The sequence below is a fragment of the Pteronotus mesoamericanus genome, unplaced genomic scaffold (assembly GCF_021234165.1).
Source record: "Pteronotus mesoamericanus isolate MK-2021 breed Mesoamerican mustached bat unplaced genomic scaffold, CSHL_Meso_final contig_27, whole genome shotgun sequence".
In the NCBI taxonomy this organism is placed as follows: Eukaryota; Metazoa; Chordata; class Mammalia; order Chiroptera; family Mormoopidae; genus Pteronotus; species Pteronotus mesoamericanus.
Window position 1 is genome coordinate 17,192,304 of NW_026555115.1, and position 220,922 is coordinate 17,413,225.

General features: G+C 44.8%; 3 protein-coding genes and 1 pseudogene across 3 annotated transcripts; 2 read left to right on the forward strand and 2 right to left on the reverse strand.

The window, feature by feature from the left end:
* Positions 1-4,431: 4,431 nt before the first annotated feature.
* On the forward strand, positions 4,432-121,303 carry MYO7B (myosin VIIB). Its single transcript, XM_054575055.1, has 48 exons — positions 4,432-4,570; positions 18,990-19,030; positions 28,906-29,019; positions 29,877-30,029; positions 31,129-31,313; positions 32,611-32,732; positions 35,905-36,047; positions 36,702-36,815; positions 38,438-38,591; positions 40,176-40,252; positions 41,543-41,662; positions 41,962-42,104; positions 44,539-44,749; positions 45,457-45,592; positions 55,565-55,725; positions 58,053-58,190; positions 59,901-60,053; positions 60,739-60,837; positions 62,481-62,575; positions 84,759-84,843; positions 86,198-86,416; positions 87,499-87,669; positions 88,564-88,773; positions 88,893-89,054; positions 93,638-93,715; positions 93,850-93,977; positions 103,001-103,127; positions 104,338-104,457; positions 105,528-105,701; positions 106,433-106,660; positions 107,823-107,990; positions 110,736-110,853; positions 110,941-111,067; positions 112,129-112,295; positions 113,328-113,509; positions 114,439-114,569; positions 114,909-115,066; positions 115,276-115,429; positions 115,841-115,996; positions 116,885-116,990; positions 117,727-117,840; positions 118,072-118,159; positions 118,761-118,867; positions 119,460-119,645; positions 119,941-120,057; positions 120,270-120,353; positions 120,524-120,643; positions 121,010-121,303. The coding sequence occupies exons 2-48, from the start codon at positions 19,013-19,015 to the stop codon at positions 121,109-121,111; spliced, it is 6,423 nt and encodes a 2,140-aa protein (XP_054431030.1). The 5' UTR covers positions 4,432-4,570; positions 18,990-19,012; the 3' UTR covers positions 121,112-121,303.
* Positions 121,304-121,927: 624 nt separating this feature from the next.
* Positions 121,928-159,117, reverse strand: LIMS2 (LIM zinc finger domain containing 2). Its single transcript, XM_054575056.1, has 10 exons — positions 158,757-159,117; positions 138,190-138,349; positions 136,253-136,319; positions 135,877-135,997; positions 126,248-126,397; positions 125,489-125,639; positions 124,601-124,693; positions 123,883-123,931; positions 123,629-123,704; positions 121,928-122,986 (listed from the first exon to the last, which is right to left on the reverse strand). Exons 1-10 carry the CDS (start codon positions 158,765-158,767, stop codon positions 122,839-122,841), a joined length of 1,026 nt encoding a protein of 341 aa, XP_054431031.1. The 5' UTR covers positions 158,768-159,117; the 3' UTR covers positions 121,928-122,838.
* Positions 131,924-132,958, forward strand: GPR17 (G protein-coupled receptor 17). The gene has a single exon (XM_054575057.1). It carries the CDS (start codon positions 131,939-131,941, stop codon positions 132,956-132,958), a length of 1,020 nt encoding a protein of 339 aa, XP_054431032.1. The 5' UTR covers positions 131,924-131,938.
* Positions 159,118-197,380: 38,263 nt separating the features above from the next.
* On the reverse strand, positions 197,381-197,940 carry LOC129071684 (60S ribosomal protein L12-like; annotated as a pseudogene).
* Between the last annotated feature and the right edge of the window lie 22,982 nt (positions 197,941-220,922).

Consider the following 220,922-nt stretch of genomic DNA (forward strand, 5'->3'; position numbering starts at 1 on the left):
GCTCTTGTATATGGGCAGTGGGGTCAGTGGTGGGAGCAGAGGTGGCACTCTCTTCCCTGCAGTCATTTAGGAACTCAGGCTCTTTCCATATTGTGGTTCCTCCATTTCCTAAGGTCTCAGAATCTACTGCTGGATGCTCTGCATGCCACCAGCAGAAAGGAGAAGAGGGACAGTACAAGATGGCACAGGAAGTTATAATGGGCCCAGCTTGCAAGTGGAGCTTATTATTGGCCACTCCTAAATGTGAGTGAGGCTGGAAAGAATGTCCCAACTGTGGTACTAGGAAAAGAAGGAAAATCATCTTGGTGCATACAGAACCTTTTAGCCAGGGGTTAAGAAATCCATCCTGCACTGGCCGGGTAGTTGAATTTGTTAGAGCTGATATGCCAATATGCCAAGATTATAGGTTCCACCCCTGGACAGGGCACATATAAGAATCAACTAATGGATACATAAATAATTGAAATAATAAATCTCTCTCTTCTCTCCTTCCTCTCTCTCTCTAAAACTCAATAAATTTTAAAAAGGAAAGAAATTCACCCTAATGTTTTTTTTCCCCCTCAGAAATGAAGCTTTTATCAATGAGACCTTCACCTTCAAACTCTCCTAAGAGCTAAAGTATCGTTATCACCACCACAATCAGAACCATTAGCATCATTTACATGGTTTATTGATTTTGGCACATAATCAAGTTTTGCTTTCCCCTCCCACTACCTCAACCTCCCCAGGGCAATCAGATTAGTCACCAGGATGTCATTGACCCTGGTCCTGGAGCAGAGGGCCCTGTTTATGACTAATTGCCTAAATTTAAAAGCCAGGGCCCAAGACTGAGATTTATTCACTGGTTGTCAAAGCTCTTCAGAGACAAGAAAGTGACTCTTACGTTTTGTGTCCCTACTTTGCCCCTCCTGCTGCCTTGGACAAACCTCTGCGTGGGTTCCTCAAAGGGTTATGGTGATAAAGCACAATCAGAAATGAATCATTTCCTCCTGGACTGAGGTGGTGGACTGAGGTGGACTCCTTACCCATTAGGACTTTGGATCCAAGCTCTGCCCAGTCTAACAGTGTCTATCTTACAGCTGCTGGTCCCAGGGAGGATGAAGTACTCTGGTTGGGCTGATGATAAGGTCATTTCTGTGTCAGGTCAGAACCAAGATCCTCTAGGGAACACTAGTCCAGTAACTTCTTCCCTGCACCTTCCATATCTTCTAAGCCATATCTTCCTGCCATTCATGGAAGCCAAGGGTGGGGGTCACCTCTTCTGGGATAACATCCCATTCTGGCCCTTGCTGGCCTCAGCTAGAAAGAGTTCTCCTAGCCACGACTGCACCTGGACCTATAGGATCTACATTGGTTCTCAACTGGGGGGTAATCTTGTTCCCCAGGAGACACTCAGCAATATTGAAAGAGATTTTGATTGTACTACTAGGGGAGTGCATCTAGGTGGTAGAGGCTAAGGATGCTGCTAAACGTCCTATGATACACAGGACAGCTCCTCTCTACCACCCAGCAAACAATAATCTAGTTCAAAATTTCAATGCCAAGATTGAGAAGCCCTAAATTACCCAAACAGATGATGTTCTGTGATCTGCACTTTCGTACCAGGTAGGCTCTGTTTCCAGGGAAGCAAGGAAGGTCTGCTTCTTCCCAGATATTCCTCTGCCCTCACACCAGAAACCATAGAAATGAAGGGAGAGACCTTTCATACCCTGGGCTGGGGAAGGCTGGGAAGGAATCTCCCCTGAAAATCTCTAAAAGTAAGATGTCTCATTCATCCTTGGGCATAGGGAGAAGGGAGGCCAGGTTAGTTTGAAGGTCAGTGTGGTGCAATGAAGTGCAGTGACCAAGGGCCTTGGAGTCAGATGGACCTCAATTCAAATATTATCCCACTGCTTTTAGCTGTGTGACCCAGGCAAGTTCCTTAACTTCCTTGCTTTTAACTTTCTTACAATGAAATGAGTATAACACCTTTAATTTGTAGGGTTTTGATAAGCATTGAATGAGATGACACATGCAAAGAGCCCAGCACATTGAAGGCACTCTCTTTGAAACTGAGAATTCTGAAATTCTCTGAAGAGTAGCTCAGTGACAAAGATCTATGCTGATTACTGTGCTATTCTTTAGCATTAATGGATAACTTGGCTGCTGTAGGCTAGATGGGAAGATAAAGGCCACCAGGAAGCAAAGAATTTCAGGTCCTCAATGATGTGTTAGTAGAACTGAAAATATAAAATGCCCACTATACTCTTTTTTAGTTGCTATGACAATATTACAATGGGTCCCATCCTTGGGCAAAAATGGAATGAAACATATATTGTTTCATGGAGGTATTTTAGCTTAATTCAGAAACATATTTTAAAGGTTAGCAGAATATCTGCATCTTGAGGAGAATTGTGGAAGTAGGATTAAGCTGTGGGAGAGCCAAATTTGGTCACAGGTGTGACAAGGGAGAGCCTATCTTGACTTCCCCCAGCCCATCTTCTGGATTTTCATGGCTTGGGGTACCTCAGCAATAGAAAACCTGAGGCTCCAGGAAAGTGCTCCCTCTGTGCCTTGCCAGTTCACACAGCAGTCAGGCCAGATCCTGGCAATCCCGTGCACACCTTTTGCTGGGAGGGAGGATTTGATGTGCTACTTGAGAAAGATTAGCAACAAAATGTTCATGCCCCTTATTTCTATAAGTTCCCTTCTCAAATATTCCTTTAATGACACAATGAAAACAAAGCTGTGAGTGCATAATATTCACTGCAGTGCTGTAGATGCCAGCAAAGGATTCGATGTTTCCTGATGTCCAGTTAGGGAGGATGGTTACACAAATGATGGAGCACTTGTAGGATGGAGTATGGTGCTGTCTTCAAAGAATGGTACTTAAAATTCAGTACAAAATTTTATTATATTGTTTTATTATTCAGTACAACATTATATATAATGTTGAACGTAAAAAGAGACAGGAGACAAGTTTGTAGGTATCTAAAATGTATTTCTGTTAAATTTTGCTTAAGATAGGCAAAATTGGATAGAGATGTGTTTTAAATCATTTTCTTCTATGCCCATATTCTGTTCCAGTATTTTTTTTTCCTCAAGAGCAATGGCAGAGGGCTGGAGAGAACACAGCCTTGTGCCAGGATTCCAGGGTAAAGGGCTCACCATTTCTGAAGCTGCCATGACAACCCCCAATCCTGTGGGAGTCAAATGGTATCTTTCTAAACCAGAGAAGACATGTGCCATGTGAATCCCCCAAAAAGCAAGTACTGGCCCAGAAACTGGATGAGACTTTAGGGGGTGGGAAGTTAATTGGAGCCAGGGTGGAACTTGAGCACAGTGCTCCTGGCAGGAACAGGTAGAGGCTGGCTGAAAGGCTGAAAGTATACCTTCCTCTGAATGGCCCCGCATTAAGTCACCTCCAAATTATTTCCCTTCCTTTGTCATGGCTGGTCAGTTGTAAGAAACAGAAACTCCTTCAAGCTGTCTCAATGAAAGGAGCATTTGGCAGAAGGAAACGGGATTTCACAGAGTTCCTCCTCCCCCTACCCTGCAGGAAGCAAAGGAAACTCAGGAAGCCGTTAGCCAGCAGCAGCCTCCGCCTCTCCCCAGGGCCACATGGGGCCTCCACCTCTGTGGCTCTTCCTTTTCTCTCACTAGCACTTGGTTTCTGTGCCAAAAGAGGCCCAACATCAGGGTTGCCACCCTGGCGTGGCCTCAACTCTATGTAAAAATGATAGCTAGTTCCCACACCTTTGCCTGAAGGTCCCGAGTTCCTCCCACATACTGGGAAAGGGGAGGAATCTAACTGGCCAGCAGAAGGACCACCAAAGTATCTCTTCACCCAAAGGCAGGGTTGCAGTGAACCAGTATCTTTAAAACTCTCACCCTAACACTCATTTTCAGGGACTGGCATGTACTGCAGTCTGGCCTCTCCTGAGGCGCACTGCTGGATGTCCTTCCCTTCAGAATAGCCTGTATTTGCCTTACAGCAAAAATGCCCCCTTCGTTCAAGTCCCAGCCCAAGCTAGCCTCTTTGTTCCCAGGGACCCTACTGGAAATTTAAGTGCCTGATAAGGCTTCCTGACTACCCCAACTGTCTCCTGTGTCTGTGTCTCAAGTTAGGACATGGGTGCTTGAGAGCAAACCTCCTGTTGTCAGCTTCTTTGGAGTCCCCATGACTCCTGGGAAGATGCTGAGCTCCCTGAATGATCAGCTAGCTGATTATCACCAGGGATTTCACTGATGGCCAGCAAAATGTATGTTAGTACAATTCCTGATGGCCTGTGAGGAGGACTCTCTGCTGAGAAGGCCAGGGTTAAAGATCAGAGTGCTGTGAGGCTCCGCTTGCTGGGGTTGCAGGAGGAGCCTGTGGGAGTGGGTGGGCCTGGATACTGAGGACAAAGTCCAGTAATAAATTACATGAGCCCAGAGTGCTGCTCCATTTCCTCCTTGGGCCCTTCCGTCCCTTCCTGCTTTCCCATACTCTCCTCCACACCCTAAGCCCTGGCACTGCTTCCTGTTCTGCTCTTTCAGAGTGCCTAACGTGGAGGGGAAAGGGAGTCAGCCAGTCCCCAGTCCTGATAAGGTAAGGGAGCACCTGGGGGCTTCTCTGCCTGTTGGATGTACTGGGTCTACAGGTCTTTGTTCTGTCAGATGGGAGGATGGGAGGGGTTGGTCACCTCTCAGAGGAGGGTGGCTTGGCAAGTGGGGCATTGGGAGGCTCAAATCTGGGTAAATGCTGTAAGGCTCACCTGCAGACAAGGTAGAACAGGCCTATGAAGTAGAGAGGTAGAGATTCCCTTTAGGAGCCTGGAAACCAGAAACGCCAGCCTAGAGTTTTGGTCCATCAAGCTGAGAGCCAGCCTGAGGAGCCAAGGAGGAGGGAGAAGTATCCTGGCCCTCTGCTACAGGAAGGCAGATGTGCTGGCTCCGGGGGGGGGGGGGGAGGCAGTTTGCAGGGGCTGCCTGAGCCCAGCAGCCTCTTCAAAGCAGGAGGGCCTCGCCATGACATCAGGTGGCATGAGGATATCCCAGGGGCCGCTGATTGGGCACCAGGCAGATATCAGCTGTGCTGCATGTATCATCACAGTACACATTCACAGCACAATGGTATTATTGCCTCAATTTCATGGATTTGGAGTCTGAGGACCATGGAAGTTGAGGTGCCCACAGGAAGAAGCTGAGCTAGGGCCTTACTCTAAAACCTGAGCTTCTCAGAGTAACATGGATGCTTGCCTGGACAATTATGAATGATCAAGTTAGTCACCTCTGGATGGCCTGGGCACCAGGGTGAGGCAGGACCCTGTCTATTTGGTCTCAAAGCCTCCTCTGGATGACCTGTGGGTTGTCAGGGAAAGGAGTGACTGAGAGGAGACCACCACTGAGGGCTCCCTAGCTGCCTCACCTGAGTTGCCAGCATGGTGGGCATCCATCCCAGTTCATAGAAGAGGACATTTGATTCAAGGACTTTGGTAGGGACTGGCCAAGGTCAGTCTCCTGGCAGGTGTGGGGGCCCATCCCATATCTCCTAAATTGCATGTGTTTATTCCCTACAACTAGACTTTCCCCCTTAGGTTCCACTCTATAACTTTGGACTTGAAATTTGTTCTCAGTCATAAAACCCCTGAATTCAGTTCATAATTTTAGTTTGAAGAAAACCAAAACTGTGTGGGGCTCTCTAGAGCTGGAGCACACTCCCGAATGAACCACCCAGCTCCACATATTTCGTGCAGGAGGCTTTCCCCAACACCTGAACCACCTCGGAAGCTGCTGGCTGGCCCTCAGGGGCCTCTTTCAGGAGAACCTCCACTCTGTGCATCTATCTTGGATGCTGCTGCATCCTCAACGTAGGCAGGTGCTAGGGGGACCCAGGTCTGGGGAGAGGCAACAGGAGGGAAAAACCCATCCGAGTCACCTAAATTCATTTACATAACTTTGTGTTTTTCCTGTTTAACCAAGGCTCTCGCTTTCACATTTTCACTCAGTCTACATAACAAGTCATTCAGGGAGGAAGAACAGTACATTCATCACAAGGAAAACATTGAGGTGAAATAGGGTAAATGCCTGGCTCGATGCTACTGGACTCTGAATGCCTTGAGTGCATGGGCTGAACCTCCTCTGTCCCCTTGTTTTTATTACCCTCATCCAGGGCATGGCAGAGACGAAGCATTTGGCAAATGTATGTTGAATAAAGGTCTGGAGTAATTTGTAGCAGAAGTAAAGCTGCAAGTGAAATTACGTTTACAGTTCCAGTGCCATTTTAGACCCTCTTGCCTACCTCCTCAATTAATCAAGCAGCTGGCATCATGTTCCTTCATTGCAGGGCGGTCAAGTGAGACTGTGCAAAGGAAAAGTGGGCACCAGGAAATCAGAGGTAGAGATCAAATGAGCCAAGACAGCTTGGGGAAGGGTGGTGGCAGAGAAGAAGGCTGTGGGGGAGAGAGAGTGATGGTGGGGAGAAGGGGATGTTGCAGGTTAAGGTAACAGCAGCACAAAGATGCAGAAGAAAGAAAGTACCTGCCCAGATTGGGATCTCAGCTCCATATTGTCACACATGACAAGGTTTTTGACAGTGGGGGTGACTAGGCCTTGTGCCCACTAAGGAAGGACAGGACAGAAGACTATGGCTTCACATCTTCACTCCGGGCTTACCTGGGCAGAAGAGAAGGGAGCCCTGGTGAGGACCCAGGAGCATTGTGCCTCTGGGACAGGGGGGTAACTCTTAAGGACATGTATCTGCTGGGCTGCCAGTCCCATGTTTTTATGGGAATGGCAACCTGTGAACATCACCCTCATGCTTGGCCACCTTATGTGGGGTAGCCCTCCCTTTCAGCAGAAGAATATGGGCAACATAGAGGAGCTGAGCCATCTCTGGCTGGATCAGGGCACATGGAAAGGCTCAGAATCTGGGCTCAGAAGCCCATTTCCCTGGTGTGTACTGCCAAACCAAGTACCACCAAGAGATCTCAAGTCATTGGGGTTACTGCTATCAGCTCCTCTCATTCCTCTCTGTCACTGAGCTTGGTGGCTGATCTTTGCAGAGAGTCGTCACTGTGGGGAGGGGGGATTTCAAGCACCCTAGACAGCCTTATGGACAGTAAAATAAATAATAAAAGTAATCTATGCACATGGAAAAGCCAAACATAACAGAAAGGAGCATCATGAAAAGTTTCCTCCTACCTCCCTCCCTCTACTTCCCAACCCCGTCCCTCTCTCCAGAAGAAAGCACTGTTAACAGTTTAATATAATTACCTCCAGGAAAGATGTATCTTCATCTTTATATATGTATGTATCTCCTATATTTTTAAACAAAAATGGCATTATGCTATCAAATATACCTTGTTTTTATTACATACTTATATATCAACACATATATTAGCTTGAACTGTATGAAACTGCCAATATTTTACTATCTTGACTGTCTGGACTGGTGTGGCCCAGCCTGGATCCCTATCAGCTGCTGGATTGTGCTGACTTCCACTGAGCGGTGGCCCTTCCCACCTAGGCCAGCCCATTCAGTCTTCATTCTCTTTGGAGTGGAGAATTTTATGTGAGGGCCCATTGGTTCCAGGGATGTGAAGAATAAGCAGTTAGCTGGTGGCATAGGGCAGCTTCTAAATCTCCCGATCCCTCTCTAAGTCCCCAATGCCCTTTCTGCCCAGAGAATATCTGCCCCCCTTCCTAGGGCAATGCTTGGTCAGCCTTCCAGGATAGGGGCCCCTTCTAGCCTGATATTCCATAGACCGTAGTCTCAATGTTGGTTATGCTACTCAGATCCAAGTCTCTTCATCGTGAGGTGGGAGTCTCCATAGGGCTCTCATGTACCTTAAATGAGAGGATTTAAGTGCTTCACATGCCACCAGACACATTCTGACCCCATCCTTGCCTCAGCAATACTTTGATTTTCTCCCTAGCTCCACCTCTTCAATCGCCTTTCAGTATTTTTTTCTTTTTTAAAAAAATATATTTTATTGATTATGCTATTACAATTGTCCCAATTTTCTCCACTTTGCCCCTCTTCACCCACTCCCCCTATTCCATCCAGCAATCACCTCCCTTAGTGCATGTCCATGGGTCATGCATATAAGTTCTTTGGTTACTCCTTTACCTATACTGTCCTTTACATCCCCCTGCTTATTTTGTAGTTACCAATTTGTGCTTCATAATTTCTATACATTTCCTCCCTCATTCCTCCCCTTCCTCTCCCAACTGCTATCCCTCCAAATGATCTCCATATCTATGATTATGTTCCTGTTTTGCTTGTTTGCTTAGTTTGTCTTTTTAGAGTCTGTTATTGATAGTTGTGAATTTGTTGCCATTTTAATGTTCATAGTTTTGGTTTTCTTTTACTTAAATAAACCCCTTTAACATTTCATGTAATAGTGGTGTGGTGATAATGAACTCTTTTAGCTTTACCTTGTCTGGGAAGCACTTCATCGGCCCTTTGATTCTAAATGATAGCTTTGCTGGATAGAGTAATCTAGGTTGTAGGTCCTTGTTTTTCATCACTTTGAATACTTCTTGCCAGTCCCTTCTAGGCTGCAAAGTTTCTTTTGAGAAATCAGCTGGCAGTCTTTTGGGAATTCCTTTGTAGGTAATTGTCTGCTTTTCTCTTGTTGCTTTTAAGATTCTCTCCTTATCTTTAATCTTTGACATTTTAATTTTCATGTGTCTTGGTATGGTCCTGTTTGGGTCCTTCTTGTTTAGGCCTTTCTGTGTTTCCTGGACTTGTATGTCTATTTCCTTCACCAAGTTAGGGAAGTTTTCTTTCATTATTTTTACAAATAAGTTTTCCATTTCTTGCTCTTCCTCTTCTTCTGGTACCCCTATGATTTGGATGTTCGTACATTTAAAGATGTCCCAGAAGTTCCTAAACCTATCCTTGTTTTTTTAATTTTTTTTTTTTGCTGCTGTTCTGATGGAATGCATTTTTCCTTCCTTCCTTTCCATCATTGATTTGGTTCTCTGCTTCATCCTCTCCATTGTTAGATTTTTCATTATTTCATTTAATGCAGCCTGGGTCTTTTTTAATGCTCTTGAAGTACTCAATGAGTTCCTGGAGCATCCCGATAACCAGTGTTTTGAACTCTGCATCTGATATGTTGCTTATCTCCATTTCTTTTAGTTCTTTTTCTGGAGTTTTGTTTTGTTCTTTCATTTGGGCTATATTTCTTTGTCTCCTCATTTTGGCAGTCTCCCTGGGTTCGTTTTTTTGTATTAGGTAGAGCTGCTTTGACTCTCTGACTTAGTAGTGTGGCCTGTTTTAAAAAACAAACTTGTTAGGTTGTAAGGGGTGGAGCCATAGGTAATCACTGGGGTGGTGCAACTCGTTTCACCACTTTATTGCTCTGTGTTGGGGAGGGCTTGCAGAGGGGCAATGCTACTGCCTGGCCTCTGGCATTTTGCCCAGGAGGAAGCTGTCTCCCAGCACTTGCACTTCACTTTCTCTGTGCATGTCACTGGTGCCCTTCCAGCTGTTGCTTTTGTGCTGAATTGCAAAAGGGGTGGGTCTGTGCGAGTCCTAAGTCCCTTGTAGGCCCTTTAAGAGAAGCCTCTTAAGAATTCCACACTTTATTCTGCCACTCTAACTTTACTGGTTTTCACAATCAGAAGCTATGGGGACATATCTTCCTGGTGCTGGAACCCTGGGCTGGGTAGTCTGGACTGGGGCTGGGTAGTCTGGACTGAGGCTGGGAAACTGAGGTATCCCTCCTCTTTTTTATCCACCACAAGTGGATGTGGGACTGCCTGTTCCTGTCTCTGCACCTCTCAGTCTCCACACCTCTCCACTTCTCCAGCCCTCTCCAGCCCTCTCCAGGCCTCTCCAGGCCTCTCCAGGCCTCTCCATGTCTCTCTGTACCTCTCTGCATCTCCACCCCTCCTACCTGTCTGGATAAATGTGGGTTCTTTAGATCTTTGGTAGCTAGACTTCCGCATAGCTCGATTTTCTGACAATTCTGTGTGATATTTGTTTTGTAGTGTATTTGTATTTTTTGCTATAGTTGTGCACAGAGGTGAGGCATGTTTACCTACACCTCCATCTTGACTGGAAGTCCAGCATTTTATCATCTACTCTCCTGCACTCCAGTTCAATAATGCTCCAGAAATCCATTTTATTAGTGAGCTTTAGAACCCCCAGAAGTTCTAAAGAGGACTTTGGGAACCAGTAAAGCACCTACACACTTGGGTTCAGCCACACTGACCTACCTCAGGGCTGGACAAGGGTGCCTGAGCTAAGAAGAAGGCATCTCGCTCCCAAGGAGCAGGAACTTGCAAATATCCCAGGACTTTCCCTCTGGGCAATGCTTCACCTGCTTTCCTGGGATATTCCCAGTGGCCATTTATCTATCTGCACATTGATCCACCCATCCATTCATCCATCTCTTCCTCTCTCCCTCTCTCTCTCCTTCCCTCCACCCATCCATCTAACCTCCCACCCACCTATCCATCCATCCATTCCTCTATCCACCCACCCAACTGTCCATCCATCCATACATCCACCTACACACTCACTTGCTTATTTATTCACCCATCCATCCACCCACCCACCCATCCATTCATTCAGCAAGCATGTACTGAGCCCCTACTGGGATGAATAAAGCATAGTCCTGCTATTAAGTTTCTCACAAGTATGGGAGAGACATACAATGGCACATAAAAACAGGATTAAGTGCTGAGGTAGAAAATTGCAGCTGCTGCATGTGAGGATATCTGTGCCCATGTGTGTGTTACACATATGCATACATATGTGTTCTTTCCACACTCATATCAGATCCAGTACACTGAAGTAAGAGAAGATATGGAACATTTCAGGAATTGCATGAAATTCAGTGCAATCTGGGTGGAAAGAGGTGAGATACAAAGCAGGCTGAAAAGGTAATGATCCTGAAAGACCTTGAATGCCATAAAAATGTGGCCTATTCTTAGCTGTGGAGGTGCATCTTTTAGATGCAAAGATCACTTGGTTAGTGGAATGAAGGATGATTTTTGGAAAGACCGCAGGAAGCAATTCCACCTTGGAGGCTTCTATTCTCCCAAGCGAAGGATGATAGGGGACTAAAGGATGGGAATGAGGGGAGAGAGCCTCTAGTTTTTCCCTTCTTTTAATGTCTCTTAATTTAGTTTTGGTAATACTCATAGAATAAGTTAGAAAGTGTTCTCTGTGTTTCTGTTTCCTGAAAGATATTGTCAAAATTGGTATCATTTCTTCCTTAAATGATTGGTAGAAATCATTGGTGATATAGGCCTATTAATATTGTCTGTTTCTCCTTGTGTGAGTTTTTTTACTTTAATTTTCTATTTTTCAATTACAGTTGACATACAATATTTTATTAGTCTCAGGGGTGCAACCCAGTGATTAGACATTTATATAACTTACTAAGTGATCACCCTGATAAATCAAGTGCCCATCTGACACCATAAACAGTTATTAAAATATTATTGACTAAATTCCATATGCTGCCCTTTATATCCATCCCCATGACTATTCTGTAACTACCAATTTGTAATTTTTAATTCCTTTACCTTTTTCACCCATCCCACCGACCTCCCTCCCATATGCCAACTGTCAAAATTTTCTCTGTATCTATGAATCTGTTTCTGTTCTGCTTCTTCACTTATTTTGTTTTTTAGATTCCACATATAAGTGAAACCATAAGTCATTTGCTTTTCTTTGTCTGACTTATTTTACTCAGCAAAATACCCTTTAGGTCCAACTATGTTGTTGCAGATGGCAAAATTTCATTCTTCTTATGGCTGACTTATAATCTGTAGTATAAATGTACCATTTCTTTATCCACTCATCTGTTGATGGACACTTAGAATGCTTCCCAATTAAATGCTTGGTTATGAACATATGAATGTATATGTCTTTTCAATTTAGTGTTTGAGTTTCTTTGCATAAAGACCCAGAAGTAGAATTGCTAGGTCCTTCTTTGTCTCTTGTTATATAGTCTTTGTTTTAGTCTATTTTTTGCTGGTATAAGCATTGATATGCCAGTTTTTTGTTTGTTTGTTTCCATTTTCATAAAATATCTTTTTCTATCCCTTTACTTTTAGCCTGTTTGTATCTTTTGATCGGAAGTGAGTCTCTTGTAGTCTCCACATGTCTTTTGATTGGAACATGCAATCCATTTGCATTTAAAGTAATTGTTGATAGAAAGGAATTTATTACAATTTTAGAAGACCCTTAACATTTCTCATAATACTGGTTTAGTGGTGATGAACTTCTTTAGCTTTTTCTTCTCTGGGAAGCTCTTTAGCTGTCATTTGATTCTAAATGATAGCTTTGCTGGGTAGAGTAATCTTGATTGTAGGTCCCTGCTTTTTATCACTTTGAATGTTTCTTTCCAGTCTCTTCTGGCCTGCAAAGTTTGTTGAGAAATCAGCTGATAGTCTTATGGGAACTCCCTTGTAGGTAACTAACTACTTTCCTCTTGCTGCTTTTAAGATTCTCTCTTTGTCTGTAATATTTGGCATTTTAATTTGATGCGCCTTGGTGTGGGCCTTTTTGGGTTGATCTTGTTTGGGACTCTGAGCTTTTTGGACTTGTATGTCTATTTCCTTCACCAAGTTAAGGACATTTTTGTAATTAGTTTCTCACATATGTTTTCAATTCCTTGCTCTATCTTTTCTCCCTCCAGCACTTCCATGATGTGAATGTTGATACACTTGAAGTTGTCCCAGAGGCTTCTTATACTGTCCTCGTTTTTATTATTATTAGTGTTGCTGTTCTGATTAGGAGTTTTCTGCTTTCTTATCTTTCAAATCTCTGATTCAATCCTCTGCTTTATCTACCCTACTGTTGATTCTCTATAATATATTCTTTGTCTTAGTTATTGTATTATTCATTCCTAACTGGTTCTTTTTTATGTTTTCTATGTCCATTTTTATGTTTTATGTCTCTTTGTTGAAGTCCTCCCTAAGTTCATCTGTTCTTTCCCTAAGTTCATTGAGCATCCTTAATAAGCAGTGTTTTGAACTCTTCATTGGGTAGATTCCTTGGTTTCATTTTGTTTAGGTTTTTTTTTTTTTCCTGGAGTTTTGTTCTGTTCTTTAATTCAGAACATGTTTCTTTGTCTCCTTATTTTTGCTGCCTCTTTGTGTTTGTTTCTGTATATTAGACAGAGCTGCTATGTCTCCCATACTTGGTAGAGTGGGCTTATGTGGTGGGTGTCCTGTAAGGTCCAATGGTACAGCCTTCTCAATCACCCAAGCTGGGAATTCCAGGTTAGCCCCCCAGGTGGACTGTGTAGACCTTCTTGTTGTAGTCGAGCCTTGATTGCTGTTGGTACCTCAGAGGGAGGGAATTGCCCCCAACCCAATTGGCTACAAGATCTGGCTGCAATCACCATGGAGGATCAGCTGTGCAGGAGCTGCCCCCACAGAGCAGGACTTACATGATGGCTCTCGTGTCTGCTGAGTTTGCTCCTTGAGTGTGTGGCTTGTGAAGGTGGCTGTCCACTGGGTCTGTTGGCTCTAGGGACTCCTAGGAGGTACAGACCAAGGTCAGCGCCACTTGTGTTCTGCCCTGGACTACCCAGCATGTGCTACAAAATGATCTGCAGATGACTGATATTTGTGCTGGGCTTGAGGTGCCCAGGAGAGGCCAAGCTGCAGGCCAAGGCTGGCTGCCACTAGTGCTGAGCCTGGGGCCATTTAGCAAGAGGTACAGAGCATGCTGAGGCTAGATGCTCCTTGTTTGGGAGATTTTAGGAAAGTCTGAACATGAGCCAACACAGGCCATGTGTATGGAAATGCCATTGGGTCTGAAAGTTGGATGGGGTGGTGCTTAGGGGAATCATCAGTCTGGGGCAAACAGAGTGAGCCAGGCTGATGGAAACTCAGGTATAGTGCTTGCCTATTGGCTCTGTAGAGGAAAGGCTCATTAAAGGAACAGCCCCTTCTGCCAGTACTTCTGTCTAGGAAAAAGCTGCCCTCTTCCGCACTTTCACCCTGATGTCAGACAATTCAGTTCCTCGCTGTGTGTCTCTGGTGCCTTTTAAGCTGCTGTCCCAGGGCTTAAGGTCAGAGCAAGTAAGTCTGAGTAAGTCCATTCATGGACCCTTTAAGAGAAATGCCTGGGACTTTAGCAGCTCTCCCCTTATCAGCCATGATCCCTGCTGTTTTTTTACAGCTAGCAGTTCTGTGGACTTCTCTTTCTGGTACTGGGACCCTGGGCTAAGGGTCCTGGTGTGGGTCTGGGACCCCTCACTTCTCAAGAGAGACTTCTGAGGCCAAGATATTTGTCATGATTTTTAACCACCACAATTGGGTGTAGGATCAATCTGTTTCACATCTTATCCCTCCTACAAGTTTCAACATAGTTCTTCTTTATATTCTTATGTGCAGGTCTTGTGTTCAGGTAGATTTTAGGTGGTTCTAAGTGACGGTTCTGTAATTTAGTTGTCATTTTGAGGTGGTTGTGGGAGGATTGGAGTGCCACACTTACCTACCCCCTCATCTTGATTAAAAACCTCTCCTTGTGTGAGTTGTGTGTGTGTGTGTGTGTGTGTGTGTGTGTGTGTGTGTGTGTGTGTGTGTGTGTGTGTGTGTTTTGTTGTTCAAGTACGGGTGTCTCCATTTTCCCCACACCACCCACTGCCACCTCCCACCCTCAATCCTACTACACTTCGGCTTTGTCCATGTGTCCTTTATACATGTTCCTTGGCAACCTTTCCCCTTCTTTACCCTGTTATCCCCCTCCTCCCTCCCCAGTTACTATCAGTTTGCTCTTTATTTCCATGTCTCTGGTTATATTTTGCTTGCTTGTTTATTTTGTCAGTTAGGTTCCACTTATAGGTGAGATCATATGATATTTGTTCTTCACTCTCTGGCTTATTTCACTTAGCATCATGTTCTCCAGTTCCATCCATGATGTTGCAAAAAGTAAGAGTTTCTTCTTTCTTTCTGCTGCATAGTATTCCATTGTGTGAATGTGACATAGTTTTTTGATCCAATCACTTACTGACGGACACTTAGGTTGCTTACAGCACTTGGTTATTGTAAATTGTGCTCCTATGAACACTTGGGTGCATAGGATTTTTTGAATTTGTGTTTCAGGATTTTTAGTGTATAATCCCAGCAGTGCAGTTGCTGGGTCAAAAGGCAGTTCCATTTTTAGTTTTTTCAGGAAATTCCATACTGTTTTCCACAGTGGCTATACCAGTCTACATTCTCACCAACAGTGTACTAGATTTCCCTTTTCTCCACAACCTTGCCAGCACTTGTTGTTTGTTGATTTGTTTACAATGGCCATTCTGACCAGTGTGAAGTGGTATCTCATTGTCATTTTAATGTGAATCTCTCTGATGGCTAGTGATGCTGAGCATTGTTTCATAAGTCTCTGGACCCTGTGTATGTCCTCCTTGGAGAAGTGTCTGTTCATGTCCTTTACCCATTTTTTAATTGGATTGTTTATCTTCCTGGAGTGGAGTTGTGTGAGTTCTTCATATATTTTGGAGATCAAACCCTTGTCTGAGGTATCATTGGCAAATATATTTTCCCATACAGTTAGTTCCCTTTTCATTTTACTGATGTTTTCTTTAGCCATACAAATGCTTTTTAATTTTATGAAATCCCCATTTGTTTATTCTTTCCTTTATGTCCCTTGCTCTAGGGGATGTATTGGTGAAAACATTGCTGCATGGAATATCTGAGAGTTTCCTGCCTATGTTCTCCTCTAGGACTTGTATGGTGTCATGACTTATGTTAAGTCTTTTATCCATCTTGAGTTTATTTTTGTGTATGGTGTAAGTTGGTGGTCGAGCCTCCCCTCCACCCCCGCCTTTTTTTTTTTTTTTTGCATGGAGCTGTCCAGCTCTCCCAACATCATTTGTTGAAGAGGCTATTTTTATTCCATTTTAAGCTTCTGCCCCCTTTGTTGAATATTAATCGACCGTAGAGACATGGGCTTATTTCCCTTGTGTGAGTTTTGATAGATTGTGTCTTCCAGGAATTTGGTCCATTTCACCTTAAGTACCAAATTTGTAGCTATACAGTTGTTCATAATATTCCTTTATTATCCTTTCAATGTCCATGACATCAGATCAATTTTCAGAGAGGGTGGAGCAGAAGGGTGAGTGTAGGACCATCAGGGGGTCCCTCTCCTGGGCAATCCCTTAGGTGCTCACAGGTATATGAAAAGCAGGGAGTATGCAGAGCTGGAAGATGAGTCTGGTTTCTGTTATTTCAGTGATGTAGATCAAAGTGTTCCGCAGAGCGAGTAGAGGGAGAGAACTTTGAAGCAGTGTTGTTTTGTTTTGTTTTGTTTTTGCAGAAGGAGCAGACCAGAGCCCACAGAATGGCCCGCTAAAGGTCAAGTACCAGGGGAGTTGCAGGCCATGAAACGACCCTGGCCTCTCTCTTGAAGGGAGTGGGACCCATCTTTGGCCTCATGAAGCTCAGGGCTGGAACTTTGTTCACTAAAGAGTGAGGGACCAGAGGAGTCCATGCAGTGTGTAACTTACTGTGCTTTGCTTTTGTATTTATTTGGTTTATGGGTATTTATAAAACCACTGGTTGGGGTAGAAATTGAGCTAGGATGCAGGTTGATAGATGGTGATGAAACAAGGGCATAAGTGTCAAGGTGAAATGAAGGAACAGTTGCTCATGGGGTAGGATGTGGTGCTAACTGGGTATGTCTGGAGAGTGGCAGCTGAAGGAGATGGCTTCTGATGTGGAGCTGCTCTGGGATACAGGGAAGCCTGAGCCAGTTATGGGGCAGAGGAAGTCACCAAAGTCTAGGGATCAGAGTAGTGAGAGTCCAGGATACATGGCAGACCACCACCCCTTGCCAGGGGAGAACAAGTTTGTCAGAGGGCACCTGTGAGGCAGACCCTGGTGTTTGGAGAAGGATGTCATGGTGTTCAGGGAAGTCAGGTCCCATGAGTGACAGAGGATGACAGAGCCAGGAACCATGGGTAAGCCTCACATTTCTACCTGGTATGGAGAACTGAGGAACCAGAGCAACAATGGGGAGCTAGAGGCAGAGCAATGCCCTCTGAATCTTTCCCACCTGCCGTCTCCCTGGGTCATGTGTGGTGGGAAGACAGACAAGCCTCCCTCTGAAAGAGCTGCCTGGAAGCCAGGGTTTGGTTAAGGGCTTCTTTGCACTTTCATACAGATGCTTAAACTTTCCCAAAGCAGAGGAAGTAGAGCAAAGAACAAGGATTTCAAAGTTGGGCAGAAGAAACTCCTTCTTCACTTAATAGTTGAATAGATTTGCAAAGTCTCAGCATTTCTCACTCTCTCTTGTCCCCTCTTTACCCCCCTCCCCTGTAAATGGGGACAGCAACATTTCTTTCAGAACAATGTACCTAAGAAGTTCTCCCCCAGGGCAGCTGTTAATTGTGGTTTGTCTCATTCCCCTCTTGTGAAAGCCTCACCTGGCTGGGTCCCTGTTGGCTGCCGATGTCCAGAGAGTGGCAGGCTGTCACCTTGGACTCTTCTCCTAGATGACTAAGGAAAGGGAACCTGGGGGACCCTGTCAACAGTCTCTTGCCTGGGCTTTATAATCCCTCAGAGACCTCAGGAATCATTTCCAGGGAAGGCCTGGGGACACATACAGGCATTTCAGGAGTGCTTTGTGTTCTCTGATCTCACAGTGGTCCTGCAAAATCCAAGCATTCTCATTTCAGGAAGGAGCAAGCTAAATTAGTTGCAGGACCTGCTCCAGCTCCTATAGCTAGTAGGTGGCAAAGCCCTACTCTCCCACAATGCCCACCCTTTTCCATGTCCCTGTGGACACACCCTCACACAAGGGCAGTGCTTGGACCAGGAGGCCCAGACTCCGAGCCTCCTGGGAGGTTGGGCTGCAGCTTCCCCAGGACACCTTTTCTAGATACTCTGAGTGTGCTGCAGGGGATTTCTTTCATCTGTCCCGTGAAACAAGAGTGCGGATGGGACCAGAAGGAAAGATACCATGTTCCTTTGGGCTTAGGCAAGAGAATGTAAGTTTATAGTGCCATTAAATATATAAATACTTATGTACTAAACAAAAATTGGAATATGAAAATTCTTCATCCAACAGAATAGAGTGGCAAAAAGACTTTGTCACATTGAGCTGCTGCCTACACCCCCACTGTCCTTCCTCCTTCTCAGCCCAACATACTGCCTATCCTCTGTCTTCACTGCAGCTGTCCTTTCCTTGGAGAATTCCCTTCTATCCTTTAACCATGAGTCCTGACCCACCTGTAAAAGCCATCTTCTCCAAGGACTTCATCCAGTTTCATTGAACAGATATCTGCTGGGTCCCTCCTGGAGGTAGGTCTATGCTAGGTACCGGGAGCATGCTGAGAAACAAAACAGAACCACCACCTCACACTGTGCAGCTGCTTAGTGAGGGCAAGGCGCCAGGACTTCAGGTCAGGACAGGGCTCCTTGTTCAGGTCAGGGCTGTGACCCCCAGCCTCTGCCTGCTAGAAGCTAATCAGGCCCATCCCAGTGCAGGAGTTAGCCAGGTATGGGGGACAGGTGTGAAAGGGGGCAGATCTAGGTTGGATTCCCAGCAGTACTGTTAACTGTAAACAAAGGAAGGCCACCTTCCTTTGTCAAGCTCCACATATAAAATGGAGGAGTACCTGTGTTTCAGAGTGCTGTGAAGTTTCGATAAAGTATGTCATGCATCTATAGCAATGATGGCTGCTCACCTCAAAATTCCATATGGTATATGGTGATGACTGGTTTTCATGGATGTTTGACCATATAACGTTTTTGCTTCTGGATGTTAGAAACAGTGTCTTGAGTATGTTCAGAACCACCTCCGTTCCCTATGTCGAGCCCACTGTCGAGTCCAAAATAAATGTTCAGTAAAGATGAGATAAAATAAAAGAAACTGAGAAAGTGTCTTCTTACACTTGGATGGGACAGTGACTTTATTTATTCAACAGTCAGTTCTTGAGCCATGCCTCAGGTGAGCCACTCAGCGCATACTGAGCAACGCACTCGATCCCCAGGGGCTCCATCAAGGCATGAGGACTGACATTCTACTTTCTTTTTGCATACAGGCTTCAAGGGCTGCGGTCTCAGGATGTCGGTCTTCAGGCTGGTAAGAATTGCATCTGTCCCATCTAAGAATGGTTTTCAGCAGTTCCAAACAGCTAGTCAAATCACTCTTAAGCAGAAAAGAGAGGCAAGGAGGCCCTACATGGGAAAACCAGAGATAGAGTTTGAAGAACAAGACAGATCACTGTATCTAAAGAAAACAATTTTGGCCAGCCTCTGGGCCTCAGCAGGGAGCCACTTGTGCTCACTAATCGTTCACTCATATTCAGACTCAAAATGTGTTGACAAAGGCATTTCTCATTTGTTGTCTCATTTCTCCAGAGAGTGGGAATAAACATAGGCCCAAGCACTTGAGTCTCTGCCTCATTTTCCCTCAGCTCAGCATGCATCTCTCACTGTCTGCTATGTCTCAGTGGCCCTCAGACAGCTCTGTGTGAAAAGGGAACATAGGAGCTTCACATTTACTATTGAGTTGGCAAACACTGATACATTGCCTTGTCCTTGGGTTGAGGTGAAGGGACAGGCCTCCAGGTACCCTGGGTGATGTGCGCGTGACCAAAAAGCTCAGGGGGCTAGGGGAGCCCAGAGGAGAAACCCCAAACCAGCACAGGCATTCTTCCCTATCCTCCAGAATTCTAGTCAAAATCCAGGAAAGCCAGAAAATGCTGCTGTTGTTGGCGGAAATCAGGCTCTTCCACAGGATTGTGAGAAAAATCATTCTAACGACCCACACATGGGAGATTGTGATTTGGCAAGATTTATTCAGGTTAAAATCTGCCCCTGGGTTTCCAATGTCCCATCGCCCTCCATTCTGCCATAGAAAGAGTCCACTGTGTCCTCAGCAAGGCCAAAACAAAAGCCAGTGTCCAGAGTTTCTGCTTCATATTAAAGCTTAGTCCTTTGTAGCCCATGTAGTCTGCCACAGGCCCTGGTAGCCTTCTAGACCCACAAAGTCCCAGACAAGAGAGATCATGTGGTCAAACAAACAAGGAGAATGTGGGTTACAGAGAGACAGAGACAGAGACAGAGACAGACAGAGACAGAGAGACAGAGAGAGAATCTTTTGTCTCTACCTCTTCTTATAAGGACACCAGTCCTACTGGATTAGGGCCTCACACTTTTGACTTCGTTTAACCTTAATTACCTCCTTAAAGGCCCTATGTCCAAATATGATCACATTGGGGGTTAATGCTGCAACATATCAATTTGGGGGTGATACCATCCAGTCCGTAACAGGCTTAAATTTTTTACTCTGATCTCTATTATTAAGAAAATTCAAGCATGTTGAATAACTACAGCATGGAAAGAGTCTTTATTTTTTAAAAGCAATTAGCAGTGGACCTCTCCCCCCAACTCCCATCAGGCCAGTAAACTTTTCTAGTATAATTAAAATAGACTTTGAGTTAGAGAACAATTTTTTAAATTTTTTAAAGTTTATTTACAGAGAGAAGGGGAGGGAGCGGGAAAGAGAGGGAGAGAAACATTGATTGATTGCCTTTTGCATACACCCTGACCAGGGACTGTATCCAAAACCTAGGCATGTGCCCAGACTGGGAACTGAAATAGCAACCTTTGGCTTTGTGGGATGATGCCCGACCAAGCCACATCAGTCGGGACTGAGTTGGAGTAAACTGATTTTCACACTTCACAAGTATAAGGAAACTTTGCCTTTTGCTTGCTGTGTAACCTTAGCCATGCTTTTCCATTCTCTGGTCCTTAGTTTTGCCATCTGTCAAATAAATGGGCTGTCTGGTTTTCAGTCACTTTAATAAAATCCATTTTCCTTCCAAATGAGAATGACAAATGTTTCATATGTGTGTGCAGAGGGACTAAAGACCCTTCAACGGACAAGACCAGATGGAAATATTTTGAAATTCAAAGTGCCTCTCTGAAGATTGGCACAGTCCCCAATTTATGGAGCCATAAACACTTGTTGAGCTTTATGGAAAATCCTTCATTCCTATCCTCAGCCAAAGTATGCCTTAACAGATAGAAATGGGGGTCAGGAGGTCCAATGACCAGGCACTGGAAGGAGCATTCCTGGGAAACACAGGGCCCTTGGCAAGAGTGGTAGTCTTGTTGTCTGTCCCTGTGGCAGGGCCAGGCTTCTCTTTGTTTGTTAATGGGCCTATGTGAGGGCTGAGACCAGAGGGCTCCTAGTGGAGGTTCCTCCGTGACCCATCTGCATGCACAGAGCCATCTCTAGGCTCATCCCTTCTACTATAGGAATAGAAAGACATGGCTCAGGGGCACATAGTATCAAAGTGTACAGCCGATTTCAGCAAGTGGGCCAAAAAAGTCTACACATCTCAGGAGATGGTAGGGTAAAATCATCTGAGAAACCAGTCTCCCAGAAATGAATTGTTCATGACTTCAGGTCTTTGAGTTTTCTTTAGTGATTTCTGTCTCAGGCTGGAGGATTACCACCTTCTCCCCTGCAAGAGCTCTTTCTGCAGCACAGGCAGCAGCTGGTTGTCAGACATTTCTGATGGAAGAGCAATGAAGGCTACATAGAGCTCTCTGATTTCTTTAACTCAGCCTCTATTTCTTGAATCTCAGTATAGGACTTCTACTTTCTTTGCACCTGAGAGCTTCTGCTTGTTCTCTTCTCATTCACTCTTTTCTTGATTCAGCTGCTTCTACATAATCATCTTTTTCTGCCAATAAAGTTTATGAAGACTCTCATCTTCTGCTGGTTGGTTTCTCATTATTTCCTAGTAGAGCTTTGGCCAAATGAAGTAAACAAAAGCCATGTTCCAACTCTGTTATTTATTCTTGCTGCTCATGTCAGGCTGACACCTCATTGCTTAGTCTGGATTGGAAGTGGTCTCTCTTTTTTATATCTGGTTTATACCAGTTTTGCTGTGAGATGCTCATTGTGTCTTTGACTTTGAACCTTATTGCTTTGGTGATTTGCCAGCTGTTTCGGCTGCACACTGAGACTATCCACACTGGAATTTCGTCCTAGGACTCAGAGATTCTGATGTTATTTATGTAATTAGTTCACTGAGCAGCGTGTGCTACTCATGCTGGCCTTCTGTATTCTGCAGCAATTGTTCCTGGCTGTTCTCCTTAACTTAGATTTTATTTTTATAAAGTTGGATAGCTACCCAGTTTAAGGAGTCAGCTCTCCATGTCCTCTTCCCTAGAGGTGACCACATTCAGCACTTCAGATTGATTCTTTGATCTTTCCCTCTAGGTCTCTAAAGAACATGCTACAGTGATAACTGAGTTTTTAGTTTTAGGCATTATCTCTTATTGACTTCCCACTATGTAAAAAAGGCCTTAGCTCCTCTCCCATAACCCCTTCCTCTCCATCCTCCTGAACTTGCTAAATCCTAGCTTTGATCTGATCTGCATACAGAGTTTACTTATCTTACCTAATTAAATGCTACTCTCAGTTGAGCCATGCAGTGTACTCTGTTTGTGCTTTCCTTTGCTAGACTTTGTAATTGTCCTTCCCCTGTCTGCTTAGTTTTCTATGTATTTATCACAAGTTTCACCCCTAACTTTCTCCCAGATACATCCATTTTCTTTCAAAATATTCTGATTCATTGGGAGTTCTATCACTTTCATCTTCAGGAAGAAATCTCACCCAGACTTGCTGGCCTGCAATATCTAGACTGATATCGTCTATTTCTTAGGCATAACTGTCATCTTGGGATGTCCTTCACAGCCACACTGAACATTCCTTTCTCCTCCACCTTATACTTAATGTCTTTTCCTGGACCCAAGGTCTTTCTTTCTCTTGGTTTATTTACATTTTCATCTAACAAGTCTTATAATTGCTTCCTGAAGAAAGGGTACGTAGGAAGCAAATGTTTGTAATGATTTGCATATCTAAACACATGTTCACTCACATTTGAGGTCAGTTGCACATAAGATTCCATTCTAAGAATTTTGAAGACATTTACTCCACATTGTCTTTGGCATTGCTGTTGAGAAATCTGATACTATTCTAATTCTTGAGCCTTTGTATAAATTTTTTTTTTTCTCTCTGAAAGCTCTGTGTGTGAGGGGTTTTTTGTTTGTTTGTTTTTACTTGTTTTTATTTTAATTTATAAATCATATTTATTCTACTACAGTTGTCTCAATTTTTACCCCTTTACCCCCTTCCACCCATCCCACCACCACCCCCACCTCCCACAGTCAATTCCCATTCTGTTATCCATGTCCATGGGTTGGTCATTCATACATGTTCTTTGTCTAGTCCCTTCCCCTTCTTTCCACCATTGTCCTCTTTCCCCATCCCCTCTGGTCACTTTCAGTCTGCTTCGTGTTGCCATGCCTGTGGTTTATTTTGTCCATTAGTTTATTTTGTTGAATAGAGTCCACTTATAGGTGAGATCATATGGTAATTGTCTTTCATCAACTGGTTTATTTCACTTAGCTTAATATTTCCAGTTCCATCCATGTTATCACAAAAGATAGGAGTTCAATCTCTCTCTTTCTTTCCTCCTTAAATGCAGATTGATTTTATTTATTTTTTTAAATGTGAAAGTTAAGTATAAAATATTTAAAAAATTTAAAACCATTATAAAGTCTCAGCAATTAAACCAACATGACACCAGCACAGAAATAATCAAGTAGTTCAATGACATATAATGAACATTCTAGAGACAAACATATATATCTGGTTAATATATGTATGATTAAGTTGATATTTCAAATAATGGGGAAAATAAGGCTTATTCAACAAATAAGGTCCATGGACCACTATTACTTGAAATAAAACAAATATAGAGCCCTATTTCACACATTATACAAGAAATATTCAGGTGAGTTAAAAATCAATATGTACAATCTCAGGAGTTTTAGAAGAAAATAGAACTAATATTTTTCATGACCTGAAGTAAAATATTCAAACCCAGAAACTATAAAGTAAATATTGACAATATGACTATATTAAACATTTAACTATATAATAATATACATATAAAAAAAGTTAAAGGACAAGGAATAGAATAGAAAAGTATTTGCAACACATCTAAAACATGATTAATAGGGGTTTGTTTTTTTTTTTTAGGGAAAAATGTTCTACAAACATTTAATCAATAAATGGATAAAAAATACCAAAAAGTCATTTAAAGCTTTTTTAAAAAAACATAGAAATAGGCAAGAAATACACTAAAACAGGTTTAGTGTCAACAAATAGTAAAGGAAAAATTAAAATAACATCATTGTCACAATCAGATTCATAAGTATTAAAAATATTGGTAATATCAAGTATTGGCAACTCTAAAAGGAACTGGGTATTCATAGAAACTTTTTCTTCATCTTAAAGCAGTCCCTTTAGCATATATTGCAGTGCTGGTTTGGTGGAGGTGTATTCTTTTAGCCTTCTTTTGTCTGCGAAACTCCTTATTTTGCCTTCCGTTTTAATTGAGAGCCTTGCTGGGTAGAGCAGTCTTGGTTGCAGGCCTTTGCTGTTCATTTCTCGGAATATTTCTTGCCATTCCCTTCTGGCTTGCAGTGTTTCTGTTGAGAAGTCAGATGCTAGTGGTATAGGGGCTCCCTTATATGTTAATACCTGTTACTCCCTTGCTTGCTTTAGGATTCTCTGTTTGTCTTTGATATTTGCCATTTTAATGATGATGTGTCTTGGAGTGGGCCTCTTTGGGTTCCTCTTGAATGGGACCCTCTGTGGTTCCTGGACTTGTGTGACTTTTTTTTCTCCTCCAATTAGGGAAGTTTTCCATCATTGCTTTTTCAAACAGGTTCTCTATCCCTTCCTCATCCTCCTCTCCTTCTGGTATTCCTATTATATGGATATTATTACGTTTCAGGTTGTCCTGCATTCCCCTTAATACCTCTTCATTCTCTTTGAGCCTTTTTTCATTTTCTTGCTCTTTCTGGGAGCTTTTTTCTACCTAGTCCTCCAGCTCGCTGATTTGGTCCTCAGCTTCGTCTAGCCTGCTCTTGATTCCTTCTACTGTGTTCTTCAATTCAGAAATTGTATTCTTCATTTCCTCTTGTCTCTTATTCATAGTTTCTATGTCCTTTTTCATGCTGATATAGTTTTCAGTAAGTTCCTCGTAGTTTTCCTGTAGTTTTCGGTAATTCTCTCTGAGCTCACTGCGCTCACTGAGCTTCCTTAAACCATTGTTTGGAACTCAATATCTGATAGTTTACTTGCCTCTATTTCATTTAGTTCTTTTTGTGGGGATTCCTCCTTTCCCTTCAAGTGGGGCATATTTCTTTGTCTTCCCATTATTTGTGAGACTTTCCTCATTTACTTCTGATTCTTAAATTGATCTGTCTTTATTTCCTGACTTTGTGGTGTGAACTTCTATGGTTGGAGACTGCTGTTTTTCCATTCTGGATCTGTCTCTGATGATGTCAGATGTCATCCCTGTCTGGCCTTAGGCAGTCTGTTTGAGACTTCCAGGAATCTACTGTTTGTGGCTGTCTCCTTCAGCTGTTAATCTAGTCACTCTGCACTGAGCTGACCACCTTAGACAGCTCAGGGTGGGGAAGAATACCTCCTGGGGGCGGGGTTATTGTGTCCTCTCATACTGCTGTGTATGGGGGAGGAGTCTGCGCTGGGATCCTGCCAGCTATTCTCTCCATGCTCTCCCCAAAGCCTCTGTCCCCAGTCTCTCCTCAGATGTTGCCAGCCCTCTCTACGCCTCCTTTAGCCAAGGATCTACTGTCTGTGGCTGCCACTCTGCATTCAGCAGGCAGCTTGGACAGCACAGGGCAGGGTGAAATTTCACCTGGGGGTGGGGCTATTGGATCCTTTGATGCTGCTGCCGCTCAGGGGGAGTGGTCTCTGCCTGAGTAAGATGGCTGCTGCCGCATGGGGGATGAGTCAGCACCGAGATCCGCTTGGCTACTCTCTCAGTTCTCTCCCCAAAGCCTCCTTCCCTAGTCTCTCCTCGGGCGTCTCTAGCCCACTCTGCCCCGCTTTTGCTGGAGACCAGGGTGAGCGGCTGAAAATAAAAATTTATGTGTTGGCCTTTAAACAGTTCCTTGTTTCTCAAGCCACCTGTCTCTGGCAGAGAGCAACCCTGCCGCTTTTCGCAGCTGGCTGTTTTCTGTGTACTTTCTGGACTCTGGTGCTGTGGGCTAGAGATCCCTGCTTTTTGTTTAGACCCCGCTCTTCTCAGGGGGCTCCAACTGGCTGTTTCAATATTCTTCTGGTGCTGCCACCTGTGGGCACCCCACCCGCCTTCTCAGGTCTGTATCACACTCCTTACCAGTTAGATTGTGCTAAAGCCCATTCTTCTGTCGTTGAGGGTACAAGGCTCCTCTCTTGCTCTTGTTCAGTTGTTTGTTCCAGGTGATTTCTCCACAATTTAGTTGTAATTCCAGGTTGGTCCTGGGAGGAGGTCAGTGTGACTACTACTCACTCCTCTGCTATCTTGATTCATCTGAAAGCTTTTATTCTCTTCTCTTTGGCCCAAGTATTTTGAAACTTCCTGATCATGTGTGTTGATATGGACCTCACTTTCATCCTTTATTTTGTTCCCTGAAGTTTTTCCCCTACTTGTTTTTTTACAGGGGGCTAACGGGAATAATACTGCATCCTCAAAGATGTTTGTTACCTTTTTACTGGAATGACAATTTGGGTATTAGTTTTCTGTTTCTAATTGTGGTAAAAACGTATAATATCCAATTTAATAACTTAACCATTTTAAGCATAAGGTTCAGTGGCATTAAGCATACTCACATTGTTGTGCAACATATCTAAGAACTTGCAAAACTGAACCTTTATACCCATTGAACATTAGTGTACCTCCCTTTTCCTTCAGTTCTCTACTTTTTGTTTTGAGAATTTTGATTAGTTTAGGTGCTTCTTATGAGTAGAATCATACAGTAGTTTTCCTTTTGTGACTGACTTATTTTGTTTAGCATAATGTCATTGAGATCCACCCATGCTATAGCTTGTGACAGGAATTCCTTTTTAAAGGCTGCATGATATTCCTTTATATGTATATAGTACATTTGGCTTATCTGTTTATCTGTCAGTGGACATATTTAGGTTGCTCTTATTTACTGGTTATTGTGAATAATGCTGCAATGAACATGGGTGTACAAATACAAGTTCAAGATTTTTCTTTGAATTTCTATGGATCATAAGGTAGTTGTATTTTTAATTATTTGAGGATCCTCTGTACTGTGTTCCCCAGTAACTGCACCAATTTACATTTCCACCAACAGTGCACAAGGGTTCCAATTTTTCCACATCCTCAACAACATTTGTTTTCTGTTCTTCTGACAGTAACCATTCTAATAGGGGGACTGCTCTTTCCTTGAGGTCTTTACAGCAGTTATTCAGACCTCACATAGCATTTGAATTTGTCTTACATTTTCTCCTTATAAGTGAACTTACCTTTTTGTCTGTCTACTCCTCCCCCTAAATTATTTCTTTGTTTCTGAAGTTCAAAAACCTTTACTAGTATATGTCCTCGAGTTAACTTTTCTTTGTCATTATTTCCTGATACCTGGTGTGTTTTCAATCTGTAGCTTTATGGTTTCTTTAATGTCTTGAAAGTTGTCTTAAATTATATCTTTAAATAATCCTCCTCTCTTTTTTCTAATTTTCTCCTTTAGACACTCCAGTTATTTGTATTTTTGCCTCTCTTCCATATCTATTCTTTTCTTCCTAATCCTAATCTTTTAAAATTTTTATGTCAATTTGCTCACTTTTCTCCTTCTTGTTAACCTAAAAATTAAAGGCCAAAGTGAGAGGAAACAAGCCTTTATGAGATCAATAAGAATAGCTATTCATGAAACACTGATTTAGGCAGGAGCCCAAATAATTTTCCAATTACAAGACAGAAGCAATGTATATTTTGACAAAAAGAAGGGAAACAATTATATCGATAGGAGAAAGACATTTCTATTGGTGCAGATAAGCTGTTTACTGCACCAATCAGTGACACTGATTCTAAACAATGTTTTTGATTTTCAGTCTAGTAATCATCAGTCCAGTAGTCATGATAACTGTTTTTCTTGTTTTCCTAACAAACAGTTCTTTGAGACACAAGGTCACTTTAGGTCCAATCCAAAGCTTACTTTGCCCTGTTTTAACATTCCGAAGGTTTGAGGAATAAGGTGCACAAAGCAGTTCCTTTGGAATGGCAGCTCCAACTCCATTTTAATTTGGCTTTGCTTATGTTATTGTTTACATTGCCTTCTATGATGTTTACCATGATTTTTTAGCAGTGTTATTCTATTCCCTGTTGTTTCCAATTTTGCTGTCATTTCTGACCTGTGTTTATTTCTTATCCTCCATTTCTTCCTTGAGCTCTATCAGATAAAATTTCATCCTTTCAGTTGTCTCACCACCTCATCTTTTGCTTTTGGTCTGCACTTTAATAAGGTTTTGCAGATTACAATGAAATACTTGAGCACAACTTTTCATTGCTCCGTGGCAGTTCTGTTTGCTTGCTTTTCCTGGTGTAATTCACCTGTCCCACTCCTCTTTTAAAATTTCAGTTTCTTTGCATGTAGACCTCTGCTGGTCCCTTTTCGATTACTGTTCTTTTTTGGATCACAAGAAGATTTCTGTAGGTCAATGCCATGTTGCAGGCTAGCAAAAACCTAGTGAGATTTTAGTCTTCACTTCTCTCCAGCCGATGGGTACTACAGGGCTTATTCACAAAGCAAAGACTCTTTTTCCACCTCACAGAGAGACTGTTTCTGGCAAATGTGGCTTGTCCATTTCTTAGAACTAAGCTAGGCCAGGGACACTCCCACTACCACTTCCCATTGCTGTCCTGGCAAGAGTGACCAGAAGGAGTAGGGGCGGAGGGTTAAAGAAGGAGGAGAAGAAGGGAGGTTGAAGTGGGGGAAGGGCCCAGCTGCCTTGGGAGCTCTTAGTTGGAAGGGACAGCCCCCAGGAAAGGTAAGTCTTGAGCAAGAAGGGGAAGGTGGAGCACAGATCTGACTGTTTTACTCTCTGCCCTCTAGGGTGACCACGTGTGGTTGAACCCCCCTCTTGCCCACAAAACCAATGTTGCTATTGGGGGCATCATCAAAGAAATAAAGCCCGGAAAGATCTTGGTTGAAGATGATGAGGGCAAGGTCAGTGTGGTCCTGTTTCCCCAGGAGGCTGGATCCTCTCCATGCTCCCATTCCACCCCAGAACTCTGAGCCCTCTCTCCTTCTCTGGTACTTCTCCCCAGCACCAGTAGTTCTAAAGTTCACACGAGGGCCTGTGTGGCAGGACAGCCTACAGAGAGTTCTGTTGTCATGAATGTTGCCTGTCTATCTCGGGGACTATTTCTATAGTGAAAAAGCGAGAGATGGGTTGGCAGTTGGAAAACTAGGACAGTTAAGGGAGCAAGAAGGAGTGAAGTGGGACAGGAGCTGTGGCTCCTGAGAGGAGGGAGGGCAGAAAGCTGATCTGCAAAGTAAAGGAGGGTGAGCTAGAAAGATAGGAAACTTAACTCCTCATGCAGCCCTCCACAGAGTGAGGCATGTGGAAGTTTGGCTTCTAAGGAAAAGATTCTAAACTGTGGCCTGTGAGCCCATACTATAGAAGCCGGTAGAATATTAACAATAACTTTTCTATTTGCAAAATATGTTATACAGTTGAAAAAAAAGTTTTACTTGCATACTCTTATTCCAACAATCTGTGAGTTTCCCAGCCATGACTGATCCCAATTACAGCCACATGTAACTGCTGGCTACAAGCTCTTCTAACCTTGGTCTAAAATTCACCCCAGCCCCCAGCTGACACCAGGCCCTAGGTATGAGCTGACTCCAGCCATAGACTGGCCTGATGCTGTCCCAGTGTCCCTTGACCTTAACTGCAGACTTACCCTGGCCAGAGATGGGTTACTAGGTCAGCTGACCTGTTAAGAACTTGAAAGAGAGGAGCAGTGGGTCGATTCATGCAAAGGTTGCCCACTTAGGGGAGTCTGTGCTCTTCATTCCAGGAACACTGGATCCAAACAGAGGACCTTGGTACCCTCAGCCCCATGCACCCCAACTCAGCCCAGGGTGTGGACGACATGATCCACCTGGGGGATCTGAATGAGGCGGGCATAGTGCACAACCTCCTGACCCGCTACCAGAAGCACAAGATCTATGTGAGTCCTCATGTGGGGCTCCCCATGGCAACTTGGTCCACACATGCTGGGCTCTTGGCTTAGGAGGAACACTATGTGCTGGGGTATGCAGCCAGACACACCTCGTTCAATCCCCACTCCCCACACCCTCACTGTGTGACGTGGAAAATGTGCCTAACATTTCTTCATCCCTGTTCCTAATCTGAAGGAGCATGATAATGATTTTGAGGGTGCAGAAAGCTGGCATGTAGTGTGCCAGCACTGTGCCTGGCACAAAGTAGGTACTCAATTAGTGAGGCCTCTTCCCTGAGCAGAAGACCTACTCTGATGGCCAAGTAGACTGGATGTCATAGGGATGGGCACAGTCTTCTGCAAGGCCCCTTCCTAGGCATGTGACAGAGACAGGATCACCAGTGAGCAGGGAGCCATGAGTAGGGTAAGGGCGAAGAGAAGAGAAGGAGGTGGGCCTGTGGGGAGGAAGGCCCCCTGAGCCACTTCTGCTGAATATGCATCAGAACTCCTAGGTCTGATAACAGCAGTTAGCTTGACTTTTTTTTTTTTTTTTAACCTGGTTGTCATAATCCTTGCAGTGAGAAAGCATATCCTCTCCACTTCTAAAATAAAGACTAAGAAAGGGTGACCGTGTGACTTGTAGAGTTGGCTGCTCCTATCCCACCCTCAGAGGGGCAGGTAGGGCAAGCTGGGGTTGCAGGTGAGCAAGTGGTCTTGAACTGGGGTCCCAGGTCCTGAACTGACATCCCAGGGTCAGTGGGGACTGAAATTGTTGACTAACCTCACAGAGACCCTGTGGGAGACAGGTGGACACCACTTCATATATCCAACCGATTTTTATTGAACTTGTCCTAAACACCCAATGGTAAACATTAACAATATCCACCTCATGTAATCTTCCTGTGAGTGCAGCCCCAGCCTTGGAGTTCTCACTAATGGTGAACACCCCATCCTTGTAGAGGAAGGATCTGAGCAGCTGAGTGTCCTGTCTCCCAGCCAAAATCAGATACCCTACCCCACCAGAATCAGCTGCTCTAAAGCCAAGCTCAGGACTAGGCAGCACTGGCCCTCAGAGTGCAAGGCACTGATCTCCTGCTCCCTTCCCCAGACATACATAGGCTCCATCCTGGTAGCCGTGAACCCGTTCCAGGTGCTGCCCCTCTATACCCAGGAGCAGGTACAGCTGTACTACAACTGCCACGTGGGTGAGCTGCCTCCACATGTCTTTGCCATCGCCAACAATTGCTACTTCAACATGAAGAGGAACAAGAGGGACCAGTGCTGTGTTATCAGGTGGGGGCAGACTCTCCACATTCCGGTGCAGGGGGCAGATGGGCCAGGCACCCCAACTGAGCATTTTATAAAGGAGGGAGCTCATCCTCTCTCTAAACCTCTTCCACAGACCAGCCTATGATTTAGGGGCTCCCATTCATCTGCAAATACCCTCTCCAACAGTATATGAGCCCTCAGACATCTGGCCCTGCTGCCCTTCTACCCTCAAAAGTCCTTCAAAGGCTTTCTCCCTTTGTTTCTTCTTAACTCCTTGGTTGTCGGATTTCTATACAGTTTGTTTTTCTGGCAGTTCTGGTTAATCTTGTTTTAAAATGTGCTGTTGTTCTTCTTTTGGTTGTGCAAGGAAGTAAAGTGTATCTACCTACACCTCCATCTTGGCTGGAAGTCAAACTGGTAACCCTTTGGTTCTCAGGCCAGCACGCAGTCCATTGAGCCACACCAGCCATGGCTTCTAAGTAATTTTAAAAAACCAGTTTTCATATGTTATCATAATGAAATTAATATATATTCACTTTGAAATTTTTAGAAAATTTCAGAAAAATATTCTCAGAAACAAATTGCTAGATATTTTTGGAAAAATACTTTCCCTAGCCACTTAGTTAAAATTGTACTGAATAGTGCCAATGTCTGCCACTTACCTGTAACTTGTAAGCATTGACTATGTTGTTGCAAGCTCTGGGTAGACAGTTTTAATGGCTGCATGATGTTCTCTGATTAGATGGACCATAACGAATTTCCCCTAATTAGGTTACTTCTGATTTTCCACAATTGCAATGATAAATAAGTAATGCTTTAATGAGCAGAAAGCTTTGTGGAGAAAGATTTTTTTTCTATTTTAGGATTATTTTCTTAAGCTAAACAAAGAGTAGTTCTGAAGTTTTTGATACCTGTGCCAAATTGCTTCCCAAGAGACCAATGCAGTTCTCCTCCAGTCAACACAAACTCTCTGCTTGCGTAGAGAATGTCACAACAAGGCATCCAGTCATCTGGTCTTTTTCATTCATTCATTATTACTGAGCACCATGCCCAAGACCCTGGAATGAACCTAATAGACCCTGCCTGCTAGGGTTCACAGTTGAACAGGGTCGATAGGCAAACATGCCAATAACTAGTACAACATGGACAGTCTGAACTTACAGGGGACTTGAGGGCAAATGTGGTGGGAATTCTGCACAGGGAGAGTGTCTCTGTTCAGACTGCCCTAGAAAGTAAGCCTGTGGTGGGTTTGCAGGAGAGTTGAGAGGTTCTTAAAACCTAATTTTTCTATTGACTAATTCCCTGGGTACTGTCTTTGCAGTGGTGAGTCTGGGGCAGGGAAGACAGAGACCACCAAGCTCATCCTACAGTTCCTGGCAACGGTCAGTGGCCAGCATTCATGGATTGAGCAACAGGTCCTGGAGGCCAACCCCATCCTGGAAGGTAAGTCACCCTCAAGACCAGCCCTCCTCCCCAGGCTCTTCATATGGGCTAGAGCCTTCCTGCCAGGAGACTCTGCCAGGGAAATGGCTTCCTGCCAGGGAAATGCCAGGAGAGGCCACATACTTTCAGCAACTTCTCAAGATTCCTCAGGACATGAAAGACATGAATGGGATGGGTAGTAGTGTGGGGCCTCCCAGGAAGCACAAAGGGGAAATACTAATGACTTTATACATTTTACTAAGTGTGTTTTTCATGGGATTGTAATAAATATTCCTTTTAAAAAGGGTCCAAGGTGAAATCAACTTGGGAAATGCTGTGTATGTCAGTTTGTCCTCTGAATAGCAGTTACCAGCTGGGGTTAGGACTGCAGCAGGTTTATTGAGGGGTAACGCCTGAGGAAGGTGAAGGGGGAGGAAGCAGGAATGAGCAGGAAAAGCCTCCAGACTGGGATGCTGGCAAGACACTTAGGAAAGAACAGAGTTGGACAGGATGGGATTCACACTGCAATGCACATCTGACAAGGTCTTGGCCAACCCCATGGGGACCTCCAGAGCCAATGCCAGTTAGAAGAGTCCTGCATTAGGCCCAATGCCAGGGTCTAGTGCCCCCATCACTTAGTCTCTGGTGGGGGTGACCCAAAGCCAACAACCTCAGCCCTCGGGTTGTCAACCACTGGTCAGCATGTTCTCTTTTTTTTTTACAATTGAGGTATGGTTTACATACAATAAAAATTCACCTTTTTGATGTAAGGTTTTATGAGTTTTGACAGACACATACAAGTCATATAACCCCCATCATAATCATGATATAGAATGTTCCCATCACCCCCAAAATTTCCCTCAGGCCCTTTGTCATCAGATCTCTTCCCAGACCCAGCCCCTTGCAACCACTGATTTGTGTTTTTCCCCTATAGTTTTATCTTTTACAGAAGGTCATATAAATAAAATCATACAGTTTGTAGCCTTTTGGATCAGGTTACTTTCATTAGAATAATACATTTGGGACTTTTCCATGTTGTTGCCTGTATCAAGATTTATTCCTTTTATTACATTGCTTAGAATTACCACAGTTCGTTCACCAAGTAAAGGACATCTGGGTTGTTTATACATCTTAGTGATTATGAATAAAGCCTCTACAAACAGTTACATACAGGTTTTTCTCTTAAATAAACATGCAGGAGTGAAATTGTTGGATGATAAGTGAGCCATTTAACTTTGCCTGAAACTGCCAAACTGTTTTCAAAGTGGCTGCCCCATTCTGCACACCCACTAGCACTGAATGAGCGCTGCCACTGCTCCTGTGCTGTTGGGGGCTGTCTGCACTGCTGCAGGCAGAGTGGCATCTCATTGTGGCTCGCACTCACTTCTCCTTCACGGCTAACGACTGGAGCTGTTTTCATGTGCTCACTTCCCATCTGTGTAGCTTCTCTGATGAAGTGTTTGTTCAAATTTTTTCCTATTTTTTGACTGAGTTGACTCATTAGTAATGATTTTTTAAGGGTTAGTTATATGTTATGGATACAGGTCCTGTATAAGATAGGTGTTTTGCAAATATTTTTTCCCAGTCATTTCATTCTCTTAACAGTGTTTTTGTAGGGCAAAAGTTTTGGATTTTGATCAAGTTCAGTTTATCATTTTTTCTTTATTGATTATGCTTTTGGTATTGTATCTAAGAAATCTTTGCCTAATCCAGAAATGTTCTTAGGTTTTCTTTTAGATGTGTAGTTTTAGGTTTTACAATCCTGTCTATAATCCATTTTTTGCTATTTTTTTTCTGTGATGCAAGGGATAGGTTGAGTCTTTCTCCTTTCTTTCCTTCCTCCCTCCCTTAGTTCCTTCTTTCTTTCCATATAGATATCCAATCATTTATGCCCCATTTGTTGGAAAAAAACTATTCTTTCTCTTGCTTTTTAGGAAATTTTTAGGAAATTGCTTTTGTTCCTATGCTTAAAATCAATTGACCATATATTGGGTCTATTTCTGGACTCCTATTCTATTCTATTATGCTCTTTGTTTATCTTTTCACCTGTACCACGTAGTCTGATTTCTGCAGCTTTTTAGTAAGTTTGCAATCAGGCAGTACATAACCTCCAATTTTGTTCTTTTTTGAATGTGGCTATTCTAGGTTCTTTGCCTTTTCATATGCAGTTTAAAAACACCTTGTCACTTTCCACCAAAAGGAAAAAAAGGCTACATCAGATTCTTTCTTGAAGAGGGATCTGCCACTGGGTTCAATAACATTAAGCAGGCTTCTGAACTGTAGTGCTTCTCAGGGCCTCAACTGTGCACTGGGATTCCTCAAGAGGGAGAGACAATGTTTCCTAAACCTGTTTGACCATGGAACAATTTTCCTTTTTCTCATGGGACTAATGCTGTATGATGGTACAGTATTTTCAAAGTGCTTCCCCACCCAGTGGGTCATAAAATAAGTCTTTTAGAACCAATAAATAGTATAGAATAGAAAATGCCCTAGCATGTTGCTCTTGGTAAGAACGGGTACTGAATATTTTCTCTTAATTATGTGTGCAGGTGGGGGTGTATATGTACTAGGACACAGTGCAAAGGATCTTTCTTACTGTGAATCACACCTGAGAAGCCTGCAGAAACAGCTCTATGGAAAGCACTTTGATTCATGCTTCCACTTCAGTGCATCCTGGACTGACCTCTTCATCTGTGCCCTGGCCCATGTCAGCTCTTTCCACTCTCTCCCTACAAGCTGGCCCTCTCTTACCCAGCCTCCACTCTGCAGCTTGAGCAGTCTTTCAAAAGTGCACCTCTGGTCCCACACTCCCTCCGAAGCTTTCCCACATCCCCCATCACATGTGGAATCAATGCCAAACTTCTTAGCCTGGCACTCAAGACTCTGTGCTACCAAGCCCACCTACTAACTAACAAGTACTTTCTGTCTTCCACAGCTTTCTTCCTATATCCTGTGCTCCAGCCAAATTTCCCACTCTGCAAGCACACCCCATGCTTTCTGACCTCCAGACCTTTACATGCACTTTGTCTTCCTCTTAGCGTGCCCTTGGTTGCCACCACTGTCCAGGGCAATCCTGTCTAGTTTTCAGTTCTGGGATTTGCCACCTTCTCTGAGAAGCCTTATCAAATGACTCTGTTAAAAGTACATTTTCTCTTCTCTGCACCTATTATGGGTATCACCCTCTGTCCCTCAGCCTTTGGAAATGCCAAGACGATCCGAAATGACAACTCAAGCCGCTTTGGGAAGTACATCGACATCTACTTCAACCCCAGTGGGGTAATTGAAAGTGCACGCATTGAGCAATTTCTCCTAGAGAAATCCCGGGTCTGTCATCAGGTGAGGCCTGCTGCACTGGTCTTGGGGGCAATCTCTATCTGCTTCAGGATGAGGAGTCAAGGAATTGGGGAGGCTTCCAAGAGGGGCCCCCTTCCATCATGCTCACCCTGCCTTCCCTCTTCCCCAGGGACCTCCTCAGCCCCACCCTCCAATAGATCTTAGCTTGCTGCCACTGAACCCTACTCTTACCCTGCGATGGGCCTAGAATTGGATAATAATGGTCTTTGCTCAGTACTCAAGAAAAAGAAATGATAGGACTTTCTGTCCTAAATTTTCCATCCATATAATTTCTTTCTTTTTTGGTGCCTACTACTCCTCACCTTTACTGGAATTAAGTCTGAGGCTGGGGCAGTCCCCAGCTGAGGGTCTGTATCCTGACATCACTGCTTCCATTATGACTTCAGGGAGGGGGGCTTCGGGGCTTCCAGGAAGTGCCTGAGCGAGATGGGTTCCCTGGGCAGGGTGGGTGGCTTTAACACAAGGCTTCAGACCCAGCCTTAGCCTCATGGTCCAGCTGTCTGTCAGGTCAATGCCAGAGATATACCTGGCAGAAAGGCCTTGGAACAGAAGCCAGGGCAGGACTGGGGCAACAGTCTGAGGCCTTCCAGCCTCAGGGAATTACTTTCAAGCTTTATAGATCGCCTTCCTCAACAGGCCCTGCAAGAGCGAAACTACCACATCTTCTACTCCATGCTCATGGGGATGAGCTCCGAGGAAAAGGAGCTGCTGCGCCTGGGGACGCCCTCTGAGTACCGCTACCTGACCTTGGTGAGGCCCTCCTTGCCCTGCCTCACCCCTACCCACCTCTCCTGGTGCGGCTCCACTCCTCTCCCCATGTTTACATCTCCCCACCCTGCTTCCCCCTGCCCTGTGCCAGTCTCTTTTATCCCTTTCTGCCCCTCCCCTGCCTCCACCCATACCTCCACCCCCCCACCCCCCCACCCCACCCCCCACCCGGCCAATGACTAAAGGAGAATGAGGAAGGAGGGCTGGTGTGCTGGTGCCTGTTCAGCCTTTGCTTTAGCCTCAGAAAAGCCCAAATTCTAATGGGATCCCCTTTTTAGTTCCCCACCTCTACTTCCATGGTTGGTTCCCACTTTATAACTGGCAAAGGCTACCCTTGTCTGAAGCTTCCTTATTCCCGCAAACTGATGGTCCTTCCCCACAAATCTCACCTTTTTGGAACCAATGAATAAAAGTCTTGTCACCCAGTAGGTCACGGGCAGTCATCTCCATGCCTCTCCTCTGATTTCACTACAATCACCATCCTGTGGGTACATCTAGAACTTGAACTCCAGAAGAGCAAGGTCTTTGCTTGCACTTGCTCTGGGCTGCATCCCTACTTTCTCAGCTCCTCCCTACATTCCCACCTGGGACAGTGCAGCACAAAGGGTTCTCTGCTCGTGTTTTCTGACAAGGGAAGATGAGTTCCACCTCTTGAATCTCTCTTCTGTGCAGCTCTCTCTCTCGTGTTCAGCACCTCAGCCCTTGCCTGGACCATAGCAGGACCCTGTGTCTATCCTCTGACCTAATTTGTCACCTACCCTCCTGGCTTGACAACTACTCTATCATTTATCTTACAGACTTTCCACATGCAAGTCTGATGGAGCACACCTCCAATGACAATTCTCCCATGGCCCTGTAGAATGGTTTCCAAGTCCCTTCAGATCCTGCCATCCTTGGACCTCTTCACCTCACCACTAACCCAACCTCCTTTGTAGTCTTGGCTCCTGCCTCCCACCTTCCCACTCAGCACCAGCTGTTCTCTGCGTAGACCTCTCTCTTCTCAGTACCCCTGTAAAGCTCAGCATGTGGGGCCAGTTCCTTAGAAGCTTTACCCCACTTGTCCACAGACTGGCCCTACCTGCTTTGGTCTTGGCACCTGTAGCAGTCTATGAGACAGTCATCTGCTTCCTGCCTGCCATTCCTCCATACACTGCACTCAGGGCAATGCCAGGTCTCTTTATTTCTGAATTTCTAGCAGTACCACAGAGCCTGGTACAGGGTGAATCTTGGAAAGTGTTTCTTAAATGAACTCATGATATTCCCCAGAGAGGGTAAGCAAAGCAGGTGTTACTATGGATGGGTGACAGGCTGAGGCTCAGAGAAGCTGAGTGACCTGACCGAGGCCACACAGCCACCAAGTGCCAGTGTTAGCTACAGAGCCCAGCACTCTGTGTTTGTGCCTCTGGTTCTGCCTCCAGAGGTACTTTTGTATGTTTTCTGAGCTTGGGCCTCCTGGTGGCCCCTCAGGGTCCACCCACAGCATATGAAGTGTCAATTATCAGGGTATTTGGCTAAGTCTGAGGCTCCTCTGCCTTGTTGGCCCTACATGAAGGAGGTGGGGTGTGAATAACATCTACAAAAAGCTGAGGGGCCCAATCCTGCAGGGGAACTGCACTTCTTGTGAAGGGCTCAATGATGCCACGGACTACGCCCATGTGCGCTCAGCACTGAAGATCCTCATGTTCTCTGACTCTGAAAACTGGGATCTCAGCAAGCTGCTGGCAGCTATTCTCCACCTGGGGAACGTGGAGTTTACAGGTAATGTTCCTCTAAACAGCAGCCCCTGGGGAAAAAGAGTAGGGGAACCAGGAAAGGAAGAGAAAGGAATTTCTCAGGGTTCTTACCTAAATAAAGAGCCCACCGAAGTCATATGGTCTAACCCTGTCCTGGAAAAATGCATTGAACGTTTTAGCTATAATTTTGGTGGCCTTGTGGGATTAGGGAAAAGATATTAAAGATTAAGGCACTCCAAATGCGAACACTTGATCCATCACCCCCCCACTTCAAGCTGGGACTCCAAAGTCCTCCCCCCTCAGGGTAAGGGAAGGGCAGAGTAAACGGAGCCATGCATGAACCTGCAAACCAGTTCGCAAGCACTCAGGTGGTCTGGGGATTAGAGTGTCCTGGACTGTTAGCTCCACAAGCACCTGACCTAGAGGACAAAGTGAGAAGACTAGCATACATTGAACTAGAGTCCTAAAGGAAAAGAGAAAGAGAATGGGGCATAGGCAGTTATTTGAAGAGATTATGGCTGGCTCTGGGACTAATGAAACACACCAATTCACAGAGTAGCAGGGAAAGGACAGATTTTTAAATAAATTGTTCTGGAGCAAGTGGATGTCCATGTAGAAAACATGAACTCAGACCACTGTCTCATACCATGTAAGGAAACCTGCTCCAAGTGAGCTGTAGCAGGTGACCATGTAATCTATCAACCAAACTGGATACTTCTGAGAGTGAAATGTGGATGCTGACAAACAGGGCCACCAGGACATGGAAGAGGGTTCTAAGTATGTTGAAGAAATTAAGCCAGACACAAAGAATGCAGACCTTTATATAACACTTACACAAAGTTTAAAAACCAGGATTAATATATAGGTAACAAAAAGATAAAGGAAAACCAAGGAAGTGATTTCCGTGAAAATTAGGAGAGTGGTTACTGCTAGTGGAGAAAAACACAGTCTTCACAGGAAAGGACCATGCTAAACTTTTGGTATTGGTGAGGTTCTGTATTTTGACTGTAGTAGTGGTTACACAGTAATGATGCAATAATTATTGTAATACACCTTTGGGTTTTATGCACTGTTTTATCTGTATGCTTTATTGTACAATTTTTTTAAGTTGAAAAAAAAATACAGAAACATCACACCATCCTCCCCAATCCTGACAGACCTAAGGTGGGGATTGACTCATGGAGAAGGATCTTGAATTAGGGAGGCTGTCAGGAGACTTGCCATAGGGCTAGGCCCAGCTTACAACGGTGTTCTGTTAATGTTTGCTTATTTGGCTGAATGAACAAGTGAATGCCCAGGTTTCTGTCGACAGCAGAGTGGGTTGAAGGGGGATGATGACCCATCTCTTCCCTTAATAGACCCCCCGACACGTGCACCGCTCCCACCCAGCCCACCAGGTTCTGCCTGGAACAAGCTCAAATTTCTTCAAACTTCCTTTTGACCCCAGGCCCTGATCTCAGGAGAAGAGTGGGAGGGATAATCACCTGGGACACTGGTTCCCTCAGGAAAGCCTGAGGGAAGGGGCTGCCCCAGGCCAGGTGCTTACTGGGGCTTCTGTCCGGTTACTTTAGGATGTTTCACCACTAAATGTTAATACTTCTCCCTGCAGCTGCAGTCTTTGAAAACCTGGATTCCTCCAATGTGATGGAAACACCTGCTTTTCCCACTGTGGTGAAGTTACTGGAGGTAGCCTGGCTGTTGTGTCTGCCAGCTTCCATTTTTGAGGAAACCCCAAGGCCCTGGGCTCACAGACCCTTGATTCTCATAACCCTTCCCAGGCTCCTGCGTCCTACCCCTCTCCTAGGCTCTCAGCTCAACCCCTGCACCCTTCTCTGCATTGCAGGCCTTGGAAGTAGGAACGAGTGTGAGCTAACCATTAAAAAAGCAGCAAAATGACATCTCACTCTCTACCCCACTCATCCCTCTGCTCTCCCAATGACCTTACTCTGGACCTTCCCTCTCTCCCATCAAACGTTCCTGCCTACGTCGTCATCCCTAGGGCTTCTTCATGAGCCATGCTGTTGTGGAAAAGTGAGATGTGCTTGCACCATCAGCATCCAGGATATTCCAGAGTGAAATGGAGCCTCCACTCGGAAGAACTGCAGGCACAGGCAGAGAAATGTCTTTGCTCTGGGGACATTGTGATGTCCTCTATATCATACCCCATGGCCATTCTGGTGGGGAATTAATAGAATCAGAAGGGGGAAAAAGAGACAAGTGAAGGAATGAAGGGAGGGAGGGAGGGAGAGGAAAAGGGAAGGAAGGAAGGAAGGAAGGAAGGAAGGAAGGAAGGAAGGAAGGAAGGAAGGAAGGAAGGAAGGAGAGAGGGAGAGAGGGAGGGAGGGAGGGAGAGAGGGAGGGAGAGGGAAGAAGGAGAGGGAAGAAGGAAGAGAAGGAAAGAAAAGGAAAGAAAAGGAAGTCATATTAGGCACCTTTTGCTGCTCATGTTCTTCATGTAGGGCAGGGCTCTTAGAAATTTTGAGTATTTGCCTGCCAAGTCTTCCCTTCATGGTAGGGGCCTTGGCCTGTCCAGACTCACTCCTGCTGTCTCAAGCCTGCAACCTCCAGGCAGGAGGGACCTTGGCTGAGGAACATCCAGATGCCCACGGCCTGGCTCAGAACCCTCCCTGCCCATTGTTTTTCCAGGGTCCACCCGTCGGTAATGGGCCCTTCCTGAGCCCCCAGGAGATCAGTGTAGGGCTGGGCAACCAAGCAGCCAGTATGCTCAGGACCCACCCAGCTTGTGCAACCCTCCTGAGTGCTCTGATGCCCCAGTGCTCACACTGACCATCAGCCGGGGTCCACCCAAGACACCGACTCTAGTCCCTATCTGGCCTGGCCCTAGTCACAGGCATCTCCCTCCCTCAGGCCTTGGACATAAGGTGTTTGGTCATGAGAGGGAATAAGACATAGCACAAGCAGGTCAGAGTCCTGGAGCCAGGCTCTGCTGCATCAGCTGTCTACCTGCCTCCCCAGGTGAAGCAAGAGGCACTCCAGGACTGTCTGACCAAGCACTCCATCATCATCTGTGGGGAAACTGTCACCAGGCCTCTGAACATCACCCAGGCTGCAGACCGAAGGGATGCCTTTGTCAAGGTGCAGAGCTGTGGGAGAAGGGGCAACTACCTATTAAACTTGGCTCCTTGGCCTGTTGTTGGAGAGTAAGACAGGGCAAGAGAGAGTTGGTCAAGTCCCTATTCTGCCGATCACCTGCCTGCTGACTGTGGGCCTCCTAGCCTCTCTGGGCTTAGCTTCTTGCTATTAAAATAGGGATGATATCCTTCAGTGGATCCATGAGATCCAGTGTGAGTACACCCTTTCTGTGTGAACTTGGAGAAAGGGGAAGCCTTCTTCCTATGCTTTAAAGCTCATTTGTTATATCCATGTCTCCTCAGGGCATCTATGGGCACCTCTTCCTGTGGATTGTCAAGAAAATCAATGCTGCAATTTTCACTCCACCTGCCCAGGACCCTAAAAATGTGCGAAGGGCCATTGGCCTCTTGGATATATTTGGCTTTGAAAATTTCTGGAAGAATAGGTATGAAGATCTTAGTTCACCAGTTTTCAGAAAATGGAAAATAATCTTAACTCTTAACTGACCAAGCTAGAGGATAGCCATTCCTTCCCTGCTGGACTCTCACTTCCAATCATAGGTGCCAGGGTGAGTCCACTGGAAAGGCCCACGTCTTTCTGCAAGGAGATAGTCTGTGCATGTCCCCTGGCACCCACAGCACATCCAGAGAAGGCCCCATAGCTAAAAGCATCCTAAAAGCCAGGCTATGGCCCCAGCATTTGTCACCCTTCTTGAGCCATCTGCTCTTCTCATGAATCTGAGTGAATGATGTTAGGGTGAAAGTGAAATCAAAACATTGATTTGACTGCATCTTTAGGTGACATATCAAACTAGGTATTAGGAGGAAGGTAGAGGATTTGTGGGCCATCCCTGATTTTTTACTTTGGTGGGGTTAGGCCAAGGCAGGATACCTCTGACCTAGTGTCCTAGAACCCCCAAATGGATGCTGAAGAGCTGAGCAGGAGACAGGTCAGGAAAGTGATGCTCAGTGGTGACTACGATGAAGGCTCAGGGATGGAGACAATGGTGAGGAAGGGAGCCAGGCTATGGAGACAAATCAGGACAGTTGATGCTCTGGTATATTATCAAGTGGCAGAAGGAGATCAAGTGAGGAAAACAAGGACTGGGACAAGTAAGCAGGAAGCATCCTATATGCAATCTAGCTTAGTCAGGTGAGCCTGACTCATTAAAGGACATGGAAAGACAGAGCTTATGACCAGTTCCAAGAAGTAAAGGCCTCTAGGCACTGTCAGAGGAGCCAAGAGGCTGGCCTGACCTTCACATGACCCTTCCTAAAACCCAATCTCCACATGAAGTCTGAGGGGGCGCTTTGGTGAGCCAAGATTATCAAGACACAAGCCATTCCCAATGCAAGCATACTAGGATGGCAGGCTCCCTCGACAAGCTGTGCAAGCCAGGCAGGTAGCATGGGACGGGCTGGCAGAATTAGACCCAATATGGTGGGAACTCTAAGGCACAGTAATCTGAAATACAATCCAGATCATTGGTTTCTGTCCCCAAGAGGGACAGCTAAGGAGACCAAGCATACTTTTGGAAACCTTAGAGGACCATGAATAGTTGGTTGTGGGGGATCTGGCCATTTATGCAAGGACCCCTTCTTGAAGGAGCCACAGGTTGGGTTTGTGAGAGGGCTACAGTTTGGGGGCCTGGTGAAAGGTGAGTGCTGCATCACCCAGCACCCAGTGAGTCATGTCTTCTGCAAGTGTCCACTGAGCCCTCTCCAAGCAATGTATTGAGAGTGGGGAACGTGGCCCACGTGTGTCCTCACCTCTTGGCTTAACAGACCTTGAACCAGCAGTCTAGGTATGATAAGGTTCTGCATAAATCAGCACCCCATCTTGAGGCAGAAATGCCTAAGTGTGACCCAGGGGATGAGCTGATTGAGCTGGGCCAGGAGGAAGGAGAGGAGCGGCAGCCAATGTGGGGAGGCTCAGAGTTAGGGAAGAACTGGGTGCCTCCACAGCACTTTGCAAAGTCCAGAGTGGTGTGGGGCCACTTCTTGGAACACAAGCAGGCTTTCCACTGTGTCGCTATCTGTCTGGATCCTAAAAATAACCAGAAGCCTGGGGGTGAGGGAGACAGGGAGCTCGGATCTGCACATCAGGAAGCTTCCCCTAGCGGCAAGTTGAAGAAGACTGAGGGGCAAGGTTGAAGCCTTATGAGGCCAGTACCATGTTCCAGGTGAGCAACAGAAATGGTCTCTATCTCCTAGCAGCAGCAGGAATGAAAAGAAGTAAATAGGTCAGGGTGCTGTGTCGGAGAGAGCATGGACCAGACTTTGGAAACCAAGTGGGGGGGGGAGGTAGAGAGGGGTGTCAGGCTTGACTCCTTGGTTTCTGACTTGAGCCAGGAGTGACCTCCCAAGGTGGGGAATCAGAAGGAAAAGCAGGTTGGAGGATTAGGGCAGGGGTAAGGAGTATGTCTGATTGATGCAGAGAAGCCCAGACGTCAATACTGAGTCCCCTGATGCTCCTCTCATACCAACCCCACTTAACCATAGGGCTGGGGTTGCTGCAGGACACTTGGTTTTCCAGGAATTATTTCCATGTCAAGATAGGCAGACCTGGCAGGAAACTAGGGGGCTGATAAGGTGCTGAAGGCAGAAAATTAATGGTATGCCTTCATCATTAAGAGCCTTCTCCTTTCCTGTAGTCTGTTTGCCATGGGGTGAAGAGGTAAGGTGATAGGGGTAGAGTCAAAGAGAAGAGGGAGGGTACATGTCCGTGTACTCACGGGGCTCTATGGAAATGGGGATGTGCATGTGTGGGCATACACATGTGGTTCTGTGCAAATGGCTGGTGACCCTGTGGTTCATACCAGCCACAGCAGGAACAGAACTGACCCTTCTCCACCTCTAATGATGGCATTGCCTCCACAGCTTTGAGCAGCTCTGCATCAACTTTGCCAATGAGCACCTGCAACAGTTCTTTGTACAGCACGTGTTCACTTTGGAGCAGGAGGAGTACCGCTCTGAGAACATTGCCTGGGACTTTATCCACTACACCGACAACCGGCCTACCTTGGACCTGCTGGCCTTCAAGCCCATGAGCATCATTTCCCTCCTGGATGAGGAGAGCCGCTTTCCACAGGTGCATGCCCGGGCCTACCAAAACTCTGGTTGAGATACCCCATATGTCTTCTCTTGGAGATTGGGAAACTCCCCAGGGGTGGCCCATTTGTTCTGGGATTGCTGAAACCTTTGATAGGAATTAACAAACCAGCCCCAGCATGTCTTCCAACCAGACCCCCTCACTTTTAAAGCCCACCTCAGGTACCCCCACCCCTGCCCCTGAAGGAAGACCTTCTGATTCTACCACTCCCACTCCCCAGCACAATGACATCTCAGTCACTGATTATTTAGATTCAAGAACACACCCCAAAAGAGGGCTTCCTAAGCATCTGTGGTCCAAGAGAAGGAAAAACTTTTATTCTTGCCCTTAAGGAAATCTGCCTTTCCATGAGGAGATGGACCCTCAAATGCACGCAGTGAGAGCTGTGAATCCAGAGAAGGGGAAACCAGGGCTGGGGTGCCTGATGTTTGTAAGGACGGGTGGACCCAGAGAGTTGGCAGTGGAAGTTGGCAGGCCCTATATCTGCTCTGGTCTTGCCCTCACTCATTGTGACAAGTCACTCACCTGTGAGCATCAGTTTCTTGCCTGGATAAAGGCCATCAGTCATCCTGACCTCAGCTGGTTTTGGTGCATGAGGGAGCCCCTGAGCCCTGTGGGTATGCTGGCAGACCTTCCTGTGACTGGGCTCTGGGATCTCAGCCCATAGGGTATCTGTGTTCTTCCAGGGGACAGATACCACCATGCTGCAAAAACTGAATAGTGTCCATGCCAAAAACAAGGCCTTCCTGCAGCCCAAGAACATCCACGATTCCAGATTTGGCATTGCCCACTTTGCTGGCGAGGTGTACTACCAGGTAGAAGGTAGGTGCAGCTCCTCACCACACCCCCTTCCTCCAAATCTGGGTCAGGTTCCAGACAGGCCACAGAAAGGAGGCTGGGATGCTTAGGTCATTTTGCAGAGCTAACAATGTGAAAGAGGGACTCAAATAGACCAGGAATGTTTTGTTTTGTTTGTCATGGTTCAATTGATGTATAATTCACATACTATGAAATTCAACCATTTTAAGTATACAACTCAGTTTTTACTCAGGTTTTTAGTATATTCACAGAGCTATATAACTACCGCCACAATTTAAAATATTTTCATAACCCCCAAAAGAAACCTCCCATTAGCATTCATTCTTCATTTCACTCCAACCCTTCCCAGCCCCTGGCAACCACTCAGTTCTCTCTCTATGGATTTGCCTATTCTGAACATTTCAGATAAATGGAACCATACAATATGTGGTCTCTTGACTAGTTTCCTTTATTTAGCATCGTATATTCAAGGTATATTTATGTTTTACCATGTGTCAGGACTTCATTTCTTTATATTGAAACCTAATATCCCACTGTGTCAAAAATATCACATTTTGTTTTTTTAAATTTTTCAAATACATTTATCTCCATTTTCCCACCACCGCTTTCCCCTTCTCCATCCACCCCCACCTCCCACCCTCAATCCTTCCCCACTTTGGCTTTGTTCATGGGTCTTTTATACATGTTCCTTCACTTGACCCTTCCCCTTCTTTTCCCCGTTACCCCTCTCCCTCTTTCCCTCTCATAACTGCTGGCTTGTTTATCCTTTCAATGTTGCTGGTTGTATTTTTCTTGCTTGTTGGTTTTGTTGATTAATTCCACTTATAGGTGAAGTCATATGGTATTTGTCTTTCACTGCCTGGCTTATTTTGCTTAGCATAATGCTCTCTACTTCCATCCATCCTGTCATGAAGGGTAGTAGCTCCTTCTTTCTTTCTGCTGTGTAGTATTCCATTGTGTAAATGTACCATAGTTTTCTGAAACACTGATGGGCACTTAGGTTGCTTCCAGTACTTGGCTATTGTAAATTGTGCTGCTATGAACATTGGGTGCATAGCCTCTTTTGAATTGGTGTTTTGAGATTCTTAGGGTATAATCCCAGCAGTGGTATTGCTGGGTCAAAAGGGGGTTCCATTTTTAGCTTTTTGAGGAAATTCCACACTGCTTTCCACAGTGGCTGCTCCAGTCTGCTTTCCCACCAACAGTGTTCTAAAGATCCCTTTTCTCCACAGCCTCGCCAGCACTTGTTCTTTGTTGATTTGTTTATGCTGGACATTCTGACCAGTGTGAAGTGGTATCTCATTGTGATTTTAATTTGCATCTCTCACTAGTGATGCTGAGCATTGTTTCATATGTCTCTTTGTCCTGTGTGCATTCTCCTTGGAGAAGTGTCCGTTCAGGTACTTTGCCAATTTTTTAATTGGATTGTTTGTCTTCCTAAAGTGGAGTCATATGAGTTCTGTAAAGATTTTGGAAATTAAACCTTTGTCCAAGGTATCATTAGCAAATATATTTTCCCATATGGTTGGTTCCCTTTCCATTTAATTTTCCTGATATTTTCTTCAGCTATGCAGAAGCTTCTTATTTTGATTATTCTTTCCTTTATGTCCCTTGCTCTAGAGGACATATCGGTGAAAATATTGCTGCATGGGATATCTGAGAGTTCCCTGTCTATGTTCTCCTCCAGGACTTTTATGGTGCCGTGACTTATATTTAAGTCTTTTATCCATCTTGAGTTTATTTTTGTGTGTGGGTCGAGTTTCAATTTTTTGCATGTAGTTGTCCAGCTGTCCCAACATCATTTGTTGAAGAGGCTATTTTTACTCCATTTTAAGCTTCTGCCCCACTTCTCGAGTATTAATTGACAATAGGGACGTGGGTTTATTTCTGAGCTCTTTATTCTGTTCTGTTGATCTATGTGTCTGTTCTTATGCCAGTACCAGGCTATTTTGATTACAGTGGCCTTGTAATATAGTTTGATGTCAGGTATTGTGATTCCTCCTACTTCGTTCTTTCTCAAAATTGCTGCAGCTATTCGGGGTTGTTTATGGTTCCATATACATTTTTGAAATGCTTGTTCTATATCTATGAAATACATCATTGGTAGATATTTTAATAGGGATTACATTGAATCTGTAAGTTGTTTTGGGTAGTATAGACATTTTGATGATATTAATTCTTCCAGTCTATGAACACAGAATATGCTTCCATTTATTACTGTCTTCCTTAATTTCTTTATTCAGTGTTGTGTAGTTTTCTGTGTACAGGTCTTTTACCTCCTTGGTTAAGTTTATCGCTTGGTACTTCATTTTTCTTGTTGCTGTAGAAAAGGGGATTTATTTCCTGATTTCTGATTCTGATATTTCATTGTTGGTGTACAAAAATACCTTTGATTTCTGAGTATTGACTTTGTATCTTGCTGTTTTGCCAAATTCACTTACTAGGTCGAGGAGTTTTTGATGCAGGCTATGGGGTTTTCTATGTGCACTATCATGTCATCTGCAAACAATGACAGTTCTACTTCCTCCTTTTCAGCTTAGATGCCTTTTATTTCTTTTTCTTGTCTGATCGCTGTGGCTAAGACATCCAATACTATGTTGAATAGAAGTGGTGGAAGTGGACAGCCTTGTCTTGTTCCCGATCTCAGTGGGAAAGCTTTTAGTTTTTGTCATTGAGAGTGAGGTTGGCTGCAGGTTTTTCATCTATGCTTTTATTATGTTGAGGTATTACCCATTTATTCCCACTTTGCTGAGTGTTTTTATCATAAATGGACGCTGTATCTTATCAAATGCTTTTTCCACATCTATTGATATGATCATGTGATTTTTGTCTTTCCTTTTATGTGATGTATTATGTTTATTTATTTGCAAATATTGAACCATTCTTGCATCCCTGGGATGAATCCCACTTGATCTTGGTGGATGAACTTTTTAATGTGTTGCTGGATATGGTTTGCCAATATTTTGTTGACAATTCTAGCGTCTATGTTCATCAGTGACATTGGGCTATAGTTTTATTTCTTTGTTGTGTCTTTATCTGGTTTTGTGATTAGGATGATGCTGGCCTCATAAAAAGAGTTTGGGAGTCTACCCTCCTCCTGGATTTTTTGGAATAATCTGAGAAGGGCAGGGGTTAGCTCTTCCTTAAATGTTTTGTAAAATTCTCCTGTGAAAACATCAGGCCCAGGGCTTTTGTGTTCTGGGAGTGTTTTGATTACTGCTTCAATTTCACCAGTTGCCACCAGTCTGTTCAGGCTTTCTCCTTCTTCATTCAGTGTTGGAAGGTTATATTTCCCTGGAAATTTGTTCATTTCATTGAGGTTTTCAAATTTATTGGCATAGAGTTGTTTGTAGTAATTTCTTACAATCCTTTGTGTTTCTATAGTATCAGTTGTAATTTCTCCTCTTTCATTTCTGATGTTGTTTATTTGGGTCCTCCTTTTTTTTTTTTTTTTTTTTTTTTTTTTTTTGATGAGTCTCCTTAAGGCTTGTCAATTTTGTTCATCTTTTCACAGAACCAGGTCCTGGATTTATTGATCCTTTGAATTGTTATTTTAGCCTCTGTGTCATTCAGTTCGGGCTCTGATCTTCATTATTTCCTTCCTTCTACTTGCCCTGAGCTTTGTTTGTTGTTTCTCCACTTCTTGTAGATGGAGGGTGAGAGTGTTTATTTGACATGCTTCTATCTTTTTAAGGTAGGCCTGTATCGCTACAAACTTCCCTCTCAGGACTGCCTTCTCTATGTCCCATAGGTTTTGGACTGTTCTGTGTTCATTTTCATTTGTTTTCAGAAACATTTTGATTTCTTCTTTGATCTTATTGTTGACCCATCCATTGTTTGATGGCATAGCATTCAGTCTCCATGAGTTTGAATGTTTTTGAGTTTTTTCCTTGAGATTGGTATCTATTTTCAAGCCCTTGCAGTCTGAGAAAAATGCTTATGATTTTGATTTTCTTGAATTTGTTGAGGATTGTTTTGTGTCCTATCATATGGTCTATCTTTGAAAATGTTCCATGTGCATTTGAAAAGAATGTGTATTTTGCTTCTTTGGGATGAAAAGTTCTATATCTGTCAGTTAAGTCCATTTGATCTAACATGTCATTCAGTTCCACGATATCCTTGTTCATAGTTTGTTTGGAAGATCTATCCATTGTTGACAGTGAGGTGTTAAAATCCCCTGCTATCTGTGTTTTTCTGTCTATATATTTTTGAAGTCCTCCAAAATTTTCCTTATATATTTGGGTGCTCCTCTGTTGGGTGCATATAGGTTTACAATGTTTATCTGTTCTTGATAGGTTCTTCCTTTGAGTATTCTGAAGTGTCCTTCAGTGTCTCTTTTTATGGCCTTTGTTTTGAAATCTACTTTGTCTGATATAAGTATTGCTCCCCCTGCTTTTTTTGCTGTCCATTTGCTTGGAATATTTTTTTTCCATCCCTTTACTTTCAGTCTGTGTAGGTCCTTTGTTCTGAGGTGGGTCTCATGTAGGGAGCATATGTGTGGATCATGTTTTCTAATCCATTCAGCTACTCTATGTGTTTTGATTGGAGCAATCCATTTACATTTAAAGTTATTATTGATAGGTACTTATTCACTTTTCCTTTTGTACCTGTGTTTCTCTCTTCCTCACTCTTTTTCTTCATCTTCTTAAAGCAGTCCTTTTAGCATATCTTGCAGTGCTGGTTTGGTGGAGGTGTATTCCTTTATCCTTCTTTTGTCTGGGAAACTACTTATTTCACCTTCCATTTTAATTGAGAGCCTTGCTGTGTAGAGTAGTCTTGGTTCCAGGCCCTAGCTTTTCATTACGTGGACTATTTCTTGCTATTCTCTTCTGGTTTGTAGTGTTTCTGTCGAGAGGTTAGCTACTAGCCATAATGGGGCTCCCTTGTATGTTACTACCTGTTTCTCTCTTGCTGCTTTTAGGATTCTCTCTTTGTCTTGCATATTTGCCATTTAATTATGTGTCTTGGAGTGATCCTCATTGGATTCCTCTTGAATGGGACCCTCTGTGCTTCCTGGACTTGTGAGACTTTGTCTCTCCTCAAATTAGGGAAGTTTCCCATCACCTATTAGATGGATATTGTTACATTTCAGGTTGTCCTGCATTTTCCTCAATGCCTCTTCATTCTTTTTGAGTCTTTTTTCATTTTCTTGCTCTTTCTGGGAGCTTTTTTCTACCTAGTCCTCCAGCTCACTGATTCAGTCCTCTGCTTCATCTAGCCTGCTTTTGATTCCTTCTACTGTGTTCTTCAATTCAGAAATTATATTCTTCATTTCCTCTTGCCTCTTATTGATAGTTTCTATGTCCTTTTTCATGCTGATGTAGTTTGCAGTAAGTTCCTTGTAGTTCCCCTGTAGTTTTTGGTAATTCTCTTTGAGCTCACTGAGCTCATTGAACCTCGTTAGCAACATTGTTTTGAATTCAATATCTGATAGTTTACTTTCCTCATTTCATTTAGTTCTCTTTGTGGGGATTCCTCCATTCCCTTAGACTGCGGGGTGTTTCTTTGTCTTCCCATTATTTGGGAGACTCTTCTTTTTTGCTTCTGCTTCTTAAATTGATCTGTCTTGACTTCCTGACTTTGTGATGTGAACTTGTATGGTAGGAGACTGATGTTTTTTTTTTTTTCTTTCTGGATCTGCTTCTGATGATGTCAGATGTTGACCACATCTGACCTTAGGCAGACTCTTCGCAACTTTCAGGAATCTACTGTGGCTTTCTCCCTCAGTTGCTAATATAGTCACTCTGCACTCAGCAGTCAGGCTTAGGCGCCACAAGGCAAGGCAGAGTCCCTCTTGGGGACAGGGTTATTGTGCCCTTTCACGCTGCTGCCGCTCAGGGCAGTGGTCTCCCTGAGCAAGGTGGCTGCTGCCATATGGGGGAGAAGTCAGCACTGGGATCTCACCAGCTAGTCCCTCAGTTCTCTCCCCAAAGCCTCCTTCCCCAGTCTCTCCTCAGGTGACTGTAGCCCACTCTGCTCCCATTTTTGTCAGAGCCCAGGGTAAGTGGCCACAAATAAAAATTTATGTGTTGGCCCTTTAAATGGCTTATTGTGTCCCCAGCCGCCCAACTCTGGCAGAGAGCATCCCTGTCACTTTTCTCAGCTGGCTTTTTGATGTGTGCTTTTTGGGCTCTGGTGCTGTAGGCTGGAGATCGCCATTTATGGTTTAGACACCATTCTTCTCAGGGGGATTCAACTGGCCATTTACATAGCCCTCTGATGCCACCTCACATGGGGGCCCAGCCCATCTTCTCATGTCTCTACTGTACTCCTTACCAGTCAGGTTGTGCCAAAGCTGATTCCTCTGTCAGTCCAAGGTTACAAGGCTCCTCTCTTACTATTGTTCAGTTGTTTGTTCCAGGTGATTTCTTCACAATTTATTTGTAATTCCAGATTGGTCCTAGGAGGAGGTCAGGGTGACTTCCATTCACTCCTCCACCATCTTGCCCTCCCTCACCTATATCACATTTTATCCACTTATCAGTTGATGGACATTTGAGTTGTTTCTATTTTATGGCTACTATGAATAATGTGTTTGTTTTCACTTCTTTGGGGTTATATACCTGTGAGAGGAATTGCTGGATCATATTTTTTAACTTTTTGAGGAACCACTAAACTGCTTACCACAACAGCTGTACCATTTTACATTCCTACCACCGATGTATAAAGGTTCCATTTTCTCCAGATCCTTGTCAGCACATTATTGTCTTGATTATGGCCATCCTAGTGAGTTTACAGTAGTGTCTCAGTGTGTTTTGATTTGTGTTTCCCTGCTGCCTAACAATGTTGAGCATCTTTTCATGCGCTTATTGGCCATCTGTATATCATCTTTGGAGAAATATCTACCCCTATCCTTAGCCCATATTTTAATTGTGTTGCCTTTTTATTATTATAAGAATTTTTAATGTATTCTGAATATAACTACCTTATCAGATATACAATTTTTAATATTTTTCTGTGTGTTATCTTGATAGTGTTTTTTGAAGCACGAAAGTGTTGATTTTATGAATTCCAACTTATTTTTTTGTTGTTGCTCATGCTTTTGGTGTCATGACTTAGAAAATATTGTCCAAGCCAAGATTTACCCCTATGTTTTCTTCTAGTTTTCTAGTTTCAGCTTTTACATTTAGGTCTTTGATCCATTTTGACTCATTTTTGTATATATTGAAATACAGTCGAGCATGGTTTTGATGGGAGAAACAAGGCCTGGGGTAGTCAACCCTGTGGTGTGCTTAGAAAAGTGAGAAGATGGCCAGTGTGCAGTTGAAGTCAGGAAATAAGGCCAGCAACAGTGTCACTCTGTGGCTCGTATGGTTTCTGTAACTGGAGACTTGCAGTCACACTGCTCAGTTGGAGAGACAGGCAGCACACTCTCACTCTCATCGCTCCCAGCTCTGTGAAGGCCTTTTGCATTCCTGAGCTCCTGCTGCAGTCCCCTTACTCTCACAGGCTCCCATCCACTCTCCCACCCTTAACTCAGTCTCTGCAAGCATCACACCAGGCTGTGCAGGTATGCACAGAGCACCCCACTAAAAAGTGGGGTGACTTAAAAAGCAGGAGAAGACCTTGGCTGGTGTGGCTCAGTGGATTGAGTGCCAGCCTGCTAACCAAAGGGTCTCTGGTTCGATTCCCAGTTCAGGACACATGCCTGTGTTGTGGGCTAGGTCTTCAGTTGGGGGTGTGCAAGAGGCAACCACACATCGATGTTTCTCTCCCTCTTTCTCTCTCCCTTCCCTTCTCTCTAAAAATAAAATAAAATTTTTAAAAGAAGAGAAAGTGGGAGAAGAAAGTTGGGGTCATGCTCATGCAGGAGTCAACCCTCAGAGTCCCAGGGGTAGAGCCTCTCAGACAATGCCTAGCCCTCATCTGGCCTGGCTTGAAGAAGCAACCTCATCAGCTATTTCCCAGTGAGACTCTGTGCCCAACTTCAGAATGAGCCCATTCTTGCCCATGATGAGAGTAGAGGGGTGGTTTCCTCTCTCCCACTGTGTTAGTTGCCTTGGGTTGCCATAGCAGAGTTCTATAGATGGGTACAGAAATTTATTCCTTCACAGTCCAGAGGCTAGATGTCCAAGATCAAGGTGTAAGGAGGGTAGGCTCCTTCTGAGACCTTTCTCCTTGTAGATGGAATCTCCTTCTGGTGTCTCTTCTGTCTTTGTGTATGCCTGTGTCTAATCTCATCTTCTTACAGGATACCAGTCTTAAGGATTAGGACCCACCAGAATAGTCTCATTTTAACTTAATCACCTATTTAATGGCTGTATCTCCAAATATAGTCACATTCTGAGGTACTGAGGGTTGGGACTTCAACATACGAGTTTTGGGGAGGCACAACTCAGCCCATAACATTGCCCCTCCCCAATATCTGGAGGCTCAGTCTTCAGGCCCCTGGCTCTAGCAGGACCTTCCAAGACCCCCAGAGTAGGGCTGATGAACGGCTTTGGGGATACCAGGCTTTCAGGGTCTTCTTAGTGAATTACACACATGCTTGCTTCCTAAACATGTCTGCTAAAGTGCACACATGTTCACACACATACACATATGTTCACACACATGCAACACACTGCCTGAAGGCACACATTCATTTTCAAGATCTGTGCAGTTTAAACTCACAATGAGGAAGGAAATAGCTTCTGAGAAGCTCATAATCATTAAGTCACATGGATGTGCTTGGGGCCTGTAAACCAAGCACTGTTTAATTTCTTTCCTTCTTCCCTTTTGGGCGTCCAGAAAAAGCACAGTAGCTAGCACCCTCTTGCTGGTTTCACAGAAGATTTGGAAGTGGTCGCTCCTGCACAGAATGGCTGGCTGGCAGAGGTTGGGCATACAGACTCTCCCAGAACTGCCTCTGGTCTCAGGGGTGATGGCAGGAGTGTTCATACTTTCCTCTCCAGGTCACAAGCTCCCTGGCTAAGACCAGGCTGCCAGATTTTCAAGAATTGGTGGGGGGTGTTAAGGGGGTCTTCTTCACTTCTTCCTTTTCCTTTTTTTCTTTTTTTAGCCCCTTTATGAAAATAAGCAGTTGTCTGAGTCAGACTTGCCTAAGGTCACCCAGAAATTTTGTGGGCTGAGTCCTGATGCAAGTCCCCCAGCCCCTCACTATGGTAAATCTAAACCTCAGGGTGCATGGACATGCTGTCACTGTGGCCAGTGGTTGGTACCTGGAGTATTGGCAGTTAGGTCATGGCTGTGACTGGGGAGAGGTGGAAGGAAGTGGACTCACTGCTGTCCATGGTATCCATAGGCCTGCACCCAGGGAGTGCTGTGGCTCATGGAGGAAGTAACAAGTCCTTGGACCATCCCTGAACTGAGCCATGAGTCCAAGGGAAAGTCTGCCCAGGGGGAAGCAAGAGGAGGGCCTCATCTCACCTGTGGGCCAGGAGAGCCTCGTGGAACAGATGGTGCTTGGTCTGGTCTTGAAAATGACTAGGCATTGACCTGAGTTATTCGAGAGGAAAGAGTGTTCTCAGAACAGTTTGTGGAGGCCAGAGGCAAGGGAAAATGGAGAACTTCCAGGGGCAACTGGGTGCCAGGGGAGTGCAGGGCCCTGACAGCCACAGTCAATGAGAAAGGAGGACATGAGGAAGATGTACACTGGTGGCAGAGGAGCAGAGAAAGGGATCAAGTTGAGATGACATGGCAACATGTGGTTTTAGGTGTTTTGGAGAATGTATGGGACATAGAGAAGCCGAGTAGGTAGAAAAAGGGCAGGAGACCATCAGAGGAGTTCAGACAGAAGGAATGGCAGCAGCTTAGCTAAGGCAGATGGTGAGTTGGGGGGTTGATGGGTTTATCGGTCCATTTGACCTGACTTGGTACTGGGTGCAGACAGTGGGTGCCATGCCTCAGTGCAGTCATCTCTACTGGCGGGACCCAGAGACAGAGGGAGGGATGAGGGGTGAGTTCAGAGGGGGCTCCTGGGGCCAACAGTAAAAACTGAGTTGGCCTGACAGGTGGTCTCTTCTTTCCTCACAGGCTTCTTGGAGAAGAATCGAGATGTGCTGAGCACAGATATCCTCACCCTGGTCCACTCCTCTCAAAACAAGTTCCTGAGGGAAATCTTCAAGTTGGAATCGGCAGAAATCAAGTTGGGCCACGGAACCATTCGGGGGAAGGCAGGGATCCAGTTCTTCAAGGTGGGTCCCATGGTCGTCTCTTTCAGTGCTACTCTGTCCTTAAGACCTCCAGGATTGCCTGGGGTCTGGGTTTCTCAGTCTAGGCACAGAGCTGAGTGAAAACATGAGTAGGGGTGAGGGGCATGAATGTGCCTGTGTCTGAGTATGTGGTGATCTCGCCAAGGTACATCTGCTTTTGTTAATATTGTTATGTGTCTATACTGATCTGTGTGTATGTGTGTTCTGACTGCTGTATGTGTGCATGGTTGTGTGTGGTGTCTCTGGTATGTGCACGTGTTTTTGTGGTGTGTGTGGTGTCTGTGGTATGTGTGAGTGTGAATGTGGGTGTGTAGTATGTATGTGTTTGTGGGATATGGGTATGTGTATGATATATGTGTGTATATTTTGAGTGGTGTGTGGTATATTGTATGGTTGATGTGTGTGCATGTGGTATGTGTATGGTATCTGTGGTGTGCATATGACGAATATGTGGATGTTGTGTTTTGTGTGGTGTATGTGGTATGTGTGGTATGTGATGTTTCTGTATATTATATGTGTCCTTGTCGTGTGTGTGGTCTATGTGTGTGTGCATGTAGTAGTATGTGTATGGTATCTGTGGTACATGTGTGTTTTGTGTATGTGTGTATTATTAATGTGTGTGTTTTGTGGTGTCTGCCTACCCATAGCCCCCACCCCACAACAATCCCTCTCATGCCTTCATCCCTTAATTGTAACTCTTTCAGAAAGGCCCTGTGAATCTTCTGATGAGGAGCCTCACCCCTGCCCTCAGGAGGCTGAGCCAGCTGAATGGCTGAGGAATTGAAAAAACAGACAAATCGTCCCCCTCTCTCCATACCACAAATTCAGCACTGGCCACACTGAAGTGCCCTTGTCATTTAATCAGTCCCTCTCCACCTCCCCTGAGGCCTCCAAGTCCATGGCTATGTAAAATGCAGGCCCAGGGAGGCACCCAGGGGCCCTGAGGCTGTGCAGGAATTACCTAGGTCTGGAACCAGGTGGAGTCATGCTAGACTCTGCACAGCTAAGGACGGAGCACAGCCTCATTCTGTCCCTGCAGGTCTCCAGAATATGACATGGGAGTTTCAGGGAACAGGATAGTAGTGGAGAAAAAAATGCACATTATTTTGCATACCAGGACAAGAGAAAAATGCTGCCTGTTGTTATTAAAAAGCCCAGTGATTGCATGCTCTCCTCAGAGGTGTTAAGGTGTGAAAACCTTTGTGTCTCCAGACTGGTGCAATCTGGCAGTACACAACTTTGTTCAGGTGCATTTGACCTCGGGAAGGTTTGATCAAGGAACATTGCTCAAGATTAGCATTGTACAAAATACACACTGCTCATGGTGAGGGGTTTGAGCTTTTCTCCTCTGCCTTACAACCATAATTTAATACATGTGTTTCAGACTGATGTATTTACTATAACGCATGCAATGAATAGTATAAAACATTCAAAAAACCATAAAAAACCTACACAAAAATTGAAAATGTAGAAGGGAGAGGTAAGAAGTGAATGTTCCCAGTTCTAACATTCTCTTCTCACCCTGGTACATCATCTTGCGCATCCCACTTGGGAGACCACAACTCTAGACAGGAGGCATTTGCCCCATCTTACTCCCTTCTGAGTTCTCAGTATCCAACTGGGGAGGCCTGCAAGCAGTAGGCTTTTGAGGAACCTCTGATGAATAAATGAATGCAGCTCTCCTAAAACTGGATAAGTCAGCATTTGTGCTGCCTGTCACTACCAGAACCAATAAGTAGAGACAAAAATTGAATCTTTATGGGTGCTTTACTCAGATGCCTGTGATCTGAGAAGACGGTAGGTTTGTACCCTAAAAATCCATCTTAACATTTCATCTCAAGCAGACCTTTTTCATAAGGAGAAGAAAAGAGTAGGTAAAGGGTTTGGAAATCAGGAAAAAGATTAATCAGATAAAATCTGCAGTCCAGCGATTTTCCTAGCATCCCTTCATCTGCTGACCAGAAATTCTTTACTGCATCCTGGTCTACAGATATTCTCTCCCTGGAGCACAATGGCTCAGATACCTGGATTGCTTGCAGTCCTCCTGGAGCACAAAGGTTGAATTGCTTGCAGGCTTCTTAGAGTCAGGGTATGTCCAGTCATGCATTCCAGTTCCTGGAAGAACAACTTTCTATGTGCATTTATCACTAAACCTATTAACTATAACTAAAGCTAAAACTTTTTAACTCGAGTTCCCCCATCACTTCTCCCTGTGGGACCTTGAAGAAGCCCTCACTGTGCTATGGGTCAGCTCTGCCACGGGTGGTAATCCCCAAAACCCCACTTGGACCCTGTGCTTCTGCCCACAGTCTGCAGACTCTGCTAGGCGGCCTGCCACTTTGGCAGGGCAGTTCAAGCAGTCCCTGGACCAGCTGATGAAAATCCTGACCAACTGTCAACCCTACTTTATCCGCTGCATCAAACCCAATGAGTACAAGAAGCCACTGGTAATGAGGGGAGGTCGGGCACACAGGAAGGGAGGGAGCGGCTACTGGATCAGTCTGATGGCATGTAGGACCCTGTCACTCCCTTTAGCAGGGCCTGGAAAACATTAGAACTATTCTCTGTCCCTATTTTATAAGTGGGACACTGAGGCAAGGTGACCATTGCAGGCCATTCTCAGGTCAGTGACCTACAGGGCTTGGATCACCCAGACCTCAGGCGTCTTCAGCCCTGTAATTTGCCTGCTTGTGCGCTTAGCCTGGTGCTTTCCTTTTCAGAGCCCGTTTTCTCTTCTGTGAAGTTAGACCTGCATCTGCCTGCAGGGGGCAGCAATGATTGCACTTGATGCTTTTGGCACAAGTGCATAAGTAAACTGCACTCAGTAAGGGCCACAAGAAGTACTGATTTTAGAGGCTGATGACCACTTCTGGTTGCCCTTGGAAAGTGACTTTATCCACTTCTGTGTGGTGTGGGATTGGAGTCTGCTGCCTGCCCAGGAGCCCCTGACCATGGGCTTGGGAATCCCGCCCAGCAGCTGCAAGTACAGGACTCCCAAAAATGGGAGGTGACATCTCAAAAGAAATAAAGTGACTCAAAATATCTTATAAGGGAAAAAACATTATATTAAATAAAGTAACATTTGGGGGAAAAAATTACATGAAATTGAGGCTGTCCTAGGTATTTCAGTATGTATATTCCTGATAGGCACAGTACTCAGATGTTAGGTAAGAATGATACTCCCGGAGGCCCTCTGCCCACACCCTCACTCCCTACCTTAGGAGCCAGACAGCTGGGCAGGGCCTGAGGCTACTGCTCAGGACCTCACAGATGGTAGCTGCTGTGTGGGTATAAGAGGACCCCAGGCTGATGGACCAGGCTGGCTCAGGTTTGAACCCTAGTTCAGCCACTTAGGAATATGGCCCTGAGCCTCAGGTACCTCATTTTTAAATTGGAGCTAAGTACCCCACCATGAAGAGCTGTTGTAAAGATTAAATGAGAAATACTAAATAAATGGTGGCTAACTAGTTGTCCCAGACTAACTACTGTGTGACCTTAGACCCCATGAGCAGTTGTCTCTGCGACCTTCAGAGTTTCCAGGTAGGTGCCTGATTTGAGGGTGTGCTTCTAGGGCCTAGAGACACCTGGTGGCTGGAAGGCTGAGGGAGGGTCTCTAGTAGACCAGCCACGAAAAGTCTCAGGGTCTCACCTGAGACCCAGCACCCCTGTGCAAATCATCAGGTGCAAATTCTTCTCCTCACTTCAGCCATCTCTCAGGTCAGGGAAAGACTGAGCTGACAAGAGTATTTTCTAGTTCTGAATAGGAAATGTCTTTCTTTTTTCCACTTGAATGTGAGAGGCATGGTATTCCTGGGAGTGCTGCAGTCAGGAGGAGACTGTTCTTTGGGACCACTGTTTTGGGGCACTTAAAAGCATTTTAAACTGGGCCTATGCAGATCACTTTTCTATTCTCAGTACTTTGCATATCCTGAGTAGGAGAAAAGTATTCAGTGGTGCTGTGGACGTCAGTTTCTGTCGCCAACTTTTGTCTTCTTAGAAATACTTTAAGGACTTTACTCACTTTTTCAGAGACTTTGACCTGTATTTCTCTTCAAAAGGAAATTCTAATTAAACTGAGCCCTTCTCTCGTTCTCCTGTAATTGGGGTGGTCACAGGGGTGGGCAGGGCAGTTGGCTCAGCCCTGCTTCTGTGCACAGCTCTTTGACCGGGGACTGTGCCTGCGGCAGCTGCGCTACTCTGGCATGATGGAGACGGTGCGCATCAGGCAGGTGGGCTTCCCCCTGCGCTACACCTTTGAGCAGTTCTCCCAGAGGTTCTGCATCCTGCTGCCCAGTGCCTCCCGCCTGCAGGTATGTACTCTGCGTCCTGACCGCGTTGGTCCACAGGCAGTGTCATGCACCTCAGAACCCCGCTGCCTGTGGGTCCTCAATTCCAACAGGTCCCTGCAGCTGCCATCCTGATGCACAGGACCCCTCCACTCCAAGCTTTCAAATGATCTTGCTCTTCCTTTCCCCTTCACTTCCTCTTTTCCCCATCTGTCACCCTCAACCCCACCCACACCCCCTCGGTGACCTAGAAGTGAGGAAAGGACTAGTTCACCCTGGGCTCTAGAAGGTGTTGGTGGATGAATATGTTCCTTCTATGAATGTCTGCAGTTTAAAGCAAGCACTCTTTTATGTGGCATCATGTCCCAGAGATGATGCAGCTGAGGAGCAGGAAGTCCTCCCTATTTTTCCTCAAACACTCAGCTATCCTCAAGTTTGGGATGCCCAAGTGTCCTGCAGCCACAAAGAGGCCCTGGGCCCTGCAAAGTGTGGTGACCTCATGATCCTAGAGTCTGAGTGCTCCCCTGGACCCCACCCTTGATCCCAAGGTGCCTTGCGCCTGTGCCCTGGCCCAACACCACCTAACTGTGAAGCCTGTAGGAGGAAGAAGATTCAGATCCCTAGAAAGCCCTTGAGGAGGGACGCTTAGCCTCTTGCCTTGGGGTCCCTGCTCTAGCTCTACCCAACCACTCTTGTTTCTCCTTGGTAGCTTCGGGATAAGTTCCGACAGATGACGCTGTGCATTGCTGAAATGTTGTTGGGAACAGACAAAGACTGGAAAGTGGGAAAGACCAAAATTTTCCTGAAGGTGAGACTGTGAACATGGAGATCTCAGCCTCCTGAAGCATGTGGGAGCTGGTCTGGACCCACCAGGATGCACTGATTCCCTCACCATGCTCTGTATGTGGCCCCCACCAGAAGAAATTCAGAAGGCTTCTCAGAGCGTACATCCATGGCAAGACCTGAGCATAAGAAAGGGCTGCCTCCAAACCATTGGTCAGACCAAGAAGGCCTCAGGGCAGGCTCCTACTGTCTCCAGAACAGGCCTTCACCATGCATGAGTCACAGTCAAAGTCAATGAGCTTTGTCTGGCCTGGGGAAGCTCTGCCTCTAGAGAGCCCCAAAGAGCTGGCTCTTCAGTATGTTGACCACTTCACCTATGAGAGCTTGTCCTTAGGCAATTGTATGCAGGAAGCACCACCACATACCTCCCTTCCTCCCTCCCAAATTACTAAGAGGCCCAAGATCACACAGACACAGCCTCATGGCTCTACTAGCCTTCAAGCCTTCTAGGATTGCCAGTTGGGTCAAAGAACCACGGGGGGGAGGGAGGGGGAAATGTTCCCGTCCCCTAACCTCGTAGTCCCTGGATGGGTGGGAAAATCAAGGAGGAGGATAAGGTCAGATCAGGAGGATGTTCTGCAGCCATCCAAGCACCTCATCGCATCCCTGCCACCCTCTCCTGCATCCTACTGCCTCCCCTTCCCCCATAGAGCCCTCCCTCATCCATCCCCAGAGGGACTTCCTGGCTACCCACCCTCTAGCCAGTCCATATGCTAGTCATGCCTGTGCTTGGGCTTCAGGCTCAGACATGAAGAAAGAAGCAAAGTGGCTTCAGATTCCATTGGGAAGGTGAAGCTGGCAGAGGTAAGCCTTCTGCCCAGGAGGCTGAGACACAGTGATATAAAGGGGTACATAGTGTGGGTGGATGGTCAAAGAGAAGAATGTCCACCCCTTCATTCTTCTCCTTCTCTCTTTGCTCCTTGAGGCCATCATCGTGGTCTAGTTCATCTCTGTGTCCCCAGTGCCCACCCAGATACACCAAGAGGTTCAATGCTTGCTTGATGCAAGGCTGATGAAGGCAGGAAGGGCCTCCATGCCCTGGCTTCTCCTCACCAGTTGCCAAAGACTGTGCTGCTCTTTGTTCTACAAAGACAGTCCACGTCTTCCAGGGATTAGGATGGCAAGCCTGGGCTCAAAGATCAGGGAAGCACTGCAGTGAGCCAGGGAAAGTCATAGCCCAGGGATGAATCTCACACTATGAATCCTAATCAAAGGCTGAAGTGAACATTTTCCTATTGAAACACATATGAGTTTGTAATACATTTGAATGCACAGTCCACATGAATTTTGGGAACTAAAACAACTTCAGGGAAATTTTTGCCCCCATCTTGCATTCTCCAGAGCAGAAATGAAATTTTCCAGATTGAATTAATGAGAAGAAAGGGTTAAAATGGAAAATTCTTGGATTGGGGCTGGAGGTTTGTAGTTGCAGTTTGCATTGCTGAGCCATGTTAGAGTCAATTTGAAGACCCCTTCCCCTGCTTGGCCTCTCAGGAGAACATGTGGGAAAAGTCTGAGAAGCCTGACTTCTGGAGGCAGAGCCCTGGCTTCAGGTGGAGGTATGGGGTAAAGGGTAGCAGCTATATGATAAGCTTTCTCCTGTTCCAGGATAATCAGAATACTCTGCTGGAGGTACAGAGGAGCCAGGCCCTGGAAAAAGCCGCGATTAGCATCCAAAGAGTCCTGCGGGGCTACAGATACAGGTGCCAGCCCTGCCCCTACACCCCCTTCCAGCCCACACACCTGCCCATTGTGTGCCCTGGGAAGGCCTGTAGCCCCCAAACCAAGAACATATGTTCCCGCTGGTCCCTCCCTGGGGGTAACTGAAGCATAAGATGTCTCAGGACCTCCTGACCAGGAACACTGCAGCCTCTGTTGGCCAGAGAATTTCCAAAACATTATTTGAATGCTTTTTTTCTGGGGCGGGGGGAGAGGGGGAAGCAGGGAAATCCACTACATATGCAAGAGTCAAATGAATTGTCAGCTCTGGTCTCTATTTTGATGTTCTTCTTTAATTGTCTTAGAGAATGTGTGGGTTTGGGTTTATGAGGCAGTTGGCTTTGGAGGGAAGAAAAAAACTGTCTTTGACTCAGCTCTCTCATCAGTAAAAAGGTAACACTTGGATATCAGTTCAGGTTCAGTACATCAGCAATATTACCACCTTCCTTACCCTCACCATGCCCAGAGTGTTCTACAGATCCACAGACCCGGTCCCTGTACTATTTTGTCTGCTTATCACTAACCATAAGAGGGACTGGAAACCCAGACATGAGAAGGTGGAGAAAGCAGCTGACCCATGAGAAAAGAGGCTGTGGGCACCTTTGAGTTGGGTCATGAGGCAAGGAGTGTGGCTTGGAAGTCCAGATCATGGTAACACTGATCTCATCAGCAGCCAGCATCAGGCCAAGCAGTTGCCAACCAATAGTCATTGGTGCCAATTCAATCCAACAGGAATTCCTAATATCAGGTGTGGTTAAAAAGGAAACTCTGTGCAGTGCAAACAGCTTGATTGTGATACAACACAGCTCAGGAGTGTTAGAGTTCAATTATGAAACAGCATGGCTGTGGAACAGCATGGCTCTGAGGCAGCTTTAGGATGAGCCCCTCTCTGGCTAGACAGCTTTGCTCCGCTCTGTTCCAGGGAAAATGCAGTCTTCAGTCTCGGTGCAAAGACAAAGTGCATTCTCCCAACCAGCAGAGAACTGACTTATATAGAGAGAAATCCCTACCTCCTGATCCCTGATTGGTCTCTCTGTATGCAAATGAGGACTCCAAATCCTCACAGTTAGATTTGTCAGAGAAGCACTGTCCTGATTGGTCAGTATGTAGCCACTCTAATTGGTTAGTGAAGATGTTAATGAGGAAATAGCTGTGCAGCTCTGACTGGACCAGGAATGTCTCATTCCTATTAGTGGAAATACAACTCCAAGAACTACTTTTTGAGGGCTGACTCAACCAGCAGGAACACAGGGTAGGCAGGCAGCTCAGCATAGGCTTCTTCCTGAAGCATGACTTACATGAGAGGCCCCTGTTTAGCAATGATTTTTGGGCTCTGTTTATAAATTTGAGCCCAGTTGACCACCAGGAGCCATTATCTACAGGTAGTTTCATTTTTGGAGTCAACAAAGTAATGCACAAGTTGCCTTCCCAGAATAGTAAGAGGCAGGCAGGGGTGGCCACCCTCGCTGCTGATGCATTTTTTTTACTTTAATAATTTTTTATTTTTCAATTACAGTTGATGTACAATATTATATTAGTATCTGGTATACAACTCAGTGATTAGACATTTATATAACTTACAAATTGATCATCCCAATAAACCTAGTACCCATCTGACACCATACATAATTATTACAATATTACTGACTATACTCCTTAAGCTATACTTTACATTCCCCATGACTATTCTGCAATTATCATCCCTATACCCCACCAATCTGGCAATTGTCAAAATGTTCTCTGTATTTCTGTTCTTCTCATTTGTTTATTTTGTTTTTAAATTTCACATATATTGAAATCATATGGCATTTGTCTTTCTCTGTCTGACTTAATTTACTCAGCACAATGCCCTCTAGGTCCATCCATGTTGTTGCAGATGGCAAGATTTCATTCTTTTTTAATGCCTGAGTCATATTCCATTGTCTAAATGCACCACTTCTTTATCCACTCATCTATTGATAAACATTTAGGTTGCTTCCATAGTTTGACTATTGTAAATAATGCTGCAATGAATATATGAATATATGTGTCTTTTTGATTTAGTGTTTTGGGTTTCTTCAGATAAATACCCAAAAATGGAATTGCTGGGTCCTTCTTTGTCTCTTGTTTGTCTCTTGCTATAACATTTGATTTAAAGTCTATTTTGTCTGGTATGAAGTATTGCTACACCAGCTTTCTGTTGTTATTGTTTCCATGCTCATGAAATATCTTTTTCTATCCCTTTATTTTTGGTCTGCGTGCATCTTTCAGTCTGAAGTGGGCCTTTACAGACTGTTAAATGGACCATTTAATCCATCTGCATTTAAAGTAATTGTTGATAAACATGTATTTATTGCCATTTTAGTTTTCATGGTTTTGATCTTTTTTTAATTCTTCTTAAAGAAGATCCTTTAACATTTTATGTAATACTTATTTGGTGCTGATGAACTCCTTAACCTTTTTTTTTTTTTTTTTTTTTGGTCTGAGAAGCTTTTTAACCATCCTTCAAATTTAAATGATAGCCTTGCTGGGTAGAATAATCTTGGTGGTAGTTCATATCTTAGCATCATTTTAAATATTCCTTGCTAATCCTTTCTGGCCTACAAACTTTCTGTTGAGGAATCATCTGACAGTCTTATGGGAGCTCTCTTGTAGGTAACTAACTGCTTTTCTCTTGTTGCCTTTAAGATTCAATATTTAACTTTCAGCATTTTAATTATGATGTGTTTATGTGTGAGCCCCTTTTGGTTCATTTGTTTGGGATTCTCTGTACTTCCTGGACTTGTATGTCTATTTCCTTTACCATATTAGAGAAGTTTTCCATCATTATTTTTTAAGAACAAGTTTTCAATTTTCTTGCTCTCTCTCTTCTACTTCCAGCACCCCCATGATCTATATATTGGTAAGCTTGAAGTTGCCCCAGAGGCTCCTTATACTATCCTCATTTTTTATTTTTTTTCTTTTTGCTGTTCTGATTGAGTATTCTCTGCTTCCTTGTCTTTCAAATTGCTGATTTGATTCTCTGCTTCATCTACTCTACCATTGATTCTCTGAAATTTGTTCTTTATTTTAGTTATTGTATTCTTCATTTATGACTGATTCTCATTTTATGTTTCCTACAATATCTCCATTTTTATGTTTGCTCTCTTTTTGTTGAAATTCTTATTTAAGTTCATCTACTCTACTTGTAAGTTCATTGAGTACCCTTATAACCAGTATTTTGACTCTTCATCTGATAGGTTGCTTATCTCCATTTTGTTTAGTTGTTTTTCTAGAGTTTTGTTCTGTTATTTCATCTGGGCCTTTTTCTTTGTCTCCTCATTTTGGCAGACTCATTGTGTTTGTTTCTATGTATTAGGTAGAGCTGTTACATCTCCTGGTCTTAGTAGAGTGGCCTTATGTAGTAAGTGTCCTATAGAGCTCAGTGTCTCAGACTTCTTGGTCACCTGAGCTGGGTGCTCCAGGTACACCCCCAATGTATGTTGTGTGCACTCATCTGTTGGTTGAGCCTTGATTACTGTTGGCACATCAATGGTAGGGATTTACCCCTAGGCTAATTAGCTGTGAGGACTAGCTGTGATCACAGCAGGGGATCAGCTGTGCAGGGGTGGATCCTATTGAATATGACTAACTTCAGCAGAGCACTGGTGCCTGATGAGTCTATCTTAGAAGTGTGTTGCTTGTGGAGGGTGTTGGGCAATACTCTAGTGAAGCTGTCCACTGGGTGTGCTGGCTCTGGGGGCCTCCCAGGTGTTGCAGGCCAACGTCAACTGTTACCTGTGCCATGCCTAGGGCCACCCAGCATGAGCTACAAGATGACTTGCAGATAGTTGCTATTTATGCTGGGTTTGGAGGTGCTAGAGAGAGGCTAAGCTGTAAAACGAGCACGGCATCTGTTAGTGCCAGGCCTAAGGCCACTGAGCAGGAGGTACAGGGCACACTAACACCAGATGCTACTCGTTCAGGATTTGTAAACCTTGGAGAGATTTTAGAAAAGTTTGTGGCATGAGCCAAGACAGGCCAGTTGTATGGAAAAGCCAATGGAATCAGCTGGAGTCAACCCCAAAGTTGGGCAGAGAGGGGTCTGAGGGAATCACCATGGTGGGGTGAACAGTGTTAACCAAGCTGAGGCAGAATCAGATATGATTCCTGCCTGCTGGGTCTATCAGGGAGAGCTCAGGAAAAACAAAAACAAAACAAAACAAAAAAAACAATGGCCTCTTCCACCACTTCTGTCTGGGAGAAAGCTGCCCCTCCAGCCCTCACTGGACAATTCAGTTCCTCCCCATGTTTCTGGTGCCTATTGTGCTGCTGCCCCAGTGCTGGAGCTAGAGTCAGTAAGTTCAGGTAAGTTCATGTGTGGGCCCTTTAAGAGGAATGCCTTCAACTCCAGAAACCCTCTATTTCACTCAGTCACAATCCCTGCTGGATTTCACAACCAAAAGTTTTCTTCCTGGCACTGAAACACTGGGCTAGGGAGCCTAATGTGGAGTTGGAACCTCTTGCTCCTCAGGAGGGGCCTCATTAGCTGAGATATGCCTCTCAGTTTTTAACCACAATGCACAGGTGGGATACTAGCTCATTTAATGCCTCCGCCATTTCTACCAGTCTTTTCTTTAATATATATTTAATTGATTATGCTATTATAGTTGTCCCGATTTTTCCCCTTTGCCCTGCTCCACCCAGTACCCCCATTTCCCCCCAGCAATCTCCCTCATCGGTCTTGCATATAAGTCCTTTGGCTACTCCATTACCTGTACTTTTCTTAACATCTCCCTGTCTATTGTGTACCTACCAGTTTGTGCTTCTTAATCCCTACACCTTTCTCCCCATTTTCCCCCTACCCCCTCCCAACTGATAACCCTCCAAATGATCTCCATATCTATGATTCTGTTTCTGTTCTGTTAGATTAGTTTGTTACTAGGGTTAAATTATTGATAGTTGTGAATTCATTGGCCATTTTAATGTTCATAGTTTTGACTTTTTTCTTATATAATTCCCTGTAGCATTTCATATAATAATGGCTTGGTAATGATGAACTCCTTTAGCTTTACCTTGTAGGGAAGCACTTTATCTGCCCTTCAATTCTAAATGATAGCTTTGCTGAATAGAGTCATCTAGGTGGTAGGTCCTTGCTTTTCATCACTTTGAATACTTCTTGCCAGTCCCTTCTAGCCTGCAAAGTTTCTTTTGAGAAATCAGCTGACAGTCTAATGGGAGCTCCTTTGTATGTAACTATCTGCTTTTTCTCTTGCTGCTTTTAAGATTCTCATCTTATCTTTAACCTTTGACATTTTACTTATGATGTGTCTTGGTCTGGTCCTGTTTGGGTCCATCTTGTTTGGGACTCTGTGTTTCTGGACCTATATGTCTATTTCCTTCACCAAATGAGGGAAGCTTTCTTTCATTACTTTTTCAGATAAATTGTCAATTTCTTGTTCTTCCTTATCTCCTTCTCACATCCCTATGATTCAGATGTTGGTACGTTTAAAAATGTCCCAGAGGTTCCTAAGCCTATCCTCATTTTTTACATTTTTTTTTCTTTCTGTTGTTTTGATTGAATGCTTTTCCCTTCCTTGTGTTCCAAATCATTGATTTGATTATTGGCCTCATCCCCTCCACTATTGTTTCCCTGTAGATTTTCCTTTATTTCACTTAATGTAACCTTCATTTCTGCCTGGGGTTTTTTTTTTTTGTTTTGTTTTGTTTTTTTGTTTTTTTACATTCTTGAAGTACCCAGTGAGTTCCTGGAGCATCCTGATAACCAGTGTTTTAAACTCTGCATCTGATATGTTGCTTATCTCCATTTTGTTTAGTTCTTTTCCCGGAATTTTGTTCTGTTCTTTCATTTGGGCCGTATCTCTTTGTCTCCTCATTTTGGCAGCCTCCCTATGTTTCTTTCTGTGTATTAGGTAGAGCTGCTTTGACTCCTTGTCTTAGTAATGTGGCCTATTATAGAAAAACACACCTGTTAAGTTATATGGGGCAGACCCGTAGGTAATCGTCAGGGTGGAGCCACCAGTGTCACAGCTTTGTGGCCCTCTGTGGGGGAGGGCTTGGAGAGGGGACAATGCTGCTTCCCGGTCTCTGGAGTCCTGCCCAGGAGGAAGCTGTCTCCAGCACTTGCCTTGTTGCCAGTCTCTTCCCATTCTCCACTTTCTATCCGTATGCCACCAGTGCCCTTCCAACTGTTGCCCCTGTACTGAATCCCAATGAGGTTGAATCCCAATGAGGCTGATTCTGCATGTGCCCTGAGTCTGTTGTGGGCCCTTTAAGAGGAGTCTCTTGAGAATTCCACAGTTTCTTCTACTTCCCCAGACTCCACTGGTTTTCACAGCCAGAAATTATGAGGACTTACCTTCCTGGTGCTGGAATCTTGAGCTGGGTGGTCTCGTCTAAGGCTGGGATCCTTCACTCCCAAGTTATCCCTCCCATTTTCAATCTACCACTTGTGAATGTGGGACTGCCCATTCCCATCCCCACACTTCTCCACACCATTCTGCATCTCTGCACCTCTCTGCACATCTCCCGGTCTCTGTCTCTGCCCCTCCCATCCATCTGGATGAATGTGGCATCTTTAAATCCTTGGTTGTCAGACCTCCATACAGCTTGATCTTCTGACAGTTCTGGGTGATTTTTTTTTTTTTTTGTAGTCTAGTATTTTTTGCTATAGTTGTGCATGGAGATGAGGTGTGTTTACTTTCACCTCCGTCTTGACCAGAAGTCCCCACTTCTACCAGTCTTGATTGGCTTTTTCTGTATATCCTTAGTTTAGTACTTCTGTTCAGCTAGACTTAAGGTGGTTCTTAATAATGGATGTTCTGTAGTTTATTTGTTATTTTGATTTTATTGTGAAAGGATGCAAGTACCACATTTACCTACTCTGCTATCTTTACCAGAAGAATCTGACATATTTTAATTAAACTTTTTTTATTTTGAGATCATTGTAGATTCTTGTGCAGTTGTAAGCAATAACACAGAGATCCAAGGTAACCTTTACCTATTTCCTCCCAGTGGTAACATCTTCAAAAACAATAGCATGATATCACAACCAGGATATTGACATGAATATATCAAAACAGAATATTTCCATCATCACAAGGGTCTTTCATGCTCCACTTACATAGCCACACATACCTCCTTCTCATCCCCACACCCTCCTTAATACCTGGCAACTATACACATACCTTGGAGATATCATGGATTGGGTTCTAGTCCACAACAATAAAGCTATATATTGCAATAAATTGATTCACACAGATTTTTTGTTTCCCAACACATATAAAAGTTTATGGTATATTGAAGTGCATAATAATAATGAAAAGGTTGAAATACTTTGAGAATTACCAAAATGTGACACAGAGATATGAATTAAGCAAATGCTGATGGAAAAAAATTGACTTACTTGACGCAGACCTTGAATTAAAAGAAAAATCTGCAGCACACAATAAAGTAAAATGTAATAAAATGAGGTATGCCTGCATTAATCTGTTCTCTATTTCTGCAATTTTGTCACTTCCAGAATGTTATATAAGTGGAATTATACAACACATAGCTTATAGGATTGACTTTTTTCAGTCAGTATAATTCTCTGGAAATATATCAAAGTTGTTGTGTGCATCAATATTTTATTCATTTTTTTATTGCTGAGTATAATTGTGGTATAGATATATCACTTTTTTTTTTTTTAGCATTCATCTGTTGGAGGACATCTGGACTGTTTCTAGTGTTCAGCTTTTAAAATAAAATGGTTGAACATTAGTATACAAGTGTTTGTATGAATATAAGTTGTCATTTCTCTGGTATAAATACCCAGGAGTATAATATGGTTTCATGGTTTAAGAAATGGACAAGTCGTTTTCCAGAGTGGCTGTACTGTTCTACTTTCTTACCAGCAATGTATGAGTTATTCTGTTTCTCTGCATCCTCTCCAGCATTTTGTGTTGTCACTTCTTTGTAATTTTAGCCATTCTAATAGGTGGTAATCCTCTCATTGTGGTCATATATTTTTCTAAAGACTAATGATATTGAACATCTTGTCATGTGCTTATTTGCCATACATATATATGCTCTTTTGTGAAATGTCTGTACATGTTGTTTGCCCATTTTTTTCTTTTTTAAAAATTCTTACCAGAGGACAAGCTTAATGATTTTAAAGAAAAAGGAAGAGAGGGAGAGAGAGAGGGAGAGAAACACTGATATGAAAGAAGTATTGACCAGTTGCCTCTTATACACGCTTATACATGCCCCTACCAGGGACCAAACCCACAACCTAGGCATGTGCCCTGACAGGGGATTGAACCCGCAACCTTTCAGTTTATGGGACAATGCTCCAACCACTTGCACCACATAAACCAGTTTTGTTTGTTCATTTTCTATTGGATTCTTTGTTGAGTTTTGAAAAGTCTTTTTTTGGATATATGGTTTGCATATATCTTCCAGTCTGTATATTGCTTGTATTTTATCCTCGTACAGGGTCTTGGTAGAGCTAACATTATTTTTGATAAAGTTCAATTTATCAGATTTCCCTTTTGGATCATGCTTTTGGTGTCAAATCTAAGAACTCTTTGCCAGAAGATCTCCTATTTTTTTAATAAAAGTTTCGTAGTTTTACATTTCATGTTTAGGTCCATGATCCCCCCCCCTTTTTTTTTATTTTGCTTTTTTTTGTAATTTAAAACTTATGAATTGTTTATTTCAAGATTTTTTTATTTTAATACTTTTGGACCATGGTTGAAACCTCAAAAAGCAAAACCCAGACAAGGGAGATACAGCTGTGAATTGGTGTGTAATATAATAAATGTCAGAATACCCCTTTTCCCCCTACTTATCCCCAAATACCCCCATGGCTCACTAATATATATGCATAATGCCACTTACCAGGGGGTGGTAGTGATGTTCAGTGACATCTTATATAGCTCCACATGGGCAGGGCATCTGGGGTAGCTACCTTTGGTTTTTAAATTAAGTTTATTGAGATGACATTGGTTAATAACATTATATAAGTTTCAAGTATGCAATTCTTTTTTTATTTTAAATTATATTTTATTGATCATGCTATTGCAGTTGTTCCAATATTTCCCCCTTTGCCCCCCACCACCCAGCACCCCCCACTCCCTCAAGCAATCCCTATACCATTGTTAATGTCCATGCATATAAGTTCTTTGGCTACTCCATTTCCTATACTGTATTTTATATCCCAATGGCTATTCTGTAACTACCCATTTGTACTTCTTAATCCCCTCACCTCTTCAACCCATTCTTCTACAGACCCCTCCCATCTGACATCCATCAAAACGCTCTCCATAGCCATAATTCTGTCTCCGTTCTTGTTTGCTTAGTTCATTTTTTTATTCAGTTTTTGACAGGTATGTATTTATTGTCATTTTATTATTCATAGTTTTGATCTTCTTTTCTTAAATGAGGCCCGTTCATACAATAATGGTTTGGTAATGTTGTATCCTTTTAGTTTTTTTCTTGTCTGGGAAGCTCTTTATCTGCCATTCAATTTTATGTTATATCTTTGCTCTGTAGAGCAATCTTGGCTGTAGGTCCCTGCTTTTTATGGCCTTGATATTTCTTGCTAGTTCCTTCTAGCCCACAAAATTTCTTTTGACAAGTCAGCTGAAAGTCTTATGGGGACTCCCCTGAAGCAGAAAAGAGAATTCCTTTTCTCTTGCCGTTTTTAAGGTTCTCTCTTTATCTTTAACCTTTGGCATTTTAATTATGGTGTGTCTCGGAGTGGGCCTCTTTGCATCCATCTTGTTTGGGACTCACTGTGCTCCCTGAACTTGTATGTCTACTTCCTTCACTAAATTAGGGAAGTTTTCTTTCATTATTTTTTCAAGTAGATTTCCAATTTCTTGCTCTTTCTCTTCTCATTCTGGCACCCTTATGATGCAAATGTTGGAACTTTTGAAGTTGTCCCAGAGGCTGCTTATACTATCCTCATTTGTTTGGGGTTTTTTAAATTCTATTTCTTATTGTTATTCTGATTGTTTTTTGCTTCCTTATGTTCCGAATCATTGATTTGATTCTCGGTCTTATTCACTCTACTGTTGTTTCCCTGTAAATTGTTCTTTATTTCAATTAGTGTATCATTAGTTTCTGACTGGATCTTTTTTATGTTGTTGAGGTCCCCATTAAGTCCTTTGAGCATCCTTATAACCAATGTTTTGAACTCTGCCTCTGATAGGTTGCTTATCTCCATTTTGTTTAGCTCTTTTTCTGAAGCTTTGATCTGTTCTTTCATTTGGGCCATGTTTCTTTGTCTTTTCATTTTGGCAGCCTCTCTGTGTTTGTTTCTATGTATTAGGTAGAGCTGCTATGACTCCCTCTCTTGGTGCCATGGCCTAATGTGGTAAGTGTCCTATAGGGTCCAGTGGCACAGCCTACCCTATTACCAAGCTGGGTACTCAAGGCGCACCCTCTTTGTGGGCTGAGTATACTCTCCTCTTGTAGTTGAGCCTTGAGTGCTGTTGGAAGATCAATGGGAGAGATTTACCAGCCTGTCAGCTGCAAGGACTGGCTGTGACCACTGACCACCAACCTCTGTCCTCCACGGAGGATTAGCTGTTCAGGGACAGGGTGGTGGTGCTCCAAAGTGGTCTGTAGCTGTCCACTGGGTGTGCAGGTTCTGGGGTTTCCAGGGTGGTGCAGGCCAAGGTCAGCCCCCATCTGTGTTTTGCCCTGGGTCACCCTAGCTGAGCTGTAAGCCATCTGAGATGGCTGCTACATGAGCTGGGCTTAGAGATTCCCAGACAAAACCAAGCTGTGAATCTACACTTCTAGTTCCAGGCCTGGAACTCACTAAGGCCTACTGCTGCTTGTTTGAGAGGATTTAGGAAGTTGTGAAGCTTGAACCAAGACCAGACAGTCATACAGAAAAGCTACTGTTAACAGCTGTAAGTTGGGTGGAATGGAACCTCAGGGAATCTCCAGGGTAGGGCAAACAGTGTTAGGCAGGTTGGTGGAGTCTCAGAAATGGCACCAGCCTGCTGACTCTGGTTCTGCCCTCCTCTCTGTCTGGAAGAAAGCTATATGCCAGCCAGTTAAGTTCCTCCCTGTATGCTACTGTGCCTTTCAAGTTGTTAACCCAGTGCTGGAGCTCAGAGGGGGTGAGTCTGAGTAAGTTTGTGTGTATAATCCTTAAGAGGAACTGTTTGGGACTCCAGAAGTTTCCCACCAGTTCAATCCCTGCTGGATTTTGCAGCCAGAAGTTATAGGGACTTATCTTCCTAGCACTGATACCCTGGGTTGGGGTGCCTGGTGTGGGGCCAGGAATATCCTCTCCTGAAATATCCCTCCCAAATTTTTATCCACCACCCATGGATGTGGGACCAATCCATTCTGTGTCTTCATTCCTTCTGCCAGTCTGGATGGATGTGACGTCTTTAATTCCGTAATTGTCAGACTTTCATTCAACTCGATTTCTGATGGTTCTAAGTGATAGTTGTTCTATAATTTAGTTGTAATTTTGATGTGGTTGTGTGATGAGGTGAGCTGTGTTTACCTATTCCTCCATCTTGACCAGCAGTCTCAAGTATACAATTTCATGATATCTGTATATTGCATTGTGTGTTCACCAAAGTCTAGTTTCCTTCTGTCACTATAAATATGATGCCTTTTACTCTCTTTATCATCCTGCCACAACTCTTCCCCTCTAATATCCCTTATACTGTTGTCTCTGTCTATGAGTTTATTGTGTTTACTCATTTGTTGCTTTCTGTTTTATATTCCAGATATGAGTAAAATCATATGGTTCTTGTCACTTTTCATCTGACTTATTTTGCTTAGCATGATACTCTCAAGATCCATCTGTGTTGTCACGAATGGCAATGTTTTATTCTTTCTTATGACTGAGTAATGTTCCACAGTATATATGTACCATATTTTCATTAGCCAATCACCCATTGAAGAACATTTAGATTGTTTCCATGTCTTGGCCACCATGTATAATGCTGCAGTGAATATAGGGATACATATATCCTTAAGAATAAATGTCTTCAAATTTTTTGAGTAGATACCCAGAAGAGGAATTGAGTATATTAGAGTTCCTTTTTCTCCCCATCCTCTCAAATAGCTGTTATTTTGTGTCTTATTGATCATACCCATTTAACAGTTGTAAGGTGGTATATCATTGTGGTCTTCATTTGCACTTCCCTTGTGGCTGGTGAAGTTGAACATCTTTTTATATATCTGTTGGCCATTTGTATGTCTTCTTGGGAAAAGTGTCTGTTCAGGTCCTGTGCCCAATTTTTAATAGAATTGTTTGTTTGTTGTTGATTTGTATGTGTTCTTTTTGTATTTTGGATATTCTCTCTTTATTGAAGGTATTGTTTGCAAATACCATCTCCCATTTGGTTGGTTGCCTTTTTGTTTTGTTGACAGTTTCTTTTGTTGTGCAGAAGGTTTTTTTGTTTGATGTAGTTCCATTCATTTATTTGTGCTTTTACTTCCCCTAACTTTAGTGTCAAGTTTATAAAATCCTCTCTAAGAATAAAGTTGATAGTTTACTGCCTATTTTTTTTATATTTCTTGTTTCAGGTCTTATACTAAAGTCTTTAGTCTATTTTTTATGTATCATGTAAGATAGCAGTTTAGTTTCAATCTTTTGCATGTGGCTTTCCAATTTTCCCAATGCCATTTATTGAAGAGGCTTTCTTTTCTCCATTGTATGTTTTTAGCACCTTTGTCAAAAATTAGTTACCCACATACATGTGGGTTTATTTCTGGACTCTCAATTCTGTTCCATTAGTCTGTGTGTGTGCGCGTGCACACACGTGTGCATGCACCAATACCATACTGTTTTGATTACTGTCACTTTGTGGTATAATTTGAAGTCAGGGTGTGTGATAACTCTGGCTTTGCTTTTTTCCCCCCTCAGGGTTGCTTTGGTTATTCATGGTCTTTTGTGGTTCCATATAAATATGATTATTTTTTCCTATTTCTTTGAAAAATGCCATCGAGTCAATATTGCTGATGAACATAGACACTAAAATCCTCAACAAAATATTTGCACACTGCATCCAGCAATACATTAAAAAGATCATCCACCATGATCAAGTGGGATTCATCCCAAGGATGCAAGGATGGTTCAATATTCGCAAGTCAATAAATGTAATATATCACATAATCAAAAGTAAAGACACAAAACACATTATCATACCAATAGATGCAGAAAAAGCATTTGATAAGGTAAAGCACCCATTTATGATAAAAAACTCTCAGCAAAGTGGGAATAAATGGGTCATATCTCAACATAATAAAGGCCATATATGAAAAACCTACAGCCAACCTCATACTCAATGGGCAAAAACTAAAAGCTTTCCCACTAAGATCAGGAACAGGACAAGGATGTCCACTTTCACCACTTCTATTCAACATAGTATTGGAAGTCCTAGCCACAGCGATCAAATAAGAAAAAGAAATAAAAGGCATCCAAATTGGAAAAGAGGAAATAAAACTATCATTGTTCGCAAATGACATGATAGTGTACACAGAACACCCCATAGACTCCACCAAAAAAACTCCTCAACCTAATAAGTGGATTTGGCAAAACAGCAAGATATGAAGCCAATATTCAGAAATCAAAGGCATTTTTGTACACCAACAATGAAATATCAGAATCAGAAATCAGGAAAAAATCCCATTTGCTATAGCAACAAGAAAAATAAAGTACCTAGGAATAAACTTAACCAAGGAGGTAAAAGACCTGTACACAGAAAACTACACAACACTGAAGAAAGAAATTAAGGAAGACAGGAATAAATGGAAGCATATACTGTGTTCATGGATTGGAAGAATTAACATCATCAAAATGTCCATACTACCCAAAACAATGTACAGATTCAGTGTAATCCCTATTAAAATACCCACCAATGATGTATTTCATAGATATAGAACAAACATTTCAAAAATGTATATGGAACCATAAATGACCCCGAATAGGTACAGCAATTTTGAGAAAGAAGAACAAAGTAGGAGGAATCACAGTACCTGACATCAAACTATATTACAAGGCTACTGTAATCAAAATAGTCTGGCACTGGCACAAGAACAGACATATAGATCAATGGAACAGAATAGAGAGCCTAGAAATAAACCCATGTCCCTACTGTCAATTAATACTCAAGAAGGGGGGAAGAAGCTTAAAATGGAGTAAAAATAGCTTTTTTTAACAAATGATGTTGGGACAGCTGGACAGCTACATGCAAAAAATTGAAATTCAACCACCAACTGACACCATATACAAAAATAAACTCGAGATGGGTAAAAATCTCAAATACAAGTTGCAACACCATAAAAGTCCTAGAGGAGAACATTGGCAGGAAACTCTCAGATATCCCACACAGCAATATTTTCACCGATATGTCCCCTAGATCAAGGGACATAAAGGAAAGAATAAACAAATGGGACTCCATCAAAATAAGAAGCTTCTGCATGGGTAAAGAAAACAGCAGCAAAGTGAAAAGGGAGCTCACTGTATGGGAAAATATATTTGTCAATGATACCTCAGACATGCATTTGATCTCCAAAATATATGAAGAACTCACGCAACTCCACTCCAGGAGAACAAAAAAATCCCATTAAAAAATGGGCAAAGGACCTGAACAGACACTTCTCCAAGGAGGACATACATAGGACCCAGAGACATACGAAAGGTTGCTCATTATCACTAGCCATCAGAGAGATGCAAATTTAAACCACAATGAGATACCACTTCATACTGGTCAGAGTAGCCATCATAAACAAATCAATAAACAAGAGCTGGTGAGGTTGTGGAGAAAAAGGAACCCTAATAAGCCACCAGTGGCGATGCAGACTGGCGCAGCCACTGTGGAAAACAGTTTGGAATTTCCTCAAAAAGCTAAAAATGGAACCCCCTTTTGACACAGCAATACCACTGCTGGGATTACACCCTAAGAATCCTGAAACACTAATTCAAAAGAACCTATGTACTGTAGTGTTCATAGGAGCACAATTTATATATCAAGTACTGGAAGCAACCTAAGTGCCCATCAATAAATGAGTGGATCAAAAAACTATGGTACATTTACACAGTAGAATACTATGCAGCAGAAAGAAGGAAGGAGCTACTACCCTTCACGACAGCATGGATGGAAGTGGAGAGGATTATGCTAAGCGAAATAAGCCAGGCGGTGAAAGACAAATACCATAAGATTTTACCTATAAGTGGAACCTAATCAGCAAAGCAAGCAGGCAAGGAAGATATGACCAGAGACATTGAAAGAAAGAAGAAAACAACGGGGATGGGAGGGAGGGAGCAAGGAGGGTAGCAGGCAGAGGAAGGGGAGGGGTCAGATCAAGGAACAGGTATTAAGGACACATTGACGGAGCTAGAGTGAGGAAGGATTGGGAGCGGGAAGGTGGAGGTGAGTGGGGCAGGGGAAAGTGGTAGCTGGTAAAGGGAGATAAATGTATTTGGAAACTTTTTTTTAAAAAGAACTTAAAAAAGAAAAACGCCATTGGAATTTTGATGGAGATTGCATTAAATCTGTACTTGTATATTGCTTTAGGTAATATGGCTATTTTAACTATTTTGATTCAACTAATCCATGAACATAGAATATCTTTCCATTTCTTTGTGTCTTCTTCAATTCCTTTAATGATGTCTTATAGTTTTAGTGTATAGATCCTTCATATCCTTTGCCAAGTCTATTCCCAGGTATTTTATTCTTTTTGTTGCAATTGAAAATACAATTTTTTTCTTTTTTCTGATAGTTCATTATTAGCATGTAGGTATGCAGCTGATTTTTGTACATCAATTTTGTATTCTGAAACTTCACTATATTTGTTTATTGTTTCTCGTAGGTTTTTGGTGGAGTTTTTAGGGTCTTCTATACAAACAATCATGTTGTCTGCAAAAAATGACAATTATACATCTTCATCCCCAATCTGGATGCCGTTTTCTTTCTTTCTCTTGCCTGATTGTTCTGGCTAGGGCTTTCAGTGTTATGTTGAATAACAGTGGTAAGAGTAGGCATCCTTGTCTTGTTCCTGATTTTAGAAGAAAAGTTTTAAGTTTTTCACCATTGAGTATGATTTTGGCGAGAGTTTGTCATATATGATCTTTATTATGTTTAAGTACTTTTCTCTTTATACCCATTTTTGAATGTTTTAATCATAAATATGTGTTGCATCTTGTCACATGCTTTTTCTGCATCTATTGATGTAATTATATGATTTTTATCTTTTATTTTGTTAGTGTTGTATATCACATTGATTGATTTGGGGATGATGATCCATCCTAACATCCCTGGAATGAACCCCGGTTTATCGTGATATATGATCTTTTTAATGTATTGTTGTATTTGATTTGCTAGTATTTTGTTTTGAATTTTTTGCATCTAGGTTCATGAGCGATATTGGCTTGTAATTTCCTTTTGTGTGTGTGTGTTGTCTTTGCCTGGTTTTGGTATCAGGGTAATGTTGGCCTATTAAAGTGAGTTAAGAAGTAGTCCTTTTTCTTCCTTTTTTTTGGAAGAGATTGAGAAGAATAGGTATCAAATCTTGGAATGTTTAGTAGAATTCACTAGTGAAGCTCTCTGGTCCTGGACTTTTGCTTTTTGGAAGGTTAATGACTGCTTCAATTTTCTTACTATTGATTGGCCTATTTAGATTTTTCTTCTTCAGTATTCAGACTGGGAAGATAATGTATGTATTTGTAAGAACTTGTCCGTTTCTTCTACTTTATCGAATTTGGTGGCATATAGCTTTTCCTGGTATTCATGTATAGTTCTTTGTATTTTTGTGGTGTCCATGTAACTTTCCCTCTTTTGCTTCTGATTTTTACTTTTCTCCTTTTTTCTTAGAGAGTATAGCCAGAGGTTTGTCAATTTTATTGATCTTTTTAAAGAACTATCTCTTTTTTGCCTTATTTTTTCCATTGTCTTTTTTATTCTTTTGTTTACTTCTGCTCTAATTTTAATTCCCTTCCTTCTACTGACTGTGGGCTTCATTCATTTTCCTATTTTTAGTTCTTTAAGATTAGACATTGTTGAGTCTTTTTGTTTCTTGAGATAGGCCTTTAATGCTAGGAACTTCCCTCTTATTGCCACTTTTGCTATATCCCCCAAAATGTGATATATTGTATTGTCATTCTCCTTTGTCTCTATGTATCTTTTGATCTCTTTATTTCTTCTTTGATGCAGTTGTTGCATAGTAGCATGTTGTTTAATTTCCACATATTTGTGGGTTTTCCAGCCTTCTTTTTGCAGTTGATTTTCAATTTCTTTTTTTAATGGTTATTTGGGGGGTTTTTTTCATTTTTTTAAAAGATTTTATTTATTTATTTTTAGAGAGGGGAAGGGAGGGTGAGCGGGGAGAAACATCAATATGTGGTTGCCTCTCAAGTGCCCCCCACTAGGGACCTGGCCTATAACCCAGGCATGTGCCCTGACTGGGAATCGAACTGGCAACTCTTTGGTTCGCAGGCCAGCACTCAGCCCACTGAGCCGCACCAGACATGGCTGATTTTCAATTTCAAAGTATTATGGTCAGAGAATACACTTGGTATAATTTCAACCTTCTTATTTATGTTGAGGCTAGTTTTGTGTCCCAACATATGGTCTATCCTTGAGAATATTCCATGTGCACTCTAGTGTTTACTCTGGTAGTCAGGAATGAAAAACTCTGTAAATATCAATTATGTCCACTTAGTCTAATGTATCACTTAATGCTTACATTTTCTTAATGATTTCTGTTTGAATGATCTAGCAATTGCTGTCAGTGAGGTAGTTAGGTCCCCTACTGTAAGTGTATTTTTGTCCATTTCTCCCTTTAGCTCTGTTAGTGGCTGCTTTATAAATTTTGGTGCTCCCAGGTTGGGTGCATATATATTGATGTGTTATGTCTTCTTCGTATATTGTTCCATTTATCATTATAACATGTCCATCTGTGTCTCTTTTTACATTTTTTAAATCTTGAAGTCTATTTTGTCAGATATAAGTGTAGCTATACCTGATTTCTTTCTGGATGTTATTTTCTTGGAGTATTATTTTCTGCTCTTTCACTTTGAGTTTATGTTTGTCTTTGCAGCTGAGATATATCTCTCAAGGCAGCATATAGTTGGGTTTTATTTTTTGATCCATCCCTCTACTCTGTGCCTTTTAATTGGTGAGTTCAGTCCATTTACATTTAGGATGATTATTGATGTGTGAGGATATCCTATATCCTATAACCACTTAATCTTTTATTTCCTGGTAGCTCTGTGTCTCCAGTGTGTCTTCTTTCTTGTTTTTCTACCTGTTATTTTAGTTGGATGGTATTCTATTTTTTTTTCCCTCCCTTTCCTCTTTTTTTTATATTGTATGCCTCGGCTCTAGAATTTTTTTGTGGTTGTCATTAGTTTTACGAAAAAAGTTTCATATGTACAATAGTTCTTTTCTGTCTGATTGCATCTTGTATCTATTTACCTATGCAAGTTTATTGTCTTTTTCTTTTTAAAATGTTTTACCTCCTTTAAATTTGTTATTATTTAAGTGTTTAATACCCTACTCTGAACAAGAGTTGAAATTTCTTGCTTCTGTCTGCTGGTCATCTTACTCACAGTCTTACATCTTTTTGTCTTTTTGCTTCAGGTAAAGGAGCACCTTTCAGCATTTCTTATAATGCAGATCTTGTGATGGTAAATTCCCTCAGCTTCTGTACCTCTGGAAAAGCCTTTATTTCTTCTTCATATCTAAAGAAAAACTTTGCTGGATATATTATTCTTGGCTGATGATTTCTCTCTTTCAGTACTTTGAATATTTGCTTCCACTCTCTTTTTAGCTTGTAGGGTTTCTGCTGAAAAAATCCGATGGTAATCTATTAAGGTTTCCTTATAGGGTACCATCTTCTTTTCTCTGGCTACCTGGACAATTCTTTTTCTCATTAATTTTTGACAGTTTTAATATAATATGCCTTAGAGAAAGACTTTTTGGATTGAGATGATTAGGTTTTCTGTTAGCTTCTTGGATTCAAGGATCTGGTTCTTTCTATAGGTTTTGGAAGTTCTCATCAATTGTTTGTTTAAATAGGCTCTCTGTTCCCTTTTCCTCTCCTCTCCTTCTGGTAGACCCATTATTCTTAACTTTCATAAATTTTACTGTGGTCTGTTGATGTGGATTTATTTGCATTTATCTTGTTTGGAGTTTGCTCAGTTTTTTGAATCTGTAAGTTTGTATCTCTTGCTAAATTTATGAGCTCTTTAGCCATTATTTCTTCTAGTATTTTTTCAGCACTGCCTCTCTTGTTTCCTTCCAGGACACCAACAACACAAATGTTAGATCATTCATTATAATCCCCCTGGTGCCTGAGGCTCTCTGTTCCTTCTTTTTCAGTTGATTTTCTCTCTGTTTTTCAGGTTGGATAATTTTTACTGCTATTTCTTCAAGCTCACTAATTTTTTCCTCTGTTCTCTCCATTGTGTGCTGAAGTTCTTTTATTTTAGTTACTGCATTTTCAGTTCTAAAATTGTAGTTTCGATCTACTTTATTTCTCCTATTTCTTTACTTAGACTTTCTATTTTATTATTCATGTCAAATGAGCACTGTTGAAGCTTTTTATAATTGCTAATATCTCTGTCATCTTAGTGTTGGCATCTGTTGGTTGTCTTTTTTCGTTCAAATGATATTTTCCTAGTTTTGGTATGATGTGAGTTTAGATTGAAAAATGGACATTTGGGGTATTACATTATAAGAATTATGTATCTTATTTAAATATGCACTTTTAGCAGTCTTCCTCTGACACCACTCTGGCTGAGAAGACCATAAGTCCCTTACTGCTACCCCTATCATGGTCTCCAATGATACCAAAGGGAAAGGTGTAAACTTGTTACTGCTGAGGGATAATGAAAGCCCTGATTCTCCACTAGGTTTCCTCTGACACCACTCCAACATGGAGGGAGGGGGTCCATAACTACCAAGTGGTGGTAGAATCCAAGACCCCACAGTGGTTTATACTGATAGTATAAGGGATGGAATCATCACTGCCCATCAAGGATGGTTCCTACTTAGCCTTCTCTGACCTGACTCTGGTGAGGATAGATGCCTAGATTCCCCACTTGGCAGTTTCTGGTGTAGGTAGGGGTGGTATCACAGTTGTTTGTGTGGTCTTTTGCTGGAGGATACTTGTTATCGAAATATTTGTCTTACTGACCTACTTCTTTCTGGATCCTTTTTGGTAGAGAGAGAAGGCTTTTTTTCCTGGGGCTTTTTGCGGTACTGTGCTCATTGCTATTTCTGGATTGCTGACTCTAGCATATATGAGGCAGAAAGAAAACCCAAAGAAGTTACCTCTGTGTCCTTCCTTGGGTCTAAGGTACCTAGCTGACCTACTTTCTTATCTCCACTTTTCTGAGCCCTCTTATGTTTGTTTAATATATAATGTCCAGGGATTTTAGTTGTAGTTACCAGGAGGAATAGGGAAAGGTATGTCTACTTCATCTTCTCAGAAGTGATCTCCATTGATAATTAGTGGTGTTATTGCTGTTAAGACCAATACAACTAGACAATACAATTAAAGAAAAGATGGAAACCAGGTTTTTCAGCTTCAGGACTATTGACATTTTGAGTTGTATAACTTTTTGCTGTGGAGGACTGTCCTGGACATTGTATTAATAGGATGTTTTGCAACATCACTGGTCTCTACTCATGGGATGCTAATAGCACCCTTCTCCTCTAATCCCAGTCATGGCAACCAAGAGTGTCTCTGGACATAACCAAGTGTACCTGGGGAGCATAATCACACTCAGTTGAAAACCACTGGTATATTGGAAAGAAAACAAATTATCTTTATTTTTAGATAATTAATTGTTTACTTTTACCTCATATTAAAATCATCTGTATATGTACAGGCACCAAAAATATTAGATAGATAGGCATATATATATTCTTGACACCTATCAACAGATTCAAACTTAATTAGACAGGGTAGGGCACAGGCATCAATACATATTGAAGTTCTCCAGATGATTTTTTCTTGTTTTTTCTTTTTTCCCCCAATTTAATTGAGATATAGTTGACATGGAACACAGTATAAGTTTAAGGTGATCTGACTTATATATGTCATGAAATGAGTACCACAATAAGTTTAATTTACATCCATCATCTCATATAAATTTTAAAAATAAAAACAATTTTTTCCTTGTGAATAAGAGAATAAACTCTTATGGTTTATTCTTAACAACTTGCATACCATGCATAGCAGTGTTGGCTATAGTACATCCCTAGTACTTATTTATCTTGGAACTAGAAGTTTGTACAATACCTTCCTCCAATTTCCCTCCCACCCTCTACTCCCTACAGTTGATTTTTTTAAAGATTTTTTAATTTATTTTTAGAGAGGGGAAGGGAGGGAGGGAGAGGGAAGGAGAGATGGAGAGAAACATCAATGTGTGGTTGCCTCTTGAGCATCCCCTACTAGGGACCTGGCCTGCAACCCAGGCATGTGTCCTGACTGGGAATCGAACCAGTGACCCTGTGGTTTATAATCCGCTGAGCCATATCAGCCAGGGCTACAGATGATTTTTAGTATGATTGAGATCTACTGTTCTAAGCCCAAGAAAATACCCTGAAAATTTATTAAAAGTGATAAGAAAACTAAGTTAAGTGTGAGGTAAAAGATACACACATATGCACAAAACTCACCTGGGGATGTCCCCACCTCCACAGAGGCTGAGTTTCAGCATACCCTCTCCATATTCAGACCACCCTCTCCTTGCAGAGGGAGCCATTGGATGGAGCTGGCCAGGCTGCCAGAGCCTGGGAGGTTATCCTCCTGCCTTGATCTGTCCCAAGAGAGAGGAGTCCTGGTCTTGAAACTTCTGGTCCCTGCTGCCAGGTCCCCTGGATTAGGGACCAGAGGAGGGGCAACCTGGCAAGGAATAACATGTTGGAAAAGGGTTTTATCCCCCTTATAGACTTTTGGAGGGAATGAAGATGTTGTTGATTACTCTAAAAAGTGGACTGCCCTCATTCACAAATTTAGTTGTTGGCAGTAGAGTTTAAGTTCCTAACATGTCTCCTTTGGCTTATAAAGGCTTCTTAGAAAAGAAATACTACATGGATTTATTTTCCCCAACATTTTGTTATCCCTCTATCCTTCAAAAACAGTTTTTACCCACAAAGACTTTAAAATGTACCAGGTTGTTTGTCACACACCTCTGACTTGCATTTTTCTTTCTAGGAAGGAGTTTCTGAGGCAGCGGGAAGCAGCTGTGACGCTTCAGGCAGGGTGGAGAGGCTACTGCAACAGACGGAACTTCAAGCTGGTAGTAGAGCTCACTTGGGAGCTAGGCCTGCAGGAGCAAGTGGATAACTGTCCAATAAAAACAGATGTTAGCAGTTTGTTTATCTGAGCATGAGAGCTCAGGCAGGAGGAATCAGAGCCCTAACAGGCACTGATAATAGATTTTTAAATGACCAGACTCAATAGCCCACACACTTTCTTTTTTAGCATAGTCTCAGGTGACATTGTTCATGGGCTTCAAAGTATTCTCCTGCAGAATTCTGGGCATCTCCATAGCTAGAATGAGATGTCCTTCTCTGAAATTAAATAATAGCTACCTTTTTCCAATTTTCAGGCTACAGAATAAGTTAATGAATCGATTATTTTCTGCTTCAAGCAATTCATAATTTTTCCTTGGCCAAAGACCCTGCTAATGAGTGTCTGCTCAGCAAATGAACTGGGATAAATTTGACCGTGCCTCACTGAGCCTCACTTGACTGTTTGCCTTTGTCATGGATATGACTGTGGTTGGGACATGTAATGGTCACATCCCAGGCCTGTCCATGTTCCATGCTCACAAAGGCATAAAGGCAGCTGACAAGGATGGACAGGCTACTTGGGGCCTTGTGCTTTAAGTGTACCATTTTATTTATTATTTGTTTATTATTAATCTATATGTCATTGGACTGAATCCTAGAGAGGTGAAATAATTTTCCCAAAAACACAGAGTTAGTAAGCAGAAGAGCTGGAGTTTGCAGGTCTGTGTGACTTCCAAGCCCATAAGATGAGTGTGACCCCACACACCTAGCCCTGTTGGGTTGGTCTTTGATAAACCAATAAGGCTCATCTAGGGGTATCAGGAACTCTTGTGTCCCAGAGCATGTTTGCAGCATAAAAGGGGGTGTTCATTAATTTATTATTTCTTCCTTATTTGAAAGATCCCTGAGGGGTTAGTTTGATGGAGCCAGACATAGGCCTCCACACAGGTGTGCTAGCTCCTGAGAAACTGGCTAGGCTTGGTTGTAGGTGTGAAAAGCAAGGCCTCTGGAATTCCATCACCCATAGAATCCAAACCAATTTTCTACTGCTGACCACCCATAGACCACATTATTATTTATACCATTTAACAAACACTTATTTGGTACTTATCTGCATGCCAGGCTCTATTCTAAGTGCTTTACAAGTAATAACTCATTTAATATGCTTGTGCTCACAGGTGTGCAAAATTTTAGCATCAGCCCTTTGCCAAAAAGCAAGTAACTGTAAACCTAATTTGCAAGGTCTCCTGGGAGTACTACCTGTTTCCTGCTCTCTGTCTTCTTGGAAAGGTGATCTCTGTGCTCTGTCCTTCTGGGCCCAGACCCACCTATGAGTGCATGTCTCCCTCCCTTTCTCAGATCCTCTTGGGTTTTGAGCGCTTGCAGGCCATAACCCGGAGCTACCAGCTGGCAAGGCAGTACCAGGCCATTCGGCAGAGGACAGTCCAGCTGCAGGCCCTTTGCAGGGGCTACTTGGTGCGCTTGCAAGTACAGGCCAAGAGGAGGGCAGTGTTGGTCATCCAGGCACACGCCAGGGGCATGGCTGCCCGACAGAATTTTCGGCGGCAGAAAGCCAATGTAGGTGGTCACTGCTCTCCTGAGCAGGTAGGGACTGGTTGGGACCCCAGTGGGGAGGGCAGGCAGGAGGACTGAGCAGCAATGTTGACCTCTCACCAGACAGTCCTATCTCCTCCCTGTTCAAAGTTATTACTGCAGCAGGCCCTTGGCCATCTGGACACCTAGGTCACCCCCTAGGCTATGGCAACAGGACAAACTTATACCTAGAACCTGGAAATCAAGCTCCTTGGTCCCCTCACTTTAGTCTTGGGGACTACTTCTCAGCAGGGCTGGTGGGTATTCTGGAAGGCACAGGAAGCCAGGCTAGAAGAGTTATAGGAGGCTCTTCTCCAGTTCCATGGAGAAGACCAAAGGCCTCTGGTTTCTGGGCTATGGTAGGAAAGCTTGGTGCAGAAGAATACCAAAAGAAGACTTTGAGTGCCTGGGCAGGAGAGGCTGATGGGCAGAGAGTGGGCAGTGGTGCATGATCCCATTTTCCCAAGAGGGCACCTGAGACTAAACCTCAGTCAGCTGAAAACGGTGAGAAAAAAGAGGGGCTAGGATGAAATTTATCCTTCTCTATAGAAGAAAATTGGATATAGTGAGCAAATTACTGGTACAGTGGCCAGGGCAAGTAAGAGAACATACCCTCAGATATGTCAGGAGACTGCTTCTGTACCCATGTGACCCCAGGCAGGCCGCAATCCAGGCTCACTCCTGTGTGCTTTAATATAGGCCGTGGTACCTCTCCTGGCAGAGGATTGGTGCTGTTTGAATAAAGGACCAGATAGCCTTGAGCCGCAGTTTGAAGCAAGGCTCTGGAGGTCCTGGGTTTGAGACAGTACCTCAGGGACCATGTGGAACTAGGGACAAGCAGGCAGCCTCTCTCTCTGGGCCTGATTCTCCATTGCAAGATCAAAAGCCCATGCTGATTGATCTCTAGTCATCCTAGCTATTACAATTTAAAACTTCAGAGGAAAATACATTGATTTTGGATAGATGATAGCAGAAGCAGATTTATTTGGCTTCTGTGAAGTGCTTGCCGCAGGGTGGGGTTGGGGGGGCGGTCTGTGGATAACCTCCCCCATGGTATGTGTGTACAGGGGTTGCTGGTCATCCCAGGTGAAGAACCGAAGGGCCAAAGTGCCCCACCCACCAGGAAGCGCAAGTCAATCTATGACACTGTCACTGACACAGAGATGGTGGAGCAAGTGTTTGGCTTCCTCCCGTCCATGATCGGGGGACAGGAGGGCCAGGCCTCACTTCACTTTGAGGTAAGACAGATCCTGTCCTCCAAGGACCCATCTGGGCAGGGAGGGGATGGGGCCGCCCAGACCAGACCTCAGTCAGCCTCTAGGCTCATGAGAAGCAGAGACCCAGTGGGGAAACTGGCAGGGTGGGTGCTAAAGTGTGTTCTGCAGTCCTTGGTGAATATGCAGAAAAAAGGGGAGAATGGCATTCTGTGGCCTCACTCTTTCAAGGTAAGCAGGTTTCTTACCTGCAAGACTTCCTAGAGCCTTTAATATGCAAACAATATTGGGCTTTCAGTCAGGCAGCTCTACCCCTTGTGTTTGACCCCCTTTCACAGAGCACCTTGGTGGCTGCTGCTCTGCAGACTGTGACTGGAACCTGGTGCTGAGAACTAGTGACCACTAGCAGGAGGAAGCAGTGTTTGAGGGAGAGGTGGCAAAGTGGGAGAAAAGCATCTCCCCAAGGCTGTCCTGCTAACTCTCACCACACACTGTTATGGGCCTCAAGCCTTTTCCCTCACTCGTGCACACATATGCAGAGATGGTACACACCCCCTCTATCTGTTCGGTAGGGGCAATGAGAACACCTCCACAGGTGGGGCACCTGACCAAGGGCAGGCAGGAGATCAGAGAGTCTAGAGAGCCTATGTCTGCAGTCCAAGGGTTCTGAGGGCCCTCAGGTGGCTGAGAAGTTTACACCAAGGCCCATCCTTCACATGGCAGTCTACCAGGAGCCGACAGGACTATCGGGTAGGGGAGGTCTCCAACACAAAGGGGAGTGGTCAGATGGCTCTGCACCTGGTGCACAACCAGACAAACCTTTCCTGGGGCTTCCTGGGCCCCAGAGATGCATACCTCTGAAAGAATGGCATCTGAAAAATAAGTTGATGCTTCTCCTTCCTTCTCATGGGCCCCCAGGATCTGGAATCAAAGACCCAGAAACTGCCCGAGGTTGACCTGGACACAGTCCCCATGGTGGAGGAGCCCGAGGAGGACATGGATGACCTGGATGAGTACAGCTTCCCCAAGTTTGCTGCAACCTACTTCCAGAAATCAGCCAGCCACACGCATATCCGGAAGCCCCTTCGATACCCGCTGCTCTACCATGAGGACGATGCTGACTGCTTGGTACCTAGCAGTTCTCTGGTTCTTAGTGGCTCAAGCCACCCCCATAACCCCTGGCCTGCACTGTGGGCCCTGTGCTGCAAGCTGAGTTCCAGCTGGGAACTCTGTCTCAATTTCCCCAGGGTGCCCTGGCTGTGTGGACCATCATCCTGAGATTCATGGGTGACCTTCCAGAGCCAGTGCTCTTTGCCAGGAACCTGTGTGGCAACTCAGTGGTGTGGAAGACCCATAACACCATGGGCAAGGAGAGCAACACCCAGTCTCCACAGCACAGATATGCACAGGTGCGTGGGTGAGGATGGTGGCAGAAAAGGGCATTCACCCTCTAGGCATCAACCAGGTGCAAGGCCCCAGGGGAAGCCTTGAAGAGGAGATAAGACATGGAGTCCCCTGGTGTACTACCCTGAACCTGGCCCAAGCCAGGGCTCCCCATCCCCAGGGAGTTTTCAGTCTTGAATAGCACTGAGGAACTCATGAGTCAGGCATTACAACCAGGACATTTTGAATTATATGGTCATTGTTGGACAGAGTCTCAGGCTCTGAACATTGGGTTTACTTGATCAGCATTCAAATACATGTAACAATAATAACAACACATGTTAGTGATTGACAATGTGCTATGAGCCAGTAGCTTCTCTTCAGTTAATTCTCAGGTGACCCAACCCTATAAGGTAGGATTTTTATGTTTATTATAGCTAAAGAAACTGAGAAGTAAAGTGAGTTGCTGCCAAATCACAGTGAATACATGTGGCAGAACTGGGCTTTCAATACATTGCGCTGAATTCAAAGACCAAGCTCTTGACTAGTGTTCTACCATGACCTCTGATGGAAAGGTAATTGACATTCATTTCTGGTCAGAAGTCCTTCCTAAGGACTCAGTTCATGATGTGATTTTAGCTGAAACAACCAAGAGCAGTCCAAAAGAATGGCAGTGACAGCACATGGGTCCACCAGCAGCAGTAGCCCACGACTGCTCCACACAGCGAGCCCTGTGGGCAAACTGTGTGCAGACTTACTTAGTCTGGAGCCCAGGGTCCCTTGGCCACATCAGACCTGGAATTACAAAGAAGTTGGCCACGCTCAAGCCCTGACCTCCAGAGGCGTGAGCTCTGCAGGATATATTAGTGATCTATTACTACTATACATATTACCCCAAAATTTGGCAGCTTGGAACAGCAGATATTTATTTTTTTAAGTATATTTTATTGATTGTGCTATTAGAGTTGTCCATTTTTTTCACCCCTTTATACTCCCCACCCTGCATCTCCTCTTCTATCAGCATCACCCCCCACCTTTAGTTCATGTCCATGGGTCAGACATATAAGTTCTTTGGCTTCTCCATTTCCTATACTATTCTTAACCTCCCCCTGTCTATTTTGTATCTACCAATTATGCTTCTTACTACCTTTCCCTACCATGCTCCCCGATCCACTCCCCACTGATAACCCTCCATGTGATCTCCATTTTTGTGATTCTGTTCCTGTTCTAGTTGTTTACTTAGTTTATTTTTGTTTTTGGTTTTTAGGTTCAGTTGATAGTTGTAAGTTTGTTGTCATTTTACTGTTCATAGTTTTGATCTTCTTCTTCTTCTTAGATAAGTCCTTTTAACATTTCACATAATAAGAGCTTGGTGATGATGAACTCCTTTAACTTGACCTTATCTAGGAAGCACTTTATCTGCCCTTCCATTCTAAATGATAACTTGCTGGATAGAGTAATCTAGGTTGTAGGTCCTTGCTTTCATGTCTTTGAATACTTCTTTCCAGCCCCTTCTTGCCTATAAGTTTTCTTTTGAGAAATCATCTGACAGTCTTATGGGAACTCCTTTGTAGGTAACTGTCTCCTTTTCTTTTGCTGCTTTTAAGATTCTCTCCTTATCTTTAATATTGGGTAATTTAATTATTATGTGTCTTGGTGTATTCCTCCTTGGGTCCAATGTCTTAGGGACTTCTGAGCATCCTGGATTTACATATCTGTTTCCTTCATGAGATTGTGCAAGTTTTCCTTCATGATTTTTTCAAATAAGTTTTCAATTCCTGTCCTTCCTCTTCTCCTTCTGGCACCCCTATGATTCAGATGTTGGAAACTTTAAAGTCGTCCCAGGAGTTCCTAAGCCTATCCTCATTTTTTTTTTTTTTTTTTTTTAATTCTTGTCTCTTCATTCTGTTCTGGTCAAATGTTTATGTCTTCCTTCTGTTCCAAATAGTTGATTTGAGTCTCAGTTTCCTTCCCTTCACTGTTGGTCCCCTTTTTCTTTGTTTCACTTTTCATCATTTTCACTCTTCCTCCATTTTGTGACCATTCTCAACCATTTCTGTGAGCATCCTGATTACCAGTGTTTTGAACTCTGCATCTGAGAGGCTGGCTATCTTCTCATCACTTGTTCTTTTTCTGGAGTTTCAATTTGTCCTTTCATTTGGACCATATTTCTCTGTCTCGGTCCCCCTGTTATGTTGTAAGGGGTGGAGCCTTAGGTATTCGCCAGGGTGGGGCAACCCACGTTTGCTGTGTTGTGGCGCTGTCTGTGGGGGAGTGGTCCAAGAGGGAACAATGCTGCTTGCTTGGCTCTCATCCTGCTTTCAGTCACTTCCCCTGCTACCCACAAGTAAATTGGGCCCTTCTCGTGCTGATTCACAGGTGGGTGGGTTTGTGTACGTCCTAGGACCTTGTGGGTCTCTCCAACGAACTCTCCTATGAGGCTGGGAGTTTCTCCCACTGCCACAGTCCCCACAGGTTTTTACAACCAGAGGTTTTGAGGCTTTAGTTTTCTGCACTGGAACCCTGAGTTGTGCAATCTGTCTCGCTCTCCAGCTGTCCCTCCCAGTTTATCCACACGCAAATGTAGGACCACCTGGTCCACCAGCTGCTGCCTTATCATGCATCCTCTGCCCCTGCTGCCCATCTCCGCCCCTCCTACCAGTCTGGATGAATGTTTCTTCTTTGGCTCCTTGGTTGTTGGACTTCCATACAGTTCAATTTTCTGGCACTTCTGGTTCTTTTTTTATTTTTACATTTGTTGTCCTTCTTTTGGCTGTGTGAGGAAGCAAAGCATATCTACCTACACCTCCATCTTAGCTGGAAGTCCATAGCATACGTTTATTATCTCACATAGTTTCTGAGGACCAGAAGTGGCTTAGGTGGTTCGATCTGGCTCAAGGTCTCTCATGAGGTTGCAGTCAAACTGTCAACAAGGATGGCCATCATCTCAAGGCTCCACTGGGAGTAGAAGATCTGCTTCCAAGATGCCCCTTATGTGGCTGCTGGCAGTAGACCTCCTGGACCTTGCCACATGGGCCTCTCCACAGAGCTGTTTTTGTTGTCAAAATATAGTTTCTTCCACACTGAGTGATCTAAGAGTGAAAGCCGGAAGGAAGATGCAATGCCTAGTCTTGGAAGCCACATTCCACAAGAGGCAGGAATGTCAGGAGTCAGGGATCGCTGTGGAGGCTGGCAACCATAAGGAAAGGGACCCTGAGAGGCAGTCCAGCCACAGTGCATCTCTGGAGGGAGAGCACAGGGAGAAGCAGGACTGGTTTTCCAGAAGTCAGACCTCAAATTTTCATTATTCAATGAATTGATTTTGAACTTTTGTCAAGAATCAGTTGTGCAAATTTGTGAGTTTATTTCTGTGTTCTCTATTCTGTTCCACTGATCTACATGTCTATCCCTCTACAAATGTCATGTTGTCCTATTGACTGCAGATATATAATGTCTTGAGGTTATGTACACTAATTCCTCCCACCTTATTATTCTTTTTCAAAATTGTTTTAGCTATTCTAGGTCCCTTGCCTTTCCATATACATTTTAGAATAATTTGCCCATATCTATAAAAATAATCTTGTTGGTATTTTGATAGGAATTTTATTGTATGTCAGTTTGAGAATAATTGACATCTCTATTATGCTAAGTCTTTCAATCCATGAACTCCATTTATTTGGATCTCCCTTTTGATTTTTTTCATCAGTGTTTCTGTACGTTTTAGCACACATGCCCTATACATGTTTTATTAGACTTACACATAGAGACTGGGGTTTTTTTTTGAGAGATTGTAAGTGGCACTATATTTTTAATTTTGCTACTAATGTTCATTGAAACCATAGAAAAAAGTAATTAATTAGTGTGTTGACTTTGTATGCTGCAATGTTGCTGAACTCACTTTTATAGACTTCTTGGAATTTTCTATGTAGACAATCATGTCATCTGCAAATAGGGACAGCTAATGTGTGTCACATTCTGTCTCTGTGGCAAACCAACTTCCCCAGCCAGAAGTTTGTGCCTAGCCCTGTGACCTGGGCTGACCCTCACCCAAGCCCAGTGCCACACTGAGCTCTGATGTTTGCAGCTACATTTTATAGCACCATCAAGACAAGTTGTAACCTCTCCCTGATAAGACCAGTAGGTCCTAATGGCCTCACAACCTAGATTCTTTTGATACCCTGGCAGGGCTCTTACCTTGCCATGGATAGAGCATATTCCAATTCATCTACCCAATTTTCACTGAGAATGACCATAGCCTGGCCTGGGGCTCTGCAGGGCACCTGGACTTAGACCCAGCCCCATCTCAGAGGTTTTACTGATGACAAGTTCAAGCTTTGGAGTCATAAAAGTCCTGAGCCCACCCAAAGGGCCAGTTACTAGCTGACCAGCCTTGTCTCATCTCTCCCCTTCCCTTGCTTCTGTGTCCTCACCCAAGATTGAGGATGATGCTGCACATGTGTATGTGTTGCAAAATCTAGCTGAGGTGTTTTATAAATCAGATAGAAAATGGCTGGGTGAGACAGATACTCTTTTACCCTAGGCTGTCAGTTCAGCAGCATTGAGGTGCTGGCCTAGTTCACATTCACTTACAAACTGTCTCTATCCACAGAGGCCCAGCCTCAATAACAGAGGGACCAAAGATATTTCCTTCATGAAGCTGAAGCGCTCCTCCCAGATCACAGGCCAGGTGAGCTCAGGGCCAGGATCTCCCACCTCTGCCACCCTCAAGGTTCTAGACTTTTGCTTCCCACCTTGAGCCATCTTTCCTTTGAAAATGGGGCAAAAACAAAGTGATCTTAACTGCTCTTTTTGGCTTTCAAGATTGCCAGCCAACTGAATATTGGAGAGGAGACATTTGACTCTGATGGCTCCATCTCAGACCGACCCATGTCCAACCTGGAGAAAGTGCACTTCATCGTGAGTTATGCCATCCTGAAGCCCAGCCTCAGGTCAGTCCCCACTCTCATCTCACCCCCTCAGTTGCTTTCAGCCCATAGCCACAGCCTCCTTCTCTGCTCCCTACCCCTAAGACACACCCTCTTTCTGCTCCCTGACCTGGGACTTGCAGACTGGGTCTCAATACGGCAGACATTCTAACCATCAAGGGTTCTTTACTTGCTCTGAGGTAAATCCCATGGGTTTTAGGAAAACAGATTCATCTTGGGCTAAGTGAGTCATTTCGTAATAGCCTATAATTAAGGGTCCTGTAAATGAGCAAACTCCTCATTTATAGAATGTATATTTTGCTTTATATATAATTTGATTTACATGAATTGTGTTTTCAAACAAATTTTAACAAATATCTATGTTGCTTTCAGTGATAGACTCTTATATTTTAGGGGTTCACATATTTTAGGTTATTTTAACCAAATTTGGGGAATTTTTGGCCATTATTTCATCAAATATTTCTTCTACTTTATTACTTTATGCTTTCTCTTTCTCTCTCCCCCTCACTCCTTTGAACTCTAATTAAACCTATGTAGGACTATTTTATATTGTCCCTCTGGTCCCTGTGGATTTATTTATCTTTTCTTTCTTTTTTTCATTTTTTTCTTTTTGCTTTAGACTGAATAGTTCCTACTGACCTATCTTTAAATTAACTGATCTTTCTCTTGTCTTCCCTGATCCACTGTTATACCCATCCAATTTTTTTTTATTTCAAATTATACTTTTTGGTTCTAGAGTTTGCACTTTTTTTTTAATAGTTTCTATTGCTTGGTGAATATTTCCTATTTATTCACACACTAAGAGCATAGTTTTCTTCATGTTCTTGAGCATAGTTACAGTAGTTTTAAAATCTTTTCTGGCCTCCAGTCAAGATGATGGAGTAGGTAAACATTGTACTCACCTCCTCCCATGATCACATCAAAATAGCAACTAAACTACAGAACATCCATCACTGACAACCACTTGAAATCAAGTTGTGCAGAAGTCCTATAATAAGATATACTGAAGAAGCCAAGTAAGAGTGATAGGAGAGATAGAGACATGGAGACATGGAATGGACCGGCCCATATCCATGAGTGGCAGTTAAAAATTGGGAGGAATATATCAGCTGCAGAGGTTTTTCCTGGTGAGCAAGGAATCTCATCCCCATACCAGGACCTCCATCCCAGGGTTCCAGTGCCAGGAAAAGAAGTCCCCATAACTTCTGGCTGTAAAAACCAGTGGAGATTGTGGCTGAGTAACACAGAGAACTTCTGGAATCCCAGGCTTTCCTCCTAAAGGGCCTATGCCTGGATTTAGTTGGGCTCACTTTGAGCTCCAGTGCTGGGGAAACAGCTCAAAAGGTACCAGGGCCATAAGGAGAAGAACTGAAGTGTCTGGCTTTGGAGTGAGGGCTGGAGGGACAGCTTTCTCCCAAACATATGTGCTGGCAGAGGCCAATGTTTCTTTGCTGAGCCCTGCTCCTGCAGGCACAGGCAGGAGCCATTTCTGAGTCTCCATCAACCTAATTAACACCACTACCCTGCCCTAGTGACTCCCTGAGACCAGGCCACACCCAACTTGCAGGCCTACCCAAGTCACTTCCAGTAGCAGTTCCATACAAATAGCCCATCTTGGCTCATGCTTTGGGCTTTCCTAAATTCTCTCAAAATGTTCACAAATCCAAGAAAAGCAGCATCTGGCCTCAGTGTGCCACATACCTCTTTCTAAGTAGGCTGAGGCCTGGCACTAGTGGCAGCAACACAATTTACAGCTTGGCCTCTCCTGGGCACCTGGGCTTAAGCCCAACAAAAGTAAAAGCCATCTGCAGATTACGTTGTAGTTCATGCCAGGTGGTCCTGGGAAAGACACAGGATGCAGTTAACCTTGGCTTGCACCTCTTGAAAGGACACAGAGCCAGCATACTCTGTGGTCAGCTTCAGACCAGGCCAGAGTATGACCCAACCACCTCCACAAGCAACACACTCAAGGAGAGCTGAAGCAAGTTCTGGTTCATGGGGTTGGTCTCTGCACAGTAGCTCCTCTGCTGCTGTCATAGCCAATGGGCCTGGGGATCAGTCTTTCTCACTGATGCATCAACAGCAATTAAAACTCAACAACAGAAGGATGTACACAGACCACATTGGAGGTGTACCTGGAGTGCCCAGCTCAGGTGACAGGAGGCTGTGCCACTGAGCCCTACAGTAGATTTACTATAAAAGGCCACCCTACCAAGACTGGAAGACGTAGCAGATCTACCTAACACACAGAAACACAGAGAGGCAGCCAAATGGAGAGACAAAAAAAACAGGTACCAAAGGAAAGAACATGGAAAGGAGAAGAACTAAATGAAATGGAGGCAAACAAACCACCAGATAAGACTTCAAAACAATGGTTATAAGTATGCTCAAGGAACTTAGTGAGAACTTAAACAGTATAAACAGAACATAGAAACTATTAAAAAGAACTAGCCAGAAATGAAGAATCCATAGCAAAAATGAAGAAATAACAGCAGATTGAATGAAGTAGAGGATCGAATCAGCAATTTGGAAGGTAATATGAAAAAACACCCAATCAGAGCAACAACAACAACAAAAACAAGAATAAAAAAATGAGGAACACTGATGAGGCAGTGAGGCATGGATGCTACAAACAGGCACAAGAAATGTTCCAGAGCCTTCCAGCCAAGATGGATGTATAGGTGGATACACTTCACCTCTTCACACAACCAAAAGAAGGAAAACAACAAATTTAAAAACAAAAAATAACCAGAACTGCCAGAAAATTGAACTGTATGGAAGCCAAACAACCAAGGAATTAAAGAAGAAACATTCATCCAGACTGGTAAGAGGGATGGAGACAAGGTGGAGAGAAAGTGCGGGAAGGCAGCAGCTAGAGAACCAGAAGGGCAAGGTGGCAGCTAGAGGACCAAGTGGTCCCACACTTACATGTGGATAAACCAGGAGGAACAGCTGGGGAGCAAGACAGACCATGAAACACAGGGTTCTAGCATGGGAAAACAAAGCCTCAAAACCTCTGGCTGTAAATATCTGTGGGGGTTGCAGCAGAGGGAGAAACTCCCAGCCCCACAGGAGAGTTCATTGGAGAGACCCACAATGTCCTAGAACCTACACAAACCAACCAACCTGGGAATCAGCACCAGAAGGGTCCAATTTTCTTGTAGATAACAGGGGAAGTGACTAAAAGCAGGATGAGAACCAAGCAAGCAGCATTGTTCCCTCTTGGACCCCTCCCCCACAGACAGCACCACAACACAGCAAACATGGGTTGCCCCACCCTGGCAAATACCTAAGGCTCTGCTTATTCCAATGTAACAGGTGCACTGAGAGCATATATATATATGGCCCAAATGAAAGGACAGATCAAAGTTCCAGAAATATAACTCAGCAATGAAGAGATAGCCAACCTATCAGATGCACAGCTCAAAACACTGGTAATCTGGATGCTTACAGAAATAGTTGAGTATGGTCACAAAATGGAGGAAAAAGTGAAGGCTATGTAAAGTGAAACAAAGAAAAAATATACAGAGAACTAACAGTAAAGGAAAGAAAACAGGAACTCAAATCAACAATTTGGAGCAGAAGTAAGAGATAAACATTCAACCAGAACACAGTGAAGAAACAAGAATTCAAAAAAAAAATGACAAGAGGCTTAGGAACCTCCGGGACAACTTTAAATGATCCAACATCCTAATCATAGGGGTGCCAGAAGGGGAAGAAGATGAGCAAGAAATTGAAAACTAATGAAGGAGAACTTCCCCAATTTGGCCAAGGAAATAGACTTCCAGGAGATCGAGGAAGCTCAGAGTCCCAAAGAAGTTGGACCCAAAGAAGCACACACCAAGGCACATCATAATTACATTACCTAAGATTAAAGATAAGCAGAGAGTCTTAAAAGCAGCAAGAGAAAAGAAGACAGTTACCGACAAAAGAGTGCCCATAAGACTGTCAGATAATTTCTCAAAAGAAAACTTACAGGCAAGAAGGGACTGGAAAGAAGTATTCAAAGTCATGAAAAGCAAGGACCTACATCCAAGATGACTCTATCCAGCAAAGCTATCATTTTGAAAGGAAGGACAGATAAAGTCCTTCCTAGATAAGGTCAAGTTAAAGGAGTTCATCATCACTAAGGCCTTATTGCATGAAATGTTAAAGAAATTTATCTAAGAAAAAGAAGATCAAAACTATGAACAGTAAAATGACAACAAATGCACAACTGTCAACAAGTGAACCTAAAAAAAAAAAGGCAAACTAAGCAAACAACTAGAACAGGAACAGAATTGTAGAAATGGAGATTACATGGAGGGTTATCGGCAGAGACGAGGACAGGGAGAATGGTGCAAAAGGTAGAGGAAATAAGAAGCATAATTGGTAGGTACAAAATAGACAAGAGGAGGTTAGAATAGTATAGGAAATGGAGAAGCCAAAGAACTTATATGACCCATGGACATGAACTAAGAGGGGGTGGGGATTCTGGTGGGAGCAAGAGTGCAGGACAGAGGGGAATAAAGGGGAGGGAAAAAACAGGACAACTCTAATAGAAAAATCAATAAAATATTTTTAAAATGAGGGCAATGAGGGTAGCTTAAGGGAGTTCTGAAAGAACATCAGACATGATGATATCTGCATCATAGAGGGAGAAGAGAGAAAGCAAGAAATTGAGAGCCTATTTGAAGAAATAATAACTGAAAACTTCCCTAACCTGGTGAAGTAAAAAGACACACAAGTCCATGGAGTGTAAGAGAGTTCCAAACAAGATGACCCCAAAGAGGCCCACACCAAGACACATCATAATTACAATGCCAAAGTTAAAGACAAAGGGAGAGTCTTAAAAGCAGCAAGAGAAAAGCGATTACCTACAAGGGAGCACTCATAAGACCATCAGCTGATTTCTCAACAGAAAGTTTACAGACCAGAAGGGACTGACACAAAATACTCAAAGTGATGAAAAAGCAGGGACCTACAACCACGGTTACTCTATCCAGCAAAGCTATGAAAGAACAGATAAAGAGTTTCCCAGAAAAGAAAAAGCTAAAGGAGTTCATCACCATCAAACAAATATTACAAAAAATATTAAAAGGTATTCTTTAAGAAGAAGAAAAAAAGGTTAAATAGAAGTAATAAAATGGCAATACATGCATATCTATCGATAACTACTTTAAATGTCAATGGATTACATATTCTAATCAGAAGGCATAGGGTGGCTTGAATGGAGAAGAAAACAAGACCTTACATATGTTGTTTACAAGAGACTCACTTCAATCTAAAGACACACACAGACTGAAATTAAAGGGATGAAAAAAGTTATTTCATGAAAATGGAAACAAAAAAAAAATTGGGTTAGCTGAACTTATACCAGGCAAATTAGAATTTAAAACAAAGGCTGTAACAGGAGACAAAGAAGAACCCAGCAATTCCACTTCCAGGTATGTATCTGAAAAAACCCAAAACAGTACATTGAAAAGACATCAGTGCATCAATGTATTCATTGCAACACTATTTGCAACAGCCAAAATATGGAAGCAATTTAAGTAAATGAATGGATAAAAAGGTTGTGCACATAAACTATGTAATATGACTCAACCATAAAAAAGAATGAAATCTTGCCATCTGTACCAGTATGGATGGACCTAGAAGGTATTGTGCCGAGTGAAATAAGTCAGGCAGAGAAAAACAAATGCCATATGATTTCACTTATATGTGGAATCTAAAAAACAAAATAAACGACGAGAAGAACAGAAATAGACTCATAGGTACAGAGAACATTTTGATGGTTGTCCAATGGGAGGTGGATTGAGGGGATGTGGAAAAAGGTGAAGGAAGGGATTAGAAAGTACAAATTGGTAGTTACAGAATAGTCATGAGGATGTAAAATACAGCATAGAAATATAGTAAACTGTGTATGGTGTCAGATGGTTACTAGATTTTTCAGGGTGATCACTTGTTAAGTTATATAAATGTGTAATTGCTGGGTTGTACACCTGAAACTAATATAATATTGTATATTAACTGTAATTGAAAAATAAAAGCTTTTTTTAAAACAAAACCTTTTCTGCTAAATTCATTATCTGGATCATTTTAGAGTCAGTCTCCATTGACTGTCATTTCTCTTGAGAATGGTCCTATTTTTCTGTTTCCTTACATGTCTAGTATTTGAGTGTATTTTCTCAGGACTCTAGTACTTTTGAGTTATATACTGACCATGGAGGATGATATGTTTAGAGACTCTGGATTCCATTATGTTCTTTCAAAGAGTATTGACTTTGTGTTCGGGTAGGCAATCAACTTGGCTGGTTTTAAACTCTGTCTCCCTGTGGTGGGTAGCAGCTGGATTCCCTGTTCAGTTCTTTTAGCCTTTGCTGGGCAACCTGGAGTCTGCCCCACACATGTGTAAACTTGGAGTCAAACAGAGACTAAGGAATATTTTATATGCAAAATTTAGGACTCCTTTTCCATCGTTCTCTTCATTCTAGGATTTCCCTTCTTACTTTCAACTACTGTAGGTACCCCCAAATCTGTCCTCTGGTTCTTGAAGCTAGTAAGACTCCAGGATGCCTGAGTGATACCAAACAGACAACTCTAGTTGGTATCTATTGGTAGTTCTCTCAGAGTTAATCCTCACTGACCACCACACCCTCCAATATGGCAGAAACGTGAAAGCTGTGTCCAAATGACACACTGTGGATTTGTCAGATAACTCTTGTAGGCACTTTCACACAGTGCTGGTCTTCAGCTGGGACTGATATTCACTCAGTGATCCCTTGAGATCCCTTGCCAACTATCCCCTAATGGAACACATCACAACCTCTTACTGCTGGGATCTTCAGGAATGATGGGCTGCCTGCTTGTGTGAGATCTCATCAAGACACCTGAAACTCAGCTCCTTCAATGACACTCCCAGTTTCTAACTGTTCTTGCTTCATCTTGGCCATGAAGGATAGTTTACACTTCTCCAGAAAGGATGCAGACACTAGTCTCTCTTTTAATAGAGGCCACCGCTTGAGTTATCAGGGGACAAAAGTCCATCCTCAATAACTCTGCTTTATTCTGATACCCTGGAATGAGACAATAGACTTCTGGAGCTCCGCGTGCCTTCGATAGGGAGCAAAATGGATCTCATCTCTGGCAGACAGCCTTCATCTGTACTAGTAATCTCCTGGGGGCTCCCTCACACCCTTCATCTGGAGCGGGTGAAGATAGACCAGAAATCTCTCTACTCCTACGGAATCCTTTCCAAGAATAGCCTTTCAAATTACTCATCTTCACTTATGCAGGCTGGAGATGGCATGGGAGCTGAACTGGCTCTGCCACCTTTTAGCAGACCCTAGAGAATTATCATCTGTTTGTCTTTGGTTCTGGGTCTTAGCCAAATTCCAAGACAAAGCAAATGCTCCACCCACATCCAGCCACACATATAATAAATATTTATTAAGTACCTGTTCAGGGGCAGGACCTAGACTGGGGATTCAGAGATGAAAATGACAAGTCTCTGCCCTCAAGGAGGTCACCCTTTAGTTGGGGAGCATGGGAGGACCCGAAGTCCCACAATAACTGCTTGTGCTAAGATGGGGTTCCAGTGGGGGTGCCAAGAAGAGGTAGTTGTAATGCCCTCCTGGGGCAGAGAAGCACTGTGAGAAGAAGGGGTGTTTCACCAGAGAGGAGGAAGAGGATGAACAGGGTCACAAAGGTTTAAAATAGCCCAAAGTTCTGGAATTCTAAGTGGTTTATCACAACTGGGAACTGAGTTTGAATTTAAACATATGGGTAAGTAAGGATAAGTTTTAAGTAAGAGAAGACCACAACCATATTTGACTTCCAGAAAGTTCTCCCTGACAATGCCATGGAGAGATGGAGCTTGAGGGTGGGAGGACTGGAGAGGGCTGCTACAGAGGTCCAGAGAGAGCTGATGAGAGATGGCCCAGGGTGCAAGAGTTAAAAGGGGGTGCAGACAAAACATCCAGGAGACAGGTGGTAGGATGTGGTTGCTGCTGGGAGTCTAGGATTGCTCCCAGATTTCCAGTTGGGTGAATGCTTGATAGTGGTGCCTGTAGAGACTTGAGAAAGGTATGCTCTAGCTGAGTTTACTAGGCCATGAGAGTCTATGGGCACATCTCTTTTCAACTCCATGTTCAATGATATCAAGTTGGTAGCTTCAAATTGGCATTGATTGGAATATTCACACCAAAGAAACTGGCAAATGCAGTCAGGGATTTTTCCCCGAGAAGAGTTGGTTATGAAACATCAGCACACCACTGAGTGTTAGGGGAAAGATGCTGACCTCTGGATATGTGAGCTTGGAGGGGCTAATGGGACACTTTAATAAGATGACAAAGACTTGATAAAGTGGGGAAGAATCCAGAATAATTCCCTCCACAAAAGAAGACAGAGAGGAGAGGGTCATGAGACTGTGGGAGTAGGAACTGGTCAGGAGGCAAGGAGTTGAGGGGTTCTCCTATGCAGTCCCCACTTTTCTCTCCACAGTGGTGATAGGGTAGCTATATTCAGGGAAAGGGGAAGGACTTCAAGGCAGAAGGAGAAGGTGTGAAATAACTGTAAAATTGCGAAAAGGAACAGATCAAGTCATGCAAAAGTGTAGACTACTGAGGACAGGGCTGTGGCTGGAGATCCCTGGGCGCTCCCTGCATCTGTCCCACACAGCTGGAGGGCCAGGTTATTGTGGGAAGTGTGGGTGAGGTAGGGAACAAAAAACTGAGGGAACAAGATGACTGACCAAAAGGACAATGGCTAAGGCCAGGATAAGCTAGGTAATGATGGCTAATGAAAGTGGGGAAACAGAGCCCTGGGCAGACACTAGAGGTGACACAGTTTCGGGAAGTGACATATCCGGGTCAGCCAGGGATGCAGCAGGGGAGGCCAGAAAAAGCAGTTGAAGGAGAGGAAGCTGGAGGCTGCCCCTTGGACATGACCCCATCCAGGGGTATAGAAGGGGTGGTGTACCCAGCCACCTTCCCCTTCTTCTCAGAGCCAGCCTACAGCTTGACCTCCTAGTGGTCTGTGTCTTTTAGGGATGAGATTTATTGCCAGATCTGCAAGCAACTGTCGGAGAACTTCAAAACAAGCAGCGTGGCCCGGGGATGGATCCTGCTTAGTCTCTGTTTGGGCTGCTTCCCACCCTCTGAGAAGTTCATGAAGGTGGGCAGGGCCCAGGGCAGTGGCTGGGGTTGGGGAGACAGGGTACATGGGAGGATGGGTTGGTTCTGAGCCATGGAGGAGGTCCAGAAATCCTGGTTTTGGACCCAGTTTTTTTGCTTCTACTGGCCAGGATGGGCATCAGTGCCCATGATTCTTTGGACCTCAGTTTTCCCTTCTATAAAAGAAGACACTGGACCTAGTTTTTCCAGCCTCTATTCATGGGCTGCAGTTCACTTGGTGTCAGGCACCAGGGTAGCTCTTCTGAGGAGACAATGAGATGGTAGAGGAAATGTGCCTTGAAAAAACAAAGATGTCCTGGGAGTGAGCATTGACTGGAGGTTGCCTGAAGCATCTTTCTCTAATCCCTAGAACTAAAAATGAAGGTGGGGTATTGACAGGTGCAGTGTTACAGGCCCCAAGCCTCACTGCTTTACTATGCCTTTTGGTTCTTATCATATAAGTAATATGTAGGACATGCAGAAAACCTAAAAAGAAAATAAAAGTAATCTCTACATGCAGGGGTAACTTCGGTTACTATTTTTGGCCTTTTGTGGTGTTATAATGTCATACTTGTAGTTATACAGAAAACAATATCACTCTCTCTCATGTGCCTTTAGGGCCAGCAAGCATAGTCACCCCAGCCACCTGCTCTGGACCCTAGGGCCACTCTTGACACCAGTCAATCATTCCAGGCTGCATCTCCTCACAAAAATCTCTCTGTGAGATGAAAAAATTTTCAATACACTTTTATCAAACATATATTGAACATCAACTCTCCTGTATCTTTCACTTGTCTCCACAAGTATCTTTTCATATGATAAACTTTTCTCAAATGCCAGGTTTCATGCCATCCATTTTTAACTATCCTAGAGAGTATTTAACTTGTGGATAGACATTTGGGTCCACCTTCCAATTGCTTATTACCATAAATGCCACTGTGATTAAATATATATATTTGCCTTTAAGGTAGGTCTGAATTATTAGATCAAATAGTTTGGTTTTTTTGTGTTTTGTGGGTTTTTTTGTTTTTTGTTTTGTTTTGTTTTGGTTTTTTTGCAAATCATTTGGCAAAATGATCACACAGCAAGATTCGTTGACACTTCTATCACCTCTCAGAGTTAGAATGAATATTATGGTTTTTAGAACCCCTCTGGGCAGTAGAAAGTGGCCTCCATCCAGTCTTCCTCCCTTTCCCTTCCTCTCTCACCAGTATCTGCTGAACTTCATTGGTGAAGGGCCAGCCAGCTATGGCCCCTTCTGCGCTGAGCGCCTGAGACGCACCTGTGCCAATGGGGTTCGCACAGAGCCCCCTACCTGGCTGGAGCTGCAGGTAGGGACCAGCTGGAGTGGGAGACAGTCAGAGTGGGGTGGTGCCAGCCCTGATGGCTCCTCCAGCACAGATTCTGGGGTGCCTTCTTTTGTACTACCAGCAGGAAGTGTGTCCTTAGGTTTCTTTCATCTTCTTGGGGAGCCTTCTGTGCCTGTGGTCCTTGTGAGCACCACCTGGGGCTTAGCCTTCCCAGGTGAGGCCCAGGCTTCAAAAGTGCTCTCCCCACTTGTAAATCCACATTCCTTGAGAGCCCTGCTAGCTAACGGGGAAAATATACCTGATAAACTGATTAGCATTCTAGTGTGAATGACTGCTAATTCCTTAAAATGTTACCCTTCCTTAGGGTATTTGCATTTTGTAAAGAAGGCAGTGGTCATTCCAAGGTTGTCATCCTTGGTGACATTGCTATATATGTCACCTGTGAGTTCTTAAAGTGTCTTCAGGAAGAGTCATTCAGACACAGGAAATGTTGAGGAAGCACCTCCTGCATCCTTCTGTACTCATGGCTCCTGGAAGGTCCTCACTCCCTGTGTCCCATGGTGCCCTATACTGGGGTCACCTTTTGCAGCACTTCTTGCATTCTCACCCTGCCACCCAAGTCCACCAGGGCCTCTCCTCTTCTCTTCCTCTGCCTGCTCGGGTCATGAGCCCTGGAATTGCACATGAACTTGTAGCAGCTGTATGAGCATGCTCATACCCTGTTGTATACAAAGGGAACCGTAGCTCCCATGTATCAAAAATATTTGAGTCCAGGACTCAGCAATGTCCAAGAGTTCTTCTGACCCTCTGTGAGTCTCAGTCACTCAACCTCCCAGACAGAGCTCAGGGTTCTCATGTTAGAGTGGGACCTCTGCCTGCAGATGGCACCCTGCAGACTGCTGAGAAACACCTATAGAAGCACACACACTACGGCAGCCTTGCTTTTGTTCCACTGGGTCCATCAGCACAGCAGCCAACATCTGATGGCCAGAACTTTGGGGAGACAGGGAGGGAGTGGGCCAGCCTCTAGGACAGGCCATTAAGCCCAGGGATATCCAGAGCAGAGGGACTGAGTCTTCATCTGTCCCCAGGCTGTCAAGTCCAAGAAACATATCCCGATCCAGGTCATCTTGGCAACTGGAGAGAACATGACTGTCACAGTGGACTCAGCCTCAACGTCACGAGAAATCTGCCTGCACATCGCCCGCAAGCAGGGCCTCAGTGATCACCTGGGCTTTTCCCTCCAGGTTGCTGTGTATGACAAGGTACTGGCCAGGGGTCCTATCCCTCCTCCACCTCCCTCACACACCCAGGCCAGCTCCAGGCCTTGAACCACACCAATCAGGCCACTGCTCTCTCTCCCAGATGACAAACACAGACACACACTTACATGCTCACTCACACAACTTACACACTCACAGATACACACATACTCATACATGAATACTCACAGACTCACAAAAATGCTTCATTACCAGGCATCCTCCTGCTCAGGCACATCCTCAGCCCAGTCGATGGCCGTTGGCCCCAGTGTCACTTGCACACCTTCCTTGGTCCCTGCCACATTGGAGCAGCCCACCCACACACAGCCATCTACCAGGCACTCACACACCCCACCCATCCCTCACACTGGGAACAGCACACTCCCATGAAGCAGATGCGGAGGGCCACACAGTACAGCCCCCCCCCCCGACCCACATCCTCACCCAGTGAGGCGCCCACAGTCTCAGCCTGACTCACACCAACCAGCCAGTCCAGTGCACCACCCCAGTCATTGCGGCCATGGCATCAGTCCCTACCTCCCTTGGGAGGGGCCAGTAGGGAGGAGTGTCAGAGTGATACACTAGCCATGCCCCCTATGTGGAGAAACTCTCAGGGATCCAGAGCAGCTCCTGTCCCCTAAGAATCCACAGTGGGTGGTTGAGCACACCCTAAGATGCGTGTGGATCTATACACAGCAGCCCTAATCCCTATTGCCCTGCTGCTCTGGCCTCAGTTCTGGTCCCTGGGCAGCGGGCGTGACCATGTGATGGATGCCATTGGCCAGTGTGAGCAGCTGGCCCGGGAGAGGGGTGAGAGTGAGCGTCACTCGCCCTGGCGCCTCTACTTCCGGAAGGAGTTCTTTACCCCCTGGCACAATTCCCAAGAGGACGCTGTCAGCACTAAGCTTATTTACCACCAAGTCCTGCATGGAGTCTGGTCCGGCGAATACAGCTTCGAGAAGGTGAGGGGATACCACAGCTGTCAGGGCCTGGGATTGACCCACCACAGCCTTGCAGAGCAAGCCACAGGGGATGCGGAGGCCAGAGTAGGGCAAGCCTCAGGGGTGGGGGGGCAGAGGCAGAGGCATGGGGTCTCGGGGTATCTGCATAAGATGCAGGTCTCTAGGCCTCTCTGCTTGACCTCCATGTCCTCTTCCCATGGACCACAGGTTGACTCATGCCTCTAGTGCCCAGGTACAGAGCAGAGAGTCTCCCATCAGCCCCAGGCCTGCCTGGCCTCATTAATGGCAACTGTTTATGGAGCAGCAGGGCCTAGTTTCAAGGATGTGGCCTTGAAGCCCTAGCTCTAACTGAAGTCCTACCTGTGCTTCTTCCTGGCAGTGTGACCTTGGATTCTTATATCTGAGCCTCAGGTCCTCAGCTAGAAGGCACAGAGCCCTTTGTATGGTTGTGAGAATTCAGGGAGAGGAGACCATGCACATGAGCCCTGAGATCAGCAGTGCACCTATTCAGCTGGTACAGACCTCCCTGTGCCTGAATCAGGAGGAAAATGCTCTCCGGACTCCTGGAAGCCCACCTGGAGTGGGGCAGTGGACAGGGAGAATCAGAGGCTAGGTGTATAGGGGCTCAGAGGGCAGGTAGCCACAGGGTTTTTGTCTCCCAAGAGCAAAGGGCAACTTTACTTGGGTGGGGCCCCTGGAGCAGGGCACCCATTCTGGGTGCCTCAAGGAAGATTGCACCCAACTGAGTTCTTGCAGAAGCCCTTCAAGGTAGCCACCAGTCACCTTTGACAAGTGAGGACTGGATAAGACAGGGTGAAGGCCTTGCCCACATTCATCCCACACAGACAGTGATGTCAGGGTTCCACCCATGCCTCCTCCACCTCCTCATGGCTTCCTGAGGAGCAGGAGAGGAGAACAGAGGAAATCCCCTGTTAGGGCCCAGTCAGGGCATGTGGTGAGTCCACCCACTGAGTTGGGAAAAGGGCAAGTTATGCCTGGAGGAAGTGTCAGATGTGGTGGTCGCTCATGCTTCCAGTTCTTGCCCGAGTGCCGGTCATCTCTGATACACTGACGTGAGCATTGGGGCACTGTCAGGTGTCACAGGGGAAGGCAGTTCCTCACTTATCCTCCCTCATCTGCATGTCTTCCCTGGGCTGCGCAGGAAGAAGAGCTGGTGGAGCTGCTAGCCCAGCACTGCTACGTGCAGCTTGGCACCTCCCTGGGGAAAGAGGCAGTCCAGGAGCTTCTGCCCAGCTTCATCCCTTCCAAACTGTACAAGACCAAGACCCTGGAGCAGTGGGCTAACCTCATCATTGCTGCCCATGCCAAGGTCAGCCTCCACGGAGCCCTGGCTCTTCTTTGGGGGCTGGGGACTTAGAGGGGATGGGCTGCTCCCTGTGAGCCCCCCCCCCCACCCACTGGGAGCAGGAACTTTAACTTGACAGATAGCATAGCTCTGTCTCTTCAGACTTAACCAAGCTCCTTTAGTTCAGCTCCCTATCACAGGCCTGTCCATGCTCCCTCCTCCTTTCAAGTTGGCATCTTGGGTCCAAGCAACTCATCCCATACTGGTCTCTTCTGCAGTGTCTGCCTAAGCCCCAGCGTTTGGCACAAGAGGGCATCCACAGCAGCTGACCTGACCACACCCTTGCCTCTGCATCACCCTGCCCTGTCCTGACCCCTGGCTCGGGCTTTGCATGTTCTGTGCAGGCTCTGGACAGCAGAAAGGGCTGCCTCTCTTCCCCCGCCCCCCAAGTGATCACCCTGCACCATGTGAACATGGCTCCCCCTAGGGGCTTACAACCTCCTCCCCACACCTCTACTCAACCCACAGGCACCCACACCAGTACAGTGTGGTTTCTGCTGCTCCCTAACTTCCACCCCAAGAGTGGACAGCAAAGACACACTATCTGATTCACAATCCCCTGGCCTCTCTTCCCCGCCCCATAAAGACAGGCCTTCCCAGACCTGCCCCTCTGTCAGAACTTTCCTCTTCCTGTGGTGCTGAGCTCTGCAGCAGGCACGAGGGTACCCGGGCATCTCTGAGGAACCAGGCATGGCTTGATGTCACTGCTGCAGGAGAGCTGTGTGGAGAATAACGGAGGATGAAACCCTTTAGTGAAAGGGTCCCCCATCCCTATCCTCCCTGTGGCTCTGTGGACCAAGAAAAGACAGGATAAGGAATGGGAAAGAAGAAGACAGTTCAATGTCTGCTTATCAGGGACTGACAGCCCAAAGGCAGGGTGATAAGCTCCAGATGAGTGGTTCCAGTAGCAGAGCCCAATCACATTCAGAGAAGGACAACACAGAGGACCAAGTGATGCCGTCTCCATTCTGCCACTGAAAAGGTGGCCTGGAGTGGGCTGTGGACAAGGGTCCTGTGTGCCTGTGGTTTGGAAATGCTATTGCTCTGTCCTACTCTTAGGGCATCCCAGTGAAAGGTTCATGCAGTAGAAAGTCTGACTGTTTTATCCAACATTTCCCAAAATACTTGGCCATAGAAACCTTGCTCCACAGACATTCACTTGCACTCCTCGGGAACACTCCTATGACAGGCATTTGGGACAGCAGAGCCCCTCTTGAGCTTTTATGGTGTTCCCCAGCCTGGGTGGATGTGTTTGCAAGAGAGACGTGGACTTTTCAGGGCTCATACAAGAGGGAGGGGAACCAGAGGCACGCATGAATCTACATGATCATGAGTAAGGAGAAGCTTCATAATTTGGGAAGGGGGTATTAGGATGAGGGTAAAAAATTAGGAGATTCTCCCTCACCACTTTTTTCCAAAGTGAAAATAGTTTCACTGATTTTTTTTTTCATTAAACACTTAAAACATGTACATCACCAAATAAGTCAGAAAATACAGACCAATATAAAGTGATATTATTATATCATCATGCTTAATATTGTGATATATACCCTTCCAGACTGCTTTATTCACATTTACACAGCTGAGATACAAATATGATAGAAATACACCTTTTTAAAAATAAGAAGATCATATTCTATGACAATTTTCCACTTGCTTCTTTACTTGACCACATATATGGGGCCATGTTTCCATGTCCCTACATATGGATCTTTATGTTCACTTGAATGACTGCATAATATGTATTAATAAATTATAATTCACTTTTCTGATTCCTATTTATGAATGTTAAGGTCATTTACCATTTTTGACTATTAAAACAATGAGGGGGACCACTTTATAGATATAACTTTTATACACTTGATTTATTCATCAGCATAAATTCCTATAAAAGGAATTTCAGAGTATATGAACATTCTAAAATATTTGATATATGTGGCATATTGCCAAATCACCCTTCAGATATGGTGCATAAATTTATCTTCCCCAACTTAGTTTGTGAATATTACCCAACCACTTTTTAAAGTAAGAACAAAAGAAATATTTTATTCAACAAACAGTAAAAAGAAATTTCAGTTATGCACACAGAGCAGTGGAGATGGAGAAAGGAAAAGGTGAAGGTAGGGAATGGCAAGAAAGAGGGAGGAAGCAACGTGGAGAAGGGAACTAAGAGAGGAGGGGTTGAGATGGAGGCTCCTGAAAAATGCTTCCCAAATGTGCAGAAGTAGAAAGACAGAGGTACCAAGGACACAGAGATACACATCGAGACAGGCCACATGTCCACAACAAGATATAGACCCATGCGGCATGCGTTGGCAAAAGCCCACCAGAGCACACAGACAGGAGCCTCCAGACACCCAGATACACGGCACAGCCTTCCACGCAGCAGCAGACAAGAGCAGCTGGTCCCTGCAGCTCACTGGCATCCTGAAGCTAAAGAAGAGGAAAGCTTCTCTCCCTTCTCAAAAACATCCATGAAGGGTCCTCCCCGAGGCGTGTAAAATAGAACTGCATCAGCCCTGTAGCCTCCCCACGGAGCCCTCACTAAGCACTGGCTCCACTGTAGGTAGGGGCTTCAAAGAATGAACCAGCAAACAAGTTCCTGGACACCAAGCGAGCATCAGCTGCAGTGGGGAGGGGATGGGGTTATGCCCTGGTTGAACGAGTGAGAGATGAATGATGGTGGTGACACACTGTGTCCATGAGCAGGCACCATACACCCAGAAGCGGGCAATGCCACGGGATGTGCAGGAGCAGGTGGTGGATGCCGCCCGCCTGCAGTGGCCACTACTCTTCTCCAGACTCTTTGAAGTTACCACTTTCTCTGGTAATGGCAAATGATGGGGTGAGGGTTGCGGGTGAGGACCTCCACCCAGGACCAGCTTATGCTTCACATTCTGTCTCTTCCGTCCAGGCCCCCATCTGCCCAAAACTCAGCTGATCTTGGCCGTTAACTGGAAAGGACTGTATTTCCTGGACCAGAAAGAGAGGATACTCCTAGAACTCTCTTTCCCAGAGGTCATGAGTATGATCACCAACAGGTAGGTGCCCCCAAAGAAGATGCTCAAATCTCTCCTTAAACCTCAGTCCTTGGGACTTCAGGAGAGATGGAGAGAGGGAGGCACATTGCCCCTGGGAGCCCAGCTGGGGTGCAGGGATGAGGACTTGTGTGTACAGGGTGGTGGCCATTGGACGTGGGACCCCACCCTCTTCTGTCCCCAGCCACACTGCCCTGCCCATGAGGCACTGCCTCTGTGAATTCTGCATTGCCCTCTCAACCTCTCTTTAAACCCACATCCTCCCGGAAGGAGCACATGATCTTGCAGCCTTTTGGGTGTATATTCCTTACTGGCTCCTTCCTTCTCACTGGTCATGCAAGAAGATACAGACCGTCTGGGAGAGGGATTGAAGGACAGGGCCTGGGTGTGTCCCAGGTCACACAGTAATGCTAGAGTGGCCCTGCAGGAGCCCACTCCTGAGGGCTCTCTATGGCTCTCATCTCCTGAGAATGTCTCCAAGCCCTTTGGGAAGGTCAGCCTGTGCCCTGCAGAGCCCCTTCAGTTAAAGCCCTCAGGGTGACATAACCATTATAATTGTTACCACTGGGTGCAGGGCACGCACTGGTTACCACTTCCTGAGGCCGACCATGCTGGGTACATTCTCAGTTGTCATGAAGTACTCACAGCATCACCCAGTTTGCACATAAACAAACTGAGGCGTGAAGAGGCTGGGTGGGTAGCTCACCTAAGCTCACCAAAGCTGGCACTTCATCTCAGCTCAGCTCAGCTCTTTGCAGTGTCCCTGTGGGGGCCCTGCATACTGGCCAGCTCGTTACCTGCCAAGAACTGACCCCACATACTGGGGCTTGGCACCACCACTGCCTCTGAGGCCCCATGGACCCTGAGCTCTGGCTGTGTTTTGCCCACCACACACAGTTGCACCTGGGGTCTGGGCAAATCCGGGACCTGCTGGTAGCCCTACACAAGTCATTGTGTCTCCTCATCTGTAACTTAGGAGGGTTACCACCAGTGAAGCTGTTGAGTGGATTAAATGGAAAGGGCAGAGGAGACCTCTGGTCATATGGTACTCTTTATCCCCTCAGGGAGGCCCAGGGCGGGCAGAGGTTGTTGCTGTCCACACTGCATGAAGAGGAGTATGAGTTTATGTCCCCCAGCAGCGTGGCCATCGCTGAGCTGGTAGCCATGTTTCTGGAGGGCTTGAAGGAGAGATCCGTGTTCGCTATGGCCCTGCAGGACCAGAAGACCACAGGTACCTGGCCAAGTAGGATGTGAATGTGGTTGGTGGGAGGGAAACTTGCTCATCTTCATGTCATAACAGCCATGTGGCACAGAGCAGGGCTCAGAGACTTGAGCAGGGAGACAGAGAAAGGACCATAAAACACTGAGCGGGGAACTTTGGGCAAAGCCCTCCCTTCCACAAAATGAGGGGTTAAAGAAGGTGATCTCCAACCCTCCAAGGCCACCCTAGCTGAAGACCGTACCAAGGGAAGCGTGGGAAGGATCTACCCCCTCTCCCTGCAGACATCAGCATGCCATGGACCAGTACATTGAACACTACCGCCACAGCCATCCTGTTACCCCATTTTACAGACAGGGAACCAGAGGCTCAGAAAAGGGGAGAAGCTTGTCCAGGATCACACAACTCAGGGGATGAGAGATCTGAGCCCTACATCTATTTGTTGGCCCCCACAGGAGCTGAGCATTCATGGGAAATTGATGGGGCTGCTAATTGCAGGGCTTGGGAAGGGTGGGCAAGCTCACTGGGATGTGGAGGGAAGGGCTATTCTCAGGGCCTCACAGCAGTAAAAAACTATCAATACTGAAAACTTATTCCTGCTACCCAGTCTGCCCCAACCACTGCCCCACAGAGAAAGGAACTGTTATCTCACTTTACAGATGAGGGTCACATGGCACATAGGCTGGCTTGGTGACTGCCAGCCTGGGCATTCTTTCCTATGAGTCTACACACATCTTGCCTCGCAGGCCATGGCTCCTGGTCAGGTCTCTGGTCAGGTCTCTGAGCAGGTTTCGCAAGGTAGGGCCATGGTCAGAGCTCCCCAGCCCCTGACCAGGTTCTGGGCCTGTCCAGGCCCCTGGGAGCCCAAGCTCTGAAAATCCTGCCACTACTCCCATCAGATGAACTGGGGCCCTCAGCTCTGTGCCTTGGCTCCCCTAGCTCTCAACAAAGACAACCCATAAAATTCCAGCATACCCCAGCCTTTGCAGACCCATTGGTAAATTGTGGCTTTTCTGCCCCTGTGTGTGTAACCTGAATTTACAGATGACATCACCCTCCTGCCCTATAAGAAGGGGGACTTGCTGATCCTGACCAAGAAGCAGGGATTGTTGGCCTCTGAGAACTGGATCCTGGGCCAGAACCACAGGACAGGCAAGACGGGGCTGGTGCTTACCACCCGCCTCTATGCCATCCCTACAGTCACCAAGCCCTCTGCACAGCTACTGGTAACCTGTCTTCAATCAGGGCATCATGAGCACATAGGGAAATGGCCAGGATGCCCACCTGGGGGTGCTAGCTCAGGTGCCTGCTTCCCACCTCACAGAGGGCCATGAGGGCCACCTGGGCATCAGGCCAGCTCTGTCAACCCCACTGTCCCTCTGGGGTGACCATGAAGTTGGCAGCACCTGTGCCATGCCCAGCACAGTGCTTGACAGTTCATGGGAGGCTCAGTAAGTGGGCATCCCTTCCATCTCTCCTACCATGGGTGTGTCCTAGGAACAAACTCATTCCTTCCCCAGCCTCTGCCTCATTGAAACCCTGACTCAAGGGGGCTCAGGTCTCACTGCCCTTGAGAACCGCTCCACCTCAGCCCCTGAGACCAGCCTTACTGGGAAGCAGGATAGATAGACCTTCCAATCTGCGCCTATCGAGTGCCAACTGTCTGTCCCATGTCTGTAATACAGAATTGACCACAACAGGAACTCTGCCCTCAAGGAGCACTTGGGCAAGTGATCAAATGATAGCAAGTATAAAGTGCCACCAATGAGCAGCACTGGTTGTAATGAAAGAAAATAATAGGGTGGGGTTCAACATGTCTGGCAGGCATCCCCGAAGTAGTGACATTTGTGTGCAGCCTAAAGGAGGGATGAGCCAGGCAGCAGGGCCAGGTGACTATGCCCCTGAAGAGAGGCACTTTGGGGAACGGGAGCCTGATGGGTCTTAGAAGCTCTCCTAAGAGAAAGGAATCTGGCTCAGGAATGTTGAGTCACTGGTCCTGGGACACAATATGTGACACAGGAGGAGTAGGCCCAGGCCTCTTCAGCTCTGTGGCCCTGTCCCTCCTAAGTCACTGAAACAACCATGTCAGGAGGAGCTTATGGGGAGGACCTTGTGGACTGTGGCTCCTGGCACCCACAGGCATGTGCCTCCACAGAGCTTGCTGGCTATGACACCAGAGAAGCGGAAGCTGGCAGCTCAGGAGGGGCGACCGGCAGAAGCACTGTCTGAGGAGCAGGCCAAGGAGAAGCTTCACACCCTGGAGACATTCTCCTACGAGTTTTTTAGGTGCCCAACCCTCCCACACACACAGCACCAGGTCCAGCCCCAGTTAGCTCCTCGGGACTCCCTGACAGCTTTGGGGAGGCCACAGAGGCAGGTGTGATGCCCACCTGGGAAGAAGGCGACCCTCTGAGCCTCCCACACCACCCTGGATGTTGCGGGGAGTGACCTGTGTCTCAGCTGAGTGCTGTGGATGCAGATGGCATCTCCATGGGGACCCACAACTAGAGCCTGGGTCTCCCACCTGACTGTGCCACACAGGAGGCAGGTGGGGAGGGGTCAGAGGAGCAGCAGGGGCAGAGAAGGGACCAAGTGGGCCCTCATACCAGCCTCTATCCCTGACAGAGCCCCAGAGAAGGAGACAGTCAGCAGAGCCATGTTCCCCCTGGCCAGGTCTCGGGGCCACCTGTGGGCTCACTCCCCCGAGCCACTGCGGCAGCCTCTGCTGAAGCGTGTCCATGCCAACACTGAACTGTGGGATATCGCGTGTCAGATCTTCATCGATATCCTTCCTCAGCCAGCCTGCCCACCCAGGCTCCATGCCATCTCCATGGGCATGGACCCCACCACTACCCCAAGAGGGGCCAGGTCTCACAGAGCACAGGGTGGGGGCAGCATGCAGCTCACATGCTATTCAGGTGTCATGTGGGACGGGGCTCAGGGTCAGTGTTTACAGACAACCACGCTAGCCTATTCTCCTTGACAGCCACACCCATCCTCAGGTACATGGGCGATTACCCCTCTCGGCAGGCCTGGACCTCCATGGAGCTCACCGACCAGATCTTCTCATGGCCTCTCCAGGACACAGCTCTGCAGGATGAAGTCTACTGTCAGATTCTGAAGCAGCTGACACACAATACCAAGAGGTCTGCTGGGGATGGGGTAGGGATAGCTCCCAGAGGCTATGTCCACTGTTCAGGCAGGGAGGTGGCAGCTCCTGGAGGCCACATAGCCTGTCCGGGCACTTGCAGTAGCTGAGGGATGGGCTTGAATCCTGGTCTGTCCTGCTGACTTCCTAGAGTAGTCAGAGCAGGGAGAGCAATGTACCTGTCTTGGACTGTGCCTGCTGCCACCCTTGGCCTCTCTAAACTTCAACATGCTTCTCCACAAAAAGGGCACAGTAGCACCCCTCCTTAGCTCATGGTTATGAAAGCCTTCTTGGCCTTGAACAGGTGGGCCACAGTCCTCCTTGCCCCGTGTCCCTCTCCCCAAGTTGCCTAGGTCAGCTGGCCTTTGGGAGGGGTTCTTCCCGGGCTGATGGGCTCTGTCACCCCCAGGTATAGCGAAGAGCGGGGCTGGCAACTGCTGTGGCTCTGCACCGGTCTCTTCCCACCTGGCAAGGCGCTGCTGCCCCATGCCCAGAAGTTCATCGACACAAGGAGGATGAAGCTGCTGGCTCCCGATTGCAGCCGACGCATCCAGAGGGTGCTGAGGTGAAACTGGCAGCTCCCATGCCTGCCACCTGGAGATGCTGAGAGAGCCAGCTGGGCCCTTCAGGGGCTTGTGGCCCAGTGAAGCCAGATTCTGCATCCTCTGCAGAAGCCAGTGTCATTTTGGAGAGGCAGGACCAGGTCCCTAGCCACTGGGGAGAAAGATGGAGAGTGAGGCTCAGGAGTGTCTCAGAGGGGTCTGGGTGGTCATGAAGGCTTCTGGTACGCCCAGTCATAGCCACGGGCTCCCCTTCCCACACAGCTGCCTGTCCAGGACCCACAGGGAACTGCCTGGAGGTCATAGGGTAACCTGGATACCCCAAGCCACCCATCCTCCTCTCCTAAGTCAGAGGCCCAGCCCTGCCAATCCATGTGCAATCTCCCAACCCAGCTCTCTTAGAGCCTGGCTCTAAGGGTGGGCAGTTTTTCCTCGGCTCTTAGGTCTCAGTCCCACTGTCTGTCCCCCTAGCTTGGACTTCTGTGGCTATGACAGGAGTAGACTGGCCATGTGTGTGGCTGTGGCAGTGAGCAGCAGCCCTGGTTGTGGAGGGAGAGGTAGGTACCCTCAGAGAGGCCCTGCAGGAGTCCCTGACCCTCCTGCCCCATGTCCATTCTTCATGAGAACAAGAAAACACGCCACCTGGCCTGTTGGAGGTCCTAGTCAGCCAGGTCCCCTCCCTATGTGTGTCCCAGGCTTTTCCTGCCTCCTCAGAACCTTGAGTCACAAAGAGGGTGAGTCTGGGTGGCCTCTGCTGCCTTCTCTGGGCCATGTGCTGAGCACTCCAGGCAAGGGCAGTCCCCTAAGGAACCATCCCTCAACAGTGGTGGCTGGGGCTGGATGGTGTGGTTGGGGACAGGGTAGCATGTGCAGTGTGCACTGTCCTACTGTAGGGCAGGGCCCCGGAAGCAGCCCCCACACCAAGTGGAGGTAGAGGCCACAGAGCAGAACATCTCCCGCATCTGCCACAAGATCTGTTTCCCCAACGACACCAGTGAGGTGAGCCCCCACCCCTGCAAACCCCAAGAAATTGTCTGTGTCTGCCCTGTCACTGCTGCGCTCCAGTCGTGAACTGAGTACTGTACACCCTCATGTACTCCAGGCCAATGCAGGGACAGTCAGTCCCCTCACCCCCGGGGTGGCTGCTAGTACACTTTGAACTCAGGACTGTCCCAAAGGTACAGAGGGACATTCTAGGCTGGAGCAGAAGACAGAGGAGGCCAGAAGGGTGGGCAGCAAGCCTGAGTCCCAGGGCACGGGACCCCTTGGGCTTCTGACCTGAGCACAAGGAGCAGGTGCTGCCATTGGGTGTGCTGCCCATGTTGGGAGCTGGGGACCACTAAGGAGGCAGGTGGGAGATAGAAAACTGTCCAGTCCCAGCTGTGATGAAGAAGTCTTCAGCCAAGTAACAGCAGTAGAGTGAGGGGCAGAGGAGGCCAAGGAGCAATGAACCTTTATAGTCTAAATGCTGGTCAAGTCCCCAAATGGAAAGTCCCCACAGCCTGGCTGCAGGACTCTCAAACCAAGTACAAAGCCTTGGCATCTCAGACCCCCAAGACACTGAACTGTGTAACTAAACAACGTAACATCTGGCCAGTTTCCTAGAAGGAAGACTTGCTCTTCTCAGGCCAAGTGTGTCCAGCCCATCTTAGGAAAGTGCAGCACTGTCAGGGCATGAGGGGTCATCTGAGCTGAACCTTGTCCTGAAATACTCCTGTGCCATCCTTCTGCCCAGATGCTGGAGGTGAGTGCCCACACCCGGGTTCGGGATGTGTGCGAAAGCATCTCCACCAGACTGAAGCTGTCCTCCTGGGAAGGCTGTAGCCTCTTTATCAAGATTGCAGACAAGGTATGGCTGACAGGAGGGTCAGATGCCAGGGGAGCAAGTGGGCAGGGTATGTGGCAGTCCCCACATGTGCTGAGTAACTAAAAGGACAAAAGTGGGTGGGCTCACAGGTCCCCAAGTGAGCAAGGTCCAGTTGGCACCTAGCTTCCCAGGCCCCGGCATCCTCAGGAATGAACTTCCAGGAAGCCCCTCCACCTGTGTACCTCCCTTTGCCTCTTTCCCCACTCACCCCAGGTCATCAGCCAGAAAGAGGGAGACTTCTTCTTCGACTCCTTGCGGCAGGTATCTGACTGGGTGAAGAAGAGCAAGCCTCAGAAAGAAGGTGAGGGGGTGTCTGTGGGGTGGGGCAGGAATACATCTGCGATGGAGGTGCAGAGGCGGGGGCTGTCTGCCACCTTGGGCTAGGTCAAAAGGCTCCCCTAGCTTTTCCTGCATGGCTCTTGCCCTTCTTATTCATCCTTCTTATCTCCCCCGATGCCCATATCATGGGTATGGCCAGGCCTGGGAACAGCTGTGGGGGCCAACTGTGGGGGCCCTGCCCTGGAGCTCTCGCAGCTCAGGCAGGGACAAGGCATCAGGGCAGGCACAGAACAGATGAAGGATACACGGGGCCATGGGGGGCAGACAGGGGGCTGACCCACACAGAGAGGCCCAGGAACATTCCTGGAGAAGGTGACTTCTATACCAGAAGGATGAGGAAGAATTGGGGCCAGCGAAGAAGAAGGGTGGACAGGGGCGGCAGCAGGGGCAAACACAGCAGCAATGTGAAGGCGTCAGGAGAGTGTGCCTCGGGCAGGGTACATCAGGGACCTGGGCCAGAGGAGGGGGTGGGGGCATGGCCATAGAGCCTGGCAAGCCGGAGGTGGTCCTGCTGAAAGCTGGGCCTCGGGCCAGGCTGGGCGCTCACTGCTGCCCCTGCCCAGGGGCCCCTGTCACACTCCCCTACCAGGTGTACTTCATGCGAAAACTCTGGCTCAGTGTGGCCCCAGGGAAGGACGTGTGTGCCGACACCATACTCCATTACCACCAGGTACCCAGAAAGGCTCCGCCCACCCTCATTCCATCCCACACTTGCTCTGAGATGTAGAGAAGGAAGACCTATGAGAGCTCCCTTGTCCCAGGGGCCCTGACCTCTAGCACGGTGCGGGGGTGGAGGAGAGGGGGCGGTCAGGTAGCCAGGAACATCCAGAAGGCTCTCCAGGGGCTTCTGGAGCCCTTGAGGCCCCATATGGTTAACAGACCTACACCTAAGGTTTCTGGAGCCAGGAGCAGAGGGAGAGTAGTAGCATTTGGGGACAGTGACTATGCCAGCACGTGCAGCCTGACTGCCAGGGAAGGGTGGATGAGGGGGCCCTCCCCTGACCCTGCTAGTGCAGAGGAGCACTACCCTTTGTCCTGTAGGGTCAACTACTTAGGGGTAGAGTAAGCCACTGTGTTCACAGCGAGATGTTAGGGTCTCTGGCCCCAACTCATGGGGGTGACTGCCCCTGCAGGAAACCCTATCCTAAGGGCTGTAGCTTCTTGCTGGCTCTGTCTCCTAGGTGGGGGTGGGCTAACACCCCTGCCACCTACCGCATGAGTTAGGGGGCAGCAGCCTAAAGCCCAGTGTGCCTATCACCCAGGAGCTGCCCAAGTACCTGCGTGGGTTCCACAAGTGTTCCCAGGAGGATGCCATCCAGCTGGCAGGCCTCATCTACAAGGCCCAGTTTGACAATGACCAGTCCCAGCTAACCAGCATCCCCAAGATCCTGAGGGAACTTGTACCTGAGAATCTCACGCGCCTGATGTCCTCGGAGGAATGGAAAAAGGTCCTTCACAGGGGCTGGGAAGGGGCTTCAGGTTGCCGCCCCTCCCAGGGACCCTGCCTTGGAAGGATGAGCACATTGCTGGGCATGGAGGATGGGCTGGATCTGAGCATATCACACCTACCCCACCTCACAGACACATTCTGGGCAGGGGATACACCTGGCTCTCAGTGCACCACCCCTCCCCCAAGCTGGTCGCGGGTGTATAGGCTTTGGACTAAGCCCTCTGAGCCCTGTGTGAAGGGCCTGGAGAGGCAGTGGCCCCCACCAGACCGTCGCTGACCCTCATCTCCCACAGAGCATCCTTCTGGCCTATGACAAGCATAGGGACAAGACAGTGGAGGAGGCCAAGGTAGCATTCTTAAAGTGGATCTGCCGGTGGCCCACCTTTGGGTCTGCCTTCTTTGAAGTAAAGGTAAGCCTCCTGCCATGCACACCTGTGCTTGCCCAAGAAGGCACCACCCCAGCTCTGGCCCCAACATCCTGAGCTTCCCCAAACACACATCTTGGGGCAAGGCCGGTCACTGGGTTTCAGAGGGGCACGTGGGCGCACGTGTATGTGCATGAGCCTCAGGGAGGGCCGCCTGGCCTCCTGGGATGGGCTGTGAACACCACGCTCCTCCCTAGCAAACCTCAGAGCCCTCGTACCCGGATATCGTCCTCATCGCCATCAACCGGCATGGAGTTCTGCTCATTCACCCCAAGACCAAGGTAGCAGCAGGGCCCCGCAGGGCTGGGGAGGCTGCAAGGGTCCCAAGGACCCCCTACAGAGGTGGGGCTGTGGTCACTTGCCCTTCTGCCCCTCCTCCATGGCCCCAGGGGCTCTGGTGGGCCCCAGGGCAGCAGCTCAGACTCAGACCCTGAGCCACTCTGCCCCCCAGGAGCTGCTCACCACCTACCCATTCACCAAGATCTCCAGCTGGAGCAGTGGCAGCACCTATTTCCACATGGTGCTGGGGAGCCTGGGTCGAGGCAGCCGCCTGCTGTGTGAGACCTCTCTGGTGAGTCCCCTCCGCCAGCCCAAACACACAGGACCCAGAGGCGCCAGAGGCAGGCCCCCCCCCATGCTGATGCCCTGCTTCCACCAAGCCAGTTATTACTTATAGAAGCATGGCCACCTATGGGCAATGCCAGGCTGGGAGGCCTGGAAGGAGGTGAGGGAGAGGTGTCACCCAGGGGCATGGTGGCAAGGCCTGGCAAGAAGGCCTTGTGGTTCTGGGCCAGTCTTCTTGCAAGAGGAGCCCTATTTCCATTCTCACCTCCTTGCCCAGGGTGTCCCTGAGGCAAAAGCTGAGTACTGCCGGGCTCTGATAAGGACCACCCCCAGCCATACCCCACACCCCCAATATCACCCTTCCCCTGTCCAGGGCTACAAGATGGATGACCTGCTGACCTCATATGTGCAACAGCTCCTGAGCTCCGTGAACAAGCAGCGGGGTGCCCGGGCCCCAGCCCTGGCTGACCCTTAGCAGCAGTGGGACACTTGCCCATACAGTCGCCCCTCCTAGTGTGGGGTCCTTTTGGCCTCTGCTGGCAGCCTTTCATGCTGCCCCCTCCCCAAAACACTCCATAACCTTCATCACTCCAGGCTGGGCCTCTCCTCTGGGTGGGACCAGAGATGGCAGGCCTCCTGGCCCGGTTGGTGGATAGTTGAGACAACCCCCCAAGAATGCTCAATAAAAATTCCTGGAGCAAGGAGGAATGTGTCAGTGAGTTGAAAGGGTAAGGGCTCAGGTAGGCAGGAGGCCTGGGAGGCACTGGCTAGCGAAGGATTTCTTCCAGAAAAAGCAAAAAGCACTGTGACTTCTCCAGGGACACCAGGAAGACAACTCCTCTCAGAGAATGACTTTATTGGTTTCTCCCTCCCTCCTTTCTTCCCATTTCTTGGACTAGGGAAAAGCCCCTCTCACTGCACATCTTCCTCCTTCTCCTGTATGGCAATAAAACAGGACACATCATTGCTGCCAGCAAGGCCAGATATAGATAGAGGCTGCTGGCCTCATGCAGGAGGTAGATCTGGATGCAGGGCCATAAAGGCCTGGCTACACCTCCTGCACTGGCAGCCCTGTCAGAGCCTGTTCCCCAGCACACTCCACCCACCAGGTCATCCTTCATGGACTGAGGGTTTCTGGCTGGCCTTTTTCTTCAAGCCCTGATGGAAGCCTGGCCCTGAAAACAGAGGCTGGGTCCCACCAGACTCGTCTGGTTCTGTTGAAGTGTGTCCAAGAGGGCCACTGCCCCACCTCCTGACCCCATCGCCACAGACCACACAAACAAAATGGCTGTGTACATAAGCCTTTATTCATTGTGCAAGTGTGAGTCACACCAAGTCCTGTGCTGGCCATGGAGGAAGTGTCCTCCCTGGAGGGTAGGAATGAGCCACCCACCTAGCTCCACTACCTCCTGGACCCAGAAGCTTAATGTGTGCCTGGGGTGCGGGGATGGAGGGACTGCAGTGGCCACAGAGGAGCTTGGGAAAGCCACAGTGGCCCAAGCCTGGGATGGATAGCCAAGGCCAGATTTCAGGAAGGAAGCCTCATCAGTGAGGGGGAAGTAGGATCCTTGCCCCTCCTGCTGATTCATGGGGTGAGGTGGCAGGACTTGCTGGCCCAGTTCAGGCATGAGGATCCTACTTGGTTGAGTGGGTGGCAGAGGGATGGAAGGGTGGTTTGCCAGAGGCCCCCTTCCATGTGGCCTTGGTCCTGGGGCAGCTGCCTGGCTGTGTGGGTCCACATGGGTACACAGTGGGGCCACTCTGGGGCAGAGGCTAGCCAATCCACCACAGAAGAATGTGAGCTGTCAGGCTGTAGGAATTGGAACAGGTCTGCTAGACAGAACTAAAAGCAGTGGCCCACATCCAGGGTCAGGTGACTCCAGGTCCCCATTTGCTCCTGTCCCTTGAGGACTTCAGGCTAAAGCTTGCAGGCACAGGCCTGCCATAGGCTCCACAAGCAGAGCCCCACCTCTGCCCTGTGCCTGCAGAGAAGGAAGGAAAAGGAACCCATAGCAAGGGAGAAAAGAGTCCCCAGGGAGAAGGCAAGAGAAGGGAGCAAATGGAACAGGAAGGAATGCTGACCAGAGAGAAGAGGCGACAGATGGAGATGAGATGAGCAGTGGAGGTGGCAAACAGAAAGGCTCAGCAGGAGCAGGAAGACCAGCAAGAAAGAGAGAAAAAGTGATGGCAAGGGGAGGCCCCTCAGGTAGAGTGGAGGCCCACAGACTTGGGGTGGGTCTTGTGGGCGGCCAGCTCCGCCAGCTTCTTCAGCCGCTTCTTCAGCTCCAGTGGGAAGTTCTCATAGCATCTCTTACACACGGGTTTCATGTCAAACTCCACAAACTTGTTCCTGGGGAGGAAGTGCAGCAGTCAGGAGAGCCCTGTGCCCCAGCAGCTCTGAGCCAGGTCTTCCTCAACCCACAGAGCCAGAGCCAGAGAAGAGGCCTGCCCTCTGCCCCTAGCCCACAGCCTCCCCACCAGCCTGCCCCAGCCAGCAGGCCAGGCCCCATGGTGAACTTCTTGCCAGAGGTCACGTTGGACAAGGAGATGAGCCTTCAGGCCTCCCTTCCCTCCTAAAAGCGGCTCTCAGATTCTGACAGTTCAGAACCCACCATCTTCCCTGCTGTCCTCAGAAACCTGCTCCACCTCAACTCACAGCACCTCTCTCAGCTTCCTGGATGAGCCAGCAGTCTGAGTCCTTTGCCTTTTACTTTGCTGTTCCTTGGGCTGCAATGCTCTTCCCCCCACCCCCAGAGTGAATGTGTGTTACCCGACATTTAACCATGCCCCGGGGGTCTCTGGACCTGCTTCCATGGGGCTGGAGCTGCCCCTTGCTCCCATTGCACCCCCAGGGCCTGATAAGAGAAGGTGACCGGGAAGGCCTGATGAAAGGCAGAGCCCATAGAAAGCCCACTCAGATTGGAGCCCCTTGACATGATCCACGAGAAGGGATATGCTGTGCAGGTCCCCCTGGGAGGTTGGCAAGACTTACTTCAGGGTGAGCTTATTGTTGCAGGTAGAGCAGGAGAAGCAGGTCACACACCAGGCCTTGTTGAGGGCTGATACCACTGTGAGGGCAGATGGGGCTGGGGCTTAGCAGGCCTCTCCTGCAGGCCCAGCTATGCAAAGTGAGGGCCAGCTGGGTCTACAGCTGCAAGACCCACTGTCCAGAGGGACCAGATGGGGGGCAAAGGGTAGTGAAGGGGAACAGGGGAATGAGGGGGCACAAGGACAGAAGTGTCTTACCATCACCCTCAATCACATGACTGCAGCCATAGCAGATGTCCCCAAAGAGCTGTGGACCAAACAGATATCAAACATACAGGCAGCATTGTCCCAGTCCCAGGCCTGGGGTGTCCTTGGCTCCAACTCTGCCCCACCACCTAAAGCTCTTAGCATCCATCTGGGCCTCCAGCCTCAGTCCTGAGGTAAGGGCACCCATGGCACGTCAGAATCAGCCCCTTGGAAGGACAACAGGTTGAGGCATTGCTCCTCAAAATGTCCCTCTGCTCCTGATGCTGTCCTGAAGGATATGGGCCAGGGCAGTAACCCCCATCTTCTGCACCAGAACAGCTGAGTAGCCTTGCCAGACATAGAAGAAGGATGGAGGCTGACGGCACATGTCAGCCCCATGAACCCAGGACTTCACATTGTTTTCTTGTTCAGTCCCCACAAGAGGCCTGGGCTATAGGAGCACATCTCTCAAATGAGGATACTGAGGCAGAGAGGGCTGCCCAGGTCTCAAGACACTGCACTGGGAGCCTCAGCACCACAGCAGACTCCTGAGTGGGCTGCCCCACATCTTCCCCTGCTCTGACCTCCTGTTTTTCACACAGCAGCCTTCTCAGAATACTTCCCTGCAGGTTCCCCCAAACCCCCCAGTCCCCAACAAAGGCAGGCAGGCTCTCTTCCAAATCTGCATCCCTGCAGGCCCTGCCAGCCCACCCTGTGCCCCAGGCCTCACCTGGTTGTAGTGGGTCTCACAGTAGGCCAGGCCTTTCTTCTCATAGTGCCGATGCCCTAGGAACGGCTTCTCGCACTTGGCACAGACAAAGTGCTAAGAGGAGAAGGGGCGGTGCAGGGCAACTCAGGGCTGGAGCAGTGACCCCAATGCCCAGAGGAGGTGCATATCACCCTCCTCTCTAGGCCTGCTCCATCCCTAGCAACCTCGGCCCAAGTTGTCAGATGTGAGCGAAGTGCCTGGAGTATGCTGGGCCCTCCCAGGTGGGGCTGCTCTGTTATTTGCACGGTGCCTTCTTGAAAGGCTGTGTGTGTCTGTCTCCCATGGGCATTTCCCTATGAGCCCCAGAGTCACTGAGCAGCACCTTCCCATTCAGCGAGGATTCAGCCACCCCCAGAGGGTGGGGGACCAGGCCTGCATCTGGAACTTCCCAAAGATGCTACCGAAAGCAGAGCTTCTGGGACACAGGACTAGCCAGGGTATTGAGGATTGAAAGCCTCCTTTCCGAGTAATGTCCATACCATTCAAGCCCACAGTGCAGGGGAGTGCTCCAGATAACTCACCAACAGGTATACCAGCTTCCGTGTGTACATGGGGCTGTAGACACAGCCAGTGCTGTCAACCACAATCCTACAACCCCTAAGGCTTTCTCATGACTTTGGAATCCTCTAGAAGGCCAGCAGGGGGAGGAAGGAAGGTGGTCTCCTGGTTCACCCAGATGAGCTGGTGCCAGATCAGGGGTGAGGCGGGAAAGCGCCCAAGAAAAAGGTGCCTGCTGGGAGCCAGCCACCCAGCCTGGGGGTGGGGTGTGGAAGGACTGCCCAGCCAGATTCCTACACTGTCCAAGAGCCAGGGGCATCCCCACCTCCTGTCTGGGCCAGTCTCACTCACCTCCACATGCCACTGCTTGCCCAATGCATTGACCACACGACCCTCGATGGGCCGGCGGCAGGCCCCACAGATGGGGACCCCCATCTTGTCATGGCATGGCAGGCAGTAGAGTTCCCCCTTTAGCTCTCGGGATTCAGCGGTCAGCTCCTTCCTAAAAGACAATGCAGAGCCCCCAGATGACATCCCTGCCATTCTTCAGGGTCCCCTCTAGCAGGGACTCAGAGCAGCCCCTCCAGCCCCAGGGAGCAGCTTCCTGAGAGGCCCCATTCTGTCCCAGCAGAGCACCCTAGGCAAATGCCTCTTCGATCTCTTTGGGGATTTCTGGTACCTCAGGCCCCAGGGCACTGAATTCCCAGAGATAGTACTGTCAAGTCCTCTGAGAGGCAGGCATATCTGTTCTCTAGGCCCCACCACACCAGACTGGGGCCTGCGGCAGCCCCGAGGGGATGGCTCTGCAGCCTCTCTTTTCTCTTTCCTTCACTCTCCAACACCAGCAGCAACCCCTCCTCCTCATTCTTGTCCATCACGCCTTTGATTCCTTCCTGTCAGCTTTACCCAGGGGCCTAGCCTTCCCTCACCGCTGAGTCTCAAACCTGGATCATGCACATCCTCCCTGAACAGAGCCCTGGAGAAAGGGGTTTCCTGCAGTGGTGCCTTCCAGGCCCATCCACTTCCTCCTGGCACCCCACTCTCCTGCCCCATCACTGGCCTGGGTAGGGGGGTCCCACCCTGCTCTCCACCAGTTCCTGTTGCAAGTACCTGCAATGGGTGCAGCTGAAGTGGTCCGGGTGGTACCAATCACTCCTGAACATGAGGGGCTGTTCCTCAATGACCAGGTGGCACTGCTGACAAATATACTTGCCCAGGCCCTTGGCCTTCTCGAGGTTGTGGCAAGGCCGGCACAGGTGCCTACAAGAAGCAGGTGGGTATTGAGGAAGACTGCCCACTCCTCCCCTTCTTCTCAGACCTCCCAGAAGGGATCCCTGGCCCACCCTGCTTTCAACGAATATCTGTGACCCTCAAGGGACCCAGTCAGGGTCCCAAAGAGCAAGCTGGCCAGTCCTGCAGCCCCACAGACACATCCTCCAAAAGGAGCCTCTGCAAAGGGAGAAAGATTAGGAGGAGATAAACAGGAGAATGGTGGTATTTGCTGTTTTAGGATGGTACAGCAAACATAATAGTTCTCTTCTTCCCACTTTTTCTGAGCCCAGGACATTGTGTGGAATAGAGTAGATATTTCAATGACTTTTACCAAAAAAATAGTTTTATTTTTCAAATGTCATTTACCACGCCTGAGTGGTCACATAGTAACTATTAGACTTACAACCCTGCTATGTCTAGCAGAGTGGCCAAGGAAGGTCAGGTTTGGCAACCTGCACAAGCCTTCCTTTGGGGTCTGCCAGACAAAGAGGGACTGAATATCTACAAACTCTTTCTGGCTCGAAAGACAAGCATGGCTGTGTCAGATGGAGGCACCCAAACCCAGGAAATACCATTACAGAGTCTTTTTTGTGTAGACCTCAGAGTAATTTCTGATGTTACTCCCTGCATTGGGCAACAGCTGTGGTCTCTACTGAGAGAAATCAGCATGGTTTCTGTTTTCCTGTGCCTCAAAGACGGCAGGCATTTAGGTTCCAGGTCCACAGGCAAAGATGTACAAAGGCCCCAGTGCATCGCTCTATTCCCGCTACCCTAGACCTACAAGTGTCCCCTATGCATCCAGCCCCATACCCCCCGACCCTGTTTCCAGACTCACAGTCCACAAGGGGCCTCTCAAGCCCTCACCTGCTCCCAGAACTGGCCCCTTTACAGGAAGCTCAGGGAGTTCACTGAAGATTAATCTCAGGCCAGGGGTGGTAAGCAGATCCTGGATGGCAGGGCAGCCAACTCAGGGTCCAGCCCTTGACCACAGGGCCCGCGCCTCATTTGGGCTGGGCTCCACGCTGCGTAACACTGATCTCTGCTTCCCTTGACTGTGTGTTATCTCCTCAGAGGATGCGACTAGCAAGGGGCTCAAGTAAGTGTCCAGTAGCCACTTGCTAAGCTGCTCACTACACAGGGCAGCAGCTCAGGATGAGTCTGTTGGCACGTCAATGAATGAAGGTTATGAAACAGACGAAGGGAGGGATGGTGGGCATCATCTCCCTGTGACAGCATAGCCAATCTGAGACTGGGAGCTGGTCCCCTGGCCCACGACCACTGGCTCTCTCTACTTGTCCATGGCAGTGACTACAGCCAGCCATTGCCCCTTTCAGTCCCCAGATCCTTGAAGCCCATGGGCTTTCCTCACCCAACTTTTACCCAAACACCCTGTACCCCCAGGCACCCTGGCACAGCAGGCCACACCATATCCATTGCTTGCTTGTGTGTCTGTCACAGACACAGCATTTACAGGTGACTGCTCTTATCATAAGAACAACATTCAACTCAAATGGAATAATTTTTGTTTCAAAGCTTTAGAAATTAGCACAATTCCCCAAAATTCTGTTGAAATGGTCAATGACCTCAAAGCCTCTGCCAGCAATCACCGCAACCACAGAAGTGCACCACTCGGGGCAGCCAGTATGAGTCAGTTCTTCCAGACCACCACTCACAGGGCACGGCACGGAGGTGACGAGCCCAGGCTCCCGTACCTGCACACCCCACTGGCTCCCAGGGAGGGCAGAATCCAGAAGCACAATTCTCTTGAAAGAAGTGCAGATGGGAAGGGTGTTTTTGACAGACCTGATCCCCTCACCAGATCTGAAGGCAACCTGCAGAACTTTTTTCCAGGTAGAATGAAGATGGAACCTAAGAATTCTAGCATCATAAATACAACAGAAAAACAGAACAGAACAAAACAAAACAAACACATGCACAATGCAGAAGTTTTGGAGTCATACATACTTGGGTTCAAATCCTGGCTCTGCCACTTCTAGTGACTTGTAACTGGTACATTGTGTCACCTCTCTGAGCCTCAGTTCCTGGTCTATAAAGGGGCAGTAACCCAACTGCACATGACTGGGTGACAAGTTTAAGATAATACATGTGATAGTTACTTCTCAATCAGAGCTACATACATAGTTTACATTTCAACTAAAATATTTAAGTCTTTTGAAAATGAAAATGGTGATTTTGTTCCCTATGTTACTGGAAATATCCTTTTTGGAGAGACAGAGAAACAACCCTTGCTGAAGCAGTCTCGGAAGCAGCCACTGCTAACATCCAAATACCCCGGCCTCAAACACCCCCAAGACTCATCTTGGGGGCCAGTGGGCAGTGGGCAACAGTGGCCCCTTCACAGGCCTCCCATGCAGAGGAGGGGCCCACACTGCTGAGGGCTAGGCCTCCAGGCTGAGCGGTCCCCACAGGCACAGACAGCACCCCATTATGCACAGCCTGCAGCTGTTCCCTGCTCAAGATAAAGGCCATGGTTTATTCCGCACACTGAAATGGAGCCTAATTATACAGGGCAGGACACAAGGACCCTACATCAAGTGTCCTGAAAAGTTCCTCTCATTCAACCAGACAAGATTCCTCAGCCTCCCACCCTCCCCATTCACAAGACCCGTTCACTGTCTCCCATGCAGGCTTGGGAGCCTGAGCCCATTGCCATGGCAGCCAGCCCATCCATGCAACTCCCAATGGTAAAAAATTGTCCGCCTCTGAAATGTCTTGTTGTGTCCATCAGTCCCAGCCAGTTCCCCCACCCAGCCCGCATCAACTCTGCTGCTTCAAAGACACACACTCAGCCTCTTTGATGCTCAGTGGCCAAGTTAGGGGTGAGGGGACTCCCAGGCTGGGACACACTGGAATATTCACAGCACAGTGGCAGCAGAGGCAGCCATAGGAGTGGCCCACCACACAAGGGACCCCTTGGGAGTGAAGCAGTCTTTGAGAGCCAGAGGGGCTGCAACCTCCCCTCCTCTCCTTAAATAGCCGGCCTTCCACCACAGCTGCACGGAGCCCACCGCCACACCTCAGTCTTCTTGCCCCTTCACCTGCACCCAGCTGCAAGAGGTAAGGGCCAGGGTTGGGTGGGGGCAGGCAGGGTGTTCAGGGGCTAAGCAGAGGGAACTTTAAGCCGAGCAGGAGCAGGGTGTGTCTGTCTCTGAGATGCCTCTCTGACATGATGGTAGAACCTACATCTGGAAGACACCCCAGTCTGAATCATAGCAGTCCCATAGGGTAGTGTCCTTGAACCCCATACCTTACTTGTGGGGCCCCTGACCCTCTGCTCTGGCTGTAGCCTGGGCACCTCCTCCTTCTCTCCTGCTTTTCACCTGATGGGCTTACAGACAGTGACTTGCCTCAGACCCACAGTGCAATGAGTCAGCACCCAGGCTCCTTACCATTAGGCTGCGGTGCACAGGGAGAGTCAGATGAGGAGCCAGGAGGGAGAGGTGCCAGACTGCCTGCCTACTGCAGGGCTGCCACTGAGGCCTCCTCCTATGGCCGCACCTGCCCCCTGTCATTCCCCTTACCCAGAGCCATGCCACCCTGACTGGCACTGCCCAGGCTGCACTTCACGAACCCTCAGCCTCCCTTCCCTAAGCAGAGCAACCCAGCGCAGAGGGGTGTGTGCAGGCCAGGTTCATGTGTCCATCCATGGCATGCATGGAGAATGAAACGAGCCTATTGCAGATACTGCAAAAATCAGTATCAAAACTCCTAAAATAGGCAAGGGATAGAGAAATCTCAACAAACCAGAAACGAGCATGAAAGCATTTTGAAATCAAGTCTCCATCTAGAGAGCCTGCACGCATGCAGCTTTCAGCATGGGTATGAGGCCAAAAGTACCGGGCAGAAGGTCGAAAGCCAGGTGCTGGCAGGCCCACCTAAAGCCACAGTAGATTATGTGACCTGTGTGGTCACGCCTTACTTGTGGGGGGAATGACCCCCTGCTCTGGCTATATAGCCTGGGCACCTCCTCTGCTGCTGGAATGCTGCTTCTCTCCTGTGAATAGCCCCTCCCCCACCCCGCATTAGTCCCAACACAGAGTCCAGGAGTCCCGAAGCTGCACTGCAGGTGAGAGTACACCAGGCTGAAGCCTATAAGCAAACCCAGGGCAGGAGCAGCAGGGCAGGAGCAGCACCAGGGCAGGAGTAGCAGGGCTGGTGGCCTCCCTGCTCCCTGCTTTGAGGGTTCCCTGCCTCTTGCCCTCTCCTGACCACACCTCCCACTCTCAGGCCTGGTGAAGGAGTCCTGCCTTCTTCTTTTTGGATCCCTTGAGTAGACCAAAAATCAAAACAGGAGTATGTTACCCTGTCTATTGGGGAGGACACCCATCAGAACCAGGGTTCACCAGATGTATAATGGCTGTTGTCAAGGCCAGCAGGGCTCTGAGCTGACCTCTCTGGTCCGGGTGAAGCCAGGAGACAAGTGTCCTCCTGGCCCCAGCCTCTCTGGGGCTGCAGGTCTAGAAAACCCTGGTCAGTCTCTTCCTTTGGGTAAAATGGCTCTGTCTCTCCTGGGAAAGAATCTGTTCCAGGTTGTTAAACTACTCTGAGTAGTAAAACAAATCCTGCTGGCCTGAGGCTTGAGTGAAAGGCTTTTTCCACCCATTTGGGTATCCAAAACAGTTTGTGGGGTGAGTCCAGAAAGCTCAGGAGACCTTGGGATCTGCACCTGTATGACCTTTGGGTGCCAGCAGACAGAGCAGGCCTCTGACCTGGGACACGGCCCATATCTGCATTTCTGGTGAGGCCGCCTCTGTGGCAGGTGCCAGGGAGCTGCGGTCAAGGCTGGCCAGGAGAGAAGGCAAAAACAGCAATGCTCCTCAAGGCCACTATGGGAAGTGCCTTGACACCCAGACAAGCAGGCAGGTCAGGGAGGGTCCTGGGACTTGGGGTGAGCAGAATTCACCTGGCAAGGTCAAGGCTGGAGAGGAGCTGGCAGGGTTCCACACACCAGTCTCTTGCGACTAAGTAACCCACACCCCTGCCCATTAGGGGTGGGGCTCAGGCACTCCACATGCCACCCTGCCACTTCGATAGCACACCTGAGGACCAGGACAGAAAATATGGGACCTCTCCCTCCACCCTTCCACTCCCAAAGCCTCAGGCAGACAGGGTTCACTTCCACTCTCCTCATGGTGTTGACTCTGTTGCCCGGGGTCTGAGACAATGAACTCTGGGATACCAGCTGGGCAAAGGTTTTGGCAAATTCAGCAGGGCACAGCCTCCCAGAGAAATTAGCCCGGCAACAGCCTGGTAAGCACCAGGCCCTGAGTCTGTTTGTGCTTTTTGGTGAAGTTCAGAAAGATTGTGACACAGATAAACCCAGCAGGTGCCCCCATTGCCCCGCAGGAAATGCCAAGCATGAGACAGCATGACTCCTATGGTTAGGGACTGGTAGGTTCTGGAAGCATCCCAGGATTCTCTTTTGGGCTCCCATGGAGGGCAGCGCTCTACTGGGATCTGTCCACTTTCCTTCCAGGCTCATCACCAGGCTCTGCCTCCAGCAGAAGCATGAATGACCTTGAGGCAGAATCCCCAGGTCTGACGGCCAACTCTTCCCTGGCCACTGCAAACCGGTGTGGCCAGGAGACGTGGCTGGAGAATGTCCTCTTTGCTTCTTTCTACCTCCTGAGTTTTCTCCTGGCTTTCGTTGGCAATGCTCTGGCCCTGTGGCTTTTCATCCGGGACCGCAGGTCAGGTACCCCTGCCAACGTATTCCTGATGCACCTGGCCATGGCAGACCTGTCCTGTGTGTTGGTCCTGCCCATGCGCCTTGTCTACCACTTCTCAGGGAACCACTGGCCATTTGGAGAAATCCCATGTCGCCTCACAGGCTTCCTCTTCTACCTCAACATGTATGCCAGCATCTACTTCCTCACCTGCATCAGTGCCGACCGCTTCCTGGCCATTGTGCACCCCGTCAAGTCCCTCAAACTTCGTAGGCCCCTGTATGCACACCTGGCCTGCGCCTTTCTCTGGGTGGTGGTGGCCATGGCCATGGCCCCACTGTTGGTGAGCTCACAAACCGTGCAGACCAACCACACAGTCATTTGCCTGCAGCTGTACCGGGAGAAGGCCTCACACCACGCACTCGTGTCCTTAGCTGTGGCTTTCACCTTCCCCTTTGTCACCACTGTTACCTGTTACCTGCTGATCATCCGCAGCCTGCGGCAGGGTCCCCGTGTAGAGAAGCGCCTCAAGAACAAAGCAGTCCGCATGATTGCCATGGTGCTGACCATCTTCCTGGTCTGCTTCGTGCCTTACCACATCCATCGCTTTGTCTACGTGCTGCACTTCCACAGCAGTGGTGCGTCATGCACTGCCCAGCGCTCCTTGGCCCTGGGGAACCGGATCACTTCCTGCCTCACCAGCCTCAATGGGGCACTCGATCCCATCATATACTTTTTTGTGGCTGAGAAGTTTCGAAATACCCTGTGCAACCTGCTCAGTGGTAAAAGGCTCTCAGGCCCACCTCCCAGCTTTGAAGGAAAAACCAATGAGAGCTCCCTGAGCGCCAGATCAGAGCTGTGAGTTCCAGCCATCACCTGCGCCTGCTTCACACTGTCTCAGGACAACTCCCTTAGGGTTTTTAAGCTTCTCCCAGACTCGCAGAGGAGAAGCCCATTTCTCCCCAGCTACATCCTGAGAAAAGAAACTGAAATCTCAGTGGATTACAACAACTCCCTCCAAAGTCAGAACTCATTACCCAGCATCCAGTTCTGACTGCTCCGGTGCACAAATTCCTAAAAACGGAGAACTGTCTGAATCAGCTGCCCCCTCTGCAGACTGTGCTGGCCCAGCTCGTTTACAGCTATTAGGTAATCAGTGACTTTGCCCTGTAGTAAGAGGGGCAAGAAGGCCAGAGGAATAACTCCTCAGCAATGAGTGTCTTTCTTTCCTGACTGCTGCTCAGCCTCCTTTCCACTAAGGAAACACACAGCAACAGAGCTCTGAGGAAAGAACTCAGAAGGTGACTGCAAATGTCCCCTGAGAATAGGAGATGCAGGAATCCTGTGAGGAGTAGGAAGCATGTCTAAGTATTGCCTGTGACATGCAAGGTGCTTTGAGTTCGTTTTGTGGCACCTTTGCCAGATGTCCCCTGAGTTTAGGGGGCACAAATGATAAATTATAACTGAACACTGTAAGTACATTTCAGGCTGGTCACCAGGTGACATCCAGCCACCATGGCCTGTGGGGCACATCACTTCTTGCTCTCTCCTGCTGTAAACCCACAGAGACCTGCCAGTGGCCTGACAATCCCCAGAGCTTCTCAGCAGGTGCCCAGTCACACATAAAGCATGAGTGGACAACCACGGTTTGTCACTACCTGAGAACACCTTGGGCAGGGAACTGGGTCCTGGTATGTGAAACTGCCTCCCACTAACCCAGACCCAGCAAGGGTATCCTTCACCCTACTCCCTCCCAAGAGGCCTCTACCAGCCTGGACTGGCCAATGTGTGAGCTGTTTCACTCCATAGCATGTCATATATTGCCTTAACAGTTCCTTTTTTGTATGTACTTGATTATACTGATCATAAACATAACTGTACTTTAGATTCTGAAGGCTATTGTGTTTGGTTAACAATGCCCTTCCCAAAACTTCTCCCTTCAATCCAAGAATGGCAAAGCAGAAGAGAAGGGGGCAGAAACAGGGGCAGCACATGCTCTTGACTGTGGTTCTGATACCCTGCAGTATGCCTACCCGACACAGGGTGCTGCACCCTCGTCTTCAGAGTGCTAGCCCAAGCTGGAGGAGACAAGGGCCCTGCCCCCATTTATTACAGCGAAACTTTATTTTCATATCATGTCTTAAATTTCCTGAGCATTTTTAGTTTCTTCCAGATTTTCCCAACAAGGCAGCGAGGCTAGGGGCACATTGTGAACTGAGGCTCAGGAAGGGGACAGGACTTTCCCAGGCACATACCTGGCAGGTGGCCCTGCCCAGTGATCAGCACAGGAACCCCAAGGCACTGCCTGCCCACCACAACCTCGCATTTGAAGGCTCCTGCTGAGTTCCCTGCAGACACCCAGACGGACACAAGGTAGCAGGGGCAGGCAAGAGTTGAGATTACTACCGCAGCATCAGGAAGGAGTGAGGGGTGCCATGTCAAAGAAAGGACATGGTGGCAAGTGCCCAGGTAGGAGAGAGTGTGAGAATCAGCAGGCAGCTAGGGTGTTAATCACAAAGCAGGCTCTTCCCTGAGACTTAGTGGTCAGTGAAGGAGAAGCTCAGAGTCATTTGGGACCCACTGCATTCGGGATGCCTAGTGGACAGACATCAGCAGAGACATCATGTGGGCAGCTGAGTGTCCCACAGGAGAGGTCTGGAGTGGAGGTGTACATCTGAATTGTTCAACGAACACATACATGCCATTTAGGGCTCTGGGAGGGTGGGCAGACATGAGGGTCAAGTGCAAAGCCCAAAGGAACCCAACATGGAGAGATGGAGGACGGTAAGCCAGAGAAGGAGACTGGCAGGAGAACACAAGGGCCTGGGCACCCGGAGAGGAAGAATTTCAGCAAGAAAGAGGGTGACTGCAGTGAAGGCCACTGAGAGGCCAGCAGTGACCTCTGGGTCTGGCAATGTGGAGGCCACAGGGACTCCGACTAGGCAGTGGAGAGCAGATAAGAGGAGCCAGCGGGTGTGCCGGGGAGGTCTGCGGATAATCGAGAATCATGTGGGAGGAACTCAGGGGGCATTTTGGAGCACGGAAGCTACCCAGCCTGTTCCTTTAGAAAGAGAGAAAGAGAGCTACTGAAGCTTCGAGCCCTCTCAAGAGGGTGCAGTGTGAGCAGTGCTTTGGGAAGTGCAGACACAAGCAGGCTGTGGGCAGCACAGATACTGGACAGCAAGGGTGATCCCAGAGGCTGTCCCCTCAGGCAGGTGAGAGGGGAGGTCATCACCCTGGGGCAGGTGTGGGGAGTGGAGACAGTGGTAGGAAGAGAGGAGAAGTGAAAAAAGCAACTCTTCTCAGAGGATGGAGCTTCAGCACTGAGCATCAATGAGACTGATGGCCCTGAATTTAAGAATGATTCTGTGACCCGTGACAGAGTACTTTCTCTCCAGAAGCATCCAGCCATGGGTGCACTTGGGAAGCAGACAGCTAGTGTCAGCAGCATGGAGTGGCCATGAGGTAGTAACCTGACTCAAAGCTCCTTATTAGACTCAAAGCACTGAGTCTAATGGCGCCCACTCTGGCCACCTTCCTCCTTGCTGTATGCAATCAGTCTGCTCCCGGGACCACCCCTAAGCCTGGGTGGGGGCCCAGATTCATCACCCCTCACACTCTCCAGCCTCAGTTCTAACCTGTAAACTGGGCCCTCCTGCCTGCCTGGCAGGGACATAGGGGGCCTGGCAGCCACACCAGCACAGGCCACGGTACCGGGAATGAGCCTGGTGCTCAGTGCACAGTGCCTATGATGAGAGCCCTTCTCCCTGCCCATCTCACCTGCCCGCGTTCTTCACGAAGCCCAGGTCAGCCAGCTCCACGTCACACAGCTCACAGCAGAAGCACCCAGGGTGCCAGTTGTTGTTCATGGCCTTGATGACACGGCCAGTGATGAACTCACCTAAAAGAGAAGTCTCTGCTTGCCAGGGCAGGGCACATGCCCCTCCCCCTCCTCAGCCCTGCCCCAAGCTGTGTCCACACTGGTGCTCCACCTGGTCCAGGGGCTCCTCCCAGAGCTTGGGAAGATAATGTGTGCAGGGGCCTGAAGGCTGGTGCTCACAGACACATGAAACAGGCATCCAGAGAAGAGCTGCCCGTGATCCTGCCCATCTATTTCCTGGGCCACACAGAGGCATGTGCTGTCTCCAGCCCTTACCGCATGATCCGCAGCACGGAGCAAACAGCATTTGGAAGTCATGTTCGCAGTATTTCCGGCCTTCAAACTGCAAATGGGGCCATCAGAGAAAGGACAAGCCAACCAGACATCATTCTGTGAGCTGCACTGGCCGGTCTTTGTTGGATCAGGACCTGCCCTTAGGCTAGACAAGCACCCCACTTCGTACAACTGTTACCCTGCAAGGAGTAGAGGAAGCACCCAACCCTCCCTCCAGAGAAGGCTTCCTAAAGGAAGTGATAAACAGTTGAAAGACAGCAGGGGCAGGGTACTGAGAGGAGGGCATGGCAGAGACAGGGAGCAGCAGGTACAAAACCTGGAGAGAGAGGGAATGGCTGGTCTACTCGACACAGGGGAGGGCACAGTGGGAGGCCTCATTAAAGTGGGGAGCTCAGCAAGACCAGCCCTCAAAGGCCATGCTGTTTGCTAAAGATAATTGGCCATGTCAGTCTTGGGAGCCTGCTGAGGGCTGGGGGTGGGAGCATAGGCTGGGAGGGCCGGTGTCAATTTGGAATTGCATGGAAACTTTTCCCCACTCCTTGTGTCTTCTCTGTATGAGAAGTCCATTTCCCCAGAGGCCACTAAAGACCCAGGAAAGAAAAACAGAAAGAGGACACAGGAAGTGGGGGAGGGTGCCTGAGGGACAGCCCCAAGTGCTGAGGCTAGCAGGTGCCAGTGTGGGCACCGTCTGTCTGGGCAATGAGGGGCCTTGCACTGGCCCCAACAGTAGCCAAAGCCTGCCTCTGCTTTTTTCTCTCTCCCTTGACAATTTTAATTGGTCTTTCTGTTCTCTAAAATGAGCATCTTATTATGTTGCAACTGGATATAGCCCTACCCAGTGACTTCTAGGGGCAGCCGGGGTATAAATTCATTCAACAAGCAGTATTTCCTGAGCACCCACTGTGTGCCAGGCTTTGTTCTAGGCATATGGCCACCACTCCCAGAGGTCTGCCCACCCCTCCCACTGCCTGTACAGTTGGCCAGCATTTCCCAGGAGGCACCATGAGGAACAGCTGCTCTTATGTTGCCATCTACCAGCCTTTGAAATCTATCCAGCATCTTCCACTGGTCACCACCCCACTGCGACGAGCAGTGGTGTGCCGCTAACTGTTTAAGGACCAGCTATGGTTGGAGGTCAGGTGCTAATCTGCAGTGTTTGCCAGTTTCTGTGGTGCACATATTCCCACCACAACCATGACATGGGCATGGAGCTGAGAAGAGACATGCAGGGCTATGCCACCATGGCACAGCACACCCACCACACAGGTGTGTAGAAATAACTTCAAAGGCACAGATCATAGTAAAATGTAGTAAAATAATTAGGAAATGGTGGGTTTTGAGTTTTGTCATCTTTGTTTTTTAATAAAACGTTAAAAGCTTCCCTCACACCGACCTTCCACTGCTTTTCATACACCCTGCACTCTCCGACCTCAGGCCCTTTGCACTTGCTATATCCTGCTCAGTGCTCTTCCTGTGTGCATGGCTTCCTCACCTCCTTCAGGACTGCTCAAACATTATTTTTCCTGACCACCCACGTTCCCCACTCAAGATACCTTACAACCAGAAACCAGAGCACTTAGCACCATCTGACAGACATTAAGTTACTCAGTGTACTGTCTGATCCCAAGGGAGGGTAAGTGCACAGGGCAGGGTGTTTGCATCCCAAGGCCTCCCAGAGTCTGCCCAGAGGGTGCTGGAGGAAAGGTGACTCTCCTTCAGCACCCACAGCCACCACAGGAGCACTGTTCACATCTCACAAGTGAGGGATGGGCCCACAAATTGTGATGATCAAGCATCGGTCACCAGTCAGGGTCCCAGCCAGGCACAGTCCACAAGATCCTGGAGGGCAGAACTGGAGCTGGGTCAGGGGGCTGGGGCTCTGAGAAGGCAGCTGGCTAAGGTCCTGGGAGCATCCTCACCTCGTAGAAGAGCCCCTCGGGGAAGGGCCGGAAGCACTGGGCACACACGAAGCAGTGCTCGTGGTACAGCTCTCCGTTGCTGTTGATAATTCGCTCAGCAGGAGTGAAGCATGCCTGGCAGTGCCGGCATACTGCGTTGGCCAAGGCATTGGACATGTTGCTGTGGGAAGAAGGAATGGGAAAGTCAGGACTGGGGACGAGCAAAAATCATCAGGCCTGGAAGGTGCACTCAATGGACATGCACCCTTCTTCAAAAAGATAAAGTTTTCTGGGCTACGAAAAATCTGTCTCCTCACCCAATAACGGTCTTGACACTGTGGGGACTCGAGAGACACATGGTCAGAGCCAAGCTGCTAGCACTGGCTTGGGTCACCCTTCATGGCCACCCACACATACCCATGGCTCTGCGGGCCATGAAGATGCTCAGTGCCAGTGCACACCAGGGGTCTCAGCATGCACTCATGGAAGACAATCCTGCCACGCCAAGGTGGCATCTCCATTTCACTGGTGGAGAAAGTGAGTGACCTTCTCAAGGGCCACAGTGGTGGAGGCAGAGCTCCCTGCCTCTGAAATCCACCTTTCGTCACACCCTGCAGCCTCGATGCAGTTCCTGGAGGGTCAGACATGGGCAGGCCACAGCCAGGTGCACACTGGTCAAAGCAATCAAGGCTGTGCAGCCTGAGCTGTCCCTCCATCTCTGCGCCCAGACTCCCAGCTGTGGAAAAACCATAATCATGGCTGCAGCGATGTTGGTTAGATGAGAGACACACAGAAGTACTCGTCTGGGCACCTAGACCACAGTAAGCCTCCACAAAGGACGGCGCTGTGGTTATCAATGTCACTGACTTGGTTCCCTCGCTGCTCAGTCCTTATTGTACTGAGCCATCTCTTGGGTGTCAATGAGCACCTCCCTCTTGAATCTCCTGTCACCTCTTCTCAAGGAACCAGAGGGTCTTGGGTATAAAATAGGTACAGGTGAGATGCTCTGTATTCACACCTTCATTTAATCCCCAAGGTAACCCTGCCTTCCAGATGAGACCTTAGGCTCAGAGAGGTTAAATTACTTGCCCAAGCTCACACTGCAGATGACATAGTCCAGATTTGAACTCAGATTGGTCAGACTTCAACAGCTCTTTCCACTGTACCGTGAGTTAGTGTCAAATCATCCGCCCTGCAAAAAAACATTGTATCACCCTGCCATGGAGAAGGTAAAAGTGTGAGTCTTTGGGACAGGAGCAGGGTGGAGAGCAAATCTCCTCATCTGTGGTGGGTAACTGGCTATCCCTGGTGGAAGTGAGGGGCTTTCTTCCAGAAAAAGTACAATCCAAAGAGAACTACAGGGGAAATGACCACACTGAGCCAGGCCTGTGCTGACTCCAGCCCGGAGGTCCCGAGGCATGGCCAGGAGGAGTCATGCCAGGCTCGATGGCCTCTACACCCTTCCAATGCCCTAGTGGCCATACCTTCTCCTAGAAGTATAGCAAATAGACTTTGTCCATGAGTCAACTCTGGTGGATGGGTGGTGCTGCCTGAAAAACTAGGCAAAGAAAAATAGTCCAGTTCAGCGAGAAAAGATGAACATTGTCATGTTTGAGAATATCTTTCCAGCTTGTTCTAGCTCCCAGGATATTGAACCCCATCCCTCTCAGCACAGGGTCATGAGGAGAATTCTTGAGTGAGCATATCCCCAGGCAGGCGGGGCCCTGGAGGTGGAAGTGGTTCTGCCTCCTAGGGATCTAGGCATAGGATGTGGACAGTGGGTCTTACAGAGGGTTGCTGCCACATGGACACAGGCCGGAGGCTGGGACGGGGCTTTCAGGCAGGACTTCCTCTATGCTCTACTTAGGGAACCTACATGGCAGGGGCAGGGTAAGAGGGCTTGCCGGATACACTGGACTTCTGCTGGCTCAGCCCCTCCATATTCAGGCTGCCCGGGCAAGGAAGCAGGATAATGGCAGAAGGAGTTGGTTAGAACCCAAGATAAAAGGGAAACTGTGCTGCAGTGAGCACCTGCCCACCCCACTCCCACCCTTGTCCTCCTCAGCTTCTTTGCTGGTCCCCCACAGAATGACAGACAGGGCAGAGGACTGACCGCCTGAGCCACCGCAAAGGGCGGAGCTGGACTTTATCAGCACAGGCATGGTTTCCGGCCCCAAGAGCACTGTGAACTTGGTCTTATCCTCCCAAAGCGCGCACCCAAGGTGGCAGAGAGGAAGTTCCAAAGCCTGGCTATAAACAAGACCTTGAAGGTCTTGGAGAAGTCAGAAATCAACAGGAAATCCTGTGACTGTGTGCATGCAATTCCCTAATCAAAGGACCCAAAAAATGAAGCTAAAATAAGGATTCAAGTCTAGCCACAAGCTTTTGGATTACTCCTTAACCCAGATTTCTGGGCCCTAAACACATAAGCACACAATATACCTACACTCTGTCTGTCCCTCCAGAGCCCCCATCTCTGCCCCAGGGCTGATGACCTGAGTCTTCCTGGAGTCACCACACCCCTCTAACAGGAGGACTGGCCTTTAACTGGTCTGTGTCTAGTTCCCTGACTGTGTCCCTGACATCTCAGGTCAAGGATGTTGCTGTCTGTCGCTACATACCTCATACAAGCCCTGTACAGAAAGATGGGTAGGGGGTGACCACCTAACCTTGCACCTACTGGCTGCTCCAGCCCAAGTCTCAGGCAGTAGCACCCTAATGGCACTCCTATGGCTGCTTCCCCATGCCGCCCTGCTCAGGAACAGACAACACTCCGACCCACTGGCTAAAGACAGAGGGATGGACAGATGTGCCCATCAATTGAACCACAGCACCGGCAGGGACAATACCAGCTGTCTCCTGTCAGGGAGAATCTGGGCTTAGCCCTACAGTTCAAATCCCAATAGTCCCAGCCACCGGCTGTGGGACCTGGAAAAAGGTACCAGCTTCTCTGGACCTCGTTTCCATATTTGCAAAGAGGTGCACCAGAATAACAGTAACTGCCTCGCAGAGCCAAGTGAGGAATTCATGGCATAGAGCATGTGGAACACAGAGCCCAGCAGGCTAAGTGCTGGACAAGGAGAGCTGTTGTTTTTAGCAACTCTGGGAGCCTTCCAGGGTCCCTCCACCCCCGCCCAGCCTGCTTCTCTGAAAGAGGGCAAATGGGACACATGGACATTTCATGTCCTCCTTCATACATGTCAGCCAAGAATAAGGAGCACAAGGTCTTCATGCTTATCCTCCTCGGAGACGCCAGCACCCACCCCAGCTGGACAACGTGCACGCTGCCAGGGGCACACCCAGCTCTCTGGAGGCCAAACCCTAGAGCTGGGGAAGAGCACACCATCCTGGACCCCTTCTCCAACCTTCCCCAGAACCCCTAAACACTCTCAACGGTGACAGCAAACACAAGTCAATTTGTGGGCTTGTGCAAGATGTCACTGAGCCTTACAATAATTTTTAGCCTGGGGCATGGGGTGTAGGACCTCTCTGTCCTAGGTCCTTGTGAAGGGAGACTGCTGGTTCCAGATAAGGGAACTGAAGCACAGAAAGGACCAATAGCCTACTGAGGGTCACACAGGATTGAACCCATGTTCTCTCCTGTCCCAACAGCTCCTGATGGTATCATACAGGCATGGCCATTCAAGACTGTTTTTTCAATAATCCCAGACCTTTCCCCTCTCCAGCCTCCACATACCTGAGCATAGAAAGACAGTGTCAGGGCTTGGGAACAGGCAACAACCAGTCACAGAGGTCTGTTCACACTCAAAGATGTGTCAGTGTTACTGAGGCCATGTCAGCCTGGGCAGCAGTCAGTCCAACGCATGTGCTCCATGGACAGGCAGGCCAGTCTGCAGTCCTGGCTCCAATGTTCCCTGGCTATGTGGCCCACAGCACAGTCCTCATTGAACCTTGGCTTTATCACCTTTAAGATGGGCCAGCAATAGCTACCTCCAGGGTTGTTGAGAGGGTAAAGTGAGGTAGCACCTGCAGGCATAGCCCGTAACTGCCCAGTAACTACCAGTCTGCAGTCTTCCTTCCCTCCTTCACACAGCACAGCACATCTTTTCTGAGCTACTGCCACGTGCCAGGCACCATTCCAGGTGCGGGGAGAGTGAGGGTTCCACTCAGCACCACCTTCCAAGCTGCAGTGGCAGCTGCTCCAGCACTGCCTTGAGCTTCCTTCCCACCCTTCCTCCTGTGGCCCTGGGAGGCTGGTGGCAAGTGTCACCCAGCTGTCCGTGGTGAACAGGAATTCACACACAGCCAGCTCCATTCCTGTGCTAGAAAATCAGCATGCCACCTTGGGCTGCTACACACAAAGCATTTACAACATCAGAAACATGTTCCAAATTTGTACAGATCCTTCCGAAATTACAGAGATTTTCCTGAAGCCCTAGCTGTACCTCTGCTCTAGCAGGTCAGTGTACTTTTAAGCAGGTGCCCTTTAAACACATCACGCTGACAACAGAGAGCTGGAGGAACCAGAAGTTCACAGAAAGACAAAGTTGAGTGAAATATAAGCACAGAAACATGCAGCATGAGCTCTCTTGAAGCTGGCTTTCACCATCATGCATGTGCCTTTCATGCCTCTCAGCCACGTGCACTCGGCACTGTGCAGGTGCTCTCTGACATCGCGTCTGACCTTCAGTGCCTTCCTGACCCACTCTCCACACCAGGGCTCACTCCATAGATGCCCGGGGTGCTCAGAGGTGGAAAGTGAGAGTTCCTATCCACTCAGCTTAGTTACCTGGTCTGCTGAGCCTCAGATTCCTCACCTGAACCATGGACATGCTCAATCCCATCCAGGTCCTTGCTGAGCCTGCAATGCTGGGTGCAGGTACAAGCCCAGCAATAGCTACCCCATAGTGCTGCTTGACAGTCTCTGCCCCCCTGCTTCTCCCATGCCCTCCCTCTTGCTCCATTCTCAGTCCAAGGCAACATGGAGGGCTCAGTCCACATCACCTCTGGGAAGGGGCCCATGCTGTGTGCACACGTGAGCACAGAGCAGGCTGCACTTGCACTGAGAACCTTTAGTCCCTGGACTGCTTTTCCTCCCTAGGTCCTCTGGGTCCCCCACCTCTATGACTGTAGCTCTCTATTTTCTCCCTGACTCCCCCTCCTCCCAAATTTAATGTCCTCTCCCATAGTTATTCCCCACACCTCCTCTGCTGGGAACTCCACTTGTCATTTTGATTCAGATAACCACCAGCCCACAGCACTTCTTGCTCTCCCTTGTCTTCTACTGGATGGTTCTGCCCAGATGGCCCATGGCGCACTGCAAATTCCACATGTCCAAAAAACCCTCCCCCAGCCCTGACCCTCATGCTGGGGACTCCATCACTATCCATGTGCCCCTCACACCCTCCCTAGCCTAGGTTAACTCATCCTTATGGATGCCCTGAGGTCTACCCTGAACACCGGAGGCTCTCCTTCCATCCCAAGAGTAGGCTTTCTTCATTTGTCTACACTGGCATTTCTTCCTGGATAAGGCAATTCAGGCTTTAGAGTCAGTCTAACCTGGGTTCAAATCACAGCTTAGCCGGCAGATTGACCACTCATTTTGCTCATCTATAAAGTGGGAATAAAATGATCCCAGTCTCAAAGCCATAATGGGGGTTCCATAAGAATAACTAATCCTGAACACCCCATCCTCAGCATCCTGCCCAAGGATGTCGATCACAGATGACATCAAACCCAGCCAGATGAAGTTGCACCTTCCCCAAACCCCGTCACTCTCCCAGGCATGGTTCTCTGGCTCTGGCCACTCGGCCCTAGGCCTTTGGGAGGGCCCAGCAGGGTATTAGAGGAAAGGCCCACAGCTGAGCTGCAGCTTTCAGGATTGGGATTCTCCAGCCTGTGCCCTGCCCCTGCCCCTGCCACCTACCAGTGCACAAGATGTGGTGAGCTCTGGCAGGGCTGGTGCCACTGGTACAGCCCTGGGGCAGAAAGTGTGCCTAGCCCAGTGGCCATGGCACCTCCTCCTGGCAGCAGAGCAGCCACTCAAACGAACAGGCCTTGGACCCTTGCCTGGGAATGCAGATGCGGTGGGAGACACCATGACAGGACTGCTGGAGTGCAGAACTGCCTCCCGCTACCTCCACCAACGACCCCGGACTCTTGTTGCACACTGTGATTCCAAAGGGCAGCAGAGTCAACTGCAAATAGAAAGGATGTTGTTCCCTGTTGGGAAACGCCCTGTCTGGTTTCAGGAACTGTAGCCCCGCTGACAGGAGAGAGGGCCCTAAGGCTGGAAGTAATCAAGGAGGCCTTGGGAAAACAGGCCACTGAGGAGACGAAACCTGTCCAGACAGAGGGCCCAGCCCCTGTCTCCCTCACATCACCCTGCTTGGCCCTGTGATGGTCAGTTGTTGATGACGGGTAAGTTGTCTCGCGAGGAGAGATGACCTAAGACAGACATCAGCTGGTATGGGCAGCGGGACAAGGACTTGGAGGACACGGAGAAAGGGCAAAAAGGCTCGCACCCCTCTGCTCAGCTTGGACATAGCCGGAGTCCTCATTCTATCTGAAAGAAGTCTCCTCATCTCTCGGTGGCTCTGCCCCACCCGCCAGGCTCAGGCTTGAAACAGTACTGAAGGCAGGCACAGCCCTAAACTGGATTGGGGTGGGGGCGTTCCCAGGGACAATCAGGCCTAGAAGTAAGTTCCTCTAAGCACGCTTTGTTCTTCCCTCATAAGCTATGATAACCGGCTCATATTGGTAAAGAGATTTACTTTATTCATAGACCCTGACCTAAGGCAGATCTCTCATGTTCCTCCAATTGTTATCTATGGTCTCTATTTTCTGCAAACATAGCCTTTTGACATTGATTGGCGAGCTTTGCATCTGCACCCCTGTGTCTATGGTTCTCAATAAAAGCCTTTGGACATGGGGGTTCAGGGCCTTCACCACTAGAGGGAAGTTTCCATGTCCCCTCTCCTGGCAAACAGAGAAGTGTTTGTAATGACTTGTGTTTATCCCCCTCATCCGTGACAACCTTGGGACAGGCTCTGCGGGATTCAGATCCCCACTCCCCCCTCAGCTGGCTCCGGACAGTAACCTTCAGATCCAGGAGCACCCGCGTCCCACACTCCCCGCAATGCGTTGCCCCCCGCCCCCCGCCCCCCGCCACCACCACCACCCCTGACAGTTCCCACCCAATAGGTATAACAGTGAAAGCTGAGGCGAGCAGGGTTGGGTTCAGGCTGGGAAGCAGACTTGCTGGGAAGGTTTCAAACAGCACTTAGCGGAGATCCAAAAGGACAGGGCAGGAGGCCTGCAGGTCCCAGTCTGCCTGAGCTCCCTGAACATGCTGAGGATGGCACAGTGTCCATGTTCTGCTTTCTTCCCTTTCCTGAGAGCCTGTGCCACAAAGAGCACCCAGGAGACCCAGACCAGGGCAGCCCCTGCCCCAAGATCCAGCCCTCAAATAGCTAAGCACCCTAAAGAGGTCCATGCTGTTGATAAGGGCAAGATGACTTGGGAGGAGCAGCCTAGCCAGAGACCCCCTCCCAGGTTAACTGTTAATCATTGCTTATCTGCTTCTGTAGCCCGTTTTCACATCCCTTCCCCCGCCTGGGGTAGCACATCAATCTCCCACCTAAATGCTAATCCCTTCCACCCATCCGTTTCCCGCCGGAATGCTAGGGCTTATAAACCCCTATCTAACCCCGATTCGGGGCTCAGAATTTGGAGACTGCCTCCTCTGAGCCCGCGCGTGTGAATAAAGGCTTACTCCGTTCCCTGAATTGTGTCTTGAGTCTGGCTTTCCGTAACACTGTCAAACTCAGACCACAGGTAATCCTCCTGCTTGCCAGGGAGAACAGAAGCAGCAGGATCTGATGGAAGACTGCAGGAAGGCACCATTTCTATGCATTTTTACCTAAAGACATTGTCAGGGTTGCTATAATCTAAATGCAAACATCCAAGGCCAGCATCTTATGGTGGCCACCGCTGGCCCAGCAGGCATTGATGATCAGCAATAAAATGATGATCCAGAGCACTCACAGAAATCTTAACAGCAATTCCATTTCCCTGAAAAATCCTTCTAGTGAAGTCAAAAAGTGTGAACATTATCTTCTTCTGCCTTCAAAAAGAAAGAGACAGGAGCCATCATTCTGGACAGCAGGGTGTTAGTACCCCTACACTGGGGCAGTGAAAAGCTTGAAGGGAATCTGCTGGCACTCACATGGAGGGCCCACTCACCAAGGAACATAATTCATCCCAAACCCAAGCACAAGGAAGTACTCATTAACCACCCTCCGCTGTGTCCTGAAACAGTCATATTGTTACCACTCAAAGTTGGGCCAGGGGCCCAGCGGGTGCGGGGACGGGGGGGGGGGGGGGCGCGGCTCTGAGCTCTTCTAAGGTCAGCTGTAGTGTGTGAGTTCTTGACTTTGTATAGGAAAAATTTCACAACATGGGTCCAGGTGACTCTGAGGATTCATTTATTAAAGCTGGGGACAATGAAACAAGGAAGCACCAAGGAAACAACGGGAGAACCCAGGCTGGGCTGCCTTAGCTCACTGGGAAGTCAGAGAAAAAGAGGCTTTGGGGACAGTTTCAGGGGATTAGCCTGAGACAAGCAGCCAGCTGCCCATTGCCTTAGAGTTTAGGACATGCTTGCCTGTGAAGAAAGCAGTAGGGGAAGAAGAAGGGAATGCCAGCTGCTCCCCAGAGAGAGAGCCTGGGCTCGGTCCTTTGTCTTGAGGCTTTTCTTTCTTGCAGGCAGGAATCTTAGGGGAGGTCTCAGGGGAGGGTTTCAGGAGCTTATGCACCAGTTCTCCAGGTGGGCCCTTTCAGGGTAATGGTCTCCACTGACTGGTCAGAGACAGGATCTTTAGTCATCACAGTTGGTCCTGGTGTTGCCCACCTGGTTTTGCTGCTTTTCTGGTCCTAGAGCTAAAACACAGCTGAGGACTAGATGTTATCTCCAGGGAGAAAAGGCCAGGGGAGGAGAGGTTACCCTGGGGGTGACATCCTTGTTTACCCAGTTTTGCCCCCTGCCAGGCACTCAGGGCTTTCTGCCCTGGTGACCATCTGCACTTGGCTGTAAATTGCTCAGCCATTGTGTTCAGCTAACTGTCTCAGTTTCCCTGTTTTACTTGCCAAGGAATTTTCCTAGCTTCTCACTATCCTGTCTCAATATGACTACAAGCATTGGGTGCAATATAATGTGTAAATGCAGCTCAATTCCCAATGTACCAAGCACTGATCAATTCATCAAATATTTTCTTAAAGGTGACTCCAGGGGCTAAAGAGAATAAAGAGGCTGAGTCTGGGAGAGCCTCTCTGATGTGGATAGCTGAATGCTTAAGAAAGCTTATACAGACATCTTTGTTATACCAAATTCCAGTCAATACTCTGGGGCCTAGGACCCTCTCAGCACCTAATCAGCCCCTCCCATGTGGAATCCTGAACTCTACAGCCCAAAACTTTCACCCAGAGCCAGTTTCATTTGAGGAGAGAACACTTATTTAGGGTTTCACAATTGCAGATAGACCTGGGAATGAGGTTATAATTATAAGTGTTTTGTATATCATCATTTGTAAACGAAGTTCAAGTCCATGGTTACCAAGCACTAATCAAGTCAACCAATATTTACTATAAAAGGAAACATTTAGAAAGGGTTAGAGTCTGATTGAGCCCAAATCTAAAATCTCTGCACAGCCTCCCCCACCCCCAGCCTTGCAGCCTATCTGGGGTGTGGTGAGGGGGCCAAACTGGGGTCCCCAGTCAGCACTCTGGCTTCAGAGGACACAGTTGCAAAAACACAGAAAGAATGATGACAGTGTCAGCAAAAATGGCAGAGTAAGAACCTCTGAAAGTTTATTCCTTCATAAAAGCAATGAAAACATTAGCAAAAATTGTCAGAATCTACTTTACCCTGTTAATCAACCAAAGTTTTGCAGTAACCCAGGGAACATTTGGTGAAGGAAAACCACTGAATCTTGGTAAAAACAATGAACTTTGTAGTGCTTTAATTTATCCTAGTCCCTAATCCCTAATTCCATAGCTGCCTTGAAAAATAACAACCCACATTCCCAGTGTCAACCCTGAGAAAAAAATGTACCCGCCAAGAACTCCTTGTGGTTAACTAGGTTCAAATTAAAAACAAGAGTCTGGCAGCCATTGTTTACAGATGTCCCTCACTCACACTGCGTATCAGGGAAAAACCAGAGCTGCCAGCCTCTTGCATAGTATTCCTGCTGTCCAAGTCCACCTTTGCAGGAGAGCCCCTAAGATAAAAATTCAACCAAGGGGCCAAAGACCTGCCCCATTCAATTAGAGCTTGTGCAACTATATCTTCATTTGCATCTTTGATGACCAATCAGTATGCTTGGAGCCAATCAGGAGAGTGCTCTTTAGACCAATCAAACTCTGCAAATTTGGATTCCTTGTTTGCATAAAATATGGACCAATCAGGACTTCTCTCTAAATAAGCCAGCCTCCTCTCTGTCTCAGGGGAATGCCTTGGCTGGTCCACTGTTGGTCCACAAGCAGTTCACAAGTGATCTGTTTTTATTGAATGAAGTCTATCCTGTACTATATCCCAAGTTGGAGACTCCTGTTGGCATTGAATTGATGGCAGTGACCTTCAATTGACACCAGTAATGAGGGAGCAGACAGAGCTGGAGCTCTTTCAAAGCTTCATTCCCAAACAGAAGTTATTATTTAACCAGGCCTGGTCCTCCCTGGAAGAACCCACTGGAAGGCTTGTCTTCATGTGACCTCATGCACACATACCCAGTGCTACAAGTCTCTCTTGGGTAGTGTTTTTCAAATGTATTACTATATAACTGCCGTTGTCACAGGCAATAGATAACAGTTGGGACAACAAGAAACTAACCAAAAATCTTAAAAGGAAAACCTGAGAAATGAGATGTCCTTATAAGCTCTGAAAAGAGTTGACATATTCCTGAGATTCTAGAAAGCCACAAAAATACCCAGGGCTCTGTGCATGCTCAGAAAAGACCCGAGACAGTCCTAGGCACCCACTTCTGACTGACCCATAGGCTGTGCAAGCAGGAAGTGAAGGCTAAGGCGGAGTTGTAAACTGCCTGGTTGAATATTGAGGGTGTCCCAACATGCACTCAGTGACCTCAGCAAAGGCTGAGAGACTTATTGATATCAGGCATTCAAGAAAATTTCTGACCAATCATTAGCTAACTACTAAGCTAACTGAGCACAGACTTCAGTGGCAACCAATGACAGATATACAGACTTTACAGAGTAAGTTCAGAGAAGTCAATGAACAAACAAATGACAAACAGTAACAACAAACCCTGGGGAGTAGTGAGAATCTGATTTCCAGAGTTGCCACATTATATTATTTGAAATGTCCAGTTCTCAGATAAAGTTATGAGACATGCAAAGAAACAAAAAGCTATGACGTACATACAGGAAAAAAGAGCAAGCAACAGAAACTGTCTCTGCTGAAGCCCAGGTATTAGACTTACTAGATAAACTTTAAATCATCTATTTTTTTAAAAAGAGTTTATTTTTTTTATTTTTAGAGAGAGGGAAAGGGAAGGAAAAAGAGAGGGAGAAAAACATTGATGTGCAAGAGAAACACTGCTCAGTTGCTTCTCCCATGCTCCCAACCTGGGACCTGGCCTGCAACCCAGGCATGTGCCTTGACCAGGAGTCAAACTGGTGACCTTTTGGTTTGCAGGATGGTGCCCAGCCCACTGAGCCTCACCAGTCAGGGCTAAATCAGCTATTTTAAATATATTCAAACAACTAAGGGAACTATGTCTATAAAGCTAAAGGAATGTATGAGAATGATGTCTCATCAAATGGAGCGTATGAATGAAGAGATAGAAATTATAAAATGGAACCAAATAGAAATTCTGGCATTGAAAAGAAATACTAAAGAGAGTCTTTTGGGATGATATAAAAGGACAGTAGTCAATAATTGAATCCATGTGAAGAAATAAAGAACAGTAAAGTGTATTTACATCTACATAGTAAAGGTAACTATATAAATAAATACAAAAGACAGTATAAATGTATTTTTTGTTTGTCTTTTTCCCCATCTGATTTAAGACAACTGCATAATAAAATAATTTACCATATGAGGGAGAACACTCCGCAAAAAAAGGAATTATCTCTCGGGGAGCAGGCCCCTTCACAGGACAGGCTTCCCCTGCTAGGCAAGTGTTCTAGGAACCCATCTGTATCAGTGTACTAGCTAGTATTGTTGTGAGAGACTGCATTCCACTTCAGCAAATATTTTCTTTGAAGACTCTTTCAATGTGTTTGCCCATTTCATGATGGGTGATTTACAAGTGCACCTGCCCACACCGCTCTGAGTGTTCAGCAGTTTCTGACCAAACATGGTCTGACCCCAGTGCCCCACCCTCCCTATTCACCTGATCTCACCACAAGTGACTGTTTTTGTTTGTCAGACAAAAAATTTCTCAAAGGGAAATGTTTGCCAATACGGCAGAGGTAAAACAAAAAAAACGGCAGAAGCACTAAAAGGCATAAAAATCAATGAGTTCAAAAACTGTTTTGAGCAGTGGAAAAAAACATCAGGATAGGTGTATTGGATCAAATGGAGAGCACTTTGAAGGTGGCTGAAGTCTAAACATGTAAGAATTAATAAACAATTTTTAATAAATAAATTCCAGCATTTTTTGGGGGGGGTGCCTCCTTGTACTGTGAACAATTGTATGCCAGAAAATTAAACAACCTAGTTGATATGCACAAATACCTAAAATGAGACAAACCACCAAAACTGGCTCAAGAAGAAATATAAAATCCAAATAGTCCAGTAATAAGTGAAAACATTGGGTAGTAATAAAAAAATAAAAATAAAAATCTTTCCAAGAAAAAGAGCCCCGGACCAGATGGTTTAATTGGTAAATTTTACCAAATGTTTAAGAATAATTAACACTAATTCTTCATAAAATCTTCCAAAACATGAACCAGGAGGGAACACTTCCAAAGTCCTTCAATGGGGCCAGTATTACCCTGATACCAAAACCAAAAATATCGTAAGAAAACTACAGATCAATATCCCTTATGAATATAAATGGAAACAGTCATAACAAAACTGAATATAGCAACCTGTAAGTAGTATTATACATCATGACCACATGATATTCATCCCAAGAATATAATGTTGGTTTAACATCCAAAAATCAGTGTAATACACCATATCAATAGACTAATGGGAAAACACCACATGAAATGAAGAGAAGGTACTAGAAATAGAAGGGAACTTCTTCAACCTGATTTTAAAAAAAAAAAAAAAAGCCAGCATTAACATCATATTTATGGTAAGTGACTGAAAGCTTTTCCTCTAAGGTCAAAAATAAGACGAGGATGTCCAGACTTGCCATTTCTTCCCAACATTTCACTGGAGGTTCTAACTAGAACAATTAGGCAAGAAAAGGATAGAAAAGGCATCCAGATCAGAGAGCATGAAGTAAAACTATCTCTACTTGCATATCACATACTTTTATATATAGGAAACTTTAAATAACAAACCCCCCCAAAACTTATTACAGCTACTAAATGAGTTCAGCAAGGTTGGGGATAAAAAACCAATGTACAAAAATCAGTAGCAATGAGCAATACAAATATGAAATAAATAAAACAATTTCATTCACACTTGGCATTGAAAAGAATAAAATACTTAGGAATAAATTTAACCAAAAAAGTACAAACCTTATACACTGAAAACTATAAAACATCATTGAAAGAAATTTAAGACTTAAATAAATAGAAAAACATTCCATGTTCACAGATTGGAAAGTTCACTATTACTAAGATGGCAATACTCCCCCTCCCCCAAAAAACTGACCTACAGATTCAGCACAATCCCTACAAAAATTCCAACTGTGATTTTTACAGATAAGGGCAAGCAGATCCTAAAATTCCTAAGAAAATGCAAGGGAATAATCAAAACAACTTGAAAAAGAACAAAGTCAGAGGACTCACATTTTATAACAGAGTTAAGTAATCAAAACAGTGTGGTACTGTTCTGCAGTGGAGTTGAGTGCCAGCCCTTGAACCAAAAGGTTACCAGTTCCATTCCCTGTCAGGGCACATGCCTGGGTTGCAGATCAGGTCCCCAGTTGGGGGCATGTGAGAGGCAACCACACACTGATGTTTCTCCCTCTCTCTCTTTCTCCCTCCCTTCCCCTCTCTCTAAAAGTAAATAAATAAAATCTTTCAAAAAAAAAAACAAAACAAAACACTGTGGTACTGACATAAAGATAGACACACATAACTATGGAATATAATTGAGAGTCCAGAAGCAATGTCATGCACCCATAGTCAACTGATTTTCTACAGGACTGCCAGGACAATTCAATGAGGAAACAATAGTTTTGTTAACATATAATGCTAGGAGCACTGAACAGCCACATGCAAAAGAATAATTTTAAACCCTTACTTCAGGCTGTATATAAAAAGTGACTCAAAATGGGTTGAAAATCTAAATGTAAGAATTAAAACTATAAAATTCCCAGAAGTAAATATTGGTATGTATCTTTATGACCTTGGATTAGGTAACAGTTTCCTAGATAAATCTCAAGCAATCAAAGAATAAATAGAAAAATCGGACTTCATCAAAATTTAAAATTTTTGTGCATCTATGGGCACCACCAAGAAAGTTAAAAGACATCCACAGAATAGCACAAAATACTTGCAAATCATATATCTGATAAATATCTAGTATCGAGAATACAGAAAGAACATTTTCAATCCAATAATAAAAAGACAACCCAATTTTAAAATAGGCACCAAATTTTAATAAATAATTCTCCAAAAAAGATGTACAAGTGATCAACAAACACATGAAAAGATGCTGAACATCACAGTCATTAGGGAAATGAAAGTCAAAATCACAATGTGCCCTGACAGGTGTGGCTCAAGGTGTGCACAGCAAAAGGCTGCCAGTTAGATTCCTAGTCAGGGTATATGCCTGGTTTTCAGGTTCAGTCTCTAGTTGGGGCACGTACAAGAGGTCTCTCACATCGATGTTTCTCGCCCTTTCTCCCTCCCTTCCCCTTTCTCTAAAAATAAATTTAAAAAATATTTTTCTAAGAAAACACAATATAATACCACCTCACACCTGCAGAAACAGACAATAGTAAGAGTTAGTGAGGATGTAGAGAAATCAGGTCCTTCGTAATTCCTGGTAGGAATGTAAAAATGTATAGTTACTTGGAAAACAGCATGGCAATTCCTCCAAAAGTTTAACATAAAGTTACCATATAACCCAGAAATTCCATTCTTAAATATAGGTTCAAGAGAGCAGAAAGTATACATAGAAATGTTCACAGTAGCACTATTCATAAGAGCCAAAAAGTGGAAAGAATTCAAATGTCCACCAGAGATGATTGCATAGACAAAATGCAGTATATTCATACAACAGAATATTGTTTGGCTTAAAAAAGAAACAAAGTACTGATTTATGCTACCACATAAATGAATCTTGAAAACTTATGCTCAAAGAAAGAAGCCAAGGAGAAAAGACCACATAATGTATAGCTCCATTTATATGAAATATCCAGAACAGGCAAATCCATAGAGACAGAAATCAGATTAGTGGTTGCGAGGGACAGGAGAAGGAGAAATAGAGATTGACTGCAAGTAGATACAGGATTTCTTTTCTGAGATGATGAGATGTTCTAGCATTTGTGGTAATGGCTGTGCGACCCAGTGAAAGTGCTAAACACCACTAAATTATACACAGGGTGAATTCTGTGGTATGAGAATTATATCTCACATTTTTAAAAAGTACACGGGTAGTAAAGAAGGCAGCTACCTGATTTACCAAAAGCACAGAAAAAGGCCTGGGCAGCCACCAGCAAGTGCTGAGGCAGGGCTGCCTCCCATTGCTGAGCAAGGAGTACCAACGCCAGAGCAGCCAGAGCTGCCATCACAAATGGCCTGTCCCCCAGAGCCTGCTTCCATTCCATAACTGGCCCTCACTGGAAGGCTGAAGGCAACTCAGCCCGGTCTCTTGGTAGACCTCAAATGAACATGTTCCAACTTTTTTTCCCCAAAGGTAATTTGATTTTGAATTATTTTATTTTCCCAGTTTAAAACACAAGCATCGGTGTGGACAGATCTGGTTTTATATACATAAATAAGTTCTGTCATCCCATCTTAGTGAGATAGGTATGGTCATCTAATGTTAAGTATCTCATTAAGATATTCATCTTATTAGGTCATCTCAAATAAATATTCATCATCAAAAATTTACAAGATCTGAATAAAAAGAACAAGGAGGAGAGTTAAGTTGCCTCTCTCTGCCCCTTCCCCCAACCTGGAAAGGAGGAAGGAAAGTTTAAGTAGAAATTAGAAAGTGGCAAATGGAGCAGACAGAAGCTATGGCAGGTTGAGAGGCCAGACAGCCACTGTGCCTGAAAAGCCTGGCCCCTCTCCACAACCGTGCTGTGCCTGTGCTCTCTTGAACCAGCTCACAAATGCTGGCTGTGCAGGGATTTTTTGAACTAGCTTATGTCAGGTGGTAGGTAGCCTGATGTGAGCCAAAGTAGGGGTCATTACAGCATGCGATTGGACTCACTGCAAATCAGACCCTCCCTCCTCCATTGAACTCCCTTGGCCAGTGGAAGGTAAGAGTCAACACTAGAAACAAAAGAAAAGGAAGGAGCTGAGGAGACAAGGGTGATGCCCAACTCGGCCAGCCTAGGGCTCAGGGCTCAGGTCTGCATCACTTGTCACCTGCTTCACACTTCGCTTAAACCCCTGACTCCATCACAGCCCCATGTGCTGTGCTGAGGGCTCTGGCTGCCACCCTAGATGCACCTTGGTAGGCTCCTCTCCCAAGGGGGCCACTATGCTTACTCCCAAGGAAGGCAGGAAAGGGCTAAGAGCACCATGGTGGTAGAGAGTGCCACTGACAGGCTGGGTCCCTGGGCAGGGTATATAACCCGCCTAGGCTTTAATGACCTGCCTGTAGAACAGCGGTGGTGGCAAAGGGCCCTTCAGCTGGGACAAAGATTCAGGGATTTGTAAGGTCCAAATTCACTGGGCTGCTGTTCAGTGCTGAGCTCATTTTCCCAGAACCAACCCGTCTCTAAACAAACACACCCATGCTCAAGGCCTCATTCGTCCTTGTACCCCACAGCACAGGCCACACCCAGCCTCAGAACCTCTTATCCAGCTGCCTCCCAGTGTTCCCCTTTGACTAGCCACAACTCCTCAAATGCCTCATGGCCTTACCTAGTTCTCTGTCCATTTCCACACTTGCCACAACCAGCTGGGCATGCCTCTTGATCAAGTCCTGTCCATGCCACCTCCCAGATCCCTGAGTCCCTCCTTTCTCTATATCATGGCTACTGTCAACATAAGAACATTCAACCCTATAGAAAAATATATGATTTTATTAGAGTTTATTTGAGCCAAACAGAGAATACATCTGAAAGCAAGATCTCAACAGAAAGAAAATGACAGTTTTCAGTGTCCCAGAATGCAAGTTTGCGGTTTTATTCATTCAGAATTAAGGAGAGAATGTAAGGAAGATTACATGCAGGTGAGAAAAAGCAAGTTGGGGACTGGGTTACAGGGTAGTTAACAAGGTTATGCGTTCTCTAGCGGGTGGTTATGCTTCTGAGGGTTCTGAAAATGAGGCATTTCAAAGGTGTGTAAACCTAGATGCTCAGATAAGCCTTTCACTAAAGAAGCTATATTCCCACGGCGTGACTGCCCACCATGACCTGCCCAGTTAGGAATTTATGATCAGATTGCCCTGGGAGGTTACTTTCAGTCACTGAGCTTGTCAGATTTATTACAGAACTTCTTTTTTATTCACACTGCCAAAGGAGTGGCCTCCCTTCAGGTTTGCCTCCTGGCCCATCTCTTTCCCCATCTCTTCCTTTCTCTACACAGCACCAAGAGGTAAATTTCCAAAGTGCATAACCGTGCACATCACTTTAGTGGCTCCCCACAGTCCTCCCTCTGGTCTTGCCTCCTCCATCTACGTGGACCTGGGACTTCACACAGTCGGCTGGGAAAGCCCCTGAGGGGTATGAGGTATACAATGAAAGGGCTGTTTCCAAAGGTCCTCCTGGATCTAGGCAGCAAGGGATGATGTGCGGAGAACCAGGTTTCAGGCAGGAGAGCTGCCCTCGTAACTTATGAGTGCAGTGGACATGGAGAGAACAGTGTGACATGACAAAGAATGAAACAGGGAAAATCTTGCCCGCCCTGCAGGTTGGATCAGATGTCCATTGTTGGGGGCCGCTTTGAGTGGTATCAGGGACTGCAGGCCCCCGCAAGCGGGGGCCTGGGAGAGGCTCCATTAGTCTTGGCCAGAAAACTGGTAATGCAGTTGACAGGCAGGACCCAATAATAGCTCTGATAGCTGGCCACCGGTCACCGGCCACTGGGGGAAATCAGTCCTAGAAGTAGATTACACTCCCTTGAAGCATGCTTTGTTTCTCCCTCCTGCTCTGTTATTCTCACACCAGATAACTGGCTCACGCTGGGAAGGAAATTTACCTTATTCATGAACCCTGACCCTAAACCATTTGGCGCTCTTAATGTTTACTCCTCTCCGACCCAAGCAAATCAGTGTGTTCCTGCCATTTGCCTTCTTCAAACATCACCCACTCTCTGTAAAATTTTACACTCTCTGTAAAATTAAGATACGGGTGTAATTAGATTGCTTATACATTCCTGCTACCGATCCCCCACTGGTAACCCTTTCAATAAAAGCCATTGAGCCCAGGGGGCTCAGGGCACTCTCCACTAGAAGAAATCGCCATCCCCTTTCCTTAACAGGCAACCAGTGCCTGGAACAATTCTTCCATCGGTGAATCTGGGGACTTCACAGGTCAGACTCCCCCACAGCCCACTCCTCAGCCAGCCTGACGCCATGCCTGTGTGTGAAGGGGAAGAAAGGCAGTCCTGACACTGACCCTGCAAAGGAGGACATAAACTTATGCTCGCAGACCACTCATTGTTGGGAAAAACAGATGACCGGGGAAATATACCACCAGAAAAAAAGAAATCCACCAAAATGTTCCTAAGAGCATCTCTGAGGACTGAAATCATTTGTGTTTTCTTTCCTTTTACAATTGTTATCTTTCATGTTTCTGGATTTTCCTAGCTCTCTAAGATGAATAGTGTTGCTTTTACAAGGAAAAACCCAACTCAGTGTTTTCAAGGTTGACTCTGGTCTCTGTCATTTCATGACCAGCATTTCTCAGGCTCAAGGCACCCACTGGATCCTGGCAGGAGCCAGAGCAGGCTGGGCCCTGCGCCCACCACCTGCCAGCCTTCCCGGCTTCTCTTGATGGGCAGTCAGGAGGCTGATCTGATGTCTTCCATCTCCATAAAAAGCCCAGAGGATTCAGGGGTGAGAGGATCCCTGCTGAGGGAACATCTCTGAGGCGCCTCCCTGAAGAGTGTCAGGGCAGAAGCTGGCAGTGTGTGGCCCTGCCTTATTTGATGGACATGAGTAACCACCCCTCAAGCAGCCCAGCCCCACTGGTCTGAGCTGCTCCAGGTTCTGTCCCTGTGTCACTCCCTTTTCCTCCAAAGTTCTAGGGGTTGGAGTGGGGGACCAGGCAGCTGGCAGGCAGTCCCTGTGCAGGACGGGAGGGCAGGAGCCTCAAAAGCACACTAGGAGGGTGAGCACTGAAAGGTGGTTTTGTCAGCAGACCTGGGATAGGAGGACAGGGTAGTGGACAGCAAACTACATCTGAAGTACAGGACTGCTATATGACAGTACATGTGCTATTTTGAATTCCTGGGCTGCCCCAAGACTCAGGGCCACAGCCTTAATAGTAATCAGAGGCAGGGTGCCCCTGCAGGCTGGGTGACTGCCCCAAACATCAGACAGGTTTGGGGCCCTGTCCTGCCCTTTGAGGCTGCTTCACATTCCTGGGCACTACCTCCCCAAGCCTCATTTCCCAGCAAAGCCAGAGAGTCTCCTCTGCCACACGCCCCAAGTCAAGAGGTCATAAATAAGAGCATCCTCCTGACAAGGCTTGAGTCATGCACTTGAACTCTCCCATGCTCCAGAAAGGAATGTAGAGACCAACACTTGCCAGGCATTGGTGAACATGTCACCAGCCTCATAAGTCACTGAGTCTCTGTTGGCTGTTACGCCCTCTGCAAAACGGCAATAAGGGGCCTGAAAGTGAAGCTGGCCAGGCCTGGGGGAGTTCCTGCCCCTATTCCACCCATGCAGCTTGTACTTGGGCACAGTTCTGGCCAGGCCTCCACATAGACCCTTTATCATTTTAAACATTCTCAGCACTCTTGGCTTACAGAGGAGGAGGCAGAAGGCTCCAGAGTGGAGACCTCACCCAAGATCACAGGGAGGGGTGCAGGGGGTGGGGTGGAGGAGGGGTGGTCAGGGAAGCTGGACGCCCTTTTGTTGGTAGGAGACCCTGGGCAAGTCCCCTGGCCCCTTTGAGCCCTGGCCCTCCGCTAGCTAAGGGGTATCGAGCCCCACCTTGCAGAGGGAGGTGGTGGGGTGGGCAGAAGACCCACCGGCCGCTGCCGCACGTCGGCGGGCGCGGCTGCCCGGGGAGCCAGCGAGGCTGAGTGGCCCACACAGACGCCCTCGGTCACGGCGTGGATGGGGTTGTTACCTTCCTGTCATCGTGGCCACGTTCTGAGCCTGCTCGTCGTCACCGTCGCCACCGTCGCCGCCGCCGCCGCGGAGCTTTTGCCTACGGGTCTTGGCAGCTGGGAGACGCCCAAAAAAGGCGCAGCGCGGCACGGCCCCCAATGCAGTGGGCCTTCGGCGGGGCACTGCCGGCCGTAGGGGCGGGAAGTGCAGGCTGGGCTGTTGTGAGGGGAGTGAAAGCGCGGATGCGAGGGGGGCGCGGCGGAGGGTAGTGCAGGCAGGGGTGCGAAGGGGGCGCTGGGCGCGGCAGCCCGCTGCACTGGGTTTGGTTCGGGAAGACAGGCGTCGGGGCGGAGGGGACTTTCTCCGCGAAGTCCGGGCTCTGGGATACAGAGCTTTGCCTGGAGCTTGTGGGTCACGTCCTCCCCCCCGGGGGCTTCGTTTGCCGCCTCCTGAATTCCGGGCATAGCTTTCCTTTTAAAGGGAGTGAAGTTAAACTGGAACAAGTCCCTAAGCTCCGCGGAGACGCCGCGCCCGGCGCTCCCTTCCGCTGTCCTGGAGGCTCTGGATTGCCGGCATTTGCGGGGGGGGGGGGGGGTGAATGGGGGCTATAGGAGAGCGGTGCTGGCAGCAGCTCCTGCTGGCCTCTGAGCCCCAACTCTCCACTGAGAGCAGGACTGGAGGTCACCTTAAAGCCTTTATTCCTCAGACTCCTTTCTGGGCATTTTCTCCCAGTCCACCCTATCCGCCACCCCCACCCCCCAGCCCCGAGGCCAAGGTCCCTTGAGTCCTGAACCTGTCTCCGCATACTTAGGTACCTGGTCAGTGCCCTCCCAGGGTAGGAACCATTTCACCTAAGTCTGTGAGCAAGGCTCTCACCTACAAAAGGAACTTCGTGATGGAAAACAAAAACAAAAACCCTGGTGATGTAGAGAACCAAGTATTTTGTAAACATTAATACATATAAATGGGGTTACTTTAACGTGGAGCTGGAGCAGCCATCCCAGAGCAACTGCTTTGCCTGTCTTATGTCTCAAACCTTTGGAATGTTAAAAACTGGACAAAATAACCTTTGGACTGGGACTAAAGCAACCTTGTGTCTCAGAAAATTGTTAGTAAAGATAGAAAGAAAATTATTATTACTACTGGACTGAAAATTAAAAACACTGTTTGGAATTAGAGTCACTATGTTAGCTTACCTGCACCTATAGAAATGCCTTCCTTCTATTGATGTAATGGTTTCCCTTCCCCTTCTCATAAGTACCCCTTGCTTTGTCTACTGTTTGGGCTTCTGCCTAATTCGATACTTGTAAACACTTGTTTGCCTCTCCCTTTTATTTTTAGGTGAACAGTTTTCTATGATGAAGCATTACTGACAAGCTGCTAAAGTGACCTGGAAATTAATATAAAGCCATTTAAGGAATTTATTCTGAGAAAATTATTAAGCAAACATAACAAAAATCCTTCCTTTGCCTAAGGGCTGTGGCATGTAGCTCATGATGGGAAGGAGCCCAAATATCACACTGTGGAGCCAGAGCTGGGCAGTCTTATATGTTAACTGACTGAACAGTATATGACATCTAGACCTGACAATAGGTAAAAACTATTTAGAAATGTCCCTGCAAGGTAGCCTCCCACATATAAAAAACTAACGTTAGAGCCCTGGCTGGGTGGCTCAATTAGTTGGAGCGTTATTCTGTACACCAACCCATTGATGTTTCTCTCTCTCTCTCTCTCTCTCTCTCTCTCAAATCAATAAGCATATCTGATACAGAGAAATCTGATCAGATTACTGGAGAGAAGTAGGGAAGGGCCGTAGGAGGAGGCAATGGTAAACAGTCTAGGATAGGATTGACTGAGAAATTGAATGCCTCCAGAGTGCATGGAATTATGGGCTAGAAGATTTGAAATAAAAGAGGGCTAGCTCTCTGGCTCAGAAGCTCTTGGGCTGGTTTTTTGAGGCTCGGTCTCTTCTTCCTCCAGGGTGCCTGGATGATCGTGCTACAGCTGCCTGCATTTTCCAATGGACAGTATTTTGGATGTGAAGGAACTCCATCCAGGCTCAGCCTAGGGTTGGACTGGCAGAGGGTGGCAGGTTTATTCTCTGGGTGTTGTACAGGGGACCAGCTCTGAGGCAGAAGCTTGCTAGTCTCCCAAAATTGTGTAACTTTTGTATCTTAAATTGTTTTAGTTTGTAAACTAACCCTAAAGAAATAAGATAACTAAAAATAGGGGGAAATGATAGGAGAACCCAGGTGTTAAGAGTTTAGCCTTAATTGATAGGCCTATGTGACTAATTCTTGTGAAAGGTGTTATTTAAAGATTGTAAGGGTTTTGAATAAAGACTACTTTCCTTTATCACCAAACTTTTGCCTCTAGAATGTTGCCTAGAGAGTGGCAGCGGGCAGAAGGACACCAACGTGCTGTTCAGTAACATATCCTCAGGTGAGGATTAAAAAATATAATGGTGGCATTCAAGAAGTTGAGTTGACAGTAACATGTAGACTTACACTGCAGAAATAAGTTTAGAAAAGGCACTGGCTCCTAAGTAGTTCATATTTTGAAGCTAGTGGAGTTTGTAGTTGTTAGTTCTTTCTGAAATTATGTCTTACCTGATTCTGCTTAACTGTAACTTGATGGTTGATTAAGTATGAGGTATGGATAATTTCTTAGTTCATCTACCTGTTTAGGGAGAAGTGCTTTTCACAATTTTGTGGACACATAGGAACAGGCATGCTGGGGGCTGTGCACCAGAAATCACCTGCCCTGCTAGATGGTTAATTGAACATTGGTGTCCTGTGGAAACCAAAGAAAGTGAAAAGCAGAATGCAGGACACAAAAGGGACCTACTCCCTCCTTTGAGAGGACCCTAGGCCTGCCTGGGAGCCTGAAATCCTCCCACTGCATGGTTGCTGTGGTTAAGCCAGAGTCCCTGCGATGCCCCACTCTCGGGAGCACCCGTCACTATGCTCCATGCAAATAGTGCTCCCTGGGGTGGAACACACATCACCACAGAAGGGAGAATGGAGGCAACAAAGAATGAAGGCAGAGAGTATTATAACTGCTTTGAGAACTCTTGCCCTAAGGGCAGCTGGGGAATGAAGAGGGGGGGGAAGAGCGCAATGCCTACCTAAGCTGAGGTTTAACTGGGAGGGAGAGGTTGATGACAGTCAAAGAGCAGGGCTTGACTACCAATTTAATGTGATGATTCAGAGCAGGACAGATGGGGCTCTGAGAGGTCAGAGGTCATGGTCAAATGCTGAGCCAGGTCGAGTAGAAACACATATCTCTAATTAGCCAGCTACTTTGAGGCTAACACTTATTCCAGAAGTGTCCTCTGAGGATCACCGGGAAGGCCAGGAAAGCACCTGAACCACCTGGAGGAGAAGGTGGCCTGTTCTAGCCAAAGCCTCTCACCAGCCTGGTTTCCTGGGCCAAGAAATGAATAGTGAGCACCATACCCACCTCTGCATATCCACAGGTAGTAAAACATTATTTCCTGTTTCCAAATAATTTTTATTTTTAATTTTAAAATGTGAGCATGCCCTGCCACTATCCAAATCACCACAAAGTGACCTTACTTCCTGGACCAGAGCAAGGTGAAAGGAGTTAGCAGAATGATTCACTAATTCTTTTCATACTTGAAGAGCAAATGGCAAGAGACCCAGAGACAATTTTTAGTCTATGGAGAACACAGAGCCCTTCTTGAGGGTCTGGTTTACTCAGGGGCAAAACAGGGCCAAAGAGCTTAATAGCTTATGGTTCTACTTTCTTTCCAAAGACTGCCTGGCCTTGGACTTTGAAGAAGAAAATGCCATTTCACTCTTACCTTAGCTCTGGAACAGGCTTGGCTCGCGTCATAGGTTTGGAACAAGAGTGGCCTCAGGACAAGAGGAGCCACATTTTTGCACCTCAGAGCCTTGATGTCCAACAAGAAACAACTTGTACACAGTGACCACAGAGTTCTTTGCCTGCAGGGTCCCTGCACATTTCTTCCATGTTTGAGTTTCATTTCACTTTCTCTTTTCAATTAAGGCAAGCAACCCACCAACCTTCCAGTCAGAGTATCTCCTCCAACCTCTGTCCAAAATAAAAATCATCTGGCCCCACTGCCCCCACCCCCACCCTGTCCAACTTGGCCTCACCAGCAGAAGACCTAGCATCTGCCAAGGTGGGCTTCCACTGCCCTCATGCAATCTAAGGATGTGTAAGGCTAAATCAGGAGGGCAGACCACCCTGGAGCTGTCCCCTGACCCCAACATTAGCAACATCACCATGATCATTTAGAGGACAGAAAGGAACAGTAGAGAGAAACAGGGAACGGGCCTCGTGGACATCTGAAGAGCAAAAGGCACCACTTAGGTGCCACACAGTGTTTCTATCTCTGGGGCTAAGTCAACATTCTGCCTCCTTCTGCTGCCAGCAACTTCTCTAGGGGAAATACCAGATGCCCAGCCTACTTGGCATGGCCACTGGAGAAGGACTGGGCAGCTGCTGGGAAAGTCCAGTCACCAAGGGGTACCCAGGCATTCCAGTCTCATCTCTCTCTGAGCGGGAGGCTTGTGGGGAGCTGGAAGGTGGGGCCAGAGGCACCTTAGGGTCAGGAAAGGATGGAGGAAGACTAGGAAAGAAAAGCCAGCCTCCCTGGGGAGGAGCCGGCTGGGCAAGTCACTGAAAGCCCATCATCCTGCTGGGAACTGGACTGCAGAACAAAAGGAGGGAAACTATTCCCTCAATCCACAGGTGCCAGCAAAGGAGCAGCTGCCAGGGGAGCCTCCATCTGGCAGCTGCTAAAATGAGCATTTACTAAACAATGGAGCTCATGAGCCCCAGGGAAGTAGATGTTTACACCATGTACACATGCCAAAACTGAGCCCTACAAGAGCATGGAGAAAAGAAACCCTCAACTACTTTGAATAACCCAACAATGTTACTAAGACACCTTCTTGCAAGTAACTGTTTTCCCTAAAAGAAGGAAAATCTCAGGATTATTTATATTATTTTAAATTAATTATTTTTTAATTTTCTGCTATATAAATTTAACTGTATTGGGAAATGCCCAGAAATAGAATGAAGTAAATTTGCCTCAGTTTCACCACCAAAGATGAATGCCGACACTTCAGTTCCAGTCTTATCTGTGCATAGTAATGTTGTACACAATTGTGAATCCTTTTATGTTTGCAATTCCACATTCTGTTTCTTCACATTGTAGAGAACTTAACAGGGCTGCTCAGCTGTACAGCTCTGGGGTACCCTTCGCACTGAGCTATACACAACACTGCCCCAGAGGCTCCCTAGACTTGTAGTGCTTAGGAGAGGGGCCTGCATTCATGTGATCTATGGACACTTGGTGTATCTAACTTGTATGAGAATAACTAGTTTTTGTTTTCAATCAAATTTTACGAATCTTGAAACTGTTTACTTTTTTAAAAAAGATTTCATTTGTATTTATTTTTAGAGAGAGGAGAAGAGAGAGAGAAAGAGAGGGAGAGAAACATCCATGTGTGAGAGATACATCAATCAGTTTCCTCTCACATGCCCTCAATTGGGGACTTGGTCCACAGTCCAGGCATATGACCTGACAGGGAATCAAACCTGCAATCCTTTGGCTCGCAGGCCGCCACTCAGTCCACTGAGCCACACCAGCCAGGGAGGAAGTGTTTACTTTTATACAACATGGAAGCCAAGAGAGAACTGGCTAGATAGTCAGCAGGCATTCCACTGTTTGTTGTAACCAGTGATGTTATATTGTACTACCATGTTTAAAATACCCTGCCATTGTGTTATAAATCTGCTATGCACCACAGTGTACACTCTCCAGGAATGAATGCTTGCATCATTCACTGCTCTATCCTGGGGATCAGGAACAGGACTCTACTAAGAGAAGTTGCTCAGTAAATATTTGTTAAACATTGTTTTAAACATTTTTGGTAAGTTTTATACTTATATGACATGCTGCTTCAATGTAGAGTTTATATCACATTCCTCTTGTTCAAAATATCTCAAATGTGACTTTACTCAACATATCTCTTCCTGAACTGAATTTGTATAAATAAAAAAGTTTATTTACACCTAGGAATGTATAATTCAAAGAAGTGAGGGGAAGTATTCTTTCAGAAACGGAACCTATTTGAAGAACCAATTCATGCTCGAACTTATTTTACATATTCCAGACTTTTGTAGCTAGCTGTGCAGTAATCTGCAATCTACCCCAAGAGAGACAGGTCTGGGGACCACCCCCCAAGACACAGTCACTTAGGCTAGCACTAAGGGGTGACCACCTACAGACAGGCCCAAGGTCTCCAACAGGCACCACCCAGAGAAGCTGCAATTCCATCTGCATATCTGTCAGTGAGGAACCAGTCCATTAGTGTGAGGTCCAAGCATGAGGGTGTCAACGAAAGGTTGTTGCAACCAATTTAATGTCAACAGATATCCTCAATCTGGAAAGCTGTAAAAGGAGAATCTTTATTCAGGTAGAGTTTGCAAACGAGGGAAGCACAGCCCCTGTTGGAAACCAAAAGTGGGCTCCTTCCAGACAAAGCAGAGGGTGCCTTTTATAGATGTTTGCCATCTTAGTTTTCTGATTGGCCCAATTTCAAGCAAATGAGGGCTCCAGATTTGCACAGTTTGGGCCAAATAACACTGTCCTGATTGGTTGGAATCAATATGGAGCTGCTCCAATTGGTCAGTAAAGATGCAAATGAGAATATCGCTCTCATTTGTGATGTAGTTCTGGTTGGTCGGAGCAGTTCTCAGCCTTGGTTGAAAGACGATTACAGGAACTTCTTTATAAGGTTCTACTCAGCTGGCAGGAACAGTGCAGGAGGCTGGCAGCTCAGTCTGTGGCCTTTCCCCAAAATGCAGAATGTTTAAGGGTTTCCTCCCAGCAATGGCTACTAGGCTCTGGTTACGAATTTGGGCCCAATTAATGTCAGGGGGTCCCTCTTGGAAGGTTTTTTTTTTTTTTTTCTTGAGGTCAACAAGGGCAATGCAGAGAGCAACCACACATTTTTTTGCCCCAGAGAACATCCCAAAAATTCTACTGGGTGAGAAGGGGGTGCATACCTGGGAGAACAGGAGCTGGGACTGCATCTACTGGTTACTCTGTGAAGCTTAGAAATGCCGTGGCAAATTCAAAGACCCATGCTATTAAAGGCAGTGTGATATGCTGGTTTGAAGAGCACAAGCCATGGAGTCAGGCTACTTGGATTCAAATACTGTCTCATACCTGCTTACCACATGATCTTGAACAACAGCCTCATTGCTCTGGGCCTCAGTCTCCTCATTTGTAAAATAGAGTTTTTAACAATAGTACCCACCGCACAAGAATGTTGTGGGAATAAAAATAAATTCATATATGTAAGTTGTTTGCAAACCTTTTAGTCTTTGTTTTATACTCCTAAAATGTATTGAGTATACTGAAGAGCTTTTATTTATGTGGGCTACATCTATCAATGTTCACCATACTGGAAATTAAAACAAAACATTTAAAATCATTAATTTATTTAAATATCAATAAGAAAAGCATTACATATCAACATAATGATATACCATTATGAAAACTGGCTCTGTTTTCTAAAACAGAAAAAAAAATTCCTAAGACATCTATACATAGACAAGATGAAGTAGCAGGAACCAGACAAATATTTGAAATAGCACAAAATATATAAAATTATTGTTCTCAAGATACTGAACCTGAGACAACAAAGGACTGTGATCCATAGGAAACAGGAAAGGAACACATGAACCTTGTGTTTTCCCAGGCATTGCCCAGAAGGGAGGACTCTAAATGGAACTGAGCAAACTCCCTGAATTAAAGAGATGGGGCTGGAAGTCCAGGGAGATAAAGGCAGCTAGACTTTGCAGAACTGGATACTGGAAAGAAGAAGGCTACACAGAGAGAGAACTCCAAAGATCTCTAGAGGGTCCCCCTCAAGTATTCAAATGAGCACTCATAAGCACAGGCAAGTAAGGAAATTGCTCCAGGCCAGGAAACAACCACCTGAAAGAATGTGAGTAAACAGTGTCTGGCACTCACACATGGCCAAGAATAATACCTGTTTCCACCAGCCAGGTTGGGAAATCCCAGGATGGAAAAAATAGAAACTACCCAAACTGAACATAAAGAGATTGATGGAAAAAAATGAAAAGGAACTCAGGGATGTATAACATTATCACAAAATGGTAAAATGTTTTTTTTTTTAATTAATTTATTTACTTTTTAAATACATTTGTCTCTGCCTTCCCCCCACCTCTTTCCCTTGCCCCCTCCCACCTTCCCTCCCTCAGCTCTTCCCCTTTGGTTTTGTCCATGAGTCCTTGCTATATGTCCCTTGACTTTCCCCTTCCCTTCCCTTTCCCTGCCCCCACCTTCCCTCTTGTCTCTGCTGATTTCTTTTCCTTTCAGTGTTGCTGGTCATATTTTCCTTGCTTCTTTGCATTGTTGGTTAGGTTCCGCTTATAGGTGAGATCATATGGTATTTGTCTTTCGCCCCCTGGCTTATTTCGCTTAGCATGATGCTCTCCAGTTCCATCCATGCTGTCGCAAAGTTTAGTACTTCTTTTTTCTTTCTGCTGCGTAGTATTCCATTGTGTATATGTACCATAATTTTTTGATCCAGTCATCTACTGATGGGCATTTAGGTTGCTTCCAACACTTGGCTATTGTCAATTGTGCTGCTATGAACATTGGGGTGCATAGGTTCTTTTGTATTGGCGTTTTGGTGTTCTCAGGGTATAGTCCCAGCAGGGGAATCGCTGGATCAAAAGGCAGTTCCATTTTCAGCTTTCTGAGGAAATTCCACACTGCTTTCCATAGTGGCTGCACCGGTCTGCATTCCCACCAACAGTGTCCTAGGGTTCCCTTTTCTCCACAGCCTCGCCAGCACCTGTTGTTTATGGATCTGTTTATGATGGCCATTCTGACCGGTGTGAGGTGATACCTCATGGTGGTTTTGATCTGCATTTCTCTGATGGCTAGTGATGCAGAGCATCCTTTCAAATGCCTCTGGGCCCTCTGTATCTCCTCCTTAGAAAAGCGTCTGCCCAGGTCCTTTGCCCATTTTTTGATTGGATCGTTTGTCTTCTTGGAGTAAAGTCGAGTGAGTTCTTTGTATATCTTGGAGATCAAACCTCTATCTGATGTATCATTAGCAAATATATTTTCCCAAATGGTTGGCTCCCTTTTCATTTTGCTGATGTTTTCTTTAGCCGTGCAGAAGCTTCTTATTTTGATGAGGTCCCACTTGTTTATTTTTTCCTTTATGTCCCTTGCTTTAGGAGACATATCAGTGAAAAAATTGCTGCGTGGGAAAAATGGTAAAATGTTGACATCAGTAGACAGTGCCTACGTTATGTATATATGACTTTTTGGAGTCATATATTAAAAATCTATACAAAAAGGTACACCAAAAAACACTATAAATAAATCAAAATGAAATTCTAAAAAGATGTTCAAAGGTTACATAAGGAGACAAAATAAAAAGAAATTTATCTCCTGATACACACAGTAGGATATATCTCAAGGGCATGATGCTGAGTAAAATAAAAAATACAATCATAAAAGATTACATACTGTATGATTCCATTCATATTACATCATTAAAATAACAAAATGAAAAATTTGGAAAACAGATGAGTGGTTGTCAGGGATCGAAAGTGGTTGGGGGTGAGTGTGACTAAAAAGGAGTTTTCTGACCCATTAACATGGGTCGTCTTTCCATTTATTTATATTTTCTTTAATTTTATTGAACAATGTTTCATAATTTTCAGTGTAAAAGTCTTGCACTTTTTAAAAAAGATTCTATTTATTTTTAGAGAGAGAAAGAGAGAGAAAGAGAGAAACATCATTGTGTGAGAGAGAAATACCAGTCAGTTGCCTCACACCCCTAACCAAGCACCTGGCCCTCAACGCAGGTATGTGCCCTCACTGGGAAATGAACCAGCAACCTTTCAGACATCCAACCCACTGAACCACACTAGTCAGGGCAGTCTTGCACTTTTTTGGATAGTTTATTTCTAAGTATTTTATTATTTTTGATGTGATAGTAAATGGAATTATTTTATTTTTTTCCAAACTTTTCATTGCTAGTGTATAGATATACAGTTCACCCTGAGCAACATAAGTTTGAACTGTGTAGGTCCACTTATATGCAGATTTCTTTTCAATAAATATATTGGAAAAATTTTTGGAGATTTGTGACAATGTGAAAAAACTTGCAGACAAATTGTGTAGCCTAGAATTATACGTTAAGAAAATGTGCCCTGGCCGGTATGGCTCAGTGGACTGAGCCCTGGCCTGCAAACAAAACGGTCACTGGTTCAATTCCCAGTCAGTGTACATACATGCCTGTGTTGCAGGCTAGGTCTCCAGTAGAGGACGTGTGAGAGGCAACCACACATTGATGATTCTCTCCCTCTCTTTCTCCTTCCCTTTCTCTCTCTCTCTAAAAGTAAATAAATAAAATCTAAAAAAAAAGAGAAAATGTTAAGTATGCAATGAAAATTTAAAACATTCATAGGTACTGTCAATTTAACATTTACTACCATAAAATATATACAAATATGAAATTTAAAATTTATCAAAGTTACCCACACAAACACTTACAGACCATACATAGTGTCATTCACAGTTGAGAGAAATGTAAACAAACATAAAAATGCAGTATTAAATGATAACTGTTTAAAATTAACTGTTGTGTACATTGTACTACTGTAATAATTTTGCAGCCACCTTACTGTTGCTATTGTGGTGAGCTCAAATGTGTGAACATCCTCTTACAGTGCCATGTGATGCTAGTCATCTCCGCATGAACACTCATGTCTATAGTAAATTGTGTATCACAGTCAAAAGTGATCTCTCGTGGCTTTCACATAAACCTTGACTAACACCTTGGGACCCCTAGCAAGTGCCACTGGTGATGCTGGAAGTGCTCCCAGAAAGCAGAGAAAAGTCATGACATTACAAGAAAAGTTGAATTGCTTCACATGCACCATAAACTGAGGTCTGCAGCTGCAGTTGCCCACCAGTTCAAGATAAATGAATCCAGTGTAAGGACCAATGTGAAAGAAGAAAAGGAAATTGCTTCACCTAGGCAAGCAGATGGGAAAAACTTGCACTTTTTGAAAAATTTATCTCATATTAAAAATTCAGCTTTTATGTGGGTTCAGGATTGCTGTAAAAAGACATGCTGCCCTGGTGTGACTCAGTGGACTGAGTGATGGCCTAAGAACTGAAAGTCGCTGGTTCTATTCCCAGTCAGGGCACATACCTTGGTTGTGGGCCAGGTCCCGAGCTGGAGATGTGCAAGAGGCACCCAATTGATATATCACTCGCACATTAATGTTTCTCTTCCTCCCTTTCTCCCTCCCTTCCCCTCTCTCTGAAAGTAAATAAATAAAATCTTTAAAAAAAAAAAAAAAGAAAAGAAAAAAGAAAGGCATACCTAAAGATTCTACTATGATTCGTGGAAAAGTAGAGTCCCTATATGGCATTTATTTACTTAAGTAAGAAAATGGAAGGTGAAGCTTATAAAGCTAGAGAATTTAATGCCAGCAGAGGATGGTTTGACAATTTGATAAAGAAGTTTGGCTTAAAAAATGTCAAAACAACCAGAGAACCAAGAAGTAGCAAACAAGTTTTCAAACATCATTAAGAAAATCATTGAGGAGAAAGGATGTTTGCCTGAACGGGTTTAATAATACAGACTAAAGTGTCTATTCTGGAAAAATAAAAGCCACAAATGACATTTATTAATAAGTAAGAGCCCTGGCTGGTGTGGCTCAGGGGATTGAGTGCTGTCCTGCAAACCAAAGGGTCGCTGGTTCAATTCCCAGCCCAGGGCACATGTCAGGCTAGGTCCCCAGTAGGGGGCTCAAGAGAGGCAACCATACATTAATGTTTCTCTCTCTCTCTCTCTTTCTCCCTCCCTTCCCCTCTAAAAATAAATAAATAACATATTTAATAAAGAAGAGAAATGGTCATCAGAATTTAAGGCAGGAAGGGATAGGGTAAACCCTTTTGTGCAAATGCAGTTGGGTTTATAATCAGGACTGCCCTCATCTATAAAGCTGCTAACCCTCAGCCTTGAGGGGAAAAGATAAACATTAGCTTCCAGTCTTTTGGCTGTACAAGAAGAATGCCTAGACCATGAGAATCCTGTTTAATGTTTGGTTCCATCAGTGCTTTGTCCCTGAAATCAGGAAGTACCTTGCCAGTAAGGATCTGACTCTTAAAGTTTTTTTTTAATATTGGACAATTCTACTGGCCACCTAGAATCTCATGGGTTCAAAACTGCAGACTCTCAAACACAGTGTCTCTAATTCAGTCTCTAGATCAGAGGGTCATAAGAACCTCTGAGGCTCTTCACACATGTTATTCTATGGGAAAGGATTGTCAACACTGTGGAAGACAACCCAAGTAGAGAGAACATCATGAAAATATGGAAAGGAATGCACCATTGAAGATGCCATCATTGTTATGGAAAAGGCTGTGAAAGCCCTCAGGCGTGAAATAATAAATTCCTACTGGAGAAAACTGTGTCCAGATGTTGTACAGGACTTCACAGGATGTATGACAAAGCCAGTCAAGGAAATCATGAAAGAGATTATGGATATGGCAAAAAACAGTGGGGGGAAAAGGGTCTCAAGATATGGATTGTGGAGAAATTCAAGAACTAATAGACACCACACCAGAAGGATTAACAGAAGATAGTAGATGTAAGTAAGTGCTTCTGAATCAGTGCCAGACAATGAGGAAGAAGACGTAGAAGAAACTACCAGAAAACAAACTGACATTAGACAATCTGGCAGAAAGGTTCTGATTATTCAAGAATGTTTTTTACTTCTTTTATGCCATGGCCTATTTTATGAAAGGAGCACTGAAACTAATGCAACTGATAAAAGAAAGAAATTCTATAGAAACATTTTTAGAGACATGAAAAGGCGAAAATGTCAGACATAAATTACAATGTATTTTCCATAAAGCTATGAGTATGCCTGTCTCTGGCCTCCTCTTCCACTTCCTCCACCTCTTCTGCCTCTGCCACTCTTGAGACATCAAGACCAACCACTCCTCTTCCTCCTCTTCAGCCTACTCAACATGAAGATAAGGATGAAGAACTTTATCATGACCCACTTTCACTTAATGAATAGTAAATAATCATCATGCCATAAGTTAATGAACTTACCTGCTCTGATGTATGTATCTTTTTGTGAAATCTAATAACTGTATGGTAGGAATTATAAGAGACATTTTAATCATCATATTGCCTAAGTATTTTTCATGTAGAACATGTGAAAACCTTGTATTAACATGAGTAATATATAATATAAAATTAATAATGTGTTAGTTTTCTTACTGTTTTTAACTTTGCTTTCAAAGAATCACATTACCATATAGTATGCCCCTCTCATAACTGGAGGAACTGTGTATCAGCCTATAATCATAAGTGGGTTTTTTAAATGTAACAATGTTTTCTATACTGTATTATGAATATGACTGTACTACTGTATACCATAAAAATTTTATAATTCATTTGTTAGTGTATAGGCTAGGCAACCATGATACAAGTGTATCAGCTACACTAGGCTACCATAAAGCAATCATATTGCTGCTTCATCATCAATGCATGAAACACTATACCTGTAAATAAATATGAATTTCTTTTTCACATTATCTTTTCATTTTTGATATCTAGTGTTATATATATGTATAATATCCACAGTGTGTGGATTATATAAGACAATATTGACATAGGTATTGTGAATGGAAAAGAGGAACTGTGTAGCAAACCTGACACACTCAGTAACCAAGAGTAACCACACAGGATGATGTGATCACAGTTTCTAACTGGGCAGATCATGGTGGGTAGTTCATGTCCCAGGCCTTTAGTTAGCTTCCTTAGCAAGGGTCAGTATTTACCTTAAGCAAGCTCTGCCCATTGTTCTTGTGCATCTAAGATAATATACCTTTAAATGTCAGAGGAATTTTCTTTTCCACACCCCTCAAAGGCACAACTGCCAGCACCCGAGCACAAAAGCACCAGAGTTCAAGACCATGAAATTCCTCATTGTTATCTTGTTGCCCAAGGTTACTGTTTTACGTTAACTGTCCTATACCCACCAATGTAAAAGAAGAATATCTCTCCATTTTACTTTTTACCCAGTCTCAGAGGTCACTCCACTTTGCTTTCTTCCTTCTCCTTGATTTACCACTGGTGAATTTCATGTAGCCTTCCTTATGTTTTCTCCTTTGATTCTAAATATATAAAATAAACTGCAAAACTGACATGCTGTGGAGCATTTTCTCAATGCTTGTAGAGTTTGCTTCTGGGCCAGCCTTCAAAATTTGGCTTATATAAACTCTTATAAAATTTTTCTTTCATTGTGTGGAGTTCTTTCATTGATATTTTACTTGGCATAGCCAGCAGGATTACAAAGAAGCCCACTCAGATCAACCCTGTGGATCTGGACATAGCACTAGATGTTAGCAGGGAGCCATTGTACTCCACTGCCTCCCTTCTTCACATTGAGTGAACTTGGGAGAGTTTTTTTTCTTGGAATCCCAGACCTTTTTGCTTTAAGTAGCAGGTCCTGATTTTACTTGAGCTGTTCTTAGAAAAATCCTAGAGATGGCAATAAAGGATAAAGGTTGAGATAACCCAGAGAAAGAAAAAAAATGGGCAGCTGCTTTTAATTTTGGCTTTTCAATTAGAATTGCTTACCAAGAGTCTGAACAAACTCTACGCTAAGTTAAATAAGAAACTGAACTCATGCAGCTCTGTAGAGAAAGGACACTTGTTCCTCGATTCCAGATCTCTGGTATCCATGGGTGACTATGAATCTTCATGTAGGTTCCTCTCAGATGTTAAGTCCTATAGGGACATCTACCACATTAGTATTTGGCTCACCTGGGACATATGCACAAAGGCTGGTGACCTAGTGTTCTGAAGCCTCACAGTTGTATTAGACAACTGGGGTTGGGAGTGGGAGAGAAAAACTGAGGCACATTAGAGAGTTCAAGCAACTCGGGAAGTGGTAGCACCTTGTTGTTTATCCCACAAACATCACATTTAAACTCACCACATAATGTCCCTAGAAGTTTCTTCAGACTCTGTAGGCCTCAAAATAAAACTAAAATTAACGTAGGGAATCATGCTGCCAAGGCTGAATAACCCCCAGGTGGTCAGTCTCCCGTTAATATTCCTGCAGGTTTTATGTACAATTGGTATGGAGCGTTTACTTGCAAGTATATACAGAAATGAAAAAATTTAACTAAAAAAGACCACAGTTTAAGATGGCTGAAATGAGAGTCCTTTGATACTTTTACATTAATTTTTGTGTGCGCAGAATTAGGAAAAGCTGGCTCTAAATTGAAACTGAATGAATGGAAAGCTTATCTTAATGGAAAAATAGAAGTGTACAAATGAGGTATAGATAGACTTTCTTCTCTCCAGGAAGTTAATCAGAAAACTTTAGACTGTCTCTGACCTAAAGAAAGCTTCGAAAGCTGCTCAATGCCAATGCCCCACTTTTTCCTTCTCCAACCTCCCATATGTTCATTACATCCTTAGCTACCTTGTCAGGACTTGCCTTCCCTTTCTCCTTCTCCTTCACTCACCCCTACGCTTCACCCACCCCCACTCCCTACTGACCTAGGGGGAATTAAAGGTAGAGATCCATGGGCAGGACAGACTGGAAAAAAGAGAAATTTGTCAGGTCCCCTTAGGGAAAAACCAGTATCTGAGAGAGGGGAACAAGCAACTATTAACTCTCCTCGGGCTAGAAAACAATTAAGATATCTAATTAAAAATTTTCCTGATCTTCTCTAAGACCCTGTTGGGTTCTAAAAGTAATGTGATTGAACTGTTAGGACATATGATCTTGGATATTCTGACCTATTTCAATTAATACACATATTGGTTTCTGAGAGCAAAGCAGCAGAATGGCTAAGTAAGGTTTTCTGGAAAACTCCTATAGAGAATTTTTTAAAACAAAGAGAAACAGTCCAGGAAAATGCAGGGAATCAGCCTACTGGCTTCACAAGTCATTCCTGAGACTTTTTCCCACAGGAAGTAAATTTGACCAAAATCCAGCAATTTAAGTTAAAACATGATGGCATTGTACTTGCTTTCTTTGAACATTTTGAAGACATTTTCAAACAATATTCAGGATTGTCTCCACACAGTTTTAAGAATCACCACAATGATCCATTGCCCAACTTGGCATTTTTGGATGGATTAGATGAAGAATTTGCACCTCTGATTAAACATCATGAATTAAACTGGCCGAGCATGCATACTAATGAACTGGCAATTCTGGCCAAAAGAAAGAAATAGATAAAGCTACTAACATTATAAATTTACAGCTCCAGCAATTAAGCATTCAGGTCAAACCTCCCCAGTGGCCTTTTTGACAAGGGAAAATGGGATTGTGCTTTTACTGTTAAAAGCCAGATAATCTTAAGAAGGATTGTAGAAAACCTAAAAAGGATTTAGAAAAAGAAAAGAAACAGAAGCAAGCAGGACTGCTATTAAGATTACTAGAGAGCATTTCCCCTTTTCCTTACCAATACTTTAGGAGAAACTGACACTACCAGGGGAAACTTTTACTACTGGGACTATTTTATCTGTTCCTAACTCTAGTCAATTAAGGTTTACTCTCCTCCCCCTTAGAGTAGAGTTTCTAAACAAATGACAGGGATAACTAATCAACCAATATCTGTTTTTAAATAAAACCTATTTCCTGCCAGCTAGGGAATATTATGGGATGACACATAGTTTTTAAGAGTCAAATCTGTCGCAATTCACCTGATACGGTGAGACTTTCTTGAAATCTATGATGCCCACATATTCTTTTCCTGGAAGGACAAAATGTATTTAGAACTAAAGGAATCAGACAGTGAACCAATTGAAAAAATAATAACTTTAAAGGAATCTCCAAAAGAGGAAACTAATTTTGAGACAGCATTTGCTGCAGGATGTCCCTAAGAAGCTCAAGACTCTTTCCAATGTAAATATTGACAAGATTAAGTCAGCCACTCCTATCAAAATAACTATTGACAATATTTTGCCTCTAATTAATATTCATCAATATACTTTAAAACCTGATGCACTAGCTGGAATTAAGCCCTTATACAGGATTACTTACAAGGGGGGCTTATACTTCCATATGTAAACCCTTGTAATTCTATTCTTGCAATTAAAAAAACCCAATGGGAAACGATGAAGGTTTGTACAGGATCTCAGCTATAAATAAAATAGTAGTAATTCCCAGATATCCTGTGGTTCTTAATCTATACATTCTATTATCAGCCATTCCTGTGGATTGCCACTATTTTCCAGTGATGGATTTATGTAGTGTCTTTTTCAGCATTCCTATAGAAAAGAAGAGTCAATACCTCTTGGCTTTCACGTGGAAAGATCTCCAATTTATTTAGACAATAATGCTCCAGGGATATATGGAATGTATGGGAATGTCCCACACATTTCTCTCAGATACCAAGGGCTGATTTAGGTAATGTTCAATTTCCCAGAGATTCCACTCTAATTCAGTATGTGGATGACTTACATTTATACTCTATTATGGTATTAGACTCTCAAAAGAATGCAATTTACCTATTATAATAGCTAGCTGTAAAGAGACATAAAGTCTCAAAAGACAAGCTTCAATTTTGTTTGTGCCAAGTAAAATACATTGGCCATCTTATATCTAAAGATGGACTACTAATTTTTCCTAAAATACTCAGAGGAATACTATCCTTTCCTCTTCAAAGAACCAAGAAACAGTTTAGGGGATTTCTAGAACTAACTGGATACTATTGCAAATGGGTTACAATTTTTCATTAATAGCTCAACCTCTATATGCCTTATTAAAATCAGATTGACCTTGTTACGGAAAGCCAGACTCAAGACACGATTCAGGGAACAGAGTAAGCCTTTATTCACACGCGCGGGCTCAGAGGAGGCAGTCTCCAAATTCTGAGCCCCGAATCGGGGTTAGATAGGGGTTTATAAGCCCTAGCATTCCGGGCGGGAAACGGATGGGCTTCCCAGGTGGGGGAAGGGATTAGCATTCAGGTGGGAGATTGATGAGATTGATGTGCTACCCAGGCTGGGGAAGGGATGTGAAAACGGGCTACAGGAACAGATAAGCAATGATTAACAGTTAACCTGGGAGGGGTCTCTGGCTAGGCTGCTCCTCCCAAGTCATCTTGCCCTTATCAACCTGATCTAATCCAATGGACCCCTGAGAGGAAATGAGCCATAGAAACTCTAAAGGAAGAATTATCTAAAACTCACACTTTGTGGCATCCTAATTATAAACTTTCTTTTTCTACATGAAAATAAAGGAAATGCTTTAGGACTCTAACTCAGAAATATGGAGATCATCATAGACTTATAGGATATTATAGTCAGCAATTAGACTTAGTAGGCTATCTCTGCTACAGCCATGTTATGCAAATAAGCAAAAGAAATAGTCGTAGGCTCCCCTTTAACCTTTTATGTTCTTCATTCTGTTGAATTTTTGTTGAACTCTCAACATACTCAGCATTACTCGGTCAGCCACCTGGCTCCTTATGAAATATTCCTTCTTTCTGCACCTAATATTACTTTAACTCAACTTAACAGTGTCTTTACAGGGTAAAGACACTCATAATTACATTCTACCTCCTGATGACCTTATTGCTCCTAGACGTGATTTACAGGAAACTCTTATTGACCACATTGATTTAATTTGGTTTACAGATGGATGTTATCAAGGATAAACAGGGACATTACTGAGCTGGATTCAATAACCTTCATGGCAGACGTAGTTAAAAGTTCTTATTTACCTGAAATAAGATCTGTCCAACAAGCTGAATTAATTCCTCTAATTTATGCTTGTCTATTGGCCAATATTTACATTGATAGTCACTGTGCCTTTGGTGCCGCTTACAACTTTGGAATGTTAGGAAAGCAGCAAGGTTTCTTAACTTCCTCAGGGCAGTCTATAAAGAATGGAAAATAGGTTACAAAATTATTAGATGTCACTCAGCAAATAAAATAATTGGCAATTATTGAAGTCCCAGGAAATTTTTAAGCTGCCACCATGAAAGCAAAAGGACATAATCTAGCTGATGCTACAGTATTGAGCAAGCAAGGTATCCAGACCTGCTAAATAAGTGGAAGACACTCTTACAGTTCCAAAAGACAGCTACAGAGGAATAAAGAAAAACATGGCAACAAAAAGGGGGAATCTTTGACTCAGATAAACAAATATAGCTGGGACCCATTGAAAAACTTATCTCAATTGCCTCATCAACTTGTACATGAACTAACACATTGGGATTCTGAAAGGATGAGTTCATGGAGTAAACAGTTTTAATGGAAACCTCCTATGATAGCTCATAAAGTGTATAGCATATGTTCTATCTGTCCAAAATATAATCTTGAAAAACTACCTCACATATCCCAAGAACATTTCCCACTCCCTTTGGTCCATCTGAGTTATGGTAATTGGATTTTATCCAAGTGCCACCATCTCAAGGACACAAAATATGTGTTATTTATGATTTGTATGTTTTCTCATTGGGTTAAGGCATTCTCTTGCAGGAGAGCAACAGCCTGAATAGTAGGTGTATTATTATTAAAAAAAAAAAAAAAGTTCTAGTTGGGGGATTCCCTGTGAGTTACATAGTGACTGAGGGACTCAGTTCATTGGGAAAATTATACATTCCATCTGTAATATTTGGCTTATTCTACAGAATTTTTATTGTGCTTATCACTCCGTCCTCTGGATTGGTGGAATATACCAACTGTACAATTAAAACTCAACTACGTAAATTTTTGGAAGCTTTTAATCTCCCTTGGTGAAAAGCTCTTCCTGTAGTGCACCTCAACCCAACGTCTACCCCTTATGGTAAATATAGCCTTTCTCCTTATTATATAGTTACTGGTCATCTGCATGAAGGGGCATATGAACCAACCTTACTAAAATGAGACATTCTTGTCAAGGGTTTATTAACCAACTTTAAAAAGTTGATAAATTAGTAACTGATTAATTTCACAGTGTGCTCCTGCGAGATGAAAACTTCAAAGACCATGGCTTATAACCATATTTTGTCTATTGGAAAGAGCATCAAATAAAAGACTCTTCCACCTTGTTGGAAAGCACCCTATCCAGTATTACTAACTAATCCACGTGCAGCTAAACTTATAGGAATTAATTCATGAATTCACATTTCTCGTCTGAAAAAGGCACCTAATCATGAGTGGACATCTACCCCATCTCTGAAACCTACTTATATCTACAATGGATTTCAAAGACTCCTTAAGGGCAAGAAGCTACAAACACTGGAAATAGATAGCTATCCCAAGACATCAACAAGGCCTGTATACCTATGAATTGATGTTGAGCTCAGAAACCACTTGTTTGATTGTTCTTATCTGTTAATAATATTAATTATAATAATAGATGTATTTGTTCTTTGCACTTGCCTCAAAACTTGTCCACTTTTATTATTAAATTTAATGAGGTGACATTGGTTAAAAATACAAACTCAGGGGTACAACTTTATACTCCATCAGCTCTTTATTCTGTGCTGTGCTAACCCCTTGAAGTCTAGTCTCTTTTACCAGGGAGACCCAAGTCAGGAAGCTGCCTCTCCTCAGTCCCTGTCTTGCTTGCAAGAGAAGAATTCAGGCAAAAGACAAACACTATAGTGGAAATGAGATAGCAAGTTTATTTATGAAACACATACGAGCACAAAGCTGCAAGCAGGTACCCAGCTAGTCTGAATGCCCCACATATAGAGGAAATAAAGTTTTTAGTAAGTTTGTGTTATTGATGAGCACCTGGCTATTAGTGCTCCAGGAGTTACATTCTTTAGTCAGCTTCTAGGTCCCCTCTCCTTCTCCCCTTCTAGACCTTGGGATCAATACACAGTTTTAAAGATTTTTCTCTCCTAGGTAGTGGAGAAAATGCACGTGGAATTTCAAGGGCTCCCATCCTCCTGTGTTATCATAGCTTTGCTTGCAACATTTGGAATGCCTGGCAATCTTATCATACCAGGCACAAGACTGTGAGACGCATCTCCCTTTTGTTTCTAGTCTCTTGTTTTAAGTTCTTTGTTAGATCATAACGTCCGTGGCCCCTTCTCTATTTCCCCTCTGGCCACTCATTCCTAGCTGCTACCTAACATTTACATCACCATAAATTGACCCTTTTACCCTCTTTGTTTTCTCCCCACCCTCCTTCTCCTTTGATAACCACCATTCTGTTGTCTGTATCTGTGAGTTTGATGTTTGTATGTTTGTTTTATTTACGCATTTGTTGCTTTTTGTTTTATATCTCACATGATCGAAACCATACATTTCTTGTCCATTTCTGTCTGGCTTATTTCACTTAGCATAATAGCCTCAACACCCATCCATGTTGTCACAAATGGCAATATTTCATCTTTTTATGGCTGTGTAGTATTCTATTGCATATATGTAATCAAATCATCTGTCACTGGACACTTAGGTTGTTTCTATATCTTGACTACTGTGAATAATTAATGCTGCAATGAACATAGGGGTACAAAATAAGTATTTTCAAATTTTTTTGATAGACACCCAAGTGAGGGATTGCAGCACTAATCTTAATTTTTTAAGGAACCTTCATAATATTTTCCACAGTGACTGCAATAATTTACATTCCCACCAGCAGTGTAAGAGAGTTCCTTTTTCTCCACAACCTCTCCAACACTTATTTCTTGCCTTGTTGATAGAGCCATTATAATGTGTGTAAGGTGTTACCTCATTGTAGTTTTGATTTGCATTTTCCTTATAATTAGGAATGTTCACCATCTGTATGTCTAATTTGGAAAAGTGTCTATTCTGGTCCTCTGCCCATTTTTTTAAAAGATTTTATTTATTTATTTTTAGAGAAGGGACAGGAGGGAGAAAGAGAAGGAAAGAAGCATCAATGTGTGGTTGCCCTTCACGCGCCCCCTACTGGGGACCTGGCCCACAACCCAGGCATGTGCCCTAGACTAGTAATCAAACCAGTGACCCTATGATTCACAGGCCAGCACTCTGTCCACTGAGCCACACTAGCCAGGACCCTCTGCCCATTTTTAAATTGGATTTTTTTTTGTTGGGTTGTATGAGTTCTTTATATATTTTGAATATTAGTGCCTCATAAAGGGTATTGTTTACAAATATCTTCTCCCTTTTGGTTGGCTGCCTTTTTGTTTTGTTGATAGTTTCTTTTGCTGTGCAGAAGCTTTTTAGTTTGATGTAGTCCAAATCATTTATCTTTGCTTCTTGCCTTTGGGGTCAAGTTCACAAAGCCTCTCTGAGACCAAGGTCCATGAGTTTAATGCCTGTTTTCTTCTATGTATTCTATTGCTTCAGGACGTACATTCAAGTCTTTAATCTATTTTTGAGTTAATTATTGGGTATGGTGTAAGATAGCAGTCTAGTTTTCTTCTTTTGCATGTGGCTTTCCCAATACCATTTATTGAAGAGATTTTACTTTCTCAAAAAGCATGATGTTTTTGACTTCTTTGTAAAAAATTAGTTAACAATACATGAGTGCATTTATTTTTAGACTCTCAATTTTGTTCCATTGGTGTGTGTGTCTGTTTTTCTGCCAACCCCATACTGTTTTGATTACTACAGCTTTGTAGTATAATTTAAAGGCAGGAAGTGTGACGACTCTGGCTTTGTTCTTTTTTTTCTCTCAGGATTGCTTTGGCTATTCAGGGTCTTTTGTGACTCCTTACAGATTTGAGAATGTTGTTGTTGTTGTTGTTGTTGTTGTTCTACTCCTAAGCAAAAGGCCATTGGAATTTGAATAGGGGTTGCATTAAATCTGTATATTACTTTAGATAATATGGACATTTTAACAATGTTAACTCTTCCAACCCATCAACATGGAATATCTTTCCATTTCTTTGTGTTTTCTTCAGCTTATTTCAACAATGTTTCATAGTTTTCAGTGTAATTGTTCTTTGTCTCCTTTGTTAAGGTTATTCTTAGGTATTTCATTCTTTTTGTTGCCATTGTATATGGTATTGTTTTCTTCATTTCTCTTTCTGATATTTTATTGTATTATATAGAAATACAACAATTTTTTGTGCATTGATTTTGTACCCTGCAATTTTACTATATTTGTTTATCTATTATTGGTTTTTTGTTTCATTTCTTTGTAGTTAGAGAACCTACTTTGTTTTATATCAAACATCTTTGATTTATTGAGATTTGATTTAATGACCAGCATATGATCAATCCTGGAAAATGTTTCATCTGCTCATGAGAAGAATGTTCGGCTGTTGTTGTGTGGAGTGATCAATAGACATGTCCTTACTTTTTCTATGTTATTATTATACATATTACTTCCATATCTATTATAAAACCAACAATCCATTGCAATGATCATTATTTTACATAATCTTATGTCTTTAAAGAATCTGAGAGAAAAAATTGAGCAATGAAATATTTATAGAGTATATTATATTAACCTTTTAATTTAGCATTTTATTACTTCTTATAGATTTGAGCTACCATCTGGTATTATTATGTTACTTCAGAACAACTTGTTCCCACTCACCTCCTTTGTGCTGTTATTATCAAATAATATTTTGAAAAAATGTTAACACATACTATGTTTTTGTAAGTGAAAATTCTAAAATACAATTACACATGTCTTAGGTAAATACCTGTTACCAAACAAATGGACCCATGGTGGGGGGTGGCGCCCAGATGTTATTACCAAACAATGACACGCGGTTGTAGGTCTTTTGTCCGCTGCCCTTGGAATTATGGCTCTGAATGAGAGAGCTTGGTGAAAAGGAAAGGAACTATTTATTCAAAAGTTACACAGGTTTGAATAATGGCTAAATGCCGCCCTTAAACCTCAAAATTCCTTTAAAACAATCACCAGCACACACACAGTCTTGCCTTCCCCCTTTGCCCAGTTAGGCCAGTCAGGTCTGTCAGGGGTACCGTCCTTCAGAAGAGAAAGAACAGAAGTCCGGAGCTCGGCAAGGCAGGCCTCTCGCGTTTCTCAGCACCATCCGCTGCGTCACCATGATCTCCAGCTCTTAATCTATAACCATGTGGCACTTTCTCATGGCCCACTAGCAAGAGTCCTTTCTCCCCTTTCTTCCCACATGGTCTTCACACTGTTTCCCAGAGTCTGTGTCCCCTTGTGTCTCCCGCAGGCAAGCCTGTCTCTCCTCCTTCTTCTCCCAATTACATTCTGTATTAAGTCTTTTAAACTTTCCTGATTAGCTTTGGTGATATGCAAAATAACCTTTTTTGCAAATGAGGAATGAAGCTTTCCTGTTACTGGCATGCAAAATGAGTCTCACTGACCCTGCTCAATGCTCCCATCCCCCATGACAGCCCGCCCTGGGGCGGGGAGAATATTTTTCTTGGACACCCCTATCTCTAGACCCCATCACAAAAACCCTTTGGGGGGGCCCTGGTTGTGCCCTGTTACATCCCTTTTTAATTAGTTAATAGTAGGAAAGAAATGAAATATGCATTTTTAAATTTTGTTTTTAAATCATGTTTATTCTATTACAGTTGTCACAATCTTTCCCCCTTTGCCCTCCTCCACCCATCCCACCCCACCCCCCTCACCCACAGTCAATTCCCACTCTGTTGTCCATGTCCATGGGTCATTCATACATGTTCTTTGTTTAGTCCCTTCTCCTTCTTTCCACCATTGTCCTCCTACCCCATCCCCTCTGATCACTTTCAGTCTGCTCCATGTTTCCATGTCTGTGGTTCATTTTGTTCACTATTTTGTTGTACAGATTCTGCTTACAGGTGAAATCATATGATATTTGTCCTTCACCAATTGGCTTATTTCACTTAGCATAATATTCTCCAGGACCATTCATGTTGTCACAAAAGGTAGGAGTTCCTTCTTTCTTTCTTTTTTTTAAAAATGCAGATTGATTTTATTTATTTTCTTAAATGTCAAGATCCATTATAAAATATTAAAAAATTTAAGTCCATTATAAAGTCTCAGCAATTAAACCAAGGTGACATCAGCACAGAAATAATCAAGTAGATCAATTAAATAAAATGAGCTAATTCTAACAAACATGTATATCTGTCTAACAATGTAATATATGATTAAATTGATATTTCAAATCAAAGGAGAAAATAAGGCTTATTCAACAAATAAGGTGCAAGGACCACTATTACTTGAAATAAAACAAATATAGAACCCTATTTCACACATCATCTAAAAAATAATTCAGGTGAGTTAAAAATCAATATGTAAAATCTAAGGAGTTTTTGGAGAAAATTCAAAATAATATTTTTCTTACCCTGAAGTAACATATTCAAACTGAGAAGCTATAAAGTAAAATACTGACAATATGATGATATAAACATTTAAGACTATACAGTAAAATTCATGTAAAAAAGTTAAAGGACAAGTAAAAGAATACGAGAGTATTTGCAACACATCTGAAAAAGGGTTAATAGTTTTTCGGGGGTTTTTTAGGGCAAAAATGCGACAAACATTTAATCAAAAAATGGATAAAGAATACCAAAAAGTCATTTAAAGCTTTTTAAAAATAATAGAAATAGGCAAGAAATATACAAAAACATTGTTTCAACAAATAATAAAGGAACAATTAAAAAAACACATCATTGTCACAATCAGATTAATAAGTATTAAAAATATTAGTAATATCAAGTATTGGTGACTGTGAAAGGAACTGGGTACTCACAGACTCTTTTTCTTCATCTTAAAGCAGTCCCTTTAGCATATTTTGCAATGCTGGTTTGGTGGAGATGTATTCTTTTAGCCTTCTTTTGTCAGGGAAACCCCTTATTTTGTCTTCCGTTTTAATTGAGTCTTGCCGGGTAGAGCAGTCTTGGTTACAGGCCTTTGCTTTTCGTTCCTTGGAATATATCTTGCCATTCCCTTCTGGCTTGCAGTGTTTCTGTTGAGAAGTCAGCTGCTAGTCAGATCAGGGCTCCCTTGTATGTTACTACCTCTTTCTCCCTCGCTTCCTTTAGGATTCTGTTTGTCTTTGATATTTACCATTTTAATTATGATGTGTCTTGGAGTGGGCCTCATTGGGTTCCTCTTGAATGGGACTCTCTGTGCTTCCTGGACTCATGTGACTTCTCTCCTCAAATCATTACTTTTTCAAACAGGTTCTCTATGCCTTGCTCCTCTTCTCTTTCTGGTATCCCTATTAGAAGGATATTGTTACATTTTAGGTTGTCCTGCATTTTCCTCAACGCCTCTTCATTCTTTTTGAGTCTTTTTTCATTCTCTTGCTCTTTCTGGGAGCTTTTTTCTACCTTGTCCTCCAGCTCACTGATTCAGTCCTCTGCTTCATCTAGCCTGCTTTTGATTCCTTCTACTGTGTTCTTCAATTCAGAAATTGTATTCTTCATTTCCTCTTGCCGCTTATTGACAGTTTCTATGTCCTTTTTCATGCTGATGTACTTTGCAGTAAGTTCCTCGTAGTTCCCCTGTAGTTTTTTGTAATTCTCTCTGAGCTCACTGAGCTCATTGAGCTTCCTTAGAACCATTGTTTTTGAACTCAGTATCTCGATAATTTATTTTCCTCATTTCATTTAGTTCTCTTTGTGGGGATTCCTCCTTTCCCTTCGACTAGGGGGTGTTTCTTTGTCTTCCCATTATTTGTGAGTGTGTTGCAGCCTCTCTAGGCTGAACAGGTCTGCTTGGGGCTCAGGTAGACAGAAGAAGATGCATGGAGCCTTGGGGATGCTTGACATGCCTTTATTTGGCATGGTCACACAGGCACAAGCCCAGGTCTGGGGAAATCACACAGGCCACAAAGCCCGTGTCCAAGTTGGCGCCCAACTCCCCACCTTGTCCAAAGCTCCTACCCCTTAAATACTAGCCCTAAACAAAGCAGAGTACAGGCCAGAAAAGGAAGTAACTATCATGAACTGTGCATGTGAGCCTACTCAAGGCTATAGGGCAGTTTATCGCACCTGGTGCTCAAGGCTGTGAGACCCAGGCTTAAGGCTGTGGGAACACTGCTTTATCAGACTCCTTCAAGGATGTGAGGAGCTGCTCCCTCTGGTTACCCACTGTCTAGGTGAGGGACACAGACTGCCTCCATGTAGCCTACAGTGAGGCTCTTCTCTTTTGCTTCTGCTTCTTCAATTGATCTGTCTTGATTTCCTGACTTTGTGGTGTGAACTTCCATGGTTGGAGACCACTGTTTTGTTCTTTCTGGATCTGCCTCTGATGATGTCAGCTGTTGACCCTGTCTGACCTTAGACAGTCTGTTGGAGACTTTCAGGAATCTACAGTCTGTGCCTTTCTCTTTCAGCTGTTAATCTAGTCATTCTGCACTCAGCAGGTGGGCTCAGAGACACCACAGTGCGGGGCGGGGGGCGAGGGGGGCAGGGTCCCTCCTGGGGGCAGGGTTATTGGGTCCTGCCACAACCTGTGTGGAGTGGTGGTCCCTGAGTGGGGATGAGAGGAGACTGAGAAAGATACAACACAAACAGTTTAAAGAAAAGCGGGGGCCAGGTGGGGCATTGTCCTCTGATGGAGCGACAATAACAATGACCACGGTCTCTGTGTTTATTTTATAAGGGTTGGTTAGATAAAGCTCAAGGGAGTTTTGCAGACTTAAGGGAACACCGTGGGCATGGATTGCTCTGTTCCCAGGCTACCTACATGACAAAGCTTTCTTCTGCAAAGGTTGTAGTCATCTTCAGCTGAAGCTTGCGGTTATCTACTCCCTTCTCAACCCCCCCCCCCCGCCCCGGGTTCTGGCTGTCATCAGCTGCTGGTTTTCTCTGCTTTGCAGATGCAGGCCGATCAAGAGTGGCTTTGCTAAGCACTCAACCTACTTTTGTTGTCAGCCTTCACCGTCTTCCACAGGGTCCTCTCACTTCGTTGACACTCAGAGGTGTGGTCTGCCTGAGCCAGATGGCTGCTGCCCTCTGGGGAATGAATCAGCACCAGCATCCCACCTGCTGTCCACTCTCTCATTTCTCTCCCCAAAGCCTCCTTCCCCAGTCTCTCCTCAGGCATTTCTAGTCCACTCCACCCCCGCCTTTGCTGGAGCCCAGGGTAAATGGCTGCAAACAAAAATTTATGTCTTGGCCCTTTAAACAGCTCTTTGCATCTCCAGCTGCCCATCTCTCTCAGAGAGCATCCCTGCCACTTTTCGCAGCTGGCTGATATCTGTGTACTTTTTGGTCTCTGGTGTTGTAGGCTGGAGATCCCTGCTAAGGTCCCACTCTTCTCAGGGGGATCCAACTGGCCATTTCAACATCTGTCTGGTGCTGCTGCCCGTAGGCACCCTGCCCACCTTCTCGAGTCTTCACCGCACTCCTTACCAGTTAGGTTGTGCTAAAGCTTATTCTTCTGTCTCCAAGGTTATAAGACCCCTCTCTCACTATTGTTCAGTTGTTTGTTCTAGGTGATTTCTCCACAATTTAGTTGTAATTCCAGATTGGTCCTGGAAGGAGGTCAGTGTGACTTCCACTCACTCCTCTTCCATCTTGATTCCTCCAAAATATACATTTATAATGTTTTTTCTAAACATCTACATTTACCAACATTGTTTTTCATGTGACTTTAAATTACTTTCTGGTGTCATTTGCTTTCAAGGTGAAGAACTTCTTTTAGTATTTCTTTTAAGTCAGGTCTGCTAGCAATAAATTCTCTCAGCTTTTGTTTATTTTGAAATGTCTGGGGTTTTTTTTTGAATAGTAGTTTTACTGTACATAGAATTATTAGTTGACAGTATTTTACTTTAACCACTTTGAATATGTCACCACAGACTCCTGATCTCCATTGTTTCATATGAGATATAATTAGCAGTGTAAACTTTAATGAATTTTTATTATATGTGATAAAATGTTTTCCTTTTATTAGTTTTTAAGATTTTTATCTTGCCCTGGCTGGTGTGGCTCAGTGGATTGAGCACCAGCCAGAGAAGCAAAGGATCACTAATTCGATTCCCAGTCAGGGCACATGCCTGTGTTGCGGGCCAGGTCCCCAGTAAGGGGCACTCAAGAGACAACTACATGATGTTGCTCTCCCTCTTTTTCTCCCTCCTTTCCCCTCTAAAACTAAATAAATAAAATCTTTAAAAAAAAGATTTTTGTCTTTATCTTAGGTTCTCAACATTGTGACTATGATATATCTGGGTGTGGATCTCTTTGTATTTAACCTACCTTAAGTTCATTCTTCTTGGATATATAGATTAATGTTTTTCATTAAATTTGGGAAATTTTAAACCATGAACTCTAATAATTTTTATGCCCCTTTTTTCTCTGTTCTTTCCCTTATGCATATGCTTATGTTGGTGTACTTAATGATCTCATATTTCTCTGAAGCTCTAGTCATATTTCTTTTCTTTTTTTTCTTTTTTTTTTTTTTAAAGATTGCATTACCTCTATTGGTCTGTTTTAAAGTTAACTGATTCTTTCTTCTGGCAATTCAAATCTACTATTGAAACCCCAGTGAGTTTTTCATTTAGGTTATTGAACTGTTCATCTCCCAGGATTTTTGTTTGGTTCTTTTTTTATAATTTCTATCTCTTTATTGATATTCTCTATTTGATTAAACATTGTCATCAACTCTCTAATTATTTATGCATGGCTTCCTTATATTCTCCTAGAATATTTATAATGGCTTCTTTGAAGTATTTGTCTACTAAACCCAACACTTGGGCCCCTTCAAAAGCAGTTTGTATTGGCTGCTTTTACCTGTATATAGGTCACATGTCTGTTTCTTTGAGTGTCTCAAATTGTCTGTGTTAAAAACTAGATGTTTTAGATATTATACTGTAGCAACTCTGGATATTAATTTCCTTCATTCCCCAGGGGTTGATGTTATTGTTTTCTTTGTGATTTATTTATTTGTTTAGAGATTTGTGATTTAACTCTATTAAGTCTATTTCCTTCACAGTATGCAACTTCTGATATCCCTACTCCAATTTTGTCTTCCTTCTATCTTTTATTTTGGCTACATAGACGTCACCCCTAAGTCAACATAGGCCACTTATTGGTCAAAGATTGTGCTTAAACTCCCTAGGATGGTAAATATATATATTTACCCTTTACCATTGGGTGTGTTTGTGGCTTGGATGCTGCCATCACAGTTTGAGGAGTTTACTTTTTTGGTTTTTTGCTTATGTTCAACAAGAGACCAGTAGCTTAAATTTTTCCATCCTTGATCATTCTTAAGGATTTTCAGCCTTGGGTATGCATGCAGACTTCCAGACTTCTAGCAATGTGTGGGCTTTTACGTTAAAGCCTGGCTTTCAAGATATTGCCCTGCATCAGAGTCACTTATTATTTAACCAGTGTTTGGTCAAATGTTGTAATTAAGGTCCTTGTGCCAGTGGTGTTTCTGTCTTGTGTTACTGAGTCTTTGTGCAGCTGGAGAGGGTTTCCAAGCCAGCCCCATATTCTTCTGTGATTGCTGCTAAGCAGTGAAACCTAATGCTTATATAAAGACTTTCTGTACCCAGGGTTGACCGTGATCCCAGGAAGGCTCTCTTTAGCTGTCTCTTTCTCTGGTTGTGTCTATTAAACCTCTGGTTGCTCTGCCATTTTGCTTGTTGCTACTAGTATCACGGAACTATGACCACTCTGTTAGTTTCTCTCAACCAAAATCTCCATTGTTTTCAACAACATTGTTAAACAAGGAATTTTCCACCCTTTGTTTAAAACAGAGTCAGCCTCCTTTAGACAGACCTGGGTGCTCTTAGTCATAAAGGCCTGACTCTCTCTGGACAGAATCTCTGCACCATTGCACAGGATCTAGGTTTAGGGACAGCAACCCACTTATTCTAGAATGACACTTCTATACTGCAAGCCCACTGTAATCAAAACAGTCTGGTGCTGGAATAAGAACAGACACATAGATCAATAGAACAGAATAGATAGCCCGGAAATAAACCCACACCATGGTCAATTAATATTTGACAAAGTGGGTAAGAACCTACAATGGAGAAAAATTGTCTCTTTAATAAATGGTATTGGAGCACGGCTAAAAAAAATCAGCAAAATGAAAAGAGAACCAACCATATGGGAAAATATATTTGCCAGTGATACCTCAGATAAGGGTTTGATCTCCAAAATATATCAAGAACTCACATGACTCCACTCCAGGAAGACAGTCAAATTAAAAAATGGGCAAAGGACCTGAATAGACACTTCTCCAAGGAGGACATAAATAGGGCCCAGAGACATATGAAAGGTTGCTCATCATCACCAGCCATCAGAGATGCACATTAAAACCACAATGAGATATCACTTCACACTGGTCAGAATGGCCATCATAAATAAATCAACAAACAACAAGTGCTGGCGAGGTTGTGAAAAAAAGAGAATCCTAGTACACTGTTGGTGGGAATATAGACTGGTGCAGCCAGTGTGGAAAATAGTATAGAATTTCCTCAGAAAGCTAAAAACAGAACTGCTTTTTCACCCAGCAATACCACTGCTGGAATTATACCCTAAGAATCTCAAAACACCTATTCAAAAGAAGCTATGCACCCCAATGTTCATAGCAGCACAATTTACAATAGCCAAGTGCTAGAAGCAACCAAAGTGCCCATCAATAAATGAGTAGATCAAAAAACTTTGGTATATTTACACAATGGAATACTACACAGCAGAAAGAAAGAAAGAGCTATACCCTTTGCAACAGTCTGGAATGGAACTAGAGAGCATTATGCTAAGCGAAATAAGCCAGCGGGTGAAAGTCAAATACCATATGATCTCACCTATAACTGGAACCTAATCAACAAAGCAAACAAGCAAGAAAAATATAACCAGCAACACTGAAAGAAAAAACAAACCGACAGTAATGAGAGGGAAGGGGGGGGGCGGGTAATGGGGAAAATATGGGGAAGGGTCAAATTAAGGAATATGTATACAGGACCCATGGACAAAGCCAAAGTGGGGAAGGATTGAGGGTTGGAGATGGGGGTGGGTGGGGCAGGGGAAAGTAGTGGCAGGAAAATGGAGACAAATGTATTTGAACAATACAAAAAAAAAAAAGAAAAATAAATGGTATTGGAGAACTGGACTGGTACATGCAAAACACGAAACTACACCACCGACTCACACCATGCAACAGAATAAACTCAAGATGGATAAAAGACTTAAAAATAAGTCATGATACCATAAAACTCCTAGCAGAAAACATAGGCAGTAAAATTTCAGACATCTCACATAGCAGTATTTTTGCCAATATATCTCCTAAGGCAGGGGAAATCAAGAAAAAATAATCAAATGGGACTACATCAAATTTAAAAGCTTCTGCACAGCTAAAGAAAACATCAGCAAAATGAAAAAGGAACTGACTATAGGGAGAACATATTTGCCAATGACACATCAGACAAGGGTTTAATCTCCAAAATATATAAAGAACTCATACAACAACACCAGGAAGACAAACAATCCAATTAAAAAATGGCCAAAGGACTTGAATAGCACTTCTCCAATATATGAGAAGATGGTCAATATCACTAGACATCAGAGAGATGCAAATTAAACCACAATGACATACAACTTCACACTGGTCAGAATGGCCATAATAAACAGATCAACGAACAACAAGTGTTGGTCAGGATGAGAAGAAACTGGAAGCCTAGTGCAACTGTTAGTGGGAAGACATACTCGTGCAGCTACTGTGGAAAACAATATGGAATTTCCTCAAAAAATTAAAAATGGATCTATGTTTTGACCCAGCAATTCTACTGCTGGGAATATACTCTAAGAACCCCAAATCACCAATTAAAAGAACTTACGCAACCCTATATTCATAGCAGTGTTACTTATAGTAGCCAAGAGTTGGAAACAGCCTAAGTACCCATCAGTAGATGAGTGTAATAAAAAAAACTGTGGTACATTTTCACAACGGAATACTACACAGCAGAAAGATGAAATTCCTACATTTTGTGGCAGCATGGATGGACCTGGAGACTATAATGCTAACTGAAATAAGCCAGGCAGTGAAAGACAAATACCGTAAGATCTCATTTATAAAAAGAATGTAATGAACAAAATAAGCTACTGTGCAAAATAGAACCAGAGGCATAGAATCATGGAATAGACTGGCAGTGGTAAGAGGGGAGGAGGAAGGGAACTGTTTGAAAGAAGGTGAAGGGATTAGTGAAAGAACATACATGAAGGAACCATGGAAATGGACGACAGTGCAGGAATTGACTATGGAAGTAGGGTAGCGCTGGGCAGAGGGGGAAATAATTAGAACAACTGTAAAACATAAAAATAAAAAATAAAATAAAATAGTAACAGTTTTCGATTAAAATATAAATGTAGAAGTTTCATATATTTACTTCTTGTTTCCACTTAAGTTCAAGGAAAACTTCAATATTGCACAATAACTATTAATTGGATGATTATGATTTTACAGAGATTATAGTCCATATACCAGAAAAGGCCTAGTAAGAACACAGAGACAAATAATTAATTGCTATATGTTCTACCTTAGAAAATTCTAGAACATACACAATACCTTTTATAAGCCCCCTTCCTTGGACTCTTCCAGTGGGACAAGAAGGGCTCCTCAAGTGCCTTTTGAGTGCCCCCCCACCACCACCGCCCACCTGGCTTCAGTCACTGGGCATGCATGTTCCTGAAAGGTGCTCATTTGCTCCTGGCTGGGCCACTCTTGGACCCTCAGGACACCTCCCCCAGCTCTGTGCTCTGGGATTGTCTCAGGCCACCCTGTTGTAGGTCATTCAGTCATGTCTTCTATTTTCACCTCCCATTGGCTAAAAACTTCCTTCCTGGGCCCCCATATCTTGTGCTCTCAGACATTGGCATGGAGCACTGTTTCCTCTGTGCCCACCAGGCTGAAGCAGTGAGAGGACCATGGACCCCTTCCAGGCGACCAAGCCCTGCTTTCTACCTACGTAGATCCCCCAAAGATGATCCCCCAAGGTCTAGTCTTTGAAAACACTGGTCAGGGACAGAAATGGCAGTTAAACCAGCACCCTGGCCACTCCCCCTCTGAGCTCTCACTGGGCTACAGTTAGACCAAACTCTTAGTGGTAAATTAGTGTTAATGATGCATCTTTTAAAAACAACAAAGAGCTCAGCACACAAAATCAGCTATTTTCAATTTGGCCCACAGAAAAGCCCTCTCAATTTAGCGGGTGTGTTTTCTCCTCCGTCCCCCTTTGGGTATAGACAGAACCCACCTTGCTGCCCCAGGTCCACCTGATAAAGGCAGTGGTGACCAAGGGTCAGCTACCCACAGGAAATAGCACAGCGACATCTTAGTTTAAGCAAGCTAGACACCACAAACCAAACCATGCTCAACAATGAGAAACAGATACAGTCCCTCAGTTATGCATAAAGGAAACTCCTGTGTGAGGTGGCCTGTTTCATTCATTTCCCCAAAAAGCTGAAGGAGACAAGCTAGGGGGAGGGGGCAGAGGGTCTGCAGAGCTAAGCAGAGAAAACTCAGTGCTGTCAGATCAGACTGCTTTGCCAGAGTCCCCATGGGGGAAAAATCTATCCCAAGCTGATGCTCCACCTTTCACCACTGCCTGCCATTGCAGGCACCCACCAATACCAGTAGCACCCTTTGTCATGGTAACAACCCAATGGCCCCATGTTTCCCACATGCTCCAGGTGGTGCTGTCCAATACAATAGCCACTGGCCACATGTAGCTATTACAAGTATAATATAATTATGTTTTTATAATTATGTATAAAGTAATGTTTATCTATTATATAGGTATACATTATATTATAAATATAATTCATCACCATTAATGAATTAATAAAAATTTAAAAATTCTATCCCCCAGTCTCACCGGCCACCTTTCAGGTGCTCAAAGGTACATGTGGCTAGTAGCTATAGAATTGGACAGAGCAGGTCCGGATCATTTCTACCATTACAGAAAAAGTCCTTTGGGGCAGCAGAGAAACTGACCACCAGGATGAAATGGAATGAGTCATTTGACTGGCATGTTCTTTGACACCCTACCTGGGGAAGATCATCAGGGCCAGGCCATCGGCCATGAACAGTGACTTTGGTGGTGTCGTACAGTCCCATGGTATCACTAAGCCCTCTATACAAATGGAGTTCCCCATGCCACACAACCCACACATCGTTAACCAGAAAATCCAATGCAATTAATACAGAATATTGGAGGCAGGAGGCAGGGATGCAAAGAAATAGGATGAGAAGATCATATACATGTAAGAAGTTATTGTTTTTGAAAAATGAAAAAGTGTAATGGGGTGCAGCTAGGTTCCCTCAAAGCGGGGATTTGTAATGGGGTCCAGAATGTGCGGTGTTCAAGAAAAATATAGGATATCTCCCCCAAACCTCCCACAAAGTGGACCAACATGGGGTACAGGACACATGGAACAGAGCCATTGAAAGTTACTTTGCATACCAATAATAATAGGCCAGCTTCATATCCGATGAGCAAAAATGGTTATTTTGCATATCTATAACAGCAGGCTAGTCTTCCAGCCTGAGTGGGGCCAGAAAGGTATGCATAAATTTAACCCAGGATGTAGGTTAATCCCCCTACACGGTGCCCCTGTACGGTGCCTGCAAAAGAGAGCTTGCAGGTGGTTCACTCCACACCACGGGGCCAAGCCTGCCCGGACTAACTATGGCAGCCAAGAAAGACAGGAAATACAGGAGTGATAGCATGTGTAGCTGATTGTGGAAGAGTCAGAAATGGGGTCACAGAGGAGGCTCCAGGCTGGGATTTAAATTAAAGGCAAGCCACCACAAGGTACGAGAGAAACAATGCCGGACACACACGGCAGGGGGACAATGCAAAGACCATGAGGGAAGCAAGGGGGTGAAAGGACTCTTGCTAGTGGGCCATGAGAAGGTGCCATGTGGTTTTGGATTAAGAACTGGAGATCAGGGCAACACAGCTGATGGTGCTAGGAACCGCGGGAGGCCTGCCTAGCCGACCTACAGGCTCTTTTTCTTTTTCTTCTGAAGGATGGTACCCCTGACTGGCTTGTCTGGGCAAAGGGGGAAAGACAGGACTGTTTGTGTTGGTGGATGTTTTAAAGGTATTTTGATATTTAACAGCAACATTTAGCCATTGCTAAAAACCTGTATAACTCTTGAATAAATAGCTCCTTTCCTTTTCACCAGACTCTGGCACTGAGAGATGTAATTCCCAACACCTGGCAGCGGGCATGGACGAACCTAGAACAGAGGGATCCCAGGGGTATAGGGATGGAAGGGGGCGTTGTTTTGGTAACAGTATCTGGGAATCCCTCCCCCAAATGGGTCCATATTCTGTAACAAAAGGAAACTCTTCAGGGCATTTTGGAGATGTCACCAGTCAATGCACAGGGGACCACTGTGCTGTGTGGACCACGAAGGAGTGTGCCAGAGGAAGGAAAGGCTGTGAATAGTAAGGAGGCCTTGGGAGGGCAAAAGAAGGCAGATGTTTGGTGTCAGCCCTGGGAAGGGCCAGCATTAGCATAGCCAAGGAAAAGGGGAGTCCCAGATCTACAGAGGCCACTGCTGGGCTGGCCCCAGAGGGAGACTGAGAGAGCAGCAGTGAGAACCACCAAGGTCTAAAGGGGCAGGCATAGATTGCAGATGAGAAATTTGGAATTTAATCTTTGGGAAGTGGAAGCCATTGAAAAATGTTAGGCAAAAGAGGACATGAATATATTTAAGTTCTTTAGATAGGGTGGGTGCTAACACCCTATCTGAAGAGAGAGCTGGGCATTTCACAGCCAGGCCAGGTGCAGGAGGACCTAGCTGAGAAGTGAAGGCCATAGCAGCCAGCGAAGCAGGGGAGATGCCACTTGGGAAACACCTCTGAAAAGCGTGGGTCTAAGGAAAAACAATCCCCCAGGAAGCAGAGAGAGGATTTGGTGAGTAGCTCACTGCTTCAGTAGGTCAAGTTGAAAGTGTTTAATTAAATAAAAGGCTTGCTCTAGCCCTTTTCCCCACGGGGAAGTGAGAGCTGGGAACTGCCTGATGATATGCTAAGATCCTACCATAGTGGGAAGGGAAGACACAGGCATCAGGAGACCCCTGGATACCCTCATCTCCAATGATGTGAATCCTCCAGCACCCCAGCACCTGGACATGATTGGCACCTGACCCATGCTAGACAATGGATCCCTTCCCAGGACTTGTGAGTATGATGCCTGCAAAAGCTTGAGATCAGTCCCCGGCTGGCAGCTGACACTGAAATATAAGGCGCAGGCACTACAGGTGGCCATGATTCCCACTGTGTAAGGCAAGGTCATCTGCTACCATTACCCAACGTGGACCCGTTGTGGGGGGAGCCTCAGATACTATTACCAGAACAAGCCCCCCCTCCCCCGTTTCCCTGGGGTCCCTCTGTTCTAGGTTCGTTTGCCACCTTTGAAATTATGACTTTCAATGACAGAGCTTGGTGAAAAGGAAGGGGAGTATTTATTCAAAAATTATACAGGTTTTGATTAATGGCTAAATGGCGCCCTTAAATCTCAAAATCCCTTTAAAACGCCCACCACTTAAAACACACACCAACACACAGTCCTGCCTTCCCACCTTCGCCCCGTCAAGCCAGTCAGGGGTACCATCCTTCAGAAGAAAAAAAGAACTGAAGTCCAGAGCTCAGCTAGTCAGGCCTCTAACTGTTCACAGCACCACCCACTGGGTTGCTCTGATCTCCAGTTCTTAATTCAGAACCACGTGACACCTCATAGCTCACTAACAACAGTCCTTTCTTCTCCTTCCTTCCCACGTCTTCGCATTGTTCCCTCGCAGACTGGAGCAAACTCCGAGCTCTCAGGCACGCGATGTAAATAGCGCGGGGCGGGGGCGGGGGGAGGGCGGGAGGAGGGGCATGGCTGCTACATCTTGCTTTCCTACTTCCTAAACCGCGTGGTCAAGGGAAGCCCCCTCAGCTCCCAACACCGCGTGGTCAAAAGCCTCTAGCATGGCTGCTATGCCGGGGTCCCAACCCTGGTGGAATCCTCACCAGCAACCCCATCTCCAACCCCTTCAGCAGGCGCTGCACCGGGGTGCTGCCTGCCCAGTTACATCCTGGGTTAAGTTATGCAAACCTTCCTGGTTAACCTTGTTGATATGCAAAATAACCATGCTTGCAATTGAGGTATGAAGCTAGTCTGCTATTAATATGCAAAATGACTTTCAATGGCCCTGCTCAGTGTCTCCCATCCCGCTTGGCTTGGCTTGGCTTGGCTTGGCAGCCCACCTTGGGGGAGCAGCGAGAATATCCTATATGTTTTTGGACACACCAATGTCTGGACCCCATTACAAATCCCCTTTGAGGATGTCTAACTGTACCCTGTTACACTATCACAGAGAACACAGAACCAGGGCTTTAGCACAAGGATTTAGTTTAAAAACAAAGTAATGAAGTAATGATACTGGTAACTGGGTCAGTGCCCAGGCTGCCAACGGGACCAGAGGGGAAGGGCCGCAAGGGAAGTGCCGAGTTGCCTGGGTAACAAGGTTGGGCCAGGCATCGGGACAAATCCCACCTCCCCACAGGGGTGGGGGGAGGGAGACCGGCAGGAGGAAGCCATTGCACTGAGCATGTGCAAGGCTAGCAAGGGTGCTTGGCTAAGTGAAAAGCCTTCCTACTCACTTTTTTTTTACTGATTGTCAAATGATCTTCAATGAATAAATTTTCCTTTATTGTTCTTAACTAGCTGGTCATTCCCCTGCACCACAGTTGATATCATTTATGATGCCATGAGGGTGGTGGCCCTCAATATTGCAGCTTGCAGACTGGGCAGTCCCCAGGATCTCTTTAATGACTCCAGAGTTCTCCAGCTAAAGATTAGTTCCACATCTGTTAGGCAATGTTGACAATCTCATCAAAAGTGGCATTTCCACTGTGCTTAATTTTTTTTTTCTTCTTTCTGCCTCATGGTGATTCTTTGAGGGCTTTGATGATCAGGGCAGAGGCAGAACACAGTACCTCAATCTGAGCCAGTCTGTTCTGAACAGTCAGTTTCACTGTAATCCTCAGACTCCTCCAATCACTGGTTGCTTTGATGACAACATCACAAACTTTTTTTGGAGAGAGACCCAGGGGGCCAATCTTGGGGGCCAGGGCAGACATGACACTGACTTCATCCACTTCCCCACAGGTGCACCTCAGGTATATGACTTCAATCTCTTTGGGGCTGAACTTCGGCCGCATGGTGAAGGCGGCTGGTGTTGGATGAACCTGGATTCCAGATGACTGACGGAAGAAAGTTGCAGTTTCTCCTCCCCCGAGAGGAAATCCAAAACCCCTCCTACTCACTTCTGATCTAGTGAAGATCTGTCAGTCTAGCCTGGATAAAAACAGGGTTAGTTTGGGGGACAGGCAGACCCTCCAGAAGCACCTTTAAGTTTGAGCACCCGGCTAGGTCCACAAGGCTAGTTTATATAAACCAAGACAAGGGAGAGGCACCCTCTTTCTTGAACCTACTACCCAGAAGTAGGGGCCAGTGCTTTGCAGTACTGGCAGGCCCTGGAAGCCACTTGGCAGTGGCAGCACCAGCCCCCACACACAGGTCCCCAAGAAGGAGCCTACAGCTGTACTACAACCTGGAACAATCCACCAGGATGACTGATTGTGCAGCAGCCACCTAAGGAATGCAGGACAGTATTTTTTTTAATGGAAGAAGGAATGCAGGTTTGGACTAGTCTGGCATAGGGTGGCTGGGTTTTCCTCTGGGTTTCCTGGAGGGGATGGGCTTTCAGGCAGAAGCCTGCCATTCTCCCAGACTGTGCAGCTTTTGAATAAAAGACCCCTTTCCTTTTCTCACCAAACCTCTGCCACCAGAATTTCCCTATATGGGTGGCAGTGGGCACCTGAATCTCACTTTCATCTGGTTACAGTAACAAAAGTCTTCCAGCGATCTCTGCCTTTGTCTGAGTCCCTTGCTCCTTTGTATCTCCATCCACACCGCCATCCGCTGCAAACTGAAATTCAAAATGATGGTGAAGTAATTGTATATTTGATTATCTTGGAATGTATTACACTACCAAGGAAATATTTAATTTTTCTAAGTGTAAAGGGGTAAAGAGTGATGGGAGATGCTATTTTAGGGTGCCCAGAGAATTACATGGTGAATAGGGAAATTCAAACAGAGACCTTAAGAGATAGGGATGGGCTATAAAGATATTTGGGGATAGGGGATGGGGAGAAATGTTCTAGGCTATTAACAAGAAAAAAAATGGCAGAGGTGGGCACAAGTTTAACATACCTAGAAATAACCCAGAGGTTACCATGTCCAGACTTGAATGAGGAAAGAATGATGGGAGAGGTGGTAAGAGAGGTACCAGGAGTCAGCCCTGAGGAGCCACATAGGTGACATAAGGACATTGACCTCTTATATTTATGGGAAGCATTAGAGGAAGTGATACGGCTTGAACTTACCTGTAAAAGGATCCTGACCAGGAGTTACCGCATCCCACACAGAGTCCTCCTGTGTGGAGGAAAATAATATAAGTCGTACCAGACACTTCTCAATATTGCCCTCAATATTGCAGCTTGCAGACTGGGCAGTCTGCCAGGAAAAGAGGGTGGCAATTCCCTTTGTGGGGGGAAAAACCAAAAACCAGAAAGCCCGATACTATTAACCATCTCTGCTCTTGCTTCTGTAAATTTGCTTAGCCCAGGAACCGCCGCCAGTTGCAATAAGCCCTCAGGCGAAGGGCTGACCCTTACAAAATACTTCAGCTTTCCGATCCTTTTCCCGCCCACCGCTAAGGCTTATAAACCCCAGCCTAACCCCAGTTCGGGGCTCAGAATTTGGAGACTGTCTCCTCTGAGCCCGCGTGCGTGAATAAAGGCTTACTCTGTTCCCTGAATCGTGTCTGAGTCTGTTTTCCTGTAACACCTCTAGTTGAGAATGCCCCGAGCCCTTCCCTTGAAATTGCTTTTATTGAGAACGATATGCACAGGGGTATACAGCGTGCATGCAAAGCTCATCAATCAATGTCAAAAGGCTATAATTGAAGGAACACAGAGATTTGCTTCAGGTCAGGGTCTGGTAGACAGGGTGGCACCCATTTGGCCCTGAAACCTGGGAAACTGATCACATTCTATGTTCCACCCCAAACTTCAGTACTCATTAACTCGAGGGCATTCTTAGCAAAGTCAGTTTCGTAAGATTTAATGCATTCCTTTTCCAGGCCTAATTGTCCTCTGGGAAACACCTGATCCAGTTTAGGGCTGCACCTGCCTGTAGTATTGTTCAACTGACCAGGTCAGGTGGGCGGAGGAGAGCAGCCAAAAGATGAGGAGACTTCTTTCAGATAGAATGAGAACTCAGGCCATGACAAAGCTGAGGGGTGAGGGTCTTTTGTCCCCTCTCCGTGTCCCTTAAGTCCTTCCCTGATGGTTCCCATGCAACTGTGCCTGTCTTAGGTTGCCTCTGCGATCGAGGGGTGTTACCCATCATTGACTAACCAGCCATCCACCAGGGCCAAGCAGGGTGAGGTGAGGGAGACAGGAGCTGTGCCCCTGCTGAGGGACAGGTTTTGTCTCCTCAGTGGCCTATTTTCCCAAGGCCTCCTTGCTCGGCTCCAGCTTTGGGGCCCTCTCACCTGTTGGCAAGGCTACAGTCCCTGAGACCAGGCAGGATGGTTCCCAACAGGATCCTTTTGTCCTGGTCAGGTGGCTAAGTTGGTTAAAGCATCATCCAGTACACCAAAAGGCTGTGGGTTTGCTGCATGGTCAAGACACATATCTAGGTTGTAGGTTCAATCCCTGGTCAGGGCTCATATGGGAAGCAACCAACTGATGTTTCTCTCTCATACTCATGTTTCTCTCTCACTTACTTTCTCTCTAAAATCAATAAACATGTATAAAAAAAATTTTTTTTTTCAAAGGATCCTTCTTGCCATTGTGTGAATAGCTGGGAGGAAGGCATGAACCAAAATTGGCACCAAGTTAGAATTCAGGTGGGTGCTGTTGGGGGTTTGGATACACGTTAGCAATGTAAGAAAACAATCTGGTGCTGGATGTTATGATAACTGCTTAGAGTGGCAGGACTTGTGATGATATGTCAATTTACTGAGATGAGGAAGGAAGAGGGAATTAGCTAAAAATTTTGGGAGGTGAAGAAGAGAAATTGGGAATCAAAAGTTTTGTTTTACATGCCATTTTCAAGGTGTCTATTAGCTATTCAGTGAAGTAAGGGAAGGATCTACTGGAGGATTTGCACATGGATGGTTCTGAATGACACAGGGCTAGGTGAGAGGATGAGAAAATAGTACTGTTAATCTAAAAATAAATAAAAAAGCTGAAGTGAGAGACAACAGGCATTTGAGATTTTTTTTTTAATAGCTATTTGGAAAGCACTGATATCAGGCAGAAACCCAAATAGTGTTTAGATTAGAAGAGAAATGTAAGGGATACTTATGAAGGGGAAAAAAGAACACTTGCATCAATAGAAGGAAGGTATTTTTATTGGTGCAAATAAGCTAACCTAGTGGTGCTAATTCTAAAGAAAGTTTTAAATTTTCAGTCCAGTAGTCATCCTTCCAGTAGTCATGATAACCACTTTCTTATTTTCCTTGCAAACAGTTCTTTGGAACACAAGGTTGGTTTAAGGCCCAATGTAAAGGTTATTTTGTCCTGTTTTAACATACAATGGTTTTTGAGGAGTAAGATGTGCCAAGCAGTTCTCCCTGGGATGGCAGCTCCAGCTCCAATTGAAAGAAGCTCTGTTTAGCCCTCACTGGTGCAGCTGAGTTGGCTGGGCATTATCCCACAAAATGAAAGATCACCGGTTTGACTGCCAGTCCGGGCACATGCCTGGGTTGCAGGTTTGGTCCTCAGTCAGGGTGCCTATAAAAACAACCAATCTATGTTTCTTTCCATCTCTTTCTCCTTCCCTTCCCCCCTCTCTAAAAACAAATAAATACAATTTTTACAAATAAAAATAAAGTAGCTCTGCTTATATATTTTTTTTACATTTTCCCCTTTTGAGCAAGATCTTTCCTAGAAAGTACTGCTGATCGACCACTGGAAAACGGCACTGACCAGTTATTAAAAGCATATTTTATCCTCCACTGTCAAGATGACTTATTTTTGGTGTATCATTCCACTGTCAGTCTCATAGCCAGGAAGGCTCATTCATGGTGTGTCATGTCCCACGTAAAAGGAAAAGTAGTTTTCTGTTTTCTTAGGAGCCTTAGCAAAATTTGAACAACAAGAGTGCCAGGACAGAGGGAGGCTTTACTGTCATGTTCCTTTAAGGATAAATATCTTCTGTAGTTTCTTGAGGTTTTTCATATGAAGTCTCATAGGCCTTAGTGATCATCTCAAAATGTTGAGCAACCATTATTAGTGTCTTTCTAATACTGAGCCATGTAAAATAAACATTTATAACAAGAAAATTTTCTATAATAAACAAATGCTAAGTCTAATATGTAGAACAGGTCTGAACCAGGAGACAATACCTGAGGGCAGTCAGCTAAAGATATTACAGAACCATGAAGTGTCAATGGGCACTGTTTTTAATTATTTTGCTTGTGCCCAGATTTTATCTAGTTCCATCATCAGTTCATCAGAGGTTCTTCATCAAGTGCAACAGGAGCTATTAACGACAGAGTGAACCCCACCTTATTGATCTAGGTTGTAGTTAAGATTAAGTCCATTGCCTAAATGAAACTCATGTAAGGAAATTTAAAGATTTTTTCTGGTTGGCTATTGCTTACGTGGTAGCTCCCAAAGTTTTCTCTAAGACTTTTGGTAAGTTTCTAGTCATGTATGTATTCATTGCAATACTTGCCCAAGAAAAAAGTACTCTTTGAAATCTGGTACCTTCGCTGGGGTTGACAATGCCAGCCATTGAACATCATTGACTATGTGTATAACCAGTTTCATACTTTGACCTATGAGGTAGTTTTAAATTTGATGTCCAATGTTAAGTTGTCTTCCAAGACAGAAAATAAGGGGGGAAAAAGGAAACAATAACTATTATGCTGAATAATCAGCCTCTCATATCATTTGCGAGACAGAAAGAAACTAAAGAAAGAATAAAAGGGAAAACAAAGTTGTAGATTATACTAGGAGTTTCTAAATTCTGGAAGGATCAGGTAGGGAGGAAAAGATAAATGTCTCGATTCTGTTTACAAAGGTATAATTAACCATATTGCTATAGGGGTCATAAGTAGCTTAGGAGAAAATTTTTTTCTTATATTTGGAAAACAAAAATCAAAAACCAGTAATATTTCACATAAAAGTCATAAAAATTTGAGCTTCCAGTTTGGTGAACAGGTGGAGGTGTTCGTACAGTGGTGTACATGGAGAGGCCATAGAACTTCCATGCCCCAGCTCCATACCTTGCCCTCTGCACTCTTCCGTTTGGTGATTCCTGACTTACATCCTTTTGTAAAGAACCAGTAATCTTCTAAGTAAAGTTGTTTCCAAGCACAGGTGACAACACAGGCTTGTAAATGCTATCTAAAGTGATGGTGCACAGCCACAGGACTAAGTCTTCAGGTTGGCCAACTCCCTAGGGAACCTGGGCCTTGAACCAGGTTGTACCCTTTGGATGGAAGATGACAGCAAAAAGGGATGGCCACGACTACTTCAACAGGTTTGAATGTTAGAATCTTTGAAAAAATTTCATCTGGAGACCATACAGAGACTGATTTCTTAGCAGTCAAAAGGTCATTTGGGAAAAGACTGATTTTGAGGATGTCGTAATAGCACCTGTACAACATTATACAAGACGTGGAGAGCAGAGTGACTCTATGTCAGTCAGCTGGAGGGAAGAACCCATCAAAGAATGACCCAACAACAACCAAAACCCAATTAAAATCAGAGAGCCCACATAAAAGGCATAAAGGGCAGCATAAGAGCATCAAGCTCAGATGATCAAGGAGACTGCACAATGAGCCCCACAGGTCTCCTACCTCTGAAGATCACACCACAAAGACAGGGAGTCAAAGAAGATCAGTCTAACACAGAGAAACAAACAAGAAGAGTCACCTAAAATGAGGAGATAAAGAAACAACCCCCAATCAAAAGGAAAGAAGGAATCCCCAGAAAGACTGCTAAATGAAACTGAGGCAACCAAACTATCAGACATCCAGTTCAAAATAATGGTTATAAGGAGCTCAGTGAGAACTTCAAAGAACTCCAGGAAATCTACAAGGTACTTACTGTGAACTACATCAGCATGAAAAAGAAACATTGAAACTATCAATAAGAGACAGGAATAAATGAAAAATACAATTTCTGAAATGAAGAACACAGTGGAGGGAATTAAAAGCAGGCTAGACGAAGCAGAGGATCAAATCAGCGAGCTGAAGGACAAGAAAAACATTCCCAGACAGAAAAACAAAATGAAAAAAGACTCAAAAAGAATGGAAATGGGTTAAGGAAACTTCAGGACAATGTGAAATGGAGTAATATTCGTATCCTAGGGACACCATAGGGAGAAGAGGAGGAACAAGAGTAGAGGAACAAGGGAACAGGATAGAAAACCTGTTTGAAAAAGCAAGGACAGAAACTTCCTTAAATTGATGAGAATAATGTTACACAAGTCCAGGAAGCACAAGGGGTCCCAATCAAGATGAACGCAAAGAGGCCCACTCCAAGACATAGCAAAACTAAAATGGAAAAAATTCAAAGACAAGGAAAGAATCTTAAAGGCCACAAAGGAGAAACAGAAAGTAACATACAACAGAGCCCTGATCTGGCTAGCAGCTGACTTCTCAACAGAAACACTACAAGCCAGAAGGGAATGGCAAGAAATATTCCAAGGAATGAAAAGCAAAGGCCTTCAACAAAGACTACCGAGTAAGGCTCTCATTTAAAATAAAAGGAGAAAGAAAGAGTTTCCCAGACAAGAGAAGGCTAAAAGAATACACCTCCACCAAACTAGCACTGTATGACATGCTAGTTTTTAAGTCCTGGCTGGTGTGGCTCAATGGATTGAGTGCTGGCCTACAAATCACAGGGTCACTGGTTTCATTCCCAGTCTAGGCACATGCCTGGGTTGTGTGCCAGGCCCCTATTTGGGGTAAAGTGAAGGGCAGCCAATAGACGTATTTCTCACATATTGATGTTTCTCTCCATCTCTTTATTCCTCCCTTGCCCTCCCCTCTCTCTAAAAATAAAATCTTTTTAAAAAGATGAAGAAAAAGAACAAGAAAAAGAACAAAATAAGTACAAAGGGAAAAAATGGCAATGAATAAATACCTATCAATAATAACCTTACGTGTAAATGGATTAAGTGCTCCAATCAAAAGACACAGAGGAGCTGAATGGATAATAAAATATGACCCACATATATGCTATCTACAAGAGACCCAACATAGAACAAAAGATCTACACAACTGAAAGTGAAGGACTAGAAAAAAATATTCCAAGCAAATGGACAGGAAAATAAAAACTAGGGTAGCAATACTTATATCAGACAAAATAAATTTCAAAACAAAGGCAATAAAAAGAGAAAGAGAAGGACAGTTCATAATACTGAAGGGTAGAATCCATCAAGAAGATAGAAGCATTGTAAACATATATGCACCCAACACAGAAGCATCAAAGTAAATAAGGAAAATCTTGGAAGACTTCAAGAAAGATATAGACAACACCACACTTGTAGTGAGGGATTTTAACACCCCACTGTCAGCAATGATAAGTCTCCCAAACAAAGAATCGACAAGGATATTGTGGCACTGAACAATACTCTAGATCAAAGGGACTTAATTAATATATACAGAATTTTTCACCCAAAAGAAGCAAAATATACGCTCTTTTCAAATGCACAAGGAACATTTTAAAAGCTGGACCACATGATAGGACACAAAACAAGCCTCAACAAATTCGAGAACACTGAAATCATATCCAGCATTCTCTCGTATCACAATGTTGTTGAAACTAGAAACCAACCTCAGGAAAAAGCTCAAAAACATTCAAATTCATGGAGACTGAATAACGTGTTATTAAACAATGAATGGGGGAAACAATGAGATCAAGGAAGAAATAAAAAAGTTTCTGGAAACACATGAAAATAAACATACAATAACCCAAAACTGATGGCATACAGCAAAGGCAGTCCTTCCCTCTCAGGACTATCTAAAAAAAGAGGAAAATTTCAAATAAACAGTCTAACCCTACATCTACAAGATCTAGAGGAACAACAACAAGTAAAGCCCAGAAAAAGTAGAATGAAGGAAATAATCAAGATCAGAGCATAATTAAATGACATTGAGGCTAAAAGAACCATTCAAAGGATCAACCAATCCATGAGCTGGTTCTTTGAAAAGATAAACAAAACTGACAAGACTTTAACCAGATTCACCAAGAGAAAGAGAGAGAAAGAGAGAGAGAGAACCCAAATAAATAAAATCAGAAATGAAAGATGAGAAATTAGAACTAATACCACTGAAATATAAAGGACTGTAAGAAATTACTACAAACAACTACATGCCAAAAAATTTGAAAACCAGAGTGAAATAGACAAGTTTCTAGAAACATATAACCCTCCAAAACTGAATCAAGAAGAAGCAGAAAGCCTGAAGAGACTGATAACAGCTAGTGGAATTCAAGCAGTAATAAAAAAACTCCCAGCACACTAAACCCCTGGACTGGATGGCTTCACTGGAGATTTTCACCAAACATTTAGGGAAGAGTTAACCCCTATTCTTCTCAAACTATTCTAAAAAACCCAAGAAGAGGGATGACTCCCAACCTCTTTTTATGAGGCCAGCATCATCCTAATTACAAAACCAGATAAAGAGACAACAAACAAAGAAAACTACTAGCCAATGTTGCTAATGAACATAGATGCTAAAAATCCTCAACAACATATTGACAAACTAGGTCCAGCAACATGTTAAAAAGATCATGCACCATGAATAAGTGGGATTTATTCCAGGCATGCAAGGATGGTACAATATTCACAAATTAATAAACATACTACATCACATTAACAAAATGAAAGACAAAATCACATGATTATATCCACAGATGCTGAAAAAGCATTTGATAAAGTGCAGCACTCATTTATGATACAGCACCCACTTATGATAAAAATGCTCAGCAAAGTGGGACTGGAAGGAGCATACCTCAACATAATAAAGGCCATGTACAAGAAACCTACAGCCAACAACATGCTCAACAGGCAAAAACTAAAAGCGTCCTCCCTAAGATCAGGAACAAGACAAAGGTGTCTGCTTTTACCACTTCAATTCAACATAGTTTTGGAAGTTCTAGCCACAGAGATCAGACAAGAAAAAGAAAAGAATCCAAATTGAAAAGGAGGAAGTAAAATTGTCACTGTTTGCAGATGACATGAAAATGTATGTAGAAAATCCTACAGACTCCAAAAATATTACCTGACCTAATAAGTGAGTTTGGCAAAACAGTGGGATACAAAGTCAATACTCAGAAATCAAAGGCGTTTTTGTACACCAACAATGACATATCAGAAACAGAAATTGGGTGGGGCGAACCATTTACTATAGCAACAAGAAAAATGAAGTACCTAGGAATAAACCTAACCAAAGAGGTAAAAGACCTGTACTCAGAAAAGTACAGAAGGCTGAAGAAAGAAATTAAGGAAGACACAAATAAATGGAAGCGTATACCATGTTCATGGATTGGAAGAATTAATATCATTAAAATGTCCACACTACCCAAAGCAATCTATAGATTCAATGTAATCCCTATTAAAATACCAATAGCATACATTACAGATTTAGAACAAATATTTCCAAAATTTATATGGAACAAAAAATGACCCCGAATAGCCTCAGCAATGTTGAGAAAGAAGAACTAAGTTGGAGGGATCACAATACTTGATATCAAACTATACTACAAGGCCACTGTAACCAAAACAGTCTGGTACTGGCATAAGAACTGACACATAGATCAATGGAACAGAATAGAGAGCACAGAAATAAACCCATGTCTCTATGGTCAATTAATATTTGACAAAGGGGGCAGTTGCATAAAATGAAGAAAAATAGCCTCTGCAAAAAATGGTGCTGGGACATCTGGAATAGTATGTGAAAAAATATGAAACTAGACCACCAAATTACACCATACATCAGAATAAACTCAAAATGGATTAAAGACTTAAACAGAGGCTACAACACCATTAATAAAGTCATAGAGGAGAACATAGGCAGAAAAATTTCAGATATCCCATGCAATATTTTCAGCAATATTTCCCTTAGGGCAAGGGAAATAAAGGAAAGAATAAACAAATGGGACTACATCAAATTTAAAAGCTCCTGCATGGCTAAAGAAAACATCAGCAAAATGAAAAAGGAACCAACCATTTGGGAAAACATATTTCCCAATATTACCTCGGACAAGGGTTTGATCTCCAAAATACATAAAACACACACACACACACACACACACACACACACACACACACACACAGGAAGACAAACGACCCAATTAAAAAATGGGCAAAGGACCTGAACAGACACTTCTCCAAAGACATAGAGGGTCCATAGGCATATGAAAGGATGCTCAACAGCACTAGCCATTACAGAGATGCAAATTAAAACCACAATGAGATATCACTTCACACTGGTCAGAATGGCCATAACAAATCAACAAATAACAAGTGTGGAGAAAACAGAACCCTAGTGTTTTGTTTGTGGGAATGCAGACTTGGTGCAACCACTGTCGAAAACAGTATGGATTTTCTTCAGAAAATTAAAAATGGAACAGCCTTTTGATCCAGCGATTCTGCTGCTGGGATATTACCCTAAAATTCTGAAACAATTCAAAAGAAGCTATGCACCCCAATGTTCATAGCAGCACAAATTACAATAGCCAAGTGCTGGAAACTTCCTAAGTGCTCATCAGTAAATGAGTGGATCAAAAAACTGTGGTACATTTACACAATGGAATACTATGCAACAGAAAGAAAGAAGGAACTCCTACCCATCGTGACAGCATGGATGGAACTTGAGAATATCGTGCTAAGTGAAATGAACCATGCGGTGAAAGGCAAATACCATATAATCTCACCTCTAAGTGGAACCTAATGAACAAAATAAATGCGCAAAATAGAACCAGAGACACGGAAATAAAGAACAAAATAACAGTAAGCAGAAGGGAAGGGGCAGAGGGATAACGGGGGAAAGAAGAGGAAAAGCCAAGTCAAGGAAGCGGTATAAAGGACCCATGGACATGGACAATGGGATGGGGATTAACTGTGAGAGCAGGGGGGTTAGGGGAGGTCAAGGGGCAGAGGAGAGCAACAGGGGAAAAATTGGGACAACTGTAATTGAACAATAAGAAAATAATAAAATAAAATTTGTATTTCTTATTAGTTTATTTAACCCCATGTTATTAATCTCCTTGATCTGAATCTTTTATTAGCAGTTTTATGAATCAAATTTTTCCTTAAGAGTTCATTGTTATGTTTATATATATATATATTTTTATTATGCTATTACCATTGTTCCATTTTTTTCTCTTTATTCTCCTCCACCCTGCACCCTCCCTCACACCAGCATCCCCCCCACCCCCCGCCCTTAGTTCATGTCCATGGGTTGTACATATAAGTTCTTTGGCTTCTCCATTTCCTATACTATTCTTAACCTCCCCCTGTCTATTTTAGGCCTGCTACTTATGCTTCTTATTCCCTATACATTTTCCCCCATTCTCCCTCCTCCCCTCTCCTCTGATCTCCATTTCTGTGATTCTATTCCTGTTCTAGTTGTTTGCTTAGTTTGTTTTTATTTTGGGGCTTTTTAGGTTCAGTTGTTGATAGTTGTGAGTTTGTCGTCATTTTACTGTTCATAGTTTTTGATCATCTTCTTTTTCTTAAGATATAAGTCCCTTTAACATTTCATATAATAAGAGCTTAGTGATGATGAACTCCTTCAACTTGACCTTATCTGGGAGGCACTTTCTCTGCGCTTCCATTCTCAATGATAGCTTTGCTGGATAGAGTAATCTTAGATGTAGGTCCTTGCTTTTCAGGATTTTGAAAACTTCTTGCCAGGCCCTTCCTGTGTGCAAGGCTTCTTTTGAGAAATCAGCTGATAGTCTTATGGAAACTCCTTTGTAGGTAACTGTCTCCTTTTCTCTTGTTGCTTTTAAGATTTTCTCATCTTTAATCTTGGGTAATTTAATTATCATGTGTCTTGGTGTATTCCTCCTTGGGTCCAACTTCTTTGGGATGCTGAGCACCCTGACTTGCCTGTCTGTTTCCTTCATAAGATTGGGAAGTTTTCCATTATTTTTTCAAATAAGTTTTGAAGTTCTTGCTCTTTCTCTTCCCGTTCTGGCACCCCGATGATTCAGATATTCAATTTTTTCAAGTTGTCCCAGACATTCCTAGGCTTCACCTCATTTTTTTGAATTCTTGTTTCTTAATTTTCTTCTGGTTGCATGTTTATTTCTCCCTTCTGTTCCAAATCATTGAGTCCCAGTTTCCTTCCCTTTACTGTTGGTTCCCTGTAGATTTTTCTTTATTTCACTTTGCATAGCCTTTGCTTTTTCCTTCATTTTGCGACCATACTCAACCATTTCTGTGAGCACCCTGATTACCAGTGTTTCGACCTATGCATCTGATAGGTTGGCTATCTCGTCATCACTTAGTTGTATTTTTGGAACTTTGATTGGTTCTTTCATTTGGGCCATATTTCTTTGTCTCGGTGCGCCTGTTATGTTGTAAGGGACAGAGCCTTAGGTATTTGCCAGGGCAGGACAACCCAGTTTGCTCTGTTGTGACACTATACACGGGGAAGGAGAAGGTGTCTGAGAGGGAACAATGCCATTTGCTTGGCTCTGGGTTGGCTTTCACTTTCTGCGCTACCCACAAGCAAGGTGGGCCCTTCTGGTGCTGATTCCCAGGTGAGTGCGTTGTGTATATTCTAGGGCCCTGTGTGTCTCTCCAACGAACTCTCCTGTGAGGTTGGGTGTTTCTCCCACTGCTGTATCCCCAACAGATTTTTACAGCCAGGTTTTGAGGCTCTCTTTTCATTATGTTTTTCCATTGGCTGCATCGATGTTATTGTCCTATATTTTAACACTTAAGAAACAATACATTAAAGTATGTTTTTGTGCGTGTCAGGTATGGTATGAAAGTGTGGAGGATGAACAAACTTTTCTCTTTTCTCACGGTTCTCCTGGCTGGTCTGGGTTCAGTTCCATATTCTGTCCAGACAGTCTCAACACCTTGCTCTCTCAGGGCTGCATACTTGAAAATGGCTCCCTATGTTTTTAAAAGTTAATTAGAAATCTATATTTAGAGTGTCAGAGTCTTCTCCATTAATATCTCTGAAGATGAAACATCTGTTTAGGAACTTTTTTTTTGGTAAAAGCATGATAGTAAAATAGCAATTGTTGTAAATAAAAGAATTATACACGGTTATGGTTAAAGGTCTGGTGAAAGTTTACACACACACACACACACACACACACACACACACAATGCAACTGACATAGTTATCCATTTTGGTTTTAGTTAGCTTCACCATACATAAAATTTCTTTATCAAGATCCCTTTTATCCATGAACCTTTTGCAACTTTCAAAAACCTTTTCCAACTTTTATATATCTTTCAGATTCTGTCCTATATTGTCCTTTGTTATTTCGAGAAAATTATTTTGCTTTAGGACAAAGTTATTTTCTTATTTTATCCTTTACCTTTATATTGCTATTATTTTAAGACAATCATCCTTTATTATTTTAAGACAATTATTTTACTTTCGGGAAATGTTATTTTCTTTTTTTATCCTTTACCAAAAAATAAAAATCCACCATGTCTTTTTATATCCTTTCCTTATCCAAAAAACACATTGTATTTTCCTTTTCCACAACAAAAGTGCCACTCCATGCTTCATACTTTCTTCTGCTGAAAACATACATGCTATTTTCCAGATATAGTAATTTTGTTTTGCTCCTATTATTTTTTTTAAAAACCTTAGTACTTTTCAAATCAGTTTGGCAAGGGAACTTGAACAGTAGTCTGTATTTGTTTTATTTTTTAAAATGTTTCATTTCTTTATTCCTAGAGAGAGGGGAAGGGAGGGAGAAAGAGAGGAAGAGAAACTTCAATGTGTATTTGCCTCTCACACTCTCAGCTGGGAATGTGGCATGCAACCCAGGCATGTGCTCTGACTGGGAATCAAACCAGCAAGCCTTTGGTTTGCAGGCTGGTGCTTAATCCACTGAGTCACACCAGACATGGAGTAGTCCGTATTTTTAAAAGGCTTCTTTTGTTTCCCCTTCAGTCTCTGTGGGCAATGTTTTGGTTAGCTCCTGGGTGCTCGCATTTCAAAAACATGGTAAGATTTACAACTTTAAGAGACAGAAACAGAATGTTTTCTCACATTCTATCAGGACATGTCAGAATTTTAGAAAACTTATATAATTTCTAGAACACATATTAATAATATAGCTATACAAATATAACCAAAAGTTTAGCATGTTTCCCATGCAATTTAACATACCAAATAAGTCTAATTAATGTTTCTCTTTTATAAAGAGACAGAGACAGGAGAGATAGCCTTTGAAATGTTCCAATGGACTTTTTTTTTTTTTGAAAATCTCAAAGTTTTCAAAAAATCTCGAAGGTTAAGAAAAAGTCTCTACTTAAAAGTATTTTTGAATTTTGGGAAGTCTGTTAAACATTTCAAAAGATTTAGAACACTTGTCAAACAAGCCCTGCTTGGGTAGCTCAGTTAGTCAGAGTGTGATCCCGTCACACCAAAGTTGTGGGTTTTATCCCCAATCAGGGCACATACAAGAATCAACCAATGAGTGCATAAGTAAGTGGAACAAGAAATTGATCTCTCTCTAATCAATAAATTTTAAAAATTTAATGAAGTATTAAATAATATTTCGTCAAAGAGAATCATAGGCCATTGTGAAACAATACTTAGTAATCTATTTTATCATGGTGGCAGTTAAAGACTTGCAAGCAAATGTAGAAAGTTAAATAGATGTAAGCAAAATTTAGCCTTTTACTGTTAAGATTCAATTTACTTAAGAGATGAAAGACTGGTGATAAAAATACAGGATATCATTTTAAAACATAAAACCTATGCTTTCTACTTATAAGCATTTTTTAAAAGATTTTACATATTTACTTTTGGAGAGAAGGGAAGGGAAGGAGAGAGGGAAACATCAATGTGTAGTTGCCTCTTGTGTGCCTCCTACTGGGGACCTGGTCCACAACCCAGGCATGTGCCCTGACTGGGAATCGAACTAATGACCTTTCAGCTGACAGGCCAGCACTCAATCCACTGAGCCACAACAGCCAGGGCTATAAGTTCCCATTACGAACATACCAACAGTACAGGAAAACTTTGTCCTTTGAGCAGAGAAACCAAATTCTAATTTTGTATCAGTCTATTTTTGATATTTAAATTCAGTTATTAATTTTAACTTTATTTAGCTGACATGTCTACAGACATCTGTTTCTTTTATTCTTAATAATCATGTTTAGGTGACCCCTAAAAGCTTTATGAAATATTAGACCAAGTCAGTCATCATTCTAATTTAGTTCTGCTGACAAATGTGCAAGATTCGGTAGAGTAAAAGTATTATACTTAATACTGATCATTTCAAAGACATGCCTATTTTAATTAGCTTTCATGTCACATTTTTTCATAATGTAAAACATACCTGGGTTAGTTTCTGTTACATTTCTTAATTTGTATAAAGCACTTAATTACCTTAGGCCAATTATTTTTTCCTCCTTTTTAATAATATTTAACTCTCTTTCTCTCCTCTTTATTCCCCTCCACCCTATACTGCCCCAATCCCCCAGCATTTCCCCCCTTAGTTCATGTCCATGGGTTATACATATAAGTTCTTTGGCTTCTCCAAAGAACTTATACGTATAAGTTCTTGACCGCCCCCGCCCGCACCTATTTTGTACCTACTATTTATGCAGCTTTTCCCCCTGTACCTTCCCCACATTCTTCCCCCTCACTCTCCCCTCTGTTTTACTGTTTATAGTGTTTTGATCTTCTTTTCCTTATCTAAGTCCTTTTAACATTTCATATAATAAGGGGTTAGTGATGATGAACTGCTTTAACTTTACCTTATCTAGGAATCACTTTATCTGCCCTTCCATTCTAAATGATAGCTTTGCTGGATAGAATAATCTTAGATGTAGGTCCTTGCTTTTCACGATTTTGAAAACTTCTTGCCAGCCCCTTCCTGTGCGCAAGGCTTCTTTTGAGAAATCAGCTGATAGTCTTATGGGAACTCCTTTGTAGGTAACTCTCTCCTTTTCTCTTGCTGGTTTAAAGGTTGTCTCCTTATTTTTTAATTTTGGATAATGTACATTATGATGTGCCCTGGTATGTGCTTCCTTGGGTCCAACTTCTTTGGGACTCTCTGAGCTTCCTTGATATCCTGGAAGCCTATTTCCTTCGCCAGATTGGGGAAGTTTTCCGTTACTTTTTCAAGTAAGTTTTCAATTTCTTGCTTTTCTTCTCCTTTGGGCACCGCTATGATTTGGTTGGATTCGTTCAAGTTCCTAAACCTCTCATTTTTTTTTTGAATTCTTGTTTCTTCATTCTATTCTCACTGTATGTTTTTCTCTTCCTTCTGCTCCAAATCACTGAGTCCCAGTTTCCTTTCCTTTACTGTTGATTCCCTGTATATTTTTATTTCACTTTGCATATTCGTTTATTCATTGGCTTTTTCCTCCATTTTGTGACCATACTCAACCATTTCTGTGAGCACCCTGATTACCAATGTTTTGAACTATGCATCTGATAGGTTGGCTATCTCTTCATCACTCAGTTCTGTTCTTGGAGCTTTGATCTGTTCTTTCATTTGGGCCTTATTTCTTTGTCTCAGCACGCCTATTATAAGGAACAAAGCCTTAGGGGTTCACCAGGACAGGGCAACCCAGGTCGCTGAGTTGTGATGCTGTGTGTCAGCAAGTTGTCCAAGAGTTGGCCACCACCACTTGCTCGGCTCTGGGACGGCTTTCAGTCTCTTCCCCTGCTACCCACAAGCAATTGGGCCCTTTGAGTGCTGATTCCTGGGTGGGTGGGTTTGTGTATGTTCTAGGACCCTGTGGGTCTCTCCAACAAACTCTCCTGTGAGGCTGGCAGTTTCTCCTGCTGCTGCAACCCCCACAGCTTTTTACCTCCAGAGGTTTTGAGGTTTTCTTTTCCTACACTGGAACTCTGGGTTGCAGAGTCTATCTCACTCCCTAGCGGTTCCTCCCAGTTTATCCGCACGTAGATGTGGGACCACCCGGTCCACCAGATGCCAACTTGCTCATCCAGTCCTCCAGCTGCCGCCTTGTGGTGCGTCCCCTCCACCCTGGCTGTCCGTCTCTCCCCCTCCCACTGGTCTGGATGAATCTTTCTACTTTAACTCCTTGGTTGTCAGACTTCCATGCAGTTCGATTTTTTGGCAGTTCTGGTCATTTTTTGTTTTTAGGTTTGTTGTCATCGTCCTTTTGGTTGTATGAGGCGGCAAAGTGTATCTACATATGCCCCTGTCTTGGCCAGAAGTTCCTCTTCTCCCATTTTTAAATAAAACTCTTTATAAACTGATTTTGTTAATATTCTCTGGAGGTATATATAAAACATATACAAAAACATAATTATATAACTATATATTATATACATAATATACATTATTAAGAGATTAACCAACCTCACCTTGTTCAGTTAGGCTGTGTTTTTACACACACACGATCAGACACACGCATGGATACAACCAGAGACCTTATTTTTTAAAAAATTTCAACCATGAGATAGGTACAATAAGGCAAAATCCCACTAATTTGTAACAGTTGGAGTAAGTTATTCACTGAAATGGTTAATGCTTTTATTATTTTTAGAGAAGGCTTTTAGGATTTGTATTTGTTAATAACAAAGTTCTTAAGTATGTTGTGGGAAGGCTGCTTGAGTAAGGTAAACTTTTTAGCCACTTGTTTTCAAAAGGCTTTTCTTTCCTGTATTTTTCCTTTGGTTTGTTTAGTCTCAGTAGTTGAGCTGTTTACGTTTCCGGTTGTCTGCAAGACAGATTGGGAGTTGTTGAGGCTTTAAAAAAATCTTGTAAAATTTTTTGTCAAATTTCTGATCATAGTTACTAAATACTTTGAAATACCTTGTCATGTTTTAAAGATAGTTCTTTAAATACTAAGAAATTTATCTGCTCAGATGACCAAAGTTCTCTTTTCCTTTCCTTTTTCTTCTTGGTACAGGTAACATTATAGTTGGCTCTATTCAGATAACGTTCATTAACATCCCAAAATTTGTCGTCTTAACGATTACTTAGTGACCATCACATAATATTGTATTGGTCAATGTATTAGAATTCATGTTTATTGTCGTCTAATTTTGGACATACCAATTTCAATTACTTGTGATTGTAAATAAAGCTATAATGGACATCTTTGCATTGTTTGTTGCAAAATAATTTCTCCAGGATAAATGTCTTAAGAGTGAAATTATTGTGTATAAAATTAAATTTATAAAAAACATTATAGGTCCTGAGTTATTTTCATGTTGCTTTCCAAAACAGGTAGTAAAACTTTTGTCACTAGGAGTGTGACCATGACAGTTTTACCAGAAACTTCCCAGTAGTGTGCTATGATTATAAGGGTCTTACAAATGTTAGGTGTAAAATGGTAGAGCAAAGTTGCCTTAATTTTGGCATGAGGAGTAACAGGGGGATCTCAAGAGTTAAAGATATTAGCTATAGGTATAATAGACCTACGTCATTATTACATGTGGAAACCTGTTATTCCAGAAACTGAAATATTACATGACCTACATGACTCCAGGAGGTTGACAAGCAATTCAGCCTTTGTGCCCCGGGGGGTCTGCAAGCAACTGAAAAGGAATCTGAAACAGAATTGTTGCAGAAACAGAATTGTTGACCAGTATATAAACAAACATTGGGAAAATTGGGATTGGACTGCAACTCTTATCTCATTAACTATTTTTCCCCCAAACCTTTTACCTACCCTTTCCTTCTTATAAACTGGTCGACTGAGATGAGGTGTTAAGACGATTTTTAGGATACATAACCTGCTGTCTTCTCAGATTGTCAGCACCTGAATAAAGTGCCCATAAAGATTCAATCCTCATCTCTACTTATTGGTTCTGGTCGTGGCAGGCAGCACAAACACCAACTCTTCCAGTTTCAAAAAGAAGCACGAACATTACCCCAGGCTTACTTACACTTACATTTTCTTTTATGTAGGCCAAAATTTCCTTTAGGATCCTTATAGAGGAATCATTTTGTCTTTTTTAATTAAAAAAAAAAAAACAAAAAACAAAAAACTGTTAAATCATGTTTATTCCACTACAGTTGTCTCAATTTTTACCTTTACCCCCCTCCACCCATTCCACCCCACCCCCCACTCCCAGTCAATTTCCACTCTGTTGTCCATGTCCATGGGTCATTCATACATGTTCTTTGTCTTTCCCCGTCTTTCCACCATTGCCCTCTTTCCCCATCCTCTTTTGGTCACTTTCAGCCTGCTCCATGTTTCCATGCCTGTAGTTTACTTTGTTCATTAATTTATTTTGTTGGATAGATTCCACTTATAGGTGAGATCATATGGTATTTGTCTTTCACCAACTTGCTTATTTCACTTAGCATATTCTCCAGTTCCATCCATGCTGTCGCAAAAGGTAATTTATCCTTTCCTTTCTTTTTCTTTCTTCCTTCTTTCCCTTCCTTTTTTAAATGCAGATTGATTTTATTTGTTTAAATGTCGAAGTTAATTATAAAATATTTAAAAATGTAAAACCATTATAAAGTCTCAGCAATTAAAACATGACACCAGCGCAGAATTAACCAAGTAGATGAATGAAATATAATGAGCATTCTAGAAACAAACGTATATATCTGTCTAACAATGTAATATATGGTTAAATTGGTATTTCAAATCAATGGGTAAAACAAGGCTTATTCAATAAATAAGGTGCATGGACCACTATTACTTGAGAAAAAATAAATATAAAGCCGTATTTCACACATTATACAAGAAATATTCAGGCGAGTTTAAAATCAATACGTAGACTCTTAAGGAGTTTTAAGAGAAAATAGAAACTAACATTTTTCTTACCCTTAAGTAAAATATTCAAACCCAGAAGCTATAAAATACAATACTGACAATACGACTATATTAAACATTTAAAACTATATAGTAATATACATATAAAAATAGTTAAAGGACAAGTAATAGAATGGGAAAGTATTTGCCACACATCTAAAAAAGGGTTAACAGTTTTTGTTTTTTACGGAAAAAAATTCTACAAACCTTTAATAAATGGATAAAGAATACCAAAAAGTCATTTAAGGCTTTTTAAAAATAATAGAAATAGGCAAGAAATATACAAAAACAGGTTTAGTTTCAACAATAAAGGAACAATTAAAATAACACATCGTCACAGATTCATACATTAAAAAAATATTGGTAATATCAAGTATTGGCAACTGTGAAAGGAACTGGGTATTCAGATAGACTCTCTTTCTTCATCTTAAAGCAGTCCCTTTAGCATATTTTGCAGTGCTGGTTTGGTGGAGGTGTATTCTTTTAGCTTTTTTGGGAAACTCCTTATTTTGCCTTCCATTTTAATTGAGAGCCTTGCTGGGTAGAGCAGTCTTGGTTGCAGGCCTTTGCTTCCCAAGTCATTTTGTCTTTTAGATGCTTCTGCTTAATCAATCAAAGAATGTATTTCACTGTCCCTGAGAGGCTTGGATTTCTCTCCTTTAAAGGGGAAGGGGATCTTGAGAGGGAATTAAAATAAAGGTTCCTGAATGGCCAGCAGTTTTTAATTATTTTGGTCAAGTTGGTTTATTTAAAAGGCTCAAGAAGTGAAACCAAAATGTTTGTATATATAACTAGCTAAAGTTCCCAAGGAAGAATCTTTTATGAGACCCTTTTGGAGAGTGGGGCTCCATCTGATTAATAAATTCCTCTGAAAGTGGTTATGGCCAGACAAAAAAATTAAATAAATATTAATGGAAAGCTTCAGGTAATTTGTTTACATAAAAGCTTGTCTTATGAGATCTGCTAGTTTTCAGGTGTGCTCAAACAACAGATTTATAAGATGTATGTTGTGTCTTCCCCTCTGAAATCTTTCTTATGACAACAAACACAATAACAAGGAAACCACAACAAAAAAACCCCACCCCAATTAAATATTCACCCACCAAGGAACATGCTGTGAGCTTCTCACCCTCCAGGGTACTTCTTATGGGAGCAATAAAGGGGAAAAAAAAAGAGATCTGCTGACAAGGAAGACAGAATCCAGGTTTTAAGCAGTCCCAAACAATAAACTGGATGCACTACCTAAACAAGGCTTCATGAAACATGCAAAGTTTATTAAAGTGTGATTCTTTAGAAACGAAGTGAGGTTAGCCTAACTTCTAAAGGAACATGCTCTTCCCAAGATGTGAGAGCAAAGTATGCCCTGCCAGCACCCCTAACAGAGGAATGGCCCCCCTTTTACCCAAGCAACGGGTTTTTAAAAGGGGCAGCTTTTTTCTGAAACCCTTTGCCTCCTTTGGTGGGCTTTTGACAGCATGTGCATAAAGGGACAAATTCCCTGTTTCACTTTGTGGGCTTTTTACAGCACCTGCAGGACTGGTTACAGAACCTTTGAGGTTCTGCACTGGAGCCTTTCCCACAATCCCCCTTGATTGTCCTCTTGGGGGGTCAAACCAAAATGCTAATTCATTATAATAGCATGATAATTAAGTAGGATGAAACAGAGGTTAACTACCGCTAAGGCTATTCAGCTGTAAGGTTCTCCTCTCTGGGAGAGTGAATGAAAACTTTATTCTCTACACTTCCTTCTCTTTGTGAATTCTTTCACAGCCTGTATTACAGACCACCTCAATAGCTTCCTCATTCCTATCCTGACAACTGCCTCAGATTCTTTCTCATGTCTTCAAAGTAACCCTTCCATAGGTGAATGTTTTCAAGGGGGGAAATTTTTCTCCTCTGTGGTAGAAAATTCTTGCAGCAGCAACCTCATGCTGGCATGAGAAAATCATCCCCAAGAAATCACCCACTACTCACCCACCTTGGAGGTGAAAAAACCCTGCATATCTTAAAGGCATTTGATCTCAATCAAAAGGAACAAAGTCCAAACCTACCTGGTCTTCATGAGCAATCTGTAGAATAGCAACCAGAGGGCAACCAAGCCCAGGGCTCATGCTAGCCTGCCGGTGTTCAGCCAGAGAGCAGAAACAAGGATTTGATTATAATTGTACTTTTAATATCAGAGAATACCTGTCTGAAAGGTGGCAGGTTAGTCTACGGCCGTATCACCCTGAATGTACCCGACCTCGTCTGAAAAAGTGGCAGGTCAAAACTCTAACATCCACCTTATCTTGGGTTTTCAGAAGCAAGTTTATATGGGGGAAATGAGGGAATTTGGCAGTGGGAAATTCCTAGGATCACAGGCGTGCTGTTTCTCTTGGGAGGGGAGCTGAAAGGGTGGACACTCAGCTTCTAGCCAAGGTGACTCCTTTGTTCTAGTGTTGTCTCCCATTTGCATGAGAATCCCTCCTCCCCACTCCCCTGGTTTCTGGCCTGGGAAGTTTTGTATTCTCTGGTTAGGAAAGAGAGGTATAAACCGTTTACTCTCAAAGTGTCTTTGGTTAGGGGAGATAAGGTCTAGATGGCCATAAACTGCTCCAACTGTTTGGCTCTTATTTTTCCTGTCTCAGTTTCCCCATGCCTCCTGCCCAAGAATTTTCCTAGCTTCTTACTATCCTATCTCAGAAGTAGTGAGCACAAAACAGGCTCTGTAGGTGTTACTGAACACTAAGTGAGGTCCCGCTGCCCCCCTGCCACCCTCGGGGCAAAATTCCAGAGGCAAAGGTTTGGGTGATAAAGGAGAGTCTATTAAAAAACTACACAATTTTGGAGTAACAGTTCCACAAGCATTAGTCACTTAGGCCTATTAACTAAGGCTAAAATCTTCTGAGTTCCAGTTTTAATCACTTAAGCCTATCAATTTAGGCTAAAATCTTTTTTTTTTAATCAGACAATAAGATACGTCTTTATGTTGCTAAATTGCACGGTGCTTTAAACAGAGCCAAAATGAGGACAAAAGATGAAAATGTGGCGCTTGGGGAGGCCGCGCCTGGGTTCCAGTGGGTGCCCAGCTAAGTTTGCACCTGGTCGACTTCCAGTCCTCACACCCTCCCCAACTTGCTTAGATTCATTTTCTCCTCAGAGCCCAAAGATCAGACCTTTGGGGAACACAGGTAGATGGAGCTTGATGTTGTTATAAACAG

Coding starts and splice junctions, on each gene's coding strand:
- MYO7B (XM_054575055.1), top strand. Junction 110,854..110,940: donor TGAAGTTACCACTTTCTCTG/GTAATGGCAAAT, acceptor TCTTCCGTCCAG/GCCCCCATCTGCCCAAAACT. Junction 118,160..118,760: donor GAGCAAGCCTCAGAAAGAAG/GTGAGGGGGTGT, acceptor GCCCCTGCCCAG/GGGCCCCTGTCACACTCCCC.
- LIMS2 (XM_054575056.1), bottom strand. Junction 136,320..138,189: donor CCGAGGGGCTCTTCTACGAG/GTGAGGATGCTC, acceptor CCCCATTTGCAG/TTTGAAGGCCGGAAATACTG. Junction 124,694..125,488: donor GCAAGCAGTGGCATGTGGAG/GTGAGTGAGACT, acceptor TTCTCCTCTTAG/CACTTTGTCTGTGCCAAGTG.
- GPR17 (XM_054575057.1), top strand. CDS start 131,939: ATGAATGACCTTGAGGCAGAATCCCCAGGTCTGACGGCCAACTCTTCC.